At 37.2% G+C, this 232,302-nt stretch overlaps 16 protein-coding genes across 27 annotated transcripts; 6 read left to right on the top strand and 10 right to left on the bottom strand.

The window, feature by feature from the left end:
- The first annotated feature begins 209 nt into the window (after positions 1 to 209).
- LOC126369049 (lysophospholipid acyltransferase 6) lies at positions 210 to 13,083 on the top strand. The gene is made up of 11 exons (XM_050013335.1): positions 210 to 367; positions 494 to 678; positions 1,514 to 1,653; positions 2,502 to 2,579; positions 3,743 to 3,834; positions 4,993 to 5,240; positions 8,619 to 8,751; positions 9,396 to 9,616; positions 10,071 to 10,271; positions 10,659 to 10,810; positions 11,215 to 13,083. Exons 2-11 carry the CDS (start codon positions 601 to 603, stop codon positions 11,369 to 11,371), a joined length of 1,500 nt encoding a protein of 499 aa, XP_049869292.1. The 5' UTR covers positions 210 to 367; positions 494 to 600; the 3' UTR covers positions 11,372 to 13,083.
- LOC126369051 (uncharacterized) lies at positions 12,455 to 14,442 on the bottom strand. Its single transcript, XM_050013337.1, has 3 exons — positions 14,083 to 14,442; positions 13,718 to 13,933; positions 12,455 to 13,635 (listed from the first exon to the last, which is right to left on the bottom strand). Exons 1-3 carry the CDS (start codon positions 14,354 to 14,356, stop codon positions 13,502 to 13,504), a joined length of 624 nt encoding a protein of 207 aa, XP_049869294.1. The 5' UTR covers positions 14,357 to 14,442; the 3' UTR covers positions 12,455 to 13,501.
- Positions 14,443 to 18,849: 4,407 nt separating this feature from the next.
- On the top strand, positions 18,850 to 20,851 carry LOC126369054 (DCN1-like protein 3). Of its 2 annotated transcripts, none has more exons than XM_050013341.1 (3): positions 18,850 to 19,013; positions 19,135 to 19,369; positions 19,446 to 20,851. In XM_050013341.1, the coding sequence occupies exons 2-3, from the start codon at positions 19,294 to 19,296 to the stop codon at positions 20,366 to 20,368; spliced, it is 999 nt and encodes a 332-aa protein (XP_049869298.1). In that variant the 5' UTR covers positions 18,850 to 19,013; positions 19,135 to 19,293; the 3' UTR covers positions 20,369 to 20,851. The 2 variants fall into 2 exon arrangements, with proteins under 2 accessions (XP_049869298.1, XP_049869297.1); XM_050013340.1 differs by having other exon boundaries at positions 18,850 to 19,036.
- Positions 20,852 to 21,848: 997 nt separating this feature from the next.
- Positions 21,849 to 32,492, bottom strand: LOC126369053 (eukaryotic peptide chain release factor GTP-binding subunit ERF3A). 2 transcript variants are annotated; one of them, XM_050013338.1, is made up of 12 exons: positions 31,999 to 32,492; positions 30,812 to 31,047; positions 29,015 to 29,123; positions 28,717 to 28,863; positions 28,200 to 28,345; positions 26,480 to 26,634; positions 26,125 to 26,242; positions 25,692 to 25,895; positions 25,413 to 25,571; positions 25,120 to 25,224; positions 24,765 to 24,933; positions 21,849 to 23,821 (listed from the first exon to the last, which is right to left on the bottom strand). In XM_050013338.1, the coding sequence occupies exons 1-12, from the start codon at positions 32,234 to 32,236 to the stop codon at positions 23,778 to 23,780; spliced, it is 1,830 nt and encodes a 609-aa protein (XP_049869295.1). In that variant the 5' UTR covers positions 32,237 to 32,492; the 3' UTR covers positions 21,849 to 23,777. The 2 variants fall into 2 exon arrangements, with proteins under 2 accessions (XP_049869295.1, XP_049869296.1); XM_050013339.1 differs by having other exon boundaries at positions 30,824 to 31,047; positions 31,999 to 32,487.
- A 556-nt stretch (positions 32,493 to 33,048) lies between these two features.
- On the top strand, positions 33,049 to 56,961 carry LOC126368686 (E3 ubiquitin-protein ligase RBBP6). Of its 3 annotated transcripts, none has more exons than XM_050012792.1 (18): positions 33,049 to 33,469; positions 33,739 to 33,973; positions 34,769 to 34,883; positions 34,969 to 35,096; positions 35,677 to 35,843; positions 35,938 to 36,028; positions 36,131 to 36,234; positions 36,374 to 36,433; positions 36,668 to 36,991; positions 37,343 to 37,389; positions 37,471 to 37,542; positions 37,618 to 37,676; positions 38,466 to 38,585; positions 38,809 to 39,087; positions 44,222 to 44,311; positions 44,860 to 45,057; positions 45,448 to 45,516; positions 53,899 to 56,961. In XM_050012792.1, exons 1-18 carry the CDS (start codon positions 33,304 to 33,306, stop codon positions 56,720 to 56,722), a joined length of 5,148 nt encoding a protein of 1,715 aa, XP_049868749.1. In that variant the 5' UTR covers positions 33,049 to 33,303; the 3' UTR covers positions 56,723 to 56,961. The 3 variants fall into 3 exon arrangements, with proteins under 3 accessions (XP_049868749.1, XP_049868748.1, XP_049868750.1); XM_050012791.1 differs by having other exon boundaries at positions 38,463 to 38,585; XM_050012793.1 differs by lacking the exon at positions 36,668 to 36,991 and having other exon boundaries at positions 38,463 to 38,585.
- Positions 56,962 to 57,024: 63 nt separating this feature from the next.
- On the bottom strand, positions 57,025 to 63,293 carry LOC126368706 (sodium-dependent nutrient amino acid transporter 1-like). The gene is made up of 14 exons (XM_050012827.1): positions 63,166 to 63,293; positions 62,857 to 62,949; positions 62,220 to 62,496; positions 61,586 to 61,808; positions 61,247 to 61,290; positions 61,020 to 61,167; positions 60,865 to 60,943; positions 60,678 to 60,781; positions 60,397 to 60,592; positions 59,600 to 59,776; positions 59,060 to 59,159; positions 58,650 to 58,829; positions 58,449 to 58,543; positions 57,025 to 57,270 (listed from the first exon to the last, which is right to left on the bottom strand). Exons 1-14 carry the CDS (start codon positions 63,166 to 63,168, stop codon positions 57,097 to 57,099), a joined length of 1,893 nt encoding a protein of 630 aa, XP_049868784.1. The 5' UTR covers positions 63,169 to 63,293; the 3' UTR covers positions 57,025 to 57,096.
- Positions 63,294 to 65,947: 2,654 nt separating this feature from the next.
- LOC126368703 (sodium-dependent nutrient amino acid transporter 1-like) lies at positions 65,948 to 82,906 on the bottom strand. Its single transcript, XM_050012824.1, has 14 exons — positions 82,749 to 82,906; positions 77,934 to 78,080; positions 76,306 to 76,564; positions 75,752 to 75,968; positions 74,805 to 74,848; positions 74,381 to 74,528; positions 73,520 to 73,598; positions 72,527 to 72,630; positions 70,612 to 70,798; positions 69,753 to 69,929; positions 69,044 to 69,143; positions 67,641 to 67,820; positions 67,003 to 67,097; positions 65,948 to 66,679 (listed from the first exon to the last, which is right to left on the bottom strand). Exons 1-14 carry the CDS (start codon positions 82,749 to 82,751, stop codon positions 66,482 to 66,484), a joined length of 1,938 nt encoding a protein of 645 aa, XP_049868781.1. The 5' UTR covers positions 82,752 to 82,906; the 3' UTR covers positions 65,948 to 66,481.
- A 4,199-nt stretch (positions 82,907 to 87,105) lies between these two features.
- LOC126369133 (uncharacterized) lies at positions 87,106 to 92,864 on the bottom strand. Its single transcript, XM_050013425.1, has 12 exons — positions 92,735 to 92,864; positions 92,303 to 92,647; positions 91,642 to 91,844; positions 90,838 to 91,572; positions 90,588 to 90,756; positions 90,193 to 90,356; positions 89,578 to 89,731; positions 89,073 to 89,224; positions 88,369 to 88,425; positions 88,191 to 88,275; positions 87,713 to 87,828; positions 87,106 to 87,529 (listed from the first exon to the last, which is right to left on the bottom strand). Exons 1-12 carry the CDS (start codon positions 92,832 to 92,834, stop codon positions 87,362 to 87,364), a joined length of 2,448 nt encoding a protein of 815 aa, XP_049869382.1. The 5' UTR covers positions 92,835 to 92,864; the 3' UTR covers positions 87,106 to 87,361.
- Positions 89,731 to 98,712, top strand: LOC126368724 (carboxypeptidase B-like). Of its 3 annotated transcripts, none has more exons than XM_050012859.1 (8): positions 89,731 to 89,785; positions 93,597 to 93,826; positions 94,139 to 94,244; positions 95,075 to 95,283; positions 96,086 to 96,243; positions 97,348 to 97,467; positions 98,075 to 98,213; positions 98,602 to 98,712. In XM_050012859.1, the coding sequence occupies exons 2-8, from the start codon at positions 93,676 to 93,678 to the stop codon at positions 98,709 to 98,711; spliced, it is 993 nt and encodes a 330-aa protein (XP_049868816.1). In that variant the 5' UTR covers positions 89,731 to 89,785; positions 93,597 to 93,675; the 3' UTR covers position 98,712. The 3 variants fall into 3 exon arrangements, with proteins under 3 accessions (XP_049868816.1, XP_049868817.1, XP_049868815.1); XM_050012860.1 differs by lacking the exon at positions 89,731 to 89,785 and adding an exon at positions 90,823 to 90,854; XM_050012858.1 differs by lacking the exon at positions 89,731 to 89,785 and adding an exon at positions 92,827 to 92,954.
- Positions 98,713 to 100,761: 2,049 nt separating this feature from the next.
- On the bottom strand, positions 100,762 to 109,104 carry LOC126368697 (thioredoxin domain-containing protein 11). The gene is made up of 12 exons (XM_050012812.1): positions 108,701 to 109,104; positions 108,099 to 108,309; positions 107,698 to 107,821; positions 107,117 to 107,223; positions 106,850 to 107,047; positions 106,096 to 106,305; positions 105,502 to 105,965; positions 105,102 to 105,402; positions 104,452 to 104,691; positions 103,319 to 103,509; positions 101,757 to 101,892; positions 100,762 to 101,167 (listed from the first exon to the last, which is right to left on the bottom strand). Exons 1-12 carry the CDS (start codon positions 108,907 to 108,909, stop codon positions 100,871 to 100,873), a joined length of 2,688 nt encoding a protein of 895 aa, XP_049868769.1. The 5' UTR covers positions 108,910 to 109,104; the 3' UTR covers positions 100,762 to 100,870.
- A 712-nt stretch (positions 109,105 to 109,816) lies between these two features.
- On the top strand, positions 109,817 to 114,626 carry LOC126368723 (nuclear distribution protein nudE-like 1). 2 transcript variants are annotated; one of them, XM_050012857.1, is made up of 7 exons: positions 109,817 to 110,135; positions 110,221 to 110,374; positions 110,700 to 110,836; positions 110,979 to 111,115; positions 111,368 to 111,517; positions 111,697 to 111,779; positions 113,432 to 114,626. In XM_050012857.1, exons 1-7 carry the CDS (start codon positions 110,062 to 110,064, stop codon positions 113,540 to 113,542), a joined length of 846 nt encoding a protein of 281 aa, XP_049868814.1. In that variant the 5' UTR covers positions 109,817 to 110,061; the 3' UTR covers positions 113,543 to 114,626. The 2 variants fall into 2 exon arrangements, with proteins under 2 accessions (XP_049868814.1, XP_049868813.1); XM_050012856.1 differs by having other exon boundaries at positions 112,341 to 114,626.
- Positions 114,627 to 115,273: 647 nt separating this feature from the next.
- On the bottom strand, positions 115,274 to 118,213 carry LOC126368717 (phosphatidylinositol N-acetylglucosaminyltransferase subunit Q). The gene is made up of 7 exons (XM_050012848.1): positions 117,543 to 118,213; positions 117,345 to 117,470; positions 117,128 to 117,263; positions 116,766 to 116,910; positions 116,204 to 116,396; positions 115,741 to 115,855; positions 115,274 to 115,525 (listed from the first exon to the last, which is right to left on the bottom strand). Exons 1-7 carry the CDS (start codon positions 118,092 to 118,094, stop codon positions 115,344 to 115,346), a joined length of 1,449 nt encoding a protein of 482 aa, XP_049868805.1. The 5' UTR covers positions 118,095 to 118,213; the 3' UTR covers positions 115,274 to 115,343.
- A 711-nt stretch (positions 118,214 to 118,924) lies between these two features.
- On the top strand, positions 118,925 to 124,200 carry LOC126368729 (putative RNA-binding protein Luc7-like 2). 3 transcript variants are annotated; one of them, XM_050012866.1, is made up of 8 exons: positions 119,203 to 119,222; positions 119,588 to 119,682; positions 120,146 to 120,224; positions 121,578 to 121,676; positions 121,937 to 122,155; positions 122,233 to 122,445; positions 122,555 to 122,826; positions 123,256 to 124,200. In XM_050012866.1, the coding sequence occupies exons 3-8, from the start codon at positions 120,192 to 120,194 to the stop codon at positions 123,368 to 123,370; spliced, it is 951 nt and encodes a 316-aa protein (XP_049868823.1). In that variant the 5' UTR covers positions 119,203 to 119,222; positions 119,588 to 119,682; positions 120,146 to 120,191; the 3' UTR covers positions 123,371 to 124,200. The 3 variants fall into 3 exon arrangements, with proteins under 3 accessions (XP_049868822.1, XP_049868823.1, XP_049868824.1); XM_050012867.1 differs by having other exon boundaries at positions 120,146 to 120,238; XM_050012865.1 differs by lacking the exon at positions 120,146 to 120,224 and having other exon boundaries at positions 118,925 to 119,222.
- Positions 124,201 to 124,267: 67 nt separating this feature from the next.
- Positions 124,268 to 141,283, bottom strand: LOC126368699 (protein phtf). Of its 3 annotated transcripts, none has more exons than XM_050012815.1 (16): positions 141,068 to 141,283; positions 140,785 to 140,850; positions 140,632 to 140,712; positions 139,979 to 140,124; positions 138,841 to 139,055; positions 135,811 to 135,950; positions 134,816 to 134,974; positions 133,890 to 134,517; positions 133,477 to 133,591; positions 133,096 to 133,212; positions 131,829 to 132,007; positions 130,371 to 130,510; positions 129,108 to 129,336; positions 128,016 to 128,111; positions 125,921 to 126,163; positions 124,268 to 125,372 (listed from the first exon to the last, which is right to left on the bottom strand). In XM_050012815.1, exons 3-16 carry the CDS (start codon positions 140,649 to 140,651, stop codon positions 125,223 to 125,225), a joined length of 2,577 nt encoding a protein of 858 aa, XP_049868772.1. In that variant the 5' UTR covers positions 140,652 to 140,712; positions 140,785 to 140,850; positions 141,068 to 141,283; the 3' UTR covers positions 124,268 to 125,222. The 3 variants fall into 3 exon arrangements, with proteins under 3 accessions (XP_049868772.1, XP_049868773.1, XP_049868774.1); XM_050012816.1 differs by having other exon boundaries at positions 138,847 to 139,055; XM_050012817.1 differs by lacking the exon at positions 133,477 to 133,591 and adding an exon at positions 133,700 to 133,751 and having other exon boundaries at positions 141,068 to 141,201.
- Positions 141,284 to 146,623: 5,340 nt separating this feature from the next.
- LOC126368735 (uncharacterized) lies at positions 146,624 to 166,410 on the bottom strand. Its single transcript, XM_050012873.1, has 7 exons — positions 166,156 to 166,410; positions 157,485 to 157,613; positions 152,310 to 152,485; positions 149,396 to 149,569; positions 148,066 to 148,163; positions 147,562 to 147,663; positions 146,624 to 147,342 (listed from the first exon to the last, which is right to left on the bottom strand). The coding sequence occupies exons 2-7, from the start codon at positions 157,585 to 157,587 to the stop codon at positions 146,982 to 146,984; spliced, it is 1,014 nt and encodes a 337-aa protein (XP_049868830.1). The 5' UTR covers positions 157,588 to 157,613; positions 166,156 to 166,410; the 3' UTR covers positions 146,624 to 146,981.
- Positions 163,242 to 165,005, bottom strand: LOC126369131 (dynein intermediate chain 3, ciliary-like). The gene has a single exon (XM_050013424.1). The coding sequence runs from the start codon at positions 165,003 to 165,005 to the stop codon at positions 163,242 to 163,244; it is 1,764 nt and encodes a 587-aa protein (XP_049869381.1).
- Positions 166,411 to 232,302: the final 65,892 nt, after the last annotated feature.

The raw sequence follows: 232,302 nt of genomic DNA, 5'->3' as shown, positions 1-232,302 counted from the left end.
TTTATGCGGACTTTTGAGTTAATTCGTTTGGGGTTCGGAGTAGGAGTCTACTCCGAGGGTGGGGGCTTAGGTTTCATCATCATCACCTTTCATCATTTCATTAATCATCAAGAAAAAAAATACGTCAGACATGGCTGTATGGGCATAGTTCCCTTTGCCTTACCCTTCGGGGAAAACCAAAACAAAAAAAAAAAAAAAACTGATGTATGTCAACTTTGACAGCTAATCGTTGACATATGACAAGTTTTCTGAACCCAACACGAATTTCCTTTGCAACCAAGCCCAATCGCAGTCAACTAGAAAATTACTTTTATTTGAATTTATGTGATTAAATGGTGACTCGCGCGAATTATTATTTTTTAAATATGTAAGAATTATTGAAAATGTATATAAATTCAATTCTGTTACCTAATAGATAACTGGTTTTAACTAAATCTGTGCCTCTTCAATTCGGTTCTCACGTAATAAATCTTAATTGTGTCAAACATTTCAGGTTCAAGGCAGTGAAAGTCAATGATTGTACTGTTCTGTAAATAAAGTTTGTTTTGCGAAGCGGTAAAATTGATTTGTGATTATTTGCCGCATCCATCGAACTACAGAATGTCTTACTACGATTATTACGATGGCAGTAAATTATTCCTTTTTGTATCACATCGAGTTGGTCTTCCGATAGATTTGGTAAGTTTTCTTAAAATTAAACAATTTCTTATTAAGTTCTTATTTCACTAATTTCTGTTTTGATAAGTTATTATTTATTAGATATACTAGTCAATTTGCTACTTAAAGCAATGATGTGCCTTTAAATTGTATTGTATCATATATATTTGTTTTATTGACTCAGATAAATATATCTAAAGTATCCTGAATTTATTGCTTATTTCTTAAGTTCCCATCTAGTTATGAAAATTAAGTGATTGATCAATATTATAATACATTATATAAATAAATAAGTAGAATGTATTGTTCGACTCAAATGATAACCACAGTGATAAATATTTATTTGCTGGTTACATTTATGTTTTGAACAATTATGATAGGTACTGTATGCAATTTTGCAAATAAGAATGTTAATGTATTTTTTCATAGTACAAAACAATTTTATTATATGCAAGTTTGAAACAATTTAGTTTTTATAGGTAACATAAAACTTGTCTCGATTTGCATCACACATTGTAACAGCTTAGCAGCTTTGCTTGAGAATAAGTACAGTCATCTTGAAGTCATATGATTGTCTCATTGTAGGAAAATTATTTATATTATTGACCATTAAAAATAAATATTACTGTTGGAAATGGTTATAAATTCTCACACAATATTAGATATAACTTACAGATTTATTTATGACATATTTACATCAATCATATTATTGTTTATTAATTTAGGTGTTTTGTTAAGTCAGCGGTAATATTATAACAATCGTAATATTTGAAGATGACTGCACAATTTTATGTTATTTAGTTTCACAGTCGGCACTTATGTATTAGTTTCATAATGTCATATTTTCTCCCATTAGGTTAATTTTTTGATCGCACAAATAGCTGCACTATGCCTGGCCCGTCTATTTCGGAAACCGTTGAGATTCGCTTCATCAGAATTTCGTCATTCTGTGTGCCTTATTATAGGTTTGATAATGGGATATTTCTGCTTTGGAAAGTAAGTTTACACATATTTTTTGACTGTGAATGTTTCTTGATTTCTTCTATTTAGTTTTATAATGTAGTACTAGTGTAGGTTACACTAAAACACTTCTCTTAAATAATGTCAATTCTCCTGATAACATCTTGTAACAAATGGCATAACAATGTAAGTAGAGTGCTCCTGTCTTGAACTGTTACTAAGTAGACTATCTTAGTTTATGTTATGTCACGAGTAAAGTAGGTATAAAATATAAATGTAAAGTTTTATTAGCATTTGACCCAATTCATTCATGATCAACAAAACAGCAATGTTTTTCTTGATAAGATAGGCTTATCCCCTTGTCAGTTACGTATTTGCTTACCTTTATGTTAATACTAGTAAACAATGCATGTCTTGACTCTGTAATGACTGCTTTAATGATTTCATAGGTATAATGTGGATTCACTGTTACTACTTTATTTTTTAGCTTCACATTATTATTTTATTATTACTATGATTTTGTCAAGGATCAATTTAATTCAAAAGTAACTACAATTTTAATTAATTATTAATTCAAACTTTTACAAAAGTTTCAAGTTCTCCTGATTAGGGGCATCAGCATTATAAATTATGTTGTAGACAACCTGTGTAACATGGCATAATTTATTATGATAATAAATTATGCCGATATCTACATTAGAGTGGCTACAGATACCTGCTTCTGATTTGTGAATCTGCCTATTATAATTTGGGGGTCGGTAGAGACAAATGCCTATTTCAGGCGTAAGTTTATGTATGTACGTAAATATTATATAACTGCTTAAATGTTTACGCAATGTTTTACAACCATTAGCGAGTCTGTTTTATCTTGGAATGTTTTTCAGACAAGCAGTGCACTTATCAGTACTGCCGATGCTAACTTACACGTTACTCAAGACAGTACCGAATCATCTTACAGGAAAGTAAGTATCATAATCGCTATCTAGCAGTGTAGTGTAGTGTGAACCAATTGAAACATGTAATAAATGTCCAATGATTGAGCTGCCCTTGTAGCGGTCATGCCTCGGAGCGCCGACGTCACTACGTCACTTCACTTGATGGACGAAAGAAGACATTGCTCCAACCAACCTCTATAATATTAATGTTCTCACAAAAATAATATAGGTATAGGTACCTACTTACTGAATTAATCTGGTCATTAGCATTGCAACCGTAATTAATTACTTAGTCATTTAAACATGTAAATAAACCTTGTACTTTTAGTCTTTTAATACAAAATATTTTTTCACGCAACAAAGGCACCTTTATATTGAAATAAATGGATTTTGAAGTTTATTGTGATAATAAAATGTCGAATGTTGTTGCGTCAATTCGCGATACAATATCGCATAGATCTAGTTTACAGCACTACTATAGGTAGGTACCTATACCTACATGTTTTTATGAAAGCAGCAACTTGTTTAGCACCGCACCGTAATTGGAGCATGTAACGGAATGTCTTTGTAACACAATTTACGAGTGGCTCTGCAGTTAGCAGACGAACTTTGACCTCAAGGAATTGGATATCTTTTATCAGTAGGTAGGTATAGGTAATAAAAGTATGCCAGAACTGTTAACGAAGATATCTACCTACTAGCTGTTTGTCGCAAGACGATAATCCTACTTTAAAGTGGAGTGAGAACGTGAAGTAGAATTATATTTAACCCAACGGCCTCTGTGGTCCAATGCTTGAGCGATGGTCTCACGATCCGGAGGCCCCGGGTTCGAATCCTGGTGGGGACATATCACAAAAATCACTTTGTGATCCCTAGTTTGGTTAGGACATTACAGGCTGATCACCTGATTGTCCGACAGTAAGATGATCCGTGCTTCGAAAGGCACGTTAAACTGTTAGTCTCGGTTACTACTTACTGATGTAAGTATTTAGGCGTTACATGAGTCATGTCAGAGGCCTTTGGCGGCTCAATAATAACCTTGGTTGAAGAGGTTGGTAATCCATCTCATAACTCACACGATAAGCTAATTAATAAACAAATAATAATTAAAATAAGATATTTAACCCAATTCGCAATCGGAGCTGGATAGTAATAATTTTCTAGATAGTAAATATTCCCCTTTGTTTCAGCGTTATATTAGCTGCATCTATGATATACTTGTCATGCCTACATATGCATCGACAGATATACCATACTGCGGACTACACACTTGATATAACAGGTAGATAGATCGATAAATTTACTTTTTTTCCTTACTTTTTTGTAGGTAAGTACTTCTTTTTTACTTTTAATACTTTCTTTTATACTTGACTAGCTTTTGCCCGCGACTTCGTCCGCGTGGCGTGTTATAAAAGAGAAATATTCTTCATACAAAAGGATTTTCCCGCTAATTCCCGTTCCCGTGGGAATTTCGGGAATTCCTTTCTTAGTGCACCTCTACAGTACCTAAGCTACGTCCCTTCCAAATTTCAAATGCCTACGTTTAGCCGTTTAGGCTGTGCGTTGATATGTCAGTCAGTCAGTTTCTCCTTTTATATATTTAGATTAAATACCTACTTGTAGATACATTTGCCCGACCCCTGAATTCGACTATGAGTTTGAAGTCATCTTTAGATCATAGATTATTGATATTACGTGGTTTCTAGGATTTGTGCCCGGTTAATGGCAATTGGCTCGCCCCACATATACCTTTAACATAACTTGCGAAGAGAGAGTGTACTATTACACCTCTGTATGCCAATTCGGGGGTTTTCCGCCTGCATTTATTTTATTATACATATTTTGGAACACCAACAGATTATATACTATAAAAGCGACACTGGTCGCTTACCTAAAATGATACCTATACACCACAAGAAGTGCTTATTATCCAAGGGTGATAGATTGCGCGCAAAAAAGGGGTTAAAAAAAATACTATAATATATAATTGCTAAAACTAATAAATACATTGCCAAATATAGGTGACCGCAAATACATAATTCGTTAATCAATGTTATGTACTTCTCCCGAATACTTCCCTGTTAATTCTACATTTAGTCTTATTAATAATATAATTATGTTCAAATTCTGTAAATAAATCATAGACTGTACGTTTATATGTATACTATTAATCGGAAGTCACGATATCGTATTATTATAGTAGGTAGGTAGTAGATAACTACAACATTGTTTTTAACACTTTACAATAGTCAAAAATATTGTTTACATTATGGGTACATTTAGTAGATACATTTTATTATAATTATTAGGTATATTTAAAATGTATCTTTAATGTAAACAACCTTAACAATAACATGCTACAGTTTTACGTTAAGGACTTAATACGTAGTTCAATTAGACTGTTATCGAATTGGTATAACCGTTAATAATGAATTTGCAGGGCCTCTTATGGTGATAACGCAGAGGGTGACATCATTGGCCTATTCTTTACAAGACACTTTATCGAAGAAAGGCGCCGATTTAAATATGGCGAGCTTTTCCGACTCAAGCAAGCTGTCGCACATAGAGAAGATACCGTCCCCACTCGAGTACTTCGCGTATACTCTGGCATTCCAGACGCTGATGTGTGGGCCTGTCGTCTTCTATGCGGACTACATCAACTTCATCGAAGGGGCACGCGTCGATGGGGTAAGTTCCGTACCTTTTCCTTGTCTCCTATAGTGTGGATTGCGAAATCATTGAACAACCCCATCAACCCTGGGTCAGCGTTACCATTGAGCCGCAAATGGCTCATGTCACGACTACAGATTTACTTAAGTAAATAGCAGCCGGGTTCAGATTATCTTACTTTCGGACAATCGGGTGATCAACCAGCAATTCGTTATATAGATGAGGAACAGTCCGCCGCGATGGTGGGCTGAAAATCGGCTTTCATAGACTTAGGGATTTCAATTTTCAAGTGTAGGTTTTTTGCCGGATATTGCTTCTATTACTATACACAAAAATGACACCCGAGTCATTTCTGCACACAAACGAAGGAAGGAATTATATTTTTTAGTACTAATTATTATGATTTTCTGGCACAATTTATGGAACGGATACTGATGCTGTATTTTTTTAAATCATGTAAACTTTTTTCAATCACTATGAAAGCCAAAATCAGTCCAACGTGCGCCGGGCCGCGGGGATTTGTTTAGTCACAAATAGACAGTAACTTTTCATCATATATAACACGGATGATAAACAATTTTGTTCGGATGTTCTGTCTTACTTCATAGATATTTTTCAAGTACACGTACCTACATAATCGTCTAATTACACGCATTTAGATAGTCGGTGAGTAGGCGAGAAGACGGGCACTTAGAACGGTGATCTGCAAGGCTGCAAACTATATTAGCTATAGTGCGAATCAACATATATGTACTTATTTACTGACCCAGCTTCGCCACAAACCTTTAAAATATATAAGTAGTACATAAACTTCGCGCCTATAACTCACACGCACACGTCATCGCGTCTTAAAATAGGTACCTACATACTTATGATCAACTGTATAGTGACATGTTGCCTGTTGTGATACGTCCAATATTTTCATGTCCCAAAAGGTGTCTGTAGATAGATGAATTACGATGAGTATGTGTCTCTAAGTTATTGTCTTCGTCCCAGAATTCGAATGGGATAAGGATATCTAGTACTATCATCCCCAAAAATAACTACCTACTCCGATCAGTGATAATAACTTGATAAGTCAATATAAATAACAGCTATTTTACGTCCCCGCGTGCGCTCAATTTTCGAATTTCAATCTTTGATTAAGTCGAATACTTTAACCCTCGGTGTTTCCCACTATTATACAAATATACCATACAAAGTATATATCTGCTTTACTAACCTACAAACAATACAAATTTACAAAAACATATATGCTCATACATAAGACAACATGCACCGTTCTTGCCTTTGATTAGCGCTAGATGACATGATCAACTGTACGTTACGTACGTACCTGTAGTGTCGGGTCACGAGTCTTCAGCTATATAGATTAGTTCATCACGATAGTCAGGACTGAATTTCGTAGTCTATTACACGAAAAACTACCATTTGTTTTAAGGAGCATATGACCTGAAATGCCTGTTTTTCTTGTTAGAAACTTTAGGCATCCATTAATCGACTAACACTGAAACACTAGCTTTACATTATTTGTTCACACAACGTATTTTTCTATATAAAAACGATACGCTAAACCAATCTTTCCCATTTATGGTTAGCAACACATAACTAAACTAATAAAGATAACACATACACATTATAAAAAATAACCCTCTATCGCATGCCCAGTGTATTTTGATTAATTATAAAACAGTTACTCTTGACTTCATAACAAAGTTGGCTGCATGTTGTCTTCAAATTGTTTAAGACTCTGCCCACCGCGATAGGGATTACGAGCGTGAGTTTATGTATCGTAAGAAAACCGTACAAGTACGTTTTGTGGCACGTCTAAGTTTTACGAGATAATCCAATTTCGCAATTTTCACTTGTGTTCCTTTGGGTACAATGAAATGCGTAGAACATCGCGCCACGTAGAATGGTTCGCTCCGCCCTCAGTGATCTATATGGTTCATATAAAGTGTATAGGTTGTTACCTATGGGACCAAACCGATGTGCACTTACCTTAAAGGAGCACAGGCGTAATCAATAAATAGTCTCAGCTCGTTAAATACAGACATGACACCAAGGTTTCCAGAAAGATAAGATTATCGTACATGAATCATGTCGTGCTAACAATATCCTCGTGATGGATAGACTGCCGGTAAACCGTAAGTAAATATGTATAAATATGTTTTCATCTCGTACGATGCGGAATATGTACAACAGTTAGTTCATCATCGTCACAGCTATGCCACACACCATATCTATTTCAATAAGCGAATGACAGCAATGAGCATTAATTGGTACACTGAATACGTGTGTACTCGTGTACATGAATACACATCATATTGAAGGGGCCAATGCTAACACCCAAGGGTCACAAAATAATATGCAACATACTTCGTTCGATATACATACAAAGAAGTATTTAACATACATAAACATCTTTATACTGGTGGGCACAGGCCTTCTCACAATCAATTTAAAGGGTTATGGAGCACACTCCACCACGCTGCTCCAGTGAGGGATGGTGGAGGTGTTTTAGGTTAATAGCCGGGCCGGGGCCGATGACGTGCCTTCCGAATCATCTTACTTTAGATAAAATAGGTACTACGACTTTGTTACAGCAAGTGTATAGATAGATATTACGGTAAAAATAAGTTATCTAGCGACTAAATAAATGATCTCGTTATAAAAAAAATAATTATAGGGGCTTTGTCTGACCATAAATGGGAATTATGATAGATAACGTCTAAAATAAATATAGAAAAAAAAATTTTGCCCAGAAGGGAATCGAACTCAGGACCTTCAGGTTATCAGTCAACAAAACGACAATGACGATAAAATACTGACATTGAAAGGATTTGCACCTACCTACAGCGTACGTACCTATGACGTCGCGTTATTCTTCTATACACAAAGCAATTATATCAGGGAATAATTAAGCTGTAACGTTCAAGTTGTTCGTATGTTGTTGTTCGTATCTGTTTGTCGCTGTATATGAATGAAGGCGTAATTGTTTTTGTTATGTATGTTTATTTGTTTTAGTTAATAGGACATATTTATTTATTTGGCACACATGAGCTTATGTTATGTGTTATAATAATAAAAAAAAAAAATTCCACAAAAAGCAATATTACAACATTTTTGAAGTTACAAAATAAGTAAGGGGAAAGTTACAAAATAAACATTTCAGCTAATGCCTAAAATAGACTCAAGCCCGTGCTTGAATTGAGAATCTTTTGATTATTTGTGGCTCTGTCCACTTCATTAGCATTTCTTCATTAAAAACGTAAGTTTTTTAGTTCTATAGGTCAGTTACGGAAAAACAAATACAATAGTACATAAGTCAATTTAATCCATAGCATCACCTAGTTCTAGTTAGTTTTTTAGTTTAATAGATTAATATGTTTGTAGGATGAGAAACGCATGAACGGAGCGGCGGAACCATCTCCGCGTCTCGCAGTCATGTACAAAGTGGCGGGGTCGCTCAGCGCCGCTATGCTGTACCTCACTCTTGCCAAGAAATATCCACTCGCGGTACTTGCAGGTAAGTAAGCACGGAGGAATAAAGAGAGCAGTCGAACAATCCGGTCGATTACGTCACTAATAGCGGCGGAACGGCTTAAGTTATTTCTTAGAGTATGAGGAGTTTCAACAATCGAAGCGGAGAGGAGTCGTGCGGACTTGTGGAGTCAACCAATCACAGCGTAGGAGAAATAAGACTCAGTCGCGGTAATAGGTCGTTTGCTGCACGTGTCTGCTCTGCTTTAATAGTGGAAATTCACCCTTACTACTTCGTGTACCCGATCGCTTTTCTGCATTCCTACCTTCTAAACAGTCCTGCATCGGTACATATTTTTTTAAACATCATACACTCGTTGATTCATAGTTTCATTATGCTTTTATTTACATGAAAACACCTACTTAGCATTACAGATTGTCCGGTTAATGAGAAAATTTAATGGCATTATTACGTAAAAATAAACCTCAAATACATTCATTGTCAAAATGTGTTTAAGTACCCAGCATAAAAACAATGCCAGCCTAATTAAGCAGTTGATTAACATTTTAAGTGATTTAAATAAACATGATAGTTCATTGCGAACAAAATAAATTATTTTATTGATTACGTGATGAGTTGTTGCCGATCCATATATGAATATAAGTACAACTTTTGATCCTGTCTCCTAGAACTAACTGACCCTGCATCGGAGGTGTCTCGCTCGTGGTCTGCCGTGTATCTGCTGTGGTACGCATACCTGTCTACCCTGGTGGTGCGGTGCAAGTACTACCACGCGTGGTTGTTGTCGGAGGCTATCTGCAACAACTCCGGCATGGGGTTCAACGGATACGACACCAACGGGAAGCCCAAGTGGGACAAAATGTCCAACATCGACGTTTTTGGATTTGAGGTAAATCATCCGTTCACAGATCTTTTTAACACACTTTTGGGTACTAACCTCTTTATTGCGCCATCCTGAATGTTATTCATAATATAATAAAGATTTAACCACACAATAAAAAAATCAGATATATATAACACATTTGTTATTAAGACCACAAGTTAACAGAGAATGTTAAATGACCTTTGTGTTTATTCGTAAAAACGGAACGGGTGTTCTACTAACGGAACAATTAAATTATGAGGACACGTTTCGTGTTTACCCGCGACCCGACTATCGAGAACCGTGGTCCATTAAGGAAGTATGACGTGTGCGGTGGTAAATAGTGGTAATGGTATTACCTCTCCAGTGGATAGAGAGAGAGTACGTATTACGTATATGTATATATGACCTCGCGTCAAGAGGGTTTCGTAATAGCTAGTTGTCTTGGCAGCAGTTTACAATATTTGCGTTTCGTTTCTAGTTCGCGCAGAACTTCCGCACGGCGGTGGCGTGTTGGAACAAGAACACGAACGCCTGGCTGCGGTACGTGGCGTACGAGCGCGGGAGCAAGGCGTGGCGCACGGCTCGCGTGTACGCGCTGTCCGCCGTGTGGCACGGCTTCTACCCCGGATACTACCTCACATTCTTCGCTGGAGGCATCTTCACAGTCGCTGCTAGGAAAGTAAGTGGACACTCTCACCACCTAAAAAATATTTACAGCCGTTTCTGATACGAAGTCTGACGATGGACCGCATGGCGACAAATGATAACCCATCGCCCATTATAATGGTCATATCAAAAAAGGACACAGTCCCTATGTCGTAGTATTAGAAATTTAGAATTCAGCTGCGCTACGTGTAAACTTGACTAGTTATAAGAGCTGCCACAGATATAAAAAAATCGTGCAATCGCCCATATAATCTGTCGATTTTAAGCGAACATAAGAAGTTGATGATATTAATCTTTACAGAACGTATTCGTTCGTAAAATAACAGAATTAACATATTAAAAAATAAATTATTTTTCCAACTGTATAGTAACATATTGTATACATGAATGCGTTTTCCAGATACGAGGAGTGGCCCGACCGATGTTCCTGGGCAGCCGGTCAAAGAAACTGTTCTACGACTTCCTGAGCGTGGTGACGACCCGGGTTGCGATGACCTACGCCACCGTGCCCTTCGTTGTCTTGCATCTGGCGCCCAGCCTCGCCTTTTACGGGTGAGTAAATCAAATACCTTTTTACCCGCCTGCGGTGAAGCAAAAAGGAGGTCCATGTGTTTGACTGCTATGTATGGATGTGTTTATGCACGTCTGTTCCCTCCTAACTCCTAAACACGTGATCAGAATTTAACAAATGACGTATATTATCTTGCAGACATTTTTTCTTGTTTCATACTTTTTAGAGCGCGATTTTTCCGCAGTCGGGTTTTAGTTTTTGAACTCATATTTTCATTATTATTTTTTGTTGAATAATACTCTGTATGCATATAACGATAATAAATGGGTGTTAAGTTTACTTCAGTTTCGTATCATGTAGAGTTTCATATTTGTCTTTTTATTCATTATTCTTACGTCTCGACCTTATTGTAACTTGCATTAGATATTTGTTTTGTTTGTTTCAGAAAATTATACTACTCGCTGCACTTTATTGCTCTGGGCGCCATGCTGTTGCCTGACAAGTCTACACACTCTTCCACCAGCTCTTCCGTCAGCTCCGAGCTTCCATCCAAGTCTTCCAAACTGAGCGTACAAACCAATGGAGATATTAAAGTTTCCTAAACAGTGGCGCCGATTCTGGCATACACATAGTTCGACTGTTCTAAAACTAGCTCTATCTCTTTCTTGCTCTTCTCTACAGTAAAGGACAGCACTATTTTTAAAATTGTCCAACAATTGTTTGCCAGAATCAGCACTATTACTAAATTAACATATTTTTACATTTTCGATGTTTCGTTGGCGCCATAGTCGCAAATTATTTTATTAGTATTTACTAATTATAATCTTAATTGCACAAACTAATTGCATTTAATATATTTTGCTACATACTTCTAATTACAATTTATCAGAAGAAATTCACTTATCTAAGATTATATTATAATATAACGAAGTTACAAATGTTCTTTTTATAAATTAGTTTTAATAAGATATATTTGTTCTTATATAATGAGGGACATTCCAGGCTACATTCCTCAAAAGCAATATAGGCGGCATTGTAAAGATTTTCCTTCGTCTAACTTTAATTTCATGAATAACAGACATAAAATATGCATCTTTTATCTTTATTTTTGGGTATAAATGATGACCCTCTTTATCACACCCAGGCACAATTTCATCTTCCGCCTTCCAATTTCATCAAAATAAAGAGAAGCAATACACACATACATACATAAACTCACGCCTATTTCCCACCGGGGTAAGCAGAGACCATAGAATTCTATTTCTAAAAAAAAGAAGGTAGGTAGGTATCAACATATATTTTTACCAAATCACGTTAAATCTCGACAGTGTCATCTATATTTATTTTTGGGGAACATAGCCTGGTCCCTCATTTTATCACATCGAATGGATGGTATATGGTTATTGTTGAGAAATGAGCTTATAAAAGAATGAGAATAGGTAGGTATATCAAATAGGGATCAAGTATTGCTGGTCTGTGTCTTCCCAAATTTATGTTTATTTCAGTGCTTGTAGGCAGGCATATTTTTAGTTTGTATTATTTAACTTTATATCAACAAACCACCTAACAAAGTGAGTCCACTTTGCTAATTTATTATAGAGACATATATTTATTTGTTTATTGTAGTGCCATTATTGCAAGTTTATCCAGGTATAAATTCGTCACAGGATAAATAAATATGCAAATTATTAGTTAATAGATTTATTTATTGTATCTCAATCATTTTGATTGAAAGAAGTGTTTCTTAACACAAATACATTTATGTATAACAACATATCTCTTATATTGCAGTTATCACTACATGTTTACAATTATTTTTTTAATATTGTTGAGAATCTGACAACTTTGGCAACTATTATTGTTAGAATTATTATTATGATGGCTAAGTCCATATTAGGGTGTAAGATTTTGTTCATTCAAATTTTGTGACTAAACATTATTTATGTTAGAAAAAACAATGTTGGTTCACTTCTGAATGAGGAAGTCAAGGACAGACAAAAATATCAGGATTATGATATTTGCTTAAACACATCACTAAATTTAGTGGAATGTATTTAAATACACATAATCCAATATAGAAATGCATGTAAAACCACATGCAAGCTAGATGTGACACTACATCTTCTAGTTTCTCATTTCAAAAGTCCGTCTAATTTGTAGGTACATCTGGGAACTGAGATTGATAAGTTTTATGATGTATGTTGTGTGGCAATTGCCAGTGTAATACCTCACTATGGAATTGTATTCTGTTAATATAATAGTTTTATATCTAAAGTATTTAAATGGTTACAAATAAAAATATTTCTATATTTTACTCATTCTTTTATTACATACTGAGTTTTTCCACATTAAAATATTTTAAAACTTATTAATCTACACTTGGTATATTTAAAAATATTTCTTATTAGCAATGAATATTATTCTATTCTGATATTGACCCCAATTCAGACAACTCTTAAAATAGTATCCTGTCATTTTCATATTTGCCAAAAAGGAAAGCAACAGATAAACAACTATTAAGATTAAAATGAAATAATAACCCGGGCGAATATTATAGACATCTTGCTGATATGCAACCTGCTTGACGCATGCTGTCTACGTAATTCTGTCTGGTTATAGATGATGAGTACCGGAGATGGTGTGTACTGAAATCAGCACTATTGTCTAAAATATATTGTTATGTTAGTTGTCATGCAATAGCTTATTATTACTTAGGTGATGTCTGTTAACCTTCATAACTTTTTACTTTTTTTTATCTTCATGAAAGCTTGCCTTATGCTACAAAGCATTCCAGCAACATCATTTGTTTCCTGTAGACTTTTCTTCAGCTCTTCAAATATTGGCACTTTTGGAGTAGTTTCAAACACTAGAATAAATTACAATATATTATAGCACCAATACGATGCAACTTTTACAAAATATGATTAGAATATACGAAATGAACTTACATTCATAATGTTCTGTTTTACAGTCTCTGTGCAGCCGGATGGAGTAGTATTCAGACTCTTTTTTAGCTTCAGTAAAAAACTGAATGTATATTGTCTGTTTATCACCATTTTTCAATTCGGTTGTATAATACATTTTCAAGTATTTTTTGTAAAATTTTTTAGCCATAAGGAAAGCTTCGTGGGTGTCCTTCACTTCTTGAGACAGCAGCTTCTGATCTAAAATTAATTATAATTTAAAAAAATAAGGACAATATTTTTCAGGTAAATATTAGGATAACGGCATTTTCATTATCTTGCCCATTCCGTTGCCGTCTACGGCATAGTACCTACAGATTCAATACTATATTTTTGAGTGGCATTCATACCTTGCTTAAAATTTTCATACTGATTTTTCTGTTTGGAGAGCTCCTCGTGTTTCTTTTCAATTTCATTACGAAGTTGTTTATTGTTGTCAATGAGAATTTTTAATTCTTCGTCGTTACTAGGAGAAATATTGTTGGTATCATATTGCTGTACTCTGAAGCCGTTTAACTGCAGAACTTCGTCACATAAACACTTAACACGTGATTCAAAGTCTTTACAGCTGTCATTTCTCATGTTTTCTATGCGGAAATTCCAGTTATCGTCTATTACAGCCATATTTTTATACGTTGAACAAAATAAATATACAAAATAATACAAGGGACAAACAATGAAATTCAAATAAACAACCAACTGAAGTTCGTTATTTTTTCTTTTTTTTTTTCATTTTTGAAAGCTAGCCTTGGGTTGCCAAATATGTATTTTAAAATTCCCCCATTCCCATTTTTTTAAAACAATCTATATATTCATTTATTCCTTATAACAACTTTACATTGTGTTGGAAATTGGAAATAAAAATAAAAACAAGTTCAAACTACATGGTGCTAACGCCAGCTAATTTTATGTTAAATTATACCTGTCATTTTCTTATTCGCTGAAAAAGAAAGGGACGGGTAATCGACAAGCAAAAGGAGATCATCGGCTCTCCATACTTTGGTCGGCCCAAATTTGAAAGTGCCGGCCAGAGAAAAAAAATGTGTCGAACCTTTCGAGTAGATTGCTCTGATCATTTTTTACTATGACACCAAACGTGTATGACCATTAGTTTGGCTTTAATTGGATTTTAAAATCACGATTTTTCATACATTTTGTAAAAAAAAAATTATGTCCGTTTGGAAAAAGGGGATACAGGCGTATTACAAAGGACCGTTAGAACATTTATTAGTATGGTGCCAAACTTCTATGACCATTATTTTGACGTTTATTGGACTTTCCGTTTTGGTTAATATGTTAAAATGCCGGCAATCGAAAAGAATACGTCGAATCCGTCTAATAGTTGCTTCTCAATATTTTTTAATATGACACCAAACATCTATGACCATTATTTTGACTTTTATTGGAATTTACGTTTTAGTTCAAATGTGAAAAGTGCCGACCAGCAAAAATACCATGTAGACAGCATCGAGTAGATGCCTATTAACATTTTTTTCTATAGCACCAAACGTGTACGATCATTAGTTTGGCTTTTATTTTATTTTGAGAATCTTGATTTCTTATTTATTTTGTTTAAAAATAAAGTACTTTGGGCAAAAATTGCGATACGGCGGATTACAAAGGACCTTTAATACAACTTTGAACATTTAATAATCTGGCGCAAAACATTTTTGACCATTATTTTGACTTTGGCTATTATTGGACTTTTTAAAATCTTTATTTTTTATACATTTTAACAGTGACAACAAGCAGAGCTTTCCCAATGACTAGTTATTAGTCAGATAAATACTTTGTGTTTTTGTTTTGTGTGTTGTTAGGTGAACTACTATATTAATACCATCTGATTTTAGATATAACGTTAGCTGTAGTTTTTGCATTCCACTCAACGTTACGGCCTAAGTTTAGGTTGAATTATTATGACCGTAGATGGTTACCACCCTCCAAAGATACGCTTGCCATCTAGTGACGAAACTCGTATTTTGGCATGACGTCTGAAGTAGCTGTAAGGGAAGACAGGAGTCGGGCAGTTGTACTTTGCATGTATGCCGATCACAATGTCCTGGTGCTACTCGGCCGATAACGTAGTACCTCTACAACCCCACTGTATTTTCCTTGTATATGTCACCGTAAAATTGTAAATAACGTTAGATTATATTGAATCTCGCGAGATTGTGAACTGTCGAATTATTATGAATCGTATCATATTGCTTACAATTTAACGTATTATTTTTCGGTAGATTATAATTTATCGAAGTGAAACCGTCAAATTGTGATACGAAACGCACCTCGCGTGCTATACCATAGAGTTACAAAACTATTAGAGTGAGCATAATGTTAATTTGGGATTCTCTTAAAATGCATAAATGTTTTTGTCATAATTTTAATTATCATAATCCTTTTTGCATAACGTTTTTTAGCATAATAGTTTTACTTTCCCATAATAACATCTAGGAATACTGGTTTGTTAGGTATAACTTATTTTTGGGATTAATAAATAGATATCCATAATTCTTTTTTAGAATAATAGTGTTTTGTCATAATTTTTACAAGGCATAACAGTAGATTAGGGTGCGGCGGGGGTGGCCCTTGGGCCACCCCTATGCCGCCAACATGTTTATCTTACACACGAAAAGTATACTGAATGATACGTTTCAGATTTTTTAATTTTGATACGTTTTTTCTTACCATGTGATGTCAGAATTATTGATTACTTACTAAATAATTAATAAATACGTACTTGATTTCACAATCTTGAAGAGCATTTATTTTATTTGACTGACACCTGTGTTTTATTCCTAACTCTATGGACACAGAACGGTCTACTGTAAGGCCGACCAATCAGGGACAGCCGTCGGACAGTTGACAATTTGACAATTGTAAGATTGTGATTTAACAGTTTTACTTCGATAGATTATAATCTGACGAATAATAATACGTTAAATTGTAAGCAGTATATTACGTTTCACAATTTTTCGACAGTTCACAATCTCGCGAGATAGATTATAATCTAACGTTATTTACAATTTTACGGTGACATATACACACTTTTCTTAAAAAAGTAGTTTCTAAAGCGTAAACTCAAACCTATTTTTAATTTATAAAAATGTGTCAAAAAGGCGACTATATTACACCTTTAGCAAGATAGTTCCATTATCACCAGATAAAACTTTTTTCGCCAAAGTGTAGGTATCTATAAAAACACCAGATTTTTGAAAAACCGAATCAAGTTCAAAATAGTGGTCATAGACGTTTAAATCCATAGTAATAAACATTTTGACGATCCTTTACATAACGTGCCTGTTATATTGTATTTTTTTTACAAAATGAATCAAAAATCAAGTTTTTTTTTTAATCTAACAAAAGCCAAACTAATGGTCATACACATTTTTGTCATAGTGAATAATGTTTACAGGTATCTTCTCGATAGTTTTGACATGTGTTTTTTGCTGACCAGCACTTTTCACACAGAAACTATAACGTAAAGTCCAACAAAAGTCAAAATAATGGTCATAGACGTTTGGTGCCATAATAATAAATGGTCAAACGGATAAGTTATAACGGATTATACCAATATTGTTTCTTGACCAGCACTTCACATTTTCACCAAAAATGTATGAAAATTCATGTTTTTTTAATTCGAATAAAACCGAAAATATTGACCCTACAGCTTTGGTGCCATAGTAATAAATGCTCAGACGGATAAGTTCTATGGACATATACCATTATTGTTACTTGGCCGGCACTTTACGTTTTGACCAAAAATGTATGAAAAATACAGTTTTTTGAATTCGAATAAAACCGAAGATATTGACCCTACAGCTTTGGTGCCATAGTAATAAATGCTCAGGTGAATAAGATCTAACGGAATATAGCAAAATTATTTTTTGGCCGGCACTTTGACTTCTGGGCCGAAATCCGATGATCTCCTTTATGGAACACACGTCAATTTTAAGGAGAAATCTAAAACAACCGTCTAAAAATTTTACATCGGCCAATAACCCGACAAAGTTAATAGACAGTATGTCAAACGGATTGCATACCAGTGAGATGCCTATTTTATTCGCCCGAGTTATTCATTTGTTTTAAAATTAATTTGTTGTGGTTAATAATCATCCGTCCCTTTCCTTTTCAGTGGATAATATAATAACGGGTATAACTTAAAATAAAATTAGGAGGTGTCTACGGGAGTCGGGGCCATTATTTTCATAAAATATTCCATAAATTAAAATATTATATCGAGTTAAAGTCCTTTAACTTCAACTTTTTTCTTGTTTATGTTAAACTTTTTAACCTTTTTTAAAAAAAGTTGCACGTGTTGCTTTTATTTTGTTTTTCAGTATTCTAAATTCAAATTAGAAACGACAGGATGTTCAAATTCATTTTGAATGTGCCGGGGTCAACATTGACTTGACACGTTCGGAAAAACAATTTACCTCAAGATTTCTCCATCGTCACAGTCCGTTCATACCGCATGCCGCCTTACTTACCGCGTAAACGTGCAAACGAGACCGACAGTCCACACACGCTCACTCCTTAACGACTTATAGCCATTTAGACGTAAGTAAAACTCAGCGAGGGGCGAGGTAAATCTAGCTCGGCATCGATTTGAATTGTTACAGGGTGGAGTGTCTGTTCTTTATTTTATGTATAGTATTATTCCTGATTTTATGCAATCTTTCTTTAAGAAGTTATTATTTCCCCAAAGTTGCGAAAAAATATCCCAAATGGTAACCCTGTGACTATTAGACAAAGACTAGCTCAAAGGACTCGATTCCAGGCCATATTTTATATTAAAAAAAAATACAGACTAGTACTTTTTTATTTTTCTCCTAGTTAGTAGATAAAAGCGTTGCACCGTACATTTCTGCTAATCTCATTCCTTTATACCATTCATATTGCATGCGATTCAAACAAAAAAAGAATTCATCCGTTGTGAATTCCTGCCAAAAATTACAAGTCATAGACAAAGTAAATATTTTCTGTTTCGCATAAAAAAAACTAAAATGCAAAGACAAATTAACTATACAGCCATAAGCCTATTCACCGAACGACTAAACGTCGCAAATCGCACTTTTGAGAGCCCAACACTAACCAGAAGTGACATTATTCTTTCAATTCATTCATTCGTTCTATATTTTCACGATTAATTTCTTCTCGTTCGCTAATAATGGGCTTGTCGAAATAGGAAATACAATATATTCGAGATATTATGTGGAAATTAATCTCCCAAATATTATTCTATTCAATTTTCACCTGACCACAGTTTATTACCCGCAAAAAGGTACGAATATGTTATGATTTATGGTAAGTAAAGTTCGATCGTTTTGTACATTTGTCTTATTTACCTGTTTGTGCACTGGGCCTTGAATTATATTACTGATTATGTTGTTTAATTCTTTCAGGTTTACAATAAATATCTTCAAAAGGCCTTGCAAAAAACTGTTCTACAATCATTATGTTTTATAGCATTTATGGACAAATATTGAATAAGTTGCTGTGGACGGGTAGCGCGTGTGACACGACTTTTATGTGTTTGAAGAATTTCGTACACATTTTGTCCAATGGGCCAATGTCTGAGTTGTTTCCAAACTCAAGCTAATGCTGATATCACAACATCTTCTCATAGGAAAAAAGATGGTGAGTCACATCCCAAATATTACTAATGCATATAGCTGTTCTCTTTATAAAATAATTTGTATTTAACATTTTTCAGAGCTGACAGAGATAGTTGCTACTCATCAAGTACCTCCTGTGATGGTATCTGACTACCCTCAAGAAGAACCACTGCTCTGTGACAATGACAGTAGTATGAACTGCTATAACAAGAACACTAATGCTTTACACAATGCTAATACTCTGAATTCCTATGGAGAACCATGTTCAGGGGAAACAATACATTCACAAAGAACTCACAATAGTTCAGAAAAGAATCCCAACAAGCCATTTTATCAGAAGTTGCCATCTATTCCACGAACCATGTCATCACTGGGCTCCAGTGAACCTCGAGTTTCTGAATCTAAAATAAACCAATTATTTGACCAATATAAAGATTCTTTAGAAGATGCTATACTAGCTGAAGGAATTGAAAACCTTTGCAATGATCTTCAACTAAATCCAGATGATTTTAAAGTTTTGGTACTTGCTTGGAAATTAAATGCTAGTCAAATGTGCAGATTCACAAAATCAGAATTTGTACATGGTTTAAAAAGCATGAAAACAGATTCTATCAAAAATATTCAACTTAAACTTAATGAGATAACAAATGAATTAAAAAAGGATTCTGAGCAGTTCAAAGATTTGTACAGATTTACTTTCAAATTTGGATTAGATGTGAGTACAGGTCAGAGAATATTGCCATCTGATATAGCCATAGTACTTTGGCGCCTTGTCTTCACAAATAATGAGCCTGCAGTGCTGAACAGGTGGTTGAGTTATCTTGAAAAGAATCCTCATATCAGAGGCATTCCAAAAGATACCTGGTACATGTTCTTAAACTTTTGTGAATTTGTGGGTGATGATCTCAGCAGCTATGATGACACAGAGGCTTGGCCGAGCCTGTTTGACGATTTTGTGGAATATGAAAATGATCAGATGAATCAAAATGTTACAAAAAATGACATCAAAATACAGGATTAAATATCCTATGCCAAATTTTAGCTATTTAGGTACTTAAATATATTGAGACTGATATAATTGGATAATGCATGTTTGTGGTGATGATGCAATATTCTGCATCTCCAGGAGCTAAGGTTAAGCTAATGAATGTTTCATAATAAGTTAAAAATTGTGAATGTAGTGGAGGTACTAATAATGTGAGATTTAAAAATGAATTGAATGTACATATTATTATGTTATATTTTATAACTAATTGTGAAACTACTATTGTGTCTAGATTTTAGACTTATAAATTGATACAACATTCCAGTGATGGAATTAGCCAAAATCTGTACATATTATAATATCTTTGTAGTTTGGGTTGCTTGAAGTGGTAAATGCTCTGCTGCATGTACTGTACCTACATTGTGTTGTCACTCTTAATTAATTGCCACTTGAAGTCACCCTATATACCTTGCACAACTGAAATTGCCTGGTATAAATAAATAATAGAATTTCATAATATGAAGATTTTTATTTTAAAATCAAATATAGGTATTTTAAAACAAGGAAACAGTTACAATTAAACTTATGTACACAGTCATCCTTTATGTAGGAATGGGAGGGAATAACTCGCATATATCTAAAAGCTAAACTAGAAGCATTCAATTTATAAGGTGGCCAATTTTAGGACAAAAAATATATTACGGAATAATGTAGGTAGCTCAATCGATTCGCTTATTTGACTCAATGATTTAATTCAATGACTTCTTTTTAAAGTTATATTATCGAACCACGTCTGTCAGCACGCTATAGCATGCTCGCGACCGCCTTTTGTTTGCTCACAGTAAGGCACCTACGTAGGTATTAGCGTGAAATGTGCTGTTTCACCTCTATATATTATCTTATAAATAAAAATGTGCTTCCATACAACGAAAAACTTGTACTTCATTCGAAAAAAGCTGAAATATAAAACATGATAATAATAATAGAGAAAAAAATATTTATGTACTTACATATTTCTCTTTTGTTTCAGTATGTTTGTATTTTAGTAGGTACTTGCTTCTTACGTTACATTGCATTTAGATCAATTCGAGTATTAATAACGTTACAAAAGAATACTGAACACAGTAAAACATCGTAATTATAAAATAGTCAAACTACCTTTATGACCTACTGTTATACTGTCTCGCAGCACGCAGTCAGCGTTAACACACTATTGCGTCGATTCTGCCGCTTGCGGTCGGTCTCTTGTTCTAGCAAACGACGGTTCTGATCTGAGTAACAGAAAACGATAGAAGCATAGGAAAGTGCGATGAGGTGCGAGCTGACAGATGTCGTTCAACTCTTACACATATCCCATAGATATAAAAGCGAGCTCTGCTCCGATTTTGTAGAATAATTTTCTTGCCGAAACTCAACAACGTATTTTTTCAGAATGAAGTACATTCGAGATTAATTTAGTAGCCTATTACTTTGTCGCCGAGAGTAAGGGAAAGGTGAGTTGTATTCAAAAAATAAGTACAGTAGTATTAATAAAATTTTATTTTAAACAAAATAATATAGTCGCAGCTAGCCAGTGCTCGCTCGGTGCGGAGGCGCGCGTGCGAACGCAGGCACTGCGCAGCCGCCGCCAGCACCGCGCTTCCCCGCCGGCCGCGGCTGGACCGACACGAGGCCACGCGCGCCTCACATTGTCCACTGATATACACAAAATATTGATAATAATATACAATCGCCTCTAGATGTAAATCTGATTACATTAAAAAAAGCTGAAAATTTATAAATCCATAATATACATTTATTATAACAATTCGGGGGTTGAGCCGAAGTTATAAGAATTAGCTTGCACGTTACAAACCTCCTTCACATAATTTGCACAACTTTCGTAAGTACTCTCATTGTGTTTCTACGTTAATAAGTTAATATATGTATGTGGACATTGAACGATGGCCTTTCATCATATCATTTGGTGGTCGTGGCCGTGCGGCACGCGGTGAGCGGCTGAGGCCCCCGAGCAGTCGGGGCGGTCGAGCGAGCCTTGCCATGGTGCCGCCGCTCTGTTTACATTATTTATATAAAACAAAGCTACTTCTGTGTCTTCTGTTGCAATGAAACATTTTCTCGTTTCGCTCGTGTATCGATCACTAAAGCAATAAATTATAATCTATTTATCATAATCTGATAAAAATATTGCAGATAATATATAATTAACATTAAAAACAGATGACCGAAACAAGTTTTGATCTACATAGGCAAAATGTTACTTCCGTTACATGTTGAAACACCTTTAAATATGTGCATTGTAAATGATCCAGAATAAAACATAACTCTTTGCTGTTCAAAATAAGTAACAGTAGTATAATATCATCCATATTACCCTAATATGTGAATAAAAAATCGCTGTTAAGTTGGTCTCAGAGCAAGTACTGAGAAGTAACGAACCAAAATTGTACTGCGATTGACAATATACTCATACAACTGAAACTGCTCTTTACTAGCTCCGAGATAATGATTGTCTTACAAATACGTTCATACATGAGAGCCTCACCCATCAAACACCATATCGACGCATAATAAGCAACAAAATTCAAAGACAACATTTTTACAAATTACTGAGGAAAGAGCAATTGAAGCTTAGAAGAAATATCTCGGATGTGATACAAAAGCCGTTCTACCACTCTACATGACAGCTCAGGGCATGGTCATTTAAAATATTGACTTCGGAGTATTTAATAAAACGTAATTATAGGTAGATGATTCTAGGATAAGAACAGCTGAAAGCCCTGGCATATTGCGTTAGCAACACTTACATTTCTATACTGTCAATCTAATAGCTTCATAATAATACATGCCTACAGCTAGGTGAAGGGTATGGAACGTAAGCATGTTACGTCCCACTCTTAGCGGCCGGCGGTCGGCGAGTTAGGAGGTGGCACACTAAACCATAATTACATACTCATTTTTTAAATTAATAGTTACTACATACATTTAGTCTCGTAATATTAGGAATGAACTGAAAAATGATTTAGAAGACTAGATGTAAATAAATCATAAAAGACGTGATGTTGACAATAAACTTGGACATTAGTATTGAGATATTTGAGGACTTCAAAACGTCCATGGGACGGCTTTTATCATGTTAATTTAACATTCTATGAAACTGGTCTGGCCACTGCGACAAATAAGACATTGCTAACACAACATTACTGTCATATGGAGTTAAGTTTTAATGGCAGTGGATGTATAAAAAATGTGTCTCTCTTTAATCATTATCATAACAGTACTAGCTCTTCTATATTAAAACCAGAAAATAATTCATGAAGCAATACTTCCGAGCTCTTACATGATACGGATCCCAAAATTTAGGATTACATAGTACATGCATTCTCTGATGATATAGGTTTTGGAAAGGCCTATCCTAGCTAAATTACAAATCGTAGTGCCAAATTTACTCAATCACTTTTAGGACTTTGCCAATCGCAATAGTTTTATCTGAAACAAGACAAAAATATGTTAATTATACAGGGTGTTAGTAACATCGTAACGAAAACTTTGAGGGATGATTGAGACCATTATTCTGAGATGATATCAAGTGGAATTTTCCGTCGCAAAAGTATGAAACAGAAAATAATTTTAAAAAATAACAAAAATTTTCTGAATTTTCCGACTGAAAATTCCACTTGATATCAACTCAGAATTATGGTCTGAATCATCCCCCTCAGTATTCGTTACGGTGTCACTAACACCCATACCTACTTGTATGGCTACAGTATGTACTTGTGCGGGGTGTAAGTGACATCGTAACGAATACTGAGGGGGATGATTCAGCTGATTATTCTGAGTTCATATCAAGTGGAATTTTTCATCGCAAAAGTATAGAATTGAAAATAATTTTAAAAATTTAAAAAGAAAATCATAAATTTTGCGACTGAAAATTCCACTTGATATCAACTCAGAATCATGGTCTGAATCATCCCCCTCAGTATTCGTTACGATGTCACTAACACCCTGTATTATTCATAAAAAACATATCTAACAATATATAATACCGAAAGTTATCGATGCAGAGAATCTGATCTGTACCATTAGGTAATGTGGTTCTATGTATAACGTTTTGGAGCCAATTTACACCTTAATTACTCATAAAGGTGTAAACGATGTTAACTAAGGTGGCTTCAGCTTATATTTTTGAAACTGATTCGTCACTAATTTGAGTTTATGAGCCGACATAAGTGGGAAACATACAGTTAACTTGTGTCCCATGTTACCTAAATTGTCAGGTTTCATACATTGTCTTCTTTAAACCCACATGCTTTATAATATCTGACGACTGTCGGTTCTGTCCGCGCGAATTTACATATAAGGTATTCTTATAAACATTAAAAAAGTGGCTGCATGTGTTCTACACATACAACAATCTACGGTGCATACTCACTCTCGTCTCTTAACGTGAACCTGCCCATCTGAGCGAACTTCTTGAATGGTTCTAAACAGATGACGCCTGCGCACTCTATCCTCATGATGGCCACCTGGTCTTGTTTCACGAAGCGAGGTCGCGTTTTTGACTTCTCACCAGTCTTCTTGTCCACCAAACAAATTAGTGCCTGCATCAAATGATAAAATGTCAACAAATTGAAAAGAGAGAAAAGACTTAGGAGCAATTGAAAAAGGAAAATCATACGTCATATTACTGTGTATTATAAAAATAAATATATCCGCAATAAAAAGACGACTCATAAACATGTCATGTGTGAATCATTCCAATAGGGTTTTTTTTATGAAAACCTTACCTTAACTGTGACTTCCTCGGCCGCACAATGTATGTGCATAACAGCAGAGTAGCCCGCGCAAATAATAGATTTATGCTCCAAAATTACAACTTGAGCATCAAACACCTGGAAAAAATGAAATTGAACTATTCAAATATGTTAACCCATATATTACTTACTATTTGCATTTAAATTTTTATTGCTTTGAGCACACATAATAAACTTTGATCATACACTACTATGGAATATGCCGTCAAATAAACAAATGAGGCCCAATGTACATTTTTAATTGATAGTAAATGTTGAAGGCTTACTTTTCCCGTAGTAATCGGCTCGGAAACATCACAAAGAACAAAACCAGGAGAGACGTCTTCTTCTTCAATGCCTTTGAGTTTCACTTTGACGTTCTCCCCAGGACCGATAGTCGTCACTTCGATGTCGTCAGACCACACTTGATCCACTGTTACTTGAACCTAGCAAAACATGTGAGCTATATTATACATCTGATTATATTCATGTGTTTTTTAAAGAGTTCATGTGACATGATAGTTTGCTGTTTGCTTAACGTAATTTTATTACAAAATTGTTCTTACCCTATTAGGCATAAGCAGAAGCGTGCTGCCTTTGCGCGTGGTTCCCGCTTCAACTTTGCCCATGAGTACAGTGCCCATGTCTTTGTATTTGTCGACTACGGGCATGATGAAGGGACCATCGATCTTTCTGTTCAGGGAGGGTAGCTCATCGATGAGTTGGATGAATGACGGTCCGCGGTACCACGAACAAATTTCCTCCGATACCTATAACATAAGAAAAACCAATTAAAATACATTCTTATAGAATAAAACATTTACTGATAACGATTTTGTAGGTTGCTATGGACTCACAAAATAAGATGAATTTCACACGAACACGACAGATGTCGGAGGGCACATATAGCATGTTTTTGTGTGTGCTACAAATGTATTGATGCAACTTTATGGTTTATTATGTGGAATTATAATTGTACATTTAAACTGAAATACTCACTTTTTCCAATAAGCCTTGCCCCGTCTGGCCCGACACAGGAAGGAAGGAAAGATCCTTGGCTGGGTTGAAACCAAGTTTCTTGAGGTAAGGCAGGATTTTGTCTCGACATTCATTGTATCTGTAAAAATATTAAAACATACGTTAGATAAACTGGAAACTTCAGACAAATTGCCACGACCAAGTTAGGGTGACTTTGCTAGGGTGACCATGGATGGAAGTAAAGACCAAGTGCATGACCATTATACATATCGGGGACCTTGACAATGAGTGATTGGCTGTGTAGATAGAATAGGCAGATCTCTGTCCTGTGACCTACTATTTAAATCGGTGATTAAATATTCTTGCTAAATCTTACCTCTTTTCATCCCAGTTTACCGTCGGGTCGTCCATCTTGTTCACTAGCGCCACTAAATGCTTCACGCCCGCCGTCTTGGCTAACATAGCGTGTTCGCGCGTCTGTCCCCCTCTGTCGAACCCTGTTTCGAATTCGCCTTTACGCGCTGAGATCACCTGTAACACAAACACATTATTAGACTTTTTTTAAACGTAATCTTGGAATTCTGGATCAGCTGGAAGTAATGTAGGTAATACCGGTGATAGAGCATGCACATAGAGCAACACGGGTCTCCGGCGAACCGGAGGTAGTAGCCTAGGCGTTATTTCCCGATACATTTCATTAAAATTAAAAAATCATTGGGGTTGCAAGCTTTCTTTTTAATTAGTCCATTTCTTCTAGTCCATTTAGTTTTCTTTATGCCATAGCTTCAGTTAGTGTAATTTTTTGGATCGGTTTTTAGTGAATTATTCTTGAATATTGTATGTATTTAATACAGTAAATTGTTTGTGGTAAAGTTATAATTTGTTTTCATTCCCATGGAGCCAATTTATTATATTTTTATTTTTTACCTGACTGCCAGAATGGGTTTATGTGTTTCAAGTCTTTATTTCTATATTATACCCTCGAAACATCCTTACGGCTCGATGGATTTTGACTATCGATTCTTCTTATTTAACCATCCGATGGTGATAAGGTTTGTATTTCATTGATTAGGATTTGTATTTCAAAAAATTCAAAATGTTGGCTGTAAGTATGTTACAAAAGACGAAAATATTACTTATTTTTTTTTTGTGGCATTCGATAGGTCTTTCGCAATGAAGACGATGTTTCTTAAACCATTTTACAGTCAGATTTAAATAATACACTATCTGATGGTTGTATAGGTAGGGTCTTTAACAAAACTGTTAACTCACAGTGTTAATAGATAGGGACGGACACAAAAGTCATTAATACAACCATAATCAAACTCAATTTAAAATTCATCAAAAAATAATAAAAAAAAAACACTTAAACACAAAGTGAAGAGACATTGTTAAAAATTGTCGATGACGTAAAAAAAATTAGTGTGTGTGTGTAAACCCTTTTTATTTAAGTAATTGCAGTACATACCCAAACTTGAATCCATATGCCTCAGAGAGTGATTACTTAAGTACAAAAAGGATTTCCTGTGCCATTTTGTTTCCCTCTTTTTAATTCACATTTTACGCAGTCGGGTTTTTGGTTTTGGATGTCAGTAGCTTATAAAAATAAAGGTTTTTTTTCTTTAAAGAGTAATAATGGTCGGGACACTGTCGGTTTAGCTTACAGATTCGGATCTTTTCCACGCGGACTAATACTTTAGCAGAGGGAATGCCTGCGTATGACTACTGCCAACCCCCTCCCCCGTGTTGCTCTAAGCACCGTGCATAGATGACGCAATAAAAAACTGTCATTGCTAAGACTGATAAGATTATTATTTAATTAGAACAGCGCTTTTTTTTTTTATAAGCCAAGCACATGTAAAACTCGAGAGCGTGCGTTGCGTTAATGGGACTCGAAACTCGCGAAAATGCGTGGATGCCCTTGAAGAAGTGTCCTACACTATGCAAATGCGCTTGTTCAAACAATTAATTTGTGCACACAGCATGAATCGCCTTCCATTCTTCTATGCATTAATATCAATATCCCATCACCTGCCAATCCTGACTTACATATGCAAAATTGAGGAAAGAAACCAAATAAACATAATATGACTCACCAACACTGCGAGATCTGCCTGCGCCGCGCCACCAATCATGTTTGGCACGAAGCTCTTGTGCCCCGGCGCATCGAGGATTGTAAAATGCTTCTTCTCAGTCTCGAAGTATGCTCTCCCGACCTCTACCGTTTTGCCCTTGTCACGTTCTATAAATAAAGATTTGCACTTGTATCATATAGTAACATAAAGAAATGTTAGTTCCAAAATCTTTCAAGTTGTTGAAGGCTATCCCATTGTAACTGAGCTGCCCATGGGACATGCTACCCATTCACATAATGCTATTTGGTGGAAATAATTATGGAACACCAAAACCAATACTATGGGATATCTGAAAGGTTTTTGTTTCTAGCTGGCTGAAGCGACACAGACCTCTGCATTGTTTATAATTTCTATTGCTTCCTAACTAGTCAGTCATTATGAGATTACTTACAGTACAAATGTATGAATCATAAATAAAATTCAAATCGTTTACATATTTATTTAAGTTAATAAAGGAATGATTGAAAAAAATGATTACCTTCTTGGTTAGTGTCCAGTGCCCAGGACAAGTACCAAGACTCCCTGGACTTTTCTCTCGCTTCTCTTTCATACTTGTCGAGAGTTCTCTTGTCCACCATGCCAGTCAATGACATAATTTGACCACCAATGGTAGATTTACCAGCATCTGAAATTAAAGTTATAATGAGAACTTTAATTATGAATAACATGCACATAGGTAAAAGAAAGAATATTCATGTACCTACAGATTTATATGCAATTTCTTCAGTATATAAAATGGCCAAGACTTAATGTTATTATATCATTATATTACTCACCTACGTGTCCTATAAATACAACATTCACATGTTCCTTTTTGCTCATGGTCTCCTCCACTCTTGGGGGTTTCTTCTTGGGAATTTTCTTAGCAGTTTCACCGTCCCCATCCTATAAATAAAGAAACTATACTGTAAAAACATTGTGAAATAGTCATCATACGACTATTTAAAAATGTTTTCTACCAATTTTATGAATATCATATGTTGCATCATTAGTCACCTGCATGTACACAGCTAATACATATACAACCTCGCATCAATAATTCCAAGGTATAAGAACATAATATTATACTTTATACTATACAGGTGTTAGTGACATCGTAACGAAAACTTATAGGGATGATTCAGACCATGATTCTAAGTTGATATCAAGTGGAATTTTCCTTTGCAAAATCAAGAATCATCCCTCCGAGTATTCATTATGATGTTATGGTGTCATCTTGTATATATGGAGTATGCAAATCCACGGCGGATTATACAAGTCAAACAGATGGGCTGGAATAGAAATCTGCAGAGTTTGTTGTTTGTTTTGAGAGATACCTATATTAGCAATTGTAATTGCCAGGAACTCAACCATGACCGTATTATCATGTTATACAGAAGGTGATCCCCAAGTTGATTTACGGCATGTCCAGAATGAGAAAACATTGTTTAGTTTGACAACTAATATAATAATGTATTAGCTTTTGCCCGCGGCTTCGTTGGCGTTAAATTCGGGGTAACACAGATCCCCTTTTGCTAATGTACCAATTTTTAGCTTTCTACCTTGAAAACTGCGAAAAGTCCTATATAAAATTTTACGCCACACAATTTTTTATGGTAGTCACAAATACCAATTTTTAGCTTTCTACCTTGAAAATTGTGGAGTTTTTCTTTGGCGTATATGTAGATTTGAATATAGAGAATAAAAACTTAGGAAACATTTATGGAGAAAGGAATTTGGATAGGTACGAAATTTTGAAATAAAGGATCATAAGGTAAGGAATAATAATAAATATATATATATATATACACACACACACACACACACTTTCTCATTTATAATATTAATATAGATTAGCTCTAATTCCTGTAGACACCATCTAATTTTAAGTTGTACCTCTGATTTTTTAATCCGTCGAAAAGAAAGACGGTTAATCGACAGGCATAAAATTTAAGGGAAAAATGTAAATTTTAGGCAGAACTCTAAAAATTTTATAATGGTCAATAACCCGATGAATTAAGTAGACAGCACACGTCAGATTGCCTATGAGTATGATGCATATTTTATTCATTAATTTTAAAGTTAACAGTTGTCAATCATCCATCCCTTTCCTTTTCCGCAGAGAAGAAAATGACGGGTATGACTTAAAATAGAATTAGAAGATATCAGCAGGAATTGGGGTCATTATCACCATATACATATTTAATTAGTAATTTTAGGGCAATAGTTACCATCAATACTAGAACGAGGTTATACTAGACAACAAATATGTTCACTTAAAATATAATTTTAAATGCATGCTAAAATTAATCAAATGCTTTATAAAAAACCAAGGTACCAAGATTTTACAATGACCTTTATCACTTATCATGATCAATCAACATCAACATGCCAACAAGCAAAGTTTGCTCTGCCAAGTCATTAATAGGAAGTTGCAAAATGCACGCACTCATTGTCACACACAAAAATTTTTAAAGGACTAAGCTCTAATTAATCTTTGATGTGTAAAAATAAGTATCAGTTGTAAATAATGCATTAACTTGTGAAAGACGATTGGAATGATTTGCAATGAAAAATTAAAACATGCAAATTACAGGGGCTTGAACCTGTTGCTCGGTTTCTTCTTCTTCGGGTTCATTGTTGTCATCAGGGGTGAGCAGGGCGTCGTCGGCCTCGGCCTCCCAGCTGTCTGCAGTGGGGGACACGTCCGGCGGCACGGGAGCGGGCGCGGCGGCCACGGCGACGCCTGCTGGCGGGACGGGCGGCGGCTCCTCCACGCGCGGCGACACGGATGCTGCGCCACCGTCGCCACTCTCTCCATCGCCACAACCTTCATTAAATTACAATATCACAATCAATCATATTATTTATTAAAAAAAAAAAAAAACTTAATGTAAAGTGAACTTCTCTGCAATGGCATCTTGTAATTTCTAGCACTAAAATAAGTTGACATTTGTAATAGGTTATATTTCAATAACCTCCCACATGATATAAAGTGATTGAGTGACTTACAATTATTAGAACAGAGTATGAATTATCAAAAAATAAACAGCAATAATAGAAAGATACATAGAATCATAGATATTTTCAGAATTCACACTATATGAATATTCTAGAAAATAGTGATGTGGCAGAAGAGTTTGATGACTAGGAAAACATTCTGAAGTCAATATTATCTTGCCTATGAGCATGGTAATTTGTAGTAATTATTCATAAACAGAACTGTAATTTGACTTGTACTTACATGAGCAATTACAAATTAAATAATCAGAACATTAATTATTATCTAACAGAATTATTACTAACCACTTCCTGATTATAAATTAGGTGAAAAATGTATACATAGACATATGAGAGCAACCAGACAATATATGGATGTAAGTGAAAGTTACAGGTGACTATCAGCTGAAGTCTATATAATAAGCGATATAGGTAAATGTACACACCTTTTGTCATTCCTATTTTTGTGATACGAAACTGAGATATATCAAGAAAATTAAAAAACAAAGAGAAAGTTATAGAAAATTTAATAGCAAGTAGATATATCGTTGCACGCCGCGTGTCTCGACATAACCCGTTAGAACTGGATTCGGAAAAAAAATAAAGTCATCGAACGTAAGCACCAAGCACACGCGAATATCAGTTTCTGAACTATTCATGTATGATTTTATTGTAATATTGAACTTAAAAGACTGGTTAATGAAGTGAACCGGTAGATAATGACAAATACGGTTCGATAAGATTCATTGCGGATAGATAATATGACAGACAACCAACTCACCGTTTAGAACGGGGCTCCCAGCGGAATTTGTAGATCCACTTTCAGATTTTTGTGGTGTAGTGGGGGATTCGGTATTGTCAGTGGCCTGAGAAGGTTTACAAAAAGAAGGCACGAATTCCACGGCATTTACATTCAACGTGGAAAATTTTGTAGACACATCATTGGAATCTTTTGCACCTTGTTCACCTATTACATCTGCTTGACTTTCCCAAGAGTCCGGAGCACCGTTATTGGACATTTTTATAAACAGACAATTGTAAAATTACTAAATAAGTCTTCCCTTTTCAGTTATTTTTATTATAATTCGCGTTCTTTTCACGATAGATCCGCGTGTGTCTTTATCCTGCGCCGGAAGTTCATGGCAATTTGCCAAATATGTGGTAAATAGTATAATATTTCCTTTCTACAGTAGCAGATATGTCAGGCATAAAACACTTCACGAAACATATAAATTAAAAATATAAAATTTCTTGATGTTCTAAATTTTCCAGTAATTTCAATATTTTTCAATATTTTATTGAATGTAGTTAAATTGACTGGTCACTTCCGGAGATTTTAGTTGCCATATGAATAAAAGTGTCATCGGAAATTGAAAGTAACAGGGTTTGTTCTCGTTGTGTAGTATTTGTGGTGACCACATATTATTTTATTAACATAAAGGTGGCCATACACCGTCATACCTAATTTTTAATATAACTGGGATTATTCAATGAACCGACTATTTTATACCCGACACGATCCAATTATTGTGTACTATTCTTGGTAAATATTTTTTTAAAAACAGGTTAACTTAAAAATCACATGTAGTGCTATCATTTTTTTTATCGCGTTTGATGCCATATTTTCATGTATATTTTAGCCTCTGTTACAAGACAATCTGTATTCAACGATTCGACCCCAATCCAAATAAAAATCGGTTCATGACTAGTTAATATATCCGGTCTTTGCCTGTCTTTGCCATTGACAAATTCATCCATAGACAAATTATACCCAAACACAAAAAATAAAAATCTTACAAAAAATAAGTGGCAACATTTTTAATGGCGACCGTGTGGCATGGTTTTCGGTTTGGCGTTCCGTTCGATTGCTATTTATTTAATTATGTGTAGTGGTGATTTGCATAGCCATTTCAAGATAAGTAAAGTCAGGACTTTTACATCTTGATCCTAAGTAATAGTTAGGGTATTTATAAAGTAAGATACTCTAGATCTAAGGTCATCTTTGAAGTGATTCGCGAAAGCCGCATCAAAACTGAAACAAAATCGTGAATGTGTTACACACAATATCGCCTAATCATATTTGGAAATGTCTGTACACTACAAATTCAAAAGTGCATTGGATTATGATACTGTTACCTTCGATGGACTTCACATATCAGTAGGCGATTTGAAAGCCGCTATCTCCCAACAAAAGCGTATTGGGAAGACTTCAGATTTCGACCTGCAGATAACTAATGCACAAACGAAAGAAGGTTAGTAATTGCAATTTTTTTTAATATTCTGGAAGAGCCGAAAACGCTTGAAATACTGCGTCTGTTATTTTTACTGTTTCAATGTTATTCCTCATAAAACATCTTTGAAGATGTCCTAATTTAATGTATGTCTATGTTTCATTCCCTTCCTCATGGAACAATACAAATATTACTACTACTGTCCTAATTCCAAATGTGGTTATTTGGGGAAATGCTAATCTTGATAAAGCACCATTACTACTGAAGTAATTAGAAGTTCTTTGTTTCAGTGTATGTCGATGACAATACATTAATTCCAAAAAATACATCACTTCTTGTAGCCAGAGTACCTCTGGCTCAGCAGCCCAAGAAACAGTGGGAAGGTTCAAATAGTGGTCAGGCAGCATTGCTTAAGGATGCCGCGCCTAATAAGGGACTGGCTGATCTGTCTCGCATGGAAGGTAGCGAACAGGATAAAATAAATGCTATGATTTCACAATCCACTTTTGACTACGACCCTAGCAAGTAAGGCTGAAATGATTTTAAGTTGAATAGCTAATTGTAATAATATTTTGTTAAATATATATAATTTATTATCATTGGTTTGGTATAAGTTAAATAAACTTTTTCTGGTGCTAATTCCTGTAAATACCATCTAATTTTATTTTAAGTTATATCTGTCATTTTCTTATCCGCCGAAAAGGAAAGGGACGGGTAATCGACAAGCATAAAATTTATGGAACACACGTCAATTTTAAGCACAAATCTAAACCAACCGTCTAAAAATTTTACATCAGTCAATAACCAGACACATTAATTTACTCATTCTTCCTAAAATTAAGAGCTGTGAATCATCCGTCTCTTTCCTTTTCGACGGATATGAAAATGACAGATATAACTTAAAATAAAATTAGACGGTGTCTCCAGGAATCGGGGCCTCTGTTGCTTTATAAATAGAAAATTTTAATTCTAAATTCTACCCTTATGTTTTTTAATGATTCTTAATGAGATTTCTTACTTATTTCTTCTACTTACACAAGCACAAAAGCAAGTAATGATATGTAAGATAAATTGTTAGTTGTGTGACACAAAATTATTTTTAACCAACTTCATTATTTTTTGTTTATTAGTATTTGAAGAATGCATTAATGACATGGTATATTTCTTTTTGTAACTATACCTACCTAGTCTGTTTTTCACATATGCATGTTTAAACATTTTTGATTTCTTCAAAATTCACCACTGATATTGAAATAAAAAAACATTGTTAAGCAGTCTTCTATTTAACTACTATTAGACTTAGCACTATTTTATTTGCAGCTATCAAAAAATTAGAGGACAAAATCAAAGAGGTGTTGTACCACCTACTTATACATGTTACAAGTGTCAGAAAAGGGGGGTGCATTGGATCAAAGATTGTCCCGCTGCCAATTCAGTAAGTGTATATACCTACATTATCTTTGGAGTAAATAAAATAAATAGTTGTGTTTTGTTAAAGTAGATGAATGTTTTTATTTCAGACTGAAGTAGTAGATGTGAAAAGGAGTACAGGCATACCTCGTAGTTTTATGGTACCAGTTGATGGTCCTAAAGCACCAGGAGCCATGATGACCCCAAGTGGAACTTTTGCTGTACCAGCTGTTGACCAGTAAGCAATCATTTTACAAACAATTTTGTATTCCAATAATGAAGAAGTTTATGCTTACAAAAAGTTTGAAGTTTGAAGAAGTTTCTTCAATGTACTAGTTTTATTATGCTTCTACTACAGACATAAACTGATGCCGATAATGTCTATTTGGTTCGAAAATATCATCATCTCTAATTTCTCTCTCACTCTTATCGGTGTAGCATTCTCTATTCTTGTCTATCAAAGGCCAATTCTTACACTTTATTATAAGACTCGACATTCGCCTTCTCTCTAATCTGTTCCATGTAAGCTCTTCTTGGTCTACCTCTTCCTCTGTTTCTTTCTAGTTGTAGCTTCCCTTCTATGATGTTTTTAATAAATTTCTTGTGTCTTTTTAAGTAGAAATCAATGATCCCGAAAGACTCATGAACTTTGGTCCAAAATAAATAAAATTATCAATATATATGTGGCTGCAACTATAAAGCAAATATTTCGCTTTCGTTCTTTTCTTTTTCTTGCCTTCATATTTTATGTAGACTAAAGTTCGTACCAAACCTTTTTGTTAAATTCTGATTGCTAGTATATTAACCTTTACTTTTAGTGAGGCGTACCTGGCATCAGAGAATGCCGGTGGAGGCGACACGCCGACCAACGCTCCGGCGGCTCCTGAGCCTACTATACCTGATGAGCTGATCTGCAGCTTGTGTAGAGATCTACTCACCGATGCTGTTATGATTCCTTGTTGCGGCAATTCCTTCTGTGACGAGTGTAAGTAGTATTTTGTTTTTAATTTCTAACCAAAATGTCTTGGGAAGCTTCAGCTGACATTTTTTAACTCTTACTTACAATTGACATGTTACAGGTATCAGAGGAGCATTACTAGAGTCTGAAGATCACGAATGTCCAGATTGTCGTGAGAAAGAAATTGCGCCAACGACGTTAATACCCAACAGGTAATATCAAAATCAATAAAAGGTAATATTGATATCTTTAGATTAATGGTTTGAATTAAATTTTGAAAGAATTCGGGTAATAATTTAATAAAAATGTTTCAGATTTTTGAGGAATTCGGTGTCGGCATTCCGCAACCAAACTGGTTACAGTCGTCGGATGCCTCACAGGCCTTCAGCGCCTCCAGTGGTACCTCCTCCTGTTATAGGTAAATGTAACTACCTTCACGAATCGAAGAATCGTACTATAACTTCTTCTTCTTTCGTGTCAATGACAAGTCAAACAACGTAATTTATAGTTTATCAGCTCAAAACGCTGCCACTAATTTTTTCTATTAATCTTCACAGATCAGCCTCCACAACTGGGGCCAGGAAATGGCCCAGCTCCAGCCCACCGACCCAATGCCGGTAAGTTTAAATTCTGCCACTTACTTGATTGTTACTAACAATCTTCATTTCCTGCATTATACTCTGTAGGTTTCGGGGCTTTCGGTGCATGGTTAAGTGGTTACATAATTATGCAAAAAAGAAGTAATCATTATCTTTGTAAATTAAATATTTTGTAAAAAAACTGTCGAATTTATATTCTTCGTAAACATATGTTCGACTTCGACTGTACGGGTAAATCTGTGGTAAATTCAGGCGCACCGGGTGGTATAGGCGTGCGCGGGGACGAGTCGGACGGGTCGGCGGACGACAACATCACGGTCACCGTGCCGCCCGCGCACGCGCACCAGCCGCCGCCCGCGCCCGCCACGCACGGTCCGCACGGTCCACTCGGTCCACACGGCCCACCCGGTCCGCACGGCCCACCCGGTCCGCACGGCCCACCCGGTCCGCACGGCCCACCCGGCCCACTCGACCCGCACGGCCCGCCCGGCCCGCCCGGCCCGCGTGGCCCAGTCGGCACGTACGGAGTTCGCGGCCCGCCGCCGCACGCGAACATGCACCGACTCCCGCACTACGGTACCTCAACACTCCATCGCATGTCGTCGGTTTTGCATGCCTTTTTTGTTCGTGCCGTTCCACTTCTCTTACGTTATTTTTTATTTCCATCTCGTCTTATGTGCCTCCTGTTCTTATTTTTAAATTATTGAATGAATATTCAATTGACATATTTTTGTCACTTTTGTTTTAAAGACTCGCACTTTGCATTTGGTCATTTGTGTTCACCGCGCTAGCTTCTGCACGTTATATAGGGACACGTTTGTAGTTAACACACGAAGTAACGTAGTTTACGTGTTCACTAGTTTACGACTCTCCTACCCTACTGTAGGTACTAAGATCAAGTATTTATAGAAGCATTCTTTGTTACAGGTCCTGTTCCGGTTCTCAAACCACCTGGTATAGAAGGGTCATTAAACGTAAGTTGCTTTGTGAATTAAATTAATGTTTTATATCAGTTCTTCGATAGATTGATCTACAATGAATGTTATGTCTAATAGATACCGAGAGTGGAGGAGCAACGCGCTAGCACACCCACTATCGACGAGCGGAGAGATCCGATGTCTACGCAAGTATGTATTTATAAAGCGATACGGTGTTAAATTCGTATAGTAGGTGTGTGATGTAAATATAATATTTATTTACAGGCTTCGTATAATAGACCACCGCCTCAGTTTGGACCAGGGCCAGGCCCACATTATAGCAAGTAAGAACCAATTCATTTATTTGCATGTTTGAATTATTTATTTGACAACATAATGACGATCATTAAGGGTAAAAATAAGTCGACCAAACTATATTTTATCTTATTTTTCTCCTGTAACAACACAATTGATTACATAATTTTTAGTTTATATATTTTTTTACAATATTATAAATTGAATATATCCGGGACTGCGCCCCTCGTTCAGCTATAACTAAAAAAGACCGCCGCGCAGTGCGGCCTACCCCTACCCTGGGCAAAGAAACATCCCGAGCGAGGATCGCCTCCTTCACTCTGATAAATACCGAATTTACTTTTTGATTTAAAAAATAATAATATTGTGTTTTAAAAGAAGCCATTCAAGCCGCGTGAGCTTTGTTACTCGCGAATGGTCGTGTCGCCACAGTATATCACCGTGTACCTACTGCGAGCTGCCCAGCCCAGTAGGTAATACTAATGAGATTTTACCACGTTTTAACCACGGGATTGGGCCTTACAACTTCATAGTACGTTTAGTATAAAAATAATATTTTTGTAAAAATATAATTTTTGCTTTACCAAACAAACAAATCGAGGCATAAATAATGCGTGCTTCCCGAATATAATTATTTACTAGAGCGCCGCGCGCAGTAGTTACGTGTAGAACGGCAAGTTAGCGCCCTGTGTGTTTCAATCAACAATAACTTCATAATTGTAAGTTATACAGCAAAGCAAATGTTTAGGGTTTGTAAATCTCAATAAAAAAAATAACTTGTGAATCTTCTTTAAGAATTTGATGCGTTCCTCCAGCAGTCGCCGGTTCGGCAGAAACGGCGGTCCGCCGGGCGCGGGCCGTCCGCCCTTCAACGAGCGCTTCCCCCCGGAGCCCTACCAGCCGCCGCCGCCCGGCATTAAGGACTCGCCAACCAACGGGTAACACATTTCACTCATTTCATTAGGACGATGCAATATATAAGGAGGTCCATTAACGGTCCACTCAGACGACGAACAAACGTCGATTTTTGTGTAGTTCTCGTTCACTTCTCGTCCGTTCGACCGACGGTGTTCTCAAGTTCTACCCGCAACCCGGTCGTTTCGGTCTTTCGACGTCTAAGTGTCGAATGAAGTCACCTGTAACGTGGTTCGTGTGTCTTAGGGTCGGCGAGGATCCGCTCGAGGCGTTCAACCGGATGATTCGCGAGAAGGAGATGCGCGCCAAGCGCCGGGAGGAGGAGCGGCGGCGCGCGCTGTCGGGGTCGCGCTCGCCGCGCTCCCCGCGCTCCCCCCGGCCGGCGGCGCGCTCCCCGCGCTCCCCGCGCGGCCAGCGCTCGCCACGTTCGCCGCGGTCTCCACGCTCGCCCCGCTCGCCCCGCTCGCCGCGTGAGCCCCGCGCTCGCCCACGTAGTCGCGCCTCGACCCGCCCGCGCTATTCTAGGTTCGTCACCTCAATTACTCTTACCCTCTCGCATCCACCCGGCGCGCCCGGCGCACGTGGTCGCTTTTAGCTCGCTATCGGTAGAGGTTCAGATTTGTATGCACGCAACGTTAACTCGCTTTTTTGTCGCACCGCTTCGGAAACAGTGTTCGGAAAACCCATTTAAAAAGTTAACCGATATAAAAGGTTAACAGATTCAATCGGTATCCTTTTATTACGGTAACACGTTAATCTGTTAACCTATTGAAACCTGTTAACACATATCAAGGGTTAACCTCGGTTTTATAGGTTATTACTAACGAAGAGTAAAATATTAAAACAAACTCACCTGGAAAGAGAAAGATGGGTATAAACGGGAAACAAGCGTTTTTGAAGAATCGGCTATATTCGACAAAATTGAATGGAATCGTTAAAAATCGGCTAAAATCGTCTGGATTCGAGTAAAATTTACAAAATTGATTGAAATCGATAAGGATGGCTAGATTCCACTTCACTCGACTGGATTCCAGGTTATTCACCTACCTTAATGACACATCGGAGTTGGCAAAGTGGAGTTGGTAATGCGGAATATAGTATCCCTCAACGCAACTTTTTCTTCTGGGGGACTTCAACGCCTGCCATCAAGAGTGTTTGTACCCGTTCCAGCAGACCGACCATGCTGACAAAGAGGTGCAGGCTTTTGCCTTGTCACTAAGTTTCTCACAGCTGGTAAATTGCGCTGCAAGGGTACCTGACGTTGCCAACCATACCGCCAACTGCTTGGACCTTCTGCCGACAACTGATCCGGACCGATATCAAGTATCAGTGACTTTCCTTTAGGAACTTCCGGCCATTGTTTGGTGAGATCTCTATCTGTCTATCCCCCATCTGATCTTAACCGCAGAGAATCCAGGCGAATATGACGATACAAGTTAGCAGACTGGGATGAGATGCGGCACTTCTTCGCGTCCTATCCTTGGAGTGAGGTATGCTTTTCTTCAGAAGACCCGTCGAGCTGCGCAGACCCGCATACCGGGTGTGGGGTGAAGAATATACCTGCAAAGCTCCTAACTCTGAAGAAAACTCCGAATAACGCCGCCAAGTCTTGCAAGAGGACAATACGCGGAGCTCGTTTCGACCATATAAGTAGGCCAAATCGGTGCGAAACTGGCTAAGTACCCAACTGGTATTTATCTAGCTAATTTCTGCCGTCTGTTGTTGCCGCCATTGCTGAAACCTGATGGATCGCTGACCTATACCGCGCACGAGAAGGCAAATTTATTTATCTCCTCACCTGCGACTCTCGTCTAGATGCTGAGAACAATATTCCACCTAGTGTACCTCCTTGTGATCTGGCAATGGCAATACTGGGCTGAAAAAAATTTGAATGCCATCGAAACTACAAGAAGAAGAAGAATGGCAGAGATCTGTATCCGGCAACATGAGGTCCTAAAAATGCTTCACATTCTAGACGTGAATGAGTTCCGTGGTCCAGATGGTATTCCAGCAATCGTACAGCAGAACTGTGCACTTGAGTCGTCTCCAGTACTGACACGGCTCTACCGGCTCTCTTTGGGTTCAGGACTAGTCCCGAACCCATGTAAGCTTGCCTATGTGCAGCTTGTGTCCAAAAAAGGTAGTCGTGCCGTGCCGACCCTGCTAACTACCGCCCCATTTCAGCGAACTTGAACAATTCCCTTCTAGCGTACCTTCACCAACGATCTATTTAGTGACCGCCAATTTGGTTTCCGCCGTAATAGGTCAACTGGCGAATTCTTGTGTACGCTACACACTTGCGAGGCTCTTGCCGTGTCCTTTGATATCACAAAGGTTTTTGATAGGGTTTGGGAGAGTCTTATTGGAAATATAGCCATAGGCTTATTGGAAAGCTTCCGGCATATGGGATCCCTTCTAGCCTGTGTAATTGGATATCTGACTTCCGGAGGAATAGACGGATTTGGGAAGTCGTCGATGGGTGCTCGTCTGATTTACATGGTATTAGTGCCGGAGTCCCTCAGGGATCTGTTCTCTCTCCCACTATCTTCCTGCTCCAGATCAATTATCTGCTGATTTATGTCCTATGGGTATGCAGACGATAGCACAGTGACGGAGAACAAGCACCAGGAATGTCAGCGTTATCAGAACTTGTTATCAGAATCTTATGAATCGTGTGAATTTGACCCTTAAGTCCGTCTCAGAACGGGGTGACAACAACTTGGTCGAATTCAACGCTTCCAAAACCCAGGCATGTCTGTTCACCGCGAAACGAATCTGGCTCCAATGTTCCGGAGTGTACCCATTAGTGATGTAACGAATATTAGCATTCGCGAATATTTTTTGCAGATATTCGTATACGCATTCGCGAATGTCTAAAAATTTACATTCGTTACACCATCACTAATATCCACGTCAATTACCAACTATCTCGAGCTCTATGGTACGGACCTAATTGCCAACCTAAACTTCGGCTGCTACACCGAGTCTATAACAAAATTGCAGCCAAAAATCAGACATCCTTTCTAAAGTCAGATGATATTTTCCCTCAGAGCAGTTGCTCGATCTATACACAGCACAGGTTCGTTGTAGTATGGAGTACTGCTGTCACCTTTGGCAAGGCTCTGCCAGCTCTCGGTTGGCCGCTCTCGACTTGGTGGAGCGTTGAGCATTAAAGCTCGTAGACAATGAGTCGTTAGTGAAGACTCGACTCCAAAGTCTAAAACACAGACGAAGGGTAGCGGTTTTTTATAGGATACACTTCGGTGTGCGGTTCAGTGTGTGCAGGAACTTCATGAGTTAATTCCACCCACACTATTCCATCTTCGAACAACTAGTCGTCGGCAGACATTTCATGTTGTTGATATACCACCAATCCGCACTAAACGTTTTGCCTCTTCCTTTTTGATGCGAATAGCAAAGGACTGGAACTGTTGTCTGCATTTCCAACTCGTTATAATTTGGCATTCATCAAGGCTAGGGTGAATAGGCATTTACTAGGTAAGCGTGATTCACCCTAGACCACATCGTCCCATACCACCAGGTGAGAATGACGCGGTTTTCAAACGTGAGCCTATATTATTAATAAAAAACTGTCGATTTTAGTCGTTTCCAGGCGATTTTGTGGAATCCAGTCTAGTGGAGTGGATTCAAGTCATTTGTGTCAGTTTAAGTCCATTCAAGCTGATTGTGACGATTCTAGGTGCTTGTCAAATCCAGTCCATTTTAATCGATTCTAGTCGAATCCAGTCGATTCCTCGACAAAAAAATAGACTCGATTCAAGTCTTTAAATTAATATACGCATCATACAAAACCGTAACGTACCATACGCCTAAACCATGCGATACGGACTTCATCCTATGGCTACATATTAAGATGCATCCCAATTCCATCTCAGATCAGAGTAATATTCAAGATCACTCAAACAAGTGAGTTAGAGAGCGTTATTATATTGTCTAGATTCCATGACGACTACCTTCCGACTTCATACTAGTAACCACATCTTGCGTCATTTTAAAATGGAGTTCCTATAACCATCTGGTTACCATCAGATCTTGAATACTAACCAGAGCTAGAATGCTCGTCAAGGCAAATTATTTTAACATCGAGTTTCTAAGTTGACAATACAAATGACCACCTGGTCATCATCACACCCTGAGTATCAACCAGCAACAACCACCTAGAGTCAGAGTTCTCATCAAGACAAATCAAACAAACCCAAACTTCCTTTTGGTTATCATCCAATCCTAAATACCAACCACCAATAAAGTTCTCATCAAGACAATTCAAACAAGCCCAAACTCGAAGGTTACGCGTTATTTTAATATCGATTTCCTAACTTATGACCACCTGGTCATCATCAGACGCTGAATACCAACCACCAAAGCCAAGTATAGCTAGAAGGCTCATCAAGACAAATCAAACAAGCCCAAACTCGGAGGTCTAGCGTTATTTTAATATCGAGCTCCTATCCTTATAACCACCTGGTTATCATCACACCCTGAGTATCAACCACCAACAACCACCTAGGGTCAATAGGGTCATCAAGACAAGTCAAACAAACTCAAACTCGGCGATCTTGCGTAATTTTTTTGTCGAGTATATATAATAATATAATATAACCTGGTCATCATCAGACCCTGGATCCTTCCGTCATGTCTACAAATCTTCTCGTAATTATCACCTATCAAACAAAAAAAAACGTAACCAAATCGGATCATGCGTTCTGCAACTACGTTACGACCTTTCCGCGTAGCGTCGCTGGTTAAAAAGTAAACGTCGAAATAGTAAAAAACAAAGCGCGTGGAACGATTAAACGACGCCGACAAGTGCCTGCAGGTTGCTTGGCGCAGCGTTGCCAGCATTCATTTCGCACGACGGAATGGCAACATGCAAAAATAACCGTTTGTAAAGCGGTTAACCTATCATTCCTGTTAACCTTTAATTTCTGTTAACAGTGTTCGCAATAACCCCCTTGATAAAGAATACCGAAATGTTTCGGTATACGCCTGTACTGTTAACACATATTTATTTCGGTTAATAACCGAATTATTTCTGTTATTAACCCTAACCGGAGGAACACTGTTCGGAAATAGAAGAACGTATTTTATATTTATTTTAATCTCATCTGCATGTATGTTTAGAAACGTTGTCTTTTTCTTTTGTTGTCGTCTATTGTTTTATTTTTGCATGCATTGTCGCTCTTATCGCTGTAAATACTCATTATCATTCCAAAATTGTTGCATGTCTGTTGTGCTTTGAGCATCCTTTACTAATTTTTTTGTCATCTTGTTGGTTATAAATAATATCAGAAGAACATACAACTTACTCTTATTAGTTAACAAACATATATTAAAAAAAGGGACTGTCGATCGGCATGACTCAATGTTCGACCGCAAAACTAAATACTTACCTATCTTCATCTGTATTGACTTCTTCAGAACTTCCTCAAGTTAAAAAGTTTCAACATTATTTGAATTACGAAATAAACAAAGAAATTGGGTAGCGTCCAAGAAAAGACCCAAATCACGACCCTTCGATTACGAAATAAAGTTTGCATATTGTGATACAGATTCAACTAAATTACGTAAATTGTAAGGTACACTACTCGTTAAGAAATATTTGAATATCGGTTGAAATGTTGACGTTTGTTGTCTTTAGGTCCCGGTCGATATCCCGCGGCCGCGTGCGACGCTCGCCTTGGTCGCCGCGCCGCCGACGGACTCGTGATCGGTCACTCTCCCTGACTCGGTAAGCATTATTTGTCTACTCTTATGTATGCAAGTATGGTCGCGGGTACTGAGCGCTTACCTTTACTTGCAGTCACCTAGCCCTTAATACGCTCGTCACCCATATAATATGCTGCCAGGGATGTAGTTGGGTCTACACAGTCGGTCCTAAAGTTCTGTCATAAATTAAAATAATGATAATAACAAAAGTACTTATCAATTTTTTATTAATTAAAGTATGATTCAATTTAAAGTATTATTAATAAGAATAATTTAAAATGCTTTCCGGTAAGATGCCTTCAGGCACTCCAAATTGTTAGTTTATTACAAAACTTTCCCTGTAAGACCTGCTAAATTTTATAGTCCAAAGGATTAAGGTCCGTACTGGAAGAAGGCCAATCCTCGTGTCTAATAAAGTCGGATGTTTTGTTTTGACGCAAACAAAGATTTAGTGGTCTTGGCTTTGTGTGCAGGCGCTGTCCTGCAGGAACATGTAGTGATATCCAGAAAATAGCGTGTTGGGCAGATCTTTGATAAGCTTATCTAAAACAAAATTCATGATATTTGCAGGTCCCCGTCCCCCCGACGCCGGCACCGCTCGCCGCTACGCTACCGCTCTCCGCTGCGCTCGCCCGTACCGCGCTCACCGCTGCGGTCTCCGTTGCGCACGCCGCTACGATCTCCGCTCCGCTCTCCGCTGCGCTCGCCGTTACGTTCTCCGCACAGAGTCGGCCGCTCGCCGCCGCCTCGTTCTATGTCACCTCATCGGTGAGTTTTACCATAGGTTTTTTATATACACAAAATATCATACTGAATTTGGAAACCGCTAACCTAGCCTGGTAGTATTGTAACAAATACTCTGCAACCACCATATGTATGACATTAGTATGACAGTTCATATAACAAGCGGTTGTAACTCGCCGCTACTTGCGCTCTCTAGAGTGGTGAGTATGACAACAGGACAGCAATTTAGTCATATGTCTAGTGCGAAATACATACCAAGATAAGTATTCCAAGTAGTATTCCAACAGCTGTCATCCGCACCCACCTAAGATGAAAAAAAGTAAAATGTTATAATTCTACTGGGTACCTAAATCACCCTATACTCTTTTAGATTCTCTTATAGCACAAGTACAAGCATTTATTTATTGGTCACAGATTTGCCGGAGTATACGACGAACTGTTGTCGCCGCCCCGACGTAGCGTTGATCCGCCATACGGAGCCAGGTACGATTGTAAAACTCTAAATAGTGTCGCCCAAATGCGCCCCTTCTCGCCAACTTATGGAAAATATATGCATTTAAACGTTGATGAAATGAAATTGCCGAGCGGATTGAACCTGTGTTCGCGGAGTGTATTGTCCAATACGTATTTGCGGTTACGGACTCGAATACTATTTTCGATCTGTATTATATAGGTTTTATTATAAGTTCCTCATATGTTCCTTATTAGAATGTATCTGTTTTTAAAAATTAAAATGACGTACCGAAGGTGCTATTGTTCTCGCGGTGTGGTGGTAAGTATAAGGAAGCGGCTTACTGTACATCGCACAGCAACTCCGAAATCGAGACGACGATGCTGAGCTGATCATGTATTGTAGATTTAAGTATATTCACATAAGACTGCTTGTGAGATCTATTTTTGTACAAATGTTAGAAATGTTTAACATGTTACGCTTAGTCACTTAAAGAATCACGTACTTTTTACATAGTAATAACAAGGTAATTATTTTTATCCAATTTAAAATTTAATCACGTATCGACCCTATAAAAATAGTTTACTTTGTTACGCTTATTTCTGGGAATATCAATAGAATTGTTAATATTTTTGTTATGGAAAATGTTCTAAAATGTTTACGGAAGGTTCATGCAACACATGTTAATTCTTGTTATATGTAGGTGTTACCATTGTACTATTGTATTGAAATTTGTGGAGAAATATGGTGTTGCATATATTTATTAATTAGCATATTGTCTGTTGCTGTCACACGTTGTTATATTTGTTAATGTTGCTAGATTTTTAAGTTAAATCGTACAAAAATTTGTTATTTTTGAGGAAAGATTGTTTACGTTATTAACATTTAATTATTTATAATAATTACGTAAATTATAAGTTATTACAAATGAAAGTCCGTTTATAACCTTAATGTGTATTATAATAGGCTAGTTTCCACCTAGTCAAATTAGATACTTTTTAGTATACGTCAAAACAAGAAAATAACTATGGAATTTGTATAAAAATTCGCACTGTGCATTCGCAATGTGATAAAATGTCGGACTTATTACGTTTTTCTGTATTAAAAGTCATAAACAAGTTAAATAGAAAAAAAGAAAATGTTTTTCTTCAGTTTTAGATTTGTCTTTATTTAGTAATCAGAATTTCATAATTTATCTTTGACTTAGGATAATACACAATTATGTATCTTGTAGATAGAGTCTGCGCCATAAAAGAAGTCCTGTGGTGCCGAGTCTAGCAAACAAAGCTAATTTTTAGTTTGCCAGTTCCAAGACTAGCCCTGTCTCTTTCTTGCACGTATTATAAGTAAAGGACAGCACTATTATTAAACCACATTGAAATTAGGTTTTGTTCGACAGAATCAGATACTAATGTATCTGCATAAAATAATTATGATTTATCAATTAGTTCCACAAAAATCCGTGGGACTTTTTTGATGGCGCGTACTCTATATTAATTATGTACACATACATACATACATAAACTCACGCCCGTAATCCCTAATGGGGTGGGCAGAGCCACAAGTAATCAAAGACAACTTGCAGCCACTGTTGATACATTGTTGATTGATTATGTACTACTGATAAAATTGTATTTTGTATTCAAAAACTGTCGATATAGTGATATAGAAATGAATGATATTACGTATAGCAAAGGTGATACGTAGGTCGCAGAGGCTAACCGCCTCATCACACCCATTGGCGTCATTTGACGACAATGAAGAATTAAAACGGAAGGTAAGGAAAATATTGCCAGATTAAGATGCTAAGCGGTCAGAAAAAATGATGTAGCTGCAATAGTAGTTCGGCCAACAAATGCCTTAAAAGGGGGTGAAGAGTGCGTGAGAGGGATCCGAAGGTTTTTCTTCAGGAATGTGTTTAGGGAGTTAACATACTGTAGGGATGGAGGATGGAGGTTGACTAAAATGATGGACAATGGGTATAGCATGAATGTGACGTTTGAAAATAAAAGATGTTGCACCTGAGATTTACTTTTTGGGTTGATTCGTTTCGTTCACTGACACTTCAATATTCAATAAAAAAATTCTGAGCGTGTAACTCTAAAACGGGCGAAAATTCAGAAAAAAACATATATGTTGTAGACAATTTAATGAGCTTTAATTTAGTTAAAAGAGTTATTTTAAAAAAAGAGAGAGAGGTTTTTTAAGAGTTATGTTAAAAGAGTTAGTCAAAAGTGGTACTTTTGTCATACACCTAATACGCAATACAAAACATTTTTTAAACACTAGTCGTACACTAGTAAGTAGTCGTTACATGAGCCATGTCAGGGGCCTTTGGCGGCTTAATAGTAACCCTGACACCAGGGTTGATGAGGCTAGTATTCCACCTCACAACCCACACGATAAGAAGAAGAAGAACACTAAATTAAATTGCTTGACTAGTTTACTATTTCATGTAGTTGGATAACTGGGGCATCTATATTTATCTTTTTTTTTTAATAAATCCTCACACATTTAATTTAAAAAAACAAGGAATTTAGAAAAACTAGTCCAAACCTCTAAAATTTTCATAATTTTATGAACTTTTATTCAATGGAAGAAATTTTTCCTATTTAGACGCACCGTTTTATAAATTGCCGAAAAACCTAAAAATAGGACATCCCCACCCCCCTCCTCCGCCCCTGGTCGGTTCCTACACGTGGATACATTTAATAATGTTAACTCCGTAAATACCCTGAACACATTTCTGAAAGAATCGCTTAGGTCCCCCCTCTCACGAACTCTACAACCCCTTTATTAACCGGACAATAGTAGCATACAATCTCTACTATTTCCTTGTAATAGAAGATCGAACTACTCGCACTTACGTTAACAGTTTGTCAAACGGAACGTCGAACACGACCGATGTTTTGCAAAAAGGTCCCACAGAAACACAGAAAGCCCTGTGACGCGTGGGTACTTAATTCATCTGTATTTCTGATTACCCCAATTGGGAAATAGTCGTGAGCTTATATGTTCCCTTCTTATGTTGTATGACACAAAACAACTGTTTGCATATGCGACCATTGAACAAAATCGAACACAGACAATGTGTGTAGAATAGAATAGGATAGATTAATAATTTATTGCATAAAATGTGAACAATGTAATAAATAAATGATTGTAGTTTCACACATTGCACTTAAAGCATCATGCAAAACATTGTGTTAATAAAAAGCACATTGTAAGTACGTAATATTTATAAACTAAATGTCAGATTGTTACAATTCTAGATGCTATCTTCATTCTCGTGTGACTTCTAAGATAGATAACCGACCTCACTCGGCCAGGTGTCGAGAGTTATTATTGAGTCGCCGAAGGGTTAGAGTAATTTTATTTTATCTCAATTAGTAATTTTATTAAAATTTCAAATAGTAATTCCGACAGATACCTCCTAATTCCGTTTTAAGTTGTACAAAAGGAAATGACCTGTAATCGACAGGCTAAAAATTGATGAAACATTTTAGTGGATGTGGACATGGATGTATCTCTACCTCAATTGGGTTATAGTCGCGAGATTATTTATGTAAATCTTCTCTCTTTATTTAAGAGCTGCGCTCTTGTCGGTGGAGTAATCGCCTCCATTTTCATTACTCCATAGATAGGGCGTGTAGAACCGTGGTTGCCCCAATCCCTTCCGTTCCGCAGTACACCGACCAATTTCTCAATCGGTGATATTCTAGCTAGAGCCCTACCAAAATCCATTTCCTCGGCCTCCAACCAGTATGTAAATCTTAAACTTTCAAAATATCAACGTTGACGTATAGATGATGAGGTATAGACAGAATTAAGTGGACAGCAATCATGTATACTTGGCATGCATCCCAAAATTAGATTGTAATTCAGTTCGTAACAATTATTGCTCAGTCTAAGTTCAGTTGCCCAAGTTCGTTCTTGCGTGGAGTACTGTTGTCACATTTGGAAATTCTCCGCACGATATCAATTGGCTGTTCTCGATTCTTGTGGAGCGCCATGCGATTATGCTCATTCGCACTGGTGGAGGCTAATCTACAACCTCGCACGAACATCTAAGTAGAGTAGTCTGCTTATAGGTTTTATACAGGATACACTTCGGGAAGTGTGGCACGCCATTCCTTCTGAGATTAACCAGGCGTCGGCAGGTATTTCATCCGTACATTGTGGATATCGCTACAATCTTCACGAAACATTTTGTATCTTCATTCCTTAAAAGAACGGAATGGAACCTGCCGCAGTTTGAATTTTTCTCTCACAAAATTCTTAGAAACTTCAAAACTAGAATGACATTTGTTAGGTAAGAGTGTACCGCCTTAGACCCCATCTTCACTTGCCATCTGGTGAGATTGTGGTCAAAGCAACAAGCCTATATTATACAAAAAGAGAAAATACGTCAGACGTCAGCATACAAGCCTATATGATGCGTCCGGGTTATTTATTATGTCACTATTGATTCTTTCTAATATATTTTTATAACAACATAGGTTTTTTTTAACTTGCTGCTAATAAATAAAAGCATCTTAGGAACACCTTCAGATTTTTGCTTTTACTTTCTGCTATTTCATTATCTTCACCAGTCGTTTTTATTTATAATACTCGGGTCGTTTGACAAAGTGCCTTTTCATTCCGATGAACAGTTTTTCCAAATGAGTCAGATTTAATCTATATACCACTGTCTATGAATGTATTTATCTAAGTTAGCGACAAGATTTAGGAGTGTTTTTATATTACGCGCTGTATTTATATAGTTGGTTGATCGTCGTTTGATTCTAAAAATAAGTGGTTTCTATTGTTTTTAGGGAATGATTAATTCGAATAATAGGGTATGAAATGATTGAAATACTAATAAAGATAGCAATAAGTTAGTTTAAATAGCGTATAGAACGGTAACTCTCCGCTCCCCATTAGCGGAGCTAGATTTGCCTCACCCCCCCTCGAACATAGTTTAGACTTGAAACTGGAAGGTAGCCAGCCGAGCGTTGCTTTTATTTTTTATCAGCTTAGTTTATATGTTCGAATATTGAAATTGGACGCCGACGTTCTTTCGTCTGATTCGATATTTGATCTCATAGTAACTGCCCGCGCTGGCCCGCTTGCGTGGCGCCTATAAATATTTATTTTTCATGGTGATTGTTTCAAACATGCTAATAATTTGCAATAGGATTGAACCTCGGCTAAGTGCTTAATTTAAAAAGAATATAAATGCAATTAATTAGTTCAATTATTTTTTTAAGTAAGTGCATTTTCCTATTTATTATGAACCTTCATTGTTCATATTTTCTTGTTTGTGATATTTGTGCTAAATAAATTAACTGTTTAGTAGTACTACCTACCTAAGTAAGTAATGGCGGTTAAAATAGGTATTGTAATTGGCAGCCCTCAGACGTCACACACACTGGTGCACGTGTTGATAATGTCAATGTATAGTGTCTGTGTATAACGAGGTTGTTTGTATGAAGTCTCCGGGGTGAACTCAATAATACATTTCCTAAAATATTTTAGTATTTATCATAGTAAAATAAAAAAACAATCTAATAATAGAATATAATCATTTATAGGTACCTACTCCATAGAATGTGAATGCACCCATTTCCTTATACCATTGCACATTATTATTACAATATTCACATTCACACGCTATGTCCAGTTTTTCGCATGATAGATTATAATAAAAACACACTATTATTGCTATTTAGTTTATTGAAATAGATACAACCTGTGATATTGTATTATCAGACATAAAGTATAAAATATATAGATTTTGATTGAATTCTGGCTGTGATTATATGTACCTGATATATTATTACACAAAATATTAATAGTAGTAGTGACGATTAGACACGTAAGGTCTTGAATTGTTAATTTATAATCATATTAATATTATTTTGTTTAGAAATATTGTAATAACATTAATTCATTTTTGTTCATCACGTATTCATAATAAATTGGTCATGTTGTAGTTGAGATATTAACTATGTAGTCCTTTATCAGTCTGCTGATTTTTTATCTTATTTTCAATAAAATTAAACTATCGCGTGGATATAAAAAATGTGCCTTTGATTGTGACATGATTAATACTTTGTAATCGCTTTTTTGCTATCGTATTGTCCTCGAAAACGATTGTAGCTTTGCAAAGATTTTATGTTTTTAATTTATTGAAGGTCGCAAAGTTTCCGATAGTCGCTAATTTACCGTAGTTTGTAATTTTTGATAGGTAAATTAAGTCACTATACTTAAATACATAAACAGCCACCACCTGTATACGTCCCACTACATGGCACAGGCCTCCCCTCAATCAACCGGAGGGGATATGGGGCATACTCCACCGCGCTGTTCCACTGTGGATTGAGCTACTCATTATATTTTTTTAAAGATAACTATAATGTACTTATTAACTTATCAATGGTCGCGAGCAGAGCGCTTTACAAAATTGCTTTTCACTTTAGTTAACGGTAAGCTAACGATATGTGACGTAGTTAGCTTATGACATCAATGAAAGCGAAAAGCATTTGGCTTGGCCCTCGGGACTTTCAATGATTTTCTGCAAATTGTGAAGAATTTCAGTAACTGATTCCGTATATTGTTTTAAATCATTGTTTTATTTACCACACAACATATATTCTTTCTTAATTAGGACTTTTTGGTATAGTATTTTAATAGTTTTGACATAGAGAAAAATAATATACTACATGAAACAAAGGGTCCCTCGTCATTCTACAAAAACATGCGTCATATATTGCTATGTTTTGCAATTCATTTCTGGACCAGCATTTTTTTATGAATATGTTAAATTGAGACATGTAACGACATCTACATGAAACACACTAAACTCATAATGTATTTAAGGGACCAGACATGGTTTTTATATATGTCTCATTAATATAATAGATGTTATGATGCCTGTTGTTGTGGGAAACGAAACACATTTCCACGTGATTTTATAATTTATGAGAAAAAGACAAAAACATTACAATTGTACGAATTTTAAATTTTGTTATAATGTTTCAATTTGTTATTAAAATATATTTACTGTTATTGATTTTCATCTGTTTTTAACTTTGACGTGATGATCATAGTGTATACAATAAATTTTTGATCAATAATCCGCATTTTTATTTTATTTCGTAAGTGTGATATTTAGTAAAGGTTTGATTTTGAAATATATTAATGATTTGTGTATTAGAGGGGCAAAATGTTCTGAGGGTGACGAATTTGTTTTTGTCTTAATTATCAATTTAACTATGCGAAATAAACGTTTTATTACATGATAATACATCGGGTACAACATTATCTTTAGATATGTTAGGTTTATTTTTCTATTGTTTACGTACTTTGACTCTTTACGGAGATAGGTACTCACTCCAGTTTGTAAATGATGCTTCTTTTTATACAATTTAAAAATAAGAATAAAGAAACTTTTGATTTCTTTTGTATTGTACACTAAGTATTTCAGATCCAAGCAAAATTGAATCAATTTTTTTTCAAACAATTCCATTGTACATGGCGTGATTGTCAAATATTTAAATACATGTTCACCGCTTGCTTATTTTTGTCAGTAAGGCGGTTTATTTAATATTTTTTGTATTCATACACGTCATTAAACCGTGTCAAATGTGTCTTGAAGCATCATCCGCCCCGCACTTATACGAGCTTGATGAGTTCACTTTAAGATGTAAGCCGTTCAAAAGTGAAGCAGCGCGCGCAGACTGTCTGTCTCACTTGGACGCATGGGATACGGCGGCACAAGGTAATAACGAGAATTTTGTATGAATTACCCGGACTGTGTTTGAAGTCTACTTCGTTTATGTCTGTTCAATTATTTACAATTCGTACACGTCTCAGAACTTTTTGTATACCTTTATTTCAGTCATTTTTATTATCTGTATTTTTGGATTTTGCATGTTATTAGGAACTGTACAGTTGGAGTCCAGCTACAAGGTATACAAGTGCACTTCTATGAAGGTAACATGCTGACATATATTTGACAAAAATGTGAGCCTGCCTCAATGTTATTAACACGCGCCACACGCCGAAACAACAAATATCTTGAATGCTATGCGTTGTAAGTCTTTTAGTACACTCAATTTTAAAAACACACGTTTTATAAGTGTGTGTGGTGCGCTTTTAATATTTTATCAATAATACATGAGGTCCCTACGTAAATCGTATTATAATCTCTCATGTTCAAGCTCTGCAAAACATAATTATTGCATCTGTTTGGTACATAATATATAAGGGCAAACTGAAACTTCTCTTTTATTTAGAAATATATGTAAACTCAGTGAAAGAATTTGACCCGAGACAATACAGAAATATATGGGTTCGATTCGCAAGGCAATTCACTATCAACAAAAATAATCGATGTGAATGAATTCTTATATACACTTTATTGTTTGCAGGTATGGACCTAGAAATAACGGGCCTCCACCAGGGTATCCTCCTATGGGTGGAAAACCGATTATTGCGATGGGAAGTGTCCCTGCTCCGACAGAGCCACCTAATTATCGTAGTCGTTACGATGGACCTCCATTTGAGGATATACCTCCAGGCGTCGAACCTCCTGTTCCAGGTTTTGAACCATCGCCTTTTGAAAAACCTCCTTATGCTCTACCTGGACTTATGGACAGAGAAAGGTTGCCACCAGCAAATTTCAGAGATTCTTACCGGGCTCCATTCGTTGACGGTCCCGGGCCAGGTTACAGGGACGCGCCTGTACAGTCTATTGTTAGCGAGATACCTGTCCATGTGGGTGACCAGCCACCGCGGTTTCGTGATAATTATCGTCCGGGTCATCCCTACCGTGATCAGGGCTCGATGCCATTCAGAGATGGCCCGCCTTATCGTGAACCAGGAGCACAACCACCATATCGTGATGGGCCACCTGGGCCTCCCCGTGAGTTCAGAGGTGGACCACCTGGTCCATACAGAGATGGGTCTTATAGAGGCCATCCGTACAGGGAAGGTGGTTTTAGGGACAATCCACCTCACAATTTCCGCGAGAGTGGGGCACCGTTTAGACCTCCTAGTGTCGATCCGAGGGATCCAGTCCCACTAAATTATCACGATCCTAACTTCCGTGAAGGCTACCCAGATGAAAATTCAAGAGAACATAGGGGAGGTAGATTCCCACCTTCTCGCACTAGAGGTGTATCAAGACGAAATCCATCGGAACATGAAAGACACAGGGAAAGAGATGGTCGAGACAGGGAAAGATATGTTGAAACGCGGGACCCATCAGATAGAGTTGAAAGATTGAGAGATGAAAAGAGAGTAGGCTATGAAAAAGGACGCGAAGTTCGTGAAGAGCGAGCACGGGAATATGAGAGAAGTCGGGAATACGAGAAAGACAAAGAACGTGTATACGATAGATCAACACCTGACAAGAAAATACGTGCGTCTCCTAAACGTAATAGAGAAGCACGTGAGAAAAAACGTAGTGAATCAAGAGGTCGTTCCCGAGAACGTGAGAGAGAAAGCAGAAGAGACAAAAAAGAGGAGCGATTACGGGATAAATCCTTGGAAAAGGTTAAAGATCATAAAGAAAAAGAAAAGAAAGAGAAACCAAAGGATAAGAAAAAGAAGAAGCGGGAAAAAGAAAAGGATAAGGACACTGAAAAGAAAAGGAAGCGTGATAAAAAGGAGAAGAAAGATAAGGACATTATTAAGAAAGAAGATGACGAGTTGGAGAAAAATGAATCCAAAGACGAATCAAAACCAAGCGATGAAGGAGAGCCTGAGCAGCAAGTATCAGTGAAAATAGAACATACAGAAACTAAAGAACTCGAGCAACCAGATACTAAAAAAGAAAGTTCTCCAAAACAAGAACCAAAACAACAATCTCAACAAGATGATTTATACGGTGAAGAGGCACCAGAAGCTGTTGATAAGGAAATAATTCAAAATTACGTTAAGGTTGAGGAACCTGACTTAAGTCATGACGATAAGAATGTTGACCCTGGAATGAAAGATGAACCTTTCGACGGAATAGAACTTCAAGCGACGGCTGACGAATTAGATTTAAAAGCTGATCTGGAAGGGCCGACTCAAAGTAAAGAAATGTTGGCACCTTTGCCGGAATTATCCAAATGGGAAGTAGATGAGGATAATTTAGAAAAATCCAAAGAACCTGGAGAGATAACTTCTCCAGACGAAGAAGAAGATGGAGGAAAAGTCACATCCGAGGTTATAAAGCGGGCTGAAAATGCAATATTTGCAAAAGCAATCAGTTCGTTAAGACCTATAGAAATTAAGAAAATTAGTAGTGACCGACTTAAATTATACAGTGATGAAAATCAGCCTAAAAGTTCCATTCAGATTACGGTTCCCGTATCTGAAGTCGAAACCAGATCAATAGAAATTAATGACAGAAAGAAAAGGTATTCCAAAACCCCTCCGCCAAAGCTGTCTGTTAAAGAAAGACTAGGCGGAAAAGTGGAAGACATACGTAGGCCCCGAGATGCTCGTGTTGTACACAGCACAGTGGAGCGCGTAAAGAGCCGTTCTAAAACCCCTAAAAAAGAACAATCTTATCGTAGAGTGACCGTTGAAAAAGACAGAGGTCGGAAAACCGAAGTTAACAGATTTGAAATCTCTGCGAAAGGGGATAGGCGAATTGTTTCTGAGGCAATTAAAGCTGGTGATAAATATCATGAACGCAGCGAACATAAAGAAATTAAAAAGAAGGACGTAGACAAAAAATCTAAGGATGAACATAGAAATGCTGACCGTGACCCACGTACAGAAGTTAGTGACAAAAACACAAGTGCTAATAAGATTCTGACTGCCGACCGTGAAAGGAAGAAGTCTACATTGGATGAAGCACACTTTGAGCCAGATTACGATGAAAACGTTGAATCTGATAACGAAGTGAAGGATGATTCTACTAAAAAACGCGAACGCTCCATTTCGCCAAGTGCTGTGAGTGAATCGAAAAAAGCTAAATTGGATAATGAGACTATTAAATTGGACCTAACAAATGTTAAGAAAAAACCAGATTCGGATAGTGAGTCGTCTAGCTCGGAGGATTCGTCATCGTCCTCGTCATCTGGTACTCGCAAGCGCAAGAAGAAGAAGAAACGTACTAAGAAGAAGAAGAAACGCGCTGCGGCAAGTGACAGCGAAAGCGAATCTGAGTCAAGCTTAGATGAGCATAAGAAGAAAAAGAAAAAACGCAAACATAAGAAAAAGTCTAGCAAGAAGAAGAAAAAGTCTAAACATAAGTAGCGTATTAGTCGATCTACTACTATCTACTACTGATTTTATTTTACTGCTAATTTATCTATATACTTATTTACACTAAAAAGGTATAAAAATTTAAATGTACCAAACTGCAAAATGAATTTTAGTTTGTAGGCTTCGATCGTTTGTAGGATTGTAAATGGAGTTATTGTTCTACAGTCAAAAACCTGTACTAGAGTACTAGATATAGAATAAAACACAATAAACTTAAAGGAACTTTTAAATTGGTGTTTTATTTTAATTATATTCCTTAGTAGGTAATAATCAGTAAAAAGAAATGTGCAAAATAATTTGTCAGATTTACTTATTTAATAAATTATTGTTAGGTATAAGGTACTTTTGGAGATACACTAATTAGATTATGCGTTTTTGCGGTATCCGCCGAAAAGACTCAGTGCGATGTGGTGGAACCAGTTCTTGCGTTTGAGTTCGCGATCAAGTTTAGCTTCTCGTCGTTGTTCCTTCCAGTCTGCACGCTTTACGGGATCCGCAGGCCCGTAAGTTGCCTTCTTGCCGAAGGCACGTTTTACAGTCTGCAAAATAATACATGTTCTAGTTACCGTTTGCTGTGATTATTTAAAACTAATAACTATCTATTGACAATATTCGTAATCCATTTTTATGATTGTAAGTATTCGTTGCCTACAATCACAAAAGTAATAAGTTTTTTCGAGCATTATTATTAGCTATTGCACGTGGAGACCATTATTAAGAACGTAGGTAACACTCAGTAGATTAAAATTTATCATATGATGATTGGAGTGCAATAAATACTTATTGGGAAATAAAAAAGCCAAGTCGCAGTTGTGTTGTAAAACAGGTGTTCATATACTCGCACACATACACACATTCACGCCCACATTCTTATCGAGGTGGATAAGCAACCAGTCCTGGTACTCGTCCATATATTATCTATGTAATACATACAAGCTACCATTTTTTAAACTACTAGATATAAACGCGCCTAAACTAGTAGACCATAATCAGGGACGGAGAGAGGGTACTTCCCAGGTACGACCTTCTGTATTTAGAAAGAATGAAGACATTTATTTCCATATTAGACACCACATTAACAAACTTACATTACCTAAAAATATATATAATTTAAGGATATTGGTGCTAATTCCTACAGACGCCATCTAATTTTATTTTAAGTTATACCTGTATTTTTCTTATCCGTTGAAAAAGAAAGGGACGGGTAATCGACAGGTATAAAATTTATGGAATACACGTCAATTTTAATAAGAAATCTAAAACAACCGTCTAAAAATTTTTATATCGACCAATAACCCGACAGAATTAAGTAGACATCACGTCAAACGGATTGCATACCAGCGATTTGACTATTTAATTCGCACGGGTTATTCATTCATTTTAAAATTAACTTGTTGACAATCATCCGTCCCTTTCTGTTTCGGCGGATAAGAAAATGTCAGATATAACTTAAAATAAAATTAGATGGTGTTTACAGGAATTAGCACCATTTAATATCTACCTACACAATGGAGGCGCCCAAAATAAAAAAGGATCTCTCAGCATAATGCCGTGACACGTGATAGTACGGGCCGCGGCGCTTTTTTTATGGGAGACCTATCGTGAGCCACGGACATACCAAACTCAATTACTCAACTGAATTTACCGCGATAGGGAAATAACCGCAGCCCATGCGGACGATACTGTGGGAGAGCTAGTTATTATGAATTTTCCTTACCAGTACGCAAGAATTAGATCTATACTTCCAGAATGCTACTGCCATGAAGATCGGAATCAAAGCCATACCGAAATATTGAAGCAGGTTGCCGGCCACTGAAAATGAAGACGAGAAAAGATGAGAAATTTTAACTAAATAGTAAATAATAAGATATCTTTCAATCATAGGTAATTATGCTGAAAGACCTTTGTTGATACTCACGGTAAGCCTCGCTTGGGTATGTGTATGTGTTAGCAAACTTGTAAGGCTCGGCTTGGATCATGGCGTACATAAATACGATGATCATCAGAACTGGCGTGATTACAGACCAACAGATTCTCCAGTACCAAGAAGTCTTAATACCCAACATGTATTCTATGTCAAAGCACATGTTTTCGAGACCTGAAAGTATAATAGTATTTATGAGCAAATGTGAGTAGTGCATGGTTGCAATCGTAGTCTGAAGAAGTTTGAGAAAACCGATAAGCGCTGAAAGAGAGAAAAAATCGTTCACCGGAATCGATATCGGTAAGTGAAGTGTTTGTTGTCGCGAGCCTCTACGGCTAAAGATTGTGTTTCAGTAAGATAATCGGTAAACACAGTCACACCTTTGGTCATACGCATCAACTCACCGTAAATCCAGAAAACACCGATTGTTTCAGCGATGGCTGCAAACAGTCTCATGAAAGTGCCGCCGTAATGATCTACCAATTCAAGAATGTATTGTCCACCCTGAGAGGAAATAAAAAACGATACAGAAAAGAAAGCTAGCCCAATTAGGTTAGTTCACATACTTATTCTTATCGTGTGGGTTATGAGGTGGATTACCAACCTCGGCAACCCTGGTGTCAGGGTTATTACTGAGCCGTCATAGGCTCCTGACATGACTCGTGTAACAACTACGTACTTACATCAGTAAGTAATAACCGGGACCACCGGCTTAACGTGCCTTCCGTAACACGGATCATCTTACTTTTTGGACAATCTCAGGTGATCAGACTGTAATGTCCTAACCAAACTAGAGATTACAAAGTGATTTTTGTGATATGTCCCCACCGTAATTCGAACCCGGGGCCTCCGGATCGTGAGACTAACGCTCAATCATTGGACCACGGAGGCCGTCCAATTCACATACTTAAAATCATTCAATCGAACGTAACCAGGAGCCTTACCGGTGTGACATAAATGAGTCCAATGAGGAAGCCAATGATGCAACCGCCGAGTGACATGTATATGACGGGCACGCGGGGGAACGCATCCAGCAGGACAGTGTTGATGGTCGAGAGAAGAGCGACGCCCGAGCCCACGCCCAGTACGGCCATCATCAGGAAGAACAGCACCGCGAACAGCTAAAATATTTACATAACCACAAGCTCGTAATCCTTACTGGGGTGAAAATAGCTACATGAATAACTTTTGATAAGAAGATAATTTGTATGTGACAGAGATGTTATGCGATGATTTTTTTGCAATTAAAGCCGGCCGGATTGGAGGCTATAGCCTTCATTAGGGAACTGGGGCGTAGGTTAAGAGAGAGGGGGTCCGATATGCGTGCGGGCTCTTTCTTGGTGCAAAGGTTGTCCATCGCCATACAACGTGGTAATGCGGCGAGTGTACCTAATGGGGCCTTTGCGCCTGGAATAACTCGGGGGGGGGATTGTTTGACGATTAGACACGTAAGGTCTTGAATTGTTAATTTATAATTGTATAATACAGATTGTTTTGTGATTTTTGTTTGATATTGTTTTGTAAAGTAACTAATAAAATGGATTATTAAAGAATTTAATGCAAAACAAGAAAGAAATAAATGCACATTTGTAACAGGCGTTTTACATACGGGATTTCACTATATGTTTACACGTACAGAGGTATAAATTAAATACATGGATGTGGGTCAGAGGCAATGAAGAATCCGAATTATTTAAATTGTAATTTAAATTCGGATTTAGCTTAGTAGTTGCTGACGTACCTGTGGCACGAAAGGTGATTTGGCAATAGCATCAGGGTATGAGACAAAGGCAAGACTAGTGCCACCAGTACCGATAACTTTCTGAATGTCATCACCGTATCCAAGTTCATGTGCCAGATTGCCCAGCACTCCAAAGATGGTTATACCAGAGATCAGACTTGTAAACGTGTCCAAAGTTGTCACTATCATAGAATCCCTGAAAATAAGCGCAGTTGAGTAAAGAGAAGCGATGTAACAACATAGTTATTATATCAACTAGATACTTAATTGTGTTTAATTACCTGTAAACGTTCGACTCGAAATTGTTGTAGGAAGCAAACATAATGAGAGCACCAGAACACACGGATAGAGAGAAAAACACTTGGGTTACTGCCGCATACCACACCTGCAAGAGAAAGTTTCATGTAAGAACAATTTAAAAGAATAGGTATAATATTTACAAGTATCAATGAAGTTTGCAGTACATACATTAATTTCCAAAATCTTAGACCATACAGGATTTATGAAGTATAAAATGCCATTGCCTGCACCGGGTAATGTCGTGGCTCTGGAAATATACATTATATTAATCATAAAAAATTGTAAACTGTATAAAATTATTGTCATGTGCATAATGTACGTACCGAATGAGCAATATGAACATTACAACGTAGGGGAAAAGGGCTAGGAAATATGCTGCCTTTCCTGAACTCTTCACTCCACGGGCTACAATGAGGAAGATTATGACCCACGAAGCTAATAGACATAGTGTCAAGTCCCACAATGGCATTCCTGAAATAAAATTAATACCATAAGATCATGATCATATTGATAAACTATTAAATATTAAGTATATTAAAGCTATACGAACCAAGTCCATCCTCAATGCCATCGGATAGTCGGAGAACAGTGCGTCTGTAACAAACATTAAAAATGTTTACTGATAAAGAAATAAATCAGCCTCGTTGATAAACTAAATCTTCTTGATTGAAGAAAATGCGTATAATGTAATGTGTTGAGGTATGTAATATCTTCAGACTAGCTCATTTTCGAAATGTTGTGAAACTGATTGAAGATTATAAACGTTTTATATCTGTCTACTTCTGATATGGGTGCACGGGTAGAGATATTATAAAACGAGTTCAAGTAGTTATATACAAGTTTATTTAACAATGTACCTTCCTATTGATTGTCTATAAAAATATCTCACGTGAAGAAAAGTTCGGAGCTACTGGTTGCGTTTCCTTCGAATTCGGTGAGATTGACGGATTCTCCTGAAGGCACGCATCCCAACGGGATCCATTCGTCACGGCAAACAGCCCATGGTAGGGAGGACTGGAAGCTCATTGCCAAGTAGTACAGACATAGTGCAATTATGGAGACGTAGTAGGATAACACATAGCCTGCACCCAAGGCTTGCGCGTACCCAGTACCTGAAAAATAAATCAATATCTACATTGTGGGCTTTTATGGAATTAAATATGCATAATTACTTAATACTGCATTGATATCATTTGATATGTCTAATGTAGTTCCAACGAAACATTGACTTTATGAGGCGCATCAATTCAATTGAGTACCTAATACGTTTATTTGATAATAAATAGTAGATTAATTCGCTTTTGCTTTAACAAATTATTTTAGCTTAATTACTTATCGTAATTGATAATTAGATTAAGAGTACGTAGACTATCGTAAATCACTGTTGGAAATATGGTGAGAGCGTTAAGAGCGTTTTTTATGCTTTGGGCTCATACGAGGAAAATATGCTAATCTTTGGACTAAATGTCAACCTTAGTAGGAATTTATCTGCGGATGTGTATAAAGAAGATCTGAACACGTACCTTTGAATGCAGGTGATAGAGCCCATACTCTGACGCAGTTACCGCTGCTGAACTGTCCTAGAGATGTCTCCAGGTAGTACATAGGTTTACCGATGACCAGCAGTACTATAATGTAGGGTATAAGGAAAGCGCCGCCTCCGTTCTGGTAGGCTATGAAGGGAAACCGCCACACATTGCCGAGACCCACGGATGTTGCAATACAGGACATGAGGAATTCTAGCTTGTTGTCCCATTTTGGTCGGTTTGCCAGCTTTGGATCCACCTCTTCCAGTTCCGGCTGATAAAAAAATATATTTTGTAGATAATGTTTTGATATCTATAACTATATCTGCGAACTATAATATATGTATATAAGCAGGTTTACACAAGAAAAACGAGTGTGGCACAAATTGTAGCGATAAGTACGTTAATATCAAAGATTGCAAAATAATAGCGTGGTCTCCTGTATCCACGTTTAGAAATAGTACCTATATTACGTTAGTAACAGTCTACGGAAACATTGCTTTTCAAACGCAAACAAAAAAGACTTTAAATTCGAAACAAATATATTTTTGATAGGTATTTGTTCACAGAAAAGTTGTGCTAATGGCGGGAAAAAAGTTTTCGATGTCGAATCGCGAGTTCACTTTTTACTTACCTTTACTTTGACCGGCATATCTGAATCGGACGGCGGCTTGCCAGACTCCGGAGAGGGGTCGAATCCTCCGTTCACATGATCCCCATTTTGCGCCTAACAAAGTTAACAAAGTTAATTTATTTGTACCGTTGATTTGTACATAATAGGACAGGCAAATGAAACAGAACAGATACACAGTTAAGCTTCTCTCTAATAGGTAATTGTTTTCGTAATTTTCTGATTTTCATTAGTAATTGATACTTGTAGGAAAATTACCTACTAAAAAGCTGCGGAATAAGAGAAAAATTACTTAAATAAAAGAATAATCACCATTGAACTGAGCTTTGGACGCACAGTACGTTGTGCGTCTCGAGAAGAAGTGGTAGATTACCGCGTGCGGCTCTACGTAGACCACGCTAAATTAGGGATATTTGATATGCAATATCGGTGTATTTACGATTGTTATCGTTTTATTATCATGAGTAGTTATCTTTATATTGTAATCAGTGTTTAGGAAAAATGAAGCAATTAGTTTGTATTGTACAAAGGTGAGAGGACTGCTGAGGCAAGTTGTCTTCAAATTCCTATGTCTTGTGGATCTGTCTAATCCGGAGTTGCAGCCACGAATCATTAATACATAACGATTGTTTGGGTGTATATTATAAGCAATATATATTTTTTTTCTAATGAGTACAGTACTAACAGCGGTAGTTAAATTACACGTTAGACCAAAAATGTAATGGTTCAATTGTAGTAAGATAATGGATACGATTTTAAAACGATGAAAGCACCGCGCCGGCGGCTCTTTTTTTTCAATAGGTGTAAGATTTATGATTATAATGGATGCTTATGATCACATAACACAGATATTATGTTATCATAAAGGTCGATTTTCCTTCTGATGATCAGGTAGTAGAATTTTTTTTGATGTTTTTATAAGTAAGTACTTGAGAGTAAAGAAATCCTGTCAGGTCCTATATAAGTAGAGATATCGTGACGATTAGGTCATCATCATCAGCCCATTAACATTACCATTATTTATTATTTTATTAACATTATTTTTTTTTATTAACGTCCCACTGCTGGGGCACGGGCCTTCCCTATGGATGGATAGGGAGATCGGGCCTTAAACCATCACGCAGGCCCAGTGCGGATTGATGGTTATTAACGACTGCTAATGCAGCCGGGACCAACGGCTTAACGTGCCTTCCGAAGCACGGAGGAGCTCGAGATATTTTTTTTTGTGGTCACCCATCCTATGACCGGCCTTTACGAAAGTTGCTTAACTTCAACAATCGCAGACCGAGCGCGTTTACCGCTGCGCCACCGAGCTCCTCACGACGATTAAGTATTCTGGTTATTATTACTTATGATCGGATCTCTATGAAGCTAATAACAAAAAACCACTGCGGCTTAATTACTATTACTTATGTCAATTGCCGCGACAGACGAATTTACGTGCCATCCGAAGCACGGAGGAGTCCGAAATGTAAGGTAGCTAAACGGTCACTCAATGACTGACCGCTTGCTTCCAACATTTTTTAACTTTTTTTGATCGATTGGATAATTCCAATCAATCAATCGGAGAGGGTATGGAGCTGGCTAGTAGCCGGGACCAACGGCTGAACGCGCTTTCCAAAACACGGAATCATTTTATCGATTTTTCCGATAATCAGGTGATTCAGCTTGCAATGTCCTTACCAAACAAAGGACTGAGGTGATCGCAGTCATGCTTACTTTTATTAGGTAATTTATTTGGTTACACGTTCCATTACTAAAGGTTCATAACCGTTTTTATCTGTCACATAAATGTAAGATTTGACTTTATCAGTAACATATCCTTCTGATTAACTTTGATACGAGTACAATGGAAACAAAACCAGTAAAAGCTAAAAAAAATATAAATATATATAAATAAAAACATAATTATATATAAAAGCCCAAAATGTAAATTTGCTACAGACTGATTATAGGCAACATGAAATGGCAGTTTGCTACGTAATATACGTCGTACGAATGTAGCCACTCGTGACATTCCTACCGGTTGTCTTGTGGCCCAGTTCACTCTGATACGGATACGGATGAGACTGTATGTTATATGTTTTAATTATATTATATAAGAATGTATGTTATAACAGCCTCCGTGGTCTAGTGGTTAGAGCGTTAGGCTCACGATCTGGAGGTCCGGGTTCGATTCCCGATGGGGACATTGTCGAAATCACTTTGTGAGACTGTCCTTTGTTTGGTAAGGACTTTTCAGACTTGAATCACCTGATTGTCTGAAAAAGTAAGATGATTTATTAGCCGTAAGAACACCACCAACCCGCAGTGGAGCAGCGTGGTGGAGTATGCTCCATACCCCCTCCGGTTGATCGAGGGGAGGCCTGTGCCCAGCAGTGGGACGTATATAGGCAGTTTATGTATGTTATATTAATTTAATTCAGTAGTTTTGCCACAAAAACGCAAAAGGGGACGGCCCAAAGAGACCTGGCGACGCTCGGTTGACCGGGAATTAAAAACTCGGCTTGTCATGGGAGCAACCTACAGAGGTTCCAAAAGGTCGCGGGGAATGGACATCTGTTATTCGAGTCCTACATCCCAACAAGGAATAAAATGATTAGAATAAATAAATAAATAAAAGTGTTGCCGTATCAACAGGATCAAACCTAACAAAAAACGAACGAATTGCGAATCCGAAGTCCTCCTGTTTTTAAATCCCTGTGGTTCACTGGTTTACTTCTCAATTGGGGAGCTCAAGCTCAAGAGGTTCGAACCCCGGTACCGGACTTGTACCAATGAGTCATAAATTTATCTTAAGTGCAGTTTAGACTAACACACTTGGCTCTACCATTAAGACGCGGTACGGTTCACCACCTATCACGTTGATGTAACTAACAGAAAGCTCGGTGAGGTGTGGATACTTAGTTCATCTTGTGATGGATGTACCTTTGATTACCTCCATTGGGATGTAGTCGTGAGCTTACATTATGTTATATTGTACTTTTTTGAAATCGGTTATAAATCTTCTGGGTTTATTCTAATTAAATCAAATCAAGCTAGATATTTTCATGCTTCCTAATAAATAAATAAGTAAGTAAAAGACTGGTCGGTATATTTTTTATAATTTTTATTTATCAATAAATATAAACATCGTATTATTAATATTCAGTTACATACATTACAGTATTAGTATTATGTACTGGTACGCACAGCCTGTCTTGTCCATTATTTCTTATTTTAATTACTGTCTAACTACCTATTGTACATTAATATTTAAATGGCAACGGAAAATCACTGAACATTAAGTAGAAGTTGTTATTTCTATCCAGTAGTTTAAAGAAAGATTTCTGTTTTGTAGTATTTAAATGTCTGGTTATTTGAAGAACATACTTTTTGTTTTAGCCTTCCTTTTTATGTTGGTCACAACACATCACATTGATAAATAATTCTCTCTCTCCTATTCTTTGCCGCATAGCTACGAATACTGGTTAGGATTATTGCTTAGTTCTATAATTTGGGTTCAGAATTGCATACTTAATGCAATTAACGTGGCCATGTGATTTTGTTAGGCCGCAAATGTGGCTATTTACCTATACAATAAAGTCATCACAGAAAAGTCATGCATTAGCTTATAGGTAAATTAAGACTATTTCGATACTGGAGGTGTTAATACAATATGTCTCCTGTATCCTCCAGTGAGACTGAGCCATATGTGTTTGGGCCAGGAGGTGCGCATCAGGGAACGCGCCTCCTTCGCGTCTTGCTTGAACAGGTGCCACTCTCTCTGAAGTTCAGGCGAGCGGGGACCCCAGGAGGGCTTGTTGTGGAATGCTTTCTTAATAGTCTGTAAACAAGTAGACATTTACATTACACATATGTGCGTGATTGATTGTCAATAGACCAAAAAGACTAATACTTAGATTACCTTCCTTCCATTACGAATATTGTGAATTGGAGTACCTACAGAGAAACATCGTGGTGGAGAAAATTTTAGACGTTTAGGCATTTAGCACGATAGTAGGGCATTATGCCAACGCCTTATTAATATTAAAAATCTTGATTTAATTGATTCCTATGGCCATCTTTCATATCGGTTGTATGTTGCTCGATGCCCAATCTCACCAACCCTGATATCAGGGTTATTCACTATAGATATAAAATAGTTACCTTAGAGACGTTGCCAGTCTTGTTTTTATGTATGATGACGAACATGAAGAGCGGAACCAGGAGGATACCAGCAAACATCATCATATATCCAGACGCTAAAACAAAAAAAAAATGATAAAATAAGTCGTGTCTATGATGCAGACGTATTTTGGTATGAAGCTAATGTTAAACTCTACATATAAAGGGTAGTTTATGATTTTGATAAGTAAATAATGTAAGCCGGAAATCGTTCACTGCTCGATATAGGCCTCCACCAAGTCTCGTCACAATAACCGATCCTCTGCTGCTCGCATCCAGCGTTTTCCTGCAACTTTCACAAGGTGTCTGTCCACCTTGTGGGGGCTTGCCCACACTGCGCTTTCCGGTCCGCGGTCGCTACCCATCGGCCAATCGTTTTACGAGTGATGTTTCCCGCCCACTGCCAGTTCAGTTTAGAAGTAGGTATCATATTCTACTAATTTTCCAGCCAGTCCATCAAAGGATCGTGTAGGTAGTATTTAGACGACTTGGCACATTACAAAACCATTCTGATGATGCCTACAATACTATAAAAAGCGTAGATGTAAGTGTGAATCCTTGTAACTTTTAGCTTTACCTTGTTGGTAATTCTTACTAATGTCTACACAATATGTACTTACCATAGGCGATGGTGGGGTAAACGTACTCGTCAGCAAATTTAGGCTCATCCGAAGCGACCAGGGCGTAAATGAAGACGACGATCATCATTCCAGGAGTGATGAGACCCCAGCAGAACCGCCAGTAGAATGACGTCTTTATGTTCAACATGAACTCCGCGTCCAGGCATAGGTTTTCCAATCCTGAAGAAGTTAGAAAATATATTCATTTTTTAACACTTTCACGAACACAGAGCGAGGGTCATTGACAATTAGTACCTATTTTAATTAGAATTAATTATTCATAATTAGTACCTATGGGACTTGGAATCCGGACATCGGCTGTAGACTTTCTGTACTTGACAGTTTTAAGGTAGTTTTGGTTAATTGAAAGGACGAGACACAACTTTTTGCTTCTTTGGTATACACTTATACAGTGGGTATGCGTGTTTTCTCCGTTTTATTACTCCTTGTATCAGTGTCAGTAAACACTATCGATAAATGCTTCATTATGTTACTGTTAATTAGTCTTACTACTAGAAATGCTTACTTTCACAGTTAGATATAAAGAAAGCTGATTCTGTGCCTACGTACTATTAAGCACAGATTTTATGGAAATGACTTACACCCCGTATTCTAAGATATTACCTCCAGCCTTCCTTGACTCCGTGCGCAGTTAAGGCGACCTCAAGGTCTGCCTCGAACTTAACTCAAATTCGGTATTCTTAAACGGTGCCTCAACCTTATCTTCAGTTTACTCCAGTAAGGCATGACGTAATTAATTTCGTATTATTTAGTTGGCAGTATGATATGCGCGATTCCAGTGAAGTAAAGCCTTCGAGGACGTAAATGTCAACTTACAATTCCAAAATGCTCGGCTGAAGCCTATTTAGATACTAGTCTACCTAATATAAAATAGGAAGGTGACGATTTTATGGGTAATGTCTTTCTTTTGTGATACTTGTGGATTGGCTATGTCCGTATTTGCATTTGAGTACACTGATCGATCGACGTAATAACAGGTGATCTGGCAAAAAATCAGTACATATGCTAAGCTTTTTGTTGATTAAATAAGTACTTAATGATAATTGTTAGTGTAGGTAAGTGTGCAATGACGTCGGAACCTATATAGTGTAGGTATGCGACTATCGAACATGGTATCTTAAGGCATCGTCTGAGATAACGACTCCATTATAATATAGCACGTGAAATCGATAACTTATTAGTAGGTACTTAATCAAGGAAAATGTAAGATAAAGGATTAAACTATAAAATATTCGCGTGTTATAAATGCGGTAAAATAATAATATCGCGGCGATAAAATTGGGTTTTACGCAAATGAAGATATGGAATTCGCGTATTAAAACGACATTACAGGTTATCAATTGATAAAGGTGATAAATATTGATATCATAATTAATAAGTACCGTATATCCAGAAGACGCCGATGATTTCAGCAATGGCGCAGAACAGGATGAGGAAGGTACCTCCATAGTGGTCGACCAGCTCAAGGATGTATTGACCGCCCTGCAAACAATACGAAGTCACTGTGTGTTATTTCGCACCTGTATTTGGACTTGGAAATATTATGCATTGTGAGTCGTAAATGCTCGAGTTATAAAGTCCTTAATCTTCTATATGAAAATCGAACTTTTAATGAACGAATTAAGTAATTGAGTTGAGCGTCTTCTAGATGACGGCGTTAAAACTTAAAAATATTTGAACCAGTAATCCCCCCATTAGTAATCTTCTTCTTATCGTGTGGGTTGTAAGGTGGAATACCCACCAACCTCATCAAAGGGTTATTACTGAGCCGCCAAAGGCTCATGTAACGACTACATACTTACATCAGCAATAGTAATAGCCCTAATAGTATTAATTCACTGGTAATTGGTACCTTGAAATATAAGAAACATTTACCTAGCAGTTTTTCAGACGCCTGCCTGTTTTAAAAATAAAGGCAGTTATTTGCCTGCGTCGTTTGTATAGTCTCTTCTCACAGGCATTTAGTTAAAAATCTACTTATTTAGCACGGCATATTAGACCTTTGTGGTAGAGCTGCATGCCAAGATTGGTATTTTCAAACGAAGATAAATAAACTATTAAGTATAAACGGTTGCTGGTATTGGTACTCACAGGAGTGACGTAGATGAGCCCGATAAGGAAGCCGGCGGTGCAGCAGAAGGCGGACATGTAGACAACGCGCACGCGCGGGAAGGAGTCGATCATCACCGTGTTGATGGTCTGAAGCAGCGCCACCGCCGAGCCCACGCCCAGCACCGACATCATCACGAAGAACAGCACTGAGAACAGCTACAACACACATTGGATCTAGTCACATTTCAAGATTCATTAAAAACGTAATATTATACCAACATGGTCTGGGCTAAACGACATTTTTTAGGAAAAAAATGACAAATTTATAAATTACTTGTGTTTGACCTTGACCTCGCCGATTTTAGGTTTTCTTAATTTGGCTTCCAAATCCTCTGATTTGGAAGCCATAAGGTCAATGTTAAAAGTCAATGTTATTTACCGCCTAAAATGCAAACATATAATTTATATAACAACCAACTAATTAGAATAACAACCTTCCGTAGGTATAACGAGTGTAGAGAAAAACGAGCAAGTAACAAAGGCGCGCGTTGAAATCTTTTGTACGAATACAATGTTTGTTACATTTTTAAGGCCAAAGACATCAACGCGCTCTGTTAATAATTATTATAATATTATTTAATTTTATTGCCGTAGCAATCGCAGCTCATTTTTGGGTTCATTTAATGTGTTTCTAGACCTGCCTGTGGTTGGAATGTCAGGAGCCTTTGGATCTGACCACCTGGCTCACGGCCTATAGGCGACAGGTTGCCTCGTACGGAAGTGGCAGTAGGTAATTAAATAATAGGAGTGTAGGATAGAACTAATGAAGATTCTTGACTTTCAACGAAAATAATGCTCACACGATCCTGCATTGGAATTAAATCATTTAGATTCTCACCTGCGGCTGGAAAGTCTTAGCAATAGCGTCAGGGTATGAGACGAACGCGAGAGACGTGCCTCCGGAGCCGACCACCTGGCTCACGGGCCGCTTCAGGTTGTGCGCCAGGTTGCCCAGGATGCCGAAGATGGTGATGCCGGACAATAAGCTCGTGAACGTGTCCAGGGTCGTCACGATCATCGCATCCCTGTGGGGAATAATATTGGCGTTCACCAAACGGAAGCAACGTGATCTTACAAATCAAACACGTTTAGCCTTTGACGCAAGTTAATACGATTTACATTTTTGTTTTATTTATTACATCTGTGCTTAAATATATGTATAATTAAAAATTTCGGTCGATAGTTGAAAAAGTATAAAATTTGCTTTCACCTTAAAAACGAATTAGAATCCCGGTGGCGACATAATCACAAAATCACTTTGTGATCCCTAGTTTGGATAGGACGTTGCATTAATCACCCAAACGTACCAAAGTAAGATGATCCGTGCATCGGAGGGCATGATAAGCAATCGGTCCCGGATTCTATTTACCTACTGAATAACGATATTTTTTAATTTGTATTTGTAGACCTATCTAAGTAGGTATATACAGGGTGTTAGTGACATCGTAACGAAAACTTTGAGGGATGATTCAGACCATGATTCTGAGTTGATATCAAGTGGATTTTTCCGTCGCAAAAATCATGTATTTTTTTTAGTTTTTTTAAATTATTTTCAATTCTATACTTTTGCGATGAAAAATTCCACTTGATATTAACTCAGAATAATCAGCTGAATCATCCCCCTCAGTATTCGTTACGATGTCACTTACACCCATACAAGTACATACGGTAGCCATACAAGTAGGTATGGGTGTTAGTGACACCGTAACGAATATTGAGGGGGATGATTCAGACCATGATTCTGAGTTGATATCAAGTGGAATTTCCTGTAAAAAAATTCATATATTTTTTTTGTTTTTTTTTTTATTTATTTTCCTATCCATACTTTTGCGACGGAAAATTCCACTTGATATCAACTCAGAATCATGGTCTGAATCATCCCTCAAAGTTTTCGTTACGATGTCACTAACACCCTGTATATTTCTACATTAAGGACACTTGCTTACTTTTCTGTCATTGAACCCCGTGAGTCAGCTGGCGTATATTTATTAACACGCATAAACTTTACAAGCTTAAATCCTCCTAATAAAACGATATCAGTTTAAATTGCGATAGAGTGATTACAATCGAAGAAACTTACAGTGTAAACATCAGTAAGTAAGTATTTAATCATTTAGATAGAACTATCTGAAAATTAATCATACAAAATAATTGCACTAGACATCAGCTGCACTAGAGAAAGGTATTTTTTTTAAATTGCGTTTTAAAAATGTTCAAATGCGCAGTGGAGCAGCATGGTGGAGTATGCTCCATACCCCCTCGGCTTGATTGAGGGAGGCCTGTGCCCAGCAGTGGGACGTATATAGGCTATTTATATGTTTATGTATGTAAAAATGTTTCCCTTAAAGTTATAATTTTTTTTTAAAGAATTTCCTGTAACTTATCAGGCATTTTATATGTAAATAAAATATAAGACAGTACGCTTGTACAATGCATGGAAAACGCCTGCGTATAACACTTCACTCCCCGGATTGTCCTTAGTATGGCCATTTCAGATATTTTACGAGATTATTGCAAGAAAATCGTATTTTTATTATATATATATCAATAGTGCTGTTGGTACCCGCTACTAGCCCAAAGTTCTAAACATCTTCACTAACCCGCAACAAAGGATTGTGATGGATTAAACTCCATACCCACTCCGATTAATGGAGGGGAGACCTGTGCTCATATAGGTTGTTTATATTTTTATGCAATATGTACCTAAGAGTATCGATATGAGGCTATGAAACATACTAAAGACAGTAACCTACCTGTAAACGTTGGACCTGAAGCTGTTATACGAGGAAAACATGATGATAGCTCCGGTACACACAGACAGTGAGAAGAACACTTGGGTTACAGCCGCATACCATACCTGGAAATAAACGAGATTCAAAAATAACATTATCTACTTCATCAGGAAAATTGCATCCCGTGACGAAGTTGGTTATAGTCGGTGTCACACTATGAAGCCGGTCATTAGAAGGCAACTTGCATCAACTGCACCCAGAATTCAAATAGGATGATATGATGCTCTGTACGGCGATAGATGAGGAGCTCGGTGGCGCAGCAGTTAACGCGCTCGGTCTGCGATTGTTGAAGTAAAGCAACTTTCGCAAAGGCCGGTCATAGGATGGGTGACCACAAAAAAAAAGCTTTCATCTCGAGCTCCTCTGTGCTTCGGAAGGCACGTTAAGCCGTTGGTCCCGGCTGCATTAGCAGTCGTTAATAATCATCAATCCGCACTGGGCCCGCGTGATGGTTTAAGGCCCGATCTCCCTATCCATCCATAGGGAAGGCCCGTGCCGCAGCAGTGGGGACGTTAATGGGCTGATGATGATGATGGCGACAGATGACCAGCCTATCACCGATGAAGAAACTAACAAAAAGTCTCGGCTTCTCCTGTTTACCCGGCTGTGTGTAGCAAGCATTAATGGCCCTAAGATTCTTAGCCTATGGCCACAGTATATCAGCGACGGGTGGCCACACTACTGTGTGTGCAACGATGAATACAATATCACCACAAATTGCGGTTTCATGTTTGATGAATGATCAATGATGAATGATGGTGGATTGTGGCTTGATAGTTTGCGGTTATATGATGATATTTCGTCCCACACCCGCCGTCCAACCACCGCGCTAGAACTGTTCTGTGGTTTCACACTTTGAATTTTACAACATGCTTGTGATAATAATTTCTTTACTTCAATTAGTGAAAAACAATAGGCAATCAAGTGAAACCCAATTATAATATAAGTACTTACATCGAGTTCAACCAGTTTGGACCAATCCGGCCTAAGGAAAAATATGATGCCGTCACCAGCACCCGGTAGGATTGATGTACTGTAAAAAAGATAATTTCCTTCATTATAATTATCTCTTTGTGTACAAATTATTAAAAAAAATAACTCTTGAATCGTTTTTTTTTTGTAAAATATGAACCGAAAAACAGTGTCAAAACTATTAAATAAGTATTCTGTTTTTGTTTATACAGACAAACTGGTCCAATTTAGCTTACTGAGTATTTAAGTATAATAACGACAAAGATTGCTTTATGCTCGCTTGCTTGAGATAAATAGACTAGGTAATGCTTTTTGATAAATTGCTTAAACTCTGCTCAAATGTTTCAGCAATAAAAACTTTAAACCCAATCGTAATAGACAATATTCGATTAATCGAATTATACCTGACAGTGAACATAAATTGAAAATAGATTATACAGGTAATTGGGTAGTATAATATTTATAGACTAGTATGATTAGAATTGCTCGGGTATTGTAGGCGGATTAACCTGACTGTCGAAAATAAAGTAAGACATTTAAGTAAATAGGTACCTTAGCAACTCAATTATCCATAATAATAAAAAAAGAGAAGATAATAGACTATAAGAGATTATAAGAGTCTTTTTGTAATTATTTCTTTTTTATTTTGGTGCAATAAAGTGTATTTTTATTGTATTGTAATAATAATATTTATTGCCATAAAAGTAAATAACAATCCAAATACTTTATTGCATAAAGAGGAAAAAACAAAATACAAAACAAAAGAGAAATAGAATAAAAAAAAAGAAAAATATACCTCTTTTGAGGCCCAGACCAACAGACAGCAGAAAAAGAATAACTTACGTGATAAGCAAAACAATCATGACGACGTAGGGGAAGAGAGCGAGGAAGTAGGCGGCCTTGCCGGAGCTCTTGACTCCTCTCGCCACGATGCCGAAGATGATCAGCCAGGACACGAACAGGCACAGCGTCAGGTACCAGATAGGAGCACCTGAAGACATTTCATGCTTGTTACCTGTTACTGTTTTTGCATGGATTTTCTTCGAGTGGCATTATATCATACTACTTAGCCAGACAATTAATGGCTAGAGTTATCTCACTTAATTTTAGACAATTTTATATTTTTATCCTAAAATTTAAACTTTTATAGATTTAAGGCACTTTGAAAGTGCAGCTTGCTAAATTTAGGTTTAGTTACAAAGATTTTCAGCTGAAGTTTTTAAACTTTTACATGGCATATAAGTATACCTAAATTGCAGTTACTTACCAAGCCCACCTTCAACGCCGTCTCTTTGTTGAAGAACCGTTTTTCTGTAAATAGATAAAAAAACATCATCAGTATCATCACAAACTATCTAAATACTGGGTGTTAGTGACATCGTAACGAATACTGAGGGGGTTGATTCAGACTATGATTCTGAGTTAAAATCAAGTGGAATTTTCCGTCGCAAAATTCATGTTTTTTTTTTTAATTATTTTCAATTCTATGCATTTGCGATGGAAAACTCCACTTGATATTAACTCAGAATAATCAGATGAATCATCCCTCTCAGTATTCGTTACGATGACACTTACACCCCGTACAAGTACATACCGTAGCCATATAAATAGGTATGGGTGTTAGTGACACCGTAACGAATACTGAGGGGGATGGTTCAGACCATGATTCTGAGTTGATATCAAGTGGAATTTCGTGTCAAAAAATTCATGAAAATTTTTCTTTTCTTTTTAATTATTTTCCAATCCATACTTTTGCGACGGAAATTTCTACTTGATATCAACTCAGAATCATGGCCTGAATCACCCCTCAAAGTTTTCGTTACGATGTCACTAACACCCTGTATATTAATGTATTGGTCACCCTTCAAAATATTGGAGAGGTCATATTGTTCATCGAGACCATATTACATGTTAGGCATATAGGATTATTTTAAACCAATGACTGTCGAATTTGTTCGAATTCATGTTTGGATCATAGATGATTATCACGTGCTCAGCGGCGAAGGAAAACATCGCGAAAAACCCACAGATGCTTCTGTAAAATAGCGGACCTATCAAATCTTCAGGTTAGGTAAGCGGACCCTGTTGAAAACGGGATAATGCTAGGGGGATAGGATTATTTTAAATCAGATACCATATCTCTCGTAATCAGAGGTAGTGGTGCGTATAGGCTACACCAAACCCTCCGCAACTTTGCCATATCAAGTTACTCACACGAAGTATAATTCAGCGCTGCTGGTAGAGTTCTCGTTAATGTCCATATCCTCGGCGGTGACGACGGAAGGCACGCAGTTGTCCCATTCTTCAGCGCACACTCCCCATGGCAGCTCAGCTTGGAAGCTCATCGCAAGATAATACAAACATAGAGCTACGATTGACACGTAGTACGAGAGAATGTAGCCGCAACCCAATGCTTGAGCGTAGCCGGTTCCTGGGACACAAAAAAATATTGTCATTTCTAAACAAAACGAACCAAAATTACGAATTACCAAGCTGTCATGCAGTATTTTCATTTTCTCTATGACGAAACGCTTTATTTTTCGCAACTACACTTAAACGCTTCCACACGATTAAAATACCCGATAAGGTAGGTACTTCAGTGAAAATCTCATCAAGATTTTCATGTTAGTAATTACTTATTTAGCAACTTACAACGAAATGAGAAACCCGTAGATTATTTGCACATTGTCGTATCAGACCTATTTATTTGTCTTTTTAAAATAAGTACCTATTAAACTATACATCCTGTATAGGTAGTAAGTATTCACCTTTCATGGCAGGAGCCAAAGCCCACACTTTGACGGAGTTTCTTGAACTAAACTGTCCTATTACTCCTTCGAGGTAGTACATAGGTTTGCCCACTAGTAACAGGACAATGATGTATGGTATGATGAAAGCTCCTCCTCCATTTTGATAGGCGACGAAAGGAAACCGCCACACGTTGCCGAGACCGACAGAGGTGGCTATACATGACATCAAGAATTCAAGTTGGTTCCCCCACATCATACGGTCTGGCTGGTCTTCTTCCTAGAATTAAAACAATATTTATTCATTACTTGGTGTTCATCATATAACAAAAAAGGGACTATTGAATAGTTTTCAGCGTATTTTAGCTGTATCATGTATTTAGGTACGCGTATACTAATTGCACATGCTTATATTCAATTATATCATTACTAGATGACTCGGTGAACTTCGTTACCCTTTTTCATATTTCATCATCTGAATTTTCAAGACTAAAAATAGCCAATACGTTTCAGCCGTTCTCGAATTTTACCGAGACTAACGAACGCCTATTTCATGACATTGTTGTGTTTTTTTTACTTAATTATGTATTTTGAACTCTATACCTTTGCGATAGAATATTCTACTTGATATTAACTCACAATAATGAGGTGACTCATCCCACTCAGTATTCGTTACGATGTCACAAATTTGACATTTACTGAGACTTACAGTTCAATTTGTCAAAAAAGTTAATGTGACATGGTACCAAAGTGTATACATATTAATGCTCGTGACCGTACAGGTAGCCATACGGATACGTATGGGTGTAAGTGACACCGTAATGAATACTGAGGGGCATGATTCAGACCATGACTATGAGTTTATATCAAGCGCAATTTCGGAAAATTCATGTTTTTTTTTGTGTTTCTTTTTAATTACGTACCTATTGTCAGTTCCATCCTTTTGCGACGGAAAATTCCACTTGATATCAACTCAGAATCATGGTCTGAATCATCCCTCAAAGTTTTAATTACGATGTCACTAACACCTCGTAATATAGATTATATTCGATCATATCGGATTACTTATAAGCAATTTATTTGTAATTTCTGTCTGTAAAATATCAAGACTTTTTGTAGGTCTTTGAATACTGAATAGGTGATCATTTTATTTAGAAGCATAGAATACGCGGTAAAAGAATCGTAGCCGTAGGTTTTATCAATAGATCTAACTGTATGATTACGGGGAAATTCTTGCCAATCGTACATTTATATAATATAAATATATATTGTAATATATAGGACTAGGGAAAATACAAGTCAACCCATGATATGACGAACAAAAGCCGTCAGATCTTATCGTGGTGATTTTACGAATGATGCCTTTTAAATTTTAATAAGTAAGTACGTTCTTTTATTACCTTGTAGGTGTTTATTTCTTTATCAATCAAAGATTCCGTCATTTGCAAAACCAAACTGCGTAGATATAAAAAGTTTATTTGAATTTTCCTAATGGAAAATAACATTTATTGTGAAGTAACTCCTCACCGGCTTACCTTTCCTGTTAGGAGACTTTTTCAGAATTGTTAGCTACTTATACCATAATTTACTCTACTTATATAAATTACTGTAAGTACTTATCTAAATAAGTAAGTAGATAAAATTCTTACCACTTTTTCACCTTTCTTTTCATCTCCCAAGGGAACTTTAAGAACAGGTATCTGTGCATCTTTTGTCCTTTTTGGCTCTGGAGAGCCGAGCTTCGTCTGCGGAGTCTCTGGTGACAGGTCGAAAGCCGGATTAACATGTTCCCCACTCTGTAAAATACATAAGACAGAAGCATATGAGATATAAGTACGATCCTCATACCAACCAAGACTGTAATCACAATTTTGGTATGTACTTAGAGAGCCAGTCATCAAGCCTCTTTTCGTGTTTGTGTAATTAAAATTAAAACAATAATGGATAATGAAGAACTTTATAGTGGCAGTTAATTGTACTGTATCTATGCATTATGTCGCCTTGTTAAAATTAAGTTCTGTGCAATAAAGTGTATTTGATTTGATTTGACTTGATAAAATATGAAGTTATCCAACGGGGTCATGCAACATTCTAAGTGTTTCTGCTTGATGCAGACCATACATGGAACTTATTAAATATAAAAATACTTAATTTAATACATAAATATAATTTTAGGAACTATAAATATCGAATGCATAGTCAACTTTAAACACAATAGATAATATACACATAGTACAATACAATTTTGGTTAAGACAATAACACAAAGCGAATTAAAAAACAAAAGAAAAACAAAGAGCATAATGGCCGATTTAAGACTGAAAAACGTATACATAAAGGTTAGCTAAATTCAAAGATGACCTACTAGGTAAATCAAGACACTAACCGATTTTCTTTTATTTTACGGTGAAGGAGATAGACCACGTCACGTCTTTGTTCATTCGGTTACAAAGTAGAGCATGGCATTTAAATTGGTAAATTCAAGGATGATAGGGCTGCCAGGTGGCTTCAGATAAGCAAATAATTGCCCCGATTATTGCGGATATTCTGTAAGTAGTACCTGCCGACGTTTTTCACGAAAACCTTGTCGGTTGCAACAAGGATTGTTTTATCGCTTTAAACCACTTTATTATTATAATCTTCTATATCAAATGAGCATATTAATGTCACACAGTCATCGATCATTTTTTGTTAAGTCTTGCGATTTATTTTCTATTATCAATGATTGTAGGTAACGTTTAGTAAAACAAATAGCATTTCTGCGATATAATTATGAAGAATTTATAATCTATTTAGCTGGTTTAGGTACGTTTTGTTGATTGTTTTGTCATGAACGCTTTGAAGACTTATTGTTACTGAATTTCGTGAATTATAACATTCTTGCCCACATAATCCCTGGTAGATTTATCATACCTGTAAATTGTTTACGATGTGTTTTTTTCAGTACACGTGAGCGATAAACCAAAGACCTGTATTTTCTTGATAATGATAGGTAGAGTAGAACTAATATCGTTTTTCCGCTGTCCGACCATCATAATATAAAAGATCTACACATGTGATAGACAGGTTACAATGCACAGAATGCATAATTGTGTGGTTCCTTTGCAAAACTAATTTGTTTACAGTGGGTATAAAAAGATAATTATTGCCTCGGAATTGTTACCTACATTAGCGTACCAGTGTTAAGTTATTATAAAGTTATATATTCTTAAAGTAAATAGATATATATGTTTATATTGTTATAACATACATATTATTTTAGATACCAATACATAAAAAAGCATTGCAGACCAAAAGTACTTTGACTATTCATAAAATACCTTTCAATCGTAAAATCGCAAATAATAAAAGTGAAATAATTAGATATATGTATAGATCAACAGAATATTTAGTTGTAGTTGCAACATTTCTCAAGGAGAGTTTGCAATTTTAGTATTATTTGTAAGTATAGTTGTTAATGTTATTTAGCTTTATTTAACATTTCACACAATTCAAGTAACATCCTGTAAGTAATGACACTTCCGCACGTTCTACTTACTGAACATCTTTTGTTTATTGTGTATAAGTATGTGTAGGTTACTACGCTATATTGTTCAATTCTACAATATGCTCGATTTTACTGTAAGAGAAATCCGTTAAAGAAATTCAATTTGGCGGTCAATAGAGACAGTCGTCAACATTTCGCTTCGAAAACAGTTGATTTCTTATTTTTGAAATAATTATCCATCTGAAAGTTAACGTACCTACTTACCTAACACGTGTCCGTAACAAACCGTAGGTAAGTGTTATGTTGTGAAAAAAATAGTCGACACTTTTGTATATTTATAGACATAAGTACATTTGAAGCCTTCCTTGTTGATATACTGACGTTATTAACCATACAGATAAGTATAGCTTTTTTATATTAAGTGACAATTGCTTGTTAATGATTTTAATAAACGAACGGACATAACTTTAAATAGACACGTGGCAAGAAGTAGACCTTTTGTGTTCTGTGATCACGTCCATTTCAAATTCATAAATTACCTACGTATGTATGTACCCTAGTAAATCTATTGATCATTAAAAGCAGTGAACTAGATACACATTACTGAGTTCCATGACCATGAGATTGGCCAGTTGGCCGCCAAAATCACAGTTTAATAACAGTTCAAATGTTTGGAATTTGCATCATTCGTCTGTGGTCAATTTCGCAACTATTCGTCAAAGATGCAATAAGTGGTTATATTTGATCACTCTACTTTCTAATTGTTTTGTAATAAGACAGGCCTCAGACAAAATAAAAATTCGCGAAACCTCGTTTATTTTATTAGTATACCTAGTACCTACGCGGTTTACAAATTATTATACCTACAGTAAAACTATAAATTATCTTACCTTAATATAATCTTTGACCTTGACTAACTTGAAAGTTATTACTCAAGGTCCGAATTATATGTAAATACTAATACATTTGAAAAATGTTTGTTGTAAATGCATCCGATATACCATTATGTAGGTAGGTACCTACCTCAAACCTTATAATAGAGATGAACGACCGGTAAACATATATTTTTTAGTGCATATACGTAGTTGGGTGACAGCTGTGATTCCAAATCATAAGTTAACATTAATCTTGTAAACTTGATATTATTGACAACAACTTGGTGTATTGACCACTAAGTCAAAGTTCTAATTTCGATCGGGTCCGTTTTGGAAGAGTCACGAGGTTCTGAACTTGGTTCTGGGTGCTTTTCCACCAATCGCGTGATGGAGTGGAGTAGATATATAGGTATGTGGGCACGATTGATATACCTATGTATTGGAGATCAAAGAGAAACTTGTAGGTACCTAGCAGTGGGCTACACATACCTTCTTTACCGATTTCGTTCTATTATGCTCCCACATTTATGTGCGGAATCTTTCGCGGAATCGCGATTTTTTGTTTTAATTTTCTACAATGAGGGACTTTCCAGTCTACGTTCATCAAAAACAATATAGATGGCGCTGTAAAAATGTGCCTTCGTTTAACCTTCTAATTTCATGGATAACAGACATGCATCTTTTATCTTTTAATCATCATCAAAGTTAAAGATTTGACGCAATTAAAGTTAGGACACAATCACCTAGAAAATACCTATTTATTCTAATAACAATATCAATAAACTTTCATTATCAATAAGCCGAATTAAAAAAAAAAACATTCAAATCCTATCCGACTCTTTATCTACGCCGTATTTATATTTCCATTCTTTTTACATTGGCAATGGACTTCGGTATACGTTGATATAATTTAAGATTAGTACGTGGTACCTATATATAATCACATTTTTTATTGACCTTATGAAAGGTCTCAAGGTACCAACCATAAACAAGCCAGCCTGGCTACATATTTATCTAGCTATCTGATTAGAACATTATTATCCTGATATTAAGTACCTGCCTTTTGTGTTTATCAGCATAAACACAAATTTTTCTATATGCAATTAGATATTGATCTTTACTGATTGTTTTTTTATCGCGCTTACAGCTTTAGGTCAATGACAAGTGGAAATTTGAGAATAAGTACGTAAGTACTATAGGAGGAATTTGGGGAATAGTAGGTATAATTCAACCTAGGTACTCAATTGATCTTGATACCTTTTGAATTTCATTGAACCTATCTCAAAACCATTACAAAAGCCGATTAAGTGCGAGTCGGATTCACGCACTGAGGGTTTCGTGCAAACTGCCGTAAAACAACATAGATAATATTCATCCCTGAAGAAAGCTTTGACTTTACCGTTGAAAAAATATTGTCTGGATTATGCGACATATGTCGCTATTACTTTTCCAACTGCAAACAAGTTTAAAATCGCAAGTATTTTTTTTTATGTTTTGATTGCGTTAATTTCAACTTGTTACCTCCACGCGTTCCTAAGAAAGAGTGTTGACAGAAAGACGGCAGGAAAGTGATTCAAACAAGGATTTCGTTTTTCCTTTAGAGATACGGAACGCTAAAAATAAGAAAAATTTAGTAAATAATTTCATAAATTTTGTAAAGTATAATTTCAGAATACTTAAACGACTTACATTTAAATCACCTCCGTGTGTTTATAAAGAAGAGGTTGAAACTTTTGCTTACCTATCTCGTAAAGATAGAGTGCGATGCTTTGCGATTAAGTTCAACTTTTGTACAAAAACAAAACTATTTTCTATTGCAGATATTTTGACTATAGTATATTATATATAAATATAAAGCAACAGAAATTTTTCCATTTCCATCACCTACCTGTTTATTACTTGCGAATACGTAAACTAAAATAAACAGATACATACCAAAAACCCGCTTCACATCCGATACGTTTACAAACATAAAGAAATAATAATAAACAAATTACTTTTTAATTAAAAAATATGCAAAACTGACGGAATAATTGATTTTTAAAATTAAAAATGTGGACAGATTTATTGACACCACGAGCATTTTTAAAACAAACTGCTCACCATTGTTCACAGTTGATTTTCACACTTTTTCAGTATAAATATTATAATTTGGCCATGCGACCAGTTTATTGATGAAAATAAAATGATAATAAATCCACAACCAGCGTGGTGCTAGGCACCACGTTTACGCACGAATGAGAAGCCGCGCGTCTTCGCTCGCTTTATATTATACCTAAAGGAACTTTAGTAAGGCAATGTTATCCAGCATTCCTCGCCAGTTACTCCTTTGACTGATAACACAGGACAAGTGACACCGTAGACAAAAGAAAGGTGCAGTTAGTCAGCGTGTGAAACAGCCGATGAGACGATGAGTATGGTGAAATGTAAACAATATCATTGTCATAGTTTTTCTTCGCCGTGATTTATCACGGTAAAGGTAGGTTAGGTAGGGTAGGTAGGTTCCTAAAGGTAGGAACATAAAATCTTAAAATAGCGTTAGATGCAGGTAGGTTAGTTTTCCTCAAAAGAACTTGTTACTTACAGAATTATTTTATTTTTATTTGTACAAAATTATCGTATAATATTTCAAATGTGAATCACCAGATAAGTTTTTATAAGGACTTTTTTGGGTGTCGAGGTAAAATTTTGTTAAAATAGCAGAAGAAAGGGAAAGACCACAATGCGTTTACAAATGCAGTGTCATAATTTAAACTGGAAAAAAATTAAAAGGACAATTTATTTCGTATTTGATCCCTTGTTACGAGTTTAGGTAAGGTAGGATAAGGTAGATACTACTAGCATGCAGATAGCTGAGTTTACAAAGGGCGCGATTTTCGATAAAATCGTAGGTGCGCTATGTTCGCAAACTGGTGAGGTTGGTAATTATTAGCTAGTACTTTCAGAAGTGGGGCACGTGGGGAACTAAACAAAGCTGTTTTGAATATTGAAAAACTGTTTTTTGTCAAGTGAGTTATGGGCGAAACGGTGAAACGCAGTGGCGATACTAGTGTAGTTGTGGTGGGGGTACAAGAAGTGTCTTGTAGTCACTTGTGAGAGTTCTTCAGTCACTGGACTCACTGGTATCGAAATCGTCTTGATTTCTTTCTAGTCCTGAATGAAATACACGTTATAGCAGAAAGAGAAAGTTTAAGAGAAATTAGCATCCCCAGAAGGGTAGACAGTGCCTGCAATCAACTGAAGGCAAGTTTGAGTCAGTAGGTAGGTACAACAGAGTCGAGTAATATCATTTTTCTCTAAGGTTATAATAGTATGTGTAGATATTTTTATATATTTCTTATATACATACATAAACTCACACCTATTTCTCATCGGGGTAAGCAGATAATTCAATTTGCCTCATGCTCACGTCGGTTCAGAGTAGATCATACTAAACTTCTTTTAAGGACGTTCTTAAGTTGGTCAATGTACGTCCTTCTAGGTTTTCCTTTGCCAGCCGTACTAACAAACTTCGCCTTAGGGATATATTGTTTTCGTAATCCTATTATTCTTCAGGTATTATTCCTTTAGGTTTCCATTTACCCTTATTACCCATACTTCCCATTAAGATTCTGCTAATAGGTCGATAGATACGAAAGTTTTTAGTCATGAATAATCTAACCACTACAGAACAAAAATGTTTCATACCTACCAACTGTAACTTCATCTAGGAAATAGGTACATGTATGCTTATCAGCAGTCCTATTGAAATCATAAGCAATAAGAGTAATTGCAGTGTTTATTTGTACTTAAAATCAATTCAACAATACAGATTCAGGCGTCGACGTCCTCTCTGAGCTACTATATGAAAGAAAAAAGTAGTGATTTACTAGAATTAAACAGATTTTAAAATCTGTCTAATAAAAAATAAGAAATATTTTTTGTTGAATACAACTTTAAAATGTAAAAATTCTTAAGTCGGCGCAACTACACTTTTCAATTATTTTATAATATATATATTTTTTTTCAATTATTTTATAAGTTGAGTGATAGATTTAAAAAAAAGCGTTTTACCTACTTATATTAAATTTTATTCTCCATAAACTAATGTAGTCCCTTCGAGTCTTAAGAAGCGGAGTTCAACTGCATTAAGGTGGCGATTTCCCAACACACTGGAAACAATATATTTCGGCCTTATATTTTTTTTAATCTGTGTTCGACACGCCCTTGACCGTTTTCCAATTTTCTTTAAGTTACACTCAAACCATGAAGTAAATTTTAATTGTTTTACACTCGAACCATTTCTAATTTGCCGCCTAGTATGCATTACCGCCGCTTATTAAAAACCCAAAAAATATATATATAAGGGCTTCCTTCATACAAAAGACATCAACGAGATCGTTATTTTTCCATAATAATGTTTTTTAACTATAACTACTACTTAAGCCGATTTGGATGAAACTTTCACTATTCCCTAAGTTGATACTAAATTCATCAAAAAATATTATTACAATACAATTTGTAGTTTCTGAAATGCGTGGACAAACATACATAAATACCTACTAGTAACATTATTAAGTATACATCATTGCCGGCACTAACATTATTATACATCAATTCCTACACCTGTGAAATTTGCTGCATGAGTTTAGAAGTGTCATAGACTAACTACTAACATATACGAATATTATGCAATTCCATCAATATTACATACATACGGGTAAATGATAAGCTCCTTTTATCCGAAGTCCGTTAAAAAAAAGTCAGCGTACTGTTTCTTCACGATCTCTATGCAAACTGCGAGGTACAGGAGACAGATGACGGACAAACTAATAAACACAATTCTTTATTTTAAACAATTACTTTATTTAAACAGGGTCACACATACGTGTGTGCCAGATCAGACATTGACCCGAAAAGGCCTTGAGTTGAGGAATCAAAATAATGTCTCGTGTGACATCATCGCTTCGCATGCAACCGCTGCATTGGAGTTTAGTGTAAACAGAGAAAACTAAAGCTTGCTGCACACGGAGGCCAGGAGCATTCTCGGCTGAGCTGACATTTTCTTGTAATGTTCCAGTTGGGCCACAACAACAAAAACGTGTTACGTCGTCATATATACTTAGTTATTATACTAAGTAGTTTCCAACTAGTCAAATCAGTTACTTAAAATTTACTAAACTTCAAAACACGAAATTACTATGGAATTTGTATCAAAAAGCACACTGTGACGTCATAATAAACTTGATAAAATGTCGGACTTATTTTATTTTTTTTTGACTAAAAGTAATAAATAAATCAAATAGAAAAAGGAAAATGTTTTTCGTTAGTTTTAGATCTGTGTTTATTCAGTAATCAGAATTTCATAATTTATCTTGCTTGAACCTAATAGAATGTCTGTGATATACCTATGGCTACAGTAACATAATATTATTCGTCAATACTCATAGTTCGATATATTACTATAAAATGCAGGACTTTCCAGCTTACATTCTCCAAACACAATATAGACGGCATCGTACAGATTTAACGTGAAAATTAGCTATTTTCAAATTTCTCGGGTTCATTATTCAAAAAAAATATTCAAAAATATGATGTCATAGTGCAGCAGAGGCATGTATAAAAATAATTGCTGCTTGATATTTGGATCAAATATGGTATAGAATTATATTGCTACCTATATTGTTTCTCCTTATTTTAATTACAATAATAATGGGTGGAAGGTGCTGTGTGTGTTGTGCCTGGGAGTTGTTATTACTCCCAGGCACAAAAAGGTCATCATTTCTACCCAAAACAAACATAAGTATGCATATGTCTTTTATCCACGAAATTAGAAGGTTAAAACCAAGGCAAGTCTGTTCAGCGCCATCTATATTTTTTTAAAGAACGTAGCCTGGAAAGTCTCCATTATACATCAATGCTCATAGTCAACGAGCTAACGTGGTCACGTGGTGGTATTGTGAACACGGTCATCTGCATTTGGTGCGACACCCTCGTTCAGTATAACCTGCTTATCCTGTTCGAGTTCTCATTGACTTTGAATCTGTGAAGGTTCTTCCGCTTACTTACATAAATGTATTGCAGCTACATCGGAAATGTTTTTATCGCTATTAAAAGGAAGAGATTCGAAAACAAAATATAAAATTATAAGTATACTTACATACAAATTTACCATGTATTGTACGTAGGTATGGGGTAAAATAGGTGCCAAAAAAGAACGATGTTACGTCACTTACTGTGAAGAGACTAATCGTAGGGGAAATGACGACAAGCTGTCAACGCCAAAGTTTAGGAGCTTTCTGGCACTGCAACTAAAAACATTTGTAACTTTAGGCAGTCCGACAAATTCCTGACTTTCGACAAATCGTAATGTTTTGTAGAGTCAGAATCCGTTACGGTGGCCATGCCAAGGAAAAATATGTCACGTCAAAAAAGTGAAATAAAAACCAAGCGATTCAAAATAAACTCGTTTATTTGAATGCATATTACACATATAAATACGCTACATATCAACATTGTACACGTGATAACAAATTCCTTTCTACAAAAATCCTCCATTCTGCACGGACAGTGGAAAATACATTTGTCAAAAAAGGCGTACGCTTGAAATTATGATATCCGTAGTAACTATTACTTAATCTGTACTCCGGTATCCATGAGAGACAAACTCGCGTACATATTGTATACTGATAATTATTAACCCAGTATGGGGTAACGGTGCTATTGGTTAAAGTGTATTAGCTGTGAAGATAGCCTGCTATGCTCGCGAGTAAAATTGTGAGTGTTGAGGGACGCAAACTGAGAGCTTTTGCTCTTGCGAGGGTGATGATCGGTGGTCGCATCGTGTTCGTTATTGTAGACAGCAGCAACGAATCCATGGCTGCATAAGCCTCGTGCACGACTCTCTGCAAAACCAATTCAAAGATAAAGGAACTAAATTAAATAGGGCAATAACAGATAGCAATGTAGAGCAGGCACGCATAAAGTTCGTTTAAATAATATATTTGCATGTCTTTCTAAAAGTCATTTAAGTACGTGGTTTATGGAAATTCTCGATTGTTATTATAGTTCGAATTTTTTGTAATTACCTCTGTGAGGACTTTGGTATGTTGAGAATCTGTGGGCCGGTACATCATGATGGTATACGTGTTGTCTATACCAAGGTGACCGTCTGCCCAGTCTTCTATTCCGCCGGCATACAGAGCTGGAATCAACAAGCAGTCGGATACTACTGGAAATATCCGTCTCGTAGGGGGAGGAACCTTGTACTTGTTATTTAATTGATATGTGAATTATAACATTATCGATAGGCAAATTCTTGCCTATTAAAACCTAGGTTTTATTATTTAATATGATTTCATTGATAGTGTCGCTTCGGAAAAAAATTAAGATTATCCTGGCTTGAAAAAGATTGATTTACGAACTAAGACGGTTTGTTAATCATCAGTATCATCACTGATAGGTTCCAATTCCACTGATTGCAAATAAAATTATCAACTGTAGCTATGATTAAGTTGAGTTTTATCTGGTAAATTATCTGAATCAATTGATCCAGGCTGAACTCACGTAGGAACTCTGACGTTTGTCCGGCGACGTACGGTCGGCCGGCGATGCTATACGCTGATGCTGCGGCGCGACTTGCCCTTTGTCGCTATACAAGGAAAAATATATTATTCAAACTCTAATTCGAATTTCGAACCCAAGAAAGAAAAAGAAACACGATAAAAAATACATTTTAACTTACGTATATTTGGTCGAACGCTCGTTTTTTTCTTGTATGCGAATGAGGGTACATTACTCCCTGTAAAGAAATATTTGGTTTTAGAAAAACTGTACATACTACGCTGTCGTGTATACGAAATGTTCTTCGGTGCAGTAGTACTTAAGTACATAAAACTTTTGTTAATCTAAGTACATAATCTAAGATTTGTATAACTAATATCACTTAATATTATCACGTCTGATCCCTTCTATACATTTACGCACACTTTATTGTTGTTTGGGTGCGGACCTCAGAGCAGTTCAAAACTAAATGTGGCTACCTGTATTTAAGCTTACTTACATAATATTATGCAAATAAGTGTCGCCTAGTGACAGTATATCATATACCATTATGGACACTTTGACAGTTAGCACAAAATATTCACTACTGGCAACTTTTCTACTTAGTGTGGCGAGAGACCCTCTATTTTACGTAATATGTCTGTTACTCCCATGTAATAGTGGGGTAAGGAGTTACGTTGATAACTAGCTACGCCTGATTGATAAAGAATTAGAGAGCATTAGCGTTCTATCAGACAGAATATGGTCACGCGTATGTTCGCTTCTACGTGGACTGTACCTTCTGTAAGGGTGTTCTATGTAACGTACTTAATACGACACAGCGAATGCGGGACGCTCGCACGCTCTGTTTGATAGGAGGTTAAATAAATGATGATGTGAGCTAACAAGAACGTCGCCCTCCTTGAAGGCGATGAAGACGGCGATAGTGGTGCCTTGCTTGTGTAGGAAGTTGGTCAGCGCTTGTGTCTCCGCCTCGCTCAGCTGGCGGGTGCCCGCGTACAGGTTGCCACACGGATGCTCGGCGCGGAGCTCCTCCGCTGCAATACACCAGTATTTCACGCGCGTTGCTAAGGTTGCGAACAACGAGCACATTGGCGTACACGCCGTTTTTTTAGGAGGTACGTGTGTTTTACGTAGGTTTCCAAAGATACCGGCAGACAGGCTGCCGTATTCTAATTTTCACTAGAATTTTCTTGGCTGCGAAGTACTTGAATACTGAAATCAAGCCACATATCAACGTTCGCCTTTATGTCGCTCATGAAATACAAACTAAACATTTTCCAAAATTAAACAAATGCACTTTTTGAAACCGATGTTGTCTACCATATTTTGCGATTTCATTACACTTTTATCAGTCAGCTGAGATTACAGTATGATTAATTGCACTTACGAGGTATCCACTGATATTCAAAATTTCGGTCTAGATTGACGCCATAGCACGGTGATATCGTGCAGCGCAAACCATACGTGTCACAATAGCGACATGACTCGCGGTCCTTGCAGATGTCCCATGTCTGGCGCAAATTCTTCATCCATTCTCGTCTCTACAACGAGGTGAAATATTTATATCTGCTGTGAACTGTTAGGATTTTTTTTAAGTACTTAAGTATACATTGTTGATCACACAAAACTTAGTTTAGATAGGTAAGTAGATATGTAAGTTTTCCTTTCATGAACACAAGTATCCAGCTCTGGATATAAGGGTGAACCGATTTTTCTTTGAATATGTAAAAATGTTATGGTATAGGTACCTAGTTGATGTGACGGAGATGTTGAGTAATTTAGATAATTATGTAGATTTTATCGACACATTTGATACGGACACGTGATCGACGATAGCAAATAGGTGTTGTAAATACCTAACCGAAAGCCAATGATTTCGCAGCTCATATCAAAATGATATTACTTAGCAATATAATAATTTGGTACAAAGACTCATATTTCCGCCTTTGGTACCTATAGTTTATATCTTTATTATTATCTACAAATTGAATGTTTAACGCACTTGTGGGAAAGTCATAGAGTAGTCATATCCGTCGGGGTTGAACACAGGGATCACCCAGAAGCGGAATTTGCCAAGCAAGTCAGTGTGTGTCTCGCTCCGTTCTATTAGTTGATAGAGGATGTACATTGCTGCTGCTACGGCGTAGTGATCACGTCCCTGGATTCCTAAAATACACTAATTAAGGGTAAACTAATAAACGCAAAAAGGAATTCTAATAAGGCTATAATAATATATGTCTCAGTCTAAATCTGCTAGAAGACTATGTCGTTTAATACGAATTATACGATGTCGATCATATTCGTCGACATGGTAAAGATGCTATAGATAATATGCAGACTAAGGAGAGGGCCCTTTAGTTGTTTACAATGCAAATAGAAACTACAAAAGAACCATACCCGCAATGACCAACACGGTTTGTTTCTCCGAAGCTACTTGTCCAGCACTTGGGTCGTCTACCATCATCAAATGAATTGGGTTTTCCATTGTGGTCAGATTCCCTCCTGTGATATCTACCCATCTTGCCACCGGACTGTCTTCTGACCATTGCTTTAACTGCGCCACTATCTAAGTTTAAACATGATGTATTAGAATACTGGTGAAAACAAATAAGAGGAAAATAAATAAATGACTCTAGAAGAAACATACCTCAGGTAACGTCCGCGGTGAGTTAAAATTTAGCTGCCGTAGTTTTATCATGTTACAATATGGACGTCTTTTATCTCTGGATTTTTCATCGGACGACTTACTTAAAGCACCTTGGAAAGCTGACATTACGAGATCTTTGCGGGCTGATTCAGGTACGGTCTCAAACTCGTCTGGATAAGCTTGCGGCTCTGCAGTTTTATTTTCAATTTCAAAGCCATCGGCAAACGACAACTTCTTCACGCTTGTGGGTTCAGTTCCAAGTACAAGTTCATTGTCTTCTGACGGTTTAGTTTTCTCATCTTCGTGCACAGTGTAGTCCATTACTTTTTTATTATTAATATCCTTATATTCATCATTGTAAATAAACATATTATTATAATTTGTGTCTGCGTCTTTATCAATAATTTGGACACTACTTGTCCCTTCGCTTGGATGTTCTGTTTCTAGTTCTCTTGATCTAAGATCATCGTAGTTCCTGAACGTGGCAGAAATGTCAAGGCCCGCCTGTACGGTTGTATGATAATTTTCTAAATCTTCCTCAACGAACGTGGTGTCTGGATAGCGTGTGGTGGTTCGCGCTGGGCCTTCTTTCAATGTTGTTCGAGTCAAATGAACATCGCTCTCGGTACTTTCGTCAGAGTCTAGGAAAGCTTGAAAGAACGGAAAGTCGTCAGGTATGGTTCTTGGTGGCGGCGACTCTGTAGTTGATGATCGAGTAGGATACATGTATGTGTTCTGAAACGAAAGTTGTTTACATTCGTCTTTGATAGGGTTGACATTAAAGACATGTGTATGAGTACTTACATAATGGTCATACGTAGGAGGCGTCAGAGGAGTGATGGTAGTTCGGCGACTGAATGCGACCGGTGCTATGGGCGCGTACTGGCGAGCAGCCGCCGGTGCCGGCACTCGCGCTATGAACTGCGGGCTTACGGGAGGGCTTTCATCTCGGAAAGCATTTCGCCCTTGACTTGGTGGAAAAAACGGTTGTTCTTTTCTTGACAATGCTTTGGAAATGTAAAGTATTTTGTTTTAATATTCACCTCCATATTTTCTATTTGAATAATTAATTATTATCAGACAAGCAACAAATTATAATTCTCACTTATTTTATAACTTAGTAACGAAATAATAAGGTTCAAGAATAATATAAAATTTCTTGACATATATTTAACCTATTAATTAATGAAGTCAATAAAGCCGGAGCTTTCTAACTAACTGCTAATTTGCCAGGGACAGGAAAAAAAGTTTGAATCTTTGTTTTTTATATGATCGAAATATTTATTCGCTATAAGTAACTGATATAAAAACTACCCCTACAACAGAAAAAAACATCAAAATCGGACCTGTCCCTGGCAAGTTAGAAGTGAACCTTTCATTGACTCCACTATATGTGTAGAAGGATTCAAACACAACAAGTCTTTATTTGCAATGAATATTTGTATTAAATTCTGGATATACTAACAATCGGGGCGTATAGGCGGGTTGGGATCAGCACTCGTCTGTGGCGAGGGTGTCGGCTGCGGGTAATCACCGTCCACCGGCGCGCCGGGTCCGGTGGTGGGCGGCACGAACCTCGTGTACTCCCGCGGCTGGTCACTCGACGAGCTCGTGGGCGGGGGCACCATCGCACCACCCACTATTATCTTCTCCCCTCGCTTCGTCAGAGGCTGGATGTTCACCGCCACTATCTGATTCGTATTTGGCGTCGTCACCTCATCGTCCAAAACTTTTACTATAAATTCCGGCGTCGTCTCCACATTAGATCGCCAACGTGTGTACTCCATATTAGCTCTTTTTCGGCGAAACCCTTGACACCAAGACAAGCACACATTATCATTAATTTACACTGAGAAATAACCATTGGAGACTCGTTTATAGCATAGTGTCTACTCACAATTGACAGGGCACGAGCCGTCGGAATCATTTGTAATTTCACAGCAAAATTCTAATTGTATAAAACCTAATAATAATACCAAAAATATACAAGATTTCATGTTAAGAAAAATCTGATCTCCATTTGACATGGCATGGTGTAAATTGACAGTAAAGATGTGCTGAAAGATGAATGTCACATGGATAGAAGTAGCCAGGATGTTCGAACTTTATGGCAAAAAGTAAGTTTAATCGGGGAGTTAAAGGTCTATTTCCTCCACAGCATTTCTCAAAGTATATTTATTATATACCCTCATAGACCTGGACATCGAAGAGATAGGCAACCCCTACCATATTATGTTCTTTTAAGTGCGATAGAAACAGATATGTAATGATGTTTTAACGGAAATAAACTAATTAACAAAAAACTAATGTGTTTGTGGCAACAAAGTCAGTCATTTTATTCAAAAATGTACTGAAATTAAATATTTAATAAATTATAAATCACTTTTTCCGTTATCAGTTCACCGAAGGAGATTAATGAATTTATTACTTCTAATCTCCTTGATCTGACCTATGCAATCAATTAGATGTTATCTGTTTAAACGCTTATAATGTCATAATCAGGAGCAGTCTTAAAACAAATTATCTATTGAACACTTTGTTAATACGTATTTTTGCTTATTTTTAATAGTATTTGTATTAGTACCTATCCGTAATGATTTTACAAGTTAAAATTTATTTGATAACTTCTATGTACTTCTTTGGAATTTTGTTCATGTTTTTCTTTCCGCCGAGGAATTTTAGTCTGTACGTCTGTTTCTTCACATTATGTGTACCTAATGTTTACAACTGAAAGGTTCTGACGAATGTTTGTACCCTAGGTCTGGAGCCAAGATACGAACTAAGCGAAGTAACAGTAAGCATCTGCAGTTCGATCAGTATGTTGACTACACCACGTTGATGGGTATGATGAGTCAGATAGTGGAGAAGGACAAGGAGGTGGCTCGTGTGGTGCACCTCACTCCGCGGACCGCTCAGAACCGCAGCATTGTGGCGCTCGAGCTGCAGAGCGATAGGCAGAGCAAGAAACCTGGTATTCTTATTATAGGAGGTAAATTAGTACATAATGTTAGTTAATACATAGACTAAGAACAATCCGAGAAGGACAGGGATAGGGAGTTATGGATACATACCTACTAGAAACTACTAAAATTTTTATACTAAATGAAAAATAATCCTAAATCTATCAAAAATTGTAGAAAGAAGAAACTGGCTTTAATTAGGTATTACCACTTCCACTTTGCAGATAGAGTAGATACCTACTGATAAGAAGTCAACACCTGCTTTTGCGTGCTCCTAGGTATCTAATCCATAAATTTATTACAATGCAAATTAATAAAAGAGTACCTATTATTTTCAACAGCTCTTAATGCTATGGCTTGGGGAGCACCCAACGCAATAATGGAGCTAGCTGACAGGCTGCTATATGACTCTAACTATCAAACGCCGTACTTCAATGACTATGATTGGTAAAGTATAAATTTATATGAAACGTAGGTATCTCACTATTTTCCTAATGAAAGACCTATCTCTACAAAACGCCTAAGATCACAGACACAACGGAAAACCCGGCGATTTTAGCCGATGATGCTGTTGCATCGGGTTTCGAACATAAAAAGAGCCCATCACGAATTGCTAAGGGTGTACGCTAAACACGGACCGGTGTGACCAACTTATGATGGATAATTCTACAAACTTCTTCAGTGTGTAGTGTACCTAAGTTAATTTAAGCCGACCCGCCACAACGCCCGCTAATCGATGCGTGCTATCAACTATTTAGAGGACAACCTTATTCGTGCAGTCCAGACTGTCTGGTAAATGTTTTTTTTTTATCTGTCCCCTTGCACTACTTATAGATCCTGCATCAAAATTAATAATAGTTGTACTTGAAACGTTGATTTCAGACAAACTTCGACACACATATACCCATCTACATTAAATTAATTCCAAATTAAACAACATTAATTATTGTTTATCGTAGGAAAACACAGATTTTAAAAGTACAAGGGTTCAGCATGTATTTGTTGCTTACATTCAATTATTTCCCTCCGGTTGATTGAGGGGAGGCCTGTGCCCAGCAGTGGGACGTGTATAGGCAGTTTATGTTTATGTTATTCTTCATTCTCTTTTGTTTTGTATTTTGTTTTTTCCTGTTTGTGCAATAAAGTATTTGTTATGTTATGTTATTCAAAACGGTTTTTTGGTATAAGAGCATCGAGATACCAACCATAATAGTTTGTGAAGCTGATTTCTAGATTACCTTCACACCATCAAATACAACAAGAATCATGGTTGACAGGTACCTGATACCTATGGCGAACCCTGACGGCTTGGAGTTCAGCAAAGGTCTGCGTCAACTGCCCCCAGTAGACGCGACTATGTGGTCTCGCAATGTCACCGCTAGGTTCAAGACACGGCCGACGGTGTGGCATAAGAATATAGATACCGAAGCATCTGATGTGTGCTTTGGCACTAATATAAATCGCAACTTCGCTTTCCATTGGCAAGGTCAGAATTTTTAATTTTGGTTAAGTAATTCAGATTTGATTTTTGTTAATAAAACCTCGCAATAGACAAGCCAGTGAAGCCGTGGTAGCCCAGTTAGCAGAACGCTTGCCTCTCACTCTGAGGCCGTAGGTTCGAATCCAACACAGGCCTAAACCAATGATTGTCGAATTTGTTTTCGAATTCATATTTGGATCATAAATGATTATCACCTACTCAGCGGTGAAGGAAAACATCGTGAGGAAACCCACATTCCCGAGAAATACATTTTCGGAGGTATGTGACCTAACCTTTATAGGGCTGGTTTTCCCTTCGCGGGTTTGAAAGTCGCTTCTGTAAAAACTCGGACCTGTCAAATCTTCAGGTTAGGTAAGCGGACCCTGTGAAAAACGGGATTATGCTAGGGAGACGATGAATAGACAAACCAGTTCTAATCACAAACACTTGTGAGCTTACTTTTTACCCGGATTGAAATGAATTGAAAGAAAAGGTTTTGTTGAAGGAAGTCACGTTAGATTTTTCGAAAAGGCTATATAGGCGCTTACGTGGCTTTCAAAATGTTGATACCTGAACGTGGAAATTCAAATAGGGTACAGGGGTATAGCGGGTAGGGTAGTATAGGTATTGTATAATGTGATGTTACATGGAAAGTTCATGACCGAACAGATATATGTATGAAAGTTTGATATAAGTTATTGTAGAATTGCTTCTATCGACATTCACTACTTGACCGAATAATAGACGGAAGACAATCTAAACTTTGGGTTTTTACACAATATACGTATATAATTTATACGCCTTATAGATGACGTTCACAAGATGCCGGAACGTTGCTCGCAATACTACCCAGGCACCAAGCCGTTTTCAACAGCAGAAGCGCAAGCGTTGCGAGCGTACCTTGAAAAGATGGGTGACGTCATCGATTTAGCTATACATTTACATGCAAGCTTTGTTCCTAAAAAGGTAATATCATATTTCAACCCGCAGCAGTTGCTTCTTCTTATCGTGTGGGTTGTGAGGTGGAATACCAACCTCATCAGCCCTGGTGCCAGGGTTATTATTGAGCCGCCAAAGGCCCCTGACATGACTCATGTAACGATTACATACTTACATTAGTAAGTAGTAACCGGGACCAACGGCTTAACGTGCCTTCTTCGGATCATCTTACTTTCAGACAATCAAGTGATCAGCCTGTAATGTCCTAACCAAACTAGGTATCACAAAGTGATTTTTGTGATATGTTCCCACCGGGATTCGAACCCGGGGCCTCCGGACCGTGAGCCTAACGCTCAACCACTGGACCACGGAGGCCGTTACAGCACTTATGTTGCTAACTAAAGACATTATTGTGAGCTCTACGCTCTAACTAGAACAACATGCCAAGTTTCCAAGTAAGTAGGTGTGCACTGATTAGATTCAGAAGATAACGTAGAGGGAATACCGCGACAGGGTTCACAGCGATGGCTACTAAGTAAGTAACTGATGGTGGAAAATTAACTTGTAAGGCATGGTTTGGACCCTGACTACTTATGATATATGATAGCTACTTACTTAGTTTCCAAAATTAGTAATAATACTTGTAAGTATTACTTATAATTATAAATAACGTGTTTAATGTCTAAAGTGTCTACATTTGTTACTAAGTAACAGTTTAAGCTTTCATAGCAGGTAGGTACCTAACTTTCTGTTAGAAACAAGTTGTGCCTTTTTTTGACGTGACTTATTGTAGGTTTGCCGCAGATGGCATTATCTACTTGGCCGGAGAAATGGGGAGCGCTGAAGGCTCTCACCCGGTACATCGTTTAAGACAACAGGCCTGAGGGTGCCCAGTTGGGCGCGAACCTCGGCTCAGGCCGTCGTCTGAGAGGAAAAATATTTGAAAGAATTAATCGACCCTAGTGGGTCCATAGCGATAAGCGCTGATTGAAGGAAATCGTCGACCGCGCCGACGGGGTCGGTATTGGGGACAAGTTGTGCCTGTTGTCGCTCTGACAACAAGAGTCATATGTATTACTTATTAATGTATGTACAATAAATTATACATACATTAATTAATTTCATTTGCAGGAGTACATACTATTTCCCTGGCGGTACTCTACACGTTTGCCAAGCAACTTCCGCACGTTACAAGCTATTGGTGAATATTCGGCGAGACACGCACGGCTTCCTGATGGACGATTGTATGAGGTAAATTATAAAGTCCATTATTATTGCAAAAGAATATGACCTAAACCAGTTGCAAATGTTCCTATTTTTACGTTCGCTAATGTACAAAGCTATCATACAATTTCAAGCCAAAATCTTAGATACTGCCGATACTGGCTGGCTGGTGTGAGCGATTGGGGAAAGGACCTACTTAATTTTAACTTATTTTGACTCGGTTATATCTGTTTCTTGTACCTACTCATTTTAAGTGACGGACGGTGCTAAGTAAGTGCTGTCAAACTAAAAGCAGGGTAAATGTCGTTGCTGATGTCGCTAAGTCATGTATCTGACTTGTTTCGGCAAGTCTGATTTGCACCTTTTGCTATTGTCAATTAACAAAAAATTGCAAATACGTCAATTTGCAAAGTCAGGCACGATTTGTGCCCGCCTAAAAAGTATCAATGTCTAACTTCACGACTAAGTAGGTATCTAATAGCTTCACGACTCCCATTTATAGAGACTCCTGCACTCGAGCAGGATAAGTGAGAAAAAAGGACAAGATCGCGCGCCTTGGGCGGCTAAGCTGTAAAGCTGTAAGCTGTGTGTAAAGTTTTAACCAAATTTGTTTGTGCCTGTTTACTTTGCCCAGGTTCACCAAAGCAGCAACGACAACCGCGTTGCCGGGTCCATCAGCGACTACGTGTCGGGCGTGGTTGGCACTGACCTCGTCTACCTCATTAAACCCTACTACCCACAGTTCCCCAACTACACCGATAGCAAAATCATAGGTAAGATACTTGTCTAGTTTAAGCGGTTACATTTGCCAATCCATCCTGCCCGATGAGTCAAGGTCAAGGGCTCGGCGATCGGAATCGTGTTGTCTAATAGCAAATTGGTGCGCGTACGTAACCATGGTAACCACGATCTGGAACGAGGCTAATAGCGTCGATTTTCCCCCTTCCAGGTGAAGAAGGGGAGAGGCCTGTGTCCAGCATTGGGACGAATAAATGAAAGGCTTATGTTGTGGTATAATCAATGTGGTTTAGTGATAGTGTCTAGAATATTCGGCTCATGATTGGATGGCGGCATTGTCGATATCACTTTGTGAGATTGTCATTTGTTTTCAGAAGGCTCGTGTACCCATGTTAAATTTTAAATGTTTGTTTTAATTACCAGAGGTGTACGCGAAGAAGGCGATAACAGCCATCCTGAGCCTCGTCCGAGGTTGGCGCAGCAGTACCAAGCTAAACACACTCTACTTCTTTGGCAAGGAAGTGGAATTTTAAACGTGTATATTATATTATTCAATAAAGATATTGCAATAAAACAATACAAAATATTTAGAGCGTTTTCGTAATTCTTCTACAGAAGAAAGACTGGTCGAAGTTCATTTAATAATAAATCCATGAGAGTCTGAAAAGATTTGTGTCGCTCGTTCAATGCTCCTTGACAAATGAGTAGATAAATAAAATCTGTATTACAAAATAAAGCTGAAGTATTCTCTTGTTATAGGTAAATCTCTCTACCTAATAAAAACAGCTCGCGGCAACCGTGATATAGTTTGAACCTTCATGAAATCTACTGGAGGCACAGAAATATATTTAACCTTTAGTCTGTGGCAGCGCTGTCAAAAAATTACCCCCCTGTCTGTGGAAGCCATTCCAAAATTTTTACGAGTTTCGCCAGCATTCAGTTTATGATGTAAATTTCACTTTTTGTGCATGGAACGTTATAATAAAGCGATTGATTACTAAAGCTAGATATATTTCCTTGTTTATGAACAATAACACAAGCCTCGAAATTACTTGTAAATAAAATACGAGCTGCTTGAATACGAAGTTTGATCAAAAATTCACTTGCACCAATAATATGCAGTCAATTATTGTTTGTGCCAAAAGTCATAGTCAAAATCAAAGGATATGACCATAAACTAGAAAAATAGAGCTTTGTAAAGACATATCACACTACATACTTATATCGCTTTATATTGATCAATTTTATGAAAACAATATGACAAAAAATTTTGGAATGGCAAAAAAATCGCTCAATAATATCTGCGCTTGTGTGAGTGTATTTCGTCATTCAGTTGTCTGTGTATGATAAGGATCCTGACTCGGTTCTTGAACAGTCGTCTGTGTATGATACGGATCCTGACTTGGTTGTTGAACAGTCGTCTGTGTATGATACGGATCCTGACTCGTTTGTTGAACGGTAGTCTGTGTATGATTAGGATCCTGACACATATATAGGATGTTTTATTTTTGTTCAGGTAAGGTGTGAAAATGAAATATGTCTAATAGGTATTTTTTTTTATTATTTAGATTTCACTTTAGTTAGATTGAGAGATAATATCTACATGTTAATCATTTATTCATATACAATCAAAAACAACTGTTCTTATTATGGTTTATATGACCAAAATATTATTCTTATAAGAGCCGTATTATGACTAATAAGGGTGCAGTGATCCTTGTGGCGTCGCCTGGACGAGCATCGCAAAGATAAGAGGCCGTGAAGTTGACGGAGCTGAAGGATTTGTTAAATCCATTTTATCTAAAAAAAAAAACAAAAAGTTAGTAAAAGATCATCCTGTAAGTTGTATTTCAGAAATAACGGCTTTGCCATAGTAAATTTGAAAACATGTGTACGTACACAGTGTCGGCCATTTTTACTTGCGTGTGTGTGTGTGCATTTTTTAGTAATGGTTTCAATAATTTACGTTTTGGTAAATATTTATGAATTATTCATACAAAGCAATTTGATATTCAGAATCTCCATAAAATTTCCTTCAAAATAATATAAAATATGATGTATATAAACAAGGCGTAAGTTTAGAATAACTCAAAGAAAAACACGAAAAGTTATTTGAGATCTGTAGGTTACTTTTGAACTAATATAATTCGTAAGTGAATCACTTTGAGAACTTATAATTTATAAAAATTGACACTACAATACATATAAAATAATAAAATTGAACATTTACTTACCTTTTTTAACAATTTTCAGCTTATTTTTCACTTTTAGTATTCACTTTTGGTAGTTGAAGTATCACTGGTCGAGACGGAATTTCAACCGATTTTTTTAGCGGAACTATTGAACATTTCATCCGAATGATGATTGTCTATGATAGATCATTTATTCAATTTTGTTCAAAACACAACATTAAACCTTTTGCGATAGAATTAAAGTGGATAATTACGTAAAAATAGGTACCAGTCCTATGGGTCAGGATCCTAATCACACACATACGAGAGGGGTAGTCAGGATCCTTATCACACACAGATCAAAGGTTAAAAATAAAACGCGCAGGTAGGTGTATGTTCACTAAAACAAACATTATGACTTTGTTGTCAACATTTAATAACATTAGGTTTAAAAATAATCAACATAATTTAAGATACATATAAAATGAGCAATTTACACTATTTACAAAATACAGTTAATATCAACTACGTACTGTGACTGAGATATTTTTTAAAATCGATGTATCTATGTCCCAGTTTTTGGATAGAGTGGTGAGGGATACTAGTAGGGTATTTTGCTTCTTGCTGTGCTCGGTGAGGTCCGATATATGGAGTAAGCTGAGGTCAAGGGAGACTTGGTGTAAATACTGCAGTCTTTTAAGGAAGGCGTCTCGAAGCTGCTTGTCTTCCGTACGGCGCCAGTACTTGAGGGTCCTGCCTATGACGGTCGTCAAATGCTCCCTCAAGTCTTTCAGGCACGACTTCTTTTCTGTACTAAACTGTAAAAAACCCGGTTTTTTTATGAAAAAATAGTAAAAAAAAATCTGCCTATTTAGTAGAGACTATTGGATGATTAATAGAGTAGACTAATTATTATACTTAGTGCAGTCAGTAGTCAAAAAGTAGGGCATATTTTAAATGTTAATACCCACTTGATTTTGGGATGCAACTTATATCAAACGTCATTAATCCAAATGGATATCGCGTGCTCTCTACAGGGCATCGTACCAAAAATTGACGGGGATGATTCAGCTATGTTTCGACGGAAAATTCTGAGTTGAATCATCCCCCTCAGTATTCGGAACAATGCCCTGTACATATTTATAAATACAAGATTTACATAGTAGACAGGCAGTCGTTTCGGTAAAAAAACCGAACCTGACAAATCTTCAGGTTATGTAAGCGGGCCCTGTGAAAACTAGGTAGATGGTGATGAGGTATCATCATCACTAATTTAAGGGCCACGCTCTTGTCGGTGTAGCATTCTCCATGCTACTTTTTAGGGAAAATAGAGCAGTGGTTTCCCTCTTGCCTTCTGCCAAAGATGAAATAATTAGATGTACATGTAGATTGATAAGGTATACGTACCTTGGCCCGCGTGCAGAGCGCGAGCCGCCCCCGCAGGTGGTGCGGCGCGGCCAGCGAGCGCAGCGCCAGCGCCGCCAGCCCGGCGCCCGACACGCGCGCGCCCATAGGGTACGCGCGGCTGTCGCGCGCGTCGTCGCTGCGGAGTTGCCACACAACCGTAACATCACCAATAATACTACCTACATACACAAAATGGCGACTCTTCGCTTACTTTAGATCTTCTTGGTATACGGGTGTAAAGCCGTAGAATATATAGAAAAGAAGAATAAACAATAATATGTAATACTTAGAAGGGAAACTCTCCGCCCCCCCAGATGGGGGGGGGGGGTGTTTAGTTTATTTGAGCCGAAAGCCATTAAGGAGTAACGGAGTGCTCGCGGAATTGATTTCGCTCGTACACACGCTGCACGGGAGTATGGTGTGGTAGTAAGATAGCATAGTGCCGAGGCAGGACGAGTCGCGCCGGTTGCGTTACAAGGCCGCATGCTGTCAGCAGTTATTGCTACTATAGTCATAGAATAAGGACTAATACTACATATCATCACCAGCCCATTAACGTCCCCACTGCTGGGGCACGGGCCTTCCCTATGGATGGATAGGGAGATCGGGCCTTAAACCACCACGCGGGCCCAGTGCGGATTGGTGGTTATTAACGACTGCTAATGCAGCCGGGACCAACGGCTTAACGTGCCTTCCGAAGCACGGAGGAACTCGAGATGATAACTTTTTTTTTGTGGTCACCCATCCTATGACCGGCCTTTGCGAAAGTTGCTTAACTTCAGCAATCGCAGACCGAGCGCGTTTACCGCTGCGCCACCGAGGAGCTCGGTGTATACTAATACTGGGTGTTAGTGACATCGTAACGAATACTGAGGGGGGTTGATTCAGACCATGATTCTGGGTTAAAATCAAGTGGAATTTTCCGTCGCAAAATTTATGTTTTTTTTTTAGTTTTTTTAAATTATTTTCAATCTATACTTTTGCGATGGAAAATTCCACTTGATATTAACTCAGAATAATCAGATGAATCATCCCTCTCAGTATTCGTTACGATGACACTTACACCCCGTACAAGTACATACGGTAGCCATATAAGTAGGTATGGGTGTTAGTGACACCGTAACGAATACTGAGGGGGATGGTTCAGACCATGATTCTGAGTTGATATCAAGTGGAATTTCGTGTCAAAAAATTCATGAAATTTTTTCTTTTCTTTTTAATTATTTTCCAATCCATACTTTTGCGACGGAACTTTCTACTTGATATCAACTCAGAATCATGGCCTGAACCTCCCCTCAAAGTTTTCGTTACGATGTCACTAACACCCTGTATAGTAGTGTAATACTACATATAGACCGGAAAATCTCCGCTTCCCACCAGCATGTGCAGCTAAGTTTACCTCACCCAAAGGTCTCTTACTGAGACTTCGTCACACACACAGATGCGTGTATACGATAGCGTCAATGTGTAGTGTCTGTGTAAAATGAGGTGTTTTGAAGTGTCCGGGGTATGCTGCACGTATCGTATACGTCACTATAGTATTTTTACATGGATGTACTTACTGTGGCGCGGCGAACACTAGGATTGTGGGGTAGTTAGCGACGGTGTAGTGCCAGGGCAGGTCGTGGCGCAGCGCGTCCAGCCTCGCCGGCTGCGTGGCCACGCCGCAGGACGTCAGCAGCCGCGCCGCCTCCGCCAGGGAGCGGCTCGTGTGCGCGTCGCATGCCCCGCCGCACACTGCTACTATTGTCACCTGGACGGAAATTTCAATTAACCCTTCGAATGCGGGAAACACTGATCAGGGCCGTGCCTCTTATCTCAGCAGATGAGAGGTTAAATTACTATTATTAAGGGAGAGAGGCCGTGTGCCGTGATAGCCCAGTTGGTAGAACGCTTGCCTCTCACTTTGAGGTCGCAGGTTCGAATCCAGCACAGACCTAAACCAATGATTGTCAAATTTGTTTGGATCATAAATGATTATCACGTGTTCAGCGGTGAAGAAAAACATCGTGAGGAACCCACATTCCCTAAGAATGCATTTTCGGAGGTATGTGACCTAACCTGTATTGACCTGGTTTTCCCTTCGCGGGTTGGAAGGTCAGACGGGCAGTCGCTTCTGTAAAAAAACCGGACCTGTCAATTCTTCAGGTTAGGTAAGCGGACCCTGTGGAAGTGGAAGATGATTAAGGGAAAGAGGCATTTGTAGTAGGATGGTGTACGCTAGGAGTAGTAGTAGTACATTATTACATACTTTATTCCGCTGGTGCAAGAGTGTTCTGGAGTGGAGACCGCGTCTAGGGAAACCTAGTGTTGCTGGAAGCGACTGGATACATAAGACTGAGGATAAGGCTTTGCGGCGCGCCTTGGGAGAGAGCTATGTCCAGCAGTGGACTGTTGTAGGCTGACGATGGTGATTACATATATACATACATTAATTCACGCTCGCCATCCTAATCTTTTATAGATTAGGGAAGCTGTGCAACGCTGCGGCTACTGCGGCTGCGCGGTAATAAACCGGTATTTTTGTTAATTAATCGCGTCGCGCGCGATATGGAAGCTACACGCCACTGCTGCTACTGATGTCTTTTTTAAATTCAGCATTCAACTATTTTATTCTTTTAACAATTGTCAAGCATTTGTCGAGATACCCTATTATTCTTTTAACTGGTTTAGACTCGTAGAATAGTCGACTCACCTTCCCTGGCGTTCTGACGACTCTCTTAAACGTCCTTGTAGTAAGCTCCAGGATTTGTATGCTACTCTCGTTGATACCCATCTGTTCAGTCTTGCCTTCTGAGCCGAAGTAGTGTGTATGTGCCGCATCTTCCACATGTGTTCGTAGTGACCGCTTTAAGCTCTTATTGGTGAAGTTAGCGATGAATTGTCGAAGAGTTCTCGCACTGTACGGCCCCGATAAAACGTACTGGCTTTCGTGCTGGAATAAAAGAGATCTATAATAAGTATATAAATTTTGCTTTGCCAAGAATTTGCTTAAAAATAAAAAGGCCATTTTATGTTATCCTCAGATAATTGTCTTCGAGGTGTAGGAGCATAGAATAAAAAATAATACACGTAGAAGGGGCCCTTTTTAAGTCTTTAGTCGTGTGTTCGTCCACCTTAGCGCGGACTGTCTGTCTCGCTCGCATGCACGCGGTAAGGCATTACACGGTAAGGACGACTTTCGAGTATCCAGTCAGTATATTGCCTGTTACTAATCTATCCAGAACTTATCTGGAAGATAGTAGAACTGCTATCTGACAGTTTAATAGCAATGGGGAAACATAAGTATTTCTGATGTTTAGCGCAACAATCAATTACAATTTACAATGTAATTATGATGCCTACCTTAGGATCCAATATTACAACTGCAGTTCTATCTTTTCGATTGCTAATATCAATACCCAGAGATTCGGCGAAATGATAGTTCTGCACGCTGTCGACAGCAATCATGTTTAAACTGAAGTTCGAGGCACACGCCAGCCCGTGGATTTTGGGCAAATTGTTGTTGTCAACTTTCTCAGGGATCGCTGTCGGACCCCATTCTTTGGCAAACATCATCAATTTACAAAAATGTTTCACACTATCTTGTATCAGGTTTTCGGAGCCTAACGGGTCATCTTCGAAAGGCAGCATCGATGTTTCCGAGCTGTAAAAGGAAGTAGGTAACTTATATATTGTATTAGTTACAACACAGAAACACAGTCTCTACTATCTGGTCATGGTAAATAACAGTATTTCAACTTACTCTCCCCAATACCTTTTTACGTCTTGTTCAAAATCAAAGCTTTCTTCGTAAGACTGGCATTGCTCTTGATTCTCGTAGAAACTCTTCTCCGCGGGCAATTCCCTGGTACTGCATTCTTGCAATAACCCCAGAGAAGCCAACAACTCCGAGTTATCTTCCGAATTCTCCATCAACTTTGAAATAATCAGCCCTCGTTTGACCAGAAAATTGAACAACCCACTTTTCTGATTCTTATGAGTAGTGTTGCTCCAAGGATATTTATTATTCTGCGAGACAACAGCTCTTTTGTAATATTTACTCCTCTTCCTCAAAGGCGGTTTGAACTTGTAATCTTGGCAGAACTTATCAAAATCTTTCTGTTCATATAAAAGTCTTTGAACTTGTTGTAATTTCATTAGTTCCATGGTCCATTGGCTTGTTTCATTATTCTTGCAGTTGTTATATTCCATTGCTATTTCGCGTAACTGTAACATCACGTTATTGGTTAGATTATCGCGATTTAATGAACACCAAGAAAACTAATTGCATTTGTGTTTTATGCTGTGTTCGATAGATGTATTTCAGTAGATTAGTTCATAAGGTAGGTAAGCTTACCAAGTCATACGAAGGTATTTGCTGATGTAGAGGGTTGAGCGGTGTGAACAGCATAAGCATTGGGTTTCCGTCGATGAACCGCTCGAAGCTGAATGCTTTCCTCCACATGGGCATGATCCGCGAGACCGGCTGCGTGAAGTTATCCAGGATCCAGGGGATCAGCGATGACTCGTTCCAGCCTTGCTGGCTTTCACCCCCCACTTTGTATTCCTGGAAAACGTCAATTTAAAAATTAAGTTTCAAATAAGTTTTAAATTAAATTCTTCCTCCTTTCTTAATTTCAATAAATTCATGAATTTTGAGGTGTTTTTAAAAGCATAGGTTGAAATAATGAGGACTTTTACGGTTGAATGTAAAACACTGAAAAGTACGAAATGGATATCCTAGGTCAAAGATAAATTACGAAATTCTGGCCTCGCGGCCGCGGCACGGCAATTACGCCGCGCAGGTTCGGCTGATTACTAAATAAAGACAGTTCTAAAACTGACGATAAACTTTTTTTTAAATTTAATTTATGCATTTAATCAAGAAACATGTAACGTGTAAGCCCGATATTTTATCACGTTTCCATGACGCCACAGTGTGCTTATTTAAACAAATTCCATAGCAATTTCGTGTTTTGACGTTTAGTAAAAAGTATGTGATTTGACTAGTTGGACACTAGCCTAATGTCAAATTATGTCGTCAGAACTTTTGTGTGTAGTTCTAATTTTGGATCTCATCTTATTTATAACCAAACAAAATATATGTGTACCTTGGTATCATTCCACAGCATGAGGCGAGCACTAGGTACAGTTTCGACGCCCAAGTCGGCAGCGAGATCCTCTGACGTCACCACAGCAAAACATATTTCCCCCATAACGTCGAACTCTCGAGATTTGAGGGCGACTTGGTACCATACGCTATAATACTTTGATGTGTCACTCAGAGGAGTGTACCCTACAGCTACGGCCTAAAACAGAGAGAAATCTATAGCAAGTAATATTGAAAGAGGAAAAATAGTAATGTAAATTATACTTACATCACAGATTGATAGTAAGTTCACAAGATCTTCTGTAGAGGATACCCTTTCCAATGGTCTTGTTATTAGTTCCAAAAATTTTACCATACTATGAGCATCTCTAGGGCCTGTAAATTAATGATTTAAAATATAAAACCAAAATGTTTATTCAACAATCAAAACCATAACAACTAAAATAAAACAGAATTTGTGAGACAAGGACATTTAAATTTTTCATTATTTTTATCAACTTATAAAAGTATATTAGCAATGTCATAAAACTGCTTATCTATTAAAAAAAAACCTCACTATCCTACTTCATACTTGGATGTATTATTCATTTAAGTTCACTAACATAGATATTTTATCAGACTGGTAATTTAATGGCAGAGAACAGAAAAAAAACAGTATTTTATAACAAAGAGGATTTTTTTTTTACTTTTAATATAAAGTAGATTATATCATTAGAATATGCCAATATTCTACTTTTATTTCTTTAAATCTATTAGAATCATAAAATAATATTCAAAAAATTGTATCAAAAATAAAAGATAGTAAGTAATACATATTAGATACAAGTTGATGTGATGAAAGAGGATTACCCTTATAAAGAACTCCTCTTGAGTTAATAGTGTAGACCATTAGAATGGGCCATGAAGGTATCTTGTTGTGCTGCAGTCTGCACTCACTGCCTGGGTTCCAACAGTTAATAGCAGAGAAATGAACCTGCAAATGTACCATACAATTAAGTCCATGAGTGGATACCGTTGAATTTAATAAAATAATTCTCATGATAAATTAATTTAAAGATATAATGCATATTATGCATGTGCAGTGCAACTAGAATATGTCAGCAAAGTAATGAAATATGTAGTAAAACAAAGTCTGAATAATGAAATGAAGCAAGTATTTTTATGAAAATACAAGTTTGACTGATAACAGGTGTGCAAACAAAAACACTTACTATGGCTGTGTTTACGTATGTATAAAATTATATACATACCCGATGACTGAGTACAGTGGCTGCTTTATCAAATTCATCCCTAACATACTGTGATTCTGCATCCCACGGGGCATAGTACATGACAAATGAGACATCAGCATTATTGACAAACACCAGGGCACTGCTCAGCTGCCCTCGATACCAGTCTGTTACTAAAGAATGAGGACCAAAGAACTTTACTGCTTGTGGATGCTTTGAAATCTTTGTTGGCCTGCAATTGATAATCAAAAGAAAATTATATCAAATAATTAAAAACAGAAATACATAACAAGAAAAAAAGAAATATACTAATAAATTATTTTTTAAAAAAAAAATATTTTTACTACCTTACTTTTCATTATTTTTATCAACTTATAAAAGTATATTAGCAATGTCATAAAACTGATTTGCCACATAATTATATTTTTGCGATGTAGTTTGCTTTTTACTAACAATAAATAAAATGAAACAATGGCTCTTTTGAATGTGATACAACACACAGACGTACCTATTGAAAACTAAATATCTATTGTATTGTATGTTTACACAGATAGATTTACAAAAACTTGATATCTAATAAGAAGAACAAGAAAATCTCTTGTTTGATATCGAAACAAACTCACGTATTATGGAGAGCTCCGTATGTGGTAAGAGCGAGAGCTATACAGAACACCACTTCCTTGATCAACATGTTGAGGGTTAACTCCCGGTTATTATTTGGTTTCGCCGTTTGACTGTGTCCAGGAGAATCGCACACATCTCTAGAAGGACTCAAGTTCCTATTTAATGACGTGACCTGTGAAATTTCTTCAGCGTCTGCCGTTGGAAACATTACACGTCATTCAAAACAATATGAATAGGTACTGAAAACAGTTCACCTACTTTGCATTGCAAATAGTATTTCCTCATATGACTTTGATAGTTCGCTTTAGTTTCAAATTGACAATATTGTAAATGCATAATAAAATCTCTCAAATAGTAAAATTTCACTGTTTTTCCATGTTTTCCTGAGTATTTTGATTAGATTATTTGCCTTATTTGGAATTTCAGTTGTCAATGTCAGATGATTTTTTTTTTTTTTGTTTGGTTTTCCCCGAAGGGTAAGGCAAAGGGAACTATGCCCATACAGCCATGTCTGACGTATTTTTTTTTCTTGATGATTAATGAAATGGTGAAAGGTGATGAATGATGATGATGAAACCTAAGCCCCCACCCTCGGAGTAGACTCCTACTCCGAACCCCAAACGAATTAACTCAAAAGTCCGCATAAACTTTTGAGCTATGAAGCGGCTTCCTAGCACGAAGCGAAAATAGGCAGATACACTTTGTTTATTGAATACTCCAATGTAATAACACTCGCGAATGTCTTCCGACTAACTTAATGCGATCATTTACCACAAAACACCACTTCGTATTAATTATTTAGATTATTCAATGAAGAAAGCAACTGTCCCGTTCCCGTTTCCCGCTAAAAAGCCCAATGTCAGATGATAAGGTTAACGTCAACGTCACCAATGGATGCGTTCACATTAAATAAAATTGTCATTTGATTCATTTTTTGAGTCACCTACTATTGACTTGATTAATTTTGTGACCTGGTTTTAAAGTTCAGTATTTCATAATTTCCTATCTCTATGGTATTTCATTTCATATTATAATCTGAATGGATCCGGATCCGAGAAACTCTTCAATATTATTTATAAATAGCAACACTGATAAAATCTACGCCATCTTGGCATTTGTCTTGTTTTGAATGACGGAGTTCGCAGGAATTGTGTCATACGTTTTTTGCGTTTTTCTGTTTCAACGGCGAATTTTCTAATTGTAAAGGCTATAAAATCAGTTATTACACTTCCCTACCTAAGAAATCTCACGGAATACTATGTTATTGTGCGTGGTAGATTAGTAACATTGGTTTGTTATGATTTCTTGAAGATCTATCCTTGAAAATATCGTTTGTTGAAAGTAACAATACATTTAAAACATGGAATCTCCAAAACAATCTATATCTGATCAAGTGGAATATTGGAAAAAACAAGCTAAACATTATGAGCAAAAGTAAGTACAATAAGGCTTTTGATGGACAAGTATTGCATGGTGAAAATGACGATTTGTGATTCATGGTCTTTCTGCGTAATTACAGGGCTAACGACATTCAGCAAGAGTTAGACGAATATACAGAAAACTCAGCGCAGTTAGAAAAAGAATTAGAAGCTTCATTAGTACAAGTTGAAAAACAAAATCGAGATCTGGAACACCAAAATCAGAGGCTAAAAAATGAGATTGAAATGTTAAGAGTAAGTGTTTCATTATTGACCACTTTTAACATTATTACCATTGTCCTGCTTTAAGGTTTTCTTCCTTTAATTCATGTAGAACACTTATTAATTGTTAATTTATAACTTGTAATATTTTTTTTTCAGTGTCAATCAATATTTGCAGTCATTTATCAATCTAATTTATTAATGTACTTTCTAAATTCTTAGATAATTTACTTGTTAATTATTTAAATGAGTCTAGGTCTAGTCCAGTCCAGAGTATTGTTAAATATTATAGTCTTAAAATCAAAATCAAATCAAATATACTTTAAAATCTGATGTTACCAAATATTTTGCATTGTAGAATAAACTAGAAAGGAGTCAACATGAGACTAGTGCTCTGGAAAGTGAGTTGCAAGCACTGAAGATGGAAAAGGACAAACAAGGAATCTACATTAGAGAATTAGAACAGAAGAATGATGATTTAGAAAGAGGCCAAAGGTGAACTTCCTCCTAATCAATTTAATATTTATCACCACAATAAACAATGAAGTTTAAGGAGCAATAAAAATATAGGCAAATGAAGTCATAGCTTCTGCTACACTTGTGTATCATAGTAAAATAATTTGTTATTGCATTACAGGGTTATATCAGAGTCAGTATCATGTATAGAATCATTACTAAACCAGGCATATGAGAGAAATGCTGTATTAGAAAGTGAAGTAGATGAAATAGAAAACTTGAGAGTCAAGCTGCAGAGGGCAACGGATGAGGCTAGAGGTGAGACAATTGATAACCATTTATCCCCTCGAATAGGAAACAATCAGATGTTTAATAAGAATCCTTGACATAACAAAATATTTTTATAATAGATCTATTTTGAGCCTTTATAACTTGGTGACAAATAAAAATAAAATGTAACACTATATTTCAAACATGTTAATAGGTTGTCCACAAACAAGCTTGATAATATTTTAAATGTTTTAATTTAAAAGAAAAATAAAGCAATACCCTTGAATAATTTTTTTACAGATCTGAAACAGGAACTGAAAGTTATTGAAAAGGTCCCACACAAGAAGGAGGACAGCAGTGAGAATGACAATTTAGTAAATGGACATGTTTCTAATGCAAGGACTCAAGTGGAAATTGAGACCCAGACTTCAATAACATCACCACAAAAAAGTAATATATTGTCATATTCATTGTTTTAAAAATCATGTGCATATGAATGAATGAATGACCATCCATCACTCACATAGAATAGATAAAGCAATAACATATGTGGATAATTAGAACAATAAAAGTGTTTGTAAAGTTATTTATTATATTGCAGTATGAATTAGTTATTGATTTATTTGCAGGAGAAATAAATGGCAATGCAATGACTCCATCATCCCGAGTAACTGCTATTAATATTGTTGGAGATCTTCTTCGGAAAGTGGGGGTGAGTCATATGAACATATTATCTATATTTATCAGGACCACTGTAGTTGTTATTGTAGCTCTAGTCACGGTTGTATGTATGTTATAAGGGGGTCACCTTAGATTACTTTGTTTAAAGTAGTAGTAGTATATTATTATTGTATTTTACATACAACTTTATTATGCACTTTAATATAATTTACCATTGATTGATAAACCATACATCACACAGCTACAGCTGTCACAATATGCAATATTTATGTATTTTATTTCTTATGTATTTTATGCTGTAATAAATAATATTTTCAAAATTATACATGTATTTTTACTATTGATTGTAAATACATTGTATTATATATTTGTTGTGCAAGAATTTGTATTTTGCCCACAATTTTTCAGAATAGAGACTATTAATTTAATATCTATTTCAAGTAAATTATTATACACCTATTTAATTAATAGTTTCTAGATTTAGACTAAGTAGGTGATTTTAATTACTTTGTTTGAAAATTTGTTGATTTTGCATGGTTGTTAGTTTAGTTGTGCTTGTGTGTGTAGTATGCATGAAATTTATTGCTTGCAGCTTGAAAGGTTTCTTTGCCGTGAATGTGGTAAGGTCAAATGCTCGTGTAACGTGACTGCGGCGGCGCCTGACCTGCCACCCGCAGAGCAACCTACCACGAGGATTTCCCATCAAAAGTCACTGAGTGACATAGAAGACGACGCGATAGAGTTCAGACGACCCATACTTACACGCCAATTCTCTGGACCGGAGAATGTTGCGCCGCCGCCGTTTTCCCCCACCACACCCTTGTCACACAGAGCCAGTGAGCAGCCCTTCACTAGGTCGGGACAGGGGGAGAACGGGAAACTAAGACGATCTTTTGCTGTGAGATCCCGAGAAGGACTTGAAAACCTTTTAAGTTTGGCGTCTATGAGAAAAAGCCACGATCAGGGAAAGTCAAAACAAATAGTACGACAATAATAATTACATATCCAAATGTAAATCTAATATTGTTTTATTATAGTGTAATGAATAATTAATTTGTACCATAGAATTTATTATGACTTTCTTTTTTTGTGTTAGCTGCATGCGTTTGCATATAACTACATATTATTGTGAACTCCGTCAACTCAGTGCCAATGCCAATGGATTTATATTTAATATCCAGACTGTATAATAGTAGCCTATAAATTAAAGTCAATGAAACTTCAATAGAGTTCATAATGTGCTAGATAATTTTACTGCAAATGTAATATAAATTACTGTTATAATTATAGGTAGTTAAATTACTAAATAAGTAATGTAATTAGTTAAATAATTGATAGTCACAATATACTATATCACTTTAGTTAATTTGTATATAAATCTTTCACCCACATATATTTAAAAACAGGGAACTGATATAATTATATGCCTTTGCATTCATCTGTATATATCTGTACTTAGCATGCACTAGTATCTTTCATGTTACCTGCAGCCGTATCATGGCAAACGCATACCGCGCCAGACGCGATAATTGGGCCAATACAATTGGTTGGTTTATTTATCGCGACGCGCGCGATATGCGTGCGGCATGCTGCGGGGGCTGGTGGTGGTAAATAACGACGCTTATCTTCCTATCACCTACTAATATTAACATCATTCATATTGTGTACTTTTCTTCATTGTAGGCTTTGGAATCAAAGTTAGCGTCGTGTCGTGGTACTGTTAGACCTAAAGAGCATTCTCCCAACCCGAGCGCCGACGTCAGTAAGGACTACAGGTGTGTACTCAAGAACTAGCCGTACCACAAGGTCCGTCTTCAGCGAACGCACGCGCACCATGTATAACCAGCGCAATACGAAGTTCACGATGTATATCAACGAAAATATTCTCATAAGTATCTAACTAATAGCATCAGATAGTGTAGTGTATAGACACACTACAATAGTCAGCTTTTTTAAAATCGTGTAACTTCTTAGCGCATGTTATGTATAGTGAGACCATAAACGTTGTATCAGACAAATCTAAACATCGCTTCATGATATTACTCTTGCTGATAATTTATAAAGCTCATGTTCTGTGATTGACATCACACTTTCCTATTTTACTAATATCTGTGATGATAATAATGAAATAGTTAAGCAACGATAAATTAATGTAATGGTTGATTTTGGCCTACCCACCGGAGATCCACAGCGAGACGCCGCACGTAAATGTATGTATGTAGCAGCTTGCTTCTCGCACAGTGTTTCACTTATCAATCAAATGTTGCATTGCAAAAGAATAAAAACACTTGTGTATTATATGACGATAATCCTCATTGGTAAATCAGTTTTTGATGAGATGGGACTAAAATAATGCATATGGTGCATAACATATTTAGTATAAAATCAGAAAAAGTTCGGACTCGTCTGGAAATATGTAATGCTAGTTTATATTGGCAAACAAAAATATTTTGGAAAGAATCTTTATGTAAATATAAAGGAGAGGTATGTATGAAATTGTTAACTATAATTAAATTTTATGAACTTATATTATTTAGATGTACTACTTGGTTTGCTATGGTTTCGATGTAACGGTTGTACTTCTGCATTGGAATGTGATGAATTAAACTGCTATTTACTGGTTTAGTATGTAGCTGTTGTACAAAGATGGTCAGATATATTAAATGTTTCATAACTTGCTTATCGTCATGATACTTTTGAAAGTGATTTCATTTTAACGAATCGACTTTATTTTTTAAAGCTGTTATTATTTTAAAGCTACAGTTAATTGGTGGTCACCACAAGTAGATCGAATTATTATCACAGATCAACTACAAAATTATATATTTTTTAAATCAAATCATTTTAATAGCTTCAAATGTAACTGGTTATTTTTTTAACAAAATGATTACAAATAAAACAATAACAATGCTCAATTCCGGTAAACTACTACATAACAACATTGTGACTAACAGTTAAAATATTGATGAAGTAAGTAAATAAATACTCTGAAACTAGTTGTGTTGGCATGACTACTGACTAATTATAGTATGTGTTATTTGTTCGCCTCACGTTTGTCTTATTAACAATAATTTAGAATAATCTTGCCGAAATTATTTGTTAGCAAGTTTTTTAATGTGTAAAGTGGTTGTCCAGATTTAGAAATCTAGCATAATATTTATATTTTGTACCAAATGTACCTAAAATATAGAAAAATGTCCTTCATGTTGTCCTTAAACACCTTTTCACGTAGATTTAGAACTGCAATCCTAAAAGGTTGAATTTAAATAATAGTGTTACATATAAGATTAAAAATTGTGCTGTTTAGCTACTACCTAATGTCTAAATACATTTGTCTGATTTTAGAAAAATATTTATAAATATTACAGTGTACAACTTAGTTTCTTGGTTATACCCAGTTTGCTATGCATATTTCTAAGTAAGTAACTAAGCATTTATATGTTCTCGTTTGCGGTGACCAATCAATTTCATTTGAACTACTTAAATTAATATTGAATAATATTGAAAATAAAAATAAATCCAACAGACATTTCGTGGGTTTTATTGTAAAAATATACATCACAGACAAATACCTTATTCATAGGCCTAATACTTATCAAATGATTTGTTTTCCTACCACTACATTGGAGAGCAGATTGGTCCATTCAAAGTGTTTTGGAGCCTCTACTGGCGGCTTGAAGTTGTTTACCACTTCTTGAAGGGACTTGTTGAATAGTTTGACTCTTAGAAGTAAAGGAGAACTTTCTTCGTAACATTCAACTTCCAATAAGATGTCGCCTAGAAAAAAAAACTATATAAATACACATAATACATACACAGCTTGTATACGTCCCACTGCTGGGCACAGGCCTCCCCTCAATCAACCAGAGGGGATATTGAGTTTACTCCACATAGTAGCCCTGGATTAACGGCTTAACGTGCCTTCCGAAGCACGGATATATATATATACGATAGAAACATACAGAAATAGGACATAATATGTGTAGATTTACCTGCTACACGAGGAGAACGCGCCAACCACAAAGTTACAACATATAGTGGCAACGTCTGCACTAAATATATCAGCTTTGCTAAGATGTACTGCATTCCCAGTGACAATAATCTGAACTGAAAAAATAAATTATTATAACTGTAGGTATAACTTGAGTAATTGGTGTTATAACTTTATAAGTAGTTGTAACACACTTGCAAATAAAAATGCAGCAGCGATTATTATGCATACGCACATGGACTGAAGGTAAGTATCTGTGTAATTTTACTGAACTATAAGTCTGTGTTAAGTTGGAGGTAATTAGGTAGTTTGTATTTTCAAAAAGTATTGTACATGATTAGTTTTAAAACGTCTTTTTTAAGATATTAGTTTATTACTTAGTTTATATAGCAAATGTAAATTGTTACTGGCAATAAATCTATTTTATTATTATTATTAAAGAAACAAAATATGTAGAAACTTACTAAGGTAAATACGATGTAATACATGGTAGTTGTTGGCAGTAATAGCAACAGTATTGTAAAGGCAACAGTACCCACAAATAATTCTTGATTTGTATATTCACATGAGTCTATGCCTCCTCTTAGTGGGTTGTACTTTCTACCAACAAACAGCCTCATCAAAGCAACTAATCCTGATATTTGGATATTGAACAGCCTGAAATACAGTTTATTTCAATTAAGATAAAATATGTAAAAGTGGGTTGTATTGTATTAAATACACAATAGATATGTAATATTTTATTCAAAGGGAAAGCCCCTTCTTCCTTTTTTTGAAAGTTTATCATCAGCATCATTTAATACCTGGTAGACAGAAATGTTGTTTAAAAGTTTCTAAAACACAATAATTGCTTTTTATAATCACAAAATTTACGTTTACATATGAATAAATCAAAAGTAATTCAAAGGGTACCAAGAACAAAAAAACTTCACCTATACTATTTACTTTATATTTTCAACTTGAGTACCTGTGCTACATCATTTTAATATTAGGAAAAAAGTACTATTTAAATGTAGAATTATTTACCTGGCTGCATATACATAGATGCAGTAAGAATGAAATGTGGCTACACATATCATATCAGAAATAATTGCAGCTTGGAATGTAAGTCCTAAATATCCCAGATAATGGTACACATGCAATATAATATCCAACTTTTCACCAGTAACATCTGGAAAATTAAGACAATGTGTGTTTAGATAAACAAAACATGTAAATGGTACATATCTTTGATTAAGTCAAAAGCACTTGTATTTATTTATATACTTATCATCTTTTCTCATACTTAGAAGAATATTATCCAAGGGAAGAATCATGATTACTGAAAACTAGAAGCAAAATGGTAATCAGATTGATTTGTAGTTAGTTACTTAAAGTAAATATCTCACCTAAAAACAACCACCACAGTTGTATGTGGTATGAGAAATATTTTCCCAGCATTTTGTTGAATGCATTGTTCAATTTTAGACCAGCAGGGGAGCCCATCAGCCATTTTAATAAAGAATATAGTAGATTTACTAATTTCTGAAATTAACAATGTTTTTAATTTAATACTAATATGGAAAAAAATATAATGTCCTCACAAAGTTGTTATAGGTAACCTACCTCTAAAATTCCCATTAGCATAGCACTAAGTTCTTTCTTTTCCTGAGTTAATAATCCTAATATGAAGTACCCTAAAGCCACATCTGTTAAAATTGCTAGTATTAAATTGCCTTGTTTTATTGTAACCTGTAAAAGAAATCTGTTGCAGAATTAGACAGTAGAGACAATATGATATGAAAAAAAAGTTTTATGCCTTACTTTTTTGTCCCGCTTCACAGTGCTTATTAACCAATTGACTAAATTAACATAATTAAGCATATGTTGGATGAACATTGATGATGATAACCAATAAGGCGTTCTTAGCACAGGCTCGAAACTACAAATGTTTAACCGATTCGACTCATCTTTCAGCAAATATTGTAATTCAGAAAAATAGTCCATAGAGTCACTAATTGTTTCTGTGCATTTAAACTTTTCATGATCATAAAGCATTATGATGCAGTTATCTCTTTTGTCAACATTTTTCCCATTAAGAGTCATTTCTTTAACGCATAGTCCTTCACGTGTCTCTAGCACCAGGGTATTTTTATGAACAACATCCATGCCCCTGTGCCGCGGACAGGCATTGCAATATCCAGTAATTACATTATCTTTATCACTTTCTTCATTCGTGATGTCTTTATAGTTTATTGAATATTCGGTAATATAAATAACTAATTCTTTTTTCTCCGAAATGTTGACATAACCTTTAAAATAAGTGGGTTTATTTAAATTGAATTTAGGGAGAATTATTCTAATAGACTGCGCCATGTTTGTTTCTCCTACTTATAGCTTTACAGACATTTGTCTTTTTATATATTTAAGTTAAATAATTCCAAAGAAAACGGCAAACGAACGATTGATTGATAACAACAACAGCTGATCAGCTGTCAGGCTGACATTTTTTTTTTTTGTTTTGGTTTTCCCCGAAGGGTAAGGCAAAGGGAACTATGCCCATACAGCCATGTCTTACGTATTTTTTTTCTTGATGATTAATGAAATGATGAAAGGTGATGAATGATGATGATGAAACCTAAGCCCCCACCCTCGGAGTAGACTCCTACTCCGAACCTCAAACGAATTAACTCAAAAGTCCGCATAAACTTTTGAGTTATGAAGCGGCTTCCCGGCACGAAGCGAAAATAGGCAGATACACTTTGTTCACTGAATACTCCAATATAATAACACTCGCGAATGTCTTCCGACTAACTTAATGCGATCATTAACCACAAAACACCACTTCGTATTAATTATTTAGATTACTCAATGAAGAAAGCGACTGTCCCGTTCCCGTTTCCCGCCGAAAAGCCCTGTCAAGCTGACAGTGACATACCATCGAGCATTTTTCTTTGTTTTCCCCGAAGGGCAAGGCAAAGGTTCCCATACCGCCAAGTCGTATGTTTTTTTCTTGATGGTGATTAATTTTATGATGAAAGGTGATGACGACGAACGATGAACCTAAGCCCCTCAGCTAAGCTCTTAACCTCGGAGCAGACTCCTACTCCGAACCCCAAACGAATTAACTCAAAAATCCGTTTATTCTAATACTTGGTCTGATACGTATATACCTAGTAACGTGAAATGGTGAAATATCTGCTCTGCTTATTAGTCTGTGGTATTGAGTTAGAGTTAGGTAGGTACAAGTTAGGTAGGAGTCGCCATTTTTATTTGATTTGCTGGCTTTTTCTGAAGTCAATTTGTGCATCTTCTTTGTTTCCTCACTAAACTTCTTTAAAACGAGTAAAGAAATTGTTATTTTTTTGCTGTAAATATACAAGATTACCGACAGTGATATAAAAACAGAGTACTGTGGACGAAGCCAAATAATTTGGTTCAGGATGTCGGCACATGAGCAAATGAGGGCGATGCTGGATCAATTGATGGGCACAGCTAGAAACGGTATGTACATTCATGCTACTAGATTTCGGCCTGTACTAAAGTATAATACAATACATTTGTGCTTGCCCTATCTTCCATTTTTTAAAGAGTTATAAGTTATCATAGAATAAACAATAATACTACGCTACGTATGGAAATGGAAGGGACACGCCGCCCCACACCGATTCAAGCTTGCGAGGAGCGAGCTTGATTTAAGTAGATACCTCACCCCTATCGTGGGGCCCACTAGTCTATTTGAACTGTTAAGGAGTAAGGGAACGCGGATTGTCCGTATCACTCGCATACACATACTGTGTATGGCTGCACTATACACAATTACTGATCTACAGGCTTGATTTGCAAAATTGTACTTGTTATTGTTATAGGTGAAACTGACAAACATGGAGTAAAATTTTATGATGATGCTGTTTGTAAATCTTTCCTTCTACAATGTTGTCCCCATGAAATTCTATCTTCTACGGTAAGTTATCAGTGTTTTCAAAGTGGTTTATGGGTACCTACTGAAAAGTTATTTCTGAAATTTCATTAAGCTTGAAGGCCCAATGTTGTTGGGAAAACCAATCTCCATTATTTAATTATTGTAACTGGAAAACCGGGTTTTACGAGGTTAAAATCTTGGCATACCTACTCTCCATCATTTAACAAATATTAATATAAGATTAAAGTTCCTATCAGTAATGTTCAGGCAAAAAAAGAAATGGAATTTCAGAAATGTAATGGGAATTGCAGTGTTCTTTTTTTATACATTTAATGAACATTGGGATATTATAAAAATTATACTTTAAATGATAAATAAAATTTGAAAAAAATTCTCAATGTTCATATTTTTCACACTGTCACATCTGTTGTCAATGATAACTGTAGACTCGCTGGAGAAACCTTTCATCGGAGTGGCATTAACTGTGGTGAAATATGCTTTTCAGAAAATGCCCAACACTAGTCTTTATTGCTCATCACAATACTTAACAGATGAGGGATAGATTGTATGAGTTAGGCTGTTCTGTAAGTACCATGATGTACGTATAAAACATTTATAGTTAGCTGATTGTATACTTACTGCTAAGCAGAATTTAATATATTAAGTCACTCTCTGGCTTAATTTAAATTATTTAAACTATCCATCGGTTACTAATGCTGCTTCGGTGAGTACAAATGAAAATTTTAGGAACGTGAAATTATTAAGTCGGGTGAGAGCAATCCGGTGATTTGCTCTAACTTCATTGGGTACGTACTGAGCTATTTACATGGCTAGATATTGGAAAAATTCCAGTTGCATGTGAATTATTACACTTTTATCAAATTCTGACAGTTAATAAAAAATACTATTTATTCAGAAAGGGTTTATTGGAATAGCATAAACCAAGATGGTTTTTCAAATCATATACAAGTGATTAAAAATATGTTTGTATAAAATCATTAGAATTCACGAACTTATTTTGTAAATTCAATAATACTATTACAGTCTGCAGTGACTTGAAAGTACTTGTCTTATGAATTCTGATCCTAACAGTAATGGTATGATTGAATTAAATTCAACATTATTAATAAGTGTGAAAATATATGCGTAGAAAGAGTAAATCTACGCTCTACTTACAACAATTCATACGTGGCTCATTTTTGCTTTGATGTTTTACTTCTGAGGGCACGGATCATTCGAGTGTACCTCATGTGATTTGTAAGTATTTATAATGAATTTGCATTCAGGCGTGTCTACTGGGCTGTGTATGCTGTTGGTGACGTTGTATGTATTGTTATAAAACAATTTTCAATTGGATTTTAGGGGATTATTATTTTTTACTGTTAATTTGTTTATGAATCTATGAATCCTATGATTTATTTTTTTGCATTTCCTGATAATAAAAACATTATTTGCTAAACAATTACTTAAAGGAAGTAGTTACGTAATTTACCACTATTAAATTAATTTGGAATATAAATTGTAAATGTTTTGTTTAGATATATTTTGACATTATTAAGGTAATATACATGTTTTCTTTAATATTTGTTTAGCAATGTGAAAATTCGTTTTTGTTATCGGAAAATTAAGAAATTAAGTAGCTAAGGGGTGTTGGTTGAAATAGTTTCTTTCAATAATTTATGAAGACTGACTGATTCATTGTTTTTGTGAATCTGTTACTACTATTCATTGAAAAATCTTTTGAATTAGTGTTTTTTTTAATTTATAGTATGATAAAATTTATCTTAAGGGTAAAATAACTTTAGTTTCATATAGGTTTTATTTTTGTTTCGTGTTTTAAAACAGAAACTATCCATTATAGTTTGTCCCTCTTTTACTGTGCTGGACAATTTTTCATTGAACATGTATTTTTCATGTTGTTTCAATTTTTATTGCAGCGTATGGACTTGGGTGAGTGTCCAAAAATACATGATCTGGCTCTTCGGGCGGATTTTGAGTTAGCCTCCAAAACCAAAGACTATTTCTATGATATTGATGTAAGTATGTGATATCTTTATTTTGTATTCTGATTTCTGGATTGTAATTTGTGGTTGACTTTATTTTGGATTACAATTGATACCTTAGCAAACTACAGTTACAGAACACCCAGTAATACTGTGATATATCAACCAAAATGTTTTTGTAAGTATTTTTGGGTACTTTGTGTATGTTCCAAAAGATTACGCATTTGTCATTGAGAGCTTTTCCTGTGCCGTTGAGAAAATATTGATTTTTAATTTATTATCGTATTGTAAAGGCGACTGAGCATTTGGAGGCTTTTATCGCCGACTGCGACCGTCGCACGTCGGCGGCGAAGCAGCGTTTGGCAGAAACACAGGAAGAACTGTCTGCAGAAGTGACAGAAAAAGCCAATGCTGTACATGAGTTGGCGGAACAGATTGGGCAGAAGCTTGCCCGCGCCGAGGCCCTGGGAGAAGAGGGCATGGTGGAGGAGAGCATGAAGCTTATGGGAGAGGTAACACTTTTTATGCCAATTTAATTATTCTAATAAATGGGAGAAAACAATGTGTTCTTACCGTTTTTTTTTTGCAGATTGACGAACTTCGTAAGAAAAAAGCCGTGGCGGAACAAGAATACCGTAACTCAATGCCGGCATCATCGTATCAACAGCAAAAATTGCGCGTGTGTGAAGTATGCTCGGCTTATTTAGGCATTCATGACAATGATCGCCGATTGGCTGATCATTTCGGAGGAAAGCTCCATCTCGGATTTATTACTATACGCGAGAAACTTGCCGAGTTGAAGGTAGGCATAGACATATTTCCTTTAAGTTTCCAACCAATTAACAGAGATTGTAGTAAAATTATATCTTTTTGTGATGAGTTTTTAACGTGGTTTATTGTTATTTATTTAGAAAACTGTGGATAAGAGGCGTGAAGAGCGCGGGGCATCAGAAAGGGAACGTGGAGGGAGTGGACGTCGTCATTACGTAGGCGGACGAGAGTTGGATCGGCGCGCGCGACGGCATCGCGAGTCTGCGAGGGACAGGGATCGTGGTGATCGTAAGGATGGCGACCGTGATCGCAAGGAAGATCGTGACCGTAAGGATGGTGATCGCGATCGCGACCGCGAACGTAAGGATCGGGAACGCGGTGACAGAGACCGTGACCGCGAACGTGAACGCAAGTAAGTTTACGAATATCATGACTAACTCATCGTTTAAGAATGTCAAAATTATGAAAAGGCGGATTGTATTACAATTTTGCCAGAGTAACTTATAATGTAGAAGAAAATAATGTAATCAGTGAATTGACGATTGCTTTTTAATTATTATTGACATATACGTCTTTATTTATTTTTTGTTTTTTTTTGTGGCGTGGTTGTAAAAAAAAAAACGAATATGCAACAATATTCGAAAAAGCACTTGTTAATTCTCTGACTACGATTATTTTTTCTACTTTAATTTCTAGTAATGATAGTAAGAATGTTCTACTTTTACATTGTTTTTTTTTTCATAGTCCAGTGTTAAAAAGGGATTGTTGCCGCTTGGGTATGATTCAAATAGTTGGTTGAAGTTATTATGTACATGCGATTAACATGATAATTGACTTATAGGCGCAGTCGATCTCGTAGCAGGAGCCGGCGCGGGTCCCGCGAGCGTGACTCCCGCCGCAGCCGCTCGCACCGCTCCTCGTCACGTGAGCGCGAGCGTGAACGTCGCCGCGAGTAACCCCCCCACACCGCCATCTAAGCTTTACCATCATCACACCAACACCTAAACCGACATATGGAGTACATAGATTATTTATTTGCCAAGATATATCTCACGTTTTGATGTAATTTGTAGACTCGTGAACGATTACTATCCTTGCTAGCCATGTGAAAGTGTTGAAATGAAATTTATCACTTGGATATGTTTCAATATTCGAATAGTAGTTGATCGAGTTATTGCTCTATCGGCTGTAAGCAGGTATATTTGCTCATCGACATTATTAGATAGGATGTAAGCTTGTTATGCCGTTGATTGTCGGCCGTGAGCAGCAAATGTGTGATAAAACGAAATTTGTTGTAAGGATCTCTCTTGTGAGTAGTATGAAATGTCAAACATACTTGAATGCATGTTAGAAATAAGATAAACATGTAAAGGAAATAAGTATGCAATAAACAGGTGTGAATTTCAAGTCAAATGCGACGTGTTGCATTGTAACTTGTAGTGTAGGTAGTCATAACGGTTACATTTTAAACATTAGTGTGTAATTTAGTAATTAATGAATTAGCTTGTGATGAGATGATTTTAAACAGTTGTTTTTTAGTTATTAATTTCTATGGTGTTGAAATATATATTATGTATTGCTTTATGTGTAATGAAAGAGTCTGGGGACGTATTTAAGATTTTCTAAATTAGGGGTCTGAGAGTTTAGTTTCTGGAGTTACCTTTTTACTTAAAAAATTATACCTCAAAATGATATTTGATTTAAAATTCAGACTGCCTTTGTGCAGCAACCGCTAAGATTGTTTGTCTGATAATTTTGTTGATGAATAAAAGCATTCATAAGGAAATTTTGTTTTAATCACATGCCATTTTAAGTTTCAACCGGTATTTATTTTTTATAAATGAAAAACTATATGCTAGGAACATTTTTTCTATTTAACAACTAAAATGTTACAATGGCGCTTTGATTTAAGAACTAAAATCTATTTCAATTGAATCAGTAAAGTTGTAAACGCTATTGTCCTCATACAAAACCAGTTATTGGAATTATGTGTATCAGTTCGTTTTCTTTACGAACACGTTCGTTACTTACCCTAAGATGTACATTTATTTATTTCTTCACAACTTGTCAAGTTCAACTGGAATAAAGTTTAGCAACTATCACATAGTAACAAAAATTAACTATGGTCAGCTTAAATAATGGTTCCAAAATTCAAACGATCTCATATATTCTATGAAGACATTTTGAACTTAGAAATATTCAACTACTGATGGCAATTTACTATTTGAGATCAAAACAGAGTTAAACTTTAGAAAGATAAAGTAACTAGACACGTGTTATTTGTATATAACATTAATAGAATACGGAACATTTTATTAATTGCAATAGCATAAAACTTCATAAAAGATAGTTACAAGCATATAATTTCGATTTCATAAAATTGAAAGAAGAGAAAATAGTGTTTCATACTTTGTAATAAAATATACAAGTTTAAAAACCAACGTCGTCTCACAACGTTTAGTTTATACTTAATCTAATCAGAAGTTCCTCTAAAGGATAAAAAGTCTATCTATTATTCCCTGAGAGTATATTGCATAGAAGTCTATAATTTTATTAACTAGAAAAAGGTGCTCTAATGCACCGAATTTTATTATTAAATTGTGACCTACGAAGACATGAAAACCTACACACACCGACAATAAATGGATGTATATAGCACCATGCTGTTTTCAATTCGTTTCTAGAAGTGAACATACATTTTGGTACTTCATATATTGCCAAGACATCCTTAATATACCACTTTGTTGTCTACTTATAAAAGGCTTGAAATATATTGTGAACAACTACATTATTATGCTATTAGAATTATTACTTTATTTTGATCTTGTGCAACTTGAGTTTGAAGCCCAACATCTCTGAGAGCACCCCAGAGAGAGCCGACAGGATCACTACTTTAACTATGGTGTACAGATAATGGTTGGCACATAAACCTGATATCTTGAAAGGAGAATCCAATTCCTGAAAAAGATAAAACAGGATCAGAAAATATTCTGAAAATGAATAACTTAGAGAAGTGGTTGCCATCATCAATATATCAGTTTAATTTAGAAATACATACTTTTGTATGGCATTATGTTAATACAGGTCGCCATGCTCTTAATATACTTTCGCGGACTGCTATAGTCGTGGTCCCCTTTGAAGTGTGATACTATTATGAACGAAAGGACAATGGCCGATCTTCTATCGTGTGGGTTGTGAGATGGATGACCAACCTCATCAACCCTGGTGTCAGGGTTATCATTCCGCCGGTAATAATAACCCTGACACCGGTATAACGTGCCTTCCGAAGCACGGATCATCTTACTTTCGTTCAAGCGGGTGATTAGCTTGTAAAGTCTTAACCAACCTAGGGATTACAAAGAGATTTTTGTGATATGTCCTCACCGGGATTCGAACCCGGGACCTCCGGATCGTGAGACCGACGCTCATATATTGGACCACGGAGGCTGTTATCGGAGGGATCGGGCTAAATAGACGAATCTCATCTAAAAAAGTAGACACATTACCTTGAGTAAGTCAGCAGCGAGTTTGAGCACGTTATTAGCGACGGTGAGTTGCTCCTTGCAGTCGGGTCTCTGCTCTATAGCCAGGTGTAAGTTGATCTGCTCAGTGAGTATGGCGGACAGACAGCCACGGTACTTCTTGTTTACATTACTGCCCAGTGTCAGCAGTCTCATGAGGTATATGCCGAGGCAGATGCTCCACACCATCGCCTCTAGAAGCCAGCCGCATTCCAATGTTATCGATTCCTGAGAAATACAGAAAGATTAATACCAAAAATATGCAAAAACCAATATAATTAAAACACATAACATAACATAACTTAACACTTTCAAGGACAGAACGTCTAATGACGTTCCAATTCTACGGTGTCATACTATATCTATTATGAACCATCAATGACCCATGGTCTCCGCCCGTGAAAGGGTTAAAACAATGTAAAAACCAATATTTTGTTTTATTGGCAACACTGCGGCATAATATCGTACCCATTAAAATAATTTGAGAATATTTTGAGCTGATAAAGAAAAGTTAAAAGATGATGAACACTAAAAAGGTCTTTGGTCAGCATCAGCAGTGAGATCAAACATACAAAGCGAATATGTTCGTACCCCTATCGTATCGATTAGGGGCGTGTTAGGGTTTAACTACGTCTAGCCGCACCGCATTGCACTTCTCTGTGTTGCTATCCTGTTCTGTAACTCAGAACCATATTTTGCTAGGGTGAGAAAAAAGCGTGGGAGTGTGACTGCACTCCGACCGCCTCGTCGATTCTGCCGCATGCGGTCGCATTCAAATTCAAAATATTTATTTCGGAAACTAGTCCATATTATGTTAGTAACAGAAACCTTAACCTAGTATTAGTAACAGATTCGAAAGACCTGCATTATCTCGCTCTAGCAAGTGACAGTTCTGTGTAATAGAAAAGGATAGAAGTATAGGCAAGTGCGATGCGGTGCGGTAGTTCAACACTTGTCAACCCAGCACACCCAGCACAGTGCTGGGTAGCAATGGGGTATTTGACTGGGTGAAAAACAAATTAAAAAATGCTAATCTGGAAATAGAAGCCAGTCTAAGATAATCAAAAATTAATTTCATTTTACTTTTCGACTTATTTTCGATTTTTATTTAGGAATTAAGTAACAATGAGTAAGACGTGTGACCATTTTTATTGAAGACGTCGCAGGATAGATGACTCCAAAGAAAACTTTCGTTTTTACGTTTCGTAAAAAGTATCTTATCAAACAAAGGACCGTCTCACAAAGTAATTTCGACAATGTCCCCACCGGGGATCGAACCCGGACCTCCAGATCGTGGTCGTGTGCGTGGGATTTTCAGGCTTGAATCACCTGATTGTCCGAAAAAGTAAGATGATTCCGTGCTACGGAGGGCACGTTAAGCCGTTGGTCCCGGCTATTAGCCGTAAAAAAAACACTTCCACCCGCATTGGAGCTGCGTGGTGGAGTGTGCTCTATACCCCCCTGGTTGATTGAGGGGAGGCCTGTGCCCAGCAGTGCGACGTATACAGGGTGTTAGTGACATCGTAACGAAAACTTTGAGGGGTGATTGAGGCCATGATTCTGATATGATATCAAGTGGGATTTTCCGTCGCAAAAGTATGGAACTGAAAATAATTAAAAAAAAACACAAAAAATTTCATGAATATTCAGACTGAAAATTCCACTTGATATCAACTCAGAATCATGGTCTGAACCATCCCCTCAGTATTTGTTACGTTGTCACTAACACCCATACCTACTTGTATGGCTACTGTATGTACTTGTGCGGGGTGTAAGTGACATCGTAACGAATACTGAGGGGGATGATTCAGCTGATTATTCTGAGTTAATATCAAGTGTAATTTTCCATCGCAAAAGTATAGAATTGAAAATAATTTAAAAAAAAAAACAAAAAAAACCCATGAATTTTGCGACGAAAAATTCCACCTGATATTAACTCAGAATCATGGTCTGAATCATCCCCCTGAGTATTCGTTACGATGTCACTAACAACCTATATAGGCTGTTTATGTTATGTAAAAAGTATCTTATTTGACTAGGTTGTCAAGGTTGTTATTGGATGTAATAAGGGAAATCATACCCGTAGCAGTTGCGCGCTAACACACGCGAGCAGTATCAGCGTCAGCATAAACGCCGCCGACACTATCACGTCCACTGATCGCTGCGGACCGCGACGCTGTAATGTAACCATTTCGATGTAACATGTATAGTACGAATAATAGTCATCTCTAAGTTTATTTCTTACTATAGTGAACGAATGTTGGAAAGGGGTTTTAGAGCCGTATTTTTACGTATTATTAAAAACTTTTTAGTGGTGCCGATTTGGGCAACCACCAACTTAATTTTAACTTAATTTGACAGGAATAAAACTAGCTCTAACCCTTTGTTATACTTTTTTTTGGATTTTGGCTTAGCGCGGCTTGCGCATTTGCCACAGACGAAGATTTTGTTGTACTTATTGTAAATTAAGGACAACACTAGTTTAAAAGCTGTCAAACTAAAATTTGGTTAAGTTTGTGCCAACCGGACACGCACCAATGTCTATTTTAACCTGGGTAGTATAGACATACTATATACAACCATATTGGTCTATGTTTGTAGAGGAAATAAACGTTTTTTTATTTGATGTACATTCCTGAGGGCTAATGATATAAGAAAGGGCATATATGGGGTGAATAGGCACTTGTTAGGTAAGCGTGATCCACCCTAGACCACATCGTCACTAACCAAGGTGAGATTGTGGTCAAACGCGAGCCAATATTATTAAAAAAAATCTTTATTATCTAAGATCTGTGCTTATTATAAAATAAAACAATTATATGATATCAAAAAAATGAGTTTTGATACTTTAGTATAACACTGAAGTAGTCGTATGTCACTTTAATTGTTGTTATTTAGTTATGTTGTGTGCACTATTGTGGATATTAGATTAGGTCTGTACAGTCATGAGTAATATCTATCATGTACCCACTTTAGAACCCTGTCGCACTATCATATTTGACATTTAATGAGACTTACGGTTTAATTTGTCGAAAATGTTAACGAGACATGATATCAAAGTGTATACATATTAGTACTCGTGACCGTACTCTGTATACTATTATTCTGTTATGTGTTATCTATTATATGTTTGTGTATCTAATAAACAAAATAAAAATAAAAACGCGCTTACCCGCAAATAAGACCGCGTAGACAACCAAGTCTTGATATTCCTCACAGTATTTAACCTAAAGTGCGGCAGTTCAGACTTGCGCGCGCGCCGTGCGGACGTGAGGTGCGAGAACAACTTGGCGTACAGGAACCGCTGCTTGAACGCGCGCTCCGCCACCGCTAGTAGGAAGAACACGAGACCGCTCAGCGAGAATCGGAGGAGACTCGTCAATATGTTCGTTGTTACCTCCCTGAAAGGTACATTTTGGAATTTTCATTAGAATGAGAGTTCATAACTTGTGGGCTCTACATTGATCATCATCACTAATTGAAGAGCTCTTGTCGGTGTAGCATACTCCATGCTACTTTTTAGGGAAAAATAGGGCAGTTTCCATCTTGTCTTCCGCCCCGCAGTATTCTGTCTGACGCGAGTGGAATGGCGCCCAGAGTAGTCTATTTCAAAACCGTACTAGGACTCCTGCGCCTCTGAATAGTACTATCAGTTACCGTTGCCCTCTGTCAGGTTCCAGGTTACAGTTCCTGTTACTTGCCCCTTCCGTTCTACATTGATACATAAACATAACATAAATAGCTTATATACGTCGCACTCCTGGGCACAGGGTTGCCATCAATCTCAACTGGAGGGGATATGTAAAATACTCCACCACGCTGCTCCAATGCGAGATGGTGGAGGTGTTTGAGCTAGCAGCCCGGACTAACGGCTTAACGTGCCTTCCGAAGCATGGAATCATTTTACTTTTTAGGACAATCAGATGACTCAGCCTGTAGTGTCCTAGCAAGGAAGCGAACCCGGACCTCCTGACCGTAAACCCTACAATCTAACCACTAGACCATGGACGCTGTGCATTGATAAGATTGTAAATGTATCTCAATAGGGACTGATGTTTTTTTCTCTTTTCATCAATATATTTTTTTCTCTATTCACGAGAAAATGCTTAAGATTATTCATTTGAAACCCGTTTTTCTATTTACCAGAGATACATTGTTTTAAGTTTACGCGGTTATTATCATAATTAAAACACATAATGACGGGTTGTTACCGTGGTTAAAGTAGGAATATGAGACCCCCGATATTTCGACACTATTGCAAGTGCCATGATCACGGGATGCCTGATGAGATTGGATTGGATTGGATTATCGGGAGTCTCATATTCCTACTTTGACCGCGGTAAGAACCCGTTATTATGTGTTTTAATTACCAGAGACAGTTTTGATAATCTCAGACAAATGTTTGCAGTAACAGAATACAAGGTTTTTTGCTTACCATACGTTGTCTCCGAAAGCACCGATTAGGACCGCGGACGGCGACTGCAAGCAGTAGTTGACCACTAAAGTCGGCATGTAAGTGAGGAACGGAAGCGCTGCTAGCTCTTCTTCGCTCTTATGGTCTTGTTCTACGGCTACCTGTTTTAAATGTGTTCTTGTTTTACTTGTAGAGATCATCATCATCAGCCCATTAACATCCCCATTGCTAGGGTACGGGCCTTCCCTATAGATGGATAGGGAGATCGAGCCTTAAACCATCACGCGGGCCCAGTGCGGATTGATGGTTATTAACGACTGCTAATGCAGCCGGGACCAACGGCTTAACGTGCCTTCCGAAGCACGGAGGAGCTCGAGATGAAAACGTTTTTTATTTTTTGTGGTCACCCATCCTATGACCGGCCTTTGCGAAAGTTGCTTAACTTCAACAATCGCAGACCGAGCGCGTTAACCGCTGCGCCACCGAGCTCCTCAGAGCTGTAGGGATATGGATGTAGAATCCGACCGAAGTTTCGGTTTTGGAGGTGCTAAATTGACGTTTCGGTTTCGGCGATACTACAACTGAAGCTTTCGTGCGACGTTTTTATGATCACGCCTACTTCTCATCGGGTTAGTAGAGATCACGGAATTACACCTACTAAGATTTTAACAAACCACTTTAGCTTCTCGCTCTCTCATCAAAATCTTCACACATGCTCACTGGTTTAAAGAAAGAAAGAAAGAAACGTTTAAGACTATTTTGTTAGATACTGCTTCTATGAATAGAAACCGATATTTATAAACATGGCCATTTAAAAATATACAAAAAAAAAACCCCTTAAGAAGTTTCGGTTTCGGCCGAAACTAAGACTAACGCCTTACTAGATTACATGTAAATGATGAAATTCTGATTACTAAATAAACACAGATCTAAAACTAACGAAAAACGTTATACTTTTATTATTTTAACTTATTTAATCAACAAAATAGTAATTATAAGTCCGACATTTTATCACGATTTTCTATGACGTCACAGTGCTTTTTCATACGAACTTAGTGATTTCGTGTTTTGACGTTTAGTAAAAAGTAACTGATTTGACTAGTTGGAAACGAGCCTATTAGCATAGAGTAAGGAACAATATTGCGTATAGAACAGCAAACGGTAGCTCTCCGTTCCCCACCAGCGGCTAAGCTAGGTCCCCCCCCCTCAACCCCCAGTCATCGGTCTTACTTTAGTATTCAATCGTATTGGCGTCAGACGACACACAGAGATGCGCGTGTACGATAACGTCAATGTGTAGTGTCTGTGTACAAGGAGGTGTATTGTATGAAGTGTCTAGAGATCGCTCTTAGCGATAAGGCCGCCTTTGCCCACCTTAGAATAAGTTTACCCTGTAAATGTTTTGTGAATTTGTGTGCAATAAAGTGTTTTATTATTATTATTATTAAGTGTCCGGGGTGTGGTATTAGCGTACGTCACCTGCATGAGCCGCGTCGCAGGCGCTAGCAGCGCCACGAGCGCGGCCATGAGCGTGCCGGCCCACAGCCCGCCGTCCGCGGCCATGGCCCGCTCGGCGCGCGCCACCACGTACCAGCTGATGTCCACGGCCGACAGCTCGGCGCGCAGCGTGGACCCGCGCTCCCACATCGTGCACTTCACTGGAACGTCACACCTCAACTATCGGTTCATGTCGCAGTTGTGGGAGTAGATAGGGGCAGATCATACACCTCGTGTAACAAATACACAACCAATCTCTGTAAAAAAGGTTCCGCTGCGCATATTGCCACATGCGACGGCGTGTAACGACACTGTACAGTCGATATTGCACTTTATTTGAACAGCCACAACATCTTAATTTGAGGGAACGAACTTAAACTATCTATATAAATTAAAGTATTCGTATTTACAACACGGTTTGGACGCATTTTTAGAAAAACTACTTAACGAAGAGCCTATTTGTTTAGATGTTAGTGGGGTAGATGCTTATTTTTGTGGTAAGACTAGCTGTTACCCGCGACTTCGCTCGTGTGAGACCCTATTTAAATTATAGAAGTTCCATACACACTTTGCCACCCCTTTTATCCCCTTAGGGGTTGAATTTCACAAAATCTCATTTCAGTGAGCACCTACGCACTAAAAAGAACCCCCATGCAATATTTGAGACGTCTATCACTTGTAGATTCTGAGATTTCGTGATTTGTAAAGTTTTGAGCATGCGTGATACATGTTCAAATATGAAAGACTAATGTGTCAAATATGGAAGAATAATACGTTGTCAGACAAAGCATAGTTGTCAAATTTATATGATAAAAAGAAAAAAAAACTGGTCGTTTCGCTACCGTTGCCATGGAGGTAATAAAATTGACTCATTGCCATTCTGTTCTATAGTTCTTGTAGTCCATTCTGTTAAAACTAAACAGGCAAGCCCCATATTTACGTGATGAGTTTCTAAACTTAGGGCGTGTAGAGTTAGAAGCTTGGCTGTACATGAGATCTGATAACTTTTTGCCTTTACGATCCATATGATCTCGTCTTGGCAACATTTTACATGAAAATGTTTTTTTTGGGATATTCTTTACGCTATTATTTTGAGAATACCAGAAGCTGGATTATGAAAAGTCTATATCTGTATCCCACTGCTGGGCTGCCTTCCCTTCTTCTTTCCATTTTTCGCGGTCCTGTTCGTACTCCGGCCAGTCTTAGCCCCGTAGGGATCTTGTAGGCTAGATAAGATTAGATCAGATACCTGTATCACTAGTAGGGTCGAGGATAGCAAATGGATCCCACGAACTGTCCGCGGCGAAGTGGAAGCCCACGTCGGAATGTCCGCCTTCCGACTGAGAGCCGTAGCTGCTCTCTTCACCTACAAACACACCTCTGTTACCAGGAATACTCACTGATAGAGTATTCTATGAACATATAGCTATAGCGTAGTACTGCCAAGGATATACATGATATAGAAAGCTTATAAAAGGTTCATAAAGTTCGTAAAGAATGTTTAAGTACTTGCAAGTCCGATAAAGCATTTTAAAGAGATAAATAAACAGGCAAGAGGAAATTCCGAATTCACATTTCCTTGGAAGTACCTGGTGTGAAAGCTCGAAGGTGTTAATAAGAATGCGCTTACTGTTAGTGGTTTGCCCAACCCAGTCTGACATGGTATGGTGCGAGGGCAGGGCGATGGATGGCGCCGAAGCGGAACATTCCCCGTCCGACGACGAACTCTGGTAATTCTCTAGTTTCTACACAAATATGTTACATTAATTTCAGAGAAAAATGAACTGAAGTGCGTAGCGATAGTTGTTATTCACTGCCAATCGTATCTTATCTTGCATGCGGTAAAGACGCACCTAAAGTACGTATATCTGGACTGATGAACTCAAATTCCATGTCATCAGTCACCTACGTAGAAAAATATAGTTAGCAAATGTGCGCAAAAACAGTTTTCTTCTTTCTTGAATTCGGTATGGAAATAAGAACTTCACTAGTGTTAAGCGTGATATGTAGCGATATAATCCTTGTACGAACTGGATGATTTACCTTATCCTTTTTTTTGATGGTGAATTCTTCGTCGCTGGTTTCTCGCCACGATTTTCTGAATCTAACTCCGACTCTCTTCGTGGCGCTGGGGCTGCTCGTTGGGATGGCACCGTCTGAATCTGCATCTAGCGACTTCTCATCGTCATCTTTCTTCAACTTATCTAAAACATATTTTCTCACACAGTCTTTATCAATTTTTGTATCACCAGGTTTATTTATTACAGGCTTAATTGCTTCAACGTCGTCAGTCTTTGCTTTTAGTCGTTCTGCTTTCCGATTGTCACCGTCGCTGCCATTTGAGTTGTAACCGTTGAGACTTTCGAAGCCATCGTCCCCGTCTGCGAATATTGCTCTGGCCACGTTTACGTTTTGACGTACATTGAATGTTTCTAAGTGTTTCTTAGTCAGTATATTTGGTTTGAAATCGAAAGAAGCCCCCGGCGTGTCGTCAGGTGGGGGTGTGAATGTGACTATAGGTGCTGTTAAGTCAGGAGTCAAGTCCGGCTTCTTCCAAGCCATATAATCTTCGTCATCGGAGTCCTTAACTTTTACTTTAAGTGGTTTAGTCTTTATTGAAGGCTCTAGGTTCTTCATAATATATTCTTTTGTCAGTTCTTTCTTACGCTTCCTAAAATGACAAAAAATACAGTTTTAAAGAGATCTTTGTTTTAAGAGTTACGAGAATACTATTGAAAAAAGCATTACAAGGTAACAGAGAGTATCCATTATGTACGTGAATGTTACTGATATGATAAGTAAAGAGAGAAAATTAAAATTGAGTAACTGAGAATAAAAATGTGTTACTTCTTACCTCACCTCAGTAACATATGATGGAGAGTGAGTATTTCGGTATGTAGCACATAAATGTGGAGCAAAATAGTCAGAAGATTGAAAAAAATAGAAAGTAAAGTTTGGGAAAGTCGTACCTAAGACCAGGTGGCAGAGTAGCATCTACAGACTCAGTGCGGGAGAGTCGGCGGCGATATTTGGATGGCTTGGTCGATGGAGTCTTACTCTGGCTCGACGTAGCGCCGCTCTCAGCCGAGCCACCGCCGCTGCCGCCGTCACACTCCGAACGCGGCCGTCTGAAACAAAATGATTCATGGACTGGGTAAAAGTGGACATAACGTAAGCTTACGTAAGTGAGTAGTAAGTAGTTGTGTAAGTAAGTAGTCGTTACATGAGCCATGTCAGGGGCCTTTGGCGGCTCTATAGTAACCCTGCCACCAGGGTTGATGAGGTTGGTACTCCACCTCACAACCCACACGATGGAAGAAGATAAGCTTACGACTATATCCCAATTGGGGTAGTCAGGGTCAAACGTACATCCATCGCAAGAAACCAAAAAATGTCGAACATAGTTTAATTGATATTGTGGGTTTTTAAGATAGCTTGCGGTCGACGGTTTTAATTTTTGCTGCATATCATAAATGCACCAATCACGAGATGTGTGAGTCACGCCAGGGGCCTTTGGCGGCTCAATCCTGGCGGGTTGATGAGGTTGGTAATTCACCTTAAAACCCACACAAGAAGAATGCACCAATGCAATGTATTGCTATGCTATAAAATATATAGCATAAAAACAAAACAAAAAGATACGAATAGCATCACGCTTGTATCCCCAAAGAGGTAGGCAGAGGTGTTTAGTACATACACCCACTCCACGCCAGCTGTTAAGTCCATGTAATAGGGGCGCGCTTATTACCATTAACCTCCAGGTAACCATGTGATATATCAATTATCTATAATCCAAACATGAATTCAATCTCACAAATTGGCACTAACTTCAGATCAGTCCCTGTGATAACAGTAACAGCAACCCTGTCTCAGTGGTTTCGCCGGAACAGCATTGTATTATTGTTTATGAGCAACCTGAAAAAACGATGTTGCATTATTATCAAACTAATTATTTATCACGTACCTTAAGTATCGAGGTAGTTTCCGGCGGTAGTTGGAGCGCGGCCGCACTCTCGCTAGCTCCATCTCTGTGGTGCTCACTATCTGCGAGTGTACCACACTCAGCACCAACATCAGGCCTAATGGCACCAGCCAACAGTTTGGCTGAAACATGCAATACAATACTCTTTATTTGACATAGCATAAAGTCCCCATAATATTTCCCACCGGGCAGGCTTGGCAGAGATCTCTCTTTTAGAAATAAGCCCACCTTTTGTTGTATGTTTTCATTGCTTCGTCTTTTTTGTTACTTTAACAATAAACTACTAGTACTTTTCAGGGGCGGAGGATAGACGTCCTAGTACTACTTTGAGGTTAGACTACTCACTCTACACTCGAGTCAGACAGAGTAGTACTGCGGGGCGGAAGGCAAGAGGGAAACCACTGTCCTATTTTTCCCTAAAAATAGTAGCATGGAGAATGCTACACCGACAAGAGCATCATCTCCCTAGAATTATCCCGTTTTTCACAGGGTCCGCTTACCTAACCTGAAGATTTGACAGGTCAGGTTTGTTACAGAAGCGACTGCCTGTCTGACCTTCCATCCTGCGAAAGGAAAACCAGCCTAATATAGGTTAGGTCACATACCTCCTTCCTCACGACACACCGATAAGAGCGTGGCTCTTAAATTAGTGATGATGTTAACAATAAAGAATAACTAAGGAATAATTAAAATCAACTATAAGGAAAGTAAAATAATTGCATAGAAATAACCTTCATTGACACTATTAGAATACAGAGGGCTCTTCGTCTTCTTAAAGAACATGATAATTCTCAGTCAGTTACACCTCGAATGACTGACGTGAACTGACTATATAGAGAACTGACTGACGTGACGACTGCAAGATTGGTATATTTTAGCTACTTCCATAGTATTATGTCGTATGGTATTTTGCTTTGGGGTAGAGCAGCTGATATTGAAACCGTTTTCATTCTACAAAAAAGGGCAATCAGATCTATCTACAAACTGAGATGCCGCGATTCTCTCAGAGAATTTTTTAAAGAGATTTCCATTATGACTGTACCTTGTCAATACATATATATGAACATTATGTATGTTAGGAAAAATTTACACTTATATTTAAGAAACTGTGATAAGCACAAATACAACCTAAGGAATAAGAACAAATTAGCAGTTCCTAGTTCCAGACTATCCAAAATTAGCACATCATTTGTAGCGCTGTGTGTGCGATACTATAATAAAATACCAGAAGATGTGCTAGGCCTTTCGGGAAATATGTTTAAGAATGTTATAAAAACTACTTTAATCAGTAAAGCTTATTATAAAGTAGGAGACTATCTTAAAGATAATAATATTAAATGGATTACTTCAGCTCAACACAAAAAAGACAAGAATGTTTGCAATAAAAACTTGGCCCTAAAATACTGAATTTGAAATAACTTTGTAAGTGGATTAAAAAGGATTGTGAAACACTTGATGATATTTGAACAGTAGAGTACTTTTTCTTTTTATATCCAGGCGGAGGATTTTTGAGCTTCTTTTTATAAGTGGTGCATGCTCGCCTCGAAATGTTCGTGTACGCGGTGGTGTCCGGAAGTCGGGTCGCACCTTTCCCTCAAAAATGTGCGAAGGGAGCGATGGCTGGCTTTCGCGTCAACTCGTGATCGGGTGCTGCGTATGTGGACAGGCCTGCTTCTGACAGGGAGCTCATAAAACACTGTTTCTGTGATAAAGTCACATAAACTCTTTATGTTTCACTTTCCTTCCACCGACTGTAATTGGAATACCATTGTATTTAAGTCTATAAATTATGTAATACAAACTGGATTAAAAGAAAAGAAAGGAAAACATGAAACAGTAGGACTAGGGCCCTGTGCTGGGAGGTTTTCTGGCCACGTCTTTCCCTCAGCGTTACAGATTCCGATGTGGTAGTAGTTTTACAGCTAGTTACATAATATGTAATTTAATTATGTCTGACGTTCAAAAAGCGCTAACTTTGTAAGCCAATTTTGAAAAATAAATATTTTTGAATTTTTGAATTTGAATTTTTGAATGTACAGTAAAAACTATATTTTTAACCTCATTGTATATAAAATTATATGGTAAACTCTCGAAATATATTTTCTTTAGGTTAAAAAGTTTTAGCAAATAAAAAAAATATATGTAACACATGTACAATACATGTTTTATCTCTTGTTACCTACCTGTACGACATGTATACTTGTACCTACCTAATTCATTAGTTTTAATAATGTGTCGATTTTCCTGGTGATACAAAGTAGACTAAACATTGAATGTAATTATTATTCCAATATAAGAAGGCTTTTAATACATAATGTTACTTCAGTTCAGTTTAGTTCAGTATATTATTGTATCTCAAAATAACGATCGGGAAATTATACCGAGATAGAATGAGGAAAAATTGAAATACGCGAGAATAAGTTTTCTTGCAGTAGTATTAACTACTGGGTCGTTTATTTATATGAAAATATTACTACATTATTTTGAAACGAATGAAATCTATTTATCAATTACAACTCTATTTATTATCTCTCTATGATAAAGATAGAATCTGTATTCAGAGACGTCTTTTGAGTTAGCTTACAAATATACGCAAGTAAAAAGTAATACTGAAGCTAAATTAAAACCTTTTAAAATAATACAATATAATAAAAAGCTCTTGAGTCTTCCCCGGACCTGCCCGGCGTGACTATGTATTCCCCGCTCAAGTGCTTATCACTATTATGTATTTGTATTATCAGCCAAATGCGGGCATCTACTCTGCCCATGAGGACATCCTGAGGCACAACCTGGACACTTCATACAAAAAACTTCGTTTTACACAAACTACACATTGACGTTATCGTACACGCGCATCTGTGTGTGTGACGTCAGACGCCTACACGATTGAAGAATAAAGTAAGACCGAGGGGTGTGAAGTAAACCTAAGGGTTGTTGCCAGTCTATATGCAATATTATTGTTACACCTGAGACACGATATTGTACTAAGTATCAAATAGGATTATAACTCACACTCACATCAATATCATAGGAAGCCGGCGCCATGAAGTACAAGCTCATATTTAAGACCTGCATCAGCCATAGGCCCAGGAGGAACTTGGCACAGGCTGGTGAGGTCTGCTGCCCCCACCACTGGTATAGCGCAGGTAGGAAGAGTAGGCGTACTAGCGCGTACCACACCACGCGGCGCATACCTAGCGTGGGCTTCGCTTTGGGAAACGACGATCCTGTAAAAACATTGGTTCCATAATTATGTGTTCAGGGATGGGAGTATGAGATTATACACATAAACATAAACAGCCTATACACTTCCTACTACTGGGCACAGGACACCCCTCAATCAACCGGAAGGGATATCAAGCATATTCCACCACGCTGCTCCATTGTAGGTTGGTGGAGGTGTTTTTTACAGCTACTTTTTCGGTCAATCAGGTGATTCAGGGCTGCAATGTAACCAGACAAAGGGCAATCTTTCATTGTTCAAACCTGGACCTCCAGATTTTGAACCCAACACTCTAACCAAGAGGCTGTAAGATTACATGTTACTTATTATTTCAGGTATGACATAGGAGTCAACTAATACATTCTTAGTAACTTAATTTCTCGATTATCATTACTTGATTGATTTAGATGAAGCATTAGAAAATTGATGCATTTTAATCATCAATCTTATAATATGCTAACATACATAATGTATGCTTCATATAAGCTTTGAATTTCTTTTCTAACTCAATATATTGTTCATACATTATATTACATGGCCATACTCATACTTATAAAACAATAGAAAATATGTGTGAAGTTGATTCACCTTATTGTTTCTACTAATTGAATGAACAATGTATGCAGGCCTACGAATAAATAATAATGTAGGCAAAGAATTAAAGACTTGTTCAGTAGTGGTAATAAATGATAAATATTTTCTTCTATATCATTATTAAAGAAAAATAACCTATCAAAAGACCTTATTAAATCATCAAACAGGAATTGTTTTGTTTGTAATTGTGTCTTTTTATTCATTTTCGTGCCTAAACATATGATCGGTTCACTGACCATAAGCAGTTAATGTGAATTGATTAATCATATATTATAGCTTATAATAGTTTAAGTACTGTGTATTTTGTATACATACTATAAAGTGAGTGCTTACCTCTGACAAGGTCGACATCAATGAGGTAGGAACGCGCGTGTGAGGAGAAGTCAACGATGCGGCGGCGATAGGTGCCGCGCATCAGCAGCTGTTCCACCATCGTCTCCCATTCTTCTTTGTCGTATGAACTTATTTTTTTCTGGTACCTACACAAAAGTTGTACTTGAAAGTTATGCATTAGTCATTAACAAATCAGTCAGTCATTCGTTGGTTAGTCATTTGTGTGCAATAAAGTGTTTTATTATTATTATTTATTATGCATTACATGTTAAGAACATGTAGGAATGGTAGGCGAATGAAACATAACATCATGTGAAAGAGAGAGCGAGAGAGAAGGGAGGATTGCGGAATAAAGGGGAAATGGCAGTTGGTTGATTTTTAAAATGAAAAATGAATTAAATTAATAAAACATTTAAAATAAACAAGGATAAAATATAATTATTTCCGCCATGCTCCATCCCACAAACATAACATATATTTGACAATATTATGGTACGAATGTACCATAAATCTTTTTTAAATAAATAACAAGTCGTTTCACAGGAATTAATTTCAAAAATATATTTCAGACACATTTATGCTTTTAAACTGTATAATAAATCATATGATTTCTAAGACAAAACTGAATGCAAGTATTTAAATTAACTACTTACCAAGCTGCCAGCTGCCTCATGGTGAACCAAATGTATAAAGTTTGTGGTTGCCAATAATTTCACTTCAATCACACTTGAAAGCTGTGTAACATTATAACAATTAGCGTCAATTACACTTTAAACAAACAATTAATATAAAGGAACAATACTTGCCATTTGGCTTTGTTTTTGAGAAATTTCTCCAAAATCAAAACTCGGCCCGTATTACTGCTCTGTAAACTGAAACGGAAGAGTATTTCCATAACTGATAAGCGCCGAACAAAGCCTGTTTGATCGGGTTTCCGTCAACAATGCCACTGTTATGATCATCACGAATTGTCAAGCGGTTTATCGCGAATCACAACTATTCCTTCATGAACAATGCTTGGACATTGTCTGAATAAAGGTCATGTATAAATAAAAAGATATAAATACAACATTTTATTTATAAAATTACCGTTATACATCCTAATACGCTGTAGAACATAACAGGTTTGCTGTACATGTTTATTTTTACAGACTGAGCAAAACAAAACTCAGTTATATGAATTTAACACTTTTTGTTGTGTTGATCTTGTGTTATTTTCTCTCTGCAAACACAATTATATTCGTAATAAATAATGGCAAATTATTGAAACACTTTTTCACGTACTGCGATTTTCAAGCAAAGTATGCAAACTGTCAAAATCAGTACGTTTATCATACAATATTAAAATTTTAGAGCGGGATAGTCGATTTAAAATAGAGTACAAAATAAGCTTCAGCTATTTCAGTTACTTTTTAAATCAACTCTACTTCGCTATTAAAAAAACGCACCGTTTGACATTTGCGGTGACAATGTTTTCTGCATATTGCGGACATGGGCTGCAAAATAAGACGATACTGCAGTATTCACGCACCCAAAGAGTAATACTACGTCCAACCTATGCGATTTACGCATGAAACTAATGCATATGGAAAAGCAAAATGATTCCTTTTGTTAATTTCTTGCGGATTAGTGTATTTATTTATAACATAAGAAAGAGGGAGGTTTTATGTAGCAAAATAGTTTTTAATTATATTTTGTGTCCATTGTGCTCAATAAAGTATTCTATCTATCTATCTATTGTAGTCTGCTTGAGCGTTGGAGTCACGATTCAATATATATATTATCGGTCAGGACAGCTTACAGGCTGATAACCCGATTGTCGAAAGTAAATTGATCCGTGCTTCGGAGGGCACGTTAAATAGACGGTCTCGGGTAGTACCCTATTTACTTAAGTGTGTAGTTGTTACATGAGCCATGCCTTTGGCGACTCAACGGTAGGTAATCTTGAGACCAGGGTTGTGACCACACAACCTACGCGAGAAAAAAGATTGAACATTCTCTCGTAATTTTTTTCTTCAGAACCACAAGTAAGTAATCAGAAGTCAACTTGCAGCAACCGCAATACTTACCGCGACATCAAGCCAGTCACCGTACTTGCAGAACGAATCACTAGGTATCGGGATCCTCACCGTACGGGGAATCGTTGTCAACGCCAAAATTCGTATTATCAATGGTAGCTTATGGGTGTGACAGACCGTAATTTAATTCTTTGCTGTGTCGAAAAACCGGATATGTCAAATCTTCAGGTTAGGTAAGCGGACCCTGTGAATAACGGGATAATGCTAAGGGGATGGGCTCAATGTCGACAACTCTATTACAAAATACGTCGGTAGAACCCGCGTCACGAGAGAAGTCCCGCGGCCGCATCGTTGGAGCCCCTGTATGTGTGTTATTATGACTAGTAATTTTTTTTTATTATAATCCGCGGGAATTCTTTCGTGGCGCATACTCTATTACTTCATGCATTAGGAAAAGGGTTGTCGGGGAAACGCAACAAGAAATAAAAATACCAAAACAAATGAAATAAGTATCAACTTTATTAAAAGTAACAATTGACGGTTATCTCTTACTTTATCGTTTAATTAATTTAATTCGCCTTTCTTTTTTGAACTACATTCTAAGTTTGATAAGGCACTGTTTATTTTTAGTACTCATTTTATTGCAACCAGAATAATGTCTCTCTGATTTCATCTCTACCAATACTCGTAGTTCTTGAGTGTCGTATATATTTTCGTTGTTATCGTTTATTAGTAGACTAGACATCTAAAATAATTACTAAATACCTACTTTGGTTGACATTATCTAAAACCTATGAACAGATAAATATAGTTACAATCTGTACACATTATCCGTTGCTTTAACAATACAGGTACTATTACGGTATGAAACTATTGCTATAAATAAGTCTTATGTGTATAAGTAGTAATAATTTATAACAACCAATAAAATTTTGTAGGAGATCGAACAAGATTTTTCATCACCAAACGATATAATTTTATTAATAATACTTTACAATTTTGACTTTGAGGCAAAATAGAGAATTGATTCATATCGTCACTGGAAAGGCAAAATTACGTAAGCGCCAAAAGGCCATTTCGAGAAAAAGCCGTTTAAAGTTTCATTTTTTCGTTTTTTTATCATAACTTTTTACCTAATTATCCAATTTAGATGATGTCAAAGTAAGGTTACATTGTTTTTTAATTTTCTATGTCCAGCAATACATATTATAACTGTTGGATTGCTATTTTAGGATATAGTGGCGCTTACGTAAAAATGACTTCAGTTTACAGTAAAGCAAATTTACTTAACCGCCATCTGTTTAAAATATTATTTGGAAGCAAAATTACTTACAGCTCTTACGACAATGCATACGAGAACGACAATATTTCTTTAAATATAATAATACTGTAATGTTAGCGGAGTAAAAGTTACTGTAACGACTTTTACACATCTGCTCTCATTATGTATAAATTGCCTAAAAAGTGATCGATTGATTATGTCAGTTCACCAAAAATTCTTTAAAGTAAGTTTTTGTAATATCTTACATGGGTAAAAAGACGTAAGAGACAAATAATTATTCTTAATACCTCCTTAAACTACTTATTACTTCAATTGATTTATAAAAATGGCTATTAAAATACTGAAGTGCCAGAAATAAAGTTTCATAAAATATAAATAATAGCGTACAACCCGTTATCTGTTTGTAAAAGTTTCTTTTTTACACTTTCAAAGACAGAACGTATACGGACGTTCCGATTCCAAGGTGCCATACTACCTATTATGAACCACCAATAACCCATGGTCTCTGTCCGTGAAAGGGTTAAACGGTTTTATTTAGCTAAACCCGTACGGTATATTTGTATCAAAACTAGATATTGCAATTTAAGTACCTTCCTGTTGTCAGATTGATCTGAAATTTGGTACGCACATTTAATTCCGATGTCAATACAATATAATAAAATCAATAACATTATAAATCTAAGATGGCAGCCGGTACATAATGGGGGATTACATATTTTTCCAAACCCCCTCAATATGGGTATCAAATGAAATAGCTACACAAGTAGAATACTGTGATTATGTCAAAATTTAAAATCCAAGATTGCCGCCGTTCCAAAATAGCGGATTAGGTACATATTTTTCCACAACCCCCTCAATATGGGTATCAAAGATAGGACTACACTAGTAGAATACTGTCATTATGTCAAAATTTCAAATCCAAGATGGACGATATTACAAAATGACTGAAAGAAGGATGTTGCCCTTAATTTTGTCATTGTCATCCACCGTCCATAATATGCAGGGCAGCACAGTGGATCGCTGGGTGGGGTCGCTCCGCGAAGCCTGTGAAATCCCCAGGAGGCTTCTGAGCTTCTGGAAGGAGATAGGTTGGCTTACGTAGTCAACAATTACACGCATAATGGGCCACCTTAGAGTCTAAATGCGGAAAACAGAGCCCACTAACATAACATAACATATGCAGGGCAGCACAGCCGACCATGCAGTAGTATATTTGGGCTCAAAATTGTTTGAATTAGGACAAGCATACGTGGCTCTAAGTCGAGTCAAGTCTCTGGAAGGGTCAAGTCTTTTTAATTCCTCAATAATTCCCCTTATTGTTTTTAAGAGTATTTACCACGAAGTTTAATACACTTTTCCATTCGCTCGAACCAGGTATTATTTAACATTTATTCCACTCCAAAGTAGAAGTGTTCAAAATGGCTGACTTGAAAGCGTTGGTCGCTTCTTCACCGCACTGGAACCTTTGACCGCGAAGAGTTTCTTTTTTAATTTTAGGAAATGTAAAGAAATCATTGGAGCTTAGGTCAGGACTGTATGGAGGATGGTCAAGAATTTCTACGTTTTCCTGCTTCAAATAATCGTTTGACGAGCGGTGTGTGAGCTTGCGTTGTCATGGTGCAGCATCCTGCACTCCTGCGCATCATCATGCGTCGCTTTGGGTTAGATTTTCGAAGTTCGGCGATGACTTGTGGTAAACAAATTGTGGTATACCAATCTGCATTAACCGTCCTACGATCTTCAAGTGCAATAATAATTGTCGCAACATGACCGATTTTCTCCACGAAGGTAGCCACCATCTTCTTTGAAGTGCTTCGAGAGCGAACAACTTTAGTCGGCTTTGACTCGTTTTGGAAGACCCAAACTGTGGATTGTTGTTTGGAATCAGGATAATAGCATAAATCCAAGATTCGTCACCACTGATGATGTCGTACACGTGATTTGACTCTCCTCGGTTGAACCTCTGAAGAGTTTTCTTACACCATCTGACGCGGGCTACCTTATGATCGTCAGAAAATGCGGGATGCAACGGCAAACTAGTTTTCTCACACCAAGTGCCTCATTCATTATCGTTTAAATGGTTGTCCCTGAAATGCTTAATAACGCCTCTATTCTCGGTATGTCACATGACGATTTTTGAGGATTAGTTGTCTCACAGCAACGATATTATCTTCAGTGAAGGCGGATGTCCACGCTCGAATTCTAAATACCAGCGTTCGATGGCTCGCAGACATGGCACTTCATCGTGGAATAGAGATTTTAACTGTTTGAAACACTGAAGTCGCAGTAGGCCTCTTCGAAAGTTATAGAAAATTTTTCTTTGTAAGATTCATTTTCGGACATGATCTGACAGATTCAAAGCAACGCTGTGACTAAACAATTGCATTAATCCTAATGCTTTCAATTGTTTTGATATTCGAAATTCCAACAAATTTGAATTTTGAGTTCTCAATTCAAACTTGGCGCTAAATATGCAAACGACAGAACTTAAAAATTATAACAAAGTCGCTTTTTCTGTCCCTATATCCCTATGTACGCTTAAATCTTTAAAATTGCGCAACGGATTTTGATGCAATTTTCTTTAGTAGATAGAGTGATTCAAGAGGAAAGTTTATAGGTATGTATAATAACATCCAATAAATAGTGTAGAAATACTGTTATTTTTGAGGATTTTAATGTGATGTCGTAAATAATTTCATTTTTCCTCAGCATTGCATCCGAGCGAAGCCGGGTCGCTAATAAATTATAAAATCAATTCTAAAATAGTTTTACTTTTAGATCTATTGTTAAAAAATAACTTCCTGGGAAACTTACTGCTAGCCCACAAACTTGCTTAATAACAGCATAAAAATGCGAAGGCAAATTTACGTACACGCCTTACTTATTCTAAATACTGTAAGTCAAAATTACTTATTCGCCATTCACTGCATAAACATGCTAAGACATTTTTTTCTTATACGCCTTACTTATTTTAAAAGCTGTAAATAAAAATGACTTATACATAGTCTATTTTTTATTTTCAGTAGTCCAAAATTACTAATAAAATGATACTATTCAAACTATTGAATGCCAAATTTACTTAAAGTTAATATGTAGTTATTATATAGGACCACAATATTACTTATACACCAGTCACGAAAAAAACACCAAAATCTTGTCGTTTAAGAAACTGGAATTGAAAAAAGTCAACTATTTTCAAATTTACGTAAGCGCCAAAAAAGTGCTCGTATCGCAATGCTACCCAGACAGATCGACGCAGAATGAAACGCTGATTCCGAATATATAAAAAACCCAAAATACCTATTTTGGCGCTTACGTAATTTTGCCTTTCCAGTGACGATATGGATTAAAATACGATATGCTGAAATACAAGAACGAGGAGTCAAGAACTCATGAACAACATCCTACTTCCTAATTATTTTTGAGATTTTAACGATCCAATTTTAATAAAACCAATATTAGATTAAAAGCACCACATTAACAAACAGTACAAAAATAAACATTAAAATTCTTATTTTACTTTTACTGTAGTAAACGTCTATTTTGTACTTATCAGACTTTTGGGGCTTTGAATTTAAGTTGCCATTAATACGTTGTTGTAGTGTTTAACAAAATAAACACATCTTAAAGCAGTATTTTATTTTAACTTAAATTCTAAAGCCCTCGGCAATGGAATGAAGACCCACAAGCGTTGTTGTTAGGTTCACAGTTCCGTGGTGAGTTCGTCTTGGGGCCTTCTCGTCATCTCGAACAGTTCGTCTTCGAGCCAGACGCTCTCCCGCCGCACAATCGGCCGCCGCTCCCAGGGGTCTGAGAGCACGATTGTTTCTCTTTCAATCTGGGAGTAGCTCGGAGGTCTGACGTCACTCCACTCGCACTGGCTCTCTATGTCCTTATCGACATTGCTGTCGTAGCTAGTGGGCGAGTATGAGGGAGGCTTGAAGGTAGAGAATGACTGCTGGGTTTCGGAGTCCGATGTCTGGCTGGGCGGCGCGGGGAGGAAGTTCACAAGCTGTCCTTCTTGCGGCCCACCGACGCCCATTCGGCTGTAGCGTTTTAATATTCTGAAAGATTACAATTTATATTACATTACTTATCAGTTTTTTTAGTAGTCTATATTTTTTATTAGTGTTTAAATTCAGGAATTGCGGCAATAAAAGTGATCTCGACTTTTTAAAGTAGGTACCTACACCGCTAATATGACGCACCGCTACTACAATGATGATAGGTATACAATAATGGGTCCAGGTAAGAGGAAATTATCTTAATAAAGTAAACATTACCGATCCGCCCAACTGGCGAGCCGCGGCCACTCCTCTGGTACCACGGGTACTTGCTGCTTATTCAGCAGAATGAGCAGCTTCGCCAGATCACTCAGCACGCAACTGTATAAAGAAGTTAATATTAGACACCAGAAGCAACACGTTCCTACAATATAAACAAACAAAGGTGTTGCACCACCCTAATGCAGTGAACAGCTTCGAATGTTTACGACACACGAGTCGTGATCAAAACTTGCATTCCTGCATATTTAAAACGTTTACAGACTATAAAAGCCGTGTCTTAGATACGAATTTATAGACGAAACTGAATTCTTAATTTAGTTAACGTAGCAGATGTTATGCAAAGAAATGTCCGATTTCACGACTTTCCTTTGCTCCCGTAACTTTTGTAACATTTCGTGAAATATTATGATTAAGATAGATTAAACTGGAAAACTTTTAGAGCATGAGTTAAACGATTATAAACTGTTATAAAACGCATTAAAATGTTTTTTTATTACTGACCTATAAGCCATTGCAGCGTCGTTATTTCCTAGCTGATACAGCTCTCGAACTTGATGGCGCGTGTGGTTCAGTATCGCCAGCAAAGTGTAGGCATGAGGCTGGAATATACGTACTTAAATAACATTTTTAAGTTGACATTAACAGTTATTTGATGCATTTAAATCTTTAAGTTGGTCTACGAAATCGGTCATAAATAGACAAAAATACAACAGTGACCTATTAAAAGTTTAGTCACACTTTATTACAATGATGCAAAAAAATCTATATGGCTCGCTCTATATGAGTCAATCCAATGTCATTTTTTGCAGTCAAAAAATAGCATTAAACACACACGTGGTAGGTACGTTTTTTGCTTTTTGCATTCTCTGTGGGCGTAGCGGGAGTAATTAGAACGCGTGTTATCGGATTAAACAAAGAGCAACACAATCAGCTGATGTGTAAAGTGGTTAGTCTTGGGCCAATCGACAGAGAACAGCTGTTTCGTCGAAGTCGATAGTTGGCCGTCACTGGCATTAAACAATTTCCTTTCCGAACTTTCGAAAGAGACACTGTTAAATCGACTACAACATTCTACTGCCGACATAATCGCGCTTGTTTCACGCAACGTTAATCTCGCTTAACCACCGGAATATTATCTTGTAGTTATTTGTACATAACGGCTCGCAATGCGCATTTAAAGCTCGTCGAACCTTTTGCAAATGCATGTAAATACTTCGCTGGATATTATGTGGGTATATGTAACTATTAATAAAAGAGACATCGGTCTATCAAGTACACAAAAACGTAGGTCCGAAGGAACATCGATGTACTTAATGTTTATGTTTTTGCAATCTCATTTCCCGCTCTCTAAGTATTAGGTACTTCATGTTAGAAATCTGTAAGAATGTTTTTAAACTTGAGAGGTCAAGATGTTCACATAGTGGTGATGTTTACACAGACAATTGAGATATGAACCAGTATTCAAAGATCTTTATACCATTTCGAATGTTAGGAAAATACCGAAATTGACGGGAAACTAACGGGTTTATGACTTTATTGATTTACAACAACGCTTTCACCACATTATTAGGGCAGACCCTCCAACCATTCCTATCTTGTTCAAAGCAGCTTTGTAATTTATATATAATAGCTGTAATATAATTTATGTTCAGCTGAGAATAGATCTTTATGGTTGATTTCTATGTAGGTATATAATTAAGTAGGTACTAGACGAATTATATAATAATATTTAAGTAAGTTGTTAGGTTTTTAATAACTGTATCTAACTATTTCATAAACACTTTTTTTGTGGCAATATGGAAAGCTTTCCTTAGTCCTTAGTAGACATTACCCGTAAACAATCAAGTTGTTTATGGAACTCTCTGAGGCGTGCGTCGTCGTCTCTCGGTCGCTGCGGTAGAGGCTGCGCTTGGGCACGCGCGTTGCTTCTGCACCGCGCGTACGCCGCGCCGGCGGCCACGAGCGCGATACACGCCACCGCGCCGCACGCGCCGCCTACTAGAACCTGAACAATCATCGTAAAATATCACAGTAGGTAGGTAAGTGCACTGCTACATACTTAACTGTTTCAAAGAACATTTCTATCCGTACACTTTGCATTTCTGTTTATACCTACCTGACTTTTTGCAATTTAGGCTCTAATGGAATTTAATAATTGCCGTACAAATAGGCACTCGTATCTCGTACCTACCGTACGACCTAGAAGGACCTACATTGACGTCTAGAAGTATGTCAGGATCGAAGAAAATGGAATTCCATAGTCTCTGCTTACCCCGGTGGGATATAGGCGTGAGTTTATGTATGTGTGTTTATCTTACTATGAAAGCAGAGTGTTTCAGTTATGAATATCGATTATTAGTTGTAACGACGTTAGTACGAGTGACTGTTTATGTATAGTGATTAAGTATTAATTTGGGAAACGTGTTAAGAACTTTGATTATAGGATTTACAATTGTATGTGATCAAAGATGCACCCGGACCTACGTCTCTAATGAGGGACATTCCAGGCTACGTTCACTAAAAATAATATAAATAGGGCTGTCGAGATTTAAAATTTTAATTATCTATTTTCTCATTACTCGGGTACTTACATAATTATTCAAAATTACAATGTGATTGCAGAAACATATATAAAAATAATTGTTGCTTGATATTTGGATCACATTATGTATGTATGTGTATGGATCACATTATGTACCTATATCATTGTGTTGCTACCGCTTGTGTTGCTTCTCTTTATTTTGAGACTAATAATGGGTGGAAGACGTAATTGTGCTTGGTTGTAATAAAAAGGATCATCACATACGCAAAAACAAAGGTAAAAGATGCGTATGTCTGTTATCCATGAAATTAGAAGGTTAAAGCTTTTATTAAATTCATTTACCATACCTCAAGGTTGCCTGGAAGAGATTGCTACCTTAGTAATGCCGCCTGTTGTACTATCGAACTGATTATAATTGTTTATTTTTAACGTCGTGTCTTATAGGGAAGTCAAGGAATTGGCCTTTGATAGACTGGAATGGAAAATGCTACACCGACAAGAGCGTGGCTCTTAAATTGATGATGATGAATATTTAAGTGCAATAAAGACTTTTTGTATTGTTTAGTTAAACGAAGGAAATTCTCTACAGCGCCATCTATATTGTTTTTGAGGAACTTAGCCTGGAAAGACAATCATTAATTGTGCGGGCCGTGTGTGTTGATAGTGCGTGCCTAGCCTAAGTATTTCATGGTATTATTTATCATGTGCAACAAGTGGTAGAAAATAGTAGGTTTCTACAAGTTAGATAGTTAACTAGCTTAGTTTATTTTGCACTGTAAGTATATAATTTGCGGTCAGATCAAATTATGTCTACAGGGTAAAGAAAACATAGTCAGTACTTACGTCGTTCTCAAGTGTGTGTGTGTGTGTGTGTGTGTGTGTGTGTGTGTGTGGTGTTTACAAATAAGTGTGTGTCATCTATTACAAGAATAGTTAGTTACACCATCGTCTCCTGCAACATACAATAAGGCTACAAAAGGCAACTGATTTTATAAATCGGCTTGACTAAAGTGAATCTAAGGTGTTGAAGATGCATGTTGAAACATAATCGGATTAACGAATTAGTCGTCACGACTCTAAATTGTAGTTTATTGCGACGCATGCGCACATCAAAGGCGTTGCTTAATCTAATGTTAGACATTTGTTGTACTTCAGTGCGGCCGACCTTTTTATACTATCGAAATCTATTACGTTATAATACACAGGGTGTTAAAGACCCTAGTCTAGTAATTCGTTTCTTGTCTACTTGAAACTATTTAGAGCTCTACGGCAATAATCTTACCTACTTTAGGTACCTACGTTAGTTTTTTATAGATCCACGTTGCAAGTATAGCAGCGCAAAGGTGCCAACCGGGCTTGTTACGGGCGGGATTTTTGTAATGTATAAGTTTCCGATAAGTACATAATAATTTTACTTTTTAGCTCCCGCTTCAAACCTTTTTTTCGCTGTGCGTCTCTCGATATATACCTACACATACGTATTTTGTCTTTATTTTCCTAGCAGTTATAGTAGAAATTAAAGTAAGTATGGTGTTACGTGGTGTACCAAGGTACTGTGCTAGCTAAATGTATTATTGTTTTAAAAAAAGTTATACTTACAGATAAATTATGTATACGTATGTGTTTGTATTTTTTTGGCATTATTTATAAGCAGATAAAATAATATAGGTATAAAAGGTTTATCTAGATGTAGCCGATTACCTTAAGTATTAACAGCCTCCGTGGTCTAGTGGTTAGAGCGTTAGGCTCACGATCTGCAGGTCCGGGTTCGATTCCCGATGGGGACATTGTCGAAATCACTTTGTGAGACTGTCCTTTGTTTGGTAAGGACTTTTCAGGCTTCAATCACCTGATTGTTTGAAAAAGTAAGATGATTCCGTGCTTCGGAGGGCACGTTAAGCCGTTGGTCCCGGCTATTAACCGTAAAAACACCTCCACCAACCCGCAGTGGAGCAGCGTGGTGGAGTATGCGCCATACCCCCTCCGGTTGATTGAGGGGAGGCCTGTGCCCAGCAGTGGGAGGTATATAGGCAGTTTATGTACCTTAAGTATACATGTGCGGGGTAGCAAGCAGCGGCCTATTAGGTGCTTATAATGCGTCCACGCTTTTCTCGTGCCCGAGAGCAACACCAGCCCACCAGTGCGCACATCTACCTCAGGCCACACTATAATAATACGGTGGTTTGATCAAGATGTCTCTTACCTCATTGTAAGTATGTGCGGGGTAGCAGACGCGGCCCATGAGGTGGTCGTCGTGCGCCCACGCCTCTCGCGTACCCGAAGGACACTCATGCGCACACCACCCTTCCGGCCACACCAGCAGACGCGCGCACTTCACACACCCGTCCGCCGCGCACCTCACGCACTCCAGGCCACATCCTGTGACACGATTATACATTTTTTTACTTATTGAGCTTAGATGAGCGTTCGCTTAAGTTATTTGCTTGGAATTAAATCATAATTCCCTTTTAAGGTCCTTTGTTTGGTAAGGACTTTGCAGGCTTGAACCACCTGATTTTCCGAAAAGTAGGATGATTCCGTGTTTCGGAGGATATGTTAAGCCGTTGGTCCGGCCGTTAGCCGTAAAACACCTCCACCTAACAGAACAGCGTGGTGGAGTATGCTCCAAACCCCTTTCGATTGATTGAAGGGAGGTCTGTGCCCAGCAGAGTCCCTCTGTTCAACACATGGTTTTAATACTTCCATAAGTTATTTTTTCAGAGAAATTTAAGTAGGTAAGTACATATTGTAACTCAATATAAAAGACATAAACGCGAGACATAAAATCAATTGTAATATTGAGATTACTATTATTAACACACTTTTTTGTGAATATAAAATCTTGATGACTTTTATAATCTTATAAAGTGAAAGGAACCAATATGAACCAGTAACATTCAGGTGCTGATTATGCCAGACATAATGTCGATGTGCTATTATAACATGTTTACATGGATGTCAATTGCTGCATAAAACAAGATAGCTCCGACAGATTTACATGACTATCATCAACCATAGAGTTTATCAAAGGTCGCGTTGGTATAATGAATAAATAACGCTTGTTGTATCTGAATCATTCTGCACGGTTCGTTCTCAGATATTATAGATCAAGGTAAAATAATTCCATGCACTGCTTGATAGATAGCCGTTCGTGTTATGAAGGTCTCAAAACAGTTGTTACTTGCTTGACCTAATAGCTTCTATAACATTAAAGTTTATACGCGAAAGTTCCGTATTGGCTTTTAATGTTGCGCTTTTCTTCCTGTCGTGGACAGAATTAAATAAGATATTCAAGAAACAGCTTTCGTTATTACGAAACTATGACGTATACGAAGTGCATAATATTAATTATACGGTAGGATTGGAACCCAGGCGCGGCCATTGATTCATTGTTTGGGGCTCCAAACACGACGGTGCCCGCATCGGAATTTCTATGCTAAATACAAGTTTGGCTGAACGTATGCATGGAAGTGTACGATCGTCCGAGATATAGCGAATGAAAACTTTTACGATGTCTAATAAAAAAACTAATAAAAAAGGATTATACAGTAATAATAAATAAGTTTTCTGTTTTAAGAATAGTGCTGTTCTTTATTAACTATAAGTGCAAGAAAGAGATAGAGCTAGTATTGGAACTAGTAAACTAAAATAAAATTTGTATCGGCCAGAATCTCAAAATTATAATGCTTTGAAGACTTGTTACAAACTACTTGAAATATAACTTTTACATCAATTTTGTCATAAGTAGATTTATTACTAAAATGAAAAGAATAAATTAAAGTGTTACGAATTAGCTTATCAAACTATTAATCGAACAGAATCGAATCAAATGTTTCGTTTCATTAGATCCGTAATACCTACTTTGAACTGTGAAAGAAATATCATTGCGCCGTCGACGATGCTTATGTAAAGAAAATTAATCTCTGGCCCTTGACAAATTATAAAGTTAAATTATGTTATTGCACCTCATTACGACGTTGAGGTATTACCTAAATATGGATGCAACTTTGTAAGTCAATTACATATATAATATGTGCATAAACTTACGACTATTCTGGGTTACTAGGTCTTATGAGTCGCTTGCTACCGCGTTATAATACTGTGATATATTGATTGGAAATATCGAAACGTAGCGTGGGAAGGTGCTGAATAGGTATATGCCTATAAAAGTACTAGGCACCTAGATAACAATGACTTGCACGCAACACGCATTTCTTCACAAGCTGTTTTTAATAAAAGTACGGCTACTTATCATGCCTACTCATTAGCAATCAGTTACGTCAGTGCTTTGTTACTTATTGTACTTATAAGTAATGATATTATTTCATAATCCGAACTAGATAACAAATCTTTGGGCTTAGCAAATTATGATTTATAATACCTGCAGTTTATTTTGATTGCCCGACATTAAAAGCGAACCATATTGCCGTGTGAAAAACAGCTAACTATTCACGCAAGAATTTTCAATGCGGAGAATATTCTCAACGATGTGAAATGTAACATTCCGTGCCTTTCTTTGTTAAACGTCTTAGGAAATCAATGTGTAACTTCACTGGTTGACTTAGCACGTTGATTCGGTTTCGGTGCTTTCCAAAGGGAAAGCGAGCTAGTGCGAATTCTGTGCCGTGCAATTAACGGGACCATTTTAACCTATCGAATGCTCACTATTCATTTTGTCCGTAATTTTCCCCGAATCAATTTTTTATTGATTATTATCATTTCGTAATTGGAATCATCACGTTCGAAATTAGTTTTGAATTTGGTTAGATAAGCTTGGACAGTCAGCAAAGTAAATAAGCAAACCAATTTTTCGCTTTTTATTAATTTATTAATATCGAAGAGTTTCAATTACCCGGTATCTATAATAAAAACTTGAACACAATTAGCAAAGTATTTTCATAAAGTTTGCAAGAACTTTCCTCCGCTTCTAATAACGCGCAATCATTTAATATAATTGTCATGTTCTGAGTGTTTTTTGCTACCGGGTGAGAGCCTTCAGCGCTCCCTATTTGTCCGGCCAAGTAGTTAATGCCATCTGCGGTAAATCTACAATAAGTCACGTCAAAAAAAAGTGTTTTTACTATAGCAACGACAAATGGATTCATAAAATGTAGATATAACAAAATAATTTATTGCGTACAATTTGGATTTTTGATATAAATAGAGATTTCCACTACTGGATGCTGTGGAAGCAAAGTATACCCCTATAGAGAGAGTTATTGATCAACAAGTATTGGCGTAATATATATGAATTTATTTGTTGTTAGCAGTGGAGATGGAATCTAAGACATATTATTTATCTAAGTATGTTGCTTGGTTGTGCCTTAAATTATTTTTCTATATCTTTCGCAGCAATAATTTCATTTCCCAACTAGTTCATTAGCCAAAGATATGAATAAGTACGCGTTATTTCGTAGTTACATCATTCTGTATAAACCATGCCAAAGGAAAAGAACAGAAGGGCTTTATACTATATTTTTAAAGCGCTGTTGAATGGAAAGCTGTTTGTAGATTAGTAGCGGTGATCCATTTGGAGCAATCACCCATATCATGTTCGCCGTAATCGATCAGCCTTTGTCTACAGGCTTTCGTAATGGAAATCTATTTTCCGGAATATTTTTTATAATGAATTTAAACAAAATTATTAAATTAATTTCAGAATGGGTTGATGGGGTTGGTAATTCACCTCACAATCCACACGATAGAAGAAGAGAATTTCAGAATATGTAAAATGTTTTGAATCTTCAGCTTTTAGCTATTATCATTGTTTAACGACGTCCGTGGTCCAGTGGTTGAGCGTTGGGCTCACGATCCTGAGATCCCGGGTTAGAATCCCGGTGGGGACATATCCCAAAAATCATGTTGTGATCCCTAGTTTGGTTAGGACATTACAGGCTGATCACCTGATTATCCGAAAGTAAAATGATCCGTGCTTCGGAAGGCACGTTAAGCCGTTGGTCCGGGTTACTTACCGATGTAAGTATGTAGTCGATATATGAGTCATGTCAGGGGCCTTTGGCGGCTCAATAATAACCCTGACACCAGGGTTGTGAGGTTGGTAATCCACCTCACAACCCACACGATAGAAGAAGAGATTGTTTAATGTCTGTGTTAGATAGATCAATCTTTTATTATTATTACACCTAAATTTGTCCAGGATAAGTGGTTATAACAGAAAACAATCATTTTCAAAGAGTGATAATTGGAAATCTTGATGCCTTTACTTCAGAAGCATTAAAATATGTTGAAAGCAGAAATAAAATATGTAGGTATTGGAAAATGTCGTCGCGCTTAGAAACAACAATCATCACAGTAGTGCACTTGTATAAACACTACCTGTGTTGTACACGCCTGTATTGCCAGTGATTATGTCCTACCTTGGGTTACGATACACGACGTCAGTACATTGGAATTCGTTACGTATTCGTGTAACAGGTGATTTGTAGTTTTCCGTACTAGCTACCGCTGTACTTCTTAGCTCTAAGACTCATTGGTTATTGTGAAGGGTTATGAAATCATCATATAAATACTTAATTACTATAGTTATGAAAATAGAAGCTTTTCTAGCACATAGCAGTAATACAGAATTAAATTTTGCTTTCCTTACACGTGTAGAGGATGGTCCGGTTAAATGGGTAGGGAGGTCTGTGCCCAGCAGTGGGACGGGAGTGACATCGTAACGAAAACTTTGAGGGATGATTGAGCCCATGATTCTGAGTTGATATAAAGTGGAATTTTGTATGGAATTAAAAATAATTTAAAAAAACAAACAAAACATTTTCAGGAATTTTCCCGAGAGGAAATTCCACTTGATATTAACTTAGTATCATGGTCAGAATCTTCTCCCTAAGTATTCGTTACGATGTCACTAACACCTTTTATAGGATGTTTATTTACACTCTAGGTATATTTCAACTAAAGACTGCAAGATTATGTATAGGTATTACATAATGTTTAGGAAATGTAGGTTGCGATATGTTGTTGATATGTTTTAATATCCTTTCAGAAACTGTGGCTGCACTCTGCCTTCGAACGATTTGGGATTATGAGCGTAACTTTATGTAAGTAACGATGTATTTGCCTTTATATATTCCGAACTTGATTTCGGCGCAAATAAAATTAAAATAATAATATGTGTAAAATACATGTCTGGTTGCTTCATTTGAGTTGAAGTATTTACATTATGAAAATAATGTAAAAATTAAATTATTACATTATTAAATTGAAAGAAACGTAGGCAATAAATACATTTTTTGTATTTGTATTGTAGGTGTATGAAAAGTCTGTTGTTATCTCGCTACTCGGTTTAGTGTACTTTTTGTTGAGTCAAAATAATATATTGTGATGTTTTAGTTGTGTGAAACTATTTGGTACTAACGTGTGTCATTGTTGTTGTTTGGCGCGTCGGCCGGGCGGAGCTGCGCGCGCGCCGCGCTCGCCGTCAGCAGCACCGCGAGCCACACCTGCACAGTGCGGGTCATCGCACGCCGCTGCCCATCGTGACGCCCTGCAACACAACACAACACATTTCAACAACAATTACAGCAATACATTATCATCTAACATTGACGTGATCGACCATTATAATGGTCGGTATTAGGCTGATCATCTGAGACCATACGGTTCATCATATCTATCTTTGGAGTTTGTATCAAAGTCGCTACAAGTTGTTTTCGGATTACTTATATGCTAATACAATACAATAACGGATTACGTACAATACGGGATACAATACAATAAGGGATTTTATGTATTGTATCACATGTATCTAACTACTGCTTCAAGTCCTGACTTCGAGCGAATGCTGTAAATTTTAATTATTTTGAACTCTACGTAGTACTCGTAGGTTACTTATTCACATGAAGTTATGTTCTGATTTAAGATCATTGTTTTAATTACCTATGTGAGGACGTGATTCGCTTAGTATGACAAAGCGATTTTAAAAAAGCAATGTAAGTTCTAACTGTTCATCGACCGCATGTTAGTTACATCATTTTAAAAACATGACCGATAGAAATGCGACAACAATAGACAACCTTATAGCGATCTGAGTCAGGGGGCTATCGAACTGTGGGTTAAGTTGTGACTAGGGAATGCAATTTCGTCTAATTTTTCGGGATCAATCCCGAAGCATAATATGACGAGATCCCATTCGAGATTGGCGGGATTGGGTGAATCTCCTTGAGTTATACTTTTTGTTTTGATTATGCTGATTTCTAAAGTAAACCTAATTGCTTAGTAATATTGAAGAATAAAGGCTTTTGTTTTCTTACAAAAAATATTTTGTTTCAAATAACCTCACTATCACAAACAAGCAGTTTTCATCGTTTTCAGCTCTTTTTTTACGATTTTTTTACGAATTTGACGAGATCCTGAAAATTTCGGGATCTCGCGGGATTGATGTTTCCAATCCCACGGGATCTCGAATTTGCGATCTCGAGTCGAGATTGCATCCTCTAGTTGTGACGTTACCCTTTCAATATTTATAATTCGGCCCAGAATGTGTGTCAGCCGGTGTAACAGTACGACAAGATTGCTAATGAGCTGACATTGGCATTCGGTTACTACCGCGCTACCACGCTGAGGCGTCACACGCCCACGCGAATACTTAACCAACGTGATAGATAGGCTTAGGGCAGACTGAGGCAAACCTACAACAAGTCAAGTAATAAGAAAGCTTAGGGCAAACTGAGCACTTTTACATACAAGTACAATACAATGCAAAACGCTTTATTGCACATAAACACAAAAAAAAAACATTTACAAAGTGATAAGAGAAGCACAAAATAAGTACTTATATATAAATACAACTAAAGAAAATACGTTATATTACAGGTATGTCGAGAAAATAATAACATGCTAGGAATGACTTGATTTAGAAAATATAGAAACCATACCGCAACAAACCGCTTCAATAGATACAGCGATCAAATTCAGGATCTCTTAGAGAAAGGCCAGGTCAAGAATGGGTATTCTAAACCGGCGAGCATGCACGAAGGCTTTGATGAGTGGAAGAAGTGAAAGTGGTGTGTCAGGATCGTAGTAAGTGGAATTACGTGGTCTTTGCCTGTCACTAAACAGCCTATGTACGTCCCACTGCAGGGCACAGGACTCCCCTCATCAACCGGAGGGAGTACGGAGAATACTCCACTACGCTGTCTGTTACGGGTTGGTGGAGGTGCTTTACGGCTAATAGCCGAGATCAACGGCTTGACGCGCCTTCCAAAGCACGGAATAACCTTACTTTTTCAGACAATCAGATGATTCCAGCCTGCAATGTTCTTGCCAAACAAAAAAGAGTTTCACAAAGTAATTTCAATCAAACTCGCACCTCCAGATCCTGAGCACAACTCTCTAACCACTAGATCACAAGGGCTCAGCCTACAGCAACGGGAAATAGGCGTGACCCTTATGTATGTATGTAAGTACTAGAAGAGAGCCCTCAACGTTCTACATTAAAATGTTGTCCGCGAAATTAATGACTGCTATCCGACGCAAAACTCTAAAAGGTCACGTCAAAAAATATCTGGATGCGATATTCCACTATCCCATTTAAAACAGCGTTTCTTGCTGAAAAGAGAGAATGTGTGTCATTTTTTATTTGTGCCAAACAAGGAGGAAAGAGGGATCAAAAAGCAACTGGTTTTTTGGAACTACTTAACGTCAAACATATTGTTTTGTTTGTAGGTATGTTCCAAGAAATTGCAGCGTTTGGTGAGTTCAAGCAATATCCAATAGGCATTAAGTCTGGCGATGATCAATAGTTATTAATAAATTAATAACATAATTACATTTGTTGATGACTAACCCACAACTGTGTGTTTAGGGGCATTAGTCTTGTCCTCCTCTCCTGTGATGATAAATATGATGTCATTACTAAATATAAAGTTCCTAACTTACAGTCATATAAATAAGATATTAAACACTCCTGAAAAGATCAGTGTAATAGTCTTTGAATTTACAGCCTTGAGCTGCAGCCATGACAAACAGCCATCCATCTCTGTATGCCTGAAGCTTTATTTCCAGTAGGTTGGTACCCACGTGTTGTAACTTCCCGATAATTAATAATAATCTGCATAATACCTTCGTTCATTACATCACACCTACACTGTAATAATTATTACTGTATCGATTACCCAATTTGATAATGTAAGTACATACAGAAGTTTTTTATTAATTTTGGCATATTTATGTAGGGATCGAATTTATTGATTTCAATAAATGACGTCGGTTAAAAACTGTTTGTGATTGTACTTGAAATTGTATTGTGGGAAATAGTTATATCTTCATAAAGGGCGCAAGATACTTAGCTGGAATCCAACGTCAGTGCAACTGGTTATCTGGAACTACTCAATGTCAATTGTCAGAATCGAATGTTTGCGTTGGGTTTGCGTGTGTTTTACAATAAGGATTAGCTGTTTGATTGACATCGACTGGGCACCCTCAGGCCTGTTGTCTTAAACGTTGTACCGGGTGAGAGCCTTCAGCGCTCCCCATTTGTCCGGCCAAGTAGTTAATGCCATCTGCGGCAAATCTACAATAAGTCACGTCCTTAAATAAAATCCCATAATCTAGATAACTAGCCCTACTTACAATGAATGGGACAAAATTATTGCGGCGATGCTTTTGTAATATTATTATAGGTACAAAGTTGAAAATCTCGTAAGGGCTTAATAAATGCTGCAGACATAGCCACGAAGAACAGGCTAGTGTATAATAAAATGAATGACAGTGCGTTTTTATTTCTAAGCTGTTATTACAATGTTTGACAATGCCCTTTTTAATCTATGGCCTTGTGAGAATTTTTATAAGCGCGCGACCCGGGCCGATAAATGTTCAGTAAAACATTTCGCAAGAAGTGTAAAAACAGATCTTTATTATATCAAGGTTCGGTAATCGCTCTATCACGGTCCAATCACGAATAATAATTGCACTTTAGATACGGTCAGTTGCATCTTCAAGTACCTACCCTCTGTACTACGATACGATGTTTTCGTCTTTAATACTTATAAAAATATGTGTCTGCGATATTTTTATGCAAACGAAAAAAGTTATTGTTTTAGTTCCATTGCATATATATGTAGATTAGTAGGTAGGTACCTGAGTAAACTAATCTTTGATTTGACCCATTATTCTAGTGCCTATTAGATAATTACAAAAGTTTACATTCGCCCTGTTACAGTTCCATAATGTGTTCGTAGGAGCAAAACGAAATGTCTATCAAGTTTTTTGATAAGATCCAACAATCAACAGATGCCCTTGAGTTCGGATTGGGTTCTTGCAAGTCTTCATATTGCCATTTAATAAGTTAACAAAGGGAGTGTCCATTATTAAAATATTAACAGCTAGATGAAAACGTCAGACTAAACGAGTGTTGCGGTAGAGCTCTTGTTAATACATTAACCTACATTGGAACCGGTCTGCGAATATTGAAATAGTTCTTAGACTGATATATTTTCATATTTTTCAAAACTATTTATTATTAGGGTTGCTAACTCTCTTCACGATCATCACAGCACGATCTTCAGTCAAAGAGAGTACGAACTCTACACGTTTCGTGCTACTTTCTTGAGATTTTGTGGAAAGTAATCAATCTTGATTGTCATATTTTGTAAGGACTACTGACATGGTATCAATAATGAGCGGACCTTTAACTCCCATGGAACGCTTTTCCATCACATGACCGCTTCCTAATACGTAATATAATAAATACGTAAATAATGAACCTGTTATTTACGTATTTATTTAATAGGATTCCATCGACAAGTTCCTCTATACTACGCTTCTCACAAGTTTCCATATTGCCATTTAATTTACAAAGGAACATGTTAATTTATTAACATTGCTGCAGTGTAGCGCTTGTTAAGACATTAACCTACATCGGAACTGCTCTGCAAATGTTCTCTATGGTTCCGTGCTGCTACTGTAGGCATAATTATTTTCTGATTCTCTGCTTATACTCATTTAATGAGCAGCCGACACCGATTTGCGTAGCAGATTTTAAGAAAGTGAAAAGAGTTTTTATTTTTATAATGCACATGAAACATTATATTAAGTTAAATCATGAATATTTACGACCAACTCTGATCATCTAACTGATTCCATTTATAGTCTTGTTATAAATATCTGCCTGCCCAGCTTAAAGTTGCTTATCATTATTGTGTAACTGTTGGAAAGTTGTGCTTTATATTATTTGAAAGTTCTCTAACATGTATAGACATGATTGGCTGCTTTGAACCATACCAGTATTAAAAATATTTAAACAAACCACATCGCGTACTCATGTTGTGTAAACTTTCTTCAAACAGTTGCAAAGCGTTGTCATTGAGGACTTACAAAACAAAAGAGTAAAGTATCATGTTTACGTTTTGTAAAAGTAGTAGGTAAGGTAAGTAGGTAGTGAGCTAGTGAGTGAGATAGTTAAGTATGTAGTTTGTGATGTTATTATAATAATGTGCTAAGCGGACATGTAGTGAGGAGGCAGTGTGAAATGGAAACGGGGCGGGCGACCGCGTGCACTGAGTACGTCGAGGTGAAAGTTGTGACGCACTTTTGTATTCACGCAACTCGGGCTAGTAATTTACGCTACCATTCAATCGAGGCCTGCTCCTCCCCCCTTATTCATTTAACACGCATATCACCCGAGGGGGCAGTGAGGCGAGCTCGAGGTCAGATTATGGTTGTCAGCATGAAAGATGTATTAGCGGTCATGGCCCTCGGCAACTCGCATTGCCGCATGCGGGCTCCTCGACCACACCAAACATCCGGGATGCTTTAACGTGTTGACTAATCTTCAAAGCCCTACAATTGGATGTTATTGACAAATTATTTTTATGCTTTCAATAAGTCTGCGAAGTAGTTTCGAAAACTTGCTTTGAATATACTTAACGTGATGTGATCATTTCTCTACAAAAACGTTATTTAAGTAACATTATTTTTATTTTATAAACATCTATAAGTAAATATTAATTTAACAAGTAAGTAGGTAATTTGTTTATAATAATTAATTAGTCAACGAATAATGTTTTTATTGTTAAAAAACTAAAGTTACCCGTTAAAAGACATTGATCTAAAATATTTTCTAATTTGTGGCGAAATATAATTTGTTCCTGAAAGGTGCCCAGTTAATACTACACTACTCAAAAGTAATCCTTTTCTCTCCATGTTCTTCTGATCCTCCCAGTAGTTGTATATACTGATTCACAATTTCAAAGTACTTTTCTTCAGTTTCCTTATCTATCTCTTCCTCTTCGAGGCCTTCGTCTTCTACAAGGGTCTCATGAAGTGCGAGAGCTTCTTCCTCTGCGCGTCTTTTAAGATTGAGCTCCTTAACTCGATTGTCCAAAATATGTTCACGTCGTCTTTCACGTTCGTACATTTGCAACACAAGATTCCTATCGCGATTGGCTGATACAGTCATTTTTTCAGACAGTTGTAGTAGGAACGTGGAGCCGATGTTATCTCCAATAGCGATCAGTTCGCCCTTTCCATGAGGGGTGATCTTTGTCAAAGGATAGTCGGACACTTGCAACTGTGCCACAGGTTCTTTATACTTTCGTAATAAATCCCAAAATCGAAAAACTCCGCCTTCGCAAATCGACATGTAACTGGAGAAGCGTCTTGGAGCCCAAGCGATATCAGTCACTTGATGGCGGTAGGGTCGTGTTACTATGATGGGCGCAGCGCGAATTTCCTCGCTCCATATTCGCACAGTGTAGTCACCGCACGTCATGAACATTCGCAGGAAACAGGGACTCCGATGTAATGCTCGGACCGGGCCACAGTGCGCCTCCCAAAATGAAGTTAAGATTTCAGAGTGTGTTTTGCCCATACGGTTCACATTGATTACCAAACCAGACTCTGTCCCACAAAGGAATCTAGTCGGCAGATTTCGGTCGTATTGTAAAGCACTTACACCTTCAGCATATTTAATACTGGGTTCCGCTTTTGGAGGTATTCTAATCGCCATTGGAAGGCTATCTACAGGATGTGAAAGTTTTCGCAAGTCCCACCATAAGCATTGTCCATCGGGTGAACCAGTAAATATTTCATTATTAGTTCGACTATGTAGGAAGAGTAATCCTGTTATTGGACGACTGTGAGAATGAAAAACGGAGCTGTTTCTTACAGCTGTATCACCGCTTCGCAAGTCAAAAATATTTACAGTACCATTCTCCATACCACCGATTAATATTTCGGGATTCACAGGAGACGTTGCAAGGCGCCAGCAAGCGTCCTCGTGTCTTAATACGTGTAATGGAGTACTTTCTTCGTGTATGTCCCAGATATAGCAGTTGTTCTGTAAATAATCAGAGCTTCCGTCTCTGGTAGTATGCGACGGTATAGGTGAATAATGTGATACGGCTAACTTAGTATTTTTCTCATTAGTCCAAATTATAGATGAAACTGGCCTTTTTAGTTCGTCACGGAAAGTATTGGATATTTTAATGCTATACTTTTCGACAAGTTCCTGTTTCGGCATGTTACTAAAATATGTAGTGTACATTTCGATAGCATTATTTTGGTCGATACAGTGCTGTATTGTTGGGGCCATGTTCTTAACCGCACTTACATAGCCATCATCGTGTAAGACGCGTCGAACGTGGCGGTTTACTTGTTCTTCGTGATCCCAGTTCACTTCACGAGGCCAGCCACCCTCTGCGTGGTTTATACTTGTGTCGTGAAGTATCAGTTGCTTCGTGTTACAGTCATGTTCTGATTGTGGCAGCGTTGCTTGTACGAAGCGATGTACAGGATTTCTAAGCGCATACAATTTTTGCATTTCCTTGTCAGGGTAGATAGCGTCAACCACGTGGCCCGGTACCATTTGGAACAATGGTTGTCTCCCGAAGGTTTTTCTTGTTTTAACGTATTCATACGTTGATTTGAAGAAAGGCATTATGATAAATATTTTATGCTATAAGGAATGTTTAAATAATCTTTTATGAATATAAAATTAGATATTATAATTGTAACCTTTGCGTTGTATATGTCAAAGTGAGGTACAGAATTTCGTAATCGACTAGGCTACGGTGTGTAGGTGTACTGAATTAGTGATGAACTTGTATAATAAACTCGTGATGTGTTTATTGGCATTCGGTCGGGGAACACTTGTGTCCGTGTAGGTAAGTGAGGACTGTCCCCGTCATTGTGCCAAATGTCATATTATAAGCTACGCTGATGTTAAGGTGAATTAATTAAGGTAAGCGAATTTTGATGATATTTAATATCTTAATGTGAAGGAGCTTTCTTTCAGTATTACAAATGTTGACATACAATAATATTCAGAGCGAATCTTAAAGATCTCGGAACATTGTTGTTTTAGTTTAGCAGCAGCACGGTTATGCATTGTTTCTGTACCAGGAAGTGTTGCAACCACGAGACGGAGGTAAGGAGTCGTTATGCGGTTCACATTAATATGCATTAACAACCACCTCCATTAATATCTACACGTATGTGAGAGGTGACAATGGCTCTCTGTTGTAATCTACCTATCCAAGTCGTAATGATATCCTTGTACCTAGATAATAAAAGACAAATCAGATGATCGGTACAGATGGCCATCAATCTAATGTTTGCGTGATCTAATTGGTATAAATGGATCTCTCTTTATTTAAGAGCTGCGCTCTTGTCGGTGGAGTAATCACCTTCAATACTCCATAGATAGGGCGTGTAGATCGGTGGTTGCAGCAAAAACGGTGGTTGTATAAATGGATAATACGTAAAGTTGTTGAAAACGATTCAAAAGTAGAGTTTAAAATGAACATCAATAATGTTAACTAAATTATACTTGTTGAATATATGTTCAATTAATTTTAATCACAAGACATATTCAAAGAACACGTGACTAACAATAACTTAAACAAAATAACCGCATCGGACTATAATGGAGCAGAAATAAGATTTACAAGCGCAGTTCAACGTAAAGGGCGCTAACAAAGGCCCAGCGAACAATGAATTTGCTGAATGCAAATATTTGTTATGCGCAACATAGTTTTGCAATGTCGACGTACCCATAACATAATAAAAATATGTACCCACTTCCTTACCATAAAAAGGTAAAGTCCGCAATACGGTAAAGCACTGTGGTGTTATCACATTTCGTCACTTCACCTCACATGTTACGTTGTATGGTAGAATAGGTAGTATCGTTGTTATGTTAAACGTCACGAGGTACAACACTAATTTCACTTTGAATATTCGAATGCGAAAGGTGTTATTTGCGCGCGCGCGCGGTAACGATCGCCCGCGCAGACGTATCGACGGCGACTGGTGCGCGCGAGCCGCGAGAGTGGGACCAGAAACATACAAACGCAGGGCCAGGTTGCGACTGGTTTGTGTTCCTCAACGTGGGCCAATTCTGCTAATTTTAATCATCATTCATCCCATGGCAGACCTTCCACGGCGGAATGTGGACGAGAGGAAGCCGTGACGTCAATGTGATCTACTTGCTGGAACTTTACCTATTGCTGCGTTTGCAAGTTGTCGTACCTGTATTGATATGTCGGCGATGATTGTTTTGACTCATCATGGAAGCATTATAATTTTGAAAGTGGTTAGAGCCATGATAATTTGGGAAAAAAAATACTTGTGGAGCAGGGAGGTAATTTCTCTCTAGTTATGTCTTCAGAATAAGTTGTTTTTTCTACAATTACACGTGAATCTGCCAGATATCTGTATTGTAGCAACAATACTATCTGTCAGATAAGTGTCTGATAGCGGAATTAAGGACTATCTGCAAGAATATTAACTAATAATCAAGGTACTGAGTACTAAGATGACGACTGACAGCGATAAATGGAAGAAGAATAAATGTTTTGCCGACCCCACTTAGAGTGGGTTAAGGGCACAAGGATGATAGTAATTAAATACTAACCAAGTTTTATGTATACCTTTAAATATAAACATTTTTTACTCTCCTGCAATCGCCATTGATAACGGAGTAAAATGTAAGGTTGCCTTAGATACGATTAACCTTCTAATGGCAAATGATTACACAGTTGGGTTATTATTGAATACTGGTTTGCTCTTGAACGCAATAAATTCGATTAAAACAGAAAAAACCAGTGAACTGAACTGGGAACATACTCGTAGCATGGATTGGTTTGTTTGTGTGTTGTAATTTTTATTATATTCATAATTGGATTTGCAAGGTGGATAGTTTCACTTCTTTTGAAGTATAGAGGAAATACTTTCATGATAATTTGAAATAATGATCAAGAGATAGATATCAAAAATAATTTTATTTGGTCCCGTTTTCTTACCAACAAGGTTTAGTGGAACAAGAATAGATTATCCCCTTCACACGTAATCTGAAGCTAAGTAGTAAAAAATACAAAAACAACAGGTTGTATTCAACTTGTATTCAGTTACGTAGGTCGTATTTGTATCTATTGTTACAAGTGCATTGTATTGTTAGTCTTTTGTTTACTTTACTCCTTTCTTTCTAAGAGTGATAGCGAAAATGTGTATTGTACCTGTTGTCGTTTAAAAATGAGACTGTTAAAGATTATTTCGTGTTGAAAGCGACTCCCCGAACGTCGAGTCCCGCTATGGCGAGTCACTTCACGGCAAGTGGCTCTACGTCATCGCGTATGTCATATATTTTGCGAATCTGATTTGCACCTTTTGTAATTGTTAATAAGACACAAATTATTTTAAAAAATTGCAGATACGACGATATGCTTGTGTGCACGACACGCTCAATATCTGTTTTGAGAGATACTTTTAAGTACTTATAAGTAAACAGAAACACTCATACCCACGGCCCTCTCCTCATCTCATCGACTGAAGAGATTATAAAGCATATTTTACAAAGCTGTTCCACGTTGGTTTATTCTACAAATATCTTCCTACGTAGGTTTGACACAATTTAGAAAAGATTTTCTCTTTTACGAATAGGTGATCATGAATCGCAACAAAGATGCGCAGATAAGGCGATGCCTGAAACCACAGCAATCTCTATTGTTTTATGACTCAAATAATGTTTTTTTTCAGACTTTCTGTTCTTACTTTTCCATTGATAAAATCGAGCTTTACTGCTTTATATATATTGATACAAATTGGGCAGCTCCTCAAATGTGTTACATTAGTACTAAGTAAATGTCACAATAGAGTGTCGTATGGTAGGGAAAAGTGTGCTCAGCGATGTAGGACAGTGGTACCTAATGGCCAAGTCACGAGTGTCACGGCGATGTCAAGCACACGACGGAAGTGCCACAGCTCCGCGATCTAGGCTAACAATGTAGGGACAGACTAACCAGTTTTAGCACTTTGTTAGGTGTTCGTGCTCCGAGCTAAATTAAATGTCAACAGCAACGCTCAATTTTGTGGCGACATAAAATTTTACCTATATTGCTTGGATAGGAAATAGTTTGGATTTGTTGGATGTGGTCGAAGTAAACAATGGAAGCATGTAGTATACGACGCCCATAATCCACACTGAAACGAACTAAAGCAGAGATGAGCGCAGATGAGAGATGTTTCGTAAACAATAAAAGTTGTTTTTTTACTTCTTGACCCGAGAAGATAGGCTACGATTATTAAGAAAGTTTAAGCTTCGATTTTACCTGAGCAATATTTTAAATATTTTTAGAGCACTAAGTATCGCAGTTGTTCTACCAAATCTCATACATGACGAATCGCAACCATGTCTAAAAACGTTAAGGCATTAAGGCGTATAATTGTGGTCAAGAGTTTAGGCGATAATTGGTCATTAGGCCGCAGACGGAGCTGAGTTGATTAGCAATTGACCCCAGGCCTTGCTCCCCACGACGCATCCACGGAACATGTACACTCATCGGTTGTTTGTCTCTACATGATGTATTACTGATATTAGATAAGTACATATTGTTGATATTTATGTTAGTCTTAGAAAACAAACATGATTTTATGGTGAACATTACATTAGCGTCACCTTTTAGGGGAAACAACGCAAGCGGCATTTTGAAGAAAAATAATATGAGGGATTTTCCCAGCTACTTTCGTAAGGAAACCCTAAATGCATTTCGAAGGATTGTAACCTATTGGGCTGGATTTCCCTTCGCAGGTTGGAAGGTCATACAGGCAGTCGCTTCTGTAAAAACCGGACCTGTCAAATCTTCAGGTTAGGTAAGATGACCCTGTGAAAAACGGGGTAAGGCTAGGGAGATGATTATGATGATAACTTTCCAGCGTTTACCAAAAACAACATAATGGCGTTGTACAGCTTTATAATTATTCCAAAATACAATATAATGGCAGAAGCATATAAAAAAAATTAATTGTTGCTTGATATGTGTAGAATTACGTTACTACCTATATTGCTTCTCTTTATTTTGATCAGAATAATAATGGGTGGAAGATGTGTTGTGTCTGGGTGTGATAACAAGGGTCATCATTTATACCCAAAAACAGAGATAAAAGATGCATATGACTGTGAACGAAAGCAAATCTTTATAGCGCCATCTGCATTTTTTTTGGGGAACATCCCCTGAAAAGTATATAGTAAGTTACTCACATAATTTCCGTTAGATTCTTAGACGTCCTGTTGTGGCGTGCCCAATGTGAGCCAATGCATTCACTGGCTATCCAAGGTATGGTCAATAGGGTAGTTTATAACTAGTCCAATCAGTTACACGAAATTACTATGGAATTTGTATGAAAAAGTAACCTGTGACGTCATAGAAAAACGCGACAAAATGTCGCAGTTAATATTACATTTATCTTTATTAAAATTCATAAATAAGTTAAATAGAAAACAGAAAATGTTTTTTGTTGGTTTTGGATCTGTCTTTACTTAGTATTAAGAATTTCATAATTTATCTTTTACCTAGGAAACTTCCCAATTATGTATATATTAAATTAAAGATATGTTGCTAATAATGCCACGGTTAAATAGAGCGTATTATAATGAAGTCATTTGTTGTGACCAGTGCTTAATTACAGGGATAATAATATTGATGACATAATATTAATGTTCATATAGGTAATCAATTATTACTATAAAGAGATTGCACGTACTAACTAATAATGAAAACCGATCGTTGATTGAAATGGATTTTGTCACGTCAGACAGTTGGTTAGACATGTTGTAATCCTCAATGAGGTAGACAGGGCCTTTTTATTGTATCTATTTTTTACTATCGTTACTGTAGTAATATCAGACTTTTTAATAATTTTAAGATTAAAGATTAGTAAATGCTAAATGTAAACCGCATGGCAGTCCTTTATATAAATAAATATATTTTTTCTATATAAATAAAAACTTCAAAAGAATTACTTACCTGCAGCTACATTTGACACCGGAAGTCGTCTTAGTAAAAACCATCTAAGCACCTTTTTTGAAAAGTCACATTCGGATGGAATTTTTGTTGACAAAACTACGAAATAGACAAGCTAGTTTCTATCCAGGTAATAAAAAAATATGGTCTCAATTTTTACCCGGAATAAAATTAATTGAAAGAAATGCAATAACATTAAGATCTTTAGATAAGCCGGTTGCGTTTTCTCTATAATTGATTCTAGGTGACGATATGATGCATCGAATAGTGACAGTAGTTCAACCCATCTACCATGTCGGAAAGGCGTCGGTTTTTACGATATGAACGCGTTTGTCGCAAAACGCGAGGAGGTAAGTGCACACTACTTACTGACATTGTTCTTTCACTCATGGTTTTATGACATTCTTGATGTATATGTGCCTAAGCGCGCAATAATAATAATTTATTTATTTCATGAAATATGTCTCATATGTGTTAGTAAACTTATTCTAGATGTTAGTAGCCTTAACTAACATTAAGATGCTATGACATGCAAGTCACAGCATCTACGCAGATACGGGCAGTCGGGCCGCGCACCTAAAATAAATGAATAAATAAAAAATATATAAATAATATTATTGCCAATGCGTTTCTAAACGGAATCCAGAGCATACTGCCTGGGGGACGTGTGGAGCGTTTTGTCATGATATTTCTTTATTATTCATACGTTATTCTGTACTTGAAGTAAAGTACGGAAGTTGCTACAGCGTTCTATGTTTTTTTGCTTCCAGTCCAATATATTGTGTATTTGCAAAATAGGTAGCTTACGGGAAAACATAAACATCATAACTTATTTCTCTACAAAACAGATGAGAGTTTATATAAATCGATAATTATGTAGCAGCCAAATAGAGCGTATTGTCACTGGTCGAGCCGCACTCAATTATGGCGTTAATCACGTCGTCGGTGGCTTTATTAAAAGCGGTGACGGCGATTGGTCACGTGCTATGCTAATTCACTGTGTGATTAGTTTGCACTGCATCTGCGGTTAATAACGTGAATCGCAACATTTTCCGTAAGTATTTAGGATTTTAGAACAAGTGTTTGTAATGTGTGCATAGCTTGAAGGTTGTAGAGGTAATATATCAGATAAATCTTTTTGTGTATTAATCTGTAAATTCTAACATGGTATGTAGACATTCATATAACAACCCAAACCTATAGCGACTTTCGATTTTCATCTATTATACAGAATATTAGTTTTTTTTTGGCGTTACTTATTGTAGATTTGCCGCAGATGGCATTAACTACTTGGCTGGACAAATGGGGAGCGCTGAAGGCTCTCACCCGGTACAACGTTTAAGACAACAAGACGGAGGGTGCCTAGCTGGGCGTCGTCTGAGAGGAAAAATATTTGAAAGAATTACTCGACCCTAGTGGGTCGATAGCGATAAGAGCTGTTTTAGGGAAGTCGTCGACCACGCCGGCGGGGTCGGTATCGGAATACCGTATCGAATATTCCACTTGATATTAACTCAGAATAATGCGCTAAAAATCTCCCTCAGTATTCGCTACAGTGTCACTGCACTACATGAAACCTGTATAAACTAAACGCTTTTTTGCTCTAGCCACAAATAAAACATGCAGTACAAAATACATGCAAACAAAAGCACATACTTAATGCATGTTTAGCAATTACAAATTAGTAACTGTGGAATTTCACTTTATTCCACGTGAGGAGCTGCCTTTTGTTCTCAGACGTAGACGATTTGTCTACAAATAACCATAACCTATTGTGAAAAGCTGTGTCAAGTGCCTAGCTGACTGCTTGTAATTAATATCAGTTTAGGAAAAGAAACTGGTTAAGTGCTAGTTGTCTTCCAACACCAACTGTTCTGTAGGTTAAAAAAAAACAAATAATTAAATTATACAAATGATGGAACACAACGATAGTAAAATGCATGTAATAGGTACTTAATAGTAGTTTCTATTACATTGTATGTTTAAACTTTAAGAGGTCCGGGCTCGACTCTCGATGGGGACATTGTCGAAATCACTTTTTGGGACTGTGTGTGTGTGTTTTTGTTGATTGTTCTTGTCTGTTGTGTTTGTGACTGTGCGGTGTGTGTGGTTGGTAAGGACTTTACAGGCTTGAATCACCTGATTGTCTGAAAAAATAAGATGATGGTCGGAGAGCACGTTAAGCCGTTGGTTCCAGCCATTAACCGTTAAAACACGTGGTGGAGTACCCCCTCCGGTTGATTGAGGTTCTTAAAGTTCTTTAATTTGATAATTAAAGGCAAACTTATAATTCTATTAGCGTACATCAGTAAATATTCAATCTAAGAGACAATCAGCTGTTTTTTTTAATTTTTCGTTCCGTATTACGCATCTCTAAAAACGCTCTACAGAACTGGAAAACAATAGGCAGACACTTGATATATATCGACAGTCATATTGCAACCGCGTTTCTCGCGAATGAATGAATCCCCACAATGGACAATGGCTGCTCAGAACGACGAGCAGCACGCTAAGAGAGTCTTTGTTACTCAATAATAATTTATAAATGTGCTTTTTAAGAACACTTGTCACTGTTTTTTGTGTCACGTCGTAATGGGAACCCCTCAGGGCAAAATGTCATACTATAATACTATAGGAACTATACTTCGAAAAACCATTCACCAATATCTACTTTTAATAACGTACCTACGAGTACTTACTAATGAATATTAAATAGTTCACTTTAATGTCTTTAATCAGTTCATTACCTTCGATTTTCAAATATTGAATGATCACAACGTCGAGTGGAGTGATTCTTTTAAACCACGATCAATCATCATACACCTGCTACTCGGTATGAAGAGGATCATTTTAAAGGCAAATCCTAGATGTCCCGACTAGCCTGGCGATTGATGATGACATACAACAATTGACCTCGTATCCTAGCCAAGGTCCGTGCCATCTCGTAATTGATCTTTTGTCGTTTAGATTAGTTCGTGAAATCCTGTTATAAATGCGAACTCCTTTGTGCTTATGTCCCGTAACAATTTCTGATTTATCCTCGTTTATTTTATGATCGTAAATTGAATGGTCCAACATGGACAACTCTTAAAGCTTTTGACTATTTCAATATAATAAAGAGCTGTTTATCTGCTTGGAGCTGCGTCAAAAGAAGGCGGTTATTACGCAAAATATATATAATAATTATGATAAATGTGATACAAATTTTATGACATCTGTACCTATGCTGCTATTTTTATTTGACATGACTTCCCTATTGGACATTTGCGGCATATGGCAACTTATTGGCCGGAGGTACAGTCACACATTTATAGTTAGTTAGTAGTCTATGCATTTAAAGATGTCCATTAATAATCCATTTTTAAATATTCACAGTTTTATGTTCACAGATTAAATTACAATAAATAATTTAAACTCTGTAGGTACTTTTGGCATGTTTCCAAGAGTTGATTAATATATCACTGAAACATTATATAACAAAAATGTTTTCCAAATTACAATGAAAATATAGCTATTGTTCTCAAATGAAAACATTAAGTATTATTGGTACCTAAGTTTTATTATTTTATGTTCCCTACTTCTCATTATTCATCGACGCTTTCAGCCTGTTGTTATATAATGATGTATGTTTATTACAAAGGAGCTATTATGTTATGCTAAAGATGTATTAAGTAGGTAGATGGGTACAGATTTAGATGCGTAGGCAGATGGATTTATCTACGTGATAGAAATGGGGAAAATGCTTTTATTCTTAGGTCTTATGTAGGCGTTTTGTTTATAACTATGAGTAGTCATAGTTATATACAGATGGATTTATCTACGTGATAGAAATGGGGAAAATGCTTTTATTCTTAGGTCTTATGTAGGCGTTTTGTTTAACTATGACTACTCATAGTTATAAACAAAACGCCTACATAAGACCTAAGAATAAAAGCATTTTCCCCATTTCTATCACGTAGATAAATCCATCTGCGGTGATAATACTACTATTATCACCGCTTTTAAATGCTAATTATTGGCTTGGTAACTAAATATATTATGAGTATTATAATAATATGATTGTAATGTAACATGTGATGTAATTTCTTAGTAATAATGTTGTCTAGATAGTCACGTACAACTTGCCCATTGATTTACGACATGTTACTATTTCGTCGATTCTAAATTCAAAAATATAATTATTCATTAGGTAACATAAAGAACGTCTCATTCGCCTAAAACAACTGCAGCTTCTCACAACTCACAACCTGTATAGCCGGGGAAAAGAAGCTGCAAGAAAAACCTCGGCACAGGGCCCTAGAATTAAAAAAAAAAGGAAACAACATATTGTTATACAATTTAGTAATTTGGCTGCCTAATATCAGTTCCCAGACAATTAATCCCATGCATTCATATTTTCTAGATAATCAATATTTGTACAATAACCTTTTTGACATAGTTTCTGTTTCTGTAATTAACAGGATAGAATGTTACTGTGATAAAAATCTATCTTATGTATTATTTCTACTTTAAAAATAAGTTTATCTAGCTAGATTGTTCTGTTTTATGGCACACTTAGTAACCTCTTCTTAGACTAATAATATACATTATGATAATAAGTTGCACAATGGAACCCATCCAAGTGTTCGAAGCGGTACAGGAGGTTTTCAATCAGCGGCGATATCTTCAGATGTGATGGCACAACATTTGTATGATTTATGCGCAGTAGCGAGCATTAATCACGAGGTGTCAATTGGAAAGCGACCCATTTTCGCCTGGAAATGTTTGTGCGGTTTCCTTCCCACAATTTACTGGAAAGCGATGACACCACACTTTTTTAAACTACCACTTGCTATTCTCATTCGACAAAAGCTTGGAGTTGATATGTGAATGTATAGCATTGGTGTTTTGTTTCATAGCCGCCCATTAATATTGTAAGCTTTACATACATACTTACTTAAATAAATATATGAATCCTGTTCTTCTATACCATATCGTTTATGTAGCTAAATAACAATTTAGCTACAACACGTATGTGCAACAGCACGTATTTACTTTATAAATTACTCGACTGCGGCGAAACAAAAATGCGGGTCATGTGATTGATCGCTATGTATGCAATTTCTAAATCAAATGGCCGAATTTGAAAAACGAGGTGTCACTACACGCGCCTTAATTGTCCGGTAGTTAAAGGTTATGTGACAGATAATACATAGCCTATAACTACCGGACAATTAAGAACCTCACCGATTGAGAAATTGGTCGGTGTGCTGCGGAACGGAAGGCGATTGGGGCAAACACCGTTCTACACGCCCTATCTATGGAGTAATGAAGGCGATTACTCCAGCGACAAGAGCTCAGCTTTTAAATAAAGAGAGAGTGAAGATAGCCGTGATCGCATGTCGATCAGTCCTAAGAGTTTGCTTACGACAGCATACGACACCGGCTATCACCTAAACATCACTATTCGGAAGAAGTTCTGAGCAATATACCTATTTTATTGTTTCATACTTTTTAGAGCGTGATTGTTTCGTACTTGGGTTTCAGTTTTTAATCTTATATATTTCAAGCACTGGGTTGAAAACACGGCTCTATAACATTGTATTGTTTAAATGTCATTGAAAAATATATTCATTAAAAGGAAACCTGGCAGTACGTTGTATGAACACAAGAGCATCCGTTATTGAATTTGTGCTTTGTTGCAATACCCGAATGGAGTGGGGATTTTGAGTACTGAAATGAAACACGAATTGAAATGCACGCGGTGAGCCACCACTGCCCAAACGTAATTATGTACGTCGTAGCTTCTGACCACTGATAAACTAAAAGTAGATTTAGGACTAACTTAGTTTTCATGTTATTAATATCCAAAGTGACCTCTAGAGCAGGTAGATGGAATACTGAGATATTCCTTCTGACGGAGCGTGTGTTGGGTAGCGCAAACAAAAGTTGTTCTGTACCTACATTACGAGTATTTCATGACCTCAGAAATACTCAGAATGTTATATTATTCGACTTTATGAGTTTAAATTCATGTTTGGATTATAGATAATTGCTATCACGTACATACATACATACATAAACTCACTCCCGTAGTCCCTAATGGGGTGGGCAGAGCCACAAGTAATCAAAGACAACTTGCAGCCACTGTTACTGTTGCTATCACATGGTTTCCAGGATATTGTGCCCGGTTAATGGCAATGGGTTCGCCCCCTATTACATGGGACTTAAACATAGCTGACGAGATAGATACGTGATAGTCTGTTACGTTTGAATCTATAAAAATATGAACGTTCAAGATTTATGATTAGGTACATTATTCTACATGCAGTGTCGTAGTTAACATAGGAAACCATTTGCGCTGTCATTTTTTTTGACGTGACTTATTGTAGATTTGCCGTAGATGGCATTAACTACTTGGCCTTGCCTTAACAGTGCGCTAATAAATATGTATGGTTATGTCAGCGCACTGATTGTATCTAATTAATCAAGATAAGTTACGAACGCTTTTGTTGTACCCGATACCGACTCCGCCGGCGTGGTCGACGATTTCTCTCGTCCAGCGCTTATCTCACTAGGGTGAATTAAATCTTTGAAACATTATCCTCACAGACTATGCCCTGAGCCGATGTTCGCGCCCAACTGGGCACCCTCAGGCCTGTGTCTTAAATTTGGCCTTCGGCACTACCCATTTGTCCGATTAAGTTGTTAATGACATTTGCGGCAAATCTACAATAAGTCACGTCAAAAAAGGTGAAAGAAAAAGAAGATTATTGGTGTGCAGACGAATGATGTATTTATAATTGCATTATTTCTTGCCATGTGTTTTTAGATCTTATTTTATAATCAGATTAGACACGTATGCACTGATTAATTTAACTGTTATTCAATTACCGAAATATCGATATGAACTTTAAAAAAAATGATTGATTTTGTTCGCTTGAGCGTGAGAAAAGGAAATAATTGTAAAGTCACGAAAGCTAGGAATGAAAATATAAGGTCAAAACTGCAATATCGGAAGTATGGGTGCGCGGTCGGTTCGCCATTAGATTTATCGAAGCGGTGGAGAGTGTAAACGCTTGGTTTGAGTGGTCAGCGGAGCGGCTTGAACTAGTCGACTGGAATGGTACCTAGCTTATTTTTACCTTTGCTAACTTGCTGAAGTGCATAGAGGTTTGTCTGGCATTAGATTCCAGTTAACTTCACTCACCTAAGCTGGCAGTGTTGTTGTCATTTAAGCTTTAAAGTAAAAGTAATTAATAGTACTGATTTCCATGTGGAGTAAGTCTCTGAACGTGGAATCATTTTTCTCATCGGCCAGGTAAGTGACGCAAAAAATGTCTCCTTTTGCTTTTTTTATTTAAATTTATAATCGCTAGCATTTTTGACGTGGCTTATTGTAGATTTGCTTCAAATGACATAAACTACTTGGCTGGATTATCGCTAGCGTAACCTAAGTCGCTACTCATGGCTTTATGAATACGAATCCTGGGGTGGTCTCGCGGGTTTCGCCTTTACCAGTGCGGCAGCGATCCGTGAATTTTATTGTTTCCCCTCGTACGATTTTCACAAACTTCGGTGTTCACACGTCCTCGGTAAACTTCGTAGTCGAGTATTAATCTTGTAGTTGAAAGTTACACCGCGAACCAACAATGTATTATCTGGGTTAAGCTTACATTCAACAAAAGCCATAAAACTTTAGCTGATACGTCGCTCTATAATTTATTGTCAAGGGCAAGCGTCTGCAACTGATATGAGAACTGAACTACGTATAGGGCTGGAAATGTTAGTACTTACCTATCTACTATTGTTGGGATGGGAACAATATTCAAATCACTTACATGGTTGATTATCGGCTGTCATTTCCCTACGCGTATTATTTAACACAGACGACATTCATTTGTCTTTCTTCTTCTTATATCGTGTGAGTTGTGAGGTGGATGACCAACCTCATCTACCCTGGTGTCAGGGTTATTATTGAGCCGCCAAAGGCGCCTGACTTGACTCAAGTAACGACTAGGTACTTACACCAGTTGTCGCGGAAGTAGGTATGCTTCGGCGATTCCCGGGTCCTGGCACCACAGTGGACAAGTAGGAACACCGTTGGGTTTTAGTGGGTATACCGGGTGGCGTGGTATGTGTAAAGCATTTCCCAACGCTAAAAAAAAAGGTACTTACACCAGTCAGTCATTTGTCCTAACATCCCTCAAAAACAGTATATAAAAAAAATTACCACAATTTTATTTAATTAGCAATCCCTAACGACCGATTTGCTGTATCTATGTTAGGTTTTTATAAGACTTAAAGACCTTACAGTTATTTCTGAATTCTAAATCTATGTAAGTAGAATAGGTAAGTAAAATACAATCGAAACTTCTTTAATGCACCAACAAGAAGAGGCAATAACACAAGTTTTACCTTTGGCTGTCTTTTTTTGCGTTGTGCCTTCAACTGTTAGTACAAGTATGAAAGACAAAGGCAAATCTTCAGGGGCGTCACCATCTTGTCATTGGGAGACGTGGGCTCGCGTAACCTCTTGAATTTTGTATAATGGACTACGGGTTTTGAGAAGGGGATAATCGCTAACCTAGAGGGTGTACAAATGTGATTTATTACTTCGATATGAATAAAACATCGTCTCCGAGGGATGAATATCCGTCGCGTAGGTAACAATGTTTGCGGAGTCCAGGAATTCTGATTCCCCATGTAGCTCTTAAGCTAATTAGGTGATCTGTCATTCTCTGTGGTTCCGTGGTTGGAATAGAATATGGAATTAATCTAACTTGGGAACAGTCCATTAGTACGGTGGTGATTCATCTATTTTTGGGTAAAGCTTACGTGCTCGGTCCAAAACTACTTATTACGCGATAAATTGAGAATTTATTAATATAGACAAGTCTACCCATTAATTTGTCTACACCATTGAAGAAGCCATGTGTATATGTGTGTCACAGTAAAATTAAAAACACCGTTAGTTTATAATGAAGTCGAAAAATTGTGGACTGGATAGTATAATATAAAAAAAAGCATAAATATTCGATAGTTTATATAAACTAATATCCGCGCCTAGTCACGAAATTGTGAATAGACTTGCGCGTCGACGACAGACCAATGCTCAGTTTTACAGTTCGTTTACAATGTGGCTGTACAGAATTGCTTTCGTTTAACCTTCTAACTTCATGGATAACAGACATATGCATATTTTACCTTTGTTTTTGGGTATAAATGATGACCTTTGTTATTACACCCAAGCACAACACATCTTCCACCCATTATTATTCTGATCAAAAGAAAGAGAAGTAATATAGGTACCAACAATACATATATACACGTCTGATACCTACTAATATGAAGCAACAATTATTTTTATATATGCCTCTGATATTACATTAAATTTTTAATAATTATGTACCCGAGCAACGAGAAAATAGGTGATTATCACGTTAAAATATGTACAACGCCATTTATATATTTTTGACGTATGTAGCCTGGAATTTCCCTCATTTAACGGTTAGCCACGGATAGATTATAAATTATCGAATTTGGTTTGATATGTTAAACTCTTTACAATATTCCGATAATTTATACTATGACTGTATTAATTTTGAACTAAGTATTTACAATGTTATATAATGTAATGTAATGCAATGTTGTTCAATAAAGTATTTGATTTGATTTGATTTGTTATGGTGACATAAACATGAAAGTATCTAAATAATTTAATTACTCAAGTAAGTACTTGCAGAACAAAATGCAGAAACAATTCCACGTTGCAACATTAGTAACAACGTAGCGAACAAAAGCTAGAGGGAATCCGCTACTTTATGCCTGGACCAGGCTAATCGCTCTCGTTTTTTCAAAAAAGCTCGAGTTTTAGATTCGAATTTGCACTTGGCTAGTTGTGTTGGAGCCATTTCGCCATTAGTTCCCGGTATCGCAGCCGGTGTAAATCTAGCGAGGCTGCAGCCGCGCCCTAAATCTACCCATAATTGGCCTTTGTACAAAACGCTAGTCCCGTGCCTTATGAAATGTGCTTTGCACAATCAAGATTCGGGTAGTATTGTGTGAGTGTGTGCAGTTCTGGTTGTACGCTTGAGGCACGCTGTGCGCAGATAAGATGCAGATATGCATCTGTTTCAATGTGGTCTACTCTGTTTACATACCTACCTAATTGTTTTAATTTACTTTGAAGGTACAATTTAGCAAAAGGCCTTTTTTGTCTACTAGCAAAGTTCATTGAGGCGATATTGTCTGATTCAAAAAACGTATTAAGTACTTATTTATTTTATTTATAAAGTACACATATATTAAAACATTTTACATTTATAAGGTTACGGTATTGTGACTAATATATATGACAATTACGGCGTACATAACTTATACAATAAGTACTTATTAAGTACCAATTTCAAATAACCTATAGGTACTTACACAAAACGTCCTTCTCACCTCCATTCAAGCAGTGGAAGTACTAACACAAAGAAATAGAATCCGTACAGGTAAATACCTAATAAAGCAAGTGAGGCAATAGGTTCTAGAAATGGCTGCGTAGAAACTGGGTAAATGCGAGTTATTTACGACTAGCTATTGATTTATTCAAATTTATGCTAAGCTTCAGCCGCATAGGTTTCGCCGGCGACTTCCAGGTAATAAGAATCCTTGCTACCTATGCTAGTTTATTGACTAAGATACTTCTTAGTCATAAAAAATTGCCTATAATGTCATTTGAGATAGAGTTCTCAACAAACAAAGCATTTTTGATGTTTGTGGCAAGCTGACATGTGAAAGATAACAAATGCCTTAGGGTAGTCGCGCACTATATTGGTCAAGACCAAGACCAAGATGTCGCTTAGGTCAATCCTTATGCCTACCTCAGAGTGAAGATAATAATTCGAGCAGGCGCCATAGTCCCCCATAGCCCCAGTATCCGGTCCACTAACCCCCAACCCAATAACCCAATAGGCCCCACGCACGCCTTCCAAAAGTCCGGGACTCCATAGTCCCGAGTTATGGAAATGACAAACATAATAATAATAAAACACTTTATTGCACACAAAAACAGATACTTAAAGTACTAAGTATTTTAACCTAAGATATTGTGCGTTACGCATGACTGCGATAGAGAAAGATTTGTGCTACTGTTTCTTGTAGTCGTACGAATCTTAACACATATAAATTATGATATTTTTAGGAATCAGAAGCAGGTTTGATTTTTTAAAAAGAGGATTTAATTACCTAAATGAAAATTAACAAAAATAGTTTAGACTCTAAATATTACAAATAACTATACACAGCAAATAAGTACAAGACTCTAAATATTACAAATAACTATACACAGCAAATAAGTACAAGACTCTAAATATTACAAATAACTATACACAGCAAATAAGTACAAGACTCTAAATATTACAAATAACTATACACAGCAAATAAGTACAAGACTCTAAATATTACAAATAACTATACACAGCAAATAAGTACACAGAGAGATTTAAATAAAGCAAACTCACGACCTCTTCGCACGACCGACGTTGACAGAGTGAGAGCGCGCCTCTGCTCGCCCCTACTTTTATAACGTCGGTCGCCCTACCACCTTCTTAACCCTAGGGAATACCTAACACGGCCTCTCCTGACACCCTGACGTCCCCGTCAGGCTAAACCGCGTCATACTTCCGCTTAATCGAGTATAGGCATGTCTAAGCCCCGCGAAGGGCCCGGTCGCGGCTCTTCATGTTGCGTTGATGACCCAGGCTCCGTGGCATCTAGCCTCACTGACGGGTCCAATTCAGGGTCGTCCACCGCAGCTTGCTCAGACTGGTCAGACTCCAAGTAAAGTCCCGGCTGACTTTGGTCCGGGTCGTTGTCGTCATTTCCTAAGGGGCAACATAAGCGTTAGGTGCGTACTTATGGATTTCATGCCGTGTAGTTAAGACTTTAGTTAAAGTTAGAGGTTAGAGGATTGTTAACACACAAATTGAATGTTTATGTTCCAAATTAACAGTCACAGAAGAGAACTTCTTGGGGTCGTCAAGAAGGTATCATCGTTTGTGAATAACACGCATCCCGCTGAGTACTAAAAATGGACCATTGAACATTCAGGTTATACACTGTTACATGCAACATTCATGCTTAATAAAAACACTGTGAACGCACATCCCACAGTGACTGATCGGTTTGCAAGGCCGACCAGCTTCCGAAGCTTCAGGAAGTCGTGGGTACACCCCAAAGGGTGCACCACACCGACAAGAAGGCCCAACACAGGAAGTCGTGGGTACACCCAAAGGGTGCACCACACCGACAAGAAGGCCCAACACAGAAAGTCGTGGGTACACCCAAAGGGTGCACCACACCGACAAGAAGGCCCAACAAACGGTACCATTTCTCATAATAGGTACATCAGCCCCTCTAGGCTGCGCAGGTTGATCTCAGAACTCACCCTCGAAGAAGGCAGAGCAAGATTCGGGAGTCCATTCCCCTCTCCAAGGGACCATGTACTGGGCAGCTGCGTACGTGGACTTTCCATAGGATCCAGCCAGGAGCTTTAACTCATAGCGGTCGTTAGGCAGGACTCGCAGCACCCGATAAGGGCCACGCATGCCGTGGTCCAGCTTCCCCGTAGACTGGGCGAACTTAATAACGAAGACGTGGTCGCCTTCCTGAAACATACGGGGTGGACGACGTTCGCGATTAACGCGAGCATCCATGGTCCTCTGGTTATTGGACAACTGCTCGGCCGTCCTCTGTCTTGCCATCTCTCTTCTTGACTCGCGGTTGACGGCCGATGGTGCTTGCGCGACATCTCGTACCAGGGCTCTAATCGCTGGCGTGGCACTCTCATGTCCCACTAACAGATTTAAGGCAGAAGATTGTGTTGTTTTCTGCATAGTCAGATTAAGGATTAACTGAAGCTGCCACAGCTCATCAGCCCATTGACGCTTTTTATAAGTGACCTCAATCCTGAGCATGTTTAACACGGTCCGCACGTATCGTTCTACCTGCCCGTTAGCTTGATGCATTTCGGGGGTTATATAATGGAGTTCTACACCCAAAACTTGCATCCACGACTTGAAGGCAGCACACTCCAGCATACGACCTCTATCACACACTATCAAGCGCGGAGTGCCAAACAACGATATAACATTTTTACAAACTCGTTGTAGTTCACTAAAATCTTGGCGCTGGATGGGCGTAAGTATGCAGTACTTAGTGAACGCATCAACTACTAACATTATGTGTTTATAGTCCTTACATTCAGGCAAGGGCCCCAGAACATCAACGTGAAGCGTATCAAAGGGAACATCGGGTTTCTGCCAGGAAGTGATGGGTTGGAGTGGAGCACGGGGAACCCGTTTGTGTGCTATACACGTCAAACAATGACTTATGTACTTCTTTACAAAAGCCCTAAGACCTGGGAACCAGAAATGCCTGAGGATCAGATGTATTGTTTTGTCTACCCCGATGTGGCAGTGCTCATCATGAAAAATTCGGAGGAGACTCAAGCGCTGGCCCTTAGGTATGTAGCACAGCAGTCTTGTCTCCTCTCCAACCTGACTATACCGGTAATAGAGCACCTCATTTTGCATTGCGTACCGCGATGAATCTAACTCACCCCGTTCCAAAGCCTGGATCATGTCATGGGTCTCTTTATCTCCAGCTTGAGCGATTTGAGCCCAGTTGCGCGGTCTCTCAATATTATTTACAACATTACATGGGTTACGGCTTAAATAATCTGCGTGTTGCAACATGGTGCCCTTTCTATACGATATAGTGAAATTAAAATCTTGCAAGTAGACCCACCATCTTGCAACGCGCGGTAACAAATCTCTCTTACTTTGCGTAGCTTTTAAAGCATTGCAGTCGGTCACCAATGTGAAGTGAGTACCCACTAGGTAATGTCTAAAGTGACGCAGTGCTTTTACCACAGCCAAGGTCTCGAGCTCATATGAATGGTACTTAGGCTCGGCACCCTTAGTGACCTGGCTGTAATAAGCAATCACACGCTTGCTCCTATTTTCGTGGACTTGTAATAGGATTGCACCATAGCCCAAACTACTCGCATCCGTGTGTACCTCGGTTGGCAAACTTGGGTCATATATAGCCAGCACGGGCGAGCTAGTCAAACTGGCAATTATGTCCTGCCTAACGCGTTCTTGCTCATGTTCCCAGACAAACGGAATCTCCTTGCGAGTTAAGCGCGCTATGCATGCCGTCTTAGTCGAGTAATTTGGGATATATTTGCGGAAATAGCCCGCCAATCCCAGAAATTGGCGTACTTGCTTCACACTTCGTGGCGGACTAGATCTAACTAAAGCCTGAACCTTACCCGGCGAGGGTCGAACTTCGCCATTAGATATCACACGCCCCAGGTACTCAATTTCAGTGCACAAGAATGAGCATTTCTTAAGATTTATAGAAAAGCCCGCCTTGGTCAAGGTTGCTAGAACCTCTCTCAAGATCTGCAGCCCTTCATCTACAGTATCGGAAAGTATTAAACAATCATCTATGTAGACTAAAACTTTTCCCGCCGCTATAAAATCACGGAGTGCAGTGCTTATGATTCGTTGGTACACAATGGGCGCGTTGGCTAAACCATAGGGCATTTTGAGATACTCATAATGCCCTTCGGGCGTTACAAAGCCGGTGAGGGGCACGGATTCCTCGTCCAACCGGATCTGGTGAAATCCCGTAGCCATATCTAACGTGGTGAAGAACTTACACTTACCCAGACGGTCTACGTGATCGTCGATCAATGGTAACGGATACCTATCCTTGACCGTTATCTTATTAAGTGCCCGAAAGTCTACACACATCCTGTCGGAGCCGTCCTTCTTTTTGACCAACAAAATAGGGCTAGAATAGGGCGACTCCGACTCACGTATAACACCTTTGGATAAAAGGTCCTGAATAATTTCCCGGACTTTCAATTTTTCGCTATAAGACATCTTATAGGGGCGATAATTTACAGGAATGTCGCTGCTGAGTTGAATACGCATACATCCCGTAGTAACAGTCGAAGAAGCAGTGCCCGAAATCATGTGTTTCGAGTATTCATTTAAAATCTTTTCTAATTTAGTTAAGTCATCACCGGTTAACGACGAATTAATTTCCGGTTGCGTATTCGACTCAACAGTTGACACCGTCAATGGTTTTGAATCGCGGACAATACGTTGAGTGTGCTTCGTACGTATGTAAACAACGCCTTCCCTATTGAGTACATCTGTACCAATGATGACAGGAGTATTCATGCATTCGTCCGGTACAACTAACAAGTCTACTTCTAGAGAAATCCCTTGCAACTCGATTGTGAGCGTCACATATGAATTGATTTGAGTGATGGACTCGCCTATACCCTTTATCTGACAACTAGTAGTTTTCTTTGCACAAGAGAAATGATTCACAACCGACGAGGATATTAACGAAATACCAATTGCACCACTGTCAATTAAGATATCGACCGGAATACCCTGTATGATTCCTACGATAATATCGCTACGATTATGCAAAGGGGCAGAGCAAAAGTTAACATTCTTTTTGCTTCGCTGTTGGTCAGAACGTTGTTTTGCAAAACATGACTTAATATCATGGCCCGGCTTCTTACAATACGCACACGTTACCGAGCCCGGATTGGTTCTATTTTCGGATTGTGTATTACTCGAGCTAGTCGTTGGTTTGTTCAGTTTAGGGCATGCGATTTGTCTATGACCGGGTTCGCCACACCCGTAGCACTTCCCTGTACCCGTAACTGTTCGGATGAACGGCTTCTTGAAACCCTGTGACTTGATGTGCCCGTGATCTTTATTTAAAATAGCTTGACGGCCTACACGCACATCAGCAGACTTATTTTTTTGAGGTTTCACAAATGTAGCTAAATAATTGACTAAGTCAGTGGGTTTCAAGTTGGCGTTTATTGCGGTAGCCTTAACTTGAGGGTCAGTGACACCCCTTAATATAATCTCCGTGGTCAGGTCATCGCTAAGGCCCCTAACGACACGCAGGCGTAGGAGCGACTTACGGGCATACTCTGCATAAGTCTGGTAATTGTCGGAATTGGTGGACATGACATCGAATAATATACCTGCGGAGTCTACTTTTTTAACACACAAGGGTTTAAAATCCGCTTTAAAATTAGTCCATGTGCGATCATTCGACACCCACTCGTTAAGCCATGATTTAGCGTCACCTTTAAGGCAATTGCCTATACGTGAGAGACATTCACGATCATCCCATTTGTTGACCACCTTGGCCCTGTCTACCTCGCTGAACCATGAGTCGACATTGTGAATGCTGGGGTCGAAATTTGACACATAATAACTGCTAGTACCCGCAGCTTTCAATGACTGAATGGCCTCTACAATTTGCTCCGTTCCGTGCCCAACGGTGGGCTCGACCGATGCCGGAACACGCGAACGCCTCTCCAAGGCTTCTAAGCGGGAAAATACCGCGTCCCAGGACTCGCAATTACTCCGCAGCGGGGGTACAGGAGGCGTGTGCGCTGTTCGCGAGTGCTCGTAGTCATCCAAGACAGGAGCAGGGCGATTCGTACGTCCTAACAAATTTTCGTCATAGCGACCGCGTGAGCGCCCATTCCGGGAACAGCGAACACGTGAGCGTCCCTCGCGACAGCGCACGCGTGATTTCGATCGCCGGCCACGCGAACACTTATGATGCGGTGAACGAAAGCGCGAATGGCTACGCGAGCGCCGCCCCCGAGAACGCCGATCCCGAGAACGTCGGTTCCTTTGGCGTTGAGATCGCGGCAAGCGCGTACGCGAATGACTACGTGAGCGCCGGGAAGACGATGAGGAACAAGATGTCGTGGGACTGCACGAGTACCGAGAACGCGGCGGATGAATTGGCGATCTTTCTCGGTACCGGGATCGCCTATCACATGACGTGGACGAACGGCGATTGCGCGAATGCGAACGACTTTGCCTATTCATTTTTATAACTCACTTAAGTCACAGTAAACACGATAGTTTTGCGTAAAACCCGTTTAAAACGGAAACGAGTTGACGTAAACAAGACTACTAAACAAAATTACTCCGCCTAAAATTGTCACAAACAGAATCTAGTCGTCGTAAACAAGTCTACCTTCGAATGACTTTATTTTTATTTTATTTTATTTTTTTTTAAAAAAGGAAAAACAAACAAGAATGAACCAAAATATTTCAGAGTTAGAAGATAGTGTCAGAAATGTATATGTGGGATTGAATTCTTTATCCCACTTCTGATTTTAGGAATCAGAAGCAGGTTTGATTTTTTAAAAAGAGGATTTAATTACCTAAATGAAAATTAACAAAAATAGTTTAGACTCTAAATATTACAAATAACTATACACAGCAAATAAGTACAAGACTCTAAATATTACAAATAACTATACACAGCAAATAAGTACACAGAGAGATTTAAATAAAGCAAACTCACGACCTCTTCGCACGACCGACGTTGACAGAGTGAGAGCGCGCCTCTGCTCGCCCCTACTTTTATAACGTCGGTCGCCCTACCACCTTCTTAACCCTAGGGAATACCTAACAATATAGTATAATTATACGTCTTTTTGACGTGACTTATTGTAGATTAGCCGTATAAGGCATTCACTACTTGGCCGGACAAGTATCTGCGCCATTTGTAACCGGAAGTACTAATATACGTAATGACAAAATGCTGTATTCTGGTATTTGACAATGACAGTATGGTATTCTTTAATTATTCTTTATTACATAGGGTCTACCTTTACAAACTTTTTTATGCTCTATATAGCCCATTTTTGCGTTCAAATTCTGTGTATTGCACACCCATATGTAAATTCGAAATAACAAATATATTTACTGGAGCGCAAACTTAAGTAATTTTATTTAAATGAACTATTATTTGGGGTAAATCTTTCAATGTTGAAATGTAATATAATAAACGTAACAGATAGTAGTCATGATAAAAGTAAAATGTTTATTTTTCATAAAAAGTATTGGTAAGTACAATAAAAACCCCACAAAACCAATTCCTCGGTTTGTCTGTGGGGTGAAGTGGAGTTCGCTTAAAGTTATTAAATTTTAAAATACTTACAGTTAACTTATAGCTAAGAGATTTTTTGCATCAGATGTTTAAATAAAGATTTACTGAATTTATTTATATTGCACTCCTGAAGTATGACGATCAGCAGCATGTTGTTCAGATACGGCACTCGTTTACGGAGTGTTCTGTCACCGAAGTAGTTGGCAACTCGTGGTAAAACATACCTGCCCGTCGACATCGTCCGCGTACACTGACGAAGGGTACCGTGCAGGAATCGAACTTGCAACCCTGGTTTTAAACGCACGCCGTGCTATTTGTACTTTAAGTTTCATTCGCGAGACGGACATAACACACTCCAATGCAACATCGCGTTTATCAGCGATAGTATAAGGCTTATAAGGCAAGCTATATAGATTATAAAGATAAGTTAGCTGGAAAAGTAAGGTGTGCTGGTATTCGGGCAATGGAACCCGGGATAAAATTATCATTGTGTACTGGAGCGTGTGATTGTTTTCGTTCTGTCTTTGGTTTCATTCGGTCCAGCTGAATAGTGCTCTACTTGCCACGCCATAGGCTGACCGCTGCGAGCTGACCGGACAGCACTTCCATGCTAAATTGTGCGTCTAACAAGTAACGGGTCTGCGTGATTATATCTCAAAGTTGGCGGTAATGTTTAAGGCCTGGATGGTTATAACGGCCACATCAAAGCAATTCAATATTGCGGTTTGACATTTGTGCGCATTGTCAATATTGTTTTTTAGATGAATTACCTCAATGTGGCTTTTTTAACTCCACTGGTCAATAATTGTAAGTAAAAGGTATTTAAGGTATTCAACAACTGTTATTATAATAAATATAATATATATATATATTATAACACTATATAATAAATATTTAGGTAGCTATTCTTACAAACATACATACATAAACTCACGTCTATTTCCCACCGGGGTAAGCCGAGACTATGGAATTCTATTTGCTTCGATCCTGACATATTTCTCTTGCTTCCTCCATATTTATCAATCGTTTCGTACACGCACGCTGGTTCATAGTAGATCGTACTAAACCTTTTCTAAGGACATCTCCAATTTGGTCAATGTACGGCCTTCTAGGTCTTCCTCTGCCACCCCTACCACCAATCTTCGCTTTATTGTACAGCTTTCGAAATCTTATTATCCTTCATTCGCTCTATTCTTATAAAAGATTTAGTTAAATGGTTTATGTTAAGAGCTAGGTAGTGTGCTTGAAGTATTCCGTTCAATTTCCAAACGAATTCCAACAAAATAAAACCTTAATTCAATTAAAGGCTTCACTAACAGCTTTTTAATCGCCGAATGGATGGAATTGACGCGGAACTGTTCGATTTGTACCTGTCAATTCACTGAGCGTGTTTATTCCATCATGTTTACCTTTACGTTCGGTTAGTGTCGACAGAAAATAAAAGGATGCAAAATTTGTTGAGTCGCGGTCATAAATATCCGAAAGCGACAGCGGGGCCCGCCATTTTCCTGTTGACAAAATCGCACCCACAATACATCCAAACTTGTCTAAAGTTTCCATTGTTTATAGCCGTGCTGGCGATTGTTAAGTGGAGCTTTCTCCACACCCTTTTAATTCAATTAGTGCGCTCGAATTAATGGATTTAAAGCGCGCTATTTTTAGCAAACCCCCCAGATAAGTAGTTTTGGCCTGTGTGTGCTTAATCTCGCTGCAGCTGCTTGACTTGATAGATTGAGGTTAACTCGAATTGATTATCACAGTGTTTTGCTACCTTTCAAATAGTAACATAGCGTGTTTTTGTTGAAAATAACAGTAACAGTAGCGTCGTAATACGTAGTACCCTCAGGTACCAGTTAGTGTACCTGACTTATAAATTATCTTCAAAACACAATTTTACCTAAGTACCTACCTATTCTCATCAAATACACAATAGAATTTAAATAGAAAAGTCAAAAGAATTTATGGTGACATTTGAAGCGATTTCGCGAACTTAGCGTCGCTCGTGGCTGTCTGCAGAATTGATAGCGTCCATTGAAGCGGGCACATCGAGAGCTGAAAAGAAAATAATCTTGATGAAATGTCTTCGTCTCCGCAATAAAGGCAGGACGTCGCCGCTTTACGCTGAAATCACTGCGACAACAAGAATTTGGGAAAATCTAGATTGTTCTTCGTAGGACGGAGCATCAGGTTCCTAATTTAAATAGAAACTGACTTGCAGATTTGCATTACGGGCGCTGTGACCGTATTGGCTTATACTATACAACTACCAGAAACGGTATTGCGATTTTTATCTTACAACTGATGATAATACGTCATTCTAAACGGATTAAAAAAATGTGTTGGGTGCCATTTTGAGCATAATATTATATATATATAACGAATTTACAGATTTGTGAAGGTTTTTCAATTACTTACTATTTTTATTCACGCATAAATGAATAAAATACTATGATAGGATTATGCGAATAGGCGATCAGTCCTCGTTTCCGCTTGCTAGTTTCACAATTGCCGGGAAAAACAAAGTCCAAAAGGGAGGTTTTCTCCGGAACTTATTTTCATACTGAGTCCCGGAGCAGTTATTGTCTTCGTTAATAATCTCTCTGAAGGACCGCATTCTGAACATTCCTACTAATGAGTTTTCTTTTTGCAATCGCAAATGATGCTTGGCCTTTACTTTTTGTTACTTTGCTTAATGTCGCTCTGAAGGTTTCTTCGGTACCAATATCTCATGATTATTTTACACAACATTGCATTTGACTATTACGATTGATGAATGAATATAGTTCATGTATTTTTTCAACTATGATTTTATATAATATAGTACTTACATTATTACATTTTTTAATTTGATTATTCTTCAGAAAAAAAACTTAATATATTTTCTGTGAATTTCTCACATAAACGTTTGAAAACAAAACTAGAACATAAATAGTAAGCAGAGTGAGCGACGTCTCGCGATATGAGATAAGCGTTTACCTACTACAGAGAGTTTTCCTATTCAGCTTAACGTTCTTCTTAACTTTAAATTGAAGTTTGAAGTGTAGTAGAAAAGTTGCGACATCATAGTCTGGGAACATTTGCCATTTAAAGGAACGTATGAAAATGAAACTAGAAGTCTCATAACCGTTCGTTAGCACAACTCAGAGTGCGACAAAGTTTATTTTGGTAAGTTTCGTGATATTCATCTTCTCTGGGGACAACTTAGACTCGTGAAACTCTGCTACGAGATATACACTAACTTTTGTATTCTGTTATCTTTTGTTACAAACACGACTGTTTATTGTGGATAGAGACGTTGTTATGTACTCGGAGTAATGGAGCAACATTAACTCGACAGTGCACAAGTTACGTTGTGATATTAATGACAGTTGCATACATTTTATATTATTAAAGCAAATGCATAAACTTTGACTATTGAAAACAGTAAAAAAACAAACTTCTTTCAACAGCATATCACTTGAGATTCTCTTAACAAAACTTGTGCCTCTCCTGATCAGTAAATTGCGCCCCCTTGGGGACTGATGTATTTTTATAGGGCCCCTTAACAGGAAATTATGAAATTAACTCACGACGGGTCCGTGAAAAGAGAGACTGATAAGTATTGATTTTCGTTCAGCAACGCTCTTCGCGGAATTTATTAACCTTTCAGGTGCTTATGGGAAAGATACAAGAGAAAGTGATGTCGATGAAATTTCTTTATGAGGTGCACATACGTATCTACGCATTTGCCTATGTTTGGTGTGACAACAATAGGCTCTTTGATGCAGAGGCAGAAACAAACCCAAGAACCGATCTGAATGCGGTTGAGACGGATTGGAGAGTGATCGTATAGGACAGGACGAAGTGGAAGCTCAGAGGCGAGGCCTTTGCTCAATAGTGGGGCAATCTAGGATCCTACCATTATACAGTTCGTCATATTTTTTAAAGCTCCTGTTCAACCTGCCGGCGGCATGAAGTCTGCGGTAAAAGTCGTTCGTAGGTTTCAATACATAGCGATCTAATAAATATTGTAGAGCGTACATTAGTACTAATAAGACCATGCAGGATAGATATGTTCAAAATGAGGAAAGTACCTAAAATAGCCTACAAATCTTCATTTTATTTATTTTTTATTTTTATTTATTCAGCTTAAGAACAGCTCATTTACAATACTTACGTACTTTACAATATCATGTTATAAGCTAGGGAAGCTAAATACAGTTAACCACGTATTCATTGCGAGTTGCTGCGAATTAGTAATTCTTGGGACTTGATTGATCTTCAGACTGGATTGTTGTCAAGAATATAAAATTATTATCATATTATGTATGTGGTAATAATGTTTTGGGTATGTGATCCGCGGCACAGCACCGTCGTCGACCCATTCGGCAGTGGGCTAGCCACGTATACAATTTACTTAGTCGCGGTTCCACTTCGTGATTGGAATATATTGTAAACTTTAAATACGATGGTACCGTTACCCAGTAACTGTCGACTACGAGTACTCGACTATTAAATTGATTACACGCGTAAACTGGTAAATTTGGTTGCAAATGGCACCTCTCGTAAACAATCTTGTGGTATTTATGTGGAGTACCCAGCAACTTGCTGGCCTGTGGGCAATTTACTATTACTGCCCTTGCCTTGCTTTTAATTAGCTTTTCATTCGCGATAATTTAAAGTAACTTCATTAACTGGATAAGTCCCTAGATTTCATCTGAAATCGTGTTCAAACAAGAAAAGTAGAAAGTAAAGAGAGAGCCCTCAGCGCACCCCATTCTTCCGGCTATAAGTTACGTCAAAAAAGTGATAGGGGTGAACCGTAGTGTTAGTGAAAACTTTTAAGACTAATTAAGAACTCATTGGTGCAAGTCCGGTACCGGGTTTCGAACCGGCGCTCCCTGTTTGAGAAAAGAAAACAGAATTAATAGGTAATTATTTTTACAGTTCAATATTAGCATTAGAGATAAACGGCAGAGTACATTTCCTTGTTTGCAATCAAACAAAAATAATTTCCCTTAAACAGATTCAGCAAGCATCGCTAAAAGCGGGTGGACTGAAATCATTTAATAACGCAAATATTTTACTTAAGCCAGCCGAGTGCTTCGGGGTCCGGGCCGGGGTTATGCTAACGAACTGCTATTATGTTCGCCCTCGTGTCACTGTGTGAAGGTTTTGCACTCTCGACCGAGTGCTGGGGGTTGTTTCGGGAAATCATGTGTTGCTTGGCGCCGGGGAGCATGGCCACATGACGGCAGTGTGGGAGCGCGCGGCGGCGAGCGAGCTCGCTTCCACCGCCCTCAGGCTCCCGCCCTGCGCCACGCGACGCCCGTAACGTCAACCGTCAAACCCGCTCATCTACTCGAATGAACACCAACGCGGGTGCCATAATTTATGAAACAAACGACACGTGACCTTAGTTTGCTAAGCCAGTGATTCGACAAGTTCGTCACCTAAACAAGAGTCGATGGATAATGTTTCTCTGAAATTCGGAATGTCTCAAATAAGTAAGTAAAAGTTTTGCAAGTTATGGCAACATTTTCACTTTCTTTAGATAATTTCGTTGAGTTCATTTGATTTTTAATTAAGGTAAGTACCTATTTACCATTTATATTAAATATTACCTTATTTTTTAGTTTTTATTTTTCATGCAAGATGTAAATAATTAATTTCATGTGAGTAATAAATGTAAAAAAGTACTCTTATTCATTTACCTAGTAAGGTATATACTTTTATGTTTTTCTGGAAGTTTGAAAGTTAGTTTGTAGACAAGTGATACCCACTGAAATACATACTGATATAAGAAACAAATTTATTTTGTGCCAATTGCTAATTGCCGTCCTAAAAACCTTATTTAGTTGCCAATTAATGTTGAAGCCAAAGCTAAATCCTTTGCGATTGCTGCAGCATCGTCACAAAGGACGAAGTTGTGGAGCAATTACACAGATTTGCCGGGTGACTTGCGCTCGCCACTCCCCGGTTGACAGCAAATCTCAACTTTGTAAACAGTCCACAGTTATTGAGATTAATTGAACTACAAATTGCTAAGGACTGGTAGCGGATAATCGTCTGATCGACTTTCTTAAATTGCTATTTACGTAAATTATTCATGAGGTGGGTAGGTTAATTTTAGTTGTTATGTAACTAAATTGACTCATATCAGAAGTCTAAAAGCCGAGTGCAAAAACTTAGATTGAGTGAATAAATTACAAGAAATACACTGTTCAGAAATTATTGCATCGCGTTATATTGCGCGTTATATATATGACGTTATAAACCAATATTTATAAAGGGGTAGCGTGTTAAAAGGGTAGTTCACTATTCCGTTTCATTGCGGCTTTATCGGGTTTGAATCGGGTTGATAGAATCGTACCTACGCGTGACGAGTGCACAACATGAGATTGAAAATATTAAGTTTAATCGTAGGTAAATACCCGTATAGCAGAGACAAGAGGCTGGTTCGCAATTAGAGAGGACACCCTCCGACAACATTTACATTTTAATTTAAATTTCGCCGATCCTGACGAGATTCAAGATAAATTGGACTGCGTATTTAGCGCAATAATTCGAGAGTGCCTCGTGGTCGCTAAATGAAGGGCTGGGGATAATTGTTTGCCTTTTAATTCATAATTAATATTATTAAAATGGAACACGTATCCATAACTACTTATATAAACTTTACTTTTAACTACTTATATTAATTACTTAGTTCGGGTCGCAGCAAAATCAATACACGTGGTCCTCATGAAGTTTGAGGAGTTGATCTTTTCTTATGTTATCTTTAGAAGTATTGGATTACTTAACTTTGTTTCTTGAAGAAATCTTCGGTGGTATTAAAGGTAAAAAAAAACTTAGAAAGAGATCGAAAAAAGTAAGACGGATTTTTAATTGGTTTTGACTAAAAAATCAATGACAGGGAAAATGTAAGAGGAGTTTTTGTTACAATTTATTTATCTTTTTATAAGCTTAAATGTAATAATATGAAAACTTAAAAAAACGCAAGATATAATAAGGCAGCCTTTTAAAAGGGGGTGTTGCTATTATGCAGTATCCGTCCCTATCGATGTTGAAACGAAAATATTCGATTCGTTAGTCGAAAAGGAAAATAATGCAAAACGATGGTGGATTGGAGAGAATGGTTCTCATAGGCGAATAACAAAAGGAATGCAATGGAAATATCGTTCGTTTGATGGCCGTAGCGAGTCGTAGCACCCGCGCCCGCGCCCGCGCCGTAGCCGGGATCAGACCAGCTCTACTATTATGTTTTGATTGCTTGCCAGGGGCTTTTTATTGATTAGAACGCGGTAGGTACCTATTTGTCGAGCGTCATTGTTCTGTACCTACCCCTAGCGGTGATTGGGTTGCACAAGCGAATATGAAACAGCAGTTGTCATAAAAATATTATTAAGTATGTGCATTTTATAAATCTAGACTTATGTTTCGATTGAAAACATCTAAAATTATGAAAGTCATGATTTAATGAACTCCTTACATTGTATAAGGAACTTTTTTTACAGTGTCTGCAAGTTGTCTTTGATTACATGTGGCTCTGCCCACCCCATTAGGGATTACGGGCGTGAGTTCATGTATGTATGTCATAAGGTTTAGGTATAACGAACATGCAAAAATTAAGGATAAACTTACTTAATTATTTTGCTTTTGATTATTTTAGCGAAAGTGGTGTGTCAGGATCGTAGTAAGGAAATCCGTGGTTTCTGACTACCCCAAAGGGAAATAGGCGTGATCTTATGTATGTATGTCACTCAATAATGTATATGTGATGTATGTATGTAAATGCTTCAAATTTTATTCTTTTCTGACTCGACATATTGAAGATTTGCCGCGGCTATGCATATTTATATAAAGCCATTTATCGAAGCTTTAAGATAAAAAACGTCGAAAAATTTATAAATAGCGAACAATTGAGGCAATTTAATAATACTTTTTCGCAAAATGTTTTATAAAAGCTTCAAATTTTATTCTTTTCTGACTCGACATATTGAAGATTTGCCGCGGCTATGCATATTTATATAAAGCCTTTTATCGAAGCTTTAAGATAAAAAACGTCGAAAAATTTATAAATAGCGAACAATTGAGGCAATTTAATAATACTTTTTCGCAAAATGTTTTATAAAATGTTAATTGCAGGAGTAATCCTTTCGTCGTTAATCCAAACTTAGACAATAGCTCGTGTTTGGTTACATTGTGCTTAATGATAACGACGAGCGTTGGGATAAAATCTTTCTAATGACTTTTTAATTCCTTCTTTATGTTTTTTTAAGTTTTGTTCTTCACGAATAATCAAATCCATATAATAATGAATCAAAATGGGTCAGATGGGTTGGGATGGCCTTTAGGGCTAACATTATTTTGCTTTTTGAATTATATTTTCAGGGTAGGTATAGTTCACTCTATAGGGTACCTACCCAGTCTCATGATAATTTTCAAAAATAGACCTTCCATCAATCGATGCAATTATAATGTTTTTAAAAATACATACATAAATACCTAAACTCACGCCTATTTCCCACCGGGGTAAGCAGAGGCTATAGAATTCCATTTGCTTCGATCCTGACACACTTCTCTTGCTTCCTCCACATTCATCAATCGCTTCATACACGCATGCCGGTCAGAGTAGATCGTATTACGGTATGTCCAGAATTTCAAATTCCCTCCTCTCTGTCGACCCTCGAAAGGAGAAATCAAATTATTTTATGTCATTTTGAATCCCTGGTTGTCCGAAAAAGTAAGATAATTCCGTGCGCCGGAAGGTACGACAAGTCGTTGGTCCCGGGGGCACGGAATAGACGAAAGAGGTCGAAAAGGCTCTAACGCGCATTTTGTATGAGAGTCAACCCTACTCTCTTTTACTACTACTCTTCCAAGCATAGCTCTACTGCTTCTCAAATTCCATAGTCATTTTAAGTGATAGGCTGCATTTTATCATTACTTTTCGTAAAATACTGCATACAAAAGTATTTTTTAAATAAACAGCCTATCATACTAAGATTTTTAGCTTTCCTGTGATAAGGATCTCCTTGCATCATAGTCGGTATTTATCGCTTTTTGCATCAAGCTACTAGCCTAAATGCCACCACCAGCCTGCAGTGGACTAGCATGGTGGAGTATGCTCCTTACCCCCTCCGGTAAATGGAGGGGTGGTCTGTGCCCAGCAGTGGGTAGAATATAGGCCGTATTTGAGTTTAGTAAAAGTATTTTTCCAAAAATCGCCTTATATTGTTTGCTAGATTGTCTGTCGAAATTCGCAACCTTTTAGAAACTTGCACTCAACGATGGTGTAACCTCGTACCATCACTACAAGTTTGGAATTACGGTATTCATTAAGCGAAACGCGGGTGAGTAAGGGAAAAGCTACTACAGTGGATTGTTAATTTGCTATTTAGGTCGTTGACTTGATTATTATATGATCCATTATTGATTAAACATGCTAAAAGTAAAAACGTTGGCACATACTAAAAGTTTCTCGCTCTTATTAAAATCTGGAAACATAAACAATTTGCATTCAAAAGATAAACCGTAAGAGTGTGGGGTCCACAGAGGGTCGGAGCCAGTGGTGAATATTAAGTTTAGCCATTACGCCAGCCGGTAATTCTAAAGCGTTTAGGGCACAGTGAATTTATCGCTTAATATCAATTTCACCAAACCAACTAACATTGCAGTGATTGGATTGAATTAATACACTTAAATCTATACTTACTAGTCAAATCAGTTACTTTTTACTAAACGTCAAAACACGAAATTACCATGCAATTTGTATGAAAAAGAACCTGTGACGTCATAGAAAAAGTGATAAAATGTCGCACTTATTATTACATTTTTCATGATTAAAATTCGTAAATATAAGTTAAGTAAGTAAATACAAAAAATAAAACGTTATTTGTCACCTTTAGATCTGTCTTTATTTAGTAATCAAAAATTCATAATTTATTTTTGACCTAGGAAACTACCCAATTATAATATTACAACAATTATTATTGTGATTGTCACCGTGGTCATGTGGAATCAAACGGAGAGCGTCAGTTCGTTCCCCGGTACTACACTTGCACCAATGAGTTATTAATATATCTTTTAATAAGCGCAATTTTCACTGACACAGTTGTCTTGGCCATTATCGCCAGCGATACGGCTCACCACCTATCACGTTGCTCTAACAGAAAGCTCGGTGAAGCATGGGTATCTACTTAGTATATCTTGCTACGGGTTTACCTTCATCTGACTACCTCAATTGGGAATAGAACCGTGAGCTAATGTTATATTACTTTAAAAAAAAAACGTGAAATTGGCTCAAAATCTGAAATGTGAAACCACATTCTCAAGAAATGTGTTTCGGAGATATGTGACCTAACCTGTATTGGGCTGGTTTCCCCTTCGCGGGTGGGAAGGTCAGACAGGCAGTCGCTTCTGAAAACCGAACCTGTCAAATCTTCAGGTCAGGTAAGCGGACCCTGTAAAAACTGAAGTTTGTAAGTTAACTTTTCACACCTAAACCGTTTGACAGACTTGGTACAAAAATAAAAATGAACAATAAATCCCGCGCATCGGTCTGCTTGTTCCGCTTTTCCGGCTGTGTGTGTATGGAGCATAAACCAAACTGGCATGCCTATCGCGGATGAAATAGATAATAGATAAATGACTAGTAGGTCACCTATGGAGCTCAGACTTGGTCTTTGACAAAGGCTTAAAGGTCCATACTTCAGGTCTGTCAGCGAGCAATGGAGCGCAGCATGTTGGGTGTGAAACGGACTGATCGTGTCAGAAGCATCGTGCTGCGTTCTCAGACTCAAATTGCGGACGTGGTCTACGCAGGCGCCAAGTTGAAGTGGGATTGGGCATCTGTCGGATGCCTAATGACCTGTGGGCTAAGATCACCACAGAATGGCCTCCGAATAGAGACAGACGCAGGCGTGGCAGACCGAGGCGGAGATGGCGCGACGCTTGGATGGTTTCATGGAAGGCTGGCCGGAGGAAGCACTGCAGAGAGAGTCCTGGGAGAAATGAAAGGAGCCTTTGCCCAGCAGTGGGACACTTTAGGCTAGATAAGATAAGAAGACTAGTAGGTACTGTAGTCCCGGGTTATGAATTAAAGACGTAGAGTCGCTTTAATATTATGAAAACGACATGTTTATTTGTTCCATCTCATAGTAACTTTCTATGGTTAATTAGTTTCGTGAAATTGGATGACCACTGATGTCCATACTAGCAGTATCCAATTATAATAGACTCGGTTTATTTACCGCGTTATTTATAGTTAATCATGTATAGGCATTCATGCAGAAACTCACAAATTCGTCTCTGAATGTTATCATATAAAAAATAATTAAAATATAACAAGCATATCAAACACTGTACTGCACGTTTTCACAACATTTTCAGTGTACTTTTTTGTGTTATGAAAACAACATTCCAGCCAACGATAATTTTCACTCCACTGGGTACGCGATAAATAAACCGAGTCTATTGGCTTATTTAACGTGTCGCGCGCGATATGCGGGTGCTACACTGGTGTATGCTACGGGGAAACATACAGGGAAGGTAGATAGGATGCGCCGTATGGATTATATTATTTACTATTGGAATTGTCGGACAAGAAATTAGAAAATATACAATATGAATTTATTCAAGTTAAAAAAAATCTGTTTTACGTCACAAAATAAAATACGCTTGCGTTTGACTACAATGTCACCTGAGGGTAATTGAAGATGACGTGGTCTTTTGTGGTACACGCTTACCTAGTAATTGCCTATTCAGAACAGTTTTGAGGCAAGGAGAGAGCTAGATTGTATTTTAAAATGTCGGTCAAGGGTTCTTTAATATTTTTTCGTGTACGCCGTTGGTCCCGGGCTACTGGCCCAAATTCCTCCACTAACCCGCAGTGGAGCAGCATGGTGGAGAAGGCTCCATACCCCCTTCGGTTGATTGAGGGGAGGCCTGTGCCCAGCGCCGGTAACAGTTGCGCAACCAAGTTATCCTTTATACAACTGCATAAATATTGTTGGTCATCAATCGATGACCTAGTAAGATAGGGTCCTAAGGTCGTCGTCAGTGACATGGTGAGAATAATGACGTAGTTATTTTTTCTATGGTTTGTATTGAAAGACATTCCATTACTAAGTATTTTGAAGTTAAAGGTCAAGTTAAGATCAGTACAAGTCTGAAAAATATTGTTTAGACAATCAATGTTGTTATAGTCTATAAAATTACATTCGAGCAAATATTTTTGTAAAACATTGCAAGACTTTTCAACTAAGTATTGTTTGGAATGGATAATGGTTAACGGTGCCGGCAGCGATTCTAATGGACTAGGGTTTGTTTGATAAATTGAAAAAATAAAATAAAAATGCATCTAGACGATGTGAAATTGTGAACTAAATAGTAAGTATTTAGTGACGAGGATTTTATTTCCACTTTCATTAAGGTGTATACAACTTATCCTTACTGAGCTAAGTAAGAAACTAGTACCTTTAGAATAGTTTAAGTAAAATATTTTCCCTCAACAAAACTATAAGTTGAGAACTTGAAACTCAATATTAGAACCTAAGTAAATATGAAAGTACCTTTTTGTTCTCATAACTGTGGCATTGAAGACGTTTTTTGTGCCAAGTTTTTCTCCCATTTCGAGAATTTGATGAAGTCGCTGCGAAACGGAATGGGGTAGAAATAGTTTCTTTATTACGCGTGTGAACTTCCTCATAATGTTGGAACTGGAACAGATGCTATCATTTCCACATATTTTATCAAGGAGCGAATATATTTTCGGACAAATTGTTCCATCTAAAAACAAAAGGATGAAAATGGGATGTGTTTTGTAAAGATCTTGTCCCATTTGTTTTAGCCGTTTTGTTAATAAATAGATGCGGGCGACACATAGTGGTTCGTGATCCTGATGTTATTTTTATATTTGGCTCAAAACTGGAGTAAGGGTCATGGACGCGTGAGTTTTGAATTTTTTGGTGCACTGGCATGGAAAGGAATTTATGTGAAATCAAATATTTCAGTAAAATCGTTCGAAATATAAAATGGAAATGAGCGAAATTCCCAACACAAGTATCTGATGGTTTACCGGCAAGACCTGTTCACAAATTGTAACTGTTTTTTTTTTAAATTACTCCTGTGCCTAGCATCTTTCAGGCCTCGGTCTCGAATTTTGCGGGCAGCGGAGCGGCAGCGGCGGCGGCGCGGGAGAGGGGCGGGCAACGCATACCTGTTCTCGAAACCAGCGGGCAGATCGCGCGGCACTGTAGCGGTGTAGTAATCCCATTAGCTACTAATTAATTTGTAAACCATAATAAACATTGTAAATAACATAATAAATAATTTTTATATTCACCTACCTTCAATATTCAGTTCGTTTTTTATTTCTTCCCATAAACGATTAATTATTCTTCTATTTTTATGGTTCACATCTTTGCTGTTCCATATGGGTCTCCTCTCAAAGATTGCCGAAATAATTTGCTCTTGCACGTCCTGGGACATTTTGATACCTACGTCACGAAAAAAAAGTACAACACTATACTACAATGCAGACGCGCAACGGTCACCGCTCGACTGGAGTGCACCGCTCGTTGCCCGCCCCCGCGCCGCTCCCGCGCCGCTGTTTTCGAGACCCGGTCCATTTGACGATACGCATAAGATCCTGCCGCTCCCGCGCCGCCGCCGCCGCCGCCCCGCTGCCCGCAAAATTCGAGGCAGAGGCCTTAATGTCTTTATTTCAGGATCAAGCACCTGCCGTGACTAACGTTGGACATACAATTCTTTATTATGAAATTTACTATTACTACTAAGTATATATGTGGGATAATGAAATAACTCGGATATTTTTTAAATGTCTTTACTCTTTTTTATACACACACACCTTATATTAAAACCGAAATCATTCCTCCCGTCCGACATCGCACCAAAGACTCTCCTTTCTTACTTTTTAAAAACTCACTACGTCCCATTCATTAACCATCCTCCTTTCATACCATAAACAATCAAATTCTCATTCATTATCCTTACATAGCATTCTTACTTTCCTACATATATGCATACATATATAATATACTTACATTCATGACATAAATGCCGTACGTCATTTGTTGCTGGGTTCTATGTACCCTTGTGATGCTAGGTTACCTCCATACCTGCTGCTTGTGTATGTATTTCAACTGGACCACAACACATAAGTCCTAACGACGACATTACACGGCATATGGAAGTTAGATTCCAGCCGACGGCCGGCGGCTAGTTCCTAAATGAGTCAACACGATCAAAGTTCGTTCAATAACACGCTCTGTTGATCGTCTATTCGCTCTCGAACTCCCGATAATTTCCAACATAGTGTGCGGCCCTAATTAATATATGCGCGCCGTAATCTAGCGGATTACAAGTGTTCAACAATCTCATTGGTTCATTTGTTCTGGGTGGATTACTAAGTAACATGCATAAACAGCCCGTAATAGACTTCAATTCATCGGGCGAAAGTGGTTTGACTTTGGGGCATATCATACACACACCTCTTGCTTCACTGCAAGAAAAAAAAACAAAATTTGATAGAAAATGAATTTAAAGCTCATGTGAAGCTTACTTTACGTAAAAAAGCTAAGATAAGATAATATTAATGCTTACCCAAACGATGAAAATGCCTGGTCTTAAATGAAATCACTAGTTATGAAATAACTTGTAATGTATACTTACATTATTTTAAAAGGTGCGTTGCTGTTGCAGTTTCTTGTCATTTCTTCTCCTCAGCCATAACACCTTGCGAAATGACGTAAATTCAAAAGTGTTACATTGACCTTCAATCCATGCTAATTACGTTGAATAAATGATTCTGATTTCTGATTTGGTGAACGTAGTCTGGAAAGTCCCTTATTAATGATTAAGTGTATGTGTATGTCAGTGTATGTCAGCATTATAAAGGTTTTCCGTAACGGAAAATGCTGCCTTACAAGCGCACTTAATGATCAAGGGATACCCTAGTCGGGGAAAACTCAAAAGACAAGCCATTCGGCTGAACAAAGAAATAGCGTTTCTTTCTCTTTTTCCTCAATATGTCTTGTAATATAACAAGCGTTAAACTTTACGCACGTGTTAAATGGGTGTGCTTATTATAGGAAACTTTTTATAATAACGACGTCGCCATAGCCATAATATACAGGGTGGCCCAGAAGTTCACGTTCAAAATGAAAAAATACTTTGACTTCCGAACTTTTTTTTTATCTTTGATTTGACTTTTATTTATCTTTGATTGAGCATTAGGCATAGTTGTGAACTAAAATAAAATAATTATTAAGAAAGGGATAGCGACAAAATGATTATTTCTGAAGTAAGGTAGAAAATCTAGAAAAGGTACAAAATGGGTCATATCTCCTAAACCGTAAATAATTGCTGAACATACTTGGGGGATGTTTCTGGTAGCTAATGAGCCCCTCTATCTAATTTTTCATTTTGAACGTGAACTTCTGGGCCACCCTGTATATTGTGACAGATTGACAACGTCACCTCTGGCACACTGAGCATGTAATCACGTCTGTCATAACAAACTTTTTAAACAAAGAGTTCTCGAATGTTGTCAAAAAATCCATCTTTCTCTTTTTCTCTAAGCGGCATTCTTTTCTAACGCATAGCAGCGTCCTTGTCTTTGTGCACTGGTATGGTCAAGGAGGTTTCACCAAAGATCATTCAAGAAACGAGTCGACAATTCTAGTATGTGACCATGGGGTATATAAGGAGCGGGAGGAGCTAGTACAGCCAAGAGACCGAAGAAAGAAGAAGTGGAAAAGTGAAAGTAAAGATATAGTGGAAAAGAAGTAACAGTGTTTAAAGCAGTGTCAAGTGCAGTGTTTAGTGCAATGTTTCGTGTAGTGTTCAAGTGTCGGGTAAAGTGCCAAATAAAGTGAATAAATAGCGTATAATTAAATAGCGTAGCTTTGTGTAAGTGCTGTATCACGTGTGTAGAGAATAAATTCGTTTTCCCTTGAAGTTAGTGTGTTTTCTTCCAATCCCGAAACCCACTTCCGTAACAATATTTTACGCTCTTATTCCCTTATAAAATTCTTATTAACTCCTGACTATTTTATGACAGTCATCTCCCTAGCATTATCCCGTTTTTACACAGAGTCCGCTTACCTAACCTGAAGATTTGACAGGTCCGGTTTTTTTACAGAAGCGGCCGCCTGTCTGACCTTCCAACCCGCGAAGGGAAAACCAGCCCAATACAGGTTAGGTCACATACCTCCAAAAATGCATTTCTCGGGAATGTGGGTTTCCTCACGACGTTTTCCTTCACCACTGAGGCCGCTGAATCATTTATGATCCAAACATGAATTCGAAAACAAATTCGACAATTATTGGTTTAGGCCTGTGTTGGATTCGAACCAGTGACTTCAAAGTGAGAGGCAAGGGTTCTACAAACTGGGCCACCACGTTTGACTATTTTATGACAGTAATACGTAATAATAACTAACGTATTTATGTGACACTATAAACTATATTGCAAGGCTTCATGTATTATGCAATATGCTTTTCTTATTCCTTTATTATGTACAGGGGAAGTTTTGTAGTTAAACTTGTTCTCTTGATACTGAAGCCTTGTCTGAATTTGAGACTATCTAGCAAGTTATCAAAAGTCAATAATTTGATAAGTGCCGGCAGTTAATCATAATTTTGTACAGGTACTTACATATAGATTAGTATTATCAAAAGGGCTTTCTGTTGTCACCGTTATCGTTGCTAATTAGACAGAATATCATAAACTTGATTACATTATTAAATGCCACCGAGATGGTGACGAACATTTTATCGTTGTAACGTATCATCATCATCAATTTAAGAGGCACGCTCTTGTCGGTGCAGCATTTTCCATGCTACTTTTTAAGGGAAAAATAGGGCAGTGGTTTCCCTCTTGCCTTTCGCCCCGCAGTACTCTGTCTGACGCAAGTGGGATGGCGCCCAGAGTAGTCTATTACAAAGCCATACTAGGACTCCTGTCCTCCGCCTCTGAATAGTACTGACAGTTACTGCTGCCCTCTGTCAGGTTCCAGGTTACAGTCCCTGTGACTTGCCCCTTTCGTCCTGTATTGCCGTACCGATGGCTCCCAGCTTCGCCTCTGCAACCGTTGTAACGTATGTAACGTTGGATTTCCATATTATAATTTTAATAGGTGTACGCGTGACTATAAATAAAAATATTTGTTATTGATATAATTAGAAACTGCGTACTGTGTACTAGATCGTGGTCCGGCCAGGGAGCTTCACACTGTCGAAAGACAGACGAGTCATTTTTCAACCTGAGCGTTAACTACTGATTAATGAATCCTGAGTTACAATTTACTTTTGTATATTCGGTTTCACAGTCCGTTTCGAAGTTTTAACAAGGGTTGTTCGAATGTCGTTGAGTTAGCTTGCAATTGTTTTTTTCAGTTCGTTGTCCGAAGCTCTGTGGAAAGCTGAAATTCCGCAGTACCCCAATTGTCTGTCGAACTTTATGCGCATTGTACACGGCTTAAAAGTTACCATTTGTTTTGTTGAATATTCTTCTTATGTAGAGTTTCCGATTCCCATCGCAACATTGTTAAGCAAAAGTATGCGAGAATCTCGTATTAAAAATGATATGAATTGAAAGAGTGTCTTCATATTCAAACGTATTTGTGAGATAAAATGTCGTAATTTGATGAGTTACCTATCTGAATTGTGAATTGAATTTACAAGCAGAATGTAGTAGGTATATTAGACGGATACTTCTTCAAATCTTTGACTCTATCGCAGATAACCACGAAGAAGTTAAAAGAAAGGTCTGCGGAACATTACGCCCCCTGACTATAGGTAGACATATAAAATGCTTACACCAAACTTTAGATTAGTCCGCGATCAGCCAGCAATACTGATGGCATAGAACATTCGCGGGCCATCGACTGCAAATCACCTCTGGATTTGATAAAGCCCCAAATTTATTAATGAAACAGAGAGCACGTTAATCTCTGTCCGGCGCACGGCTCTGCTAAATGGGCCTTGAAATTTTTAGCTTCGGCATTTTTCGTTTTCGCCATCTTTTGTAATTGGATTTTGGGAAACAATACCGTTGTATTGGAGAGTTGATTGTACACTGTACAGATTTAGTGTTTGAGAATTCGGCGAATGTTGCCGTTAATAATTCGTGAATTTAATTTTGTAGGTGGTTTCCCAGAATTTTATTGAGGTTACTGGAGCTTTATTACACGCACAAACGGTGCCTTTTTACTTATGAGTGGAGCAAAATGTATTTAACTGAAAAGTTCAGTACCTTCATGCGTTGTTAAAAACTTCAAATTGAGAGTTTAAAACAACCGATTAAGAACTGAACATTCAAATTCATTAAACTTATTTAATTAAATCACTCAATAAAACCTGATCGCGTGAATACACCGCCATTGTTGGGTATTTCGAAGATACATTTTGTTTCAATGATGCGCTGATCGTGGGCAACCTGGCATTATTAATTATTATTCACCGACAGGCTTAATAATTAATAATGGAATATTGTACAGAGTAAAAGCGTGTTTAATTAAATTTGTCTACGTCGCGTGTTTGAAAGGAGACGATTAACATCTTGAGAGCGATGTGGTAGCAACACGGGGTGCATTCCGCGTTTAGATGTCACTCATTTTGTGCTAGGAACCACCTTTCATGTTCAGTGTAGACAGAAACTGCCAGAAAATTAGCATAATCAGTATTGGAATCTGGAAGCCGAATGCTTGTCAGGTAAATGTTATACGAGGCAAGGGATTAATTATTATTATAATTTATAACCTATGATTTTGAAAGAGAAGATTCCTGCCGATTATATTTCTTCACCAACGTAAAAGGGTAAATGAGATACTTCGTGCACAAAATGTAATCAAAGTGGACAACAGAATTAAAGTGGACAAAATATTCGTAACGAAACAAATTCGAATATATATCTTGTAATAAATCGCCTCGGTTGGAAATCCCGCCGTAGCAAGGCCAAGGGAAGAAATAAACTGAATATTCAGAATGGAGATTAATGGAATAGCCAGAAATCCGGGCGAGACGGCGTTGTCTGAAATATTAGACGAAGTCAAACGACGTAAGCCGAGAATTTTACAGTTATTCGATCCTGCGGGCAAACATTCTAAACTTAATTTTGAATTTCATTTCAGGGGCAGTTAGAGATTTTAGTAAGTAATTAACACAAATGATATTTATGAACGTAAGTACGTAATATGAATCAACCGTAAGCACTCGCCCGTAATCTTTAATGGGATAAGCAGACACGACAAAGACAACTTGCAGTCACTGTTAATATGAAATCCTAAGATGAATATGAAGATATCCTCATGGTGCAAAGGGATCAACCTATCACCTATAACAATTGTCCATCATGTTAAAAACGATACAATCCCTTTGTCGGACAAGCAGCAGAACTTGTTCTATGTTTTGTATTCGCTCTCAATCCGGTATGGAAGCTTAGATCATCATTATCAATTTAAGCTCTTGCTCGTGTCTTCTACGCTCTTGTCGGTACAGCATTTTCCATGCTGCTTTTTTAGGAAAAATAGTGGGCAGTAGCAAGTGGTGAAGCTTAGATTCAGGATTGAATTTTCTTAATGACGCAATTAAGTACTTATTGTTTTCATTTCCTTTTGTTGGTTGCCTGGAAGAAATTGCTCTAGAGCAATAAGGCCGCCCAAATTGTACTGTATTCATGTGTTATGTCTGATTGTTGAAATTCTAGTTCTGTGCAATAAAGTATATTTGATTTGATTTGATTTGATTTGATTAAAAAGTAAAGTGCAAAATATTTCCAGTATCAAATTATATTGCAACTATTAAATAACTACAATAAGTACATCAGCAACACACGTAACATAAAATTTAGTTTTCACCAGGCGCTTAGTAGTTTAGTACCTCGTAGATCTACCAAAGTTATTCCCCACAGTTACAAGTCATAATACGATTAGGCCCTATTCAGTCTCGAAACACATATGAAAACTTCCAAAACAGCACTTTGCTAAGACATTAGTTAGGTAGTTTATAGACAGTCTCAGGCCGGCCGGACTAAAGTGTCTTGGCAGAGAGTACATTTTCCGCTGAACGGTTACCAAAGGCAGAATGCTTTGTTTTCGGAGGCCTTCCACGCTCGATTAGTCCTTCCCTTTTATTCCGGGGCACGTTCGAAAAGCAGATGTTATCTCATATTTTTATATAGACACACTAAGTATGTTTATTTTTATTCAGAAGATGCATATTTGTAAGATTTTTGCTCTGTAGAAGTTGATAACTTCGTAAGTTGAAGATTTTTTTATAACCTCTGCTAAAGCAAGTATTGTTTAGTACACAAACATTATAATATTCTTTTGTAGTAAATTTCCGGAAGCAAAGCGATCAAATCGTCTTGGCATTAAACGAAAAATTTACCTATGGTGAAAATAAATGGAAAAGATCTTATATGTCTACCTATTATTGAGTAGGTACGTTCGTAGAGCTATACGCAAATATACATGCAAGGCAATATTAATATGAATGTGTACGAGAAAACAGTTGCACCACTATTTACATTCTATTGCAATAGATAGAGAGATAGAAATACCAATACGCGGCGAACCCTCGGCCAAAACAAGCATCGCACTATCACCACAACTAGTGACAGTTTTATGTAACTGTGCCTTTATATATTTTGTACGGAAAATTCTAAACGTACGTGAGTTTTACGAAGAAATCGTGTTAAATTCTTCTTAGTTAAGATCTTCTTCGTTCATCTTAGTTAAGAACTAATACATTCAAAGGCTCAGAATAGGATGCCAGTCTGCGTTCCGAAAACAAATAATATCACATAAGCATTAACCAATTATTTAAACTAACTGCACGCTATGACAGCCGTTTTGATAAAATAAAAAAGGTACTTAAAGGTATCTATAGCAATTGGGTCGTGTACTAGGTTCAAGATAAATTATGAAATTCTAATTACTAAATAAAGACAGATCTAAACTAACGGAAAACATTTTCTTTTTTAAACGGGTTTATTTAGCTCACCCCGTTTGTTTTATATATTATTTTTCTATATATTATTAACTTATTTACGGATTTTAATCAAGAAAAACGTATTTAATAAGTCCGACATTTTGTCACGTTTTTCTATGACGTCACAGCGTGTTTTTTCATACAAATTCCATAGTTATTTCGTGTTTTGACGTTTAGTAAAAGTAACTGATTTGACTATTACTACGTCATTCGTCATGAACGTCAATAAACATCAAAACGAGTACAAGAAATAACGAGGACTAGTTACTCTAGCTCATCATCCAGGGGAAGATTTCGGGAAAAAGAAGTGTCGACCGGAGGCGGCACTCCTGGCTTAAGAATGTTCTTAAGTTTACTTCGCCTGTAACACCTCCACTTTTTTTAAAGCTGCAGTCTCCAAAATAAGAATAGCCCTGATGCTGTCCGACCTCCGAAAGGAGAGCATAAGGAAGAAGAAGAAAAATAAACGTTAAAACGGCACCATAGCGTGCTAGTATAGTGGCTCTTATGCCCTGGCACAGACCTCCCCTTAATGAACCGGAGATGTGTTAAAAAACCGTGAATTTCTTTAAGAAAACTTAGGGTACTGATAGGACAGGTAGTGTATTTTTTCGCTATTTGGTACTACTCGTTCTCCTAGATATAATGGAAAAATGTAGAAACTTCAAAATATGGCAGGATTTACCACGAGTTACACACACCACCACATAAGACAGTACTACGGTACGGAGAGTCTTTGTCTAGCTTTCGTGCATTTTATATTCCTAAGTTCGTGCAGAACGTCAAGTTTCCACTATTCAATAAAATGTTAGTAAAAGCGTACCTCGTAGAATGTGTTTTTGGCGTAACTTATGGCATTACTTGGCAAGACAAATGAGTACTGTTTAGGGCTCTTATCCGGTACAAAACTCAGGTGAAATCACTCAGCGCTCTTGGTGAACTCCATACTTAGTAAGACATCGAGACAAAGATATCAGCTTCAACAGAGTGGTCATACTCGTAAGGTAAGGCTTGTGTCCAGTAGTGAAATGCATGCTGGTTGCGAACGAAGTTTCAATACATTTGCAGGGTTTACCTCTTGTTTCTATGATCTGTGGTTTGCCGCAACAAACAGTTGCGACAGTTTTATGAAGGTACATCTTTGTCTAGCTTTGTACACAGTAGGTACACGGAATGTGAGGGGCTAGCATAATTTTACATCCCTACATTTATTTTGAGCTATATATTGGAGTACAACATTCTTCAATATTTGTAATAAGTGTCTAAGTGTGATACCTAAGTACTTATAGAATGCTTTTATTTGTAAGTACTGCCCACTCGTTAGAAAAAAAATATGGCTTGTGAGATAAAATATTAGAAAAAACCACAGCCTCGGACAACAGTTATTGAAAGATTATCTTTAACATTATCTTTTGTCTATTTACTTTACCTCCATCATAATAATTCAGACAGGTAGCACTTTAAAAAGAACGGAAACAAAACCTTTTTAAAAATAAAAGAAGACGTCTATCCTGCCTGTCTTCATTATGAATTTTCCGCTCTACCGAGGAACAATTAGATTTCCCTTGTCCTGTTCCGATCGGCCGCACGTGGGTGGAAAGCAAATTTTTTTCTTTGTTGTCCTTTAATTGCTGCGATTGGAGCCGGGAATAAAGTCCCATTTGTAGCGGATTTGTAGGCAGAGCCGCGTCAAACGTTAGCACTCTCTAATTTAGTTAGCCGATTGTAAGCTCCGGAGTTTTATTTCCTCGAGCCTTACAAAGAAAATCTTTTATACGGAATGAAAGAGGTTCCTTAGTTTTATGCAAGGTTTTGATGGTGTAAAGAATAGTTGGGGCTAGTTCGGAACACCGTGATAAAGTGGGGGAAACAACGTGTTATGTATCCTTCAGTTGCAAAAGAATCGGTGTTTTTGATTTTGGGATGTACACTATGTGAGCACAGAATAGAAACGGTTGATTTCTTGATATACTTATGGTACCAAGCGTATTCTTTTGGGAGTAATTTTGATTACTGACTATGTATCTACAATCTGTCTCCACGCACAGGCTTTTATCATGACTAGTATTTCCCTTGCAATAATGACCAATCACCTATATTGAAAATACGTGTAACAAACTAACCGACTTTGTAAAATGCACTGAACAATAATAATAGCAGTGCCTAGTATTTCTGCGCACACTTTACTTTCCAAAGATTTAGTACTCCCAGCTAGTAAGTCAGCGAACAATTGAGCAAAGAAATAAATCGCATAGAAAGCTGGTTCTAGAGTAGGATCCACCGACCGTTAGTTCATCGCGACTAATGGCTCAGGTAAGTGCTACTCGAACTTAATTTAGTTTCCAGTCTATGTTACTACTTCACAGGAAGAGAATAGACTGTACTCTCGTAAACAGTTTACTACTTGTATTGAAATGTTTGGCACACAGTGTCTGTTTTACGAGTAGATTGTAGTGGACGTCTTAATTTAGTGTTCGGATTGTGTTTTATTTCGGACGTCTCTGCACATGAAAATCAATTGAAAAACTATGTCAGAGACTAAAGAATTACTACACTGTGTCGTACACTGCTTGATGGAAAAGGAAAGAATCATATTTATAATTAACAATAAAAATCAACAATAGTAGTAGTCACAGTAGGTCAATCAATCAATCAATCAATCAATAATACTTTATTGCACAACAACAAAACAAAGGACATAAACATACGAACTAGTAGGTACTTACTGGAAGTCACTATGGTGCTGTGGTTTACTGGCTTGCTTCTCAAGCTAGCGCTGGTTCGAAACCCGGTACCGGACTTGCACCAACGAGTTATTAATTAATCTTGAATGCAGTCTTCCACTAACACAGTCGGCTCGACCATTCACCTCTCACGTTGGTCGAACAGAAAGCTCGCTGAGGTGTGGGTACTTAGTTTATCTTGTGATGGGTGTATCTCTGACTACCCCAATTGCGATATAGTCATGAGATTATGTCATGCTTTTGTTAAATCATCATATTTCCATATTTTCCTATGACCTAACTCAAAATATGAGAATTTTCTTCACGGCATACTTTAGGGGAAATATTGTAAAACTTCGAGCAGTTTTCCTTTCTATTCCTTACAACTTCTTCAACAGACCTAACTAATAAGCCAAGAACTGCATTCGAATTGGAACGATTTTCTTAGAAGAGTTTAAAGCATTATAAGGTACTTACTTACCTTTGTAATGCAACGTATGTAAGGGTTGAAACCCAGCATAGCATCTTTTAGTAAATTAGAAGACTTAATTAATACATAACACTGCTCTAAAACAACAGTTTAGGAGAAAAGTAAAACTTCTCTATGCTTTCAAAGCATGGAAAATCCTAAGCTCTGTTACACCGGAGTTGTAGGATTTTTATGTTTTCATTTTATACACCCATCAGCACGGTGAATCGGTGAAGTGTGGGTACTTAGTCCATCTTGCGATGGATACGCTTAACTATCTTACTACCCCAATTGGGATATAGTCAAGAGCTATTATTAGCACACTTTTTGATAGAATTGAATGACTGAACACCTTATAAAGTGCAAATTATTATGGATAAAAACAAGCATAATTTATAAACGAGAATTTTAATAAGACTTCCGTTGCACTCCTTAGAACTTTCGTTAACAGACTCTAATGTTGAAGCCAGATCAAAATTCATCGGCACTGTCATAATTTTCAGTTTCTATGGTATTATAGTCATAGAGCAGAGAATGTTGAATTTTGTTTTATTAATTTGAAAAAATCGGATGCCGTCCTGTGACAATAATCAGCGTCACTAATTTAAGAGCCACGCACTTGTCGGTGTAGCATTCTCCATGGTACTCTTTAGGGTAAAATAGGGCAGTGGTTTCCCACTTGCCTTCCGCCCAGTGACAATACGCGCCGAAATTCTTCTCATGACGTCACCAGATTTACAAAACAAAAAAATATACATATGTTGGGTATTATAAAACCATTAAAAATGAAAATTGACAGCGCGTAGGTTGCCGAAAAAAATTGCAGGTGTGCTTTCAGCTTAAATAACACTCTCGTCTTACCGCTCTTAACGCTCCCCATTTCTCCAGCCAAGTAGTGAATGCCATCCGAAGCAAATCTACAACATAAGACGATATAAAATAAAGGAACCGCAATGAAATCTAAAAGATTTTACTTTTACAGCGGTGTCGAAATGGTTCTGTCTGTACGTCTGGAGTCGATATCGAATGAACCTCGGAGTGATGCAATCTTCAGCTTTCGTCTCTGGGAAAACAGTCAGTAAAACGTTTCCTCGCTCGGGCGGTAAAGTCTCGGCTCTGTCGCGCTGAATGGGTGTCACTAGGGAATTGCAGGGCTGTCACTAGGGTAGGTGCTCGGTACTCGGGACTCCGCCACAAGGACGCATTTTGTAAGGAACGTGAGAGCACTAACGCAAATGGACTTTATCGTGTAGCTAATTACGAGAACATTTTGCTGACATTTCGGGGCAGATATTTCTGTTTAAAGTGCTCATTTGCATTTTGTTTGTGTTTGTTTTTACTTTTTAATATTAATTTTCGTTGTTGTTTATTAAGTGCTTAATTGAACTTCGTCACAAATGGAAAATGCCGGGCGAAGCACTGGATAGACAGCCCTGGGATTTTTCGGACTTCAAGCTAGACAAGAGAAGACAAGATGGAAATTGTGAGTTTATGAACGAGTTCATGGTTCAACCCTGTAGAGGTAACACCTACCCATAGTCCATAGTTCGACTTTACCGTGGTATACGGTGGATTTACGACGTGGTGCGATGGCCCGCCGCCGTGCCATCGTACCGCCTTTATTCTGTATCATATTACACTGAGAAAGTAGTTACAACAGAGGGAACTATTATGAGGTGTTCCTCTGACAACTGGCAGTGGAATATAGGTAGGTAAACCATAACCCTCAGCTATAATACTAGACTATATAGTGCTAAGTCGGAACCAACTTATGTAAGTTTTTTAAACAAAAGGTGCCTCAAACTCAATAAAGAACTTGAAAATATTTTAAATTGAAATAAATTAAATTGGAAATTTTAGAAGAGCCCTTCCTATATTGTAATTCTGAAAAATAAATAAGAATATTTTTTTGCTTACTTAATAGTTGAATTTTGTAAGAGTATTCAATTTAATTTTGTGTATTATACTAGGTATAGTATCACGTAAAACATCGAGTCCATAGCGCGGTGAAAATGCGCCGACCAGCCGTTTAACTTGAAGGCAGCTTCATTTTGCATGATATTAAACTGAAAAACTTGATGTAAACCAACTTGGCCGGCTAAATTATCATGGAAAGCGAGAGGTGAGCTCTTTCGAGCCATTTCAGGTTTTTTGCTAAAGCCCGGTATTATGCAATTTTTGTGTTCCCTCAGGCTAGATTTATAGTAGTGCGCTAGTTAAGTAAGCTTTGGTATATTAATTCGGGCAACCATGAACTAAATACTACGGGAGTGTTTCTGTGAAAATTATCGTCTCGTTGAAGTAGACATGCCAATTTATTGTTTAAATATAGATACCTAAAGTTTGTGTCAACAATCCCAAATGTTGAAATATTTAAATAAAATAAACATTGAATACATTTTATTCAAATATTTTCTATTTATAGTTAGACAATCCCTAGGTTCAATTTCCAATAGATTTTTGTATGGCAATTTCTGTCATAAATTCCCAGTCCCAGTTGTATGGCAGTTCTTTTACAACTTGTATAGGCAGACCATTAGGCATTACTAGGACTAGATAAATGAAAGAGAGCGGGCGGCGGTCGTGCTACAGCATTAATCAGCAGCCAGGACGTAGGCCCGGCTATCTTTTCATACAAACATCCATCAGGTCTCTTCAATCAACCTTTGGGATGAATTATGTATTTTAATACGCACGCGTTGAATACAGTTGATACATTACACACAGGCACGTAATCGGTTAAAAGGGTAGGTAACTGATAACTCATTTACGCCAACTGTGGACTATTTACAGCGACGGTGGTGAAGCAAAACGGAGGGTTAAGTGTTTGACCGCTATGTATGTTTTATGAATCCGTGGTCATATACCGTGTGGTTAGCAAACTCATAGGATAGATTGGCATACGACCAGAGCTATCTGGTAAAAATCACTATTCGGAATTTCAGAGGAATATTTTCTTGTATCAACTGTTTAGAGCGTGAGTGAGTTATTCGTAGTCGGGGTTTAGTTTTTAAAATTACATTTTTAGAGGTTATGTTGTCCAAAGATAAATGTGTTGATAATATAATATTACATATGGTCTGTATCCGGACGGTGAAAGCATTTACTCATCAGTTTCGGATGAATGTAGGTAAAAATGTTAACAGATACAATATATGGATAACGGGAAACGTAGTCAAATTAAGAATTTATCGATGGAAGCCATTATACATGTTGGAATACCGTTATGAAGATGGTTCGGTTCTTAAACTTTGAAAGTAGGTACAATATTTGAACTTTACGTTTAAGAGAATATAAACACGAAACAAATTATTTAGTTTCTCGGGCACTAATAATGTAGATGATATTACAAATAAAATGAATTAAAAGTGATAGTAAATCAAGTCGAAGGATTTAGAAGAAATGCCGACTAATTCGTACTACTAAGGAGAATTAAAGCCAGTTTTTGTCGTGTTCTAGAATCTAAAATATCTAAAGTTCGTCTAGTGAAAGTGTGTCCGTTATTTGTTTATAACAGAATCCATATTATATGTTACGCAAACTTGTTCCGCAATTTAGGAGCAATAAATTATGGTGTAATTTTTGGATTTCAGAAAGATAAAAATATAAAAAAACGAATTGAAACCAATAGCAGAGAAAGACACCAGGCGCTCGTAAGATCAAGTGTATTTTTTGTACATTAGATACATTATAAGCAAATAACGTTAGTAAAGTCTCAATCAACACAAATTATATCATAAACATACATCGACACTTACCTACATCAACTGTTCATACAAAATACGGTACAAAACCCCTCTGCTCCATCACGAGATCGCGCCAAAAATGTAAATACTTACAAGGATCTTTAGTGCGAGCACGGACCTATATTTGCTAATAGCAAGCGCCAATCAGACCCTGAAGATAAGCAGACAAATAGATGGAGAGATGGCCCGTAATTTACCCTTCCTCGTAATTTGAAGATAGAGATCTGGCCGTGATACGAGTTCAGCGGGTGATTTACAACAGTTGTCTCTTAGTTAACGAGGGAAACTTTTTGCCTCCGAGTACACTCGAATAAATTAGCTAAATTGTGCCGCCGACGCTTCGGGCTCGCGTGTTTTGCCACCATGCCACCTATCTGCTTAATTATTTATAATGTGCCGCACGAGAATACCAAAATATAATTTAACACGACAAATATTTAACTCCAACCGGGAACAAAAGAAACCTCGATTTATTCGTACGTGTCCCATGATTTGCCCCTTGATAAAAGTAGAAAAACAAATGAGCGTAATGATAGACCATTCTTAATACTTATATTACATTAGTGTCTCTAACATCAACATATGTTCTACAGTATACCGGCTGATTATAGAAACGAAAAATCTAAAACGACTTTAAAATAGAAAAAAGGGTCAATCCGTCTAAAGGTTTTACTTATAGTCTGACCTAGTTTTAGCTTGCACCTTCTACTTTTGCCTGTTATAGTACACCAGTCAAACTGTAGAACAGTGAATACTATTTCTGACTTTGTAACGGACAGGTACAAAGAGGTTGGCACGAAGTTGTATGTTGAAGTTCTCGCTGACGTTCGGAGCAAGACACGTTTAAACGCTTAACTATCAAAGCTTGTGCCAGGCCAGTAACTCGGTTAAAGTCGGGAATTGAAGACGGACTGGAATCGAGGGCGCTCTCGGGAGCTGCGATGTCGATATGCTAGGAACGAGGACCAATCATGCACTAGGCGGTTATAGCCCGCTCACTGTGAATTCAGACTACTAAATTCACTTGTACAAAGTTCGCGATTTGTGGAATTTTTAATTAACGATTTGTGCATATTTAGCGTGAATAATCGACCTCGTTAAAAAGCAAAATAAAAGGTATTTTTGTCCGATATGTAGAGTTAAACTAAGTTAAAAAAGTTGGGTAGGTATTCAGGATATTGAAAAACATTACGTACGATTCTTTCCATTTTCATTTCTGCTTATACCTACAAATTACAAGTTAGGGAAAGCCTTTATTATGATGATCTTCATTTGTCAATCCGATTGTCTTCCCTTCGTCACAATAGATCAATACGGTTCAGGAAAGTTCAAGGAAATGTTATTCTATATACGGAGCTATCGAATTAAAAATTCATTACTCAAACTGGGCCTGAAGTCGGCCGTAGTTTATAAGTCATGTCAGGTGCTAAAACTCCGACGAAGCGAAGCGGACTAGACAGTACTTAAATCTGGCTAAATTCAATCTGTAAAAGTTTCTTCGCGAGAAGACTAACTTCGCTTCGGTTCTACTTAATTACACGTCGTAAATACTTTACCGAGTTTATTTTTCATTTAATTAAATACAGAGAGTTTCATGACGAGTTTTACTGCATCCATATTCGCACCCAATTACCAATACAAAAAAAAAAATACAATACTGCTTTACAGCAAAATTGTAACAACTGAACAGTAAAGGCACGCGAAACGCCTGGCACAATATTGGGAGCAATGTTTGTATCGTCAGATTGTTTAAATATCAGGCGCTTCGGCTGCCGGCAATACTTTTATGTTGTAAAGTATAACTAACGAAATATAAATTATTCTACTAAAGAGAGTGAATAAAATAATCCTTGAAATGAATTCCTTCACCTCGCGTACTCAATCGAATGGAACATTTTGAAGATTCAAACAATTTGATTTCGCGAAGTTAATCTTGGAACTTTCCAGTGCAAACAGTATTGGCAATAAAATAATATCTCGTTGCAAGATCAAATGGGGTTTCTCTTCAAAAGGTTATAAATGTAAACATTTCAACTTTCAGATCATATCAACTTGCGTAAGTATTTACAAAGAACATCACTTTTTACTTCCATTATAAACAGACGACAGTTTATTTTTTTTACATATTTAAACATATAAGAGAGTGAACTCGATTCTTCCTTTTCACCACAAAAGAGGAGATAAAAATCAAAAGCCAGTTATCGGAAAAGCGGCTTGAGATCATTTGTTCAAAGAGGAATTTTAAGCTACCCTTGCGTGAAAAAATCCCCCTTTAATACCAATTTATGTCAATACTTATACTAACCCAGTTTTTATTTACGTACATATACAAATGAAATGAAATGAAATGAAATGAAATTTATTCGCTCTAGAGTGGTACAAAAGATCTTAAATATAAATTATATCAATAAAAGTCCATCACTCAACCATACAGCGTGCGAATATTAATATTAAATTATTTATAATTAAAGGAACATTAAATAAATCTGTCTTAAAAAAAATAATTAACAATAGATATTTTAAATACACAAAAAACAATTAATTTTAATTTAAATAAACGGCTGTGACTTTAAATTTAAATATTCTTTCACTGAATAAAAGGTATGGTGTATAAGAAATTTTTTTAATTTACTTTTAAATATTGGAAATGGTAACTCCTTTATAGTAAATGGTAAGGCATTATAAATTTTAATACACATACAATATACATTATTATTGGTTAGAGTTAAATTAGTTCTTGGCATATACAATAAGTTCTCATACCTTTTACTGAAACAGTCCATGTCTTTCCTAGTTTTAAATAAGTGTGGATTCTTTTTTACAAATAAACAAATCTCTTCTATGTATATACATGGCACTGGCAGTATGCTGAACTTTTTATACAAAGGCTTGCACGAATCTCTGAATTTAGCTTTATTTAAGGTTCTTAAACATTTCTTTTGAGTTAGCAGAACTCTTTCAGCGTCTACTGAATTACCCCATAATATAATTCCATACCGGATTATAGATCCTACATAACCATGGTACACATGTAACGCTGCTTCAACAGAAACAATATCTCTAATGCGTTTAATTGCAAACAGAAATTTATTTATTCTATTACACACTTGTTCAACATGATTTTTCCAACTGCAATTTTTATCTACTATTATTCCAAGAAACTTTGTAAATGCTACTTCTTCTATGCTCTCTCCCATGTATGATACATCAAGATCTATTTGTCGTGAGTTAAAAGTCTGAAATCTTATTATTTTTGTTTTTAAAGTGTTAATTTTTAAATTATTTATATTAAGCCAATCTATTACGTCTACTAAAGTATTTTTAATTTCCTCATTGAAGTTGATATTATCTGTATATTTTATAGCAATAGTTGTATCGTCTGCAAATAGTACACATTTATGGTTCATTGCTTTAGGAAGATCGTTTATATAGGTCAAAAACATCAGTGGACCAAGGATACTTCCTTGCGGAACACCATACCTATTGATCCTGTACTTGGATCTGCAGTAGTTTTTGATGTTTTTATGCTTAAAGGCTATCTCCGTACACTGATTTCTCTGATATAGGTATGATTTTAGCCATTCTAGTGCAGGCCCTCTAATTCCGTATGTGTATAATTTGTTTAGAAGTATATCATGGGAAACAAAATCGAATGCCTTTGACATATCCAAAAACAATCCTACTACCGGTTTTTTTTCGTCTAAACATTCAGTGACGTATTTTATGAATGAGAAGCACGCTAAAGATGTTGTGTGTTTTTTTCGAAATCCATATTGGTCTGTACATAAAATATTATGATGATTCAAAAACGATAAAATCTTATCATATAAAATTCTTTCGAAAACCTTTGAAATTACAGGTATTAATGTAACAGGTCTGTAATTGTTCATATCATCTTCATCACCTTTTTTGAACAATGGTTTAACTATGGAGTATTTAAGTCGGTCTGGAAATATACCCTGTTCCATGGAAAGATTAATTATATAACACAGTGGTTTGGCTAACGACACTGCACATAATTTCAAAATTTTCGTGCAAACATGATCGTACCCCACCGAATTACTATCTTTCAAATTATTTATAACTTTTTTAACTTTATCCTCGTTGACAGGTGATAAAAATATAGAGCTGCTCACTGATTCAATTTTATATTTTCTATTTGGCTTGTTATCAGTTTTAATACTGTTCTCTACAATATCTATAAAATAATTATTAAATATATTACATATTTCTTCTGGCTTGTTATATACTACATTATCAAATTTAATTTTATTTATATAATTGTACGAATTATTTTTATTGAGTTTTTTATTTATAATATTCCAAGTAGCGTATATATATATATATATATATATATATATATATATATATATATATCTTTACTATCTATAAATTAAACGCGGCGTCGGGGCGAATAATATACATTTTGCGACCTACAATAATTCTTCTAAAAGGAACCACCATTTCAGTTAAAATGAAGGTATACGCAGTGGTTTTTGCTTACTTTTTTACTAAGAAGAAAAATCTTTACTTGTTTTTACTTCGGAAGAAGTATTAGCTTAGGGACTGAAATGAAAGGGATGCGGAGGCATATCCCGTAAATCCCGACGAATTCCCGTCCCGGACAGCACAGCCCGACGTAATAGTTGTAAGAAAGCTCCCTATTTGATTTCCTCGCAAGATTAGTTACTCGAGTCCAACGTATTCAATGCTATTTCCAAGTTTTACCCCGTTTTGTTGTTTGTTCAATATGTAAAACGAGTTCTCGAGATCTGGCTATTTGCCGTATTAGAGAACTTGAGTGGTTTTGTAGTTTTATAACAATCTTGTTTCTGGCATTTGCCAGGATTTGTAAAATATGATAAGACAATTTATCATTTAGTTTGAGTAAGTACTACAACTTGAAAGTTTAATTAAAAGCTCTTACTAAAGTTAAACATTTGAAATACACCGTCCCGTAATAAAGATTTACGTCCCTTAGTCCATAGCGAGCTCAAACTTGTAGAACGAAGTAATTTCTTGTCTTGTTGTTGTCGCGTTGTTACAGAACTTCCCGAAATTATTTGTTTACCTAATTACCATTGCGCATTGTTGTCTGATCCGGGAAATGGGAACGGAAACCCGCTCACAAACGATTGCCAGCTGGAAGCGTGCTTCGTTTGAAACTGAGCCTGAGCAACATACAAACAAACTTTAAGCGCAAGACGCCATAATAAAGCGAAACGTTTCGCTCCAATGCGCGTGATTGATGTTGCTATTAGAATGAATGCGAGTACATGTGATAGTTGTACATACAAACACTGCGATAAATCGTGTGGGGAACTAATCCTTCGCTCGGGAGTTTTCCGCGCGACATTATGTATTCAACGGTTGTGAGTTCCATTTCATCGGTGTTTACTGGCCACAATCACCTGTCGCGTGTGCAGTCCGTTCGCCACTGCAGTTGTATTCAGACTGAAATCCCAGAGCTACAATATCGACGGCAGCTGACCTCAGCGGTGCCTAGTGCCGGTGTTTACCTTTATAAATGTTTCATGATATTGTTTGCATTTGTATCGGCCGGCCGGTCGGTCGTCGACCCTGATATCCGTTTAATATGATAATCCGCATGCAAACAACCGGCGGATTGCCCGGCTAAATTATTTATGCACCCTAGCTGTGGTGATGGCTTCACTTGTGCGACGACTGGGCTTTTATTGAGCCCCTGGGCTTTGGTGGTCAGGTGATACCGCCTACTTTTACGCGATGCAAATAAATCATTCAGTAGGCAACGCGCTGAAGCTGTCTGAAACCCACCGAGTTCGCCCGGCTTAATGAAACGACTGATGAATTCCGTACCGTCACTCACACCGCTGAAAACTAAAAATATAAAGTAAATATTTAAATACGCCTCAATGCAATTCAATTTATGACTTTGTTTTCACATATTTGCATGTTTCATTGTTCCTGCAACGTAAGTTATACAATATACATATACACGTGAACGGATATGCAAATTAAATACATTATTAACATAGTGGAATATTTCCTTTTGAAACTCAATAAGTACTTCATTTACGTTGCATCTAGAAAATAATTTAAAGCGAAATTAACATTAAAAATAAAAGTACACTGTGTAACATAACTATTTACATTCTGAAGTGATGAATGTTGATAACTAGAGGTATTCTAGTCCAACATTCTAAGTGCTTATACAATTAATTATCAGGGATATTAATTCAGCCTATCATATTAATACGTGCTAGGATGATTGTCTAGGATGATTAAATCCATAATTGAATGCGACTTGGCGGACATATATCATGTCGGAGTCATCTTGATGAAACTACACTATAATTTAAGACCTAATATCACTGTTGGAATGTGTACTCTATTAACGTTTGCTAATGTTGTGTGACGTAACTTCCCATTATGTCAAAGAAGAAGAAAATCTTAAAATGTCTGCATAACATACTGTCACGCCTGTATCTCCAAAGTGTTAGGCAGAGGTTTTCGTATAGTATATACTTCTTACCACCCATTCCTCGCCAGATATGTTGAAGTTCCTATTAATGGGGGCGAGCCTTATGACTCCATGCTGCTTTTTATTATTATTAGTATATCGTTTCCACATCTCGGGCCTATAGAGTCCTGGATTTTTGGCGTGGGGCCGAAGCCAACATGTGGAGGCCCCTTACGACAATTTAATATTATTATTATAGTCATTTCCATCATCATCATCAGCCGTACGACGCCCACTGCTGGGCATAGGCCTCCCCCAAGGATCACCACGACGATCGGTCCTGCGCTGCCCGCATCCAGCGGCTTCCCGCATTTCTATATCGAGCCATAAATATAATATGGAGCCGTGGTAGCCCAGTTGGAAGAACGCTTGACTCTCATTTTAAGGTCGCCGGTTCGAATCTGGCACGGCCCTAAATATATGATTTTCATAAGTAATGGTTTTTCGAAAAAAAACCGGACCTGTCAAATCTTCGGGTTAGGTAAGCGGACTCTGTGAAAATGGGATAACGCTAGGGAGATGATTATCATGTACGTCATTTCAATATCTCGGGCCTATGGAGTTCCGTACTTTTAGAAGGCGTGCGTGGGGCCGAAGCCAACATGTAGAGACTTTTAAGACAATTTAATCTAGATGTGGTGATATTATTTACGAGTATGTTATATGATAAAACATTATACCTAGGTGCATCTCTCTCTCTCTCTCTCTCTATTTAAGAGCTGCGCTCTTGTCGAGGGAGTAATCGCCATTCCTCTCTTCTTCCCGCCAAAACCTTCACCTCCCGATACGACACGACCTGCACCTTCTCTTTTATTTGTTTCATAAATGTTCTCCTAGGTCTACCTCTTCCTCTCTTCCCTTCAATTTTTCCTTCTATAATGTTTGTTATAAATGAATCGTATTATGTGGCCAATCATATTTCCTCTCCGGTTCTCTATACTCTTCAATATGGTTCTCTTTTCTTCAACTCTTTCCAGCACTTTTTCAATTCCATCATTCCGTCTATATACCTATACGTATGTATACGTCATACATCATACTAGGGGCAATTTAATGCATTCGCCAGTGTAATTTGATTTCGCGAATTGTGCTGCAGGTTTAAGAAGATAATTAGCATTTGCATTGCTGTGACGACGAGAATTCGATGAAGATTATTATGAGAATCTAGCGTATGTTTACACTTTTAGCAAATGGGTTTTTTTGACGTGACTTATTGTAGATTTGCCGCAGACAGCATCAACTATTAACACACACTCACACACACACACACACACACAAGCATGCCCAACGTTCTTTAACCTTCTCTTATTTTTAAATAAAAAGAAAGAAAGAAAGAAAGAAAGAAAGAAAGAAAGAAAGAGAAAATATTTATTCGGCATACTTAACACTAATTAACAAAAAAATAATAATAATTATACATAGTGCCGAAACGGCTTCAGCTCAGCAAATGTCACGGCCTAGCTGTAGCAAGACTATGACGCTATTTTCAGCTGCAGCCGGTTGGGGAATCAAAAAACAGTAAAACAAAAAGAACTGGGCTCTAAAGTCTAAGCACATAATTACGTACCTAAACCGTAATATAAAGTATTTGAGGAAAAAGAAAATAATAAGAAAAATAAATAAATTAATAATTCTGTATATTATGTATTATACTATATGTGTGTGTATATACTATTATGTATGTGAGTTATATATGGCTTACATGAAGCATTAATATTTTTAATAGAAAGTTGTAGAAAGTGTTCTTTTACCTTTGACCGGAAAGTATTAACAGAAGACTATCCCACCTATTATATTATTGTATACAGTCTATAATTCAAACTGTAACTTAAACATAATAAAATACCTAGCACCTGATTTGGAGTGTGGAGAGGCTGGTGATCTGTCATACAGGGCATCCTAGTACAGACACCACTCTCTCATACAGTTGTTATAGTTATAACTTTGTTATGTCGTTATGTTGTTTGTTAAACTGTCTGTGTGGGAAAAAATAAAGCTTTATTTATTATTATTATTATTTATTTATTTGGCCGGAAATTAGCAAAGGTGCACATATGATGTATGTGTAGCAGGTGTCAACTTCTATGTGAGGTTTTCATATCATGGCGATACAAGCGGGTTTTTGTTGCAGCGCCACATGGTGCTATATCTGAATAGCTAAATAGTTAAAAGCAGGTTATATATCAGGTAAGGAAGTACCTACCCGACTCTGTGACAACCAGTGATGTGCCGTTCCTGGAAATGTTTCCAAAGTGTGAATGTTCCTGTCGTAAATAAGTATGTTTGCATGTATGTGTATGCCTATGTATGTATGTTTTATGTAGATCGTTTTAAATTATATTGCATTACAATTTACTTATACCCGTATTGCACCGTCTCCGACTCCAATATCAAATCAAATCAAACCAAATATACTTTATTGCACAGAACTAAATTTCAACAATCAGACATAACACATGCATACAGTACAATTTGGGCGGCCTTATTGCATGTATTAATATGTAGCAAGTTCATTCACACTAAGGTTGCCTGGAAGAAATAGCTATTTAGCAATAAGGCGGGGGGGGGAGGCGGGGGGAGGGGGGGTACTTCTCCTGTCACATTTGTAATTGTTTTTAGTGTTGTGTTTATATGTGCAATAAAGCGTTTTTGTATTGTATTGTATTGTATTGTAAATACTTTGAAGGACACTGGTTGCTGTTTTGTCAAATTATTGTTTCTTGTGCTCTGATCCTATCTGCCTAAAGGCCAGGCAATAAAACTCTTTTTACATAACTTTTGCGCTTTTTTACTGTTGGTAACATCCCAAAGAGGGAAAATTCCCAGGAACGGCAATAGTGACAACATTATAGATTGTGTTTTTGAAATGCAAGTAAGTTAAATATGCATATGTTGTCTGATTGTTGAATTTTAGTTCTGTGCAATAAAGTATATTTGATTTGATTTAAATTCAGACATATCAAGAGCCAGTTAGAGTTACACAGGAATCATCATAGCTTTTTTTCAGTTCTGTGCAGTATACAGTGTGGAATATACATGATTGTTCTAGTACTAAGCAATTGTTTAAACAAAGAATTTTCTTTAAAACTCGCAAACTTTAGTTTGTTAAATTTAAGGAAACCAATGAGTTTGAGAATAATTCTTTATATTCACCTTCTTCAATTCATTATATTTTGAGAAGCATTAAGTGATCCGATTTTAAGATTGGGCTTCGTTCAAGAACTTAATCCAATTACAGACATTGCCAAATATAAGCTGGATTCAATTATGTTTAAAGAATCTCAGGAGCTCCGCTTAAAACTTTGGAACAAGGATAAAGAATGAGCCAAAGAAATGTAACTTAATTTGGCTTTCAGGAGCTCTTCTAGATCATAATGGCTTATTCTCATAAATTGCTTTAAGTTTCCGCTCTAGTACTGCGGAGTGGCGCTTGGACTCTATGGTCGGCCATCGGGCGCCAGAAGCTGTCAACATTTCTGAACAATAAGTGATTGATGAAATTAAAACATTATTATTTTATGCTTGTAATGTGTGTTCGCCTTTGAATTAATTACCATAATTAATTACATACTCTGCAACTAAAATTTGGTAGTTGTGACGCGTTTATGGGAGTGAAAAATAGTATGCTGTAATTATCGATTTTGCTTTAGTAGGATTGTCGGGTTCAACTCAATCTTAGATGTAACATTTAAGTTGCATTTTGTAACAACAACAATTAAACATTATACATCTACACAACCAATATCGTATAACTCGTTTAAGTTCGTATAACTTTCAACAGACCGCAGGTTGTCCGCCCCTGCCCTATGCAAATGAGGCCACAGAACGAAACAAGATTGTCGGGTTTATAAAAATAACAGGCAAATCCACTTTCATTTTTATTCCGAGTTCCGGCGCCATTGTTATGTGCGCTGCGACAAAGGGAACGCACTCCACTTATTTTCCCAACGCGAACTTCACATTTTGGAGAAAGCATTACAGCGGGCTAGTATATTTCCTTTTCATTGTAATTCAAAATTTTCATTATCATGATGTTATTGCGCGTCTAAAGTAAACTTCGCAATAACTAAGGAAAGGCGCAGAGTAAGCTTGGATTTCTCTTAATAAATATCTGATATTGTTTAAAAGGTTTGTAACCACCAAGTGAGATCCTAAGTCAACAAACGATCATTACAGAGCTTTCCTCAGTAAAAGACCAACAGCAAATATGAAATTATAGCCTAGAAAACAACCCATAAAGTCTGCACATTTAGCGTTGGTAATTTCGTTTGACGGCACAATAAACGTTAAAGGGAAAGTAAATAAAATTTGTCAATTATAATTTTCCCTTGCTTGCTTTAGGTGTTATCGTTGTGTATTCCTAAATGTTAGGTATTCGTCCGTATGTTTGATTTCGACCGTGGGACTTCATTTCATTACCGGCCGCACAAACAGTTGGAATTGTTTGTTTTGTAACAAATACTCAATGCGATTCACGATTTGCCTGTTACGAATTGATCAAGTTACGTTTGATAAGAGTACAATATTTAAAATATAATTAGCTATATTTGATTGAAAACTCATGCATACTCTTTTTCGAAAAACTACTAACATTTTATAACAGGATTTTTTGTGAGCAAGTGAACAATAGTTTCGAAAATCGTTTAAAATTTTATAGATTCAAAAAATAGCTTATATTTTTTACTGTTGCTGGACGTTCATACAAATCGGTGTAGGTTAAGCGCAGGATATTGTCATTCTATGGTCGTTAGCGGGACAGAGGGGTGTTTGTGAAAAATTGAAAGAGATTACGCAGCCGAACTGTGGGCGCGCGTGTAGCGATCAGACGCTTATGAGGATGGATTACACTCGGGCGCAGAACCAGCATCTGATAAATGTTCGGATAATGCGGATGATCAAACACTACAGCCCTACCGATGATTTTGGTGGAGAAATTAATCCCTGACGTATTGGACGAAATTTTCAAATAAGAATTGATTTTATAAAGACGCGATACTGCTAATACGTTCTAATTTTGATCTTGCATTTCGTTACTAGTGTGTAACATAGACTTTTTGTAGCTATCCGGCTTTAAAATAACAAATATCTTCAGTTTGAATCTACTAAGTATAACACGCGCGCAGTTCAATGAACAAAATGTACCTCTACAATTTTGAGAAGTCAGAGGTCAGATTGAGAAGACAGTTTGACAGTTGAAATTAGATATCTGATCAGCGCAATAGAATTTGAGTTGTACGCCACATTAATAACGTACACCTTTATGTCTGGAATGTAAAACCATCTTGCATGGTTTGTAAAATGTAATAAATGTAAAACCAACTTAATATTTATTTTAGATTTGGTAGTAGACAACATATTACGATATAATGTAACTAAGTATTTATTTCCAGATCAATTATAATTAGGAAGTCATAATAATTGGGCAATAGTACAGCGTTGTCTCGAGACCCGGATGCAAGCGATTGTCGTGGTCAAACCACGTCAATCAGAGTTAGAGAGGCGGTCGTGAAAAGCCACTTGTTTCGAGTCATAGGGCAATTTGCTGGCAAGAAACTTTAGCACGGCGAAGCGTCGACCTTCAGAGAAAGCGTGACGCTTCATTGGTGCGTGCTTTAAACCGAGAAATGAGTAGTTTTTTTGTAATAAAACTCGTCGCAAAAAGACCAGTGTTATGGGCATTGTCGACGATAGACAATGGCGGCAACGGTACTTTTTAAGACTAGATAGTTTTAGCTGAGATTAAGTTCACTATGTAATGATTTATCTTAAACTAGACAATTATCCTTTAATGGTCATTATTCTGAGAGAACCTACTTACTGGTTTTTATAGTTTTCCATGACCCATGAAAATTTTAGAAAATCTCCTTAGTTACTAAAACCACATTTAACAAGTTCTACCTAAAAGCTATTTTCGAATAGTAATCAAAGGAATATTAATTATATTAAATCTTTCCATTCATTTCTAAACGTACTTACCTATGCAATTAAAGCTATGATTATATATTATAGTATATAAATTAATAATTTCTGACGTGGGAAATACAGTAAGTAATGAATATTAGGTTTGATAATTTACGTAACAAAACCACAACACCGATATCCGAGATATGTCAGATACGCCGTTATAATTAAACCGCATTGAATCCTGCTGATGTTACGAACGATATCAGGTAAAATAACTCATTGATCGTAAAATCGACATTTCTGAAGAAATTGTAATCAACCAATTTAAAAAGACAGATCACTATTCAAAAAAATGAATATTTTTTGTTGTGGTATGAAGTACCAAGGTGCAAAACAAGTTCGCGTTTCACACACGTCCGTGACAAATACAATGCTATTCATTAACGTGTCAACTGTAAAGAAAGTACGACTAATAACGATACCATAACAGTACATGATATAACAGTACCGGTGTTTGTGTGTAGGAGCGTTGAGAGGGGATCGGCGCCAGAGCGGCCTTGGAGAAAGTATCATATAAGAGGTTTCTCTTCATCTGCTGATCCCGGCTACTGCCGTCCTGACGTAATACCTACATCCTTTAGCGTTAAGTACCTGTCGTAGTCGTAAATTGGAGAGCAAATGATCGGCCGACTCGGCCGTTTTTCCCTCGTTTACATTTTGGTATGGACGCCGTAGTTTTACCGGTAATTTTGTTACTATCTAACGATTTACATATTTTATGGAAGGAAAAAATATTTTATTTTTTAATCTGTAGAATATACTAAACAAGTTACTCTTTGCAATATCACGATTTAATTATTATGGCTTGATAAACGTCTTATAATATCTACTAGGGCAAAAGTACTTTCAAAATTGGAGGGAAGATAATGTTCGTTCCACTGAATGTAATATCCTGGCCGACACACCGACTTATCGACTTAAATACCAACTTTAGCTGATATTAAAATTTCATAAAGTTTCTCCTCGCTGTCTAAGGAATAAGTTATTCTTGCATAAGAGCTGCACAATATTATCCTTGGTTGGGGTAAATCTCTATTCTTTTGAACGGCGTTTGTCTGAAAGGATTAAGTGAAACTAGGTAGACGGGAGATTATTTATGCATAACGCGCCATCCCGGCTTAAGTAAGGGAAGTGATATAATAAGTGTTGCTAGCGTTTAAATGAAAGAAGGAAGAGTAGAGCTCAATTAAGTAGAAAAGCAAGTGCGGCGGGCTTTAAACTTTCCGTTTGAAAACAGGTTTCCCGTGCACGGGAATTATGCAGACAGCTGTAGTCGATCACGATAATCCGAGAGACTATCCACTAGAAATTTACTGGTGCTGTTATTGATTTGCATAACTTGCGGTGTGGGCAGGAAACTGTTTTACGATGTAATAATCGGTTACGTACAGAATGTTGCCATTTAATTGGATTTCGATTGTTCACTTTCTTTTATTCACTAAAGGAATTGAATAACTTAAATTGAACTTAACGAAATCATTCTATTTTTATTTTGTCGCGCTTCAATTATAGTCCCACTTACTGATGACAAGTGCTCATTCACTCTCTCGAGTTGCTTTTTATTAAGAAATATTATGCTTAACGATGGGAATTCTCGTTATTTTAATTTAAACGGTTTGAGAACTTATTTAACACCTTATACTTTTGACGATAAGACTGGCAATAACAAATTACGCAAGTTAACCTTTATGTGATGTGATCTCCGACATAAAAGGAGTGATGGTGCGAAGACGAAAAATATACTAACAACAAAAGATTAGACTCGCTTACATGGAGTTGTATGAATTACGTAACTAAAGAAAGCATCGGTGCGATGCGAAGCTTTTCTGAGATCTTCGAATGAAATATATTGTAAAAGGGGACGCATAATTAAATATGAAATAGTTTTTATGGTGTATAATTGCGCTAATATTTATTTAAGTAACAACTTTTCTCAATTACTTACCGCCATGAAAAAATAACAACAGAGAATCTACTCTTTTCTTTATAAAACCACAGACTAAAAATGTACCGAACGTAAAAAGTTTAAATTATGTCTGTATCAATTTATTATTGAGAATATATCCACTATAATCAACCAAAGAGTATTTATTATTCTGATTGTTAAATAAAATAATTGCGTAATAAAAAGTAACGACAGCTCAGTTTAAACTCGATCAGCACAGCACAGCTCAGCTTAGCATCGACACAGCACACCACTATAGCCATCAGCGATCTCTGCACGGTACTTGTTACAATATTAACAGTTTGCATATTATTATAGCAAAAAAATATAGTTAAGTAGACACTTAGACTTATTACATGACATTACCGACCGAGATAGTTTACTTTCATTAGTACGACAAATTATAAGCAGGTAATAAGTAGGTAAATCTTGATAACTCGTATATATACGTATAATTTACTTGTATGTTTGTTATGTTGATTCAAAATTTAATTCAAAAATATCTTTATTCGGTAGGTAACATACGCCTCAAACTACTGCAGCTTCTAACAACCTGTATAGCCCTCGAAAATAAGTTGCAAGAAAAACCTCGGCACAGGGCCCTAGACGTTCTTTAAAAATATAAAGTTTATAATGTTGTACCTGCATTTAAGTTAAGCAACTTTCGCAAAGGCCGGTCATAGGATGGGTGACCACAAAAAAAAAAGTTTTCATCTCGAGCTCCTCCGTGCTTCGGAAGGCACGATAAGCGGTTGGTCCCGGCTGCATTAGCAGTCGTTAATAACCATCAATCCGCACTGAGCCCGCGTGATGGTTTAAGGCCCGATCTCCCTATCCATCCATAGGGAAGGCCCGTGCCCCAGCAGTGGGGACGTTAATGGGCTGATGATGATGATGACCTGCATTTAAAGCCAACTATCATGAATCAATATTACCTTAATATTTTATCTTTACTTGCCATAATTGCAATGCTTTTAAATTAATGTTTTTGACGTAATATGAACTGGTTACCTTATACAAATTATGCATTTGATGAGAAAATTACACTGCGTAGATACACTACGTAACGTAAAAACGTAAATACACTACGTAGATAAGATGCGTATATACGCATACCCTCGAATGTAACACTTCCTTGTTCCTCTGGGACAGTAAATATAAACTTTTGCTTGTTAGGAGTTTCTTCTTACATACATTTAACCTTTGAATGTGATATTTGGATTTTTTGTGAAAGCATCGTTTCGACCTAAGCATCATCCTCTTAGATCGAAACGATGATGAATATTGTTCATTTTATTAAGTTTATGGAGATGTTTTTAATGATATAATTAAAATCTTGTTTAAAATTTTAAAGTTAATTATAAAGAGGTAATTCCTGCAAGGAAATTATATCTCTTAAATTTTATGAAAATGAGTATATAATTTAACAGAATATCAAAATTATTTTTTATTATTAAGAGACTAGCCTAGTTTCAGACACATAACTTACATCCGGATATATTAACACATATATTTTGAAGGAGACGCATGCATGCATATGAATGAGAGTAATAAAATGAGCATCGAATGATATCTAAGTTTATCTGCAATTTTAA

Source organism: Pectinophora gossypiella, chromosome 8, assembly GCF_024362695.1.
Source record: "Pectinophora gossypiella chromosome 8, ilPecGoss1.1, whole genome shotgun sequence".
NCBI classification, from domain to species: Eukaryota; Metazoa; Arthropoda; class Insecta; order Lepidoptera; family Gelechiidae; genus Pectinophora; species Pectinophora gossypiella.
Note: the sequence above shows the minus strand (reverse complement) of the source record. Positions and strands in the feature narration are given on the sequence as shown.

Excerpts from the sequence above, each read along its gene's own strand:
- LOC126368735 (XM_050012873.1), bottom strand. The coding sequence starts at position 157,587 with ATGACCCGCACTGTGCAGGTGTGGCTCGCGGTGCTGCTGACGGCGAGC. Across the intron at positions 148,164-149,395 it reads AACAACTTGATTGTTTACGG|CCTCATGCCTACACTTTGCT; the intron begins GTAATGTCTACT and ends CGTATATTCCAG. Across the intron at positions 147,343-147,561 it reads CTCGCCAGTTGGGCGGATCG|AATATTAAAACGCTACAGCC; the intron begins GTAATGTTTACT and ends GTAATCTTTCAG.
- LOC126368723 (XM_050012856.1), top strand. The coding sequence starts at position 110,062 with ATGGAATCTCCAAAACAATCTATATCTGATCAAGTGGAATATTGGAAA. Across the intron at positions 110,136-110,220 it reads GCTAAACATTATGAGCAAAA|GGCTAACGACATTCAGCAAG; the intron begins GTAAGTACAATA and ends GCGTAATTACAG. Across the intron at positions 111,116-111,367 it reads GGCAACGGATGAGGCTAGAG|ATCTGAAACAGGAACTGAAA; the intron begins GTGAGACAATTG and ends ATTTTTTTACAG.
- LOC126368686 (XM_050012791.1), top strand. The coding sequence starts at position 33,304 with ATGTCTGTACACTACAAATTCAAAAGTGCATTGGATTATGATACTGTT. Across the intron at positions 34,884-34,968 it reads ATTGTCCCGCTGCCAATTCA|ACTGAAGTAGTAGATGTGAA; the intron begins GTAAGTGTATAT and ends TTTTTATTTCAG. Across the intron at positions 36,992-37,342 it reads GCACCGACTCCCGCACTACG|GTCCTGTTCCGGTTCTCAAA; the intron begins GTACCTCAACAC and ends TCTTTGTTACAG.
- LOC126368729 (XM_050012865.1), top strand. The coding sequence starts at position 119,162 with ATGTCGGCACATGAGCAAATGAGGGCGATGCTGGATCAATTGATGGGC. Across the intron at positions 119,223-119,587 it reads GATGGGCACAGCTAGAAACG|GTGAAACTGACAAACATGGA; the intron begins GTATGTACATTC and ends TTATTGTTATAG. Across the intron at positions 119,683-121,577 it reads ATGAAATTCTATCTTCTACG|CGTATGGACTTGGGTGAGTG; the intron begins GTAAGTTATCAG and ends TTTTTATTGCAG.
- LOC126368724 (XM_050012858.1), top strand. The coding sequence starts at position 92,902 with ATGAATGTCACATGGATAGAAGTAGCCAGGATGTTCGAACTTTATGGC. Across the intron at positions 93,827-94,138 it reads TGGTATTCTTATTATAGGAG|CTCTTAATGCTATGGCTTGG; the intron begins GTAAATTAGTAC and ends TATTTTCAACAG. Across the intron at positions 98,214-98,601 it reads CACCGATAGCAAAATCATAG|AGGTGTACGCGAAGAAGGCG; the intron begins GTAAGATACTTG and ends TTTAATTACCAG.
- LOC126368706 (XM_050012827.1), bottom strand. Across the intron at positions 62,497-62,856 it reads ATATGCCGGTCAAAGTAAAG|CCGGAACTGGAAGAGGTGGA; the intron begins GTAAGTAAAAAG and ends TTTTTTTATCAG. Across the intron at positions 60,593-60,677 it reads TTCGAGTCGAACGTTTACAG|GGATTCTATGATAGTGACAA; the intron begins GTAATTAAACAC and ends GCTTATTTTCAG.
- LOC126368699 (XM_050012815.1), bottom strand. The coding sequence starts at position 140,651 with ATGAGGCAGCTGGCAGCTTG. Across the intron at positions 128,112-129,107 it reads CTACGCGGTCTTATTTGCGG|CGTCGCGGTCCGCAGCGATC; the intron begins GTAAGCGCGTTT and ends GTTACATTACAG. Across the intron at positions 126,164-128,015 it reads TTAGCGCGCAACTGCTACGG|GAATCGATAACATTGGAATG; the intron begins GTATGATTTCCC and ends TGTATTTCTCAG.
- LOC126368697 (XM_050012812.1), bottom strand. The coding sequence starts at position 108,909 with ATGTTTCCAACGGCAGACGCTGAAGAAATTTCACAGGTCACGTCATTA. Across the intron at positions 107,048-107,116 it reads ACTTACTATCAATCTGTGAT|GCCGTAGCTGTAGGGTACAC; the intron begins GTAAGTATAATT and ends TCTCTGTTTTAG. Across the intron at positions 101,893-103,318 it reads CTAGTGTTCGCCGCGCCACA|CGACGACGCGCGCGACAGCC; the intron begins GTAAGTACATCC and ends GCAACTCCGCAG.
- LOC126368717 (XM_050012848.1), bottom strand. The coding sequence starts at position 118,094 with ATGGCGCAGTCTATTAGAATAATTCTCCCTAAATTCAATTTAAATAAA. Across the intron at positions 116,911-117,127 it reads ACTGTGGTGGTTGTTTTTAG|ATGTTACTGGTGAAAAGTTG; the intron begins GTGAGATATTTA and ends TTAATTTTCCAG. Across the intron at positions 116,397-116,765 it reads ATCTATGTATATGCAGCCAG|GCTGTTCAATATCCAAATAT; the intron begins GTAAATAATTCT and ends ACTGTATTTCAG.
- LOC126369054 (XM_050013341.1), top strand. The coding sequence starts at position 19,294 with ATGGGCCAATGTCTGAGTTGTTTCCAAACTCAAGCTAATGCTGATATC. Across the intron at positions 19,370-19,445 it reads TTCTCATAGGAAAAAAGATG|AGCTGACAGAGATAGTTGCT; the intron begins GTGAGTCACATC and ends AACATTTTTCAG.
- LOC126369131 (XM_050013424.1), bottom strand. The coding sequence starts at position 165,005 with ATGCCTTTCTTCAAATCAACGTATGAATACGTTAAAACAAGAAAAACC.
- LOC126369133 (XM_050013425.1), bottom strand. The coding sequence starts at position 92,834 with ATGAAATCTTGTATATTTTTGGTATTATTATTAGGTTTTATACAATTA. Across the intron at positions 92,648-92,734 it reads CGGCTCGTGCCCTGTCAATT|GGTTTCGCCGAAAAAGAGCT; the intron begins GTGAGTAGACAC and ends CTTGGTGTCAAG. Across the intron at positions 87,530-87,712 it reads ATACCAAAGTCCTCACAGAG|AGAGTCGTGCACGAGGCTTA; the intron begins GTAATTACAAAA and ends TTGGTTTTGCAG.
- LOC126369051 (XM_050013337.1), bottom strand. The coding sequence starts at position 14,356 with ATGGCTGTAATAGACGATAACTGGAATTTCCGCATAGAAAACATGAGA. Across the intron at positions 13,934-14,082 it reads GTATGAAAATTTTAAGCAAG|ATCAGAAGCTGCTGTCTCAA; the intron begins GTATGAATGCCA and ends AATTAATTTTAG. Across the intron at positions 13,636-13,717 it reads TAAAACAGAACATTATGAAT|TGTTTGAAACTACTCCAAAA; the intron begins GTAAGTTCATTT and ends AATTTATTCTAG.
- LOC126369053 (XM_050013338.1), bottom strand. The coding sequence starts at position 32,236 with ATGTCCAATAACGGTGCTCCGGACTCTTGGGAAAGTCAAGCAGATGTA. Across the intron at positions 28,346-28,716 it reads ACTGGACACTAACCAAGAAG|AACGTGACAAGGGCAAAACG; the intron begins GTAATCATTTTT and ends CTTTATTTATAG. Across the intron at positions 24,934-25,119 it reads CCGAGGAAGTCACAGTTAAG|GCACTAATTTGTTTGGTGGA; the intron begins GTAAGGTTTTCA and ends CATTTGATGCAG.
- LOC126369049 (XM_050013335.1), top strand. The coding sequence starts at position 601 with ATGTCTTACTACGATTATTACGATGGCAGTAAATTATTCCTTTTTGTA. Across the intron at positions 5,241-8,618 it reads AAGGGGCACGCGTCGATGGG|GATGAGAAACGCATGAACGG; the intron begins GTAAGTTCCGTA and ends ATATGTTTGTAG. Across the intron at positions 10,811-11,214 it reads CCCAGCCTCGCCTTTTACGG|AAAATTATACTACTCGCTGC; the intron begins GTGAGTAAATCA and ends TGTTTGTTTCAG.
- LOC126368703 (XM_050012824.1), bottom strand. Across the intron at positions 76,565-77,933 it reads AAAAGAAAGGTGAAAAAGTG|GAAGAAGACCAGCCAGACCG; the intron begins GTAAGAATTTTA and ends TTTTAATTCTAG. Across the intron at positions 74,529-74,804 it reads CGGCGTTGAAGGTGGGCTTG|GTGCTCCTATCTGGTACCTG; the intron begins GTAAGTAACTGC and ends AAATGTCTTCAG.